Below are 261,082 nucleotides of genomic sequence, written 5' to 3'. Positions count from 1 at the left end.
TGAAAGTGCTTTTAAAACTGCCATCACGAGGCACATTTTTATATGGAATAGTCAGAGTACGTAATAAGCTACCCAGTCATGTTGTTGAAGCTGATAATCTGGTTTCTTTCGAGAAACAGCTGGATAAAATCATTGGATGAATTAGCTACGAACTACTGTACAAATGTGTTAGTGCTCCTCTAGCTTGTAAGCTTTCTTATGTTCTTATAGTCTGACACAGTGCTCCAAAAGTTCCAAAATCCAAACTAGAGTGCTTTTTCCTGCTTTGCTCAGTTTCCATTATTTAGTTCCGCTCTGTCCCTTTGGGTGTCTCTTGACCATGGATGGTTAGGCTATTATATAAAGCCAAGTGATAGGCAGTATGTAAACCCTGAAGCAAGCTTTCTCCCTAAAGAAAGGATTTAATAAGAGCACACTAAGCAAATTCTACACAGGCCAAAGGTTAATCTTTCACATTGCAATTTCGTATCCCAAAGCCTATAGTAAATACCAATACTCTAGACCAATGGTCAAAAATATGAGTAGTGTTTTCTGTTGAACTTTGAAAGGGGATTTAGGCAGTCTTGTTGTGATAGCCAAACCCTGTATAGAATAATAATCCAATATTAGGTGTAGCTGATGTCTGCTGGCTCTCTGTAGTTGTATTTACTGGAGCCTCTTTTTGTTTTAGTTGAAACTGTATTGAATCACTATTTGATCAAGACCAAGACTTCATGGAGACTAAAACTGGACTTCAAGATATGTAAGGGAACTTGGCTCCTAACATAAAACACATTTTTCATTTAGATTGAATGATAATGTATTCCTATTTCATTATATATACTGTATACAATTAAACATGACACTTTAATACTTGTTTTTTTTAAACAAAAATCCTTTTGTGAAGAATAAATCCAGACATCTAGTTTCTAGTTTAGAAATGGCTGAGAGAGAGAGAGACTCCCTCTACTGTCTTTGAATCACATTGCACAAGAACAACAGTTGAGAAGATGACTTATTTATTTAAAAAAAAATAATACAAATATATTTATCGGTTTATTAAGGTTAAGTTTCATAATGTACTATTTTATGAAGATGATGATCAATTGTTAAACCTATGCTTAATTATAATAGAAACAAAATATAGCATATATACAGTCATTATTTGGGCTCTTATATCAATCAAGTGTTATGTAAACAATGTTATTTGACTAGTGAAAAATCATATTTTTCATCATTACAATTTATGTTTTATATAAAGTATACTAACACTTTGGCACATCTGTAAGTCACATTAATTAGATTTTGTATATGTTGTTATACAAACTGGGCCTCCTGAAGAGTTTAAAGATAAAGTTCTATCACTCTCTTGTCCTGTGTATGCTGAAAAGGGTTCAAGTCTTATATATATAGTACATATTATATATATATATTATAGCAATATAATTCACAAGGCATTGAGTTTTGCAAGTGAGGAAGATTTGTTCCAAGTCATTAATACTTCACAGAAAATTAGACCTAGCTCATCTCAAAGATTTTGGGATGTGTGTAGTACCACAGGAGCACCTGTGTAAAACTTACCTATTGAAATATTGTGTAAGTCAGAAATGATACCACCTATTACATTTTAAATCCTGTATAAGGTTGCTGATGCCTCATTTAGAATTTAGAAGGGCTGTGACACGACTGTTCTATGTCATAACCTCACTGTTTAATGTCCTTGTTATTTAATTTTCAGCTTTTCAGAGTTTTTTTTGTCATGTTTCTCTTCAAATGTACTGTAGTCACTTGTTTTAAGGAGTTGTATTCAGAGCTAAGACCATTTTTTACCAAGCACTCTAAGGTGTACCAAATTTTGTGGCCACTATATTCTATGTACAGTTATTCTGTTCTGAGAAAATAATTTAAAAAACACTTGTGTATAGATACTGTATGCTTGAGAGACTTCTGCAAAAAGTCCCTTTACTGATTGGTAGAAAAAGGAAACTTGCTCAAAACACATATTTAACTATAAACAAATGTACAAACTGAAATTGAATTTAACTGATGACGTTTTTTATTTGGCATTCAAGCTGATCTTGAGCCAAATCTCAGTGTGAAGTAAATAAAAAACAGCTATCGCTGTGTTAGGGTAGTTAAGACCTTGAAGGAGTGTTGAAAAAGCCATCATGCACTCAAAGACTTTTAGTCTTCCATTTTCTTCAGCATTGTCATATAAACTAACAAATACTATAACAATACGAATACAAAGTCACAAAAATTCGAATGAAATAGATGTGTTAAACTTTCTCCTCTCGCTTACAGTACATATCACAGTAATCAGTGAAGCCCTATACTATAAATGTATATGTAGCAAGATTGAATACAATTGTGGACATGTGGTATGGAATTCCAAGTTCTTCTTATTAATGTATCTATTGGTGTTACAACACATGGCTTTGTCAAAAATGCATACTGTATATCAGACTGATGACATCCAAGATCCTGCAACACTAACTACTGTATACGTACTGTACTGTAAATCACTGTACAAAGTGCAAAAGATTTTCAATGGACACAAATATAAATTTGAAATAATGTATAAATTGACACATTAATGTCTAAAGACATTCATACAAAATTTTCAAAGGGAACTGAAGGTGCTGTATATGAATTATAACTAAAACTGAAAACTATAAATATGGCAGATACATGTTTTACCATAAATACTAGATTTTAAAAATACTACCTGCACAATATAAAGTAATACAATTAGCATGTGACATTAGCTCATTAGCCTGAGAGTTAATAGCAGCCACTAAAATGCTATGCATGAATTATATTAATTAATTAATATTAATTTTTATGCATGTTTTTTAAAACCTTATTTTTAAGTTACCATACATACTGCTAATACTTTCTCAAAAGAGAAAAGGCAAAAGAGGTGCCTTGATTCTGAAATCTACTTTTAAAAATTGTTTCCATTTAGGGGAGCATAAGCATTGAAAGAGCCGTTTGTTTTAAAAATATTATTTTCAAAGTAACATGTTTAATGAGCAAATTATCAGTAGACTGACAGAGAGAAATGGCTTTAATTTCTCATGGGAGTCTGCACTTAAAGATGACATCAGCACAGAAGGTGAAGTCACTATCAGTGATCTAATCTCCCCAAAGGATGTATTATAAAGCAAAATGAGTTTAATACACTCTAGCTGGACCAAGGCTGTTCTTTCAGATGATGTAAGATGATGTAGAGCTACTGAAGATCCAATTTACCAGCATTATCAACATAAGTGTTCTGTTTACATTTAATATGCAGCAAATTGCTCTTGTATTTCCATCCAGCTCTTGATTTTACAAAACACTGCATGGTGACATTTGCACCTTTGAGTTCACGAAATATACAATCTGCAGGCCATGAGCCTAATGCAGAGACCAAGCCCCAAATCTATGGGCCTATACAGCACCCTCACTAGTAACGTACTACTGTATATAATCTTGTAAGTCTTGTAAGTCTCATTATCCTAAGTCTAAAATGAAATCATGACCTTAATCCTAAACTGTATTTAAAAATGTATTTATGCATTTTTTTAAAACCTGATATTCTGAATGCTCTTCTTTAGAGGCTTTATTTACTGTATTGTCATGCATTTATTTTTACAGTGTGAGTAAAAGACATGGAGCCAAAAGGTATAACAGTTCATCCTGGAGACATACAGTATAAGACTGAGAACAACATTCTGCTTCTTGCACTTTGTATAATGAATACGGCTTCCTAAAAGAAATTTTAATCATATCAGTGAATGATGTGCATTTCCCTTAGCAGAGTGCAGTGGAAATGACCATGGCTAATTGCTTCATTCTCCTAAGTATCAGAGTTCGCCACTCTATTTTCTCTAATAATTTGAAAGCTTCTGACCAAGTCAAGGAAGCACATAGCCTGGAACTGCAACGTGCCTGATCAACTGTATTCACAGATCAGCTTGACTCTGGGATAAATATGAGCCAACCTCGAATCATTAGCCATGAAGACAAAATGTCACACTGAATGTTCAGCAGATAGTTTATAGCATCTTACATTGATATATTCTTGTTAGAGATTCCTAGTAAAAGACTTCATGACTATTTTGACCTTAAAAAAAACAGATTTGAAATAGGTCTCGGGAGGTATGGGAAGTTATTTTTTAGACTGGTTGCTAAGGAGTCATTTGTCAAAAAAGCCAGCAGTCACTGTCATTTGTTTTTCAACAGATCAAGAGCTATTTACCATTTCAATGCCTTGTGCAACAGCTGGGTGTCTGGCACCTGTCCAGTATCCATTAACGTTTATTAATGAGACCCATCATGGATTGTTTCTCTGGCTTAAGAACTGGAGGCTGACACATGGCAACAAATTAAACTAGCAACACCATTAGCCAGACTGCACTCGGCCTCCCCTTATTAAATCATAGATCAAGTCCCGTAAAAGACTTCCATTTATGTACGAATCCTGTGACCCTTGTATTAAGCAAGACAATTAAAAAATATTTATTGGCACATAAATGGCTGAACAGACAGACAAAATAACCTAAAAAGCCAATGGGGAAAAATGAGAAAATATTTGAATTGTATATCATATACTCTCTGTTTCGGGTTCTTACTTCTCTAATTCTGAAACAAACTGCTTATTATATTTAAGGGAATCACAGAGAAGTGAAAAAATGCTATTGAAATATACATTTCCTGTTCTCTTGCTAGTACCATATTCCATATACATTCATGACAGATTTTATTGTTAGCAAATTAATTTTCTGTTTAGTAGACTTTTCTCTGCTGATTTGATCGAATCAGGTCATCCAGTGTGGTTCCCGTTACATGTTGCTGGTGGCTTGATACAGTATGGTGAAGGTTGTATTTCACTCCCCGTTGAGGAATTTGTCAGCCCCTTTAAGATGGATTATATCACAAAATGAAAATCTGTATCATGTTCAGGCCCTATGCGCTGTTATCAGTGCAGATGAAATTCAGATAGATTTTGACCTTTAAATTTAAGTCTTGTGTACTCTGCACAATCAGCCATAGACATGCTGTATGAAATTATAGTGGATATAAAACATCTAGCAGAAGTTTTAAGGACCCCAGTGCACCAGAGAGAAGCAGTATGAGATAAAAGCAGCTTTTCACAAAGGATTTGCATCCGATGTGTTGTTAATGGAATTTTATATGTTGCCACAATAACATCATTGTGATCAGCTGCATGCATTGCAACTGTTGACAGTTAAAGAGAATATTAAACATATCACTGTAAACCACATTCTTTTAGCTCTGTCTTTAAAGATCAATGAAAACACAATTACTGCATCTTTCTTATTGATCTAGTCTCCTGCTGCTGCAGGGTTTCCATCAGCTGCGGCTTTAAAGCTTACAAGTTACTTCATATTAGTTTGACAATGTTAACAGCAAACATTAAAAAGAATTAACACAGGGGTTGTTAGACTCGGATAATAAAATTGAATTGGGATTTCAATAAAAACCTGAAATGTATTTTGTCCTAGCATTTCTCTCTAGGACAAAAGTAATTTATTATAATATTCCACAATTGCCATCTTTAGCAGGAACCCATCAAGGACATGCTGTATTCCCATTGAATATTGTGTATCACTGCTGTGGTCCTTAAATGAACAAATACATAGTGAGCTAAATCTAATTAGCATTGGGTTGGTCTTTTGTAAAAGCATGTTTATATAACTGTACAAAAACCCAATACCTAACAGAGTACCTCATTGATTCAATAATAAAGAAAATAGAAAAACTTGCTCATATTGCAGTGAGTATTAGTCAAAAGATGTCAAATGTGCTACCAACAAGTGAAGCTGGAATCTACAGTCTCTTTTTTCCCAAATAATGTAATAATAAAGGCAATGTAAAAATAATATTTTATCAGGTGAAATGAAATCACTAAAAATAGTTAGATGACGGGTCTTGTCATCCAGGGTTTTCTTCTTCTTCAATTCACAAGGAGATTGGGAGAAAATGACTTTTCAGTAAAATTTACACTTGCTGAGCCAATCTTTCCAATGAGAGAAAAGATTGAAGTCTTTGTCTCAGTAGGGGAGGGATTAAAAGGCTCTTTCAGTGAATGATGCATACAGAAACTTTGGATCAAAAGGCAGCTGAGTGCCGCTATTAATCCTGTCTGACAACATTTAAGAACATAATTTACCTTCTTCCATCTGTTTATGAAATTAATGCTTGATTGAATCAGGGATGTGAAACAATGTCATTGTTTAATACAATAGCAGAGGAAGAAGGAAAAAAAATGTTTAATTGTCATGTTATTAATAGTCAATAATCACATCTTGGAAACACTGATATGAGGATTCACAATATAACAATAATACCAGTTGTTTCACAGCTAAAAAATGTTTGTTTTATTAATGCTCCTGTTGCTCTGTGTGTTCAAAGTAAAATGCATGTTTGTTATTTCTAACTGCATGCATTATCTAACAAACTGGCAGGTAATCACTTTGTATTTGTTGTAGAGATCATGCAGTCACATTTTCATGGCTTGAACAGAAATGACAATGAACTGATGTGTATCATGAACACGGATTGTAAAAAAAAAAGGTTGCGTGGTTAAATAGTGTAATGTATGTAAATGTTGTTGTTGTTATGCATGGTGATAATTCAAGGTTTCTATAACTGCCATTATCTCCTCAAGATCCACTCTCCAAAGTTCACCCCCCCTATCTCTGTGTGATGGGATTATTTTTTGTATGTATATTGTTTAAGATGTATATTGTTTAAGAGAGCATTGTATGATGGGTTTAATGGTCAATGAAACACCAGAACATGCAAACTGCAGTGATTGGTTATATAAAGGATTTCATTCAGAATATATTTCCGCATGTTGCAAAACAGCTGTCAGTTTTCATTTATATGAATTATACAGTATATGCTAACAATACAGATACAAAACAGAAAAAAGCATGATATGGTACTTAATATTAACAGAATGACGATGTTGGCTCTTTTTAAAGACATTTAATTGTCTTTATAACAATATTATTGGTTTATTTGAACCATGATATTGCTCTTAAACTAAAAAGCCCTTTGAATTCTTTTTTATTTAGAATTCCAAGCATTCTACTTACAGCAAGGTGTACTGTTGGACATTTATTACACTTGCCAAACCAGTAAACTGAGACTTTGTGTTGGTTATATTGTTGTTATGCATCTATTAATATATTTTTTTCTCAAATATGTGTCCCTGATGGAAATCTGAACAGACAGAAATGTTCAATCATCTCTCAATTCTGAAAAACTCTGCAAGAAGAGGAAATCTGGAGTTGTCAGTTCTTGACAAATAATACAGTAAGATTAGGCTTCTTTGGAAGACAGCTAGGCAAGGATTGAAGTGCCTTGAGGGGCAATTTCCAGGCACATTGTAGGCGTCCATTCAGTAACAAACAAACAAATGTACAGAATACTGTACTGTACATCCTACTGTTATCTGAAAAATAATGAAGAGTGGGTTATTCTAAAGCAATCTCTGTACACCATCACTTTATAACTGCATTTCCCATCCTCTCACAGATGCCTATAATGCTCTCAACCATCACCACCCCCACTCTCAACATCATCCTTCATACTGCTTATCCCTTCTAGGGTTTCATCAAGACTTCTTCATCCATGCTACCTGGCCTATGACCCCACACCACATCTAAGCATGGTATGCATTGGGTATTGCATGACCTTAATCACCCTGTAATCCCATTCCAATGGTCAAATTCATGGATCTAATAAATATAAAGAAAATAAACATAGCATGAAAATGAATGCCTTAAATCAATAGGTTTAAATAGTAGTTTAGCTGGTCAATACAGTCAGTCTTAATACAAAGTATGATGGCTGAAGTGAGACCAGATTTCTGCTATGGTGAAATCTGCTACTACTGTATATCACCATTAGAAAGTAGAAGCTAGAGACTAAATATATCTTGTTTGTCTTTAACTCAAATACCATAGCTCTCAAATGCCGATTAGCAACAACAATATTTGCAATTAATTTAGTAAGAAATGAATCATAGAAAGAATAATAGACATACCTTACTTCCTAGATGTTCATTACATTTCTAGTTAAGACAGCAATACGAGTTTTGTAATTTATTTGGCAAGACCAATAGACTAATCATAATGCCATTAAAGGTGACATTGAATTTATTGTAGTTACAGAGCACAATGACAATGTGAATAACTGTGTTAACTATTTCAGATGATATACATTCCGATATATGAAAAAATAAAGAGAAAGTATCCCATTTTTGTAAATACTGCACCTAATTTTTCTCACAGGTTTCTCACAGATTTCATAAGATAACACAGGATTTCACAAGGTGCAAGTCTTTTAAAGATTAGCATAACCTTCAATCCAGTATCAATAACAGGTCAGAAATAGTTTCCAGAAAATGATCTTATCCCCACAGCTAACAAAACCAAATGTATGTTAATTTCATCTTTTTTCATCTTGCTTCCTCTGCTGCCTTTTTCAGTTTAAATGGAAATTCAATTTCAGTCTTTTAGCACATAAGACCTGGACGTATTCCAAGGCTCTTTGGTTTCTTTGTGTGAGCAACATCAGCAAAGTCAGAAAATACTGAGCAAAATTTTCAACATGTTCAATATTGTCACACTGTTTACTCTTGTGCCAGGATAATAATAAAATAATAATAATAATAATAATAATAATAATAATAATAATAATAATAATAATACTGTAAAGGCCTCTATGATGTGGTTGTAGTGGGGAGATAGAGAAATTATACCTAAAATGTGTATTGGGTGTCGTTCAATAAACCTCACTTTGTTTACCACAGACAACAACTTCTCTTCCTAGTCCACTCTACTTCCAGGTTACAGAACTAGAACTTTATTAATGCTGTTGACCAACCATTATTTGTCTATGGCAAAGATCTGTTGAATTGCAAATACTAATTAGAATAAGAAAGTCATTGTTTTGTTTTGTGAACAATTATCTTTATCAAATATAGAGTTAATGTGATTATATATTGAAAAGGGCTTGTTAATTTTCTGGTTTGACCACAAGCCATGGAAAAGAACCAGTATTTAGAAAATTGTCAAAAAGGCATCTGTGGTCACACAGGTATTTTAAAATGGACAGTCTAAGTGTGAACTAATTTTAATTTACAGGGTCTGCAATGGTGAACTGGGCAGCATGAGAGTTGCAGTGTTTCTTCGAAGCTTACAATGAAAAAGTAAGTAAACAATTGTGAAAACAATTGTGTTTTGTGCCCAAGAAAAAAAAAAACCTGTCTGAGGGAATTCTGATAACTGAAGCAACTTCTGTACTTTCTTGCAAAACCAACTGGAAATGGACACAGTTTTAGAGGAGCATAGTTTTAGAAAGCACTGTTGCTTTGTGGAAAACTAAGTAATGAACTTATTGCAGTAACACAACCTAATATAAACTTACAATAATAATATTAAAAGACTACTGTGCACCTACCAAAGCATACATTTGCATTATTTTGTAAATTTGTAACCTCGATCATTTAAGTAATACAGTAAATATGTTCCAAGCAACGCTACTTCAGACCTCTGGTTCCCCTGTGTGGCTTTGACCAATCTAATGTGAAATCATAAATTCTTTCTCGAATTCCTGAGTATCCTGATTGATTTTTAACAAGGGAGATGCACATTTCTGAATTCAACTCACACCCACACACATCCCATATCCTAAACTAAAAAACAGCAAATCAGGAGCCTGCAGCTGCCTCTCTTCCTTATTTACAGCACCAAATCAATATCACTCTGCGGTTCAACATGTAGTACACATACTTTGAACACAGAACCTTGCAAAAGTATTCAACCCCTGCCTATAATAGGAGATAGTAATGTACGTAATTTGTTTTCCAATACAACATTTTGTGTTCAGTTTAACTGTTAACAGTTTTGAATAATGTTGGAATTAGTTGATTAATTTAATAAGTTTCAACCTGAATAAGGTTGAAAATGAAATGTAATGATGGCATAAGATCGTAAGTCAGTATTTGCTAGAAGCGTCTCAGGAGGCAGTTACCTGTTTTTGCACAGATCTGTACCAGTTTAGCACCGTGAGATGGTATAATTTTGTCCATTCTTCCAGATTTGACAAGTTTGCTGGGGACTGTAATCATTACGTTTCACCCAATGTTTTCTACTGACTACAAGTCAGAAGTTTGAATGGGCCACATTCACACTATCTTTGACACTCTCCTTCAGTGTGGTTTTGGCCTTGTTGTTCAGGCCATTGTTCTGCAGAATGTTTAATGTGCTGTGCTGGGAACCAGATATAATGATGTGCATTTGGACCAGAAAGTTCAATTATTTTCTTGCTTGTGCATAAACCATGAAACAGAACCCTGAAAGGACAGAGTTTCTCCAGGCCCAGGGCTTGGAACCACTGCTCAAGTTGGTAGGATGCACATTCCTCTTCTTAATGATGGTCTTCACTGTACTCCAAGTGACGAGAACCTTCTCCTAGTCTGTGCCTGTCTGCTACCTTATCTCTCATCTGTTTTGAAAGCCCTTTGCTCTTCATGGTTGACTGGACCTTCCCCTCTGTGAGTGGAAACTTGAAATTTAATGTCTACGTAAGCAAACGTGCAGAGTTCAGATGTACAGTATTTACCTTTTGTACTATTCTTTTGCATGTGAACTGTTTTAAGGATGCTGTAGTAAAGGTGTTGAATACTTTTACAAGTAATAATCTTCTATTTTCATAATAAATCTTATGTAAACATAATTTGTTTTTTAGCTTTATTGGTTTGGAATAGAATGTGTGGACTCTCAATGTATAGTCGTATTTGAAAGTACCGTGCTTGCAAATTCAAACAGGAACAAAATGCAGACATTTTGTAGGGAGGTGCATAGTTTTGGAAGGCACTGTACTGTATATATTGCATACAGAAATACACATTTCTCCTTGGTTAACTTTTACTTTATAATGGGAATTAACAAATATTGCTGATCAACAACAAATCACATATCAAGTGTGCTCTGAAGCAATCACACTTCTACTGAGTACTTTGCCTCCTATTGTTTTTGCTATCACTGCCCACAACTCTGATGATCAAACTGTAGAAAGTCACTACAATGTGGAGATGACGGGGGTGATAAGCAATACCATTAGAAGAATGGCAACTAGAGAAAATGTTGCTATTTAACACATTAATTTATTTACTTTTGCATTTAAATGATCCTCCAAAGATTTCTGTAAAACACAAATGGAAGGTATATTAGTTTAGATAGCAAAACCAAAAGTATCATGACATGCGTAACTTATTAGATCTTAAAATCTAAATTTGTTTCCATTTGAACAATTTGTTTCCTTTAGGGTCTTGTTTTCTGTAGTTTCACAAAGTCTGGAATACAAACCAAAACATTGAAAGAGCCCATTTATAGAAATGTATATTTTTACTTTATTGTTTTGGCAAAACCTTTTAGTTTTATTATTTTATTTTGCATTTACTGATTTTACTCATAAAATACAAAATAACAGCAATAAAAGAAAAACAACAACTAATAATTCCAGTGAATATGTCTTACAGGGAAGAATATAAGTTTAGCTTGCATGCAAAGTTTATTATTTAAAAATATACTGAATGCAATATTTTACTTTGTTAGTATTTTAGTGGACTAAAGTACTGGAAGCATAAATCAAAATCAAGATATCTTGAAATCTTAATGACATAACATCAATGTTTAAATTGTCGTATTGCATTTAAAAAAATGACATCAGGTTTTAGTAACTGGACTGCTGAATTTACACTAATTACATTGAAATAATGTACTGTACGAAATTTCAGCATTAATTGAAAGTTCGTGTCAACAGAATGAACAAAAGAAATGGTTTCAAAAATATTAACTAAATCTATTATTCCAGACATTTCAATCTAAATGTTACGGGAATGAATTACCATGTCTTCTTTCTAAGAACAATGTGCTATATACTGTAACACTTGGCACCTTGCACAATAACTAACAAGCAGAATGTATAAAGCTTGTAAAAGACAGTGTTTAGTTAAATAGCTCAGTTTTTTAATACATTTTTGAAGTTCTTCATAATTAAATATAATCCGTAGCTCAAATCCTGGTTGCTGAAAAGGTAAACTCTAAACCTTTAACAGCAGGGTTCCCTTAAATGAGCTAAGTTCACATCTAACTGACACTATTATGGATTTTTACTGACTACAACAGCAATGCTCGTCAAACTTTCTGAAATAACATTTCACGCAACATTTTGGTGAAATATTATGCCCACAGAAACCCAATTAATGGGTAAGACTTCATTTATCTGCATTAGATATACAAATAATCTTTGACCTATCATTAAAATACTGCAAAAGGTTTTGCTAATTAAAAAACTGGAGTGTTGAAGGTTGCTCTTTTTTCCATATCTTAACTTCTACAGGGAATGGAAAAAATAAGACAATCTACATTCGCAAATTTCACATATTCAGTGTATGCTTTCAGTTTAAAAATGCATCCAATTTCTTTTAAGAAAACCAATCAACACAATCCAATCAACATTTCCAGCTTCTCACATACCTATTTAACCTAAGAGAACTTTTACTCTCTCCTAAGTTCATAAATAAACCGCTATCCAGCATGCTTCCGCATTATTCCTATGTTTGTTTCTTCTTTTAGTATTCTTTGTCTGTTCTTCTTGATTCTGCTTCCTCTTGTTTTCTTTATTATCCTGTCTAAACTCACTCCTCTGAATTTCAAGCCCCAAGCTATTTTCTTTCCTCCATGTTCTTTAATCGAGCCTTCTCCCCTGTGCTCTCTCAATCTTCCATTCCCTAGCATGCAATTCGGCCCCGGGTTTATCCCTCTTGTCCTCTGCTGCTACTGAAGTCAACTCCTCGGCCCCAGGTCTGTCCGGAGTCCTACCTCTGGCTCAGTCAGCAGTTTGCCCTTCTGTCACCGTCTTGTTCGTGTCTCTATCCCCAACGTTCAATTCCACTCGAGGTTCATTGCTCTCATCATCTGCTGCTACTGATGCCATCTCAGTACCAGGTCTTTCCAGCTCGGTCAGCAGTCATGCTGTGGGTAATATCCGTTTTGTTTGTGTCTGTATCCACAGTGTCCAGTTCGGCCCAAGGTTCATTTCTCTCATCCTATACTGCCACTGATGCCACCTTCTTAGCCCCAGTTCCTTGTTCTCTTTACTAAATGTTCGTACAGTTAGCTCCAAACCACTGCTGCATCTTCTCAGTTACAGCATTACAGCTGGAGTCTGGAGTCTAACAGGAACCCTATTAGAGCCCTTCCATTCGCCTGAGAGGCTATTATCAAAGGCAGTGGTCATAGCATGCCAAGACATTGCCGTTTATCTTCGTCTCTCCTTCTAATCATTCCTCCACTTTCAAGCAGTTTCTAATTTCCATTGCTGCTTATTGGGTGCACAACTGGGAAAAATGGGTCCTTATCCATTCAGATAACATTGCCAGTTCTAATCAACAAAGGAAGATCCTCCCAGTTTATCAAAAAATTCCTCAGCCATCTAAGTAGCTTTCTCTTAAGAATCATTTCCAATTGCTGCAGCTCACATCCTGGTTAACTTCAATAATATTGCTGATTTCTCTTTCTTTTTTCCAAAGTTCACTATCTTAGCACTGGATGCTAGCAGGAAGCTAACAGGATCCCAGTCCAGTTCCAGCTGATTCAGATCTTGTATTCCCCTGAACCATCCTTTCCATCAATACCTCCAACTGACTTTATTGTTTTATCTGGACCTTGCCCCCTCAGTTCCTACTGGACTGCTTTGAAAGGTTTTTAATCCTTCCACCTCTCCTCTAATGTAAATTAAGATCCAGGTATGACCTATTTAAGTCTAACTCCACCAGTCATGAAGAATCTCTACTCCAATATTTTCCAATTCACGTCTCTCAAGGACCATCAACTGCTGATCGTCTTTTGCTACAGAACAATCTCAAACTGTCTTTTTTTTTTGCTATAATCTGCTGGAAGTTCTCTCAGGATTTGCCACTGAGCAATTCTTGCCATTTCTTCCGAATGTAACCTGCCTCCTCAGCAGCTCATCAACACAGTTGAGCAACTTGATTAGGCGACCAGAAGCCTACCTCGCTGTCACCAGCCAAGTGACCAGGTTTGGCTCAAAAGAAAAGAAACTCCCACACAACAGTCTTCAAATGCAAACAAAACTGGATTTATTGCCATCAAAATAGGGATAACAAAAAAAACCCTCACAGGTGTACTCTCCATACCTTTCCTCCAAGGCACCCCATACCGAGCTCTCCCAGTCCCTTTTATAGCCCCTCCTCTTCTAAGGACCAGCCTCTTAAAGGGACAGAGATAGGCAGTTTGACCAAAATAAAGTATTTAACCATCCCAAAAAAACGTATACATTTTAACAGAGTCATGCAACCATGATATATTCACTTAAACAAAACAACTAACCTTACATCGGTTATTTATAGATGGTTCACCAGTAACCTTTCCCTTTAAGATCAATTGTGTGATACTACAAACAGGAAAGGTGACTGGTGGCCATCTTGATCAACACAATACAATACTCCAACGGGGAAAACACTGCAGTGATTTTAGGGAAACAACAAAAAGGGTAAGTATCATTCACACTTCATTCACATACACACTCTCAAACATACCAGAAGGGTAGAGGGAAATATTGGAGTATTTCACATTCAGTAAAAGAAAGAAAAAATAACAAGCAATCTGTCACACTCCCTTACATACAGCAAAACTATACAGATAACCATAAAACAAGCACTTCCCCAGCTTTCTATCCAACTACTGCAATGACCCAGAATTCGAGCCATGCAATGCAGAACACTTCTCTCACTTTTTCCATGCGTTCTATAATTCTGCATTTTTGATCTGGGGTCCCACTTGGTTCTTTTGGGGGTCCTGGCCTCCTTGTCCCCTGTCAGGAGGTTAGCCCTCAGTCAAGTGGGTTAAGCCACATCTTCACTTAACACTCCATAATTCTTTCAGGACACTTTATTCTTGGGTGTTTGAGATCAGTGTTGTTGATTTAGAACACTGAGCTTAGAGTAAGTCGATTCAGCTGTGGTTTTACAGGAATCAAGCTCAATGTGTGTGCAGCACGGAATGATGCAGTCTGAGATTTGGTTTAATTGAGTAGTTCCAGATATGCAGTGAATGAGAGGTGTGTATGATGTAGACTTGAGCACGTTTGGCAGAAGAAATAGATTAGAATTTATTCAGAGCAGAAACTGCCAAAAAAGGAGGTTTGGGAGGGAGAAGAGCCATTACCACACCAGTTAGACACCAAACAAGGGTGGTTGTACATTTTGGGGGGTGGAGGGGGAGATGGTGGATAACCCATCACTGTGGCAGCCTAGGTCCAAGCACTGGCTGGGCTGCCAGTTGCGGCTATATTAGCAATTGAGTTTCAAGTTTCGTACTGCATTAAAACAAAGCAAGGTTAATGTAATGTGCAGCTGGTTACTAACACTTATAATAAAATACTGATAATATTTGCTGGGTGGTGTTTATTTTATTATAATATTTATTTTTGTTCATGGTATTTAATGCTTTGTGACATACATAGAACATAAGTGAAGGGATTTCTGGTAGTATTTATTTTTGTTCTGTGCAATAACATGCTATTGTATGTTAAGAATGCAAAACACACATGTGAGTTTCCTATCGGATTGCCCGATACAGCCCCTACACTTACAGTATTGTACACTGGACTTCACCAGTCAAAAGAGTATGCCTTGCCAACTGTTTAATCTTTCGTGATTATTTATATAATTTCATGGAAGTAGAACAGACTAAACTAGTCTAAAAGAAATTTGATTTTACATTATTGATATATTGTGGAATGTGATAAAAGTTGGTTGTGCTTCCTCTGTACATGGTTTCAGTACATACACCCTGTGCACCAAAAAATGCAAACGAAGAAAGAAAAATGTTTTTGCTCTATAAATAGTAGAGTTGCAGTGTAATCAGAGTCCATTTGTTATAGATTAAAAGCTCGGTATTTAAAGGCTAACCTGGAAATGGTTATTATTTCTCACAATTATACAGATCCATTTTTGTCATTTACTTTGACATTACAGAAATGGATAGCTGTTTGGCCTTCTTCTGTTCCCCTAAACTATACATTTTTTTTGCAAGACAAATCTACCTTTAACCTCAATGAATAAATAGATTTTCTTGTGGAACTGCAATGCAGCACATATGGAATTGAATTATTTTAAAAGGAAGCAATTAAAAACAACACATTTCCTCTAACTGATATAGCATGAACTATTGGCACATATCAGAATGCTTAAAGAAAAAATCACTGAGACATATACAGTAGTGTGGGTGGAAATCGCAAACCAAGCAGTAAGGCTATTTACTTTCCTTAAGGCAGGTATTTAATGATACACACTTTCTCCTAATAAACAGCTCTTGTGAATTATAAAAAAAACATCAGTCTAGTCTACATCACTGAAGCTTAGAATGGGGCATTTGTAATTTATCTCTATATTTCCCATGAAAATGGGAAACTACAGCAATGATAAGAATGTTTAAGAAGAAAAACATTGTTTTTATCTTATATTATACTACTATAAATCTAAAATGTACCTAAGGACAAGAAACAGGAGGGGAAAACTATGCCTTAAGCTTCCAAATATTCCAATTTCAGATTTCTTTTTCATCACAATAAAACTCAGATCTCTCAAGCTTTTCAGTTTGAACATGGGATTACTTTTGTGCACTTCACAACCCAACTGATTTCAAGTGGCTATTGCCCAAAAGAAACCTGCAATTCTCAATTCAAAAACATAATGGATTTTTTTTTTTATTATTTTGTACATGATTATGTCTCTTTTGCTTTGTTGATCACATATTTTTACTGTCAGACTCTCACCCACCCACTCTTTCTTCAGTCCCTTGCTGAATGTCAGTTTAACCCTTAATCTAGTTAGGATGAAAAAAAAAACAGTTTAGAGTTTTGTTTAAATATATAGAAAGACTAAAATGAGTCTTAAATGCATTCTATTTTCCACCAGCTGTATGAGATTTTACATCTTTTGCTCCATTTTCAACAATTAGTAATAGGAGAGCTATAAAATTCTGTAAAAGCAGTAACTGATATATGGGAAGATCACAAATAATTATGAATCAAATTGTTATATTTTATAAATATATGTTATTTTATATTGTGATTTATATAGAAAATAACAATGGTTCAAATTAGTACAAGTGAATGAGTGAGCCAACTAACTTATTTTCAGTTTGTGTTGTATGTTGTATTAGTTTTTAGTGTTAGTTTTTTCATTACATTACTGTCTTCTGAGAGTGCTGATCACACACTGAGTGCATTTTTTACAATCTGAAATCTTATAATCAGGAAAAAGTCTTTTAATTGAAAAAAATATAATTGGACTTACCAGACTATTGATATTGTTATCTCCTCTTAAGAGGAGACACACACAAAGGAGCTGTAGAATTATGCTAAAAGAGGCAAATATTTGATTAAATCTAATTTTCCCTGCTATATGACGTGTATTTTGTCTAAAATGGGATTAAGCTGATTCTATAGGAGTCTGGATTTCAGACTAGTTTGTTATTGGTTTATACGAGTTTGTATTTTCCCATGTAATTGTTTTTTTTAAAAGCCAACAAATAAAGCCTACTGTTTGTTGTTATGAGCAGCAGCTGTGTCTTCATATTCTAATTCTAAAGGCTTTGTGCAGGTTCTTCCTGCTTTTAGACTTTTTTTTCTTGCCGATTTGAAAACCACTTGCTTTCTAATCTCCCTAACAGTTCTGTCCACATCAACTACTCTGCCTTTCCAATGGCTTATGAGATTTTCAACCCAAGTCCACATGGGCCATTAGCAGCACAGGCTTTGTTTCTTAGACAATCTTCAGTTTTGAACTTTCATTTGCAGATTGCTAATTCATGGAGAGATGTTTCCCCTTTCATTTTAAAGAGTAGTCACCATCCCAGTATGTGTGGGATGTATGTGTGGGTCCCATCCCAGTATGTGTGGGTACAAGAAGCTGGCATCTGTTCCTTCCTTGGATCCAGACACTCCACTCTGTCTCTCTTCAAGAAGGCATTCTAAACAAAGCGACCTTAGACCTTCTGCCATTTTTTGGGGTTTGTGAATTTGTGTTCCAGATCGTAGCCAGCAACTATATCACCCTGCAACTCACAACTGGAAACCCACTGAAGTGAGTCTTAAAAGTGAGTTTTAAGACAGGATTTTGAAATGCTGACTGACATCAGTTACTGATATCAGTAATCATAAATATATATCCATCAGATATATCACAAGTGCCGACTCTCTAAAGCTAAGCAGGTGTGAGTGTGGCAACTACCTGGATGTGAATCCTCCTGGGAAAACTAAGGTTGCCGCTGTTAGTGGGACCAGTAGGGAGTGCTCAACATGCGGTCTGTGTGGGTCTTAATGCCCCAGTATAATGATGGGGACACTATAATGCAAAAAAAGCACCGTCCTACTGATGAGATGTAAGACCTATATAACCTTACGATATATAACCAAATCTGCTACTGTTTGTGCACATACTGTAACTGATGAAAATGAAAATGAAAGAACTTCTAAAAATTCCTTAATGGGGAATTTCGGGGAAACAGAACATAAAAAGTTTTATTTGCTTACCCAGTTAAGTTTGTAAGTACTGTAATAGTTTACATAGAAACATTGATGAATCATAAAGAATAAAAACAATAAGATGCATCATAAAATAACAGAATGTCAGGATCATAAAAAAGTAAATTTACATTCTTTTAGATAGTTTTCTGGTTTATTAATTATTTTATTGAAGGTTTAACTGTATGGTATGTATAAGTGGATTGAAATTCTACCTGCATGTCTTGTTGGGGATCATGGCCTTATTGTGTTACAATGGTACATATTAGCTGTGATATGCATTATGATGAGAAATTCATGTAGGGTACATGTTCAGTGACATATTACAAGTATCTAAAAGAAAATGTCTATGGGGTGTCTGCCCCTCATGAGTCCAAGTATCCCAGTTCAGAGCAATCCCAGAGTAGTGAAGTGAATAATCCCCAAGGTATTCTTCTTTTCAAGATGTTAAATGTAGCACTCAGTATGAGGGCACTGGACCTCTTTCAGCATTCTCCAGTGCACTGAGATCCTCCAACAGTCTTATGCCTTCAGGTTCCTAAGCTGAGGGTCATTGACTGCACAGCAGAATATCTCCATCAAGTTGTATATCATTCCATAGAACATTGCACTGGTCATCTCACCACACTCCACTTCAGGCCATAATGGTTCTGCACAATTTCTACTTATCTAAAGGAAGATTAATGATTTTAACGCTTTTTTTACTTAATGTTAGGAAAATCTTTGTTCCTTTCCTTTGCCCCTTTTTCATGCATTGATATCTGAACAAGGCAAAACATTGCACAGATTTATATGTTACTGTGATTTATTTTTTGCTATCCTCAGAGATGCACATACAGTAGGTTTATGCCATATACAGTATGCCTCTAAATTGTTCAGGAAAAGTATAGTGTGAAGACTGCATTGTTTAATGCACCTGCACAGCGACTGAGGACAGGTGGAAAATTGCGTCGTGCTATAAATTTTAAAATTGATTGAAGTGAAGATAATTGTATTTGAATTAAAGGATGTCTGCAAGTGCACAGGACAAAGATTATGTCTATGGCTTGTGTGAAGTGCATCTAAGGTGAAGGTAGGGGTCTGATTCAATAACCTTTGCTTCCCAATCTCTCTTTTGTTGTGTCAGTCAGGCAGTGTAAGCCCTGCTGATCTCCTGCGGCAAAGAGGCCATTTGCCTTTTAAGGTAATCACTTCCATTAACATTTATCAGTGCATTTATCAAGGGACCACTTTCAAAACATCTGTTTTATGTTGTGCTCTAAAAGCGAAAATGTTCCATTTTGCAGGACCAACCTGCAACACTGGAGCATGTGAAGCCAGCTGGAGTTTTATTATTAATTGATGGCTTTGGGACGTGCTGCAATATAAATGGCTAAAAGGGTTACCTCCGGTCTCCCCTGAAACAGTGAATCAGGTATTTGTGATGAAGTGCTGGTCAGAACTGGGCATTGGCTGAGAATTTATCATCCGTGAAAAAGAAGCCAAATACATGAAAATTCCAACATGTTTTGATAACATTAACTGCACTATTCTGCCAACATTGGCAGCACAACCCATCTCAGATGCACTGTACGCCTGGTGGCTGGATAGAGAGAAAGGCCCAGAAGAGATCTGGCAAAGCAGAATTATTGTGGACATAATGCCACAGACATCCCTATTCCCATGGGCTGATTTAATTAAGAGAGTAAATGAGATTCTATATTCTCTGTACAAATGGAAAAGGAAATCCATTGGAAAATTATTGGTTAAGTTGCTTGTAATTGTGATTCTTAGCAAACTATTACTAAAATATAATTTTAATAATATATGTGTTAGATTATAATATTATAATAGATTTCTAATATAATAATATGCTATAATAATGCATAATTCAAGTGTTAGTAGCATAAGTAATAGAAGAGGTTTCCGTAGAAATAGCAATCTTATTCGCCTTACAAAATGGGAGAAATTTTATACTTATAAGGGTTTATCCAGAAAAGCTCTTATGAAATCAGCATCATCTGGAATAAATAAACCATAATCAAGGTCTACAAATTTGTATCTCTATTCACGTCACAAACTGTTTTGACCTTTTCACTAAAATATCTTAATACCTTTCACTTCCTTTTTTATAACACTAACCCAGCTCTGCATAATTTGTTTTAATTAAAGACAATAAATGTACAATGAACAAGACTATAATGTTTTCTTAAAATCATTTTTTATAAATTCGTCAAACACTTCATATTAAAATGATCTTTTGTACTCTCATTACTCTTGTCTGTGCACAGTCATGTATATCCTTGACCATGCTGGTCACTGCAACGAGGCTTTTACAGTGTCTTAAAAGCCATTCTGCTTATTAACACATTATGGCACAAATGAGGCATGAAAGCTCCGTTTAAACATCAATGAACTATTAAAGTCATTAACTGCAATACATAGCAGAGAGAGGTGAGAAGACAGCAATTGGTTATGTAGAAAAAAAGTGTTGTTGCTGTTGCAGATGTAAAGAAATTTCCATCATCCACTGTAAGTGACTTTGTCAAGAAGATTAAGACTGTTGAAGTTAACAGCAAACAGTGGAAGAGGAGAAAAAACCAATTACAACAGCTTGACAAGACGAGACAATTGTAGGACTATACAGGAAGACATCTGCAAAAGACGCTGCCAGAGCCTTAAAGAGATGTTAGGATAGACAAGATGTGATCAAAGCTTTCCCTCAGAGAATAAGAAACAGGTAGTGTGAAGATAATTTTCACCAACATAATTCTTAGAAAGAATCACTTCGAAGAAGTGTTTAGCCTTTGTAAAAGAACAAAGCTCTTTTACTACTGAAAATAACTTCCAAGGCTTTAGACAATTAAACTGATGGACAGAGATACCCAGGAGGATACCTCACCTTTCTGGAGAGGTGCAATCAGAAAATTAACACAGCTCTGGGAATCAGGCTCTGGAGTTCAAGGTCAGAAACAAGGAGTTACTTTCAGTTAAGAATCTTTGAGACAACCTCTCCAAGAATCAAGCACTTTCATGTGATTTGTTTCAAGGGGTACTTCCAATCTTCAGTTGGGAAAAAAAAAACTTAAACATAAATGGGCATTTTGTGTTCTACAAGTAAATGAGGTTTAGTTCCTTGCTCAGTCCATCTGACTTTCACCTTTCATCACCTTTGAATCCAAGGAAAGTCTTGACACCAAGCAAGACTAAAGGCACTAGGTTTGGTAATTGTATTCCAGCAAAGACCTCAGTGGTTTGGGTGATGCAGGATTGTAACCATCTGCTGGCATAGCTAATACAGATCCAAAAATGATTTTCTTTGTGTCCAGTTTTGGACATTGATAGTTTGTTTCTGTTAATACTTGCAAAAGCTGCAAATTGAATTGGCCATCTAGCAAAGAGACCACATGTCACCCAACCATATGTCCTGTGGTCCTGTGTGGTTGTTGTTAAAGTTTTCTTTATTTTTGGTGAGACATTTTATATGTTCTTCAGATAGATCCACATTATGATTTTTTTTTAATCTGTGCATTTCCCGAATGGATTGAGACATTTTAAGATATCAAAACAATCTTTAATTGTCAAATGTTAGCAAAAATGGAATTGACTGTATGTTGTACAATGCACTGTAATCTATCAATCTCATTGAATACATCTTTAGAAAAATATATATTTTACATCTGTTCCTACTAATCTAATTCTGACCAGGTTAGGTAAATATTTCAATTGTACATTCTTAGCATAGCATACAGGTATGAATTAAATTTAATGTTCTTCTACCAACGAGGTATCTGGCAAAATCAATCCAATACTTGAGAGCTGAAGATACTATACATGAGAAAATACATTTGTCAACTGCAAAAAATGAGAAATACGGTGATGACTAATTGATAAATGGTGTTTAGATTGCTGTGCTCTATTAACCGATTTTTATGGACACATATGATGGCTGTCTATAGAGACTGAAAATTACTGTTGCTATGGAAATCAATAATTACGGCTGTTCAATCAGGAGATTCAGTCTTAAGTAAGGAGTTCACATTAAAACATTTAATTAAACTTATTTCTTAAAAAGTAAATTGAAAAAAGTTTTCAATTCTGAAGTGAGAATAATAAAAGTTTAATTATTGTGTAAAATCTGGCCACAAAGACTTGCAATAATAAACAATCAATAATAATGAATAAACAATTGTATCCTGAAGATACCTTTTGGACCTCCTATATGTATACCAGAGTTTACTGCTCAGCGTATCACTCAATCTGCATTTGACTGCCTTCAACATCTATATTGTCTAGTGCACATGATTAGATAAGGGTTAAAGGTAATGAGAATTGTGTAGTCAGTTATGCAATTATTAAAATATATAAGATTAACTAGAAATACTGTACCATATCATACAGTAAAGTATATATACTGTACAAATACACTCGATATATTTATAGTAAATCTTATTCACTCCCCAAAAATATGTGGAAATGAAAATGACCTCTCTTAAAATACTGTACACAACTCGGTTTTGGCTAAGGTCATTTTCTACAAAAACACAAACCTCATGTGAATTAAGTATTATCTTAACACAATACATCTATATATAGTGTTTATACATATAGTAAATATATAGAAGTTCTGTGTACTATTTTGTTTTCCATTAACAATAAACATTTCAATCAAAATTCAACAAATACAGATAATGTGCAATTCACAACTATGTACAGTATATTCCACAGCCTCATCTGAACATAAATCTAAAACAATATCCTTTTTGCCTTAGATACTGCTTGTGATTAATATGGTGGAAAAAGGGAACTATTTTGTGTTGCTTCTATCATAAAAAACATTAACTATTCAGTTATAGTAACACTTTACATACAGTAGTTTCACAAATACGTGCTGACAATACGAAAGGCTGAAATGCCTTCAATGAGAGCTTATTGCTACTTCATTTCAGGACACACAGGGTTAGCTTTCTACATGCTGTTTTCCACTGTCTCCCATTAACTATCAAGTTAATATTGTAATGTTTTGTATTTTAGTAATAAAACAGCTCAAATTGGACTACAATAGTAATTTTGCGTCCCACCCTCCATGGGGGAACGTCTGTTCGAAAACTACAGAATAAAACTTTGGAGATTTTGAGTTTTATATGTCCTGTTGAGTTATGTGTGCAATCTAGTTTTATTTGTTGCCACCCTGCCCACTCATAAGCCCAGGAACAGATTGCCAAGGTGAATACCTACCCACTCTTGGTCGTGGTATACCAAGTTCACACAGCTCAAATGTGTGGGGGAGTGGTGATGCTCCACTGGGGCTGGTTGTCTTCAGGAATCATGAAACATGATTCCTGCAGGACCTGAGACAGAACCCAATTTAAATTCCCTGATGGATGGACACCACGTAATATTCCTAGCCATCTTGAGCACTTTGTGTGGTATTTGGGAGGACCAACGGGGATGTAGTTGCCCTGGCCCCTACACAGTAGTGGCACGCGGAGGCCTTTGAGTCTTTTATTTAAATAACAAAACAGCTGAGTGTAGACAAAACAAAAATTCTGTAGCCTTTTGCATTGGGGACAAAAACTTACTGGTTTTGTGTTGTATTATTATCATTAGGTTTTATAATGCTCAAGTTTTACTGTGAACCTGAGAACCACCTCCCATGGACTTGTCATATGGTAGCTTATCCATGGTGAGAGTTATCGGCATCTGTGGTAGAGGATAAGCAACTTCCAGTTGATGGCAGAAGAAAAATGGGAGGAAGTAAACAAATCTTTGTGTGCTGTGTTTTTCAGTGGAGAGGAAAGCAAACATGCTCTGAAGGTTGACTTCTCCACACAAGATAAGTTTCTGTAAAAGAATGCCTTGTCCATAGCAAAATGTGTCCATTTTCTTAGAAAAAAATGCCAGCTATTTCTCGGAATGGTACTGACCATTATAAGTGCTACATACTCCTGGTCTTGCTTTATTCTATAATAAAAAGGGCATTTCTCCTCCTTGTGGGCTTAGAAGCACACTCTTTTTTTCAAACTTTATGGATTTTTTTCTTATCATACACAAATTAACAACAATCAGCAGTGCAGGACAATTATTCCACATGAGAAAGACTAATGGTACACTGCAAAGGAAAAGGTTTCTTCATGAGCAAAAATGCCATTTACTCTCAAAGATCCCAGAGCACTTATAAGTGCTACAATATGTTAATTTGGTTTCACAGTTGTTGTCAGCTTCAATTACAGGAAGGGCTGAGGAACATACCCTGTCCTTTCACAGTTTTTTCCCAGTTTTTATGTCTGCAGTCCTTACTGTGACAGTGACATGGATTGCAGCAACCTGTTTAAAGGTCAGTATTGACAGCTGTTGTGTAGGAGCTAATATTATGCCCATGTTCATTGTGAATTGAGAAAAATAGTATCCTCATAAAATACTGTTTCTTTCACTTGTGTTCCATTGTAAATCACTCTTGTGCTTTATTTACCTCAGCAACATTCTCCACCATAAGATAATGACCACAGTGACAGTAAAGTCTCTTGAATCAAAAGCTTAGTTGTTCAACAAGGGAAAGGTGCAGCTGTCAGTTGAAAAATAGTCCAGGGTAAGCTATTATTGGAGCTATAATGTGTTTATTTCATAAACATATTATTAATCTACATGCAAATTCTGAATGTTTTACTACATTTTACCATATTTGAAAGATACAACCAAAAAAAAAACATTTGCCAGAGTCTCCAAAAGTGAACAACTGTCAGTAATATATATATATACAGTATGAATGGAGTGGAGGAGAGAACATAGACCCCTTGTGGCCAGGGGCGTAGCCAGGAATTGATTTTTGGGTGGGCCTGTGATAAAGTTGGTGGCCCGGGCTCCAACTGACCATCCTGCCAGCATAGGGGCACCCCTCCAATTTACAATCCAATTGTCAAGCGGTATAATCAAACAGTAGGAATTAGCGTAACTTAAATTATATACACATCTCTCTCACACACACAGGTTAAGCAACAATTACCTAGGCTGCCGAACGCTACTGTGCCACTGCGGACACACACACACAAAACAATCGGTGCTTACCTCTGTTGTGATGTTTTGGCCTTCTAGACCAGATGCAGGGCTTGGAATTGAATATTCTAAGTATTTCGTATGCCTGCTTTTAGATTGTTCAGTAGTTTTACGAGTTACTCTGAAGTTAATATTTTATTGCAAAACACAATTAACACAACGCAAAACGCAAGATTCAAAATATTGTATTTAAAATACCGTGCAGAGTTCACCTTGCCTTTAAATATTCAGCAGACTTTAGCATAACATACCAGAAGAACGTGCACGCACGTATGGGTTTCAGAGGTTGGAGTAAATGCATCGCCCCTAGGGTAATACCGGGTGAGGCGCCATGAGAAAAAAAACTGCCAAGGTACTAAAATATGAAGTTCTGAAGATCTTGTTTGATCCTTCAGGATGCCTTTAAACTTGTATGAAACCCACGAAATTAGCATTCTATTTTCGATGCCAAAAGAAACCTAATTTGGAAATTTGTGGCTTCCCACAAGACATGGTAACTGAACACTGAATTGGTATAGTCGCATTACAGTGCTAATCAAATCATCATACCTTTAATTGCAAGAATGGTCTGCTAATAAAAGCGTCAAAAACATACTTAGGATGTATTTTAGATGTGTAAACATCGTTCACTTAAAAATACTGCAGGGCATTTAGAGTCGATATGAATAGTTATCTGTAAAATGCACAATCGCATCTATCTGTTAATACTGTGTTAGTTTTATTCATGCATTCCAAAACTTGTAATTTGTTTACAGGAGAAATTTTAGAACCTCTTCTTGCTTAACTCCTACAGGTCAAACATGTATTGAGCTGCTGCTACAAGCAAACACGTACACTGCCCCTTGCGTTCCAGAAACACTTGTATTTGGGAAGTCAGGTTGTACTCCTTAAAACCAAAGATGCCTGTAGCATCTCATGTGTCTTATTTGTGTCGGGACTGGTCTGGGCATCTACACGCGAATTTTTGAAAAATGTAGCTATAAGCATTTGTTTTACCCCTCTGGCTAATAAACCAAAAATCCAGCGCTCGATAGTTCTAAGAACGTCTGACGACAACGATAGCCACTTAGGCTACGGCTACACATGCACCGTATACTGACCGGCCTCCACGACGTGGGGAGATTGGTAGCCCTGAGGAACAAAATGCTGATGGTAGAGGTCTTTCTGTGGCACAGCATCCATTTTTTCGCTAGTGTTCATGTGAAAAGTAAAATTAGCTCACATTTGATACAGGACTGTGCCTTCGAACTCACTGAAACTAGAGGTTTAGTTGTCTTATATATCCTGTCTTGGTACAATGGTTGTAACAATGAGCTGATATTTAGAGATTCCAAAACATGGGGATATACTGTATGTGCAATGTGAGACTGTTACAGTGACATTACTCCCTTAATCCTTCAACGGTATGGAAGTCTCCAATGGTTGGATGCTGGCCTTTTGGCATAGTGAATTCCAGAGCTGCTGAAGGTTGTTGTACAGCGTGTTGCTGGGGGACAGTGATTGAATCCAGGCTGGGGAAGAGACACACATAGACATGATATAAAATTACAATGTTAGGTTTGCACGGCTAAGGCGATATATCATTTTTTTTCTGACGGGGGAAAAAAAATTCACTCCCCCTGCAAAATGGAATCTTAAATTATGATACAAACTTCATTATCTGTGGGTGTTTCATGAAGGATGACATGAATGCTTCAGTGTGTTGACAAGCTTTGATTAGGTTACAAAAATCTCTCTGCAGGACATCATCTGTTTTGCTTTATTAAAGTAGCTTTCCGAGCACCAGAATGCAAATACATACAGTACCAGTAGAGTAATAGATTGCATCATGCATCAGTAGGTACAAGAACATGCACTTCTGGCTTATTGTACATTATTGAAATTTGCATGCCATCATATACAGAATGTCTCAATCACACTGTCAAAAGAATCTGGTCATTTTCAAAAGATTTACAGAGGCTTGTGTGTGTACAAATTAAAACGTGTGGGAGTTGCTCTGAAAATATCCTCCCCGTGTGTTCAATTCTGAATAGTTTGAGCACAAAAAAAGAGAAACAAAAGGGTGACTCCCCTTATGCACCCCAAACCCCCTTATTCTATCGAATGAACAAGACAGAAGAATGTGATGCAAAATTTGAAATACCTGGTTTCAGCTTCTTTATGGACTACCGACTGCTCTTCGAGTCAGATGAAAAACAGAAGTCTATGACAAAGGTACCGTTCATGTGCATTTTTATTGAGAAATGAAACTCAGTTTCCTGATAGAAAAATTAAAACATGTTATTCTTAATACATCAGTGTATAGTGATTAGCATATTAAATGACAATTTTTAAAACCTGCTGTTGTACTTAGCACCCTCTTCAGTTAACCTCACCTTTTACTTATTATCATTACGTGTGAAAATACTTGCTTTCTATGGGATTATCTTCCCTTTCTTTTCCCACTACGTTTAGCAGCATCGTATGAAGCTTTACTCCTAGGAATACATCCATTGGATTGCTGGCAAATTGCTGAAAGCAAGGTAACAGTTTACATCATGTATTAAATTACTTGTGATTGCAACAATTAGAGAATCTAAGTAATTAATGGGAGGCAGAGACTGTGTTTCACAATGCAGGGATCTGCTGTCAGTCTCTATCAATCTGCTCATCATCTCCCTGGGACCTGATGGAACAGTGCCCTCTAATGGGAAAGAGTGGGATTTTCTTAAACCCAGGATAAAGCAACTGTAGGGTTAGCCTGTCTGGACATTGGTCCCTCTGTTAGACTTCCAAGTTGTATTGCTTCACTTTTGTTTGCACAGTTGCACAGTTTCTTTCTATCACTGTTAATATCACCAAGGAAAAAAATATTTACAAATAGCTATGTATATGGCATCCAGATGCTGTTGCACATGCTATTTTATTGTTTGACAGCTTTCAAAGCAATTTATCTAGCTCTTCAATTTATTTGCAGCGCTTAATCCCTATGTGTTTCATACTTCTTAAAGTAGTAGCATCTCCTTTATTCTACAGACAGGCTGCAGTGAAAAGGTCAATGTGATTTCACAAGGACATGCTTCGGAAGGGAGTGCCTTCTATTAATATTTATGAATACTTTAATCTTGTAGTGCTGGCCGAAGTCCAAGTTCATAATTTACTAATTGCAATCAAGGAGGAAACTGAAGTTGTCTGGAACACTGCAGACAATAGAAAAGCTTTGGAGTTTCTGTGCATACTACTCAGTGAAAGCTTCAAAAATCTCTCCCTAAATTGTGTAGCATGAATCACAGGCCGGCCCTCAGTAGTCTAGGCTCAGCTTGGGAGAAGAATTTATTCTAATTGAATACTTGCTTTTTAAAGAAGGAAAATGTGCAGCCTCCTCTAGTGTAAAGGATTAAAATAATCGCTACAGTGATACAAGCCCATTTACAGTATCTAAGATAAACGAGTTGCAGAGAGCAGGGCTGTAGCCCCTAGGAGTTCTCTTCTTCTATTTCAAAAAATAAAAATGAATATACATATTAAATAAATTGCATTAATTAGTAAATTACGAACTTGGATTTATTTAGCCCTCAAATAGTAAAAAATATCCCAAAGTGATATATAGTGTAGATATATCTGTCATTGTAATCATTTTGTAATTTCATCTAACTTCAAAATGTCTTAGTAACCATCCCAGTTCTCAACAGACTGAGATAATACATTTCCAAGCTGAGTGTTTTGCACTTGGAAAAGCCTAGAGTATTCATCCCTCATGGCCAAGTGTATTGTGACTTCCCTGTCCACATTTTTTAGGCATAAACAGAAATCACATTCCATTGACAGGAAGAGAAGACGACTGAATGGACATGCATAGAGACTCTAAAATTGATGATTACACAGTACGGTAGATGTTATATTACCATACATGTTTCTGAGCCGCTGTCTTTTTGAAGCGTAACCATAGAAATCTATTCTGTTAACATTGCACTTGGCCTAGTGAATTTTTTAAAATCTTACATGAATATGCTACCATAGAGAAAATAAACCATGCATGTCACCTCTCAAACAAATCAGAAAAAAACTAGGGAGGCTTTTTAAAGCAAAATAGAAAATATAAAGAAAATGCATTGCAGGACTGAAAATGGAAACTTTGGAACTGAATTGCAGCCTGACTATTTCCAATTTATACACTGCAATAGTTTATTAGTATATGATTGTATATTGTGTATGGTAAGGAATCAGAAACTGTTTAATAGTATAATAGCTCTGTTATAACATTGTGTATGGAGGGGAATTTTTCTTTTTGCTTACCATCCTTTCATTTACTGAGGACAAGAAAATGAAAAGCAACCGTTTGGAAAGAAAGATAACTTTCTTGTTGTACATTTATGATATTCCTTAAAGAGATAAAATCAGTCTGCAGTATATATAGGGTCATGGAAGAATGTTGTGAATACCTTCTTGCAGTGTAAGACTGAAAATGATAAATACAATTCTTTAATAGTGGACATCTTAATGTGATGCCATGGCTTTATAGCAAAGTGCAGGTTAGCTCAAAAAGCACATCAGGTTTACCGGTTTCCCAGCTATTTACAATAGAAAAATAAAAATCCAATGATTGGAGAGAAACATGGTTCAATTAGCAATCCTTTTCAGTGAGAAGCCAAGGACCAAATGATAGGGTCTTGTATTTGTGTTAGGATTACTGAGGTGCTCTTATAAGCACTGACCATCTTTAAACATTTATTCTCCTCTTTTAGCTCTAGTAAACAATTGTTTAGAGGCACAAGGAAAAAACAGATTTCAGGTTTCCAAATCAGAAATAAATGTTTCCCTCAACTAATGCATTAGGACTTTGAATTTGTCGGTTACATCTACTGTATGTTAAACAAGAAAATAAACAAATTGTGAAGCCAGATCACAAAACTAATTTTTGATGCAAATGATAATGTTTCATTGCTCACTTCTGAACTTCTTTTCCAAATGTCTATCCTCACATTTAAAATGGGGTAGCAAAAAATAATATACTGTAACTTGTTGTACAGTTTCTGGATTGAAAGTGCCATAACTAGCTTGGTGTTTGAAGGCAAATCTATGGTTTGATTAAGTACAATAAAAAGGATAAACAAATATGTCACTATTGTGTGTATGTCACTAGGTATGTGATAAACAACTGCTGTGTTAAGCTTGGCAGATATCAACCCAATTTTGACTACTACTGAACAGACACCACAAATAAAATTATTTTAATTATTTTATTATTTTAGCAGAGTTAGCAAATAACAGATTTACTATTTCATTTTCGAGGTGTTAAATTTAGTGTTATTCATTTTGAGCAAGTTTTTTTATGGTACCAAAGATAACATGAACAGTGGAAAGGTATTTTATTGAGGGGTAACTTAAGAAAACTAGCAATCACAGAATTATCTCCAAATATTTGTAGTAATTACAATGTTTAGACAAAGAGGTCTTGACTATAGTTTTGAAGTCTAATACTTGGAATACACAAGTGGGTGGTTTCTTACAAGCTATTGCTATTGCTGAAAGTTACAACAACTATTCAGAACAAATGTCTGGATTGAAATGGTTAAAGGTTTGTTGCCATGGCAACTAAGCAACAGCAGTGATAAAAGCTGAAGGTCTGCACGTAAAATTCAATACAAGGTCTGTGTAATTTCGAAAGCAGAGTTTTTCTCTGGCATACAATAGACAGGATCTGCATTTTCAATGTCTACTTAGCTTTCAAATCAAAACCTTGCAGCTAATCCCCAAAACATGACTATAGCAAGAAAGATCTTTGGTGTTTCACCAGGTTAAGACCGTGAACCATTGAGTTCTGCTAAAATGGAACTTAATGTAAGGATTTACTATAAGAATGTAGACTGTGTATAAAATACTATTACATATAGTATGGGAGTCAAATGGTATACTCAAGAATCTTTAAAAAACAGTAAAGGAACCTGATAAGACAGTACCCATCTATCACCTGAGAGTATCAACAATGACTCTCTCAGGTTCTTCAAGCACAGAATGTCAAGAACAGTCCATCTGAAAATGCAGTCAAATAAAATCAAAAATGAAACTATAATGATTTGAATTTAGTTTTAAGTATGCAAACTGGTAAGAGGGTGCCAGTTGTGAATTATAAATACTTCTATCCATAATTTTGCTTTAAAAAAAATGGCAAAACTCCCTGTCTTATACTTATCAAAGCAACTCACATAAATTATTATACACTTTCAAATTAAATCATTTGACCTTCAAGATGTAAATCATTCATTCTGTCAGAAATATGTTCCTTTCTGACGGACAGTTCATGAGCAGCTCCAGCCTATTGATTATTGTTTATGATAATGATTATCCAATCGAAGAAGGAACCTACAAGGTTGGAAAATAGTCTTAAAAATGAAATGTTCTTGTTGATGGAAATTGAAGAAAAAAAGAAAAACAATTACAGAGTTACAGAGTTATTTTTTTTCTCTGTGAACTTCATTTCTCTAATGACCTTGTTAGGACACAATCTAATTAATTGCTTAGTCTTTATTTTCAAAATGCGAGAATAATATTAATGAAACTGACAACACGACCAGAAGACAAACCTGTTTTAGAATTGTGGCAAGAGCTGACATATATTTATACACCTATTCTGCTTTTCTTCACAAAAAAAGCCCATTTGGTGCTGAAGGGAATTCAACTATAAGATCCATGTATTTTACTGGAGTCTGGAAAACACATCTGATATTTTGTTTCATTTTCATGATGTTCAACCCTTGCTTGTAGGTCTAGCAAACAGAAATGTTCTCATTCTTTACATTTGACTCCTTGACCCTGTGCTCTATTTTGTTAAAACTAGAAAAAAAAAGCAGAAAGTCATAGTTGGTTTACATAAACATATATAACCTTGCATGCAATTCACCAATGGAGCATGTGTTCATGAGCTTGCCCTTCAGAGCTTCCGAAGCTTGATAACAAAAAGAGAAGGAGGATCATAGTATGCACAGTTGTGGTTTTTAAAAGTAATATATTACAGCTATAAGATTTGTACAGTTCCAAGAGAGATGAACATAACTGCATGTTGTTAAGGTAGGTGAATACTATGGTACAATAATTTAAGAAATAGATGTACTGTAGTTCTGCTACAATTTTCCAAAATGGGGAAATCTCATAAGTTAATCACAAAACAGAACAGAGCTTGAAAGGGTCATAAAAACACAAGCTATATCACATTGCCTGTCTAGTGAAAATGGAAAAAAATATCTCATGACTCATGTCCCACCTTATGCTACACCTGTACAGCTAAATGGTCACTGAAAATATAAAAACGTCCAAATGTAATGAAGTTATTTCACATTACAGTTTCAGGCTGCTGAAAATTGTAATCAGATTGCAGGAAGAGATTACATGTAATTTATTTACTCACTGAAGATATATACATGTATTTTAATATTCAGTAAGAAAAGTAGAAGAGAACCAAAGACGATAATCTACCTTCCAGCGTAGAACAAAAATACAGTATACTTCAAATATTTATGGATTAGTAATCATGACATTTTTAACTGTTTAACATTACAATGTATTTTGTAACTGGTCATTTTCAGTGATTTGTCACTTAACCTGTCCAAAGGTCTTGAGGTCTAATGTCTTCTGAACTCTACTCCTAGAAAGAGCCAACAACATAGGAAATGTGACATTTGAAAAGACATTGTGAAACTTTTTTATGTTTATGAATATCTTTGTTTTTACAAGGGACATATTGATTTCTATTTACCGAGCTTGTCTTGACATTTAGTGAGCTTCTAATGAAAATGAACAGGACAGAAAAAAAAACAAGGAAAGAGCTCTTTTCAGAATCAAATAATACTGATTTTCAGACACTCAGACATGGATTGATAGCACCACTTCCAGGTGTCGTTGCGTGTGGCAGTGGGATTGCTGCCTGATTTTAAGATGTTTTTGCTTTTTTATTTTTTCTAAGTAACATAAAAATCCTGAAAACTGCTTCACCTTTTTAAAGTCTTCTTAATAACAGTGTTGTGGCTAATGAAGTGGTTATGAAGTTGCATATCCTTTTAATTGGTTGATGTTTTGATTCCTGGCATAATTCCAGACACAGAGTAATGGATCAATACTCACTTTTTCACTAATGAGAAAATATTAGAAGTACTGGCCTTATATTGAACCTTACTCAAACTGTGTCAGCCTCATTTTTAAGCTTGCTGTGTTTGACCCAAACTAAAACAACTGGGAAACCCATTTACATAAGTTCATGCTCACTTTTCAACTCATGTGCCTTTCAGTTATGTATAACAGTGAAAAACAGAATTAAATCAAAGCAATTTCGAACCACAAAATGGATGACCTAACAGGACCTAGAGCATAACTGTGATTAAGCTCACCCAATTAAATGTCAATGCAGCACTAGTTGTGACTACATTCTTGTAACACTACCTTTAAATGTATGAAATTGAGAGGCATGACTTCAGATTGATATATAAAAGAGCTGCATTGTTGCTTTAAATCTCCATGTCCTGCAAAGGGAGTGAATTATTCTTTTACACCCCAGCGGACAAAAAAGTATTGACTGGAAAATAATTTATATTTTTAAATGGGCAAAACTAAATCAGAAATGTAGGTGAATAAGAATTAAAAAAGGCTGCCTTCATTAGAAAAGGCAGAGTGTGATGTGCTATCCACAGATATAAAACCTGAACATTTGCTGTTTAACAGTCCAAAAAGGACTGCTGTAGCATGGAGAAAGTGATGGATGGCATCGAACATTTCCTACTTAAAGGTTCGGCAAAATAATAATAAAAATAAAATCATGCTGCTTCAGGAATACGACCTTTATATATTTTTCGAGGTTTATTCAACTTATTTTGTAATTCACAACAATTCGTAAAGTGCAATCTGGGCCATGTTATTTTGTTATGTTGGACAGTTTTTTTTCATTGAGTTATGCATATAGAATAGTTAACAGCACATTAGTCTTATGCATTTTAGCCATAATATTCTCATAAGTTCACACTGAAAGATTTATTTTGATAGGTAGGAGGATCACAGGGCGAACGTACAGCCTTTGCTATGCTTATGTTAACACTATGTTAGAAAATGGATTAACTTCATGTGCCATAAATTATTATGATGACACAACTGACTTGCCCATATATATCTTCTGGGTAAAGGACTTCAGAGAGTGATACATTTTCATAGGCAGACACCTACTGAGAATGTGAGGAAAGATTTATGTGAAAACTCATTGTAACAGAGGTTCTGTTTAACTTCTCAACCACATTTAAAAATATAATGATAACTTTGAAAATGTTATCCATCTATTTAAATATTAGCATAGAAGACAGGTAGTTTCACAACTGGAAAAAGAAGATCTGAAATGTGGTGTATTTTAAAATACAATGTACAGTGTGTGTAAGGAAAATCTCAGAACCGTAGGAAAAGTATTGTGTCTTAAATTTTAAAGGCATTATTTAAAGGCATAAATTACTGGTTAATGATTGTTACTATTCTGAGGAATACAATTATTGTTGTTTGCACTGAGTATTGGTGGAGTGAAATTTTTAAATGGAATGTACTATATTTCATCCATACTTTTGACTATTGGTGGACAGTCAAAAACACAATATTTGTCTACCTTTGTAAACTACTGTATGTCAAATGCAGTGAAACAAACATCCCACATCAAATTCTTGTACTAATTTAAAAAATGACTGTAAATCAGCAGAACATCTGTTTTATCGTGCTCACAATGGAGTTAGATAAAGCATAATTTTATATAATAATTTGCAAACAAGTGTAGCCAAATAATTAACCAAGTTAAGGAACGAAACTGCAGACATCTCTGATCCAGAACACAGATCATCCTAGCGTCTGTCCTTGAGCTCCAGGCCCCTGATGATGCTGTAGTTTGTGCTTACTTAGAAGTGTAACTTCAGGCAATAGTCGATATCTTTAATGAGGCATACAGGAAAATGGGATTGTCACTTAATACCATGAAGACTAAGACCCTCCATCAACAAGTGGTTAATGAGATGTCCCCAGGTCTGGCAGTTCAGATTCATGGAGAGTCTGGAGAACACTGGGCATTTTTCCATACCTTAGAAGGCATCTCTCACAAATGGCTGACTTCAATGATGACCTCAAATGTGCAAGTCATGATCCCCAACGTAAATGAAACTGAGATGTGACCAACACACCATGTGGAAGATATTTTGAATACAACTGAAAAACATAACATTAGTACCTTCTCATGCAAGCACAATGAGCATCAAGGCAATGAACAACAGATATCAACTTCACTGAGCTGGCTATGTGGCCTGGATGTCTTTTTCTCCCAGCTGAGACATTTCATATGCTTTAGAGGAGAGCTGAGAAGATGCTTCAAAGATGTCCTCAACACCAACAGTGAAGAGGGCAACATTGACACCAACTTGTGGGAGACCACTGTCCAGGACAACCACAAGATGGGGAAAAGAGTGCTGCAGGGTTCTCAGCACCTCAAAACCATTCAACAACAAGGCAGTGTATTGTCTTTTCATACTAATATTATGATTCAGAGAAGCAAATTTTCCAGACAAATGAGTGGAATATTGTGAAAAGCCTTTGAGGAATATTTGAACCCCAACACTAACCTAGCAAAAACCCGAAGCTAGGGTTAGGGTTTTATTTCCACACAATGTAGACAGTTTTTGATGGTATGGCTGTGTTTTAGGGTTGAAAGGATTCTTAGAAATATAGTTCTTTCAATGTTTTCTAAACATTTTTTTCTGACCTATGTGGTTGTTTACAGTGCTTTGCCCCAAAAAGGAATAGTGTCTGAATTGCCCGACAAGCAACAGTTCGGAAGAACCTGGTTTAACTTTCAAACTCTTGCCATGGGCTTTGAAATCACAGGCATATTAAGAAACAAAGCCAAAATGTATTCGTTGTTTTGGACTTTTAGGCCATTTAAGCCTTAACGTACATTCATTTAGCACTCCGTTCAACACAAACTTTTCAATGAATGAATACCTTTCAAAAATTCATTTTACCATTCCTGACACACTCTTTTGGTTTTGGCAGTGTTGTGTTGTCTTTTCATACTAATATTTTGATTCAGAGAAGCTAATTTTCCAGTCGAAGGAGTGGAATATTGTGAAAAGCCTTTGAGGAATATTTGAACCCTAACCCTAACCTAGCAAAACCCGAAGCTAGGGTTAGGGTTTTATTTCCATACAATGTAGACAGTTTTTGATGGTATGGCTGTGTTTTAGGGCTGAAAGGAATCTTATAAAATAATTCTTTCAATGTTTTCTAAACATTTGTTCTGACCTATATGGGTGTATACAGTGCTTTGCCCCAAAAAGCAATGGTGTCTGATTTTCCCGACAAGCAACAGTTCAAAACAATCTGGTTTAACTTTCAAACTCTTGCCATGGGCTTTGAAATCACAGGCATATGAAGAAATAAAGCCAAAATGTATTAGTTGTTTTGTACTTTTAGGCCATTTAAGCCTTAACGTACATTCATTTAGCACTCCGTTCAACACAAACTTTTCCAATGAAAGAATACCTTTCAAAAATTCATTTGACCATTCCTGACACACTCTTTTGGTTTTGGCAGTGTTGTGTTGTCTTTTCATACTAAAATTTAGTTTCAGAGAAGCACATTTTCCAGTCAAAGGAGTGGAATATTGTGAAAAGCCTTTGAGCAATACTTGAACCCTAACCCTAACCTAGCAAAACCTGAAGCTAGGGTTAGGGTTAGGGTTTCTATAGAATGTAGACAGTTTTTGATGGTAGGGCTGTGTTTTAGGGCTGAAAGGATTCTTAGAAATATAGTTCTTTCAAAGTTTTCTAAACTTTTTTTTCTGACCTATGTGGTTGTTTACAGTGCTTTGCCCCAAAAAGGAATAGTGTCTGAATTGCCCGACAAGCAACAGTTCAAAAGAAACTGGTTTAACTTTCAAACTCTTGCCATGGGCTTTGAAATCACAGGCATATTAAGAAATAAAGCCAAAATGTATTAGTTGTTGTGTACTTTTAGGTCATTTAAGCCTTAACGTACATTCATTTAGCACTCCGTTCAACACAAGATTTTCAATGAAAGAATACTTTTCAAAAATTCATCTGACCATTCCTGACACACACTTTTGGTTTTGGCAGTGTTGTTTTGTCTTTTCATACTAATATTTTGATTCAGAGAAGCAAATTTTCCAGTCGAAGGAGTGGAATATTGTGAAAAGCCTTTGAGGAATATTTGAACCCTAACCCTAACCTAGCAAAACCCGAAGCTAGGATTAGGGTTTTATTTCCATACAATGTAGACAGTTTTTGATGGTATGGCTGTGTTTTAGGGCTGAAAGGATTCTTAGAAAATAGTTCTTTCAATGTTTTCTAAACATTTGTTCTGACCTATATGGGTGTATACAGTGCTTTGCCCCAAAAAGCAATGGTGTCTGATTTTCCAGACAAGCAACAGTTCAAAAGAACCTGGTTTAACTTTCAAACTCTTGCCATGGGCTTTGAAATCACAGGCATATTAAGAAATAAAGCCAAAATGGATTAGTTGTTTTGGACTTTAAGGCCATTTAAGCCTAAACGTACATTCATTTAGCACTCCGTTCAACACAAAATTTCCAATGAAAGAATACCTTTCAAAAATTCATTTGACCATTCCTGACACACTCTTTTGGTTTTGGCAGTGTTGTGTTGTCTTTTCATACTAAAATTTTGATTCAGAGAAGCAAATTTTCCAGTCAAAGGAGTGGAATATTCTGGAACGCCTTTGAGGAAGATTTGAACCCTAACCTAGCAAAACCCGAAGCTAGGGTTAGGGTTTTATTTCCATACAATGTAGACGGTCTTTGATGGTATGGCTGTGTTTTAGGGCTGAAAGGATTCTTAGAAATATAGTTCTTTCAATGTTTTCTAAACATTTTTTCTGACCTATGTGGTTGTATACAGTGCTTTGCCCAAAAAAGGAATGGTGTCTGAATTTCCCGAGAAGCAACAGTTCAAAACTACCTGATTTAACTTTCAAACTCTTGCCATGGGCTTTGAAATCACAGGCATATTAACAAATAAAGCCAAAATGTATTAGTTGTTTTGGACTTTTAGGCCACTAAGCCTTAAAGTACATTGATTTAGCACTCCGTTCAACACAAACTTTCCAATGAAAGAATACCTTTCAAAAATTCATTTGACCATTCCTGACACACTCTTTTGGTTTTTGCAGTGTTGTGTTGTCTTTTCATACTAAAATTTTGATTCAGAGAAGCAAATTTTCCAGTCAAAGGAGTGGAATATTCTGGAACGCCTTTGAGGAAGATTTGAACCCTAACCTAGCAAAACCCGAAGCTAGGGTTAGGGTTTTATTTCCATACAATGTAGACGGTCTTTGATGGTATGGCTGTGTTTTAGGGCTGAAAGGATTCTTAGAAATATAGTTCTTTCAATGTTTTCTAAACATTTTTTCTGACCTATGTGGTTGTATACTGTGCTTTGCCCAAAAAAGGAATGGTGTCTGAATTGCCCGACAAGCAACAGTTTAATACAACCTAATTTATCTTTCAAACTCTTGCCATGGGCTTTGAAATCACAGGAATATTAACAAGTAAAGCCAAAATGTATTAGTTGTTTTGTACTTTTAGGCCATTTAAGCCTTAACGTACATTCATTTAGCACTCCGTTCAACACAAAATTTCCAAGGAAAGAATACCTTTCAAAAATTCATCTGACCATTCCTGACACACTCTTTTGGTTTTGGCTGTGTTGTATTGTCTTTCCAGACTAATATTTTGTTTCAGAGAAGCAAATTTTGCAGTCAAAGGAGTGGAATATTGTGAAAAGCCTTTGAGGAATATTTGAACCCTAACCCTAACCTAGCAAAACCTGAAGCTAGGGTTATGGTTTTATTTCCATACAATGTAGAAAGTTTTTGATTGTATGGCTGTGTTTTAGGGCTGAAAGGATTCTTAGAAATATAGTTCTTTCAATGTTTTCTAAACATTTTTTCTGACCTATGTGGTTGTATACAGTGCTTTGCCCAAAAAAGGAATGGTGTCTGAATTTCCCGAGAAGCAACAGTTCAAAACTACCTGATTTAACTTTCAAACTCTTGCCATGGGCTTTGAAATCACAGGCATATTAACAAATAAAGCCAAAATGTATTAGTTGTTTTGGACTTTTAGGCCACTAAGCCTTAAAGTACATTGATTTAGCACTCCGTTCAACACAAACTTTCCAATGAAAGAATACCTTTCAAAAATTCATTTGACCATTCCTGACACACTCTTTTGGTTTTGGCAGTGTTGTGTTGTCTTTTCATACTAAAATTTTGATTCAGAGAAGCAAATTTTCCAGTCAAAGGAGTGGAATATTCTGGAACGCCTTTGAGGAAGATTTGAACCCTACCTAGCAAATTTTATTCCCATGAAATGTAGACAGTTTTTGATGGCATGGTTGTGTTTTAGGTCTGAAAGGATACTTAGGAATATAGTTCTAGGGTTTTATTCACATATAATGTAGACACATGGGAAAGTATGACGAAGTGTGTGGGGGGACTGGATCAACAAGATGGGATCACGCAAAATGTCTATCCCAGATTGTCTCTTTAGCTATGTACAGTACAGTTCCAGTCTCAGGATACCAAGAATAAAAATATACAAAGTATTTTTAAACTTCTTGAATTTTTCACATATGCAATGAGGACATACAGTACAAGATAAACTGTATCTTTTTATACATTTTTTGTGTTTTGTTTCTAATTAAACTTATTATACTGTATCTATTGCAGTTCTTTATATTAAAAATATTTTAATTCTGTATTGTGTTTCAAATACCTTCAAACAAATGCTTTCTCTAAAATATTTTTTGTTAATGTCAGAATGCATAATAATGTGTCATCATTCAACATTTTTAAATATTTTATATCTCATAGGATCTGAACATGTGTTACATATAGGAGGAGACCTACTGTGCTGTACTTTGTCCAACACTGGTCCCACCACAATGATGCTGCAGCTGTTATATGCCTGTACTGTAGCTCCACTACACAGAAGATCAGGTGCTTTTACTTCTGAATAAAGGCGGAATTTCAGGTAGGAAAAATTGTAAAATACCAGAGCGGAATTTAGCCAGGGCACAGGACTTAACAACCCTACACCTTTGAAGAGTGCCATGGATTTTTAATGCCAAGTAGACATGACTTTAGTTTAAGATTTCTTCTTGAGAATGGGACCGTTTACAGCAAAGTGTCCACTATCACCAAACTGGGCATTAGTATTGATAATTCTGGTTAATAGGGATGATTACCACCTATTTGTTCACCAAGACCCTTTACAGCAAACATCTGGTTTTCCTTACAGGTTATTTTATTGGAGTAAGTATTTAGATAAAAAAACAATAATCACATGAAATGTATAGGTACTATAAAATAAAGCCAATTCTGGACAGTTACAGAGTTAAAGAAAGTAGTGAATGACCTAAATATTGCAAATGGATGAAATCATAGAGTTGACTAAATGCCTAAATTCAGACTTTAGTTGTTTTGGCTCTTACTCCTCGTGTCGAAAATGGTACTAATTGGATTGGTTACATCCATTAACTGACCTTTACTAGGTCAGAAACAAACACAGCTGGCACTGATGTTTAATGCTCTGGAAACAGTCACAGATTATCTTTATTTGCCAAGACTGCCTTATCTTCTTCACCAAAAAGGAGCCTATCCGAGCAAGTAAAGAGGAAGAAGGCAGGATACACCCTGGGCAGGACATTAGCCTATTAAAGGATACACACAGACACAGACACACTCGCACACCAGGGCCAATTTTCCAGAATCCAATTAATCTACCAGTATATCTGTGGACTGGGGGAGGAAACTCACATGTACAGTACAGAGGGAGAATTGAACCCAGGGCCACAACACTGTGAGGCAACAATGCTAACCACTGCCCTTGTTCTGACTGCTTTAATTTATTTAAATTTTGCAAATGAAAATGCAAACAAGTTAGAGTTCAAACTTTTATTACTTCTGATATAATTGTAACATACAGAACGGCACATCAGCTCATTGCTCTGAAGTAGTAAGTGACGGTTTGGATTAGCTGAACAGCTCATTAAGGTGAGTTGATATTTTCTGTTATCGCTATCAATACCTCATATTAATGCCTCAAAATATCCATACATGAAAAACTCACAATGAAGAAGCTATAATATTGCCATAAAAAGGGAAAAGAAATGGACAATTGAATACAAAACCAGGTACACTGATAAGTGAGTTCAAAATTGTCTCTTGTATTGACCGAAACTTGCCCAGTTCTAATTTGTAGATATGACCTGAAGCAAAGTTACTTTAAAAATATTTCAAATAATTACATACTATGACATACTCCCATAATTAAATTTAGCATTATATATCCCCTGGGGTTTAATTTGAATGAGTTTCTGTAATTTTCAGTTTCTGAAAAACAAAGAAACATCTCTTCATCTTTGATAATTCCTTGTCTAATTATTTTGCAAACAAAAAAAAAATTGAAATATCTCACTTGGCTGTTCACCTCCAGCTGTAAACTTATGGTAGAACTGTAAAAACTGTCATCCTGTCCTGTTTAGAAATATTGCATTAGTCCTTGATATAAAATCTACAGTACATAAACATCTATTATTTTCAAACTCCCCTTCAGTTTCATTACTACAGCACTGACAGAAAAAAATATTGCAGGCTATTGTTTAGAAATAATGCAACTATTTGTGTCCGCACAATTATTTCTGGATAATTGGCTTGGGAATATAAGGTAATTATTTCTCCAACTAATTATTCGTTTTTATAATAAAGGTAATTTTTCACACTGCAATTATGAAGTGAATCAATACTGTGAAGTAGATGTTAGGTCGTTTTTCAATAGGCGAACCCAGGCTTCTTTAGCAAACCGGATCAACAGCTTGAGGCAGGCCTCTCTTTGGCACATGAGGTGTTGTCCTGGTAACCATTCTGATGCAGTCGATTATGGGGCATACACTAAGGCACAGAGTGCAACCGGTGCAGCTGTCAGTAACTGTAGGCAGGTGGGTTTCAGGGTCAAACTTAATAGCCTGCAAAAGGAAGCAAAGGCTATTAGATTAGAATTATTAGGTTGCCCTCCATAGGAGGACTTTCTGCTAGGATTAGGAAAAAAATGTATATCATTGTGTTTCTGCAGCTAATCAGAAATGAATGTCATGCAGCTGGAATTCTTTATAAATAGGGGGAAATAACTGGAGTGCTAACCATAATAAAATCACACTTCACAGGTACATTTTCCAAGGAATCATTATGCATTATAAATGCAGATTATTTTTTAAACATCTGAAATATTAAATAATATTTCAGATATTTTTATTTTGGTCTGGATTTTACTTCTTTGATTTTATAATGGTTTGACAATCATGCTTTATTATGAGGTTCTATGAGTGCAACCAAAACCTCGTTATATTCCAAGAAAATGTAATACAGGAAGTGATTCAAATTCAAGACAGAAATGATTCTGTGAATGTGTAACCATACTTTTTTTCCCTTTTGGGTTATAGGTCAATTATTTCATAACTAAATTTATTTGCTTTTATTCTTATTACTGCCAAGGATTCCTTTTTAAATTGCTTATATTTAATAATGACAAATATTTAATAATGACCTCATATAATGATTTATGTTTTCCTCTTTGAAAAAACATTAATAATAAATAACCCTCACAATAAATAATTATAGGTTTGACAGGACTTTTCATTGATTCATGATAAATTATGAGGACAAGTTTAATACAATAATTTACTATTCTTGAGATAAACACTTTGTAAATAATGTCATTGTATTGAGTTTCACTGTATAAAAACAAACTACATATCACAGACCGTTTAATAGTGTATGATCAGAGACTCAAATGTTATCACATTTAATTCAAAGAAACAGTTCTTTACAATTTTGGATTCTACTGTTTGTTGTATTTATTTACTGTTTTATGGTGATTAATTATTTAATTTACAATGCAAGAAAATCCAGATCAATGTATTTAAAAAAATACATCTTCTCAACATACTTTTTAGATCTGTTCTTGCAACAACTTCATAATAAATACAATTAAAGTCTGGCAGACACTTATCATGTCTAATTATGTCTATTTATTTGTAAACACCACAAATGCATATAAAAATACATAATCTGTAGTAGTACTAATTTTTAATGGTTTTTGCTATTGTTTCAAATTAATCATAAAGTAGTTCAATTTATTTGTCCAAGGATACTTTTGCTAGTTTAGTGAGGTTTGTTCAGTCTGTGTTTCAAATGGAAATTTGAAACAAAATTGCAGGACACAGCCTTAGAATACTGCAGCAGGTGAGATAAATTATCCTCCACTGAAAACCAGAATGCTGGTTTCTAAACGTCATTCCCAAACAGCAGCATAACACCCTCCCATTTCTAACATATTATAAACTGTACTGTATATCAACGTAAGGAAACCTGGCAAATTGTTTATGTCCAATAAGTTAACAAAGTTTGGGCTCAAAGGTCTGATGGTGAAAAAAATCTTGCAGCACATTGTCAGAGATGCCAGGCAGCATGGTACCTCATGTAATGTATTGTTTAATTTTCTGCACCAAAAACTCCAAAGATATTTTTGCATTTTAATTACATGTGGTTTGTAGATTGTAAGAAAAACACTATTTGCTTAGATGCTGATTAGGAGGATCACATCAAGACTTCCTTTATGCTACATGTTGGGTGTCAATTGCCAGCAATATTGAATTCATGCTGATTTTCCCATGTACTATATATTTTACATGCATTGGTTCCTTATTATAGGGAACCATTAATATACATGACTTTTCTCATGTTTTATAGTGCTTGCAATAGAATCAGGGCCTTGTGGTACAAAGGGGTCAAATATGCTACATCGGTAATTTTTTGTTGATTATATTAAAAACATTCTATTTATAGTCTGTAAAATGCAACTCCCTTGCCTGGGAAAAACAGCTTTTGCGTATTCACAATTCCATAATCACACCTGGGTTTTCAAGACATGCTGACAAGAATGTCTTTTGCTGGCTTTGGTGCAAAAGTCATATGATGGCAATATACTGTGCCAAGATTTTATAGGCAGAGTCAAACAATCTAGTGTAATCTGCAGTACAAGTGTACAAGCGAGCATTCATTAACACTGATAATAGAAAGGTCCTTTTGGGCGGAATGCCACTATTGGTAAAATTCAGTCTGGCATTTGTTTAATTACAACGTTGTTCATACCTGGTAGCCAGAGTCATTGCAGGTCATGTAGCATTTCCCACAGTTAATGCACATCTCTTCATCAATCAGTGCCACCACTTGCTCCTTGATGTTCAGTTCTCCAAAAGTCCCAATGTGTTTCAGTGCTCTTGCAATCACATCCTAAATACACCAGTAAAGATGTTTTAGTATGCTAATGTTTGGGGAAAAAAGGCTTGGAAACAGGCACATAGGTAGATAAGACTACTATACACAAAAATTCTAATTAAATCAAGTTGCTCCATATTGTGTTCAGGTTGTCTAAAAGGGCAATGCTTGATATTGATATTGATATTGTACTACTGTGGACTACTTGGACCTGAGCGTACAGTTCATTCACATAGTATGATACATAATAAAGAAGCTTATTGTATAACAAATTTTGAGACTATTCTGTATAAAATTTCATGTGTAGTAATAATTAACAATAATTCCTTACAATTATATAGCACATTTCTGGACACTACACTCAAAGCACTTTACAGGTAATGGGGACTCCCCTCCACCACCACCAATGTGCAGCATCCACCTGGATGATGCGACGGCAGCCATAGTGCACCAGTACACTCACCACACATCAGCTATCAGTGGGGAGGAGAGCAGAGTAATGACCTCGGTTTTACGTCTCATCCTTTTTGGTGCCTTTTTACAGTAATGTATTCCCATTAGTATACTGGGGCTTTAGGACCCACACCGACTGCAGGATGAGCACTCCTTACTGGCCCCTCTAATACCTTTTCCAGCAGCAAGCTTAGGTTTTCCCAGGAGGTCTCCCATCCAGGTACTGGCCAGGCTCACCCCTCAGTGGATTACCAGTTGTGAATTGCAGGGTGATATGGCTGCTGGCTAGTGTGCATAAAGGTTATTTTTACCTTGACAGCAGGAATAGGCTTTTTGGGTGTATATGGTTGCTTTGGATTGGATTGTTGAGCAGTACTTTCACTAGCCATTTTCATCTTCAGCTTCTGCTCAGCTAACATCATCTTTCTCTCCTCAAGATATGGGCCAAAACAAGGCAGTTTCTGTAAAAGAAATGTATATGTATTTAGAAACCTGACTTTGTATCACTTTGCATACTGTACCTATTCCGCATTGAACTTTAAATCAAAGACCTCTTTGTCATTCAGTAGGGAATGTCTTTTTCTGGCCATTAGCAATGGTTTTCGACTAGGTAAAGCCAAATTAACATTACTAGGGTACGTCACTTTCTTATACCCCCAAAATGAGATTTCTGACCAGGCATGAATATGATGAAAAAATTCAGTCTAACGACATTGATTAAAAAACAGCAACATTTCAAGACAATTTGCTGACTTGGTGTAGAAAATCAGAACCTAATTTTCTGAAGGCCTGTGAAACTTTTATTACTCAGCTATTTATGGTAGATTAAAATATCTTCTGATTGTTTCTGTATCTGAGACACATTTATCTGGCAGCAAAACCTTCACTGCTAAACAAATCATGAAAAAACAAGCCTCTAGTCACTGTTTAGAAATAGGCAGCCATCTGCATCTCTAACAATTAATCATTTAGAAAAGAACATATAAAATTTGATTATGTTAATGTAGTAATGCAATGTTTATTATTTTCCTGTGAACACTTTATCTCCCTACATAGCATGATAAGCAGCAAAGTTCCCTTCGAATACCCCACACTTACTAGCCTTTTGCTAAAATGTATTTTCATCATTAAACTATAATAAAATGTTGATGTGATGCCCAATCAGACCTGGCATTTCTAGTATGAGTCATTCTTAGGTTCCCCTCACTAATTACAATTTAGGAGTGAAACTGCACTTTATATAGGAAATCAAATCCAAGTTATTCCCAACAAGGTCAGAGCTATTAAAACATGTAGATGTACAGTGGCGTGCACATATTTGAGTTAATTTGGATATAATTAATTTAATCTTAACAGCAAAATAACCATCCAAAACACATTGATAAAATATTTTGAAGTTATTTACTAACAAAGGTGGAAGAGAGTATGCCAAAAATTCTTGGACAACCACCATACACTCCTAACACGAATCCAATTAAGGCCATATGTGATTGCCCAGAGTCAGAAAATAAGGGTAATCCACAACTCTTGGACTTGTGGAATGTATTACAAGCCATCTGGTAAAACAAAAATCCTGCAACAATACTTTGGTTATACACTGGAAATATTAAATGGCAAAAGTATTAATTAAACTATTTAATTAAATTTTATTTACATTATATTTACAGTTCATTAACTTTCATTATTAAAATGATTGAAATTATAATTGAAAAGGAGTACATGCACGTTCTCAACTTTATGATATTTGAGTTATGATATATACAGCAGTTAGACATTTCAAAATTATTTTCCAATGTCAGCTTTAAATCATCAAATGAGTTCAAACAGTCATATGCATGACATCATTCTGCCCAGTTCCCTGACTCAAGACACTTAGTTGCTCTTCTGATACCATTTTGTATTGGGTAAATCTTTGTAAAGACTTTACTCCAAAAGTATTGATTCTTCACATGTGCAAGTAAGAGTAAATCTAATGCAAGGGATCTGTCGTCAACAAAATGTAGAATGTAATGTAATGTAGTATGGAATAACTATGGAAACAAAAAATCAAAATAATTATCATGAAATACAGGCTAAAAATTCAGGAACATCTTAAAGTTTTGTTGCGTTTAGGGCAGTCAATTGTGATAACTACGCAGAACATATAACCTAAGTTTGGGTTAAGAAAAGGATAAAAGTTTCTTAAATGCTGGAGGATCTTAATTATGTCTTAAACATGCTCCAATGAATTTAGGCATAACTTAGGAAAAGGTTAGAAGTATTTATGATGATCTAAAGAAATGCCGAGCTTTTTAATTAAGTTTGATGCTGATTAATGATGTTGAAGACAGAGACCAGTTTACATCCCATCCAGATCTTAGGTGAAGATGCCATTGCTCTTATAGAGGACGTTTGTGTTTTTTGAAAGCTTTAACATCTATCTATCATATATTAATCATGTATCGTGGCAAAAATAAAGTATCAAGTCTTTATTTTTGCCACGATACATGATTAATATATGGGACAAATTTCCTGTGGGAAAATCAGATTCAAGTTACAAAGCTTCAACATACAGTAGATGGTTTTCAGGATCCAATTGTATTGTAACTCCATTGTTTGGTATATTGTCAGTTGAAAAGAAAGCAGCTTTTCTTAGTAGATAGTGTTACTTATAGCAAATAAGGTGTTAAATACCACATTATGAGAAGTGATATATCCGGGCAAACAAACTGAAAGTAATTCCTATTTATTGGAACACTAATATCTTAAGCCATGCTGTTTTATGAATATTTTCACAGATATATTGAATAATATCACAATACAGTACATGGTCTAACTCAAACGCAGACAAGATGAACGTGAAACAATAAACTGAAAATCCCATTTCAAAACACATCAGCTTTGAGTGATTTTTACCTCAAAAATGTTTTTTTTAAATAATATTAATACAATTTTATTCATGAATGTTTTTCAAGAAACTCAAAATGCTCTATAATAGCACAAAAGTCATACTGTACACAACAGAAAAAAACAAAAGTGGAAAAACGATCGGTGAAACTATCGTAAAATAAGTTACCCAATATAAATTAGAAAAAAATATATATTAGTGACCAATCGCTTTTAAATGAAGTGTGGAAATATCAACAATCACAGAGTACTTCTAAAGAATTTGGGTTTTTGTTCATTGGTTTCACCGATTTTGTGTGAACACAAAAAGGCTTTGTCACCCATTGTGTAAGTAATATCTGGACTACAAGGCATTCTTACTCTAATTTGCCAGAGTAAGAATGCCTAGTTTTGCAGATTTTGAATTAAGCAATATGATAATAACCTGGAGATTGAGCATTTAGTATTTTAGTCATAAGAAGGACAACTTTAAGCCACCCTAAATTTCACTGTGTTATAGATTTATATTTGTATAGATGATACAAATTATAAATGACTGGAGTAATATGCAGATGCAGAATTGTAATTATCATACAATCAACAAAATTCTGGACATACTGAAGCCTATTTAGCATCTTAGAATATATATCAGTAAATAAAGCATTGATATAATCACAAATCAATCAAAAGCTACAACTGTAGTATCTGATTTGGGCTGCAATATATCTGAATATGAACAGCATTTCACTAAAACACAAGTCTCAAATTAGTCTCAAATTTCACTAAAACACAAGTGGCAAATTATGTCATCAAGAGGAAACATGTGATATAATTAAAAGTAAAGGTCCCAGCACAGACACATGTGGAACACCTTGAATGAGTGGAACAGTATCTGACTGAAAACAACAAAGATGAAAGATGAATTGGCTCCCGGTAGCCTAAAGAAGTCAAACTAATAAGTGGAATAACCACTAATTGTTAGATAATTTTCCATGTGGTCCAGTAAGATGCAGAGACTGACAGTATGAAAAGCTGCATCCAGGAGGAAAAAAAATGTAACTGACCAAGGACTGTTTTGGTACTATGTCTTTGTCTATCACTGACTGAAATTTGTTTGAGGAGCTCCTCAGGTATAAGATGAGATTGTAATTGAGCTGCCACCACCTGTTCCAGACATTCTGCAAGAAAAGGCAAATTGGAAACAGAATGGTAGTTTTTAAGTACTTTGGTGTCTTGGTCAGGTTTTTTTAACACAGGTGTGAAATCAGTAGACCTTAAGCCAGCAGGAACAAGATCAGATTTCAGAGATTCATTATTGAAGTTAGTAACAAATGGAGAAAGATCTGAGGAGTGAAGTCTGAGTATGGGAGTAGAAAGGTTTCAGGTCACAGGTAGATTGTCTTATTATAGCTACACAAAATGAAGTAAAACATACAGTTTTGCAATCAGTACTTTCATTCTCTAACTAACCAATAACATCCAATTACCAGACTTCATAATGTTATCTAGTGTGCATATGTACATTAGAAATGTAAGACAAATATAAATAATTGAAGACGGATGTTCTGATGAGCCATTAATAGCATTTATTTGGCATTTAATAAGTGTAAATGTCTGAAATGACTATAATCCAAACATTAAATATTTAATGTGATATGAATCACACATTTTGTTGGACAATAGCAAAAATAACAGCCATTAAATCACATAGGATCAAAGCTGCTCAATTACATTATAATTATGTGTTAGTGAAAATAGGTGCAATTGTTCTGATGTTTTTGAACAAGCTAGTCTTGAGTTTGCATTTCACGAACTAGTATAGCAGGCTGCACTAGAATTGAATAATTCATGTTAATGTACGTCTTAGTGTTTCATATAAATGTGAATAATTATAATGCCATTTATACCTATTATTTGACTGTTTACTGAATACATTAGAAAACCTATCTTGCCTAGAAGTTTTGTCTACTACTTTCCCTTCTATTCTTAGTTCTTAGCTTCCATTCTCCTGCAAAGGAAACCAGTCTAGTTGCGTTTATATTGTCTGGAGCCCTAGCAATGTATTTCTGAAAGAACGCAAAGAAAAAGAATGTTGTTTTCATTCAGGACCATCAAAACCGTCGTCATGACAGATGTACAGATCTCTGGCAGTGGTGGTTATTTTTTTCTAATGGTTTGCTTAGGGACTCATCATTGATATATTTGTTCCCAGTGGAACTAAATCCTAACCATCTAAAGATAGTACGCATCTACCACTAAAACCCCTTTCCATCTTGAATAAAGCACAACACTAGCAGGCGGTGGCTGACAGCATAATGAATCAACAGTTACAGCCTTAAACCATAAAGGGTTTGGGACCACAGGTTAAAAAAAAATAGAAAACGTGGGCTACAATTTATTACTCTGCTAGGTCAAAGATAGTCGAGCGGTTGTGAATAAGTAAAATATTTGGTTAGAACTATATTAAACAATCAGTTTGGCCATCTATTTTTAAATACTTTGATTTCAGTAAAATTACATTATTAAATGAGGAAGAAAACGTTAAGCATAGATTTTCCCATACAGCAACTGAACGTCATGTGGAAATGATGGCTGCAAAAAGAACTGTTAATTAAAACGTTAATCTTATGATGATGTTTTGGAGCTTTTATCATAGTTGAAAAAAATATCAGAGCATTAAAATCAAGAAAAACAATATTAATATAATACATTTGTAAACTGATTAGACAATTTTCAGTGTAATAGGGAGCAGTAATAATTATATTTGAGAATCAGCTTTTGATTCTGGTCTTTTTACATTGTGTGATTAGAACAGAGATTGCTATTATTAATTTCACCTTCAACAATAGTAAATGTAGTAGCAGAAAGTACTTAGAATAGTCATATGCCTTTGGATGTGGGAGTCGGGAAGATTGAACAACACATTCATTAGTGCCTAACATTTATTTTGTTTATATAGGAAAACAAAGCATCATATTTTGTTATGCATATGAAAGAATTAAAGATATTATGAAAAAATGTTTTTTTAGTCATAATATAGAAATAAAAAGGGTATTAAAATGTAACTGAATTTAATTTGACTTCCTGTAGCTTTATGATCGAAGGGTATGATTGTAAGGAGTACAACCAATAACAGTGTGCAGAAATGCAAATTTTTGTTGTAATCTACTTTAAAAATCAAAGTGAAAATAGCAGACATTTGATATTGAGATGTACTTGCTTGTCCTGCAATTTAAAAAGGAAAAAGTTCTTTGATAATACATCCCTTCACAGGGGAATACAAGCATCAAGATTCATACTGATGCAGTGGATTAGGTGAATGTAAATTCTCTTCACACACCTTTTTTTAATGTGTTCCAATGGTGAGTTCAGTTGAAGCAGTCCAGGATGCACTGCACATGCAAATGCTAACACACTGTTCAAATGGGTAAGGTTTGCCCAGTGGCAGTAGTACTGATAATATTCATTATCACAAAAATCTACATGAATATAGAATTAATGTCTCTTCACTAGTTGTTACAATTCTCTAAGAAGTGACACAACAAAAGGTTCACCCAATCACACCATTATCTTCACGCACAGCTGGTATTCTGTCAGGTAGTGAATCCACACAGCTAGAGAAGACCTGGGCATTTCATTCTCCTAGCATGTGCTTAACTGGAGTACCTGCTTGTAGTGATTTCAACAGATTACCATATTCATGACAGTTTAGAGTGAAAGCATTCCACTCACTGTTTCCATGAACATGAAAAGAGAATTAAAAAACTGGCAGGCAGTTTGTCTTCAGTTTGGTAGACAAGCAAGTAAAGGACTCAACTTCAGTTTATGTAAATGGTAGTCTGCTGGAGTAAAAGAGTCTACTGGAGATAATATATTTTCAGTTAATAAATACCTAAGGAAGCTGAGCACAATATTTATTTTCTGTTCCTGTTTTTTTTTTTTTACAGTCAGTTTCCTTATCTTTAAGTTGTAAGAAAATGCAACGCTTTTCTAAACCAAATATTACTGCATATTTTTTTTCAAGGGGAATCCCTAAATTCAGGCTAACAAACAATGGACTTTTTAGAAAGGCTTCACCAAATACAGTACAGTAGTTTGCTTCATGGTGTGATGTAACAGCCAGGTTCTCATATTAAGTGTCAGCAAAACTGCTGGTATGCCAGTACAGTTTTTATATGAGTCTCTTGATAACAAGGATGGATGATATTAAACAATTAGTAATAATTTAGGAATCATCCACAAAAAAATGTATTTTCTAGCTTGTTCTTCATACATAAGAATGCAGATTCTAAGCACAGCTGTTCACAACAGAGATTTTCTGGCTTATGTAGAGTGAGTTTAAATGCAGATGGCTGGTAGGCTGTTAATAAACTGGCACTCTTAAAAGCATTCTTTATGTAAACAGGTGTCTGGAACAGATTTTTGTTTCCAACCTCCCCACCACTACCACACAAACACTCACGTTTGTTTTGCGGGGAGTTCCCATTGACTCCCATTCTGTTTTTATTTACTGTTCTCGATTCTGCCAAAATGAAACTGGACACAATGTAAAAGTAGAATTTCTTTAAAAGAAGGCACATTCTAGATGATAAAAAAGTCAAATATATATTGCGGAAATATCCTCATCTTGTCTGTTTTTCAGGAGTTACAATCTCTGTGGGGATGTTTTCTTTTTTGTATCCCACATATCGACAGATAAACAAGCCTATATACACAAGCTTTTTTGATATGACTCATGCACATCACTGAATCATGGTACAAAAAGTAAAGAGTTTCTATTTAAGTAAATATGTCCCATCCACAACTAGTGATGTCAGACAAAGATATGCAAATATATATATATTGATTAAGGCATCAAGGTACTGGACATTTTTTAAACATTCAAAATTGAAACACTTTAAATCATTACTTACTGCATGGCTTGGAAAAAATCAAAACTTTACAAACACAGTACACCATGACTGGCCTCCTTCTAATGGATGCAAGTTTCCACTGGCAAAAAGTACTTGGGTTTTTAAATTAAGCTTTGATTTATGTTTTAATTTAGGGCTGTGTTATAACAGTTTATAAACACTCTATTAAACTGTTATTACAAACTGTTACAAAAATATTATATGTCTTTAAGAAGGTTGAGGGTTAGCTGTATGGTTCAGAGTATGACAAAAAATAGAATTTTGTTACCAACATGCAATTAATCCACAGTAGAGGCTGGCTTTTATCATTTATGTCAGTTTTTCCATACTTATCAATATACATAATTTATAAATCCTTTATAGATGGCATTTGCTAACCCTGATCAAAAGAGTTGCAAATTGTAAATGCAAATTTAGATTTACCTAAATTTAAAATTTCCTGAAATTAAAGTTTACTGACAAATTATCCTAGTAGACCCTAGTAGTAAAATTTAAATTAATCACACCCATGACATTTTTATTTAGAATGAAACCTAACTATTAAATTCAGATAGAAAATGCTGTTGAGTGGATTCTATAGATTTATTATTGCCTAGGAGAAATGAGATTTGTTCTGTCTATAAACTTCATTATTCTTTGTACACAACCTTTAATGCATGTTGATGTCAGCGATGTTAATCAAAGATGTGTTGTTATAATGTATTCCTTCTAAATATTATTCATTTTCTTCAATGGCAGGGAATACATACTGTATATGTATGAAAGTGTCACTTACAACTCTGGCAATGCAATGATGAAACAGGGAACAAAGGAAAAATTACTGAAAACAACATCATATAAATATATTGAAATATTTTGCCCAAAAGTATGATCAGATACACAACCACAACCAAACACATCCTTTTTCACAGTACCTATCTTTATAATAAACATAATAAGGTTTATTGCCATCTGAAATACACAATGCTAATAAGAAAAGATATCAGGCTGTGAGCCAAAAGGAAAAAAAAGCTGAAGCATAATAATTGTGCAATTTATCCTCACTAAAGTACTGCAGTGTGCCATAATTAAATATGAAAAACTAAATTTATCTCTGTGTTCAGCTGTCATTAACTTAACAGGAAGCGCACATGTTCTAATCTAATGGCTGATTTTTTTTTCTTCTCATTGCAGTGCATTAAAATGTATATTAGCCTTGGAGGTGCATAAACATAAACCAGAAGCAAAGGGTTTACCGATGAAGGGGAAAAAAAAAAAACCTTTGCTCAAAGACTGTCATGTGGCCACAGTGCTGGGAAGACACTCACTTAGCCTCATTAAGCCAAAGCTGCCTTTTGCTTGTCTTATGTTCTGCATGATAGCAGCCTATTTGTTGTATAATAATTCATTCGGAGTTCATTTGAAGCTACCGAAACTGGTGAACTGTAGCTATTTTAATGAGAGGTATTGGGTGGCATGCATAAACTGCCAAGCATATGTCCTGAGCAAGCAGAGACAGCCACTGCTAATGAAATGAAATGTCATCCAAAACACAACTATTGTCAGTTGTCTTTTGTAAATAAGAGAGTCACAATTAACAAAAAAAGGAACTGTCAAAACTGCTGGATACAAGAAGCATCCCATAAATTTTGACAAAATTACCTTTAATATTACACTCCGTAGTTAAATGTTTAAACCAATGGCTTGAAAAAAACTACTTACAGTAAAACCAAGAAAATAAGATTACAGTACTTCAGGTTTGTTTGCAATGTGTGTTTTTCAGATGCATGCATATTCACCTGACCATAAAGAATGTCTGACATTAATACTTACAGCTTGGCTTAAAAACATTAAGAATGAACAAAAATGTTTTTTTTTTAGAAAATGTTCAGGATTATATTTAGCAGAAGAACTCAGCTATCTTAAATATAAGTGGGGGGTTTGTAATTTTGTAACTATAAAAATAAATTATATGTACTGTACTGTAGGTGATTACATTCAGGATATACAGGTATGAAGAAAGTACTGTAATATACCACTACATTGGTCTTACTAAGAGGTCTTACTGAGCAGGAGACAGCATCAATGGCAGAGGTCTGTGTTTTTCCAGGACAAATTCAAGACAGAGAAGGCCCAAGTAATAAGGCCATTGGCACTGAGCGGCATTTTGCTGTATGTCAGTCTCTGTTTGAATATGGTACATATGTATATATATACAGATGCAGCCATTCAAAAAGCGTGGGGTATTTCGCGGTACACCGTGGTGGGCGTGTCGCATGAAAACGCAGTATCACATGGTATATCGCGTCATTTGACATCATGCCGGAAAGTATCCAGAACCACCTTGTAAAAGGTGGAGCCTTTAAAGGAGGAGCCAATAAAGCTTAACCTCTCATGTACAGCATTTGAGCTTTTAAATTTAAACTGTGTATTACAGCATGTTAATCATCATTCATTAAAAGTTGGTATATTTTATGAAAGCAAGATTGCTCAGTTGGACAAAAGTACACAACCTACCTTTATCATAAATATTTTAATTATGCAGAAATATTTTATGCATCAAAGCCTTTACCGAAGATATTACTAATAGTATTAATAATGAATGACTTTGGACAAGCAGTAAACTCAAAGTATTACGCTGGTCCACATTCTTTCTAACCGTCATTTTAAACAAAAATACTTTTATTTTTTTCTTTGACAAACACCACAGTATTTCGTTGATCTAACTAACAAGGACAGGACATTAGCTAGCCAATACGATAAAGGAATGACTTTTTTGCTAATTTCTTTAGCACATTTGTACAAGCACTTGGAATCTGTCCAAGCCCTACTTTGTCAGGCATTTTCTTTTACTGCAACAGACATAAAAACTCCCTTGCTTTTAACAGAGCATTTCATAATTCAAGGAATTGTTTTTTTAAAGAAAAAATACACACCAGTATTCCATTTCTCCCTAAACATTTTAAGCATCGAAGTCTTTAACTAACATGTGAAATAGCGTGTAAAAAAGTGGTAGTTTTAAGCTTTTCTGCTAATATAATATGTGATCTAATTAAGAAAGTTAGGTGTAAGCATAAACTATTAGTAATCAATAATATTGAATTTAGCACTGTAATAAGTTGTTGCACTTTCCCCCGCATCTTGTAAAAATATATTTTCATTGTTCAAATATACATTAAATCTGACTATCATATAATAAGTTAAATACAAAACCAAAAAAAAACCAGGGTAAAATATAATTCAAAATATTTTGCTAACAATGTTAACCGTTTATAAATATTAAAATGTATTAACTAAGGAGTAGGATGGCACAGGTGAGTGCCTCGGTGAGTGCCACAGATCCCTCGGTGAGGCAGGGAAGGAATAAGCCAACTCTTCCCACAGCAGGCGGGGTGAAGCGCTCCTTGCTTAGAATAGCAATATTATGGACAATCAATTTACAATAAATATAGAAAAGCACATATTAAATTTGGGAAATTTGGTTTCAAAAGTCCTCATATCAACGATGCCTATACTGTTTTCCTCTACAGTATGCTAATCTATTATAGTGCATTCACCCCCTGTAAGGCTGCGCAACCTATCTTTTAGATTTTTATAGAGAAATAGAGGCTGTACAGTATGCATTACAATATAAACATTTACTGTCAAACTTTAAATCAACAATTGATATAAAGACGATCTGTCAAAGCGCAATGAAACCTATTACTCGATTCTTATGGACTCCTGGTCCCGCCAGGGATTAAAAAAAACATGGAATCGCGTATCTAAAGAAATAACAATATACAGTAACTATGTTCATGCATAAACAGTAGCATGTTACATTATTATTTTGGGTGTCTCCTCTTGCCAGAAAGCACTTAATTGCATTTTGAGTGCGGTTTTGGACTTTTTTTTAAATTACAACCCATAAATAAGCTGATACTGTTTAGACTTTTAATTAATTTAAACTATTACAGCAGCACAATGTGCTTTTTCACGAAACCTCCTAGAGTAACTAAATGTCTTGCGTTGTACAGCTTTCCAGCTAAATACTGTATATTTATCGCTTACGCCTGACATAAGAGGTGCCCAATAAAAACCGGTTGAACAGCTCTGTTGGAGGTTTCGTGAAAAAGGAGGTTTCGTGAAAAATCTGATCTGCAAGGCCCTTTGGTTACAAAGGTAAAAAGAAGGCGCTCGCTTTCTCTCTCTCTCTTTTGATTATTACATCCAATAATCAAAAATGACACAATAAACATAACCATAATAACGACCAACCAACAAAAACAACCATATAAACATAATACCAACCAAAAACATAGATAACAACCACAATACAAAATCAAATATATCAAGCTATTAAAGCAAAACCGTCCTCCAATTATCAACAAATCTCCATATTGTGTACGAATTATTCGAAATACAAACCAAAAACAGCCCGCAAACTCTCTCAAATTATTTCAATTATTATAATCCCGCCCCTTATGCAAAACCAAACCCTCCTCCCATCCCAGTTTATCCTCTTTATCATAAACAAAATACATCTCAATTTTCAACATAAAGCATTACACAAAATCAATACCTCAACACTCCATATTCAACAACGATAATTCACAAACAGCCAGAACATGTAACTCCTCATTCCCAAATAGACCTCATTTCCACAACCCCGCCCATTATGCAAAACCAACATCCCTCCCCTGTTCTAGTCAATTAAGCTTCCCCCTCTTTCACTTCTTTTTCCTCACCTTCAACCTTATCGCTCCCCCTTCACTCTCACCATCTGATTAAGAATGAATAAAAGCATTGTATTTTTGTCTGGGTGCTGACAAAGTAAGCACTCTCTCTCCACTGGCGTTTGTTATCGTTTTTATTTTTAAATAAATTTTAGCATGTATTTTAAAAATCTATATTTATGTCTTTATTTAGTGGTTTCATTAGTGACAAAGGCTAAACTTTCTTGGAAAAATGTAAACCATGTTTGCTATTAATTCATTTAGGGCTTACTGACAGAATTGCTGTTTTTTATGCATGCCAAAAAATTTCGGTGCCGTCGTCTCCACTTTAAAGGTACCCCCGTGCTGGAAGAATTTTACCTCGGATAGTTTGCCCAGCGTACATAGGCACATCCCGGAATTTTGACTTCACTGTGTAATGAAGAAATATTAAAGACTACTTAGCATAGATAAAAAGCTATATCCCATGGTATAAGTATCTTATACACATATCTTTTTCTGTTGTCTTTGTTGATCTCTTGAGGATCCTTGTGATATTTTGAGCTCTCGTTGAATGATAAAAGTGTCGCAGTTTAAATAATTTTCGTTGTAAGAAATTATGAAACGCTCTGTTAAAAGCAAGGGAGTTTTTCTATCTGTTATAGTAAAAGAAAATGCCTGACTTTGGTGCTTAAAATGTTTAGAGATTATTACTTGGTAAATAGACGAATCACATCAGTTTTGATCAATTTAGTAAATAACTTGGTTTAATTAAGACTGGAACAGCCAGCTGTGGTGTTTGCAAGCTACAGGGTGCTTGTATTCTTATTCCAAATGATCTCAACACTAGTTCGTTGAAAAACTCTTGAGTGGTCAAAACAAGGGTGGGTCAGTGGAGCACTATTGCCATGCTAACTTAACAGCCCCTTATATTGCAGGTCCACAGAATTGGACACCCTAAAATCCAAACTATTTGGCTATTTGAATACAGTGATTTTTACTCTTATAATATTAGCATGCTACCATGATGAGAACAGAGATTGTCTTTGTTGCCATCAACAGTATCCACTACTGCAGTCAACTTTCTATTTACTGCAAGCCCTGTATCATTACCTGTAAATACTGTAAATGCAGCAGATCTAATGTAGTTTTCAGAACTTCTATGTGAAAAATAAAGCTAAGACTACAATTTGACAAGGGAAAAAGTGAATTGTCTAATGTACAATAATTACAGATTCTTCTTTTTGGGGGCGGGGGGGCTTATTATGGAATGATATTTCCATACTTTATTGTAGCCACCACAAAAAGCAAGTTCAAGGTAAATGTGATTCCCATTAAACAGAACTAATGCACCAAATCTAAGCAATAAGCATTTATATTTATGATAAAACCTCCTGTCATCGTCACAAAACTAGGAATTAGCACTCACTCTCCATTCCATTTAGCTGTTAAGGAAAAAAAACCTCAAGAAAACAATTTCTTAACTTCAGAACTTAAATTTACAGTACAGTATATGTCTTGGTAGGAATGAGGATTTACCTTTGTAATTCAAAATTCTTGTCATTTCAAATCTGAAATGAAAAATATGCCAAAAACATTGTAGGAAGAGAGAATACTACACTGTATACATCTATAATTTGGAGCCCATTTTGACACTAGTTATATCTTGCTAACTGCATACTCAAATCCAAAATTGATCTGTTTTCCCTGGTAAAATGCTCCTACTGAAATAGAGTTTGAGGAGATGTTTGACAGCATAAATTTCCTTTGGGTTGAAGGAGACCTGACAAGTTTTCCTTGAGTTTACATTATGCTTTACAGTTTCTAAATAAGCTTCCATTTTGGCTCTATTGCATGGAATAAATGTATTATGGGTCACAGCATTACAGGCATGGGATCACCATGGCTATAAATAACATTCTTTTGCTTATGTGCTTTCGTTGACCCTCATTTATTTCAACTAGTAGCATGATTTAGAATTACAATAATTATAGAACAACCATGTCTGGCCTCAATCCCCAGTTGGAGATCTCAAATCCACTGCCATGGTCAGGGTTATCCACCAATAAGGCACAGGCCATGTGGTGGGGATGTCATCACACCTCATGATGTCATGATTAATCAACATCTGTGATGACACAACCTGAAAGTGTCTGCACTGCTGTACGAGATGCTTTCCTGGAATCCTGATAACTTGACAGCCAGGCTCTGCATGGCTTGGCACCTCAGTACCTGTCTGAGCTATTATCGCCCTTTTCCTCACCTTGCAACCTTCTAGTTCTGGTCTCCTGTCTGTCCCCCCAGCCCATCTACACTTTGTGGGTGACAGGGCCTTCTCCTGTTATGCCCCAAAGCTCTGGAACTCTATCCCTAAAGATATAAGAGAGTCACCTTCTCTAAACCCCAAATCCAGACTCAAACCCTTCTTCTTTAGAAGAGCCTTTACTTAACTAGTACTGTTCTTTACCCCTCTGCTACTACTGTATTCAGTACCACCATCTACTGTCTCCTCTAATTGTGTATTCTCATCATGCATATCTTGTGTTTTCGTTTATTGTTGTTGTTATCATTCTGTTAAGCGCTTTGAGAAGCCAACTTTAAAGGTGCTAAATGAAATAAAGTGTATTATTATTATCAACTAAACAAAAGACTGTGGCTTCTGTTCTCCAGACCACAGCTGCACACAAACTCAGTTAAAAATAACAGCTGGGCTGAGTGAACTTCTTAAACATGAATTCTGCCCAAGAATTTAACTCTCAAGAAGAATTTTGTGATGAGCTACTGATCAACAGAATAGCACAGCTGGACTTTTGTTGAACCCTCTGAATATCACCGACAGACCTTCTAACATTTCTCCCCATCTAAATCTCACTAGGGCCAGCTCCTAAATCCTCAGACTGTATACATGTTCCATAGGGACCCAACTTCAGAGCGATGCTAAGAAAGGAAGCTCTAGGCTGTCAGTGGATACAGACTACACAAGCACTGACACAGGTCCAATGTTCCTTGCCACATGGGATTTTTAAACACTCATCAGAACTCCTTCCTGACCAAGCATTCTCAATTTCAATGAGTATACATTCAATGTACACATGTGAATACTGGAGAATTAAGCTCATTCCAGAACAAGTATATGTTTGATAAAGATCAAGTAATGCAAGTAATTGAATATTAACTTATCATTCGAGTGTTTATAAATGTTGATGATTGTATGTGACTGGGCGTCATAGTCAATATATTTGTAATCCATCACCAATTTGTATGTATCATGATCGAATGATTCATACTGTACATATACTCCTGTATTTGTTTATTTAGCACTTTTCATTGTTGTAGAAAAAGAGTATATTATTTTAAAAAGGTTTTCAATTATGTAAACCATACCATCATCTGGGTTGATAAAGGACCCAAAATTCTGTCACAAATTAAATGGCTTGTCTATTCTAGTCCAGTATGAAGAACCCGTGCTCCTGGTCTCTGGACATCAGCAGTTCCAAAAATTTAAAGAAGTGAATCCTTACGATCAAATTAGTTTTCCAGTCACTGCCTGGAACCTTAAAATAAATCCTTACTATTGCTAAAGGTGTCTGATACTTTGAAGTTTAGTAATATACAGTATCATTTATTTTCGTGTACCTTACACTTAAACAGTATGTAACCCAAGTATCTTTGTTTAATAGATTGGTTGTACTCTTTGTCAATTTTTACATTATCTTGTCACCCTAATTTATTTTTATCAGTGGGCTACCAATCATAAATAAGTGTATGACTGTTAACATAATTGCTTGGTGAAATTAGAAAAGTACTAATGAAAGATTCCAGACTAAAACTGGACTGGCTAGCCAATAACTGTGCATGGCCCATGGCTGTAGGCAAGTTCAGTTTCATGAGTTCACTTTCTTCAGACTTATTCAGCAGAAATCCTATTTTCCTTATACCAGACACATTGTTGTTAACCCACATGAAATCTCTACAATGCATACTGAGTGTTCTGTCAGAATGGTATTTATTTTATGTAATTTAGTGCACAAAATGGTCTTGTTCGACATTTTAGTTATTTATTGACCGTTGTAATGAGCTAAAACATAAGCAATAAAACAAGAAAAAAACAGACATTGTGTAATCTACTCGCTAAATATTAAGATTTTAAATAAGAGTTCAAGGTTTTGAGCCAAGTAAAAGTTAGAACAACCCATGGATCATCATCATCAAAGGGTCCAAACTCAACAGTGTGTTCTTGAAATACTATTTTAGAATACTCAACCAATAACAAGCCATTATACTGCATGAACATACAGTACTATGCCAGATTTTATTTTTTATTTTCAGGTGAGTATCATTAGAGACAATTACAGTGTACTTGTGTTTTGGCTCATTGTACATAGCATATTACATAGCACATAATATAGTGTTCATTATATAATAAAATATATATTTATCCCAGATGTGCAAATTAAAATCCTAGATGATGAGCATCTTATAACAAAGAATGCTATACAGTTTAAAGATGTCTTTATCAAGACTACACGAGAGAATTTCACATAAATACCTAAATAAAATCATACATCAACTAATTATTTTCATCTTTAAAAAAATGCAATATAATCCTCTTTTGGTTTAATTGTGAGTCTGAAGCAATATATGTAGTAGGTATATTTCTGTTGTATAACAGCAAATAAAAGAGATGTTGTACCAGGTATACACATGGTGTCCAAAATAATTTCCATAACCTTTCACTATAATGTTCAAGAAGGTAAATACTGAGTTTATGAATAAGTGTCTCTTATGCATAATAACATTTGTTTTAATTAAAGTGCTTTTCTACTTTTATACAGTATATCTGGATTCATTTGAATTATAGGATTTTTCCCTCAGACCAGCTTGATTCAGGTCAGAATATTGTTTCGAGAACTGAAATCAAAGCTGCTCAATTTAGACCAAAGAGAAAAAGCTGGAAACTATTGAGCTATGACTGGAATTGTTAGATATTGTTTCTCTACTACCTGTTTCTTCACATGTATTTTTTATGAATTGGGGCAACATGGTGGGATGGTGGTTGAAACTACATTTTATGTATTTCCCATGTCTATGGCAGTTTTTTGTCCAACTGTTCTAGTTTCCTTCCTCAACCCCAAAACCTGCTGACTAAGTTAATTTACATCTCCTCCTTGTGCTTGTATGTGTTAATGCTAACTGGCATCCCTAAGTTTACAGTCCTGGCTTGTGCCCTGTGCTTGAGGGAGAGATTTCAAGATGCAGCAAACCTCACCAGGAATTACTGACTTTCAGATAATGTACTGTATAGTTGAACTGACTGGATTGAGCTATCATTGAATTTCCTTTCCCTACTAATGTATACTGTAAACGTCCCAAAATTAGCATTATAAGCTCTTCAGAGGATACAGACACCACCAAATGTAGTATGGTTGTGTTGATACGCAATACACGAGCAACTGTATTACAGCACTTTTAGCTGAAGCAATTTGGCGATACAGTAAGCATGAGAAAGAAAGAGCACCTCATTTGGAACAAGAGAAGGAACTACTGCAAGGGAAGTGACTAGGAAGGTTGAGGAATGCAGAGTGTCAAATCCTGGGAAGGAAGAATTAATTATCTGTATTTATACAGAATCATGAAGTTCTATACAGTAAGTGGCTTTAGCTAGAGGCTGACTTCTGTCCTAAGCTTTTGTTTCTAAAGCTGCACGTATAATATGCATAGTATGAATATATCACCTCCCCAGTGAATCTTCAAACACTCTCAGTTCCACAATAGCATCGTAACCTGGCACTGTAAAGCCTTATAGCATCATAATACAGCACTGTAAACCTGTCTAATAAAGGAAATAAAGAAAAACTTACATACTAGCCCACTTAAATTGGTTTCCTTATCATCTTCGTAGATTTTAACTATTATTTATTTTATATCCTTGCAGTTAGATTTTTCAAAGAACAGAAGAATGCCTTATTTTTCAATGTACGCTTTCAAAATGTTTGTAATCTATCATATTTTAGGATACCAGTGATGGTTAACAAAGCCTAAAAGTAGCGTAGCTAACGTCTGAACATATGGATCTCCATACTCCTGACAACATTTATTGGACACTTTTCGCAAATAAAAATGTGTTCATTCCCAGATTTAAACATGTTACTTTTTGCGTGTCTTGTCTAAACTAATATTGGAAACTTTGCTATTTTTGGACATTCCACAAAACAGCTTATGAAAGATAAAACTTCGAAGTGCATTTTCTCTTGGAAAAAAAAGTCCTTTTTAATTACAAACAAACAGTGACGCTCAATCTCTTCTACACATTATCTCAAAAATAGCAACTGTCCAACAAGCATCATGAAAAGATCTTCTTTGGCAGGGGGATAACACTTTACCTTATTAAAATATGGAATGACACTTAGTAAAAATTTAGCCTGAAGCACTATGAGCTTCCTGAAAAATGAGCAAAAAAAGTGAGTAACATTTACTGTATACCAAACTACTTTTGGACCAATAGGGCATGGTCAAGGTTTCTTATCAAATCTGTAGAATTGTGATGATAATAACAATTAATCTCATATGTATAAGGCTTTTTCATCTCAACGGATGCCAGTAGAATTGGTAGGGGACCCCCTTCATCCACACTGAAGTGCAGCATCCACCTGGCTGACACACAGTATCCACTGGGTGCCAGCAGCCCCACACTGCACATCAAATGGAAAAGTGAGACATTGCTTAAGCAATTCAATTAAAGCTGAAAGTTAGGAATACCAAATTATGCAGACCCAAAGTGGAATTTAACCAGTACCCTCAGGATAGCACACTGACTCCTTCAAAACTTGCAAAAGTGATTTTACATGACTAAGTAGCCAGGACCCTGGTCAACATCTAATCTGAAGGAAGGCTCTTACTACAGAACAGTTTCCCTGGTTACCATTCAGAGTCATTGGTTTGGAAGTCCTGGGTAAGAGGGGAGAGTGCTGAAGACTGGTCCAATAACTTACAGCAGCAAACTGCTTTTCTAGCCTTGTTCCTTGTTTAGCTTCTGAGATCTGACAGTATCATCCTACAAAGTGGTAATGCTGCTGACAGAGCAGGCCTGTCACTGAACTCCTGTAAGAACTATTCATTTGCAGTTTATTTTGTCTCGAAAGGGCAATGGTGACTGCTTTCAAAATAAAAAAGAAGAGTTCACTAAAAATTACAAAGGGAGCAGAGTGAAGATTCTTACTGGGAACACACGTTGAACTACAGTATTTTTCTGAAGAAAAAACATTACAAAAATTGATCTTTAAAGGTTTAAAAATAACTTACTAAAATACGTTTACTGGGCAGACATTTTGTCTTCATGCTGCTCTTTCACGTGCACGTAGAAAGATGCTACACTACATTGCTCAAAGAAGTTTATTGAGTTTCCTGGTACGGTATAGAGTTAACATTAGATATTACACATCACAGCACATTCCCACTCCTAAAGCCTTTAATAGCAACTTTCCCATATCACCAACCCCCTCTCCCACCCCCCACCCCCCCACTTCCACACTCTAATCACCACTGAGTCACTCCAGGCCCTCCAGCTGAGAGAGGCAGGCTGGTCCAGATGAAGGCTTCATTACAGCAGTGAGCCTGCCAAGCTTGATATTGGTACAACAGTGAGCCAAACAGCTATTTAAGAGCTGACATTCCAGTCCTGCCTGCCTCCTGGGGCAAATGTTCTCCTGCTTTTTGTTTGGCAAGACCAGGAGCACAAATGAGAAGAGCAAAGACACTGGCTTATAGCCACAGGAGGGTCCGGGAGAGAAAGCATCCCCTCATTCCCTTACACAAAAATGTGGCAAAATTTGTGCTACGTGTACTTGCAGTGTGACTCTTTACTTTTACGTCAACTCATTAATACTGTATGCAGTACATTGATCACAGCCATCAATGTTTTCTCACAAGATGATGCATATCATTCTAAACACCATGGTGCTTCGTAACTATTGTTACGTTTATTTTGTATAAGCTTTGGCTCATGCATAGAATACAAAAGATAATATGACGTAAACCTTAAAACTAACAAAAACTTCTTGTCCCCTGAATACCTCAGAATTCCCTATAAGAGTGCTTAATTAAAAACTAACAATGAGAGTTATTTTGCAGGAGATTTGCTAGAGCATAATGCTATAATCCATGATTCCAACAGCTTTTTTGTAGCTTCATTATTTCCAGAGAAAGCATTTTTTTTAACAAGCAGATTATCATTATGGCATTTTCATGGTGATTTGTGGGGGGATAAATAAAGCAGAAGTCATGGTGGAGTGAGAAAATACGACCTCAGAGGAAACAGGGATACTTCTGTTTTATTCCAATTTGTTTAAACCCTTAGCTGTTGCAAAAAGCTAGCTGTTGCGCACAGTGTGCTTTTATTTAAGATCTAAACTTTTTTTTCCTCGCAAAAGCATTATTTTTACATTATTTTATTCAACTTTTTTCATCCCTTTTGCTTATTTCAGTTTTGAGGTGATAGATGGATGTCCACCTTTATTCCGTACTTCACTCTGACTTAAAAAAAATTAAACATCTGCTTTGGTATAAGTATCCATCTCTGCGGGCTTGTACAGTACATTGCAGTGTCTCAGATGTACTGCTGGCACACACTGCAGTTGGCCTAACCGGACATCCACTGTCCATGTGGAAAACCTGCGGGCTAGCTGTCATTCCTTGTCTCTGTACTCAAACTGCACAGTGGGCAAGCCCGTTACCTCTCAGCCTTACCGGCTTTCTGACAGCTTCTTATTTTGGAATTTGAAAAGAGCTTGGCATTTTGTTGTGTGTGTGTGTGTGTGTGTGTGTGTGTGTGTGTGTGTGTGTGTGTGTGTGCAGATTTCATTGAATGTTGCAAGCTATGGGTCAGCTGTGTCATTTATTTTAAAGAGCACCTCTGTCCACAAGGTAGAAACAATCTGAACAATGTGAAAAGCAATTCTTTCACTCTTCTCAATTACTGTGCAAAATGACTGCTAGCACTACTTCTGACACTAGGCTGGAACTGCAAGGAATGTGGAAAGCTTACATGTGTAATCTTGTATTTCTAGGGCATGGGAAGGTGGACATAGAAAATCGCCTTTTGAAAAAGATCAGAAATGTCTCAAATGCGTACATGCACATTGTTTTTAATTTGTCTTGAATTTATCATCTTAACCTTTTTCTGACATGCGCGGCAGATGACTTTTAACATGATGTGATCCCCACAGTGATGCAGGTATTTCCAGAACAGTCTAGCCTCTGGTATTCTGATTTTGTTTTCTGCCCGGTGTGATGATGTCGTTTTGAAATGGTGTGACATGGCTCAACCTCACACAAGCACCGATATAAATTCTTTTTTTTTTTTCCACCATGAGTATAATACTGCAAAACCTGGAAGGCAGATTCGCTCACCTAGGTGTTATGCATTTTGGAGTGGTTAAGTTCTGTTTGGTATTCACTTTCTAATACAACAAAGTGTCCTTAATGTAATGTACTGTAATTATCAATGAAGTAGGTGTTTGTTTGCTTAAGGTACAGTACTGTACAGTATGTGCAAACCTAAAAGTTATATTTTTCTCATGTGTCAGCAAACATGCTATTGACTGATAAAGACCTATAATGCAATGTTATGAACAAGGTATACTGGTGATAGTCCATTCATTTACGGCCACAAATATGAAGATGAAAAATATTGTTTAGACAGGCTGCACAATATATGCATTAGACTGCTTTATTACCACTTTCCCGGATAACTGCTTAACAGATGCTAACCATTTCCCAGGATTGACTTGATAGCATTTATCACAAGTTAAGCAATAAATATACACTGACACTTCACATGAAGCAGTTCATAAAGAAAAGTGAAAGGAAATGGCCTTATTAAACATGTGTAAATACACTAGTACTCAAAGTTATGGGAACACATATAAATTTAACTGAAATCCTTCTCCATTGGGTCATACGAAGTTTTGAAATGAAAAAAATAAAGCTGACCGTTTATTGAACTTTAATCTCGGCTACTCCCATGAACCTCTAACTTCTTTTAAAGGAATGCCCACTCTTCTCACAGTCAGAAGTCTATAGTGCCTTCTTAAAAGAGAATCATATAAAAACAAAGAAACATCCCAGCAGTTTTTTTTTTTTTAAAGACAGAGCCTGAAAGAATATGGATAGGGAATGCATGATGAGTAACTTATGTTGGCTCCAGGGAAGGTGTAAAACATAATATTGTCAATGTACCTCTGTAATTACCCTTAACAAGGAAGGAAACTGCAAGAAAAACAAATGTTATTTTTAATAAAGTACAGAGTATAGACAACAGATATAGAAGAAATAGCAGCAATGCAAAACAATGGGTCAGGGCAGAGTTTAAAGTTAATCATTTGCAAGCCTATACTTGCCATGTTCTTGATTTTTAGAAATCCCACAGCATCAATGAAACAGTAAGGGGACATTACTAATAAGCTTGCATGATGGGCAGACAGCTGGAATATTTTTGCTCACACAAGAGAACACCTAAAATATCTGGAATGGGTGCTGAACCATGAAGATTAATCATAGGAGTAATGGTGAAGATAAAAATGTTTAAATGTATAAGTGCCAAGTAGAGGAGAGCATCTGAGCAGGAAAACAACTGAGAAATTGTCAAAATGTTGTACAAAACTTACAGAAAACACCGGTCATGTGAAGCTTAGTGATACTTTGCAAAAACATGATGCATACAATGTGTATACAGTATATTTACATATACTTTGTCTTTATGTATGTAAAACGTTGTAAAATGCATGCCATTCAAATCTTAATTCTCCAGCCTCTGACCATTCAGACTATGAACCACATCTTCAATGAAATGCCATAGGGTGAGCATGACAGAAAAGACAAAAAGAAGATTACAACCAGCACAAATATGCTCTAGGATAAAATTAGGTGTATTCAGATAAACTGTTATAACTGACAAATGTCACGCCCGACATCCCTCCCTAGAGGGCGCTCTACTGCTCCCATTATTGTTCGTGTGATTAAGTTCTCCAGGTGTACCCTTTTAGTGTTATTATTTAAAGACCAGCTCCTCCAGTCCTCGGGGCTCATCATTAGGGTAAGCTGTTGCGAGGCCCGCCTAGCACCAGGAAACCCTACGTCCGTCTCCTGAGGGCATAGGCCTCATCCCCGACACCTCCTGCTTCCTGAGCCCGGAGTCTGGAGGATCTCGCCCTGTCACCCTTGGACCTCCATGTTTCGTTTGTCCGTGTGCTCCCCCCTCCCGGGGATTTTAACTTTGTCGCGTCCCAGGATGGATTTCTAGTTGATGGACTCTTGGACTGTGCTTTGACCTGCCCTTGGACCCGTTTGGATTTGGATGCCGTTTTGTCTTCCCCGTACACTGTCTCACGGACTGTCACTATTATTTTGTGCACTATTAAACCCCTGTGTGTTCCCTTTTACCACGCCTCCTGTTTTCTCCAGCTCCTACCGCATCGCATAGGGTCTTCTACAAGATCTGACACGGATTTCAGTCCGAATTGACAACAAACTGCTCAGATTGTGGACAGCAATGATTGTTAACAAAGAGATATGCTTGGATTCATACTGGTCCTAATGACAGTACAGTATATCTTCTGCTAGCATGTACTGTACATATAAATGTTCCAAGTATACACATAAATCATCTTGTAATCTTGTACTAAAAAAGATACATGCATTTAGTATGTTCTTATAATGTTTTACAAAAATATGTATTTAGTACAACCCGTGAAGATACACTGTTTTACATTAATTTGTAAACAAAACTTTTCTGTTAGATAGAGTTCACTTTAAAATGGGTTTTAATTGGGGAGAAAAGGAACGAAAAGCTGTTTTCCACATCCCTACTCTCGTTATTAGAGACAGCTGTGACAGTCTTGGGAAATGTAACTCTGCCCACAGAAAGTCAGCCTTGGCATACTTGACCTTTCATAGCTTTGTACTATAGTGTGACACAAGCAATGAGAACAAAAGTAACAGTACTTCACTGTGCATTTATTTAGTTATTTTAAACAGAAGCTTTCTTGTTCTGGCAAATGAAACATACTGTAGTCCCTTTGCAGGCACTCAAAATACACTGAACAAGTCACTGCTTAACCTATACTACAGTATATTCAACCTTTCTGGATAACAAATAAAGTGTAGTGATTCAAACACAGGAAATTGGATTAAATTTGATATACACACCTTATAAGTAGTGTCTTTTCCCCTATTATATTCTTTTTATTTTTCATAAATACAATCCATTATTCCTATGTGTATATTGTTAAAATCCACAGCCTACTAAAATCCATTACATTCTGCAGGGAAAAAACACTATTGCGGTTAAATTAAATTTCCTTTAAGTTCATACTAAGTGTATTTATGTTCCTGCTTTTTTGCAAATCTGATATAATTTTGTTGATAGCTGATAAGGATTGAAACCTTTAAGCCCAGGGAAAAGCCCCCACTGTCAAGTGATTAAAGTTATTGAGGCAGCAAAGAATAAAAGTGTCTCAGTGAGACTTAGGTGCTGCATTATAGATTACAGAAGGAGGAAGAACAAAGATGTTTACAAAAGTGAACAAAAGGTTTCATTGAGCAAGAAAGAATAAATATAGACACTGCAATGTGAAGTGTTAAAATAAGCACATTTGTTTACGGAACGAAATATGTATTTCAGTTCAGTGTTTCCATTGGCTGAATATACAGTATATGTGCCTAGCTGGACAGATTAATTAAAAAACAAAGTCATTCATATTTCCATTCAATTCTTTCAAAGCAATTAGTTACAAATTACTTTGCAATTCAATAAAATATCACAAATTAGTGGCTCTTTTTTCTGAAATAAATATTAATTGTGGATTAATATTAATGATAAAAAAGGAAACCTCACATTTAAGCACTGTAATATAAATGTACAGTAGATTGTTTCAAGTAGGCTTCATTACCTACACATCATTTAAGTGGATGCAAGAAAATTCAGAGGTATAAAAGAAAATACTTACTGTACAAATGTGTCATTTTAAAATTCCAGTACACTAAAACGTATTAAATGTAAAGTAAATACAAGAAAAAAATAGTATTTCTTATGAAGCCTCAGTAAAACTACTTTTCGATCACAGGGTCATAAATGTACATCATAAAAGATGTAAATTGCATTTTTTTCAGTTCACAGTTCCATCTAATGTTAAGTCTTTCTCAGAGTAAAACTCACCTTCCCCACAAGTTCAGACACCTTGAGAATGGGCTTGCCTTTCTGATGGCATTGGGTAGGAGGGGACTGCCCATCCCAGTCCTTCAGCTCCTCGATGCTCTCTAGGTAGAGCAGGGCCTTCAGCCCTGTGCAGTAATCCTCAATCAGTGTGAAGTCCTGATTCTGAACAGCACTGCACACCTATCAACACAGAATTGCATACTAGTGAGGCATGGAAAAGGTACAGAAGGAAATAATGTAGAATGTTATGGTCTTGGCTCCTTGGGGAAATATGGATTATACAGTCTTGAACAACTCTGGGAAAACTGAAACGGTTATACAGCATCCACGAGATGCTTCTGTGAAGCACTTTTTCTGGCACAAAGAGAGACAAGAAGAGCAGTTGCAGGCAGCTAGTGTACAGTGCATGTCATGGTAGTCTGACCTCTTATGATTTTAAATGCCATTGACTTCTTACTCTCATCTTCTTGATTTATCAATATAAACATTTTTAATAAAGAACTCCTAATAGATGCATTGCCTGTGAAACAAAAAAATAAACTGGTTGTAGTTGGCTTAATCCAAAACCCGAACCCTAAATGTAGAATTCTAAAAAGACATAGCTCTACCCCCTGTTGTTGAAACTAATTTTGCTAGCCCAGTGTGCAGAACAGGAGGAAGGGCAACTTTTTCATAGATAAGGCTTGTGAAAAGCAGAGAATTGGGGTGCTGAAGAGCAAATTAATGAACACTATCAGAACTGGGATGAGATGTCATATTAGCATAGGACCTGTGTTGATGCTTTTGATTGATGGGTGGAGTATGCTTTCAGGAATAACTCCTTAGTTTCCATTGTTGGATCCTTAGTTGAAGTAATCATTAAATGAATCGCCTGCTTAAACAGAATGATTCATTTGTACAAGAACAGTTTATTGGTAGCAGTGATTTATTTGTTCATAAATCTATGTGGTAGCATACTACTTCTAAAATATATTTATTTTAATAAGTGTTCAAACATATTTATTTAAATCATGCCAGTCACTGACCTCTTTGAACCTAAGCCACTGGAAACAATGAGAAATAATTAAGTCATGAACTTATGATTCACATCAAAAACAGATTAAGGAAAAACTAGACATCACTGCTTTCATTTTAAAAATATTCCTTCTCATGAAACACAACCACCATTTGAAGTGCAGAACATCAGACAAAAGAGAAGAATACTGACTAGCATAAAAGGAAATTAGAGAAATAGTGTGATATATGTACTTCCTTTCCAGAGGAAAGGAAGTACATATAGGAAGCATTCTCTGGAAAAAGCATTCCAGAGAACGCTTATTAGAATTACAGTATACCCTGTTTTTTTATGCCCTATGGTGGGTTTTATCAAAGATTTATCAAATCTATTTCTTACAAATGAGATGCTTAAGCCAGCAATTTATTCATTACTAGCTCGTTCAGATAGTCCTTGGAAATGTGGTGCTGTTTGCCATTTCTCCTTATATACAAGGTGAAGAATCTGCTATTTGTCTCTGTCTAATCACTCACAATAAAGCAATTTTATAAAAAAATATACATTTTGTAGCACAACTTACATTGCTCTGCTGAGACAAAACTGTCTGTACTAAATAAATGTCATTATTGGGTGCAGTTGTTTTTAGCCTGTACGTTGTATTGCTAAAGTTTGACCTTTAGCTAACTGAAAAAGAATGCAAAATATAAATGGTGTGATACTGTAATTTTTGGTGGTGTTACTTTAGGGAACCAGCAATGTCAATGAACATAAAGGAACTTCAGAAAACACAGCTATCTCACAAAACAAATGTGTTCGGAAATTAAGAATTTCACAACTTGATCAAAACATTGAAAGAGTATCGAACATCACATTGTACTGCCAACAACATTTGTTTGAGTACTACTGTTCAGACTAAGCAAGACGTCTTAGAAGTGAGAGAAAATGGGAATGTTTGACAGGCAGCCACACATCTATTTTAAACATCTCTGCAACTGTTATATGAAAAAAGAACAAAAATATCCTGCAACACTGACAGCAATATGGTATCAGGAAATTAAACAGAAAATACATCTGTACGTTCAGAGTCATAACACCTTAATGTCTTATCGTCTACTGTATACTAAAGGTTTTTTCTCTGATGCCAAATCTGTAAAATATCTAGGAAATCTTATTTCTTGTTACATTTACAGCTGTTCTATTTATTTAAAAAGAAATTTCAGAGAGAAAGCCCCATGCAGAGATAATAGATTTATTTACTCTAACCACTTCTTGTTCACAGCAATGTTTTCATTAGTATTCTGATTTGCATAGAACTTACTATTGAGAGCTGTTAAGACAGGAGTGTGTCTATATGCGCATTGTTAAAAATGGTATAATTCTGAAAACAAAAGCAGAACTAGGTGAGAATAAGGCAAAATATAAGAGGGACAATTTAACAATTCACTTATAAATATGCCAATGATGAGCCTGGCTAGAAAAGCAGTCTTCATATTAAGAGGTAACTAAACATTGCCTGTTGTTATTAAAATTCAAGGCTCAAAACACTGAAATAGTTTATTTGAAAAGGGGGTGTGGGGAGCAGATTCATAAAATAAGCTCATGAGCATATCTCCATAAAGCTCATTTATATTAGACAAATTCTATTTCTCCAGAGAAATACAGTAAGCATTAATTAGAGTTTTTATACCTCCCACAGACTAAGAGATTTTACAGCAATTATTGGCGTCAACTGATTTTTTCTAAAGGTTGTTTAAGTGTAAACATGAATTTCATTCTAACTTAGAAACAGCTATGAAGTCTAAAGTAATATACTCTAGCTTCATCCTTATATCCCATAGTAACTATCACCACCATATTTATAATCATATCATGTCTTAGTAGTCAAAAAGTAGTAAGATTTGTGACATTTTCAACATTAACACAATTATTTGTTGAAATATGTTCACTTTTGTTTCAGAATCAGCGAAGCATGGTTATAACTAAGTTCAGCCACTGCTTATTTGCATTCTGCCTTAAGACTCAAGATCCAGAAAACACAGGGTGTGTCTCCAAAATGGTCTATGCATAAATCTTGCTGTTATAGCTGAAGCACTTCCTCCATTACTAGTGTTCATTTGCTTCAAAACATCAAAGATGTGGTGCCCTCGTACATTGCATTTAGTACTAATGTAACTGACTCCCAGAATAAATCGAAGTGAGAATTTCTAACTAGTTTCCAGGCAATTGAGACAGCAGGCTCTTTCATCTGCTCTGTAACTCTGGCAATGCATTGATATAAACTCCTTCTGAGATCTCAAATGCTTTTATATTCCCTGGTCTCTCTGACAGCTTTTTTATTTCAAGTGATAAAATTCTAGCATTTAGCAGAACACCATCTCACTTCCACCCAAAATGTGAAAGTTTAATACAGCCAAACAACAAAATGGTACTTAAAGCAAGTTTTTGCAGTCTTTTGTCGTCTCAAATGTGATAACAGATGCACATCTACTTTTCTAGTAAAGGATGGTGCATAATTTGGGGGTGGCTTAATAGACAGCATAAACTGACATTTTACAATATGGGAGATTAGAAGCAGATACATATGCAATATCTAATATATTGTTTTTGAAAGATACAAATGGTTAGAGAAATGAAACTAGTAATCACTACTAAAGCCATTCTTATACAATATTTAAAAATGTTCTATACTGAAAAGATGTCATCTTAAGAATTAATAACTTTAAAGTTATGTGAAGACAAATATGCTGATCTTGCAATTAATTTTGAACATATGAAAAAATGTGTAATTTTACTATTCTGCCCATCTAGCCTGTTTGGTAATCAGTAAGTAAGTGATCTGAGAAAGATGCAGTAATTTCTTGAAAAAAGCCAGGGTATCGGCTTCAACAACATAGCTGGGTATCTTATTACATATTCTCACAACCCCCTGTGTAAAAAAGCATTTCTTTTTATCAGATTTAAATGCACTTCCACGTAGCTTCCACTTGTGACTTCTGGTTCGTGTTTCGCTGTTCATACTGAAGAAGTTCACTGGTTTGACTTTGTTAATCCCTTTGAGGACTTTGAACGTGGATCAGGTGCAATTATAGTAATCTCTATTTGAGACTAAAAAGATTCAGTTCTTCCAACCTGTCAGTGTAGGACATTTGTTTTACCTCTGGACTGATTCTAGGGCCGCATTATCTTTATTTTAACATTCTGACCCAAATTGTACACAAGAGTCTTATTGAGGCATTACTAGTGCATTGTACATGTTAACATCCCTTGATTTCAATTCTGTTATTTTAAATAAAGACAGTGTCCTATGTTCACCTTATTACTGCTTTTCCACATTATCAAGATGTAAATGCGGTATCAACATCCAGTAAACACCTACTGTACAAGTAAGTCTTTTTCATACATATATCTCCTTCAAGCTCAGCATTTCTCATTTTGGCTTTATAGTTTATGTTTTTGCCTACTGTGTGCAATATTCTACACTTGTTGACATTAAACTTAATCTGCCTGCTGTTTGCACAGTCTTAGATGTTATCTTAATCCTTTTCAATTTCATGTGTTGGTTTAACAATGTTTGCTAATCCTCCTATTTTGCTATTGTTTGCAAACTTGACTATAATACTAACTATACCAACTACTGTTGATATACAATATACTGTAGATTATCAATATTAATTAAGAGAAGCAGTGGTTCTAGTACAGTCCCCTGTGATACACCACTAATTATTAATTATCACTGAGTATCTACTGTATATTATCCCCTTATTTCCTTTTTACCCACTTTTTTTTACCACTTTCTCATTTTATACGTAACTTCATCAAAAGCCTTCTGAAAATCTAAAAACAAGCTGTACTGTATGCCCTGTGTGTGTTCATTACTGTTGTTGATGTTAAAAAACTCCCTTTACACTCCATTCTTTTAGAAATATTACAATACATTCAAGTCCTATTCTCTCCTGTTGTCTGCCTCAATTATTCATTTTATTTGCTTGCACTTTTAAAGTCGCAATGTCAAATGCAAAAGGGATTTGTGTGAGAGAAAAATGGCCTTACTTCTCTACAAAGTCTAAGAATATGATCTTCAAAATATCTGCACAGTGATTCTTGAAAAGTTTTACGGCTAACACCCACCACATCACCATACCACCTTATCATCAGTTACCTCAGATTTTCACACAACCCTTTTTGCTCACATTACAAATTACAAATGATTACATTTGTACAGATGTATCTTCCTCCTCAGTTATCTGTAGCTTGTCTGAATATAAGAAGACAACATCGATTATTGTGCCAAACATCTACCCTCACTGTACAGCTAGATGATGTGCTATGAAGTACTTGGATTTCATAATCTAACAAGGGCTCTATACAATCAACTTGTTACGAATGCTTATGTGTTACTGTAGTTTTAAGGCATCAACCATTTGGGAAATAGGCGGATACACTCGAACAGTGATATTTAAACTTGTTAAATTTTGCTTGATGGAAACTGAACTCTAAAAATTGATTGAATTTGAATCTAATCACATAGAGCTTTCCAAGTGGCCATTTGATATATGTAGGGATGAAATAAGCATCTTCTACAAGCTAGCCAACAATTGTGTTTTAATGTTTCTGTCTTTCCTGTAAGTCAGTAAGAAATAATTGCTAAGAATACCTATGAAAAAGGGCTAGAGAAGCCAGTGGTCTCACCAAGCAGGGCAAAACCTCCTGAGGTAATTGCAAATGAATTTTTTTAGTAATGAATTAACTCCAGAGTATTGATCTATAAGTGGATCATGTCATCTCCTCAGTAAAGCATGTGCTTCGTAATTCTGCACAGTGTTGATAGTCTTGTTCCAATTACACTTTTATACATTTTAAAAGAGTAATGTCCAGCAGCCACATCTTGGCTGGTATCTGTCCCTACGTGCTGTATGGAAAGGTTTCCGTTTTTCATTTTTTTCAGATGGAAAAACAGGAACAATTATTTTCAGCTTTAGTTAGTAGCTAAAAATTCAGCTATTGACCTTGAATTTTAACCTTATCCTCAACAGTGCTATTTATTTGGGTTACGGTTGTAGCATTGTGGGATGTGGAGAAGCTGTATCACTGCCCATTTGCTGAATGAGCCAGAAAGAAGCTACAGTACAAACTACAATTTCAAGAATCCTGTCCTTTCAAAGTACTCGGCAATCATGATGAAGTGTCTGCAATATATAAAAGGCAGGGAAATATAGTTTTCTGATGTCATGCAGGAGACCGGAACAGAAATGTATGGGTGTAAACTGTTATTTTCTACACTGGAGTTGGAAGAGATCTATGACAGTTAGAGAAGGAAGTGTGTCTGACTGAAGACTGAGGGGACTGTGGGAAGTAAATGTATTCTGTTGAGACTCTGACAGTGGGACAGGAAAAAAAAAGAAAGAAAGAGCCTTCCTCAGGGAGGAATTAGAAAGCAAACACTAGTGTTCTAGTGTGAACCAACTTGGAGTGACAAGAAACTGAGGGGAAGAAAGATATGATAGATCATTTTGCCACCGGACTTTTGATTTAAAGCAAAGAGTGTTTGAGGTTTGAGGGTTGAAACCCAGACTGACTGTCCCATGCTGAAAGAGGAACTCAAGAAGTGACTTAACTAAACAGAACAAGGGTTTTTTTTTTTTCATTTTACGGCTGAACTGATGCTGCTCTTGTGTAACACATACATAAAGGACTGTCCTGTTTAATTAACTCCTTTGTCAGACTGCACAAGTATCAGTATCCCAAAATAGTCAACTATATTAACTTTCTGGTGTAAACTGGGACGTAACACATACATCACTGAACATACAGTGGGCTCAATAATTATTGGCACTCTCGATAAAGCTGTACAAAAAAGCTGTAAAAAACAAACAGCACAGATAATGAGAAGACTACAGGCTTTTAGAAAACTACTTTTATTCTCATACAATTAAAACACATTTTATATAGCTTTTTTTGTAAATCTGAAGGGTGTCAATAATTATGATAATGTATGGTCTAATATGGCACTTTATAATAAAGACAAAAATGTGTGGAAATAATTTTACATTCTGTTTTTGGGCTTTTCAAATAATGTTGTCTTTAACAAGAGTAAGTATGTTTGGGAAGAATTATCATTCCCATATTTATAATACACAGTAAATGTTGTGCAGAAGGAATTGGGATGTGCTGTATGGTTTATTCTCTCTCTTCATAAAAACATGCTTAAATCCTTAACTGAAGAAAGTAAATGAAGTTGCTTCATAAGTGAAATGGCAGCCTAATTTGAAACATTCATTACTTTTTCAAGCATCAGGGTTTATACTGTATATGTTTTTGGTAAAGACAAACCTATATGAGGTTTTTGCCAACTAGGATTATGGCACAAACAAGGCTTTGGCTATTTCTAAATGTATGGTAAAATAAATAATCACAGTTTACAACAATAAAGGAGTTCACATAAATAGGCTGGAGATTGCTTATCTTGATTAGTAGAGCTCATGATGGGACATTGAATTCAGTAAAATATGTTTTGAAGTTTCTGTTGATTAATGCAATTTGTGAATGTCCTATACATTTTCACTGAAATCCTGTGATACATACAAGTTCACATTTCTCAATGACATGTCAGTACACTGGCGCCAGGTCATGACAGTTTGATTTCTTTCCGATTTGAGATTCCATTATTTAAAAAAAAAAACAATATCTTAAAAGGTTTTGTGAATTTAAGTTGATTGACATCTCTTGAAATCCCACTCACTGCCCACGGTAATTTTCCATTCAGCTTCGATTAGCTCTGCTGTGCAAGGGAATGTGAGTAAACAGGAAAAAAAATGAAAGCAGGGATTTCGTAAAGTCCCTAAATATTTCAGTAAATAGGTTAAATCATTGTTTAAATACAGGGGTTCACATTTGTATTGAAATATATGCAGTATATAGCCACATTTCCAAATTTTTATTCATGTATCCCTTACAATTAAAAGACTGTATATATGAAGCAAAAAATAAAATAAAAGCTAATAAAAGAGCCCTGAACCTTAAAAGGACTAATCCGTTTAGGAAGAAGATACTGTTGCTGGTCCAGTGTTGTTTAAAACAAAACATTGACATAGTTCATAGATGTTTGTCAGGGCATAAATACCAAAAAAATGATAACTAAACATACACTGTATGTATACATTTATGCATACTAAAACAATACTACAATTTGTAGTCTGACAACTATTGCAACCGTTATTTTCAAACTGTGAGTAGCTGAACCCATAATAAGGTAATCCAAAAAAGTGATCCTAAAGAAAATTCTACCTAATTAGTCAAAAAAGATGTTTTGCTAATTACAACATAATGAATTAGTGATTTCTTTTCCTTCCCCACTTTCCCTTGAGTGCCAGACAAATGAGTTACCAGTGGATGCAGATCAGGCCTTTTACTTCAATAGTTCCTTAATCACCTACAGGCATTTGGAATGTTTGAAGGGACACAAAAGAGTCAAGACCTCTTCCTTATGTCTTTGTAAAACAAGGCCAAAGCTCAGATTAAATGAAAAATTTCAACCCACCTGCCAGCAGCCAATTGTAGAAGTGCCACTTGATGGAGGCTATCTGCTCACCAGAGGCTTCTTGCATCTCTCAGATCTAAAGCCCTTTAAGTTACTGTTTTTTTTACAATTGATTGGTGAGTGAAAGACTGAATTTAATCCAGGCCCAAACCACATTTTGGGACAAATTAATCTTGCATAAAAATGTAATAGCAAAGACTTTACAGCCTAGTTTCAAAAGCTACTACATAAATATATACCAGAATATACAGTACAAGATTTATCAGCAAAAAAATATATATTTCCCTTAAAAGAAAAAAAATACAGCAGCAATGGAATATAATGAAAAATGGTTTTGATTGCAGATTTAATTGTGTTCTCGTTTTGTGAACTGGAAAATCCTGAAAAGGAAGATTACTGTTGTTCACAAATACCCTCTGCAGCTGCAGAAGATAGAATATTTAAATAAATATTTGCCTTCCTTACACATGAAGTAAATAACCTACAGTATAACCACATTTTTAAAAAGGTAATTATATTTACACAGCACTAAAATGTTACACATGCAGCAGCCAAGTCAGGCAGAAAAGGTTTTTTATTTACCATACAAACCTATTTGCTGAATATTGGACTGTCTGTATTATAAATAAACATTTGTCAAAATAAGAAGGAGAAAACTGCTCCTTTTCTAAACCCCTTTTCTATTTATCTGAATTTTAAGAAAATGAATTTTATAAGCTTTTAAATCTAAATACCCAATAAAGAAAATCTCATTGTAATAAAGTTTCACTTTTTTGCAAAGCCTTTTGCAGAAAGACTTATGAAGCCTCCCCAGATCATACAGGTTAAGATCTTGCTATGTGTATTTAGGGGAAAAGGTTTAAAAGAATTAAAATGTATTCAAAACCGAGAAGGTATTTATTCTCAATGTACTACTGTTCTTTGCACATGCTGGGTCTGAAGTAAACTATCATAACAGGTACAAAATCTTTGAAGGATATGAAGCTTGAGTTTAGGCTCTAAAGCACTTACAAACTTTCTCCTACCCTTCTCTAAAGTTAATTGTTTTTTATACTATGAGCTTCATCAAAAACAGTGGACTATCTATCTTGACAAAAAGAAAACTACACATCTTTTCATTAAAGTTTTATGAAGGGTAATCATAGAACAGGCTGAGAAAGCACAGATTCTCTGAAATAAAATACTGAATGAGAAAGGCCCTGTAACTACCACATAGTCCTTCATTTACAACTCCCAGTCCCTACAGTATGTACAAAACTAGCACATAAAGGCAAATTACTTGGACTATGTTCTCTATTGAAATGGTGAATTGAATTAAAAGTTACCTGCAATACTGAAGCACCGGCTTGAAGAAATTGCAATCCAGCCTCAGCTGAATCAATTCCTCCAGTTGCTAGGATAGGAAACCCTGGCAAAGCCCTGGCAATGGCAGACACTGCCCGAAGTGCTATTGGTCTAATGGCATTTCCTGCACAAAATTAAAAGAAGAAAATGTTTACGTTAATCAAAATACCCACATGGCAGTCTTTGATGTTCCCCTGTGCAATAATTGAATACTTTGATTTAATAATGTAATTTCATTTTTAATTATTTATCAATGAAACACTTTGCATCCTTTTAATGTCTTGTCATGCAAAGGATTTATGCTGTCCGCGAATATTCTTTTCTTCTTTAATTCCCATAGATGCCAGGTGTTTAATATTCTAGGAGTAACTCCTTTTTTTTTTCTCTACAGAAGGAACAGGCCTGCGTTTAAAAAAAAACATATTTCATTTCATCAGCTTCTAGGCTCCACTTCCTCATTTTCCATATTCAAACCTACAGGATCAATACCAGACTCTAGAGAAGATTTATACCTCATTTTACAGATTTTGATTACTGCTGGTTTTAGAAACTACTAACACCATTCCTGTTACGCAATTGTCACAATGTGAATACATTTGTATTGCCTGCAAGATTTTGTAAGCAGTAATAAGATCGTGTTAATACATGTTTATCAAACATTAGTGAGGTAATACTCCACTAAGTATTTTTACATGCTTTACATAATGCAACAGTAGGCCAACCCAGATTGCTGGTAATCAGGGTCTATGAAAGCAGTTGTCAACATTTTTAAGAAGAGATTGAGGTGGCACTGGGGGAATTTGGTTATTGAACTAAAATGACAAGTGTGCATTTTTAATTGACTTCACACCAATGGGCTGCATTGTGCCCTTCATTTAAAACAATTTCTGCTCAGGAAAATAAATCTTAAAGAAGAAATGAAAGCTACAGTATGTTGTACAGAGCGACATTTGGAGATAGCCCTCTCAAGACTGTTGTTTCTTCTAATATTAGTACATAATTTATTTACCTGTGCTCCAATGTCCCTAATGAATTAAAGCCTCTACTCCAATCATGCTGACAGATGGAAGTGTTTATCACATTAGATTTAACCTTGTTTAGCAAACAGGTTTCCTTTCATTGATCACAGCTACACATTGTCTACACTAATTTTGCTTTCTTGCCTCAAAAGTCCTGTTGCTGGACTTCAGAGAATGACAGCTTTACTGTGCATGATAAACAAGTTTATTATTAACATAATACTAAAAAGGGGAAGGCAGATTGAGTCACAAGACTTACTTTTATATCATATTTGAGTGGTTAATGGTCAAAATACCTCTGTTTTCTTTGAATCAGTGGTTCTTCGAGTTGAATTATTCATTAAAACGCTATTGTAATATCTCATTAATTTCCAAATGTAGCAGCATAAATAAGAATAGCATTTGGAAGGCAAATTCAAAATGAGAACATCCTCTTACTTAATCTATTTCATATAGATGGTGTATCAGACAGTAGTGAATGGTGATATATAACTGTTGCCCCACAGGGGTGGTGAGCTAAACATGTATTCTGGATAATGCTGACAGGAAAGGGCAAGCAGATGGAAATCAGAGCTAATAACTGCACTCACCACGTCTGTGGCTTTTAACATTTTTGCACTCTGGTTACAAAGGATCATTGAGGATCATGAAGTAGAAAATACATTGCTGGCCTCTGACTATAAGAAACCCATAAGCTACTTATACACCTCACATTGACAAAATCTAAAGGGCAAGCCATTTCACAAAAATCCAGCAGTGCCATACAGGTATTGCACAGACTTTTTATATTCATAATATGCTGTCTTATATCTAAGTGATATTAAAACTTTTTCTAAGACTACATACGGGCACAGAGTAGAGTAAGAGATGACAGTTTAATTAGACATGTTTATAGTCCTCTTATTACTATGAAAATGATATTATCAACCAGTCAACTTCAAGTAAATAAATGGTCCCTTCTGACAGTAGATACCTGTATCCCTTTTATTACCGCTCTATTGCTATGCATGCTAACCACCAGAAATCTCAAATTATATATTTAAGCTTACAAAGCGTATGGATCCAATGGTGTTATGGTTTTTATTTCAGTTTGAAATGTTTTACTGAGTCGAATGATGATAAATTAGAAAGTTAAGGACAAGACACTGTGCATTGTTCTGTTCTGTCCATGCAGTGTTTTTTTTTTTACAGAAATACAATTATATGGTGATCTTCAACTGAACTTTTAACTATACTGCTTGAAGATAAAAGTTAATCCTGATTAATATGTTTGCTACAGTAGGTAGTATAAAAACATTTACTTTATGGATGTGTAAAGAAACAAATTACGGCACTCATGGGCAACACCTGGCAATGAGTTAACTAGATTTCATTAGAAATTGTCATAGATGAGCTACCACAACATTTCATATTGGTTTCTTCTCATCCAACCCAAACTATTAATAACAGATAATAACTAAAAAGTCCTTACAACTTTTATGGACACTCCACTCAAAGAACTTTACAGGAAATGGGGACTCCCCTCCACCACCACTGTGTAGCATCCACCAAGATGATGCAACGGCAACTAAGTCCATTCAGTATGCTCATCACACATCAGCTATCAGTGGGGAGGAGAACAGAGTGATGAATCCAGATTACAGATGGGGGTTATTGGCCCTGATTGGCATAAAGATAAAGTTATTATATCTGTACAAAACACTAGTGTCAGTAAATTGTTGATGCTCTTAATTGTAGAATTCTAGGACTTAAACAGCAGTGCAGCTCTTTAGAAAACATTATTACCATATTGCAGGGGTGAAGTGGGTGGCACAAAGGCTTTGTGTTTAGCACTGCTGCCTCACAGTTTTAGGGTTTGGGGTTCAGGTCTGGACTGGAGTTCTTGCCTGTATGATGCTTGCTTGTCCTCTCAATTCTCATGTGCTGAGTATTAATATTTTTTCCACCAGAAGGAATTTCTTCAAAAGACAAGCATCAAACACTTGATTAGCTACTCTAAATTACCCCCCTATGGTTTTAATGAAGTGTTACTTCTGTTTACTTTAACTTCACCCCTTTTTCCAGTGTAATTTTAAAAGAGCCTTTCTAATTTGTATATCAATGCATTATAAAGGTACTAACACTCATAACTGTAGGAGCTGCATTTGCCTGAAAGCATAAGATTCTGGTTGTTAGAACGGAACATGCAATGAGGATTTTACAGCACTAACTGGGTTAGAAATAAATGCTTTATCACATACACAAAAAACAAGCGAGTGTACCCCTGATCGTAAATCCACAAGTGGAAAACATTGAAATAGTTGTGAGAAAATACTGTCGAACTACCGTGAACATTGTGGCTTGTAAATCATCTGTTATGGCACAACTGAATACTTATTGAAAACTGCCATCTGCAAACATTTAATAGAATGAAAATGTTTCATGCTGTAATTACAATTTGACAGAGGCATTCATGTGCACTAATATTCCCCTGGAAATAGTTGACCATACCAAGCATATTTTTTACAAATGGAATAAATGGAGGGGCTGTTTCACAGCAAATTAGGTGACAAAACAGTATTTTTCAACACACAAAAACAAAATTAAAGCTCTGATCAAAATGTTTGACTTACTGACAAATTTGTACAATAGATGTCCAGGACAAACAAGTACGAGAGAAATGACAGTTATTCTATCCGCTCTCTGTGAATTACTCCTCAGTGAAACGGGGCATTATGGAATGCTGAATGGCATTTGAAGAAGACTTTAATAAATGTGACCGGATTTGACTCAGATCATGCCAGTTACATGATCACGGTATACAATGACATCCTTGTTACCAAATTCAGTACATTTGAAATGTTCTGCCCTTGGCCCTTGGACATTTAATTTCTTGTTCTAACAAGGACTCTGAAGAGTTAATTAAGCCAGATATCTCTTTTCTAAATCCATGTTAACAATTCCCCAGAATGCTTTTTCCATATTAAATGATCCTCTAGTTTGGTTCCAATAATAGTTTCCATAGTGTGGCTTGGCAGCAGATCGTTGTCTGACCGGAAGGCGTCACTGGGGGTGATCAGCTCAGCCCAGTCCATCACTGGAATACAGCTCCCCTATACTGTGGACATTTTAACAACTCGCCGTCTCAGGAAGGCTGGAAGTATTTCTAGGGATACCAATCATCCTGGTTTCTCATTTTTCTCCCCCCTTCCTCTGGTAAGCGTTATAGGAGCATAAAGGCACGATCTTCCAGATTCAGAGACGGTTTCTTCCCACAAGCTGTCAGATTACGGAACTCTACCCCTACCACTGGCTCACACTGATGTTTTTTTTCTCACACTGCTTGTCTGACTTTTTTTTATAGTTGTATGCTATTTAATTTGTTGCTGCTGTTCTGTGTGTATGTTTTTAGTGATCCCTTTAATGACTTAGTACTGGAGCATACATGCAAATAAGCATTTCACTGCACTTATGCATATGACAAATAAACTGAACTGAACATACTGTAACCTTATATATAACAGAAATAAAGACTTATAAGTAATTACTTGTTTGGTTTTGTCATCATTTTAATGGATGAATCTTACATTTGAAATTTTCCAGTCAATGGCTATTACCCTATTATTGCAAAACCCCTGTTGTAACCAAAGATTTGTTAACCACAAATGTCTTGTGTTTCTCTATTCCTTATGTACAACTGCTAGACAACTCTCAAACATTGGAGATTGGTTTCTAGTACCTGTAACACTTCTACCTCTTAATTGCTAATATTTTTTATTGTAGAAGCTTGTCTTTCCTCAGCCTGACTCATGTTGTCAATTTCTTTCCTTGTAAATACCTCTATGAAAATCACTTCATCAACCATTTCCCTTTCTTCAACTACAGTTAATGTTTTCCTATTATTATCTTAGAGACGCTTTACTTCATCCTTTTGTGGTTGTAACACCAAGATTAAACAGTTTGTAGAACTGATATCGATCTATTGTAATACTGATTTTGTTTCAGTTTACGCCCTTCTGATGTTTGAACCACATTTTTTAATCTCCTGGCCAAATCCCAGTAGGAACTCACTGAGATTGATATGATTTTGGGTGCAGATCTGAATCCTGTCATGAATCATATACCTGACAGATCAAAGTCAAAAGAGACGAAAGTCCAGTCTCCAGCAACTACAGTATTGAGAAAAACCGTATGTCTGACTTTGGTATGGTGAATATATGGCATGTGCTTAACTCCTTAACCAAATAACTTTTTTTGACGAAGACATACATAACAGATTTTTTCTTCTAAAGTTATGTCTCCTGTAGTATACAATACTGAGATACAGCCTACTGTATATCACTATATCTATAACATGTCACATCACCATGGTAATTTCTGCAGTTTTGAAGTAACTAATAAATCTTCATGTACTCCCCACGAGCATGTTATAACAAGCTATTATAAAATTTTAATAGCTCCAGATCCTTATCATCATTTAAATTGGAGGAGTTTCTTGGTTTAAGCTGTGGCTCCTGGATTCAATGGGACACAGGTTTGATTCTACTGTATGAGTCAAAGGCTACATCAAAGGCAGTACAAAAGACTTCATTGAAACTAATGCATATGATTGCCTACCTTATTATTCAGATTGTGCTTTTTCATTGTATGGTCTGTTTCAAACCATCTGAATAAAGGCACACTGCCAAAGTGCCAAACAGGCTCATTGGCCTTGATACTTGAATGTATTGATGCTGTAAGATGGTTGAAAGGGGAAACAATATCATTTTAGTATCTCAGTAGTACCTAAAAGTACGTGTTAAGCCTGCAAGGTTAGTAAAATGTGGAAACCACCCCAGAATGAAGATTACAAATATTATTATTACTAACAGGCTTCAACAAATTAATATATTAGTATATATGGAGGAAATGGCAGGCCTCATTTTGAGAATGTGTTCAGTAACCTCCAACAGACAGACTTCCCTCATCAACAACACTTGTAGAATATATTGTAGTGTTCAGTTAGATGTTCAAAATCAGAAGTTACAATGAACGTAGATCAGCTTATTAATTACAGAGGCAAGGTATTGGGAATGATATTAGAATCAAGGAAATGTACAAGCTAAACAAAGTGCAACTCTGTAGAACTGATGTTACTACCAAATATGAAAGTGAGCTGAAAGTCTAGTAGCTCCCATTCAATGCTTCAAGAGAATGCCTAGTACCTTTGTGGAGCAAACCTCATTGGTAAACCAAAGAGAAGAACATGAAAAACACCTTACTTAGAATACTGTGTACAATATTGGTTGACACATTCAATATACAGTATATACAGGATACTGTATGTACAGCAGCTGCCCTGGAATCAACCCTGAGAACTGCAAACAGATCTACAGTATTTCTTATTGGCTCGAAGCAATTATTTTTTAATATGTTGACTGGATTTTACCTAATATTAGGTAAACACTAAACATTTTTAGTCTGGAACAGAGAAGAATTTGTGGGGACCTGATTCAATATTCACAATCCTAGTGTAAAAGACACTGACTAAGTAAACCGTAAGCACTTTGTTCAGAATCAGCAGTGAAACAAGAATGAAAGGACTTGCACTTGGGTTGCATGGAGGGGTGTTTATAATGGAGAACTGGAGCTTTACGTACACAAACAATTGGTAGAGTATGGAACAAGATGTCGTTGAAATGGATACATTTCTTGGAATTTTTCCAGAAACAGCAGGTTGTGATCCTCAGATCAATTCACTACTGGCAACCAAACGGACTACATGCTCTGAATGGCCTCCGCTTGGTTTTGACCTTTTTTATATTCTTATGTTCATTTGCAATACCACCAAAGCCATTGGACCTTTGGGATTGTACACCAGTAGATGGGAACTGTGTCCTTGTGTCTTAAACAATACAGCAGGCAATAGCACTTCACAACTGTAATAACCAAGCACTGCAAAACCCCTACCAGATAATAACTGATACTTTGATGCACAGCAATATGTGGTTAAATCAAGCAGGGCATGGAGACCCAGTTTCCAACTAGATTATTTTATGAAAGGATGACTTCACAAAGAGAAGCAAATGGATAAGAAGCAACAAGATAATTATGTTAAAACAATATTTTGCAAGGCCTAAGGAATAACATATTAGTATCTTTGTCCATATTTTAAATTGCAACTAGAATAAAGATTAAAATATAACCAATTTAAACAATTTCATGTTTCAATGCATTTGGAACAAATATGTATACTAAAAACAAAATACATAACAATAAAAACACATTCATACATTCCCTGCCTGCGACACCTGAGTGCAGCTAATAAATTTTAATTGAAATAAAATTAAGGCAAAGGCTATAAAGACTGGTAATGTAGAAAATAAGCAACCTGTGTTGTGTTTTTAATAAACCAAATGGCACCTTACCCAGCAAGGAAGAGAATATTTGTATAAAAGCTCTGTTTGTATTGTATAGACAGCTGTGTTTAAAGTATATCCTTTAAATTCACAAAAAAAGTAATTTAAAAAACAATGAACAGAAATACATTCATTTTATGAAATGTAACTGCTGACCCAATTCGTCTTATATCAAATCTCCCTCTTTGTTCGAGCTGCAAATTAATAAACCATTTGGTGAATGTTTTTCATCAATCCAGCCCATAGGTGGCCACAATAAGCCACATTTAGCCTAACACTCATTAGCAGCATTTCAGGACTGACAGACGAAGATAATTAGCAATTTATTTAAATAACCAATTTCTGTGAAAATAATTGTCATGAAATGCCCAGGACCTAGCTCTTTTTAATATAGTGTAATAAAAGTGTTAAGATAATTCTGACATTTGCAAATGCCATCAGTTCACCTTTCACATTGACAGTACGATGGCATTATGTTTAAACAATTACCTGATAAAGCAGTGTTTTAATAGAATTCTGCAGTTAAGCACTTCCTTAAAAACACACACTGGAACCAAGTCCTTATTTCAAAGGACATTATTTACCTACATGAAATCTCAAGCTTTGCTTGCAAAACAGGGCTCCTTGTACCAGAGCTTCCCATATATAGATAAGGAGAAGTGTTTTCAGTGTTTTTTTAATGAGATAAAGCAAACAAAAAATCTGTTATTAATTCATTGAGAAAATGAAAATGAAGAAAGCGAGACTAAGTTAGATTTCAGCAGCATAATAGAAACCTCTTCAGCGCATGGCCTTTCTGATTCACAGGACAAAGCAGCTCAATGCGGATATCAGTGGTTATTATCTTAGGTTGAAGATGCATAATTCAGTGTTTGATATCTGTGTTTGGGATTCAGTGGCTGAAAAGGCCACCAGCTTTCAATATACATATACATAGGACTGGAAAGAATGCAGCCAGAAAGGAATTCTTTTTGTCTTCATTCTAAAGAAGCAGGGTGACTTTGAAATCTAGAGTACTATTAAGACTGATTATAGCTTTTGCCCATCTAGGTCTGTAGACAATTTACAATGAACGAGTGGCAAAGAAAGAAATATGAACAATTTAAGACTGAATCTGCTTGTCATTTTAGTGTTTTTTTAGAGCGTACAAAAAACCCAAATCCAAGCATTAACTTATACATTCAGGAACAAAAAAAGTGATCAAAACACTTGGAATTTAGCCTTCAGAGTGTTTTATAGATCAATACTAGGGGACTGTACTTTTAATAAGGAAGCAGAATTAAAAGAGAATAAATACAAAAATAAATTGAAAGTCAAGATGAAGGGCTAGGGGTGGCAAACAATTACCATTATTACTGGTGTTATAGTTCTGGGGATAGGACTGAACTATAAAAATAGGATGTCATCTTTAGGATACCTTCTTGCAGAACCTGTTTGTTTTAAGACATGACTTTTGTCATGACATGATTTTTAAAACCTGACCTATGGAAGTAACTTTTTTGAATACCTTTATTCCTCACAGGTTTTAACAGGTAAACACATATATGGCACAGGGATTAAATCAAACTTTCAACATAAAGAGGATTTTTAAATCTGAATTGACAAGCAAGTCAAAGTTGTGACTGAAACCTAACCTTTGTCTGCATAAGGGGATGCACAGTGATTATCTCTTAGAACTGTTTAAATCCTAAAAGTCTGGACAGGCACTCATGACATGATATTGCACTACCGTGTGTGTCATTTTCCTACTAATGTCATCTATATTGCTTTAATATGACACTGTGCAGACCTGAGCAGGATTCCACTGCTACTGTATGCCCACACATTCATATATCATAGTTCATGTGGTTGCATCTTAAACTTAATGAGCGACTTTAAAGGTGAAAGCATTTTTCATCCAATCATAACCTCTGGAAAAGACAAAGTTGCTTCTCAAAGAATTTTAAAGAAATAAAAGAAAACAGTGGACAAAGTGCAAATCACATGCATAAAGTCCCAAGGTACCTTCTGTTATCTCAAAGAAGCAAACGGCTGAAACATGAAAAAAGACACAAAAAGGTGATTCCGTTAATTCAGCAAGTCCTGAATTATGTTTAAAGTACATATAAAGAATGTAGCATTTTATCCAAAAATAAAAAAAAATCAAACGCATCATTAAACAATGATTAAATAAAAAAAATGACCATTTCAACAATTTAAGAAGAGTGATGCAATCCTTTTCTTTCCTAAAAAACCTACCCATTGTTGTAGGGAACTTCCTGCTTTTGTGTGACTTAATTAACGCCTTTGCAGTTCAATTATCACTGTTTTACTTGCATTGGCTGATTAATTGTTCTAATTTCTTTACCCAATAACTTGTTAATTAAATTATAATGCAGCTGTTTTCAACATCCCTTTGCTTTTCTCTGCCATAAATTAAATACTCTTCAAAGAACCTACTTAACTAATTCAATAAATGAACGTGGGACAATAAATAGAAACATCTTTTTTTTTTCCTGCAAAGATTATAGAGTGAAAATTAAATCTTCAACACACCAAGTCATTATATGTTTTTTTTTTTTTAGAGCAAGTTTATATGTAGTCTTTTATGCCTGCAGGTTAAGTAGAAATCTGTGGGAAAAGACAAATAACGAATCTCCCCAAATTTAATCTTTAATTTTTTTGAAGCCCAGCTGTTTCTGGGATCTCTAATTGCTGCAACTGTCCATTATATTTTTCAGAACACTCTTTAAAGGACAGATCACATAAGGGGTTTAATTTAACATGTTGAGATAAAGGTCTCTTCTCTAGGTTACAACACCAATGCAGGAACTTGGACTGTGTTAATTTAGCAAGCTTGATCTCGCTTGCCAGAGCATGCTTGTCAATATTTAGCTCCTAGGGAGCATGCCATGAATCCTTACCCAAACGGCCCTAACCACAGGCTTTAACAAACGCCTGTGATTATTATTCTGTAGATGAGATTAAAGAAACAGTCTTTCTTTTCAGCTTGAAGTGTATTTTGTCTTTGCGGAAACATAAAGCACAAAATTGAATAGAGGGTGCAGATACAAAGCAAGATAAAAATGAAACATTTCATACTACGGCTGCCTTTTTTGAGTTGTCTCATTTTGTCATGTAGTATAAAGGAGCTCAAGGTTTTCGCCAAAAAAATAAAACAACAAACACTGCAACAAGCTCTTATTATATATTTTTTAGTACTGTTAGCTGTATTCTGATCTGAATGAAATGTGTTTATGTAATTTTAGTATTTACCCAGCGCAAATAGAAACAAATTCAGATTGATTTAAAACTTTTGCCTTAGAAATATGTTGTATTTGTATATTTTGACATCATATACATTATATATAGATAACATGTAAACGTTGATGATTTTTCACACATATATTTTCACACATTTGATTAAAAGATGTGTTGACGTCAGTGGACATTTTCAGCATTTACAGTAGGTAAAAGCAATGCAGTTCAATCAACTATTTTAAATACAGCAAAATGGTATGCAAGATAATGTATACCTTGCAGGCTGTATTAAAGATATATTTGTGTTAAAGGTACTGTATATTATTTCGGTCGCTGTGCTTTTTGTATTTTTCTGGTTCTCAAGCGCAAGATAAAGGTTTCTTTCCTTAAAAGAAAACAGCAGAAATACCTCTATGCCTTTTAAAACATTCAGTGCATCCATATCAAGATTCTATTGTCTTCTTTTGTCGGGGTCATATAATTGTTTAACATACTTTTTTTGACACCATAGGCAACAGTAGACAAGACTACTGTGTTGAATAGATCAGTTCTGTTTCCACAACCTGAAGGCTGCACTTGCTTTGCTGTGAATTTCAAGAGAAAAACCAGGGGAATTCAGCCCCGACTAGCAGAGAAAGCTAGTGAAAAAATTACATTCTAGTCATGCTCTCTTTTCCTAATTTCCCTTTTCACTGTTTCGTCTCCCCTCCCTCTCCCTGGAGACTGGAGTGATTGATAGCCTAATCCAATGACTGTATTACAGGCGCCTCATCTTGGACTGCGTCCTTATCATTAGCAGTTAGCCTATGGTTAAATTCACAGCTCACTGCTTGGTACAGCCCCTGAGATTTAAGGGTCTGGCCTTTAGAAAATATTTAACATAAAATTGAAATCTTGACAGTACTGAGAACTCAGTTCTCTGCAAGCTTTTTAATTAATCTGACTTACTGTACCATGGTAGTCTAACATGGTGAACTGTTACAAGGATTACTGAAACGTGTAGCACTAAATTAAACAGCCACAAGCTTGCATCTAAGAATCAAGAAATATATCTTCACACCATAGTATTTTATTACTGGGGGAATGAATGTTTCTGTTTAGTGAATAAAAATGCAAATTTGAGAAACATTCAGCTTTCAGGATGCTCCGCAGGTTATTATGACCTACAAGTAGATGACATTGCTAGTAAAGGATGAACATTTTCTCAGGAGATTACACATTGTTTATCATGTTTCAGCTCCTAAACTCTCTCCTACTTTTCTTCCTTTACATGTTGAATAACATATCTATTCATTAGTTTATGCAAGTAAGGATAATGGGATTTAAACAGAAGGCTTTCACAGTTACCCTTTAACATGAAAATGAATTCAGCTGGGCTGTACAAGCAGGGTTTTCTATCATTATCAACAGATCATGCCATACCTTTCTGAATGATTGCCTTCTTTTAAACCATTAAATACCAGTATTTTCTACTGTCTGTAGTTTCTGTAGGCAATTTACTGCAAAACTGCTAAAGCTGTCTTGGCTGTCCTTGTCTACTCCAATGAATAAAAATAATACAAATATAAAATATTTTTATGCAGACTGTGTAGCAGGAATATGATTTCCTGTCATGTCAGTTTAATTTTTCAATATGATAGACAACTTTGAAAAAAGGATGTATTACATGAACTATTATTAGCAATATTAATTAATCTTGATCAAAAGACCTGCACCTATCTGCATTACCTACTGTGCAAGTCCATAGCCTCTCTAAACACCTTTGCCTAATGGCTTTGTATTTACTGCAAGGACTCCTAATCATATTTCCTCATTAACTGAAGTCTAGTTTTAATGAATATATTTTGATGCCATTCATATTAAACCATTTTGTTTATGTTATCTCATGATCATTGAACCTTTTAGTCTCTCAAGTTTGAACATTTTCATGGCTTTACTTTCCAGTAATTCAAGTTCTAAATCTGTCTTTTAACTCTCTGCCCATATATCTTTTGTGTCTGCTCTTAAGGGCTGTATCACAGTGAACCCTTTTCACATCACTTATTGCTTTTTCAAACCTTTTTCCTGATACATATAGAAAACTTATAGCGATCTTTGAATTTTAGATCTCAGTTTTAAAGTGTAAAAAGCCAAAACCAAAGTGTATGTGACCACTTTTGAGCATGACAGACACTATGAGATTGATCTCTCTTGGCAACCAAAATTCCCTAATCTCAATTCAATTGAGCATTTTAGGAAAAAACTTAAGTGATGCATTCATCATTTGTCTTTTCTCTGCCTTCTTCTTAACAGCAATGGGATTGTTTGAACTAGTAATGTAAGAAGGGGTTCATTTTCTTTGAGATCCTTAAGACCCCTTCAGCACCTTGTGGAGTTTATAGCACTTTGTGGCCAGATAGTGTGCATGCCGTTCCTGATTATATGCAAAAAAAACAACTGTAGCCATGCTAGCCAATTTAGTGTACAATGGTACAAGAAATGAAATCTTGAAAGAATATGACTAGGCAAGAAAGACGTTCTTAACTTAAATGACAAACTTAATAATTCAACATAATAATTTGCAACACAGCTCTTAAAGTTATAGTAAATGCTATTCTTAAAAAACAAGTTAACACCAACAACTAACAGGTAATAAATGCAGAGTCAATCTTTAGAATAAAATCATCATTTATCCATTCAATTAACATACAGTACCAACCATCACCACTGGCAATGGATAACAGCACAAGCAGTTAAAACAGAAACAAAGCCTTTATTTTCAGTGACATAATAACTCTAAAAGAATGCCCACTTTGGGTTGATTAGCCTTCCCTTCCATATGCCAGTACAATAATATTTAGCAGGCGACATTTACTGAATATAGATCGAAGACAAATATTGCTGTTCCAGCTTTAGTAATGCACTGGGAGCAGAACTGCTTTGAGGACAGCATGTAAGATCAGGTGAAAAATTATACATGTCATAAAAAGCCTTTCTTCCTAAATGTCATTCTTTGGACTGGACTGGACTTCAAAACAAGCACTTGGCATTATTGTATGTTGTCTTTGTTGCTGTGCTGTAAATAAGAGTGGTAGAGATTTGTATAAGGCAGGTGAGAGCCAGGATGTCTGTCAGATAGCCTTTATCTGTGTTCTGATCTTCTCTGCACATGATGGTGATGGTGATCAGCTGTGATAACAGCAGCCACTGTCAGATACAGTAGAAAAAGAATAAAGAAGCTCCTTTTGAGAAGTAAAGATAGCCAGGTAAGGGAAGCAAAGCAGACTTGAGAATGTTGGTTTTACAATACTTGTTTATCTGAACCATATGTTGTTAGTGGAATGAAAATTTGCTGAACCCAGCTATAAATACACCTCTGAAATAAGTCAGGATTTCCAGCCATAACCACAGATTCCAGATAAAGTAAGCTTTTACATCTTTCACTATGCTGTAGCTCAGCACTGTCTTCTTCTTAATAAAAATGCCAAAGTAAATGCAGTGTCCTCATGCTACATTCCATGTACAGTATAATCTAAAACTTACTTTTGCCATTCAGCTTTAATTGAACAAACATTGTCATTGTACAGTATATTTCTTGGTAAAAACAAATTAGCATAGAGATTACTACTGTATTGTTTAAGGGTTTTAATCATTGCGTTTACATTAAATGGATTAATCAAACCATATGGATGACACACTTAACCAGTTAATCACACCAATTTACTAGGGTATGCAATTGTAAGCTTGTTAGTTTTTGTTAAATACAGTGCAAATGTCTAATGTTTACCAAGTGTGTGTCACTTTCTATTTACGCACCCCTTTCCAAAAAACAGAAAGAAGGAAACTTGTAGCATGCAATTCTGTTGTTAAACACATTTGGCACTGCTTCTGATAATTAAGAATGTTATTGTTCTCTTTCATCCCCTGTCTCTAATAGTTATGTGAAGGCACAGAATTAGAAGAAAGTGGGAAGGAACAACATACATATGATACATATAATAACGAGACTAGAACCAAGTAACCCAATCAAAGCATCTTTTAGGAGGCAAATATATTTGAGTATGTTAACCATTTGACAGAATAGGATAAACTTGTGAAAAAGCTAAGAAAAGCTAAATCTTTCAAGTTGTAGACTTTTTCCTTCATCTCCTTCCAATGCTAAAATTTAGGATATTTCTCTGTGATACATTTACAGCTGTCCTTCCAAACTGATCTCTGTTACCCATGTAGATTTGTTTTTCACACAATGCATTTTTGCTACAGAGCATGGGTAAATTAATCAATAACTCTTTTAATCAATCAATGACCACAGGCATGATTGATTAAAACCCCCTACTTATTATACATGAATGATAAAAGCTAATCATACTGTATATCACACACATATATATAGTCAGTTATAGCTTGTGTATTGAGATTAACCACATATTGAAAAATTGGTATGAAATGCATAGAACATCATCATTTTTTTAAAATTCATAATCTGTGGTTATTTATTTATGTCCATCCCATCTGGAATTTCTAATTAACACTCGGCTTATGGCTATAGCTCCTGTGCTGCATAGGGAGAATAAAGACCTGCAGACAGGCTCCACTGACACTCCCACCTGTCAGAGTCATTCATCTTTTGACATGCTACAGGCTGCACTGTGCCTTATAAGACACAAGAAGCAGGAGCCATGTTTTATACCAATATAGATGCAAGCTTACAGACAGTCAATTTTTCACCCAATATAATGAGGGTCCTAGCCAACCAATGTCCAGATTATGCTCCGTCTGCTTGGGACATCCCAGTCATAGTTTGCTAGTGACACAAGAAAAGCTCACCCGAGAATACTGAGCTCAACCTGCACCTAATCAAGTAGCTTTACTAGATGAGCACACTCAGAACCCTCTTCTATTAAATATTCAATACAAGGTATACATTCTGGTTTACAAATGAATGGAATATGGAGGCTTCAGGTTGATAAAGAAGGATCTCGGTCTTTCCTCTATAATCAAATTGCCTTAAGGAAGTTCCTCCCTCATAAAATAACAAAAACAGCAACACTGCCTTCACACCAAAACAAAAATAAAACTGAATATAAAACAAATTCAATCCAAAAAATACTTTATTTGTTTTGTGGCAAATCCTTCTAACAGTTACTTGAACACCACATTCTTTAAAATTCCCATTCCATTGAAAGTTACTTTGATAATACAGCTGTTTTATATCTTAGGGATGTGAATGTTGAAAACAGCAAATGAAAGTACCCTCAGCCCTGTAGCTGTAAACCAAATTGCAGACTGCTGTCCCTTTAGCAGCCCAGTGATCAATTGCTGGCTCTGGTTCCAGCATCGTCATAGCCACATAGCCGGCTGACTCTGGGGGATGTCAAGAAACACAGCAGCTGCAACTTAAATGTGAAAAATATGACATTGAGTAGTTTTGCTTACATAAAATACTGCTGCAATAGTTTCTATATTAATTTTTAATGCACAGTACCTTCCTGACCCCGTTTCTCCCCCAGCCATCAATACAGCAGCTGAGAAAAAACTAAACAAGTTGACAGCGAGAATGCAGCAGCAGTCTACCGTGCTGAGATGATATCTCTGGTGCTTTAATATACTATATATTCATATATACATAGTATTAAATAATCCCAGCCAAAATGCAGAAAGTGAAGGGTAATGTCATAAGTGGCATTTACTCTTTCTCTGCAGTTATGCACGACCGTTGCCATAGAGCTCTCATAAGCTTTCAGAATAAAAATTGTCACAATGGTCAACTCAGGTCTGTAGAAAAGCCGACTTTTTCTTGACATGTTTCCCCTTGTTAATAATGCAAATCTCTTCCGGAGCAATGTTATCGATGTATTTGAAATCCAAGGAGAAAAAGAAAGTCAATGGGCTACAGAAAAAAACCACATAATTTGCAAAATTAAGGATAATAAACCTTTCTTGAATAAATGACAATATCTTAACCAGCTGTTTCTAACATGATAGCACTGGAAGACAAATGGTCAATATAGTAAACAAACAATGCTGTCTTTTTGCTAGAGGCAAACCAATGAGACATCAGTGTGCAGCACTTGGGACAAATTTTTTATGCATTTCCTAATGAAAATCTACAGTACCTTTCATGAAACAAGCATTAAAGATCTCGGGCAAAATGTGTTTCAATTTGTTTTATCAGCACTAGCCCATATACTTTGGGGTTTCTATCTCATTTTAAGTGAAGAAATCTCTTGCTGTTAATAATTTATGAACTGAAAACAAATTTACGCCTCTGGAGTAAAATCAAACTTTCTATTCCTAACAGTAATATGCAGCAACAGACATCTGTTATGAGTATATCAAGATTAATTTTAGGAAAAATTATTGTTTTCATCAACGGCAAACATTTCCTGTTTTCCCTAACAGATTTTATTGTTTGGAATTCAGAACCCAGAGTTGGTAGTTAGCAAAGAAAAATAAACCAACTCTTGCTCAGATAATATCTTACTGATAAATACAGCTTTGACAGAAGAAGTCTGTCATCCATGGTGATAAATTTCTTTTGGTTCCAGCCTTATTTTTAAACCACCATGCTAAAAGCCTAAAAACCTTAGATTTTTCATAATACAGATAATACATTTAGAATTTCATAAAAGTTCATAGTGTAAATGCCTTATCATAAAGAAATCAGAATACCAGTTTTCCTAAGAAAAAGCTCTCATTAATAATACAATTTCATCACTTCTTCTGTTGTTGATCTTTATATTGCAAACAGAGAAAACAGCAGTAAAAGCAGACCATTTTATCAGGTGAAAGACTACGCTAAACTGGATAGTCAGAAACAGTGCTTTATGAGGTGTGACACTAACTGAAATAAACTAATAAGAAGTTGTAGTAAAACGTTATTTTTTTTATTAATCTAGGGGCTTCTACACAAAAAACTAATTAGTAGTTTTATACAATCAGCATAAAAAAGTTCAGAACTTGCTTACGTTATTGAAAGCACAATTTATTTCAACCTTACAGTAACATTCAAATAAATTAAAGGCTTGTTTATTTTTCAAATGACCCGTTGCATAACCGTTCATGTTCACTTGTATTTTAAGAATTTGGGACAAATTTAAAAAAAAAAAAAGGAAAAACAGGGCTGTGAAGCACGTACGGGAGCAACAGAAAGGAATGTGTTTTCTTTCACCTATGTGAAAAAGAGGGCATTACTAGTGCTTTCACACTCAATCTGCTCCATCTGTCATTACTATTAGAAGCACTGACCAGTGCTGCATTGCAAAGCCTGAACATTACTGGAGACATGCTAGCTCAGCCGGCTACACGGACCTCCTGGTGTGTTATACCGCCTCAGAGGGAAGAGTGTGCAGTGAGGAGGGTAACACCTACCAGACACTCCGCCATATGTGGTCCGTTTCCCTCCTCCAACGGCAGGCCAGGGTGTGCCGTCTGCTCGCAGTCCCATCAGCCCCGAGACGGTGTTGGTTGCTGTAACGCCATCTGCACCACCTGCGTGGCAGTTATTAGTGGTTAGCCGGGGAAATGAGGTGCCAAACTCCCAAAACACACCCTCCCAAATGTAATGGCCAGTGATTCTTCGACACTAATGAGGAACAGCCGCAAACCAACAGCTTGCAAAAGTCTTACTTTTTCCTTATCATTATCTAAAAAAAGACAGTAATACTTGGTTTCTTTTTATTAATTAAAAATGTGGGTTTTAAGCTTCTGCTTTTTTAATGATGGGGAAATACATACTGTACTGTATTTACTCACATGATGGCGATGGGTTTATTAAAGGGGACTGTACTGTAGCTACCACTGGGTTTTGAAAAAAACAAATGCTTAAATCAATTTGCTTTGTAGTTTTTTAGAACAGTTGATGTGCGCTTTGCTAAAACAAAATCACTGGAAGTCCATATTTGACTTCCAGTAAGACTAATTTGGGAGCACATTGGTATTTCTATTGCTAGGTTTTATTACTGTCTCTTCTAAATTTCATCTCATTATCAGTAAAACATTCCAAATTGCTCACACTTATGCACAGTATAAAATAGTTACATGCTGTAGTTACATAAAGGCCACTGGATTGTTGTATGTATACACACAAGTGTAAATTAATTCTCATTTATATTAAAATTATCATAAATATGTAATAAGGAATAATGTACTGTTACATTGTACAGTATTTGTACAATGTTACTGTACATTGTACAGTATTTATTCAGGTCACCTTAAACGGCAATATTTTGATTAATATGAAACAATTAGTTGACCCTAAATCCACATTTTTCAAATAAAATGAATCTGTCGTATTAATAATAATTAATGGACTGTTGAGCAGTTTCATTAGAGGACTTCTCTTCCCACCCCACCACTCCATGATCAATAAGGACAAAGTTCTCTCATACCTTCATGAGCAGCCATTGCAATATCCACAATATTGGTGACATTAGGGGTCAGCTTGGCAAAGAACGGGATCTTAACAGCTTGTCGTACCCAGCGACAGATGTTTCGCACCAGCTCTGGATCCTGTTCAAATGGGTCAGTTACAAAACTCAGTGATAAACTAATCTGATAAATCTGTGCATTGAGCAAAGCAGCAGAACTTAATGCTGCCAATCTGTCAGCCCGGCATGGGGCTGAAAAGGCATTCTATTCAGCTTATTACAGAACCTATTAGATTAGATTACTGCAAACTACATCACCAGGAGAATTCCACAGTTTATTTGTTTGCTTTGAGTTTTTGAATCTATTTAATATTAACACTGTATGTTTTTTTGTTATTGTTTTCTACTTCTGGCTCTGTTTTGTAGCATCATTTAGAATCTCAGCAAAAAACACTGCAAGGAATCTCAGCAAAAAACAAACTACAACAAACCTCTCTGTTATGTTGTAAAAAAGTGTTATTAACATGATTTTCATTTATAAAATCCAAGGTGTGCGCTTTTCCATGTACAGTTAATGTTTTAAAGCAGATTCGTAAGGATTGATCTTTAAAATCAACCTTATTATAACATACTGTACTTATTTTAACATCGGTCTTGTTGTCTTTTAATGCCCATAATGTATTCTAAGAATTACATGTAGGTCTAAATTGTGCAATGTCTCATTGCTGCAGTATACGTTTGAAATACCGCATCACTCTACCACTCTCTCTCATTTTTCTGTTGTCTTTCTTGGTAAATGTGCTTCTTTCCTGAAATATCCAATAATTGTTGGCATATATATATCCCCCTGAGCAATAGTTCTGGCACTCTGTGGATAAAGAAGTAAGATTTACAAGGCCTATACACATAGCAGAGCTGTGAGGTCAGTTACAGTGAAATACAGGGTAAAGGTCACCTTGATCTAAACGCTCTACTTTAAAAACATAAACTAAAATTGATTTGTAAAAATAACTGCTTTGAAAAAAAAAGACTTCAGTGTTTCTTTGTGCATTAAAGATAAAGTGGTTTGATGGTAGTTTTCAAAGACATTTATTGACAAATAAGAGTTGAAAGTTGCGCAGTACTGGAGCCACATACATTGCAATGGTGGAAAATTATATTTTTTTTGTAAGAGAAGTGGCAAATATATTCTAAAAGTATTGAGAAGGACAAGAAAGGTTACTTCATTGGAGACTATAAAATTAATTCTATGGATTTTCTGAGATATAATGCACACACTTACAGCAAATGTTACTCTTTGCAATTTGCCATGATTTATTCCAGATTTAAACATAGTTAAGCAAGACTGAAGTGTTGAATGTAATCTTTAAACACCCATTCATATGCCAGAAAACGGAGATGCAATATTATAACTCCCTCACAGCTTTTGCATTCACTTTATTAAAAATATTTGATGGTAAATATCAAACCTCACAAGACCTGAGAAAGAGTAACTGTTTTAATTTAAACAGTACAACAGCTTGCTAGCTTTTTTTTTCTTTAATGGCAAAGACAACTATAAATGAACTCTTCATGCTTTTCTTTTGTTAGTGATCAAACTGAGAGAACCCATCATTATATTTTTTTAGAAAACTCAAAGATGGGCTCTGAATAATGAATACAGTAGACAGGTCTTGTAGGACTTGCTGTTTAGAATAGAGCACTAACCACTATAAAATGCTTCTGTTCCGTAATAGTGTTTTCCCAAATAACTATCGGACTAATCATCTTTGGTTCCATATTGCGGACTTTGTGATATAGCATTTGTGAATTAAAAAAAAATGATAGGCTTTTAAAGTTCACAGGCAGGGCTCTGAATCTCTGCATACATATACTGTATACAGTATGTATGGAATACATCTAACACCAGTTAAATACGGTCACAACAAAAAACACCTTTCTGAGCACAGACACAAAAGATTTAATAGTGGTCTCAAGGCTCTGGTGCTAAAGCTCTCTGATGGAACAGTACAGAAAGAAAAAGAACAGTGCAATGAGAAGATATCCACAATGGGAATTTATGTACAAATGTAAGGAATGGGTTGAATCACAGTGCTAAGATTTTAAGCCTACTGTCATTGGTGGAGACATGACATGTTTAAGTTTTCAAAGGATCAGAACCCTGGACAGTTACAGAGGCCTCTGAAGCCTGGGAGTCAGCATTAGTTGCTTGGACAGCAGTACAAGTTAAGGCCGCCGAGATATAGACAAGGAGTCTGGGGGATACCTGAGTTGAAAGGTTTCCAAGCTGTCTGCAAGACATCCTCAACACTGGCCCTTTCATGGCACAACAGTAAGTAACATAAATCACAGCATCAAGGTAAAGCAGTAACACTGAGATATAATGATGGAAAAGCCTAACAACAGGCTAGAATTTGAAAATAAATACTTTACAATAATATTATGAGATCATTTCAATTTTTTGGTTCACAAAGTTAGACATGTTTCAAAATATAAGGCAAGCAGCTGTAGTGGTGACAGAATGTGACTTTAAATATTAAAATGGTTTGAGTGCGCAAATGTGAAATTCCTTTCAAAGATAAAGATTAAACAAAATCATGTAACCACCAAGTCTAGTTATACCTGAGACTCCATGTTAAAAAAAATAATGCATATAATCTGCTTTAAAAATAATTTAAAAATGTTTAATTTTAATTTTAATAAAAAAAATTAATTGTTCAATCATTTCATCCATTTTAGCAGAACTAAACAAACACAATCTTGAAGTTAAATGCCTTTTATTACACACAAAAAATGAAAATTAGATTCCCAAGTCAAATCCATGTCTTTTAGCAATTGTTAAATAATTAGAATGTTTTGACTGTCAGAGCTGTGGTTTGGGGAGCATAATTCATGAAAAACACAATTTGTAAAATTAAAAAAAAATCAAATCAAATTAGAAACTTTAACTTTAGAGAGTGTTGCTTTATTCACATTACTGGAATCAATATGATTGAACTCCTATACACGAATAGTTATATTTAGGTTTTCCAATACATTGATTAAGGAAATAATTAGTTTAATCTCTGGAACACAAATTAATTCATTTTCCATAACAAAATGACAATTTTAATTAAATGAATACCTTTAAAGTGATATATATAGAGAGAGAATTTACAAGCCATTAAATAATTTTTTCACTTGTTTCCATGAAAACAAAAATGTTTGCTGCTGCTGTTGAGAAAAAGTGGCAAATGGTGTGATTAAATGATATTGCTTCCCTTTAGTTCACACAGAGGTTACCTGCCTGCAGGCATGAGGCTTTGATTAGGTTTATGTCTTACAGGAGAAAATTTAAAGCAAAGGATATAACACTGGTAATTTATGAGCACTGCAGAAAGAAAATAGCTTTGTCTCCTGTTTAGAAGGAAACAATTTTTAGTCCCTGGACTATAATAAATAGTCAGAATAGTAAGAGAGAAAATCATGCTTTTCTTTGCCACCTCAAGCTAGATAAAGCCTTTAAGACTCGTTATTACGCTGCACTGTGTCTTTGCTCTTAACAGCCACCATAATTTTACTCCGTATTTGGTTTATTTATGGCAGTATACTGAAGTGAGCTTTGTAAAGTTTTACCACAATCAACTGCTCTTTCTCTCCGGAAAGAATGCCTTTTTAACCTTCCTTCAGCTACCACCTTAGTAATTGCACTAAAGCTGAGGTACAGTATTCTGGTGTTATTACCATGCTGTAGTTTATGCATTTTAGGCTTTACACTATATACTGTATTGTGTACATCAGTTAAAACATAAAAGACAATGCTATTACTTATTCAGTAAGTAAAGTGATAATATTTTGTTATTCAATTGTATTTTCCAGTTTAAACAGCAATATAATTTGCAGTGATTCAACACCACTACTTTGCCTAAATAATTTTATTTAAAAATTTGTCACTTATTAAAAAAAAAAAAAGTTTGCATTAATTTATCTCAGTAATGCTTTTACACTCATTCCCTTTCTAATTAATCTCACAAACTGTTAACTAGATTTTTCACAAAACTGCACAAGTACATGAATTTCCAAATGCTACTTCAAACATCCCCTTTTACTTTGCCTACATCCACACAACAGGGGAAGAGTCCAAGAACAGATTCTTTTAGAAGCCACACAAGTGCGGCATTTAATTTTCAGAACACAAAATGTTTGATTTGTAAGACAGTGTTTGCAAACCGCAAAGAGGATTATTTATGGATTATTAAATCCTGTTAAATACTTTGTTGTAATGGGATGTTAAAGCTATGGAATGAAGTGAATTATTCAGACAGTAAAAATAAGTGCTTCACTGGAGTAGAAAGCTGTTAATTCATATTTGCTTATGAACATGCTTGTAAGCTTCTCTGTTTGTCTTTAACATTGATATAAATGTTCTCACATACCCCTCTTTTATTTTTTATAGCATAGAATATTTAACAATACAAAGCTGAAACTGTGTGGCTAGTTTATTTGTGCCTGTGAGGTATGGAACATATCAACGCAATGGTGCTGTATTTCTGATGAGACGTGATAGAGATTTAAGTTAAGGTCTTACCTGCCCACAGGCCAGACCCATGCCCCTCTCTCCCATACCATGTGGACAAGATAAGTTTAACTCCAGGGCATCTGCTTCAGAAGCCTGTTAAATATGGAAAATGCAAAACTGTAAAATTATTTTTTGGTTAAAATGCAGCAGGATTTATCTCAAAGTTTGGCCTGTGGGTTATTTTTGCTAGTTTTGTGTACCACAGGAGTTGAGCCATTCTGTAGACATTCATATTCTCAGGATACTTCGAGACAGGTATTTTTAATAACACATCATAGAATACTGCTGGCTGAAAGCACTTTCTCAGCAAAGTCTTCACCAATCATCATAACAAAATTAAAAGAAACAAAAACAGAATTAAGCTTATGGAAGATTTATTTGGGGTCTATTAAATTCTAGATAGAAATTTATTCCAATGCAGTGTTAAGAATATTTTAAAGCTGCTTCATTAGTGACCACAGCAGATGTTGACGAAATATCTTTGATACTGTTTGTTTTTCCCAGTAAAACTGGACATTTTTATTAAAAAAAACAAGTATTCAAAGGTATGGTCAAAAATATTTCAGATTTGGACATTTCTAAATTATGACAATAAAATATACACAGAGCTGAAGGTAGAAATGATTCCATTTGGATTACAGTATTTAAAATGTATTGATTTTCAGATGCAACTACTGACAAATTCACAGCAAATCATTATGAAATTAATGAGACATTTACATCTTCTAAAATGTATCTTTTAAGACATTTACATCTTCTAAAACTCAGCAAATACAAAAAATACAATTCTCAAAGGCTGTTACTAGAACAAATAGCAACATATCAACATGGTTTAAAAAGCAGAGGGGTTTCTATTTGTGAGCGGTATAATATTTGATAATCAGTCTCAAAGAATAACAGCTAAAAAAGAAGTTAAAATTAGCGAATGGGGGAAATAATTTATTGACTCCGTGTTTAAAAAGATGCTATATATAATGATAGAGTGAGGAGTCTAAAGTGTTTGAGCTGGAAAGGCATTTGACAGGCAATTACATTTCCGAAAGGGCTTTAAAATGCATCAGAAGAGGGATTTAAACAATTACAAAAGCTCTACAAACCTGCCAGAGTTAGTCCAGCCACAGATTTATGATTTTCCTCAAACTGACAGCCATTAGAGAGGAAAAGAATAATAAGCATTTTAGCCTTACAAAGAGCAGAGGAGCAAGTGGCATGATAAAGCCATTTATCATAGTCAGCTTTAAGAGTGGTAGAGCTCATGTCAAGCATGGATTCCGCACAAGATTTCATGGTCAATTAGGCGAATATAGGTACAAAATGGACACAATGCAGAAAGATCGCAAAGCTAATTATCAATAATGTTTAATTTCACCCCTCTCCACTAAGCCCTTTACGTTAAGAATATTTCCTTCGATGTCACAAAAGAAGCAGAGACATAAAACTGAGTGCTATCATTATGGATCACAATAAGAAGCTTTGGTATACTTTGCAAGGCAAAACCCGTTAGATAGTTATTATTGTCAGCTTAGTTTACGAATAAAGGAAGAAAGGGGAAACAAGTCCTGTGCTGTGAAGCAAAGTGTGTTGCAGCAGTCACAGATATAGCTTCAGCTCCTGCTCTTGCATGTAAAAGGAAGTTTTTTTTTCTTCCCCTGGAGCAAAAGGGTAAACTCAGAGTAAGAGCTCACTGCTGCTGTTACAAACCACCATATTCCTAATCCCATCAAAGCAGACATATATTTTAGATATAATGTTAACATATATCATACACATGTAAACATATGCACATACACTTGGATAAATGATGGATGATGTGATACTTGTATTATATGAATTTTAAATGTGTGCTTTATGAAGTTGATCATAAACATAGAAAGAATACAGGCCTGGCACTACATTAATATTTATATATGCATTGTATGGTGTATTGATTTTCCATGAGGAAATGGTCCATAAAAATATGTAGCTGAAAAAAAAGAAGTGCACACTGAGAAAGCACTTGACTTATCCTACAAAAGGACTGGAGGCTTACAAAATGAATACACATCAAGTCTGGCATTACTTTTGACAGTGTTTTACTACTCCCCTAAAATCTTTCTCAACAAAGTGTTGAAATTATTTATTTGTGTTTAACACTTCGAATTGTTTTGATACCCATTTAATTAAAAAAGTATCCCTTTGGAATGAATGAATTAATGGCAGTGAAGAAGGAACTGTACTCTACTGTGGTCTTTTCAATGACTCCTTGAAATCTGACTTCAAAGGTAATATCTCTGTTGTTAATTACCTTATTTCAGGTTTTTAAATTTTGGAATCACCAATATTGTTTTTTTATACAGTCCCAGGTTTATATCTACAGTTAATTAATGCAGCATTTTCTAGGTGGTATCAGTGCCCCAGGAAACGAGGAAACCTTGCTCATTTATATCTGCTCGATCCTGTTGGTGTACTCAGCCCTGGTAACAACTAGCTAATGACAAAGATTCGCTCACACCAACAACCACTGTTATCTGGCCTATGTGGCTAAAATAATACTGTGAAAAATTATATTTACTCCTAATCTGAGACCTTCAAATTCTGTCCCTACAGTAGGTACAGACATTATGAACATGCACAAAGAACCTTCTTTTACATTTCTGAATGTTTTGACACAGACTGCTTTCATTTATATTAATAATAGGTTGATTACTTTCTTTTTTCTCCCCTCTCCCTTTTAGCTGAAGTAAAATGAAAATAAATATAAATGCAACTGCTGTGTCTTTTCAAATACAGGTTGCAAGGTCATTTTCAACAACTTGCAATACCTTACGAGCACATATGGACAACTTTCATTTTTTTTGTGCACATTTTAACAAATGTTTTTTTTTCCTTATGAATAAGGAGTCTTGGTTGAAGGAATGAAGGAATAAACATGTTGAATGCATGCACAACATTTTAAAGGTATCATATCACTAGGATTTAGTAATTATTCAAGACTCCCTTCATGAATATGGTAATGTGGACTGAAATGCTTCATTGAATTGTAATTTCTGCATGCACGTCTACTAAGGAAAAATCAATCATGAAAAGAAGCAAATGTGTCATAACCTTTAGACCCACTTGAGAATGCTCTTAAGAGTTATATCTATTTGTGTGTAAGTTACTGTGCTTCCCCAAAATGCAATAAAATTTAATTCATGTCTTCATTCAGAAAAGCTTGACTCTTAGAGAAATGGATCTACATACTGTATAAAAGGAAGAATCAGCATAAAATATTGATCTGTACATTTTTAAATTACCTTCCTAAAGTAGCAAAATGCCTCTATTTTCCAGCAAATTATTGTCATCAATTGATCTCTCCTTTTTAGCATTCACAACTGAACATATTTTAAACATTCTCTCATTTAACTTTAACAAGCTATGAGCTACTGTAGAATTGTTTACAACAAAATTCAATTGATTCAAAGTGACCACCATGCTTTATAATTAGTCCCAGCACAAAAGAGCAGATCACCTTGTAACCTTGTAAGATTGAGAATAAACATCATGATTTAGGCATTTATTGAAATGTCTTTAAATACCTCTGCATTACCCTGTTATATTCTGCAGCATGCTTTTCCGGTAATATTTTCCTGCCCTTTCTCTACAAGAGGCAACATAACTACAACCCTTTCTAACAATACAAAAAAATCAAGTCAAACAAAGATACTTTTGTCAATTACAATTTCTGAAGCATCAGTTTAATCCTCTACAGTATACTGTATGTCACACAAACTATTGCATGAGCAATGTGCTGAATCATGTCTTCTTTATTAATGCATTTAAAAAAAATAATGCATTTATAATAAAATAATAAAATAATATACAGTAGATGTGCTCTGCTGCAGATAAATGTGCAAAACCATAATATACAGCAATACAAAAACAGACAACTTAAGCTCAATTTAAACACAAAGGTATGATGCAATATTCAATACACAGGAATCCAAAAAAAGACAGGTAAAAATATTTTGTTTAAGACAGAGAATATATTTTTTACTCCTCACTAAGACAATTTCAATTCTATACAAAAACTTTTGAGTACTCTCCTTAGGCAAAGAAATGTGCTAAGTGTTGCCTCATAGATTTCAAAGAATGAGTGAATGGTTTACTCTTCTTGAAGACTGAGTTTCCATGGTAACAGGGATTTATTTCATCTTCCCTACAAAGGTAGTTAAACAGAAAGCTATAGATGCAAGAAAGACAAGTAACACAGTCACAGAGGGATCATACCACTGATGGGAGGGCAAAGATTCAATATGTTGGCTTACTCTCTCTCAGACTGTTCAAAGTTTTACTGTCTGATATTTCCTCAACATATTTGGAAAATTCATATAAAATATAAATCTACTTTATGTCCATAAATCAGATAAACCATGTAGGATTAGGGCTGGCTTGAGCTCACCAAAGAAAAAAAAACTACACTGAATGTCACAGCATGAAATAGGCATTGCAATTAAAATCTCCTAAATGAACTTACTGTAGCAGCATGATACATTTACTGTAGTACAATAAATGAACTACAACAGTGCATACCAATCCAGGAAAGGTACACACAGTACTCCCAAAATGCTATATTGCAGCATAGTAACAGAAGAACAGTAATTTCAAAGTCCTGATTAAAATCAATAAGGTGGTCAGATGACAGAAGATACACTACGACAAGGCCTGTGGAATGAGCTAATTTGTATTGAATGCTTGAACACAGACACTGACAAAACTTGTTAATAAAACAGGTATGATTCCATGTGCACAAGTATGATTCCATGAGTGAAAAAAAGAAGCAAGTCTTCTCACAGACACGGTATACTGTAGGAACACTCATAAAACGTATACTCCTTCTTCATGGATTATGCACCTACGCATAAATCCCATAATGTTCATGTAATGATCTAAAACAAAATCATGACTGATGGTGTGAATGTAGTTTTAAACACCTGAATCACATACACCCAACAGTAAAGACCTGATTCCAGTTCTTGTGATAGAAGGCTTGTAATGATGAAAACCTGTGCTTTCTTGGATAAAAGGGTAACATGATAAACTCCACGGTCACAGACAGTTTGAAGGGGAAGATGAATTGTATGAAAATCACAAGGCACTCTTCTGAAATGAGAAGATTGTGGTTTAAAACATTCTTCTATTAATGTACTGTATTAACCCATAATGTAAATGACTATTATTTGTATTTAATTTTAGGTGATACTGATGCATTAATTTCACTAAAATACAAGACTAAGCAGCAAGACACTGTGAAATTAATACAATTACGAGCATCCGTGAATCCCCATATATTTAACTGTTTAAAATGCATAGTGTATGCAACTACATTTGTATGATATTAAGATTGTGAAACACTATGGATGTTTGTTTTATCAGCAAACGAACCATGCATACAGGACACAGTGTGAGAGAAAAATGGAAATATTTGTTTTTCCTTAGATCTTTAACAGAGTTTTTAGTATTGTGACTTTCTGATAATTTAATGAGAATCATGTGCATTTTTTTATTTGAAATTGGAAGTTTTTACATGTAACAGAATGGCAGGCAACATTTCTGTACATAAGTTTTATTATGGAGTTTATCAAGAAAGGCATGCTTCTTTGAATAGAATCCTTAAAGTTGTATTTTTCCTAAACAAAATTATTAACCATGAATTATTACTAAGGGCCAGTGGGTATTGCATTGTAAATGTCTAAGGCATACAGCACTGGAGAAGATCCATTAATTCGTGCCCCTTAGACTAACAAAGTAAACAGGAAAGAACTGGAATTAGAGCTTTCAGTGTTCACAGATGGGAAGATCTGAGGTGAACAAACGGCTCACAGTCGACTCGCCCCAAAACCCTCCCTCCCCACCAGTTTACTCCCACAGTTGCATCTGTCTCCTGCTTTCATGAACTTGGCAGTGCCCTGCGAGCCAAACACCAGAAACATTTAACTATGTTATGCAGTCAAAATCCAGGATTAAAACTTTTAAGGAGAAATAATTACACTTTAACTAGCACTTACACTTTAACTAGAGCTTAGCATTTTATAATAGGCCTAAGTCACACATTATTTATTATTCTAAAAGCTTAGCATTTGTTAGGAAATACACTTTAAATTTATGTCATTGCTAAAACAAAATGCTTAGAACACTATGTATACAGACATAAAAAATGTTGACACCTTAAATCTGAAACAAGACTTATTTGGCGAACTATATTGTTAGTTACCAATATCTAGTCAGTATTATAAAATATATCTTTTTTAACTGAAAGGTCCATTTAACCCTTGCATTTTGTAATATTTCTGCCAGGATTCCAAATGTTCAATATGTACTAGAACAATGCATTTATATTTGCATGAAACAACAGGTGGTATTTCTCCCCGGAGAACAGTGCAAGCATATGCCATCTGAAATTTAATTTAATGTGCTGACGTTACACCACAGATGTGCTGACATCTTGGCTTGTGACATCACCAACAGCAACAACTTTTCAAACGTTATCAAAAAGTACCAGCAAAAGAATATCAATAAAAAACTGAAGGTTTAGCTTACTTTACCTCTAGTCTCTAACTTTAAATCAAAACATTTCTCTTTGATTCGTATCTATGTTTTTTTACATTTCTTATTTTCTTTTCTTGTGTTATTTTCTTTCTGTTTTCACAAAGTGTCCACTGGGAATTTTCTCCACTCATACTGAAAGACAATGTGTCCTGAATGTGTTTGCACAAGAAAACATCCTCACATTGTGAAACATAATTGGTAGTATTTATATTGCAAAAATATCCTGGGGTTTTGTTGTGTTAATGACTAAATTTATTTTAAATGGTTTCACTAGTGAGGCATACAACTGTGAGAACATGGAGTTCTGTCCATCTTTTCTGCTGAAAGTTGAATAAGCCCACTCACTGCCTCTTATGGAATATACTGTACTGTACAGTATGTTTCAATACTACTGGTTCATATGTATATACAGTGTATACAGCATGTATAAAGATGTAAAGTAAAGTCGAAACTCAGTGGGTCACCAGGCTAGAGTTTATCCCAGTTTCTGCAGCATGATGTAGAGTGCCGAATTCTCCCAATTGGGACACTATTCCATTACTGTACAACAGTGGTGTGTGGAGATGGGGCAAACCCATAATCTTCATAAGAGCATCTAAAATCTTAACCACTAATCTACTCTTTCACCAGGGAACACCCCACTAAAATACCATAATTACAAGGATGCACACAACAAAAGCAAACTGTATTTTATCGAAAATAAAAATATGCATATAGTAGGTCATACTTTTATTTTATAGAATAACTGTAGAACAATTTGGTGTTAAAATCTAATTTGCAGATAATTACTGGAGGCATACAATTTTGATTTTTAGTTAAAACAATATCAACCAGTAGATAAAGACTTGAAAGGGCACTTTATTTTCCAAATGCCAATTAACAACATTAATGGTACAATTTTCCCTTCATAGTTCATTATCTATTTTCATGACTTCATAAATATACACAGTACCAATATATTGCTACCTGTACTATTGGCATTACTGCTGATACTGGTGTTGTGTTACTACTTATACTGGTACTGCTTTTAACATTACGAAGAACAGAATAAACATCTGAAATATTCAGGTTCCAAAAAACAAATGAGAAAAATCACTAACCTCTGCCATTTTAGAGAGTTCCATCCAGTCAGACTTGTTATAACTGCACATAATACTGGCGATAAGAATCTGAAAAAGGAGAAAATGGGAAGGTAAATAACAATGACTGATTTGTTTCAGTCTATCACACCTTACGGAATTAAACAATAGAGTCGATTTTATGGTGAAAAACGTTTACAATTCAGCTCGTTTCAACACATTCGAAAATGGATCTGAAAGCCATTATCTAGTCTTTAAAAAGACCAGTCTCATCCTTCCTCACTCAAAGTCACAAAATCAATATTTATAATTTACAGGATCAAGACAAATCCACTGGTGTGCAAGCATTATTAAAACAATAAAAACATCAAAGTGATGGTATTAGTTAAGAGCCCTTTTGTGGTATCACTGGATTAGGTAGGACTATTTTCATTTTTCTCCTCTAGACACTCAATAATCTTGCCATAAAAAAGAAAATATAGAACCTTCTTCTTCTTATTGCTTTGGTTTTAAGTAATCACAAGAATGAATAGACTTCAATATATATATACCATAAGTGTAATTCACAAAGGATACAAAATGTCTCTGGTTGGAAAGCCGGAAATTACCAAGCAGGTTGGTGTTTGATTTTACAACTTACTTCACAACTCTGTAAAGCCTGGATTGGTTCATCCTCTACACCCACAGCACTTTCTAATAAATTATAAATATTGATTCAATGCAGTCGAGGTAGAAATGAATAGCAAACAATGTGAACATTTTCTACCCTGAAGGACGACAATTTTTCAATTGTTATAATAATGTACCTCCGATATTTAAATGACCTTATCCAACTATAGTTCCCCTTGCAAACATGTACTGGCTTCTGCTGCAAAGGTTTACAGACCTGTGAACCTTTATGTCTATAGAACTTCTCATAAAAATATGCAAAATAAGCACTGCTTAGAGCATACCAACCACCAGCAAAAAAGAAAAAGGAAATATTAAACGTGCAGGACACACATTTTCCCCAGAAGAAATGCCAAGTTTGTACTCAACAAAAAAATTTAACTGGCTAACAGCATATCCAAAATTGGTTAGTTCAAGCCCTTTTCTCCTTGGTGAAGGATTGAGTTAGTACTCTAGCTATGGAGGCTGTGCATGAAACTTACTGTCTGTGGCACAATGGTGGAAAAGGCTGACACCATTGTTTGTGCCTTTTTCCTATTGAAAAATTGGGTTCACTGGCCTAGTACTGTAGTTGGGGTGCCGTGATGGAAAGCAATATCATCACAATACCTCTTTTACTTCATTTGCACACATCAAAAGGGATTCATGAAAAATCTGATGATAGTAAATGGCTTTTACCAGCACTCAAAATACTGATTACTCAGTTCCTTACGGTTATAACACAGGCTTGGCAATTGGAATTTTTTGTTTTTATTCCACATTTATATAACGTGTAGGTGTCTGACGTAATACTATTCAATCACACTTAATTTAATGTATTTAAGAGCAGTTGTACATTACCTTACCATACAAAGAAGTATTGCAGTGAAATATGGAAGCAGTCTTTAATTTCTGATATATTATTTTAATTTCTGATCAATTAAAGGCAGGTACAACTCACCTGACATAGTTAAAGTTGTTATCTGGAAAAACAGGTTTATTAATTCTTGCAAGTCTTTTTTTTTCAGCAGGTACTATTGAACTGAAAAATGATAATTTATCACTTTCTATTCAGGACACAACATAAGCACTTCAACATAAGAAACCAAGCAAGTAAAAAGAGTAAAGCTTTGTGAAATTATGCTGCTCTCATGCTAGCTAAACTGGATTAAACAATACTGTAATGTGTGTGATTACCCACTATTATACTTTTGTATAGCATGACTAAAACAAAGTATGAAGACAGCTGTAATTTCCTACTGTACATGTCCCTACACCGAACAAGAGTAATTGTGAAGCCTTAGTATTAATAAAGATTTCACACATTTTTTCTAAATATGTTAAGGTGACCAGCTGGGACCATTTCAGCAACAATCACACTAAACTTATTTCACTATTTCACTATTATGCTTTTTGATAATTTATCTGTCTTTTCTACAAGCTTTTGTCTTTTCTATTCTCCTAGAATATTCAGTTCCTGAAAGAGATTTCCAGGTTTCTTTGCCTTTCTGTCATATGAATTTGAATTCCACAAGCCATTAGCACAGAACACCTTATCATCTCAGATTTGAACATGCATTTGCATACTAACCATTACTGGTTGCTTTGGCAGTTGCCAATAATTTTCTGTGACTTTTTAAAAAAATGTGCCAGAAAGGCATGATCACCATGTTATTTAACATTCAAGTGGTTTTATGGAGTAGGTAAAAAAGCTACCTCCAGTGTCCATATCGGGCAATATGAGCACCAAAAATATTAATATTAAAACCCCCTAAAATGTTATTTTTGTAAAGTTCTTATTCATACAATTCTTATTTACATATGTGAATTTGAGGGTGGCACCGTGGTTGGCATTCCTACCTCGCAGCACTGGGGCCCTGGGTTCAATTCCCAGGGTGCTATCTGTGTGGAGTTTGCATGTTCTCACAAAAATGTGAAGGAAGCATGGATTTCCTCCAGTTCTTTGGTTTCATCCAACAGTCCAAAGATAAACTTCTGGTATTTGCTTCTGAGAAACAAATTGGCCCTTGTGTGAGTGTGTGTGTGATTGTGTGTCTGTGGCTGTCTGTGCCCTGCAATGGACAGTCATTCTATGAATGGTGTAGTCTGTCCTACACACGTTCTTTGCTGAATAGGCTCCAGTTCCTCTGTGACCCTGTGACTGGATAAAGTGCTTAGAAAATGGATGGATGCGAATTTGATGGCTAATATACCTAAGGGACAACCAAAGTGAAAAAAATATCAATACAATCGAAAGCAAACCTATATAGAGTAGCATGAAATAAAACATGAAAATGGATGCAGTGAGAACAACAGTCTCCCAAAGTAGTCCTGGCAGTACTGATTTGAACAGATTCAATTTCAATATACAGTATATGTATGTATTGGTTCAGGTGGGTAGCTGCGTCAGCATGCGTATGCGTATGTATTGTGCTGACTTTATTCTCACCCTTGCCCTGTCACTTTAAGATTACATAGGAGTCTCTTTCTAAGGATATTCAGTATGGTGCAAAGGAGACAATCTACTTTAAGTGAACATTCACCTCCTTCTGCTCCGTCTTCTTCAAAACCCAAAGCTTTGGTTGCTTCACAATGTTTCAGTATGTGCAATGGGTGTGAAGCATCAGAATACATCAGCACAAACACCTCTCTTTCTTGTGATAACATAAGGTGGCTTTTATGTGGCTCAGGAGGCTGCACAGTGAGGAATTTGTAGACTGCCAGTGTGGCATTAGAGAGTTGTTTGGGAGTGTACAACAATGAGCTAATGTACAATGAACAATGTTCAGAATGCATATTTGTCATGCTTTGCACTCAATTTCTCCTTTAACATCTGTTAATTATGTAATAAATACTCATGTAAGTGCTGTGTGTAATTATACTGTATCTATATATGTATGTACATTATGAACTATGTATACAATCATTATTGGATGTTAAAGAAATTGTGAGTTTACTATTGTAACTTATATACATGCATACATTATACAGTATAGCTGTGGTGCTCAACTTCAGTCCTCAAGGAGTCCATTCCAGCAGGTCTTAAGGGTCTCTTTAGATCTGCTGTACCTAAAAACTTGGGAAATGTGTTAAACTGCTCCACTTAAAGCAATAATTAGATCAATTAGCTAGTTAAAAGCTCAAGTGGAATGCAAACCTGCAGACACTCTATCTCTCCACAATCCCCCTCCACAGGAGCTGAGCACCCCTGACATCTAATAACTAAATCCTTTTGGGGAAAAATTTTCAACTACACACAAATACTTAACATGGACTGTTTAGAAATAAAAATGTATTTTTCTACCACTTTTAATCAAAAATTAAACTTCAATGCATTGCTTGATAGGTTGATTTATTTTTGTGCTATTATTCATGAGATTCTGCTTCTAAAATAAACACAACCAGACCTTATTGCTCTCATACATTTTAAATTCAATTTTTTTAATATTGGAAGTTTTTTATTCTACTTAATTTTGCTGAACGCGAGGGGAAATTATTCACTGAATGAGTAATGAATTCAGGAGCTACTCTAAGTTTATACACACATGCACATTCATTTTCTGTAATGAATGTGCCTCTTGCCCATGTAAGAGAGTATCACTTGTTTCAGTGTTGTTTCTAACTGTATTCTACCGTGCTGTTACCATGTAGATTTCTGGCACTTGATTCTTTCTGGTGGTGCAGAGAGAAATAAAAATATGCTGTGATTATTAGAGCCCACCCCCGAACATCAAATCCCATTCAGTGAGGGAGTTAACAATTGTAAATCCTGTCATGTCTCTGAGAAGCACAGGAATTATCTTGTTATCAATTTAATAATGGAACATTGAAGTAAGCGATGCCGTCCACCAACACCCGTAACACCACGTCTCCAGGGAAATTCACGGCTGTGGAAACTGTCAATCTCAGCAGATAGGGACATATTAAAAATTGGGGACAATGCACCTTCTCTCCATAAATCTATTCTTTTGGTGCTGGTGTAATAAGAAAATTTTCTGAGACGATAAATGCAATCAATGCAGTATGGCTGACAGCTATGACCTATAAGCCTCACAATTGTTTTTTATTTTTTTTTGTTGTTTTTTTTTATGAATAATTTTAACAAGCAATCTCTGACCTTCACTTTTTTTGTGGCATGCATTCAAATCAGCTTGGCCCTATTTTCTCCAAAGCTGTAAGAATGTTGCACTTCAGGCAAATGAAGTGTGTGGAATAACAGGGCACAGTGACCCTGGAGTCTGTCATGTGTTGACAAAAGTAATAATGGAAATAATCGTTCCTGGCACAAAACAACATCCTGTGCTATAGACTAACAGTAACCAGCATTGTGAACAGAGGAAAAGCACTAAACTCTTTTGTGTTTAAATTAAATACATCTGAGAAACAGCACTTAGGCTGTAATTTATTTTAAAACCATACCACCTTGTTCACATTCAACTTTGATCTGCAAAGAGGTTGTAAAGTACATAATATTGTAATAAAGATTTCAACAGAGCCAGAGCTTTGATCTGCAGTGCAGTATGTTTCTACACTGTCACATCACTAATGCTAGAAAACACAATACAACATTACGGTTCCTTTTAACTGCCCTTTCAGGTGTAATATGCTGACCTTGCAAAAGCAATCCTTTGATACTTCCTCATGTTATCCTGTTTTCAAAATGTTTTATTTTTCAACAAAATGTACCAAAACGAGAAAAAAAAACAATCTCTACAGAATTTAAAATACCAATAAAGGCAATAGCTCAGATGTATTGTAAAAGCCATGCTCTAGGGCATGATAAAGGCATGCATTTAAAGCTAATGCATCCAGCACAAAACTTATTTTATGAGCAAAGCAAGGTCGGACGAAATCTCACCTTCAACTGAGTTGTTTCAAAAACCAAAATTTCAATTTGTCAAAACAAATTGTAATAAGTATGTATTTATTAAGAAGAAAAAAGGTTTTGATTGCTTTCACTGTCTAACCAGAATTATTTAGGTTTACAAAGTTTAAATCCAGTAGATCATGCTCTACTGTATATTAACAATTAATACAAAACTGGAAAGCTATTTCCAAAAGTGAAAAAGCGGCCTATTTAGGTTACAGTTATATGTTCATTTAGTTTTAAACTTTTAAATCATGTGTTCCTATACAGAATGTACTTCAAGAAATCCTTAGACAGCATTGTAATGAGGTAGAAATGATTCTAAACATTGACATATTCCTCTTTACCGGAAAGGATATGATGTTATTAACTATTGGATTGAAAATTGAGGATTGACTGTTTCCATCTCTAGGGCAACAATAATTAATCATACGTTTTTAAATAAAAAGAGCATGATAAACTTAATGAATATTTAGCCAGTATTAATGAGCATGATCAAACAACATAACTTGGGATAAATCTATATTTTAATTTTTTTAATCAAAGTTTACACTGAAATTAATAAGATTTTTAATTACTCTGAACAATTGCTGATCTTTAGCACATTAAAGTTAAAAAGAGTTCAAATGTAAATATATTGAGTCCTACTGTATGTCTTTATAGTGGTCACGTTTAATTAAATATTTCTGCTTCAGAAACAGAACCAATAATTGATAACCAATAATCAGCACCAGGCAAATGTGGAAGGAAAGCAAACTTACATGTTGTGGGAAATCTGTTTTCAGTTCAGTTATACTCTGGCACCAATATGCAGCTGTCTTTTCACTGATGAGCTCAATATTGAGGAAAGAGCCTTGTCCAGGACCAAAGACATGGCCTGAGGTAGTTCCACGTACAATTCTAGGAGAAACATTGGTGACCAAGTCCTGTGAAAAAGTAAGAAAAAAAACTTTAATCTTTGCAATATGCTGAACAACGTGCTGCAGATTCCTTTTCCTTTTTCTGAATTCAAAATGATCTCATTACAGTATATACTGTACCTTATTATCTACAAAGCTTCAAATGTAAATACCACTGCTTGGTTATTAAGTGTAGTTCTCTGTCAAGGTAATGAAACCCTCGAACTGGGCAAATATTACTAATATATTGTAGTTTGATAAAACAGTATAAAGAGAAAATCATCATCCTATTTTTATTTACTGTACATGACATGAACCCAATAACTATTTTATTAGGAACTATGAAGCTAAGCAAAGTTCATATTTTATTACATCTGAAGGAACATTATTTTCAATATAAGCCAGGGAAAATATGATATAGAAAGAGAAAATTAATTAAATAAGCAAATTACTGTATGAAATAAGTGGAGAATTAATGTTTCAGTTTAAATATGTCTTTCACATCAGTGAGCAGGACGTTCACCTGTGAAAATGGTAAAACTCTCATCCTATAACAGTGAAACAGTCTGTATTTTGTGAAAAAAAGACAACAGAAATTGTTGGCAAATGTTTCCTTGTCAGAAATCCTGCCAGTTCATGGTAATATCCACTAGTAATTACATTCTTTTGATGTTTAAATTACAAAGATCTTTCCATGTACAGCTACAGTATAGTACAAACACATTAGGAAATGAAAGCCAGAAAAAAAGCTTAATGTTTTACAAACCTTATAATGGTTCTGGGAAAGTAAAAAAAAAGGCTATTCCAGTAAAAGTAAAGACTCCTGTAACCCTGCAAGGGATACATTTTCTGCCTGTGCCATTCAGGTCCATTTTATCTGACATAATAATATTTATATATTAAATATTGGTATTCTTTTGAAAGCAACAGATCCCATCAGGAAAGGAAGTAGATAAGTTAAAAAATATTATACTGTACATTCTAATCCCTAGTTATTTTTAAAGGTAACATTTTTTACACTTTAATATTAAAGCATGTATTAATACATTATATAAATTAAATCTTCCTCTGACAACTTGAAATATTTTTTTTCATGTTTAAATTGTTCAGAAAGATGTACGCTAAAGATGTAGTGACATTTTTGGTCTTCTCTTATATGATAAAACCATGGGCCATTAGTATATAGTAATTAAGAACAATTTGCATATTTTAATTAAGAACTACCCCATACAAAACAATTAAGATAATAGCATACTAACTCGATTTCATAACATTTGGACATTTTTCCAACTAGCTAGACAAGAAACCTTAATTAGCACTAATTAGGCCTAATCTGCATACATTTGATAAGGCATACCATTGCCACAATATAAGATTATTTATCCCTTAATCTGCCAAATGCTACTGTTCTAGGGATAAAGGAGGGTTTCACACTCCAAGTGAATTTTCTATGATTTCACATTTCTGTCACTGTCACATCTGCTATCTTCTTAGTCAATGCCACAGTAGGTTTAAACTGTCTTAAGAATGTTCTTGTATCCACAGGGTAATATATCAAGAGTTTAATTCCACTTTTAAGAAATCATTTAAGTGGGAAGAAAGGTACTAGTATTATGAAAGAAAATATGTCACAGAATATTTAAAAGTTAGCTTTGGTAAAAGAGCTATTAATAACATAAATACACAAAATGGAGGCACATTTTATTGTAACCATGGTTTCATCATGAAACATGGATTGTTTGGTGGTTTATCAATAAGAAATGACAAGTGGTTAGCTCACTTTTCTGATTATAAGGGCTTGCTGGGAAATGCATTTTCAAAGCATTTGAAATATTCCTGTAAAAAAGTCACGTAAAAGATCAGCTTTCACAGGATGTTAAATTTAAGAGATAACATAGTGTTATGTAAGCTTCACAGTATGCTGAGAAAAACTACATAATTTTTATATGTATCTTTTACATTTGTACATTTCCTGAAAAGACAAAAAAGGTGTTGCAAACTAAAGTACAAAGGTATTTAACATTGTACATTGGAATTTAACTGGTATAAAATCAGATTTCGATTATAAGTAGATGTTAAACACACCCATATTAAATATGAAGACTTGACATTCAGTCAATACAACCGAGAAAAGAGAACACCAACACCAAATATTTTTGTGGACTTTGTGGTAAATCATGCAGAACATTGCAGAGCAATTGCTGGAGTATTTAATAATTCCACTTCTTCTTGAGGATATTAATGTATTATGCAGCAATGACTTAAAAAATTCTATACCTAATACCAAAGCCAGAGAGCATGGTTGTTGTTCCATATCTCCAGTTAACTCACAATTCTGGTCTTTAATTATGAATTTTCTTTTTGTTGCAGATATTAACAGATACGGTCACTCAAAAAAATCAAGCTTTCACCATGTTCTAAGTACTGTACATTAGAAACTTCATTGAGCATGCAAGCATAATTGCACATTGGTTAGCATTCTTTTTAATAGCTCTACTAGCACATATTTGTACTTTTAATAAAAATGCGCATTTCTAGTCCTGCTGGAAATGTTTTACACAGGTAAAACAGAGGAACTGCACCTTTCAACCCTTAATAAACCACATGCCAGTTATCATTTAAAGATGTTTTGGAAAAATACTTTCACATTTGACATTAGCATCTTGTGCAATGTCCACCGAAAACATACTACAACTGAAAACATAGTATTAAGCATGGAGCAGGGATTACGGATTGAAATTCATAAATGGGAGGCTGTGGGATCACATCCTGTATGGAGCAAAGCTGTTGTACCTTTAAGAAAGATAATTCACTCAGTAAACAGTGCATCAGATTATTATTTGTTATCATTGTAACAAATTACAATTGAGCCACTTGGATAAAATAACCTGTAAAATAAAGTTAAATTAAAAAATACATATTAGGAATAAATGAGTCCATTTGGCATTGTCCACAACACTATACAGTATCACATCATTCTTTCGAGAGTTTTGCACCCCAGTTTCCAACCCTGGAAATTGCTCCTTATTCAGCATAGCCTTGCCAGCAGTTACAGATCTCATTGAATGTTCCACCACTTACAGTTATTTACATTCTAAACAATTAAAGAAATCTAGAAAACATATTTTTAAATATATACATTTTGAAATCTCATGTACCATTGCAGAAAATTAAAATATTTTTTTCTTAAGAAGTCTGTTTGATATGTTACATAACAGGAACACAAAATATGTCAATCTGGTACCTTGAAATAAGTTAGATATTTCTGTCTCCTGAATAGCTCTTGGAATATGATTCTGAATTGTGAAAAGAGACATAGCCCTTTTTAATAGACTTGAGGTACCCTCCAGTAAGACGACAATGGTGAATTGAAACAGGCATCCCAGGGGCTATAGGGCAAATATGCAAGTCTGTATTTAATGAAGTTGTGACCCAGGAACATTGAGCTCTTGGCATTATTTATTATCAGGACATTTCTGTACAAGAGTTTTAATATTAAACAACTGGAAACCATGAAATTGCCCAAAGGGACAGAAATGGCTTACTATAAAAACACAGGTGCCGCTCTCCGTAGCAAAAGATAAGGGCTTCTTGTATTTTGTGACACAAATAAATTGTATTCAGTAGAAATTGCCTTGCTAGACATGCACCACATATAAAAAGGATAGGTGCATTATTGTGCACATTTACAAATATTTTCATGGAAAGCAGGAGGTGGATTAAAATGTTCACACAGGAAATGAAGCATGCTTTTTATGTGGCCTTGGTACTATAGGAGTTACCCTTTCAAATCCTTTTCAACATAATGCCTATGAAGGACTTCCAGCTGTTAGTAAATAACACTATCCCCCAGTCCAATAACATGCTGTAACCTGTCAAAAAACAATCTTGCTCTATGCATTCTGTTTCACGCATGTTCAGATTTGGTAACAGCTACTTGTATGTTTTTAAGCTAACAGGGTTTTATCACGGCTGCACAGACCCTTAATCCTTCTATACAGCACATAACCTTTTGAAAGAGGACAGAGAAGATAAATAGCAATCAAATTTTGTGTATTATAGCACAGTACATACTGAGTCAGCCTCTGATTTGTTGACTTAAAGTCATATTTTAAGTAATTATTATACAACGGTTACACGGTTGTTGCTTCGTAGACCTTATCATACCAAATCCTTATTTAAATTTCACTACACTTCAAATTCCACTGAAGAACCACTATTTTTAAGCTGACACAGAAAATCATTCAGCTAGTATTATCTTCTTGACTACAACTGTCATTATCCTGTGAGGCTGAGGTTGGTGGCTATGAATGTTAAGTGAATAAATCTGCTTATTTCATTGTTAGTTTAAATGCATCTCATTTAAAAAAAAGTATGTTTGTCACATTTAAAGAGATGTGGCATTGTGGCTCCTTCTCATCTCCTCAGATGCTTCCCTTTTTTTCTCTTTCTGGTAAGGTCAAGTACATATAGAGGGATTGAGATAATCTCAAATACTCTGCCACAAGCTAGCGCTAACTCTACATCAAATGTTTTACTACTCTGAAGTAGAACTGAGTGTTTTCTATAATTCTGTTCTTTTGAAAGGCATACAGAATGCGCACGAAAAAAAAAATCCACCAGGCTTCTCTCTGTCTTGTAACTCTCCTCTAATAAGAGGTATAAATAAGGCTTGTGTTTTGTTTTGAATTTGGGAGGGATGAGATTAGTGACCTCCATTTTGATCAGCTTGTTTTAGATCCTTCACTTGGCATTTTGTGCAGTAGTAGAGTATTCTCAAATAATGGGTATTTTTTTTATTTTCAAGTGTTTCCCCAAGCAAGTGTAAATGAAAATAATCATGCACAAATGCAATCCTGAATTTTATTACATATTTTTACCACGTTCCAAATTGCCTTCCTTCTTTTTATTCTTCTCAAAACAGGCTCAGAAAAGTCCCTTAATCACCTGAAATTGTTACCTCTAAAGGATAAGGTATTACCTGCAATTATGTTTTGTTTCATCTTGTCTGTGTTAAAAATCTGATTACTATTTATTCTGTTTTGTTCCCAGTGGTTGTTTCTGCTAAGATGGTTAATTGCTATACTAATTAACTATTGAAGAAAAAAACAGCTTTGAAAAGAAAACCTTTCAGACCTCACTGTAAGGAAACCTGCAGAAGCAAAATGACATTGCAAAATCTTTTGAAACCAAGTAGGAGGAAGGTAGACACCACTTCTCAACTTTACTAGTCCATTCAACTTTCAACAAATTGTTCTCAGAACTCTGTCCAACAATCGCCATTAATTCTCACAATTCCTCACAATTCCATGCTGAAAAAAAGAAGAAAACAAACACAAGGTTTCAGCCGTGGAGCCTTCTTCAGGTATGACACAAGGACACATCAGCATGGAAAAAATCTATTACTTGTTCCTTTGCAGCCTACGCATGCTGACGCAGCTACCCACCTGAACTACAGTAGATAACTTATTAAATTTTGCTCAATTAAAGCTTTTCAATTAAAGCTCAATTGAGAGTTCAAACTGATTAAAACAGTGCTCTATTTCAACCATAACTCCTAAAGAATCAGATGGGAATTTTCTCAACATGGAGCACAGTAACTGAATGAAAAAGAATAGGAAATTGTATATTACCATAGATGGCATATAGTAACAGTTACAGCTTTTAGGTCTTCTGAGTTGGGTGACCCGTTTGGCTACCAGGAAAAATCTAGAAGCACTATAATTACATTACTTACAAAGTCGAGACATTAATCATTATAAATAGCCGTGACAGAAAAGTCGTAGGATTGCTGTTTCAGTTCTCTTCCACGGCCTGACCACCCAACTCATTGCTTATAAACAGTAACTTAAAAAAAAATGGCAGGACTGCAACTCTGGAGTTCTGAAGACAATTCATCTTTGTCCATGAAGTGCAGCACTAACACTTGGTATCCTATCATTTAATCCTGTATTTTATAGCACATGCCAGAGTGAAAGTGGGAGAATGTTGCTACCTCTGCGTGGATAACAAGATCTGCCTAACACTGTCTTTAATGGATCAAGAGAAAACCTTTACCAGCACATAAGACTCTCCAGAGTTTAAAAATGAATTACCTGTATTTTCAGTGACAGACAGCATTTATGACATATTAAAAAGCTGCATATTTCACAATATAACAGTTTAATTTAGTAATCTTTTATCTACACTTATTGTGGAATATACTGTAATATGTCTTTCTCTATTAAATCCCTTTTTTTGCTGCAGTGAGCATGCAGATATTTCCAGAGATCCCACCAATATTAAGGGTTAATTTTGATAGCTATCAATTCTTCAAAGAAAGACTGTCTTCCCACATATCAGGGGCAATTTTATTAAATTAAAACAATATTTTTGCTCCCCACTCAGACTATGTTTAGACGACACAAGACTCTAGAGTCTCACCTACCTCTTTTTTAAACAGGGAAAATGTTTTGCAGATAGACAAAAATAATCATAAAGAAAACTGCAAAACACATCCTCAGCCTTAGATGACTCAGTCAAAATTTCTGTAAATAAATTCATTTTGTCTTCAAATTACTTTGGGATGTTTTAGTTTATGTTGTTTAAGTCTTTATCTTTATCCTCCTGTTGAGAATATGCTTTGAACTCAGAAGCTACTCTTCTACATTTTAAAGTCATCAAACCAGAAAGCTATTTTTTTTGGGGGGTTGAATAAAAATCTTAGCAGCTTTGCTACAGTGGCATTTGTTGTCAGGGCTCTAATTAGGCTGTAGTCCATGAGGACCTGGGTCAGCAGTTTCATGTGGCTGGTTTACACTGAGCTGATAATACCACCTTTGTTAAAATTCCACGTGAGACACAGAGAGCCACAAGGCCAAGAGATCAGCTGTTATACTCAACAAGAAGCCAACAGTGTGAGTCTGTTCAATCTAAGTGTGCAGTTCAAGAGTGTCCCAACACAGATGCACACTGTATATAATATTAAAAAAAGAATGCAGGTCACATTCAGACTTTTTGGGTTGAGTTCCACTTCATATACATGCTTAATAAGATTTTTGGAGAGCCTTCTATATTAGCAATACAAAACAGAGAAAGCCTTGTCCAATGCAGCTGAAAATATTCTGACAAATACCGCACAACCACCAGGCAAAAATGAAAGATGAACGCGCAAACTAATTTAGTCTCCCTTAAGCCTTCAAAGCAAATTAGGTTTGGTGCATGTGAATTGTATATAAAAGTCTATGTGTAAGGATTTATTCTTACTGATGTTAGTTTAGATTTCTGACAAAGATAACCTCACCCCTCTTAATCCTCTCTCTATAGCTGTGACTTATAAATCTAAGCAACCTTGAATCCACAACCACATCTAACCAACAAATCTACACACTGGAATTTAGCCTTGATAAACCATTTGACAACTCTCTTGTACAGTGAAAGCGCTCTGGAACACAATGTGAACTAGCCTTGAATTTCAATGGCCTGGCTCTGAATTATTTCTTTGGAAGGCATACAATCCTTTTAGAGACCTTCACTTTAAATTTGAATAGGAGGCACAGTGCAAAGCACAACAAAGCAAATTCACCTCTAGTGAAAAACAATGGATTTTATTTTATTAAACATTGTTTGGTTAGAGCAGAATTCAAAGACCAAGTGATAATGTGCTGTATCACTACTTCAAATCAGACAAAATATCCAAGTAATGCTCGTGTCTGCATCAAGGGCCAATGAATGATGACAAACCAATATTTTTTTTCAGATACCTATATACCTATGATGCCACACAAAGAGTTAATAGAAAATGTCTGTTTTTTAATGACATATTAATCTGTATTGTATAATAACACTGAATACATTTTTCATGCAGTAAGTGTTCTGTTATTGTAAATGTAAACCTTATTTAAACACCATGAATGTATATTTTTGTATAGATATCTTTTGTGAATGTATATAAAGTTTCAGATTGACAGCAATAAGGGAAATTACATATTTATATATAAAGAGAATATTTATACTTTATGTTCATGAAAACAATGAAAGTTGTACAGTACATAGTCTACTGAAACTTTGATATTGCTCTGCCTCCTATATGTAGTACCAAAGACATGTAAACACATCAGGTGATACAGAAATCAGGTATTAAAGATAAAGCAAGTATAATTTAAAAAATCGGAAAACAAATACTAGCACAATTAAAGAGTGAGAGTTAAAAATAACATTACAGAAATCTGAAATAGGGATACAGTAGGAGCTAAACCATGTACAAAAAAGTGAAGAGGAATTCAAAGTGTGCATCCAATGATCAAAATTCAGTATAAATCTAACAGAAAAGTCAACCAAACTAGCTTCCCTTTTACAAAGGCCATCTAAATTACATTTTACTCCATGTATATGCTTTCTAATATGCAAGGATTGGAAAAGATACAGTATATACAGTATCAGGGACCTCCTGCAATAGTAACTAATGTGCATGAATTCCGTCAAATAATATTGTGGAGGAAATTTTAAAAAGCTCCAGCTAATACCCCACCCCAAAAGGAGTTAATGCATTACTGTCAAAGCAAAGGATATTAAGCTCATGTGATAAATGATGAAGGATATTGTATGTCAGTTTGGTCATTAGTCCTTCACATCGCTTTTCTAATCTACAACTTAATAAAGAAAAACTACTGCTATAGCAATTGACATTCCTTGGACTAAAGCAAACAGAGAGAAACTGCTTGTTTTTAATACCAATTATTACCATAGGTAATCTCATCCCACATCCCCAGACTGACAGAATCCTTTTTGAAATACGGTTTCAATATTCTAAAGAAATCAATAATTTAAACCACAGGTTGAAAATTTTAACTGCTCCTCCTGAATACTCTCATTTTTCAAAATGAAAATGCTAATGACACTAAAGGGAAAAAGCTTCTGCCTGAAGACATGGTCGATGTCAAGCATAGGTTGCCTGACAATTCAGCCTTAATCTCCCTTTTCCTCACCTGTAACAAGTAGACACTTTCAAAAACTCTTAACAACTTACAATACACTGCCATTTCCCACAGACAAAGTTGCCATGCTTACCTTGAAAAATATTGAAGGAAAAATAATTGGGGTTTTGCCAGATGTTTTAAAACAAAAGAAAGATCTTATAATTATGTCTTCTTAAATGACAAAAAATTGCAAAGTTCTTCAATTCAGTAATGAACTTATTCCTTCACTATTTAAAGCTACTGCATTGGAAGGCTAAGCTGTCAACGCCCTGACTTTACTTTTTTTTTTAAAACAACCTCATTTCCCATTACTGCGGTGAAGTTCAATTACATTGTGGCTCCCAAGAAAATAAAGAAATGAAGTGTAATAGTATTCAACAGCATAATGGTGCACTGTCATGTATGTACTACTAAATATGCTCACATTAATATTGGACAAAAACATTTGCCATTAAGGCTTTCATTCATTATAAGGCTCTGCATGGCTTGGCAGCTCAATACCTGACTGAGACACCATAATCCTACTCCCCATATTGCAACCTTCACTCTTCTAATTCTGATCTCCCCCAAGCCTATCTACACTCTATGGGTGCCTTCTCCTGTTATGGCCCAAAGCTCCTGAACTCTATCCTCAAGGAAATCAGAGAGTCTCTTTCCCCAATGTCTTTCAAATCTAGACTTAAAACCTTACATTTTATTTAACTGGTTCTGATTTACTGTATACCCGTCTGCTCCAGCTGTATTCCATATCCCCATCAACGTTCTCCCCTCATTGTGTATTTTCATTGTGTAAACAGTGTATTGTATACTTTTTGTTGTTATTCTGTAAAACACTTTGAGAAGCCACCTTTAAAGGCACTATATAAAGTGTATTATTCTCATTTTTTATTTGTAAATTAAATTCCACAAGAAAACTTGGCAAGTTTTATTCATCACCAGAGAAATGTACTGAATAGCTCTAACAACTCACCAAGTGGTTTTGTGGGTGATGAAGTCTAATATGTAATATAGTACTGTACTTATTCTTACTACAAAATAAAGCCCATACATAAGAAAAATGGAATACATTTTGATCAAGACTCACTTTAATGAAAAAAATCTGAAAAGTGCATAGGGTAGTTTTCATAAATCAGTGTCAAGCGTGAAACCTGTTATGGCAGCACAGTCCATACAGTATCAGCTCATTACTCAAATTAGTGTCTGAATAAATGTCTGAGTTACCCTTTTTCTCTTCTGCGGAAGATTATTTCCTGGACAGTACTAAGTGCATTTACTATAATACTTCAAGAATTATCATTAATTTAGTGTACATATAGAAAATAAACTCAAACATTGCTCAAACATTTCAGGTAAATTCAAAACGACAGATGAATATGGAATTCTTCTGAATGTCTACTTTGAAATGGGATCACAGGAGAACATGATGCTGATTCACAATTTCACCTATTTGTGAAACTAACCAATGTTAAGCTACAGAAAGTCTCAAACATTGTACAATTTGTAGTGTCCTACCTTTCTTGTTCTAGTTACTGTTGTAAAGGCATGCATGGAATGTTCCAGTATGTCTGCATTTAGATACAAATTAATATAAATTTTCAAGATAGTCAGGATAGATAAATATTTGTATTATTCCACTTTTTCAACCACAGACACACTTACAAGTAAATTAAGGTTACTTAAAAGAGATGACTAGGCTATTAAAGCTCTTCTTCTGCCTGTTTAAGTAGATGAATATTTTAACCCACTATGAAAAATAGTGGTAATTATTGTATGTGATAATCACAGCTACAGTATAGCTTTAGGAAAAAAGTTTGAGACTGATGTGGAATTAACGCTTTTAATACTTCTTTTCCTTCAAGGGAAAACAATTTTAAAGAATGACAATGCATGAAAAAAACCTTCTACTAAACAGTATATACAGTATACTATAAACTGTATTTATTAATACATAAGATATATAATGCATCAGATCAAATCTGATCAAGTTAAAATGTCTTAATATGTACTTACATATTCATATAATAAACATTTTATTTTGTTACACATGCCAGGAAACCATTTCATACTGTATATAAGTAATAGCAAGTTCTGTCTTTGAATACAATTCTCTAAATCTGTGTATTGAATAGTGCATTCAAACAGCCCCAGCAGGATGGCTGCAGTGCTTGAAGAGGTCACAATTGTATGAATATCTTTCCATAGAATTAAGAAAAATATAAACTTGCTTGCCTTGTTTTCATTGTAAATACACAAAGATAGATGATTCTGCTGCATGTAGAGACCTCATCCCATTTTCAGGGCACAACACATAAAAGTTAGACACTGTGAATGTCCTTTCAGAAAGAATGGTTGAAGTCAATAATAACCTGTTTGATTTCACATGCTAAACCTTTTTTTTTTCAGGGCAGATATAGTAAAGAGAATATGATTACTAAAACTGCATTCTGTTTGTGTTTCTTAACTTTTAATTTTTAACTTGCGATAAGGAAGTAGAACATTTCTTCTCCGGTTAGTAGTCCTATGTAGTGCTCTCTTACTGTGCTGCAGCAATTTCTGGGCCAACAGATCACAATATCGGGAACAAACTTATTCTCTTCTTTCTTTGATGTGCTGCCCATACACCCCTCGAAAAAAACACAGACAAACAAACAAACTGGATTTATGGATGTTGAGGAAACAACACAGATTCTGAGCCACACTTTATCTATCTTCTCAGTCATGCAAGGTAGTCATCGCCGCTTTGATCTTCCAATTAATTGAATAGATTTAAATATTGTAAACATGTAACTGGAGCTAATGAGGCTAGAATATTTAACTTTTTTATTTGGCAGCAAAAACACAACTTTCACTAATTTGCTTGTTAAATAGAAGTTACTGGACTGTGACTGACACGTTACATGCCAAATATTTTTCACATTTCCAAGCCACATCTTTCCAATTTAGTTGAAAACCAAGCAAGGAATGACCTCCTACTAGAAAGAACTTAGTCCTATTGCAATAAAATATTGATTGTTGTGGCATCTGTATTTCTCATATTTACAAAAACAAAAAACAGGGCGTTGAGCAGACATCAACTCATTCAAACACATCAATTATAACTATTCTATTCATAAAAATGTTAAAAAGACTCATTTTAAAATGTTAAAAGACTCAGTTAATGTCCTCTTAGTCCTGTAGATCACACCTTTCAGTTTTGCTGTAGCTTCAAGGGGAGTTTTTTGAAAAACTGAAAAATGGTTACGAATTTGAAATGGTAGAATACAGCACAGGCATTAAGAAACATAACTCTGGAAGTCCACTAGAGATGAGTTTTAGTAGCTAAAATTTAAATATTAAACTAAGCAAGCACTATATTGATATATACTGTATATATATGTATATTAATTTGTGCAATTTTAAAAAACCTTTGCTTACACTGTCATCTCTCATCGTCATCTTTTATTTCTCATGTATCACGTACTCAGAAATACATTACATTTTCAAAACTGCTATTCTCACAATATAAAATTTAGTACCATTTAGTCTGGGATTTTGACTGTTATATCTAAGATTTCATTCATCCATTCTTCTCTTTTGTGACAGTGCAGCGTTACGGATGTTGGATTACATCTACACAAAATCACCTTTATTATATCATTTTTAAAAACAAAAAATAGCACAGAAATGGAATTCTTCTGTTAATTATCTAGTATCTTTCCTTGTGTAAGCCTTCATCAATATATAATCTATGGTGTTCTGCTCTCTGCTAAAACCAAAACCAGGCAGAGAAGCAGAATTAGCATAATCAATAGAAAAAAGAAATAAGCCATTTTTATAAGGAAACTGTGAAAAACCATGCACAGATGTACATAGTTCCTTCATCCTATAAATGACCTGCTATTCAGTATCTAAGATCACAACATGCTGGACCTCTATAACTGCAAAACCACCTCTATTATAGGTCAGAAGACTGAAGCTAGTAGAAGCAAAATGTTTCAAATTTGAATTCCAGCTTGCTAACTGCCTTGAGATGTGGGTACAGAACGAAACCTCCCGTACATATGACAAGTACTTTGTTTGCAGTGCATCCTGATTCTGTCAGACATACTGCCATGGCGCTTCCCAGAGTCATGTTCTCTGCCAGTCACTGCCAGTTTGGCAATTACACAAGCTGCTTCCCAGGCACCCGACTAAAATTCCACAAGACTGCTGTGCAAGCTTACCCTAATTAACCATCAGCTTAATTAGACAATTTACTGTGTAATTAGCAGGCAATTAGTCAACACCTCTCAGATCTTACTGACTGCTTTGACAGCCCTGCCTTCTATACACATTTGGAGTCAAAACCAAGTATAATTATTTTATTCCTAAATCTCCATGTATAAAAAGGCACCTGGACACATCAATGAATAATAAATGTAACAAAGTAATAATGGACAATACAGTTTTTTATTTGAAATCTATTGTGTACATTTTGTTCACCTCAACGTTACAGGCATGCTTTGTTCTTTTCTTGCTGCTTTGCTAGTTGCATTTCCTATGCAACACACTCAACAAGCAACAATGAACAATACAGTATGTGTGAACTAGACATTTCCTAATCCAATTATTTAGAAAATATAGGGATTCATAATATTTTAATATTTTATATGCACTACATAGTGGTCATGTAGAACATTTTTCAAAGATATAGTAACTGCAGTCGCTTTTAATTATACATACACATGTTCATAAATAATAGATCCATATATTTAAAGTAAATCCATATATATATGCATATAATAAATAAATACAAGTAATAGAGACAATGCTGGAAGATTCTTTATCTCTTAAAAAAACAAGTTGCCGATGTCTCATGGGACACAACAAAAAGCTGTTTAGTAATCCATTCCAGTCATCAGACCATTGAAAACAAGGCTGGCGAATAAGGAAGTCCTTCTAAATGAGTTTTTAGGCATGTAGCGATTGCAAAGAAGGCAATTTGATTTCATTTCGCATTAAGTTAAGTAAACAGTTGTGAACAATGTTGTCTATTGAATTTGTTGTCCAAAGATCTCAACAAGTTGGACTTCAGTTCTGCCGAACTGCATCTATCAGTTGTCTAATCCCAAAAAAAAGCTAATTGTTTCAGATCAGTAAGTACCTTTGAGCTGTGAATAAAAAAAGAAGAACTCCTGTATCTATCACACGTTAGTTTTTGCAGATCAATAAGTGGAACATGTTTTTATGTGGGTTATATTTACACTGAAATGTCTTTGTCTCCCCTTGAAATGTGATGCACAGCAATGTTTGCAATACATTTTGTTTGTTTTTGTGTGTTTGTTTGGAGCAAATGCAAGTTGGGGTCTTTGTTATTCTGCTGGTACTGTATACAGGGGTCCTGTCTGTTAACTGATAGACAGAGAAACAAGTGGCAGGTGATACAGTAATTGGGTGGGTACATTAGAAAAAAAAACACTTTGTGATTCTAGTATTTATATATAATCTACATCCTAGTTTTTTTTAAAAAAACAACTGTCACATGCATTGTCTTCCTCCTGCCCAAGCACAGCAATTTCTCAGCAAGCCCATACTTCCAGCTTGCTCTGTCAGAGTCATTTAACAGGTCTTTCATATCACTCTTGCACTTATGGAAATCTACAAGTATGATTTCAAGTCTCTTACAACTTCTGCCTGTTGGCAGGTGGAAACAAGGCATTAGGTTTGCTAGGTAACGAGAGACCAAAGACTGACACAAGATCTCTCTTCCTTGTCATATCGGACTCGGCCTCAGTCATGGTACTCAAACCTCAACTGAAAACCTGTTTGTCTGATCTTGCATGGCGTCTTTGACTCATCAATTACTTTTATAGTATACTATTTCACTATACAGCACATTAGTGTTGTTAATTTGAAAAAAAAATGAGGTGAAGGGAAAACTGAAATAAAAGTTAAGGAAACATACCTTCATACCATCCTGAAATTCAATTTAGAAATTGTAGCAAAATAAGCATACATTTTTCAAGGCCTTTCAGGATTAAAATAATAGTAGGGATTCAAAGATAAAGTATTGCAAGAAAATGATAACCATCTCTTTGTTGACTTGTTTCTTGTATTAAAAATAATGTGTTAAAGGCAATATTGAGCCTTGTTCCTTACTTATTATCTTTTAATTGTTGTCTAGATGTTGCTTTAGTTCCTTTAAGTCAAGTATATCAGTTGTATTGAACACAAATTGAGTGGAATGGGATTTAGTTTAGTTGTCACTGGGTCACTGGACCCATAGTTTTTAAAAAAAAATACATTAGCTTATGTTTTGATAATGTTAAATCTTTTAAAAATAGAACGTATGCTTGATACAATCACATAAATATGAAGAGAACTGCAAAAGCAGACTGAAATCTTTGTTGTTACTGAATTATCTACCCCACCCCCTTTAAAATATATTGGCATTGCTTACTTACGATACAACTGCGTTACTAATTAGCACAGCAAGATTTACAGAATCATGCAGAGTCTGCAGACGTTACTTACAAATTAACTGTTGCACATCTATGATACAAAACTTCAGGAAAAGTATTTAAATAATTCTACACTATTCACATTAAGGATTGTAAGACAAAATGCATAAAATTAGGTGCATTCCTATTCTAATTCTGTTTGTTTAGACATTACAAAAAACATTTCTTTTACTACATCTTGATGGTTCATAAAGCCATTTGGGGATTACAAAGTCGTATTATTTTTTTGTTTGTTTGTGAATTTGGTTTCCTTATCTGGCAGATGGATAAATTTAAATGAAGAATGTGTGAAGCCTGCATTAAAATTCACAAACTTAAAGTAATTTATTATTCCCTCCTCAGCTGTTCTCAGGAGCGACAGCCTGCATATTAGAAGAATATGTATTACAATGCATAACTTTTCTGGTTGATATCATGAATTGATTTCATGATTACTAAGTTCTTAATTTAAGTGAACATTGCGAAAAAAAGTTCACAGAAGAATGGCTGCAGAGTTCATTTTTGAAAATACAATAAGGTAACTAAAGAGTTCATTTAAATAATAAAAGAGCAATTTGAGTTTTGTGGTTGTACTAACCAACTTAAAATCTCTGCATAAAGAATGGAAGTATGTTTTTTTACAGGAATGTTTATCCATGCATTTCCAGTTAGTACACAAACTGTGCAAACTTGAGAGGATATCATGGTGTGTTTATTGTTCTATTCTTTCACAAAAATGTGTAGAAAACCTTGGTGGAAATGAATCATTTGCATGGTATACTTTCTCTAAAATACAACTTACTGGACATACTGTACCTCTGCATAGAACACTGTTCAACTTGTCTATGACATTGGTATGGATAAAGTGTTTTAGACTCATTAACAATTAAAGATGTAATTTTTTTTTTTTTACTTTTATGTTGTAAACCAAAGGTCTTTCCAAGGCACACAGCACAGTGATTAATCTCAAACTTATCAGTCACAGTGCTAATTGGGCCCCAGTGGCATGATCTATCAAAGATTCCCTGGTTTTTCTGGTTCAGTGTGCTGTACTAAAATAGATCTTTAGGCTTTCTAATTAACCAGGGGGAGTCTAAATTTATCAATCACAGATTCAACTGTCTAGTATCTTGTTTGGTGTTAACAAAAGTACAAACAGCAGACTTTTTTTTAAAGTGCTCTACCTAGCTGAAGACTTTCCTTATATGGCATATTTCCCCTTTAAACATTTTCCCTTTAAACAGCTCAACACAAGAAGTACACAGTATATTTTTGCTGAGGTTCACTAATTACAATTACTGATAGCACAGTTTATCAGTTCACCCTTAAGAACATTTTTAGTCACCATATGTATAAACTAATTACTTATTCTGCATGCATTCTTTTTCGTCCAGACAGAGCACAGAAAGATTTTCATATCCACAGAAAATCCACTATGCATCTTGAATACTATCAATACTACGCTATGGTAATGTGTTGATAGGAGTATGGTACCAGTGAACAGGATATTAAAAAGAAGTCCCTCATGTTTAAGTATAATGATAGCAGAATGCAGTCTGTTCATTCATATTGACATTAAGAACTTATTTATCTATCTCCCTAAAGAAAGCTCCATACAGTCTTTCACACAGAGCACACAATAAAGAATAATATGATTTCTGTTTACTGAGATATCAGCTGGTATTTCACTGCAAGCTGACAGCCTTTCGCTGCAACAGTATATTAGACCCCAATCTGGCAGCTACAAATGTCAAGAGTAAAGAAGGAAAAAAGCAAGCTAGAAGCACACGTACAAAATTCCTAAAAAAGAAACAAAGTTCACATAAACATATTTGAGCCCAAATCAGTGCAATATTCAGCTGTCAATCTAAGTGCTCAGCCAGGGAGCAATGGTGTCTGCAGGATGGGATAATAAAATTTCAAGCAGATGTTCAGGCAGGGTACTAATTCTCATTGAACTCCCTTGGTAAGCACTTAATTTCTCCATCGTATGCAAGCAAAGCAAATTGCACTTCATCAAAACTGTATTCTAAAATGTTAATATTTCATATTAGAGCTTACATTTTTTTTCTTGCACAGCCTTTTGTCATTGTATATTATATTGCGTGAAATGCTGAGGTTCTCACAGTCCTTCAGAATGCAACGGGTTTTCTTATCATACAGGAAGAGATAAATATCTTTGTTTCTGTTTTTATGTAGAAATACACTACACACTGATTAATGTCTTTTTTAATATTATGAGAAAAAATAGATGACCTTTTAGATTAGAAATGGAAGCTGTCCATTAAAAAGGTTATGGATTTCATTTAGGTATGCATCATCAAACTGTTCATGCTGTCTGTGCATTAAACATTAAATTTCTCTGCAAAAGTTGTTCAACAATCAAAATCTAGCTTCAAGCTTGCTAGCTACAGGTCAAGTTAAATTATTCTCCAAGATGATTTACTGTTATGAAGACACTACGCAGAATCCTGTAACAGTCAGTATAGAAACTGCTGTTACTATTCAGAACAAAGGGTGTTCTTTAAACAAACCATTTTCATCTCTAGCTTCACTAATCAAGGGATGCCAGTGAGCACAGAACAAACAGATGTTGCTGATTAATTTTCACATCACTGGAATTAAAACTTAAATTAAAACAAAATATTTCTAATAAAGCTTAATAAACAATTCATGATTTTTTTTCTCAAGAACAAATGTTAAGTTTCCACTGAGGCTGATATTTTCTAGTCTATTAATAACAATTAAGTGAATTTATCCATTTTTTCCCCTCATTGACACAGAGATATCAAATTACCAAAGGTCTTGTGCTTATCTGCATTCATAAAAAAAGGTTCTATTGAAACCAGAATTCCATGAACGCATAAAACCTTCTTAGTCAACAGTACCTGAATAAGAATAATATAATGCAGAGGTCACTGGACTAAAAAGTTCTGTCCAATATTAAAATTACATTTATAATGGAATATTTGAAATTATTATACTGCTACTTCTACTGTACCAGTATATTTTCCTTATTTCATGATAGTTATAGCAGTTCTTCAAACAATATTTGTGAATATTCTGATCTGTAACACAAAAGCCAGGTGGGTGGTACTGTACAAAACAGTTGTGTAAAAAATCATTTGTCAGGTAAGGCATGAGAAAAGCATTATTTTTTTCCTGTTAAAGTAACAATTTATTTGGGATTTATTGTTCACATCAAAAGGGCTTAGACATGACTCTGTAGTCCGGGTTTGTGTTGAAGACAAATAATAGTGTTCCAACCTGTCGTTGTAATAACCTTAGAAGACTGATATCAAAGCCCAAAATAATCCCTTGCAGGGACAACTAACATAGAAGGGAAGGGATATTTCAAAAACAGGGACACTAAAACAAATTTATATTTCAAAATAAATCTAAAAAATCCGGCATTATTGCACAGTTCACATACATACACACTAGATGTCACCTAGTTTCATGTAGAATCAACTCTTTCACTCTTCAATGTTCAATAGTTATTGTCGCCCATGAATTGCTACTTCATAGCCCTTGGGTTTCTGATTCTGACTTGAGTGTCTTCTAAGTGGAGTTTACATGCTCTCCCTTTAACCATGTGGGCTTTCTCCACTGTCTGGCGATGCGGGCTGTTTAGGTAGACTGGTGTTTCTAAATTGCCCCATGTGTATGTGACATGCAATGCACTTGTGTGTTTCCCATGGTTTAGCTCCAACTTGTGCCCTCGGCCAGCTGTGGTAGACATTATCTCGGCCTTCTAAGGATGACACTTACTGCGAATGGATGCAGGCATGGATGCTTTTCAAAGAGAATCCTGCATTATAAATGTGCATCCAGCAATCTCAAATATTGAGAACAAGGAAATGAAAAGAAAGGAAGGCTTTCTACCATATGCATACAGTATATGCCCACTACTTTCAATTAGTATTAATCACACCTGCCCATCTGTATGTCATCACACGGGGGTGGGGTGAAGGCATGTATAAAAATTACCATCTGTTTTATCATGGCATTAAAGGCTGTTACCACCTCATTGTTCTTTTTTACTGATAATTAAAGAGCTTCATAAGATTTACTGGCATGGTTGTTGCATAATTGTGATTAAAGGCAATATTGTCAAAACGTCCCCTTTCTCTTATTTGCATACAGAGAAAAAGGTGATGTTGTGCAAATACCTTATTGACAGGGAAGATACCATATGCTATTTTGCTACTTCTTTGAATAATTGATGTACTTGCCATTATAATTTTGTTCATCAATAATAACGTACAAGGTTAATGGTGAAATCTGGGAGAAATGTTCATGTCTGATTGGTAATATGGGTATAAATTAACTAACTGACTGAGATAATTAAGGTTATTGTGTGATGAAAGATGGTTTATTAAATATTTCAACTCCATTTTCTTGACCTTTAAAGAGAAAAATAATCATTTTTCTATTCCCAATAATGATGCAAGGCAAAGACTTCAGCTCAACAAACAAAACAAACTGTCCATACTTATCTAAATTATTTGTCTAAAAATTGGGTTTAAATGACCAAGTGTGACCACCTCAATGAGGATTGTGCCAAATATCTTGTCTCCTGTTTTCACAAGATCCTCTCTGAGAATAATAACTTCTTGAGTGGAGAATTTTGTCTTCCTTTGCATGTCTGCTATATATATTTTTTTAATTCTACTAGCTTTACTGTCAGCTCCGTTGTCAGAATTTTATTTTTGTACTGCCTGATTAATTGGTTCCTTGACAGTTGCCATTTAATTTTTCATGTGCCAATATACAGTAACATACAGTAACCGTCACGTTATTTATCCTTACTGTGATTTTATGAATGAGGCAAAAATGTAAATGTTTTAATAGGGTGAAAATCACATACTATTTTTCCAAATAAAGGGATTAAAGCAATAGATCTCACAATTTTCTAATTCAACCAAATATGTCTTAACGAATAAACATCTTTGAGTTTTTTTATTCTGCACAAAGACAGAGTAGTCAAGCAATTTCCAACTAGGCAGGTATATTCAAATAAACATTGGATCCCCAACCACATATTTGAACACCTTTTCAAAATCTTCCACACTAATTAAATTGCAATTTCATCAACACAGAAAGTGCTTCAATACTGGGTCATGACTTCTAACCTTGGTTTAAATTTGGGCCATTACCCTGAATGACAACTGGGTGACCAATTAACTCCAAACTTAATATAATTCTAGCGGCAATACAATTAAAGTATAGCTTAAATGGGCAAACCAAGATGGTCACCTAATTGTTCTTCTGTTCTCTTATTAATACATACAAGATATGTCATATCTTTGGTGGAAAGTTTTAATTACAATATTATACACTACAGTTGTTCTCTTGTATAATACATCTGCTTGACCGTGGTTGAAATCTGAGTGTTGAAACTACTCGTGAATAAAAACTATGTAATTTATCATCTTCGATTCATCCTAGAAATTTTCCATTTGTCACCACCAATAATAATGAAACCTAACTGCAATAATGCTTCAGTAATTTATAGCAGAGACTTTTCTGCTTTGCTATAGTATCACATAACATTGGAAAGGTTTCAAAATTGCAGTTTTGTATTTATATTTACACTTTTTATAATGAAACCTCTATACAACCTTCCATTAAAAGAAAAACAATAAAATCATTTTCCAAGTTTGCTGTCAGCCTAATTCTACCTTGTTGAGGGAGAACGTCTTGGTGAGAGCAAATGCCCAGCCTTCTTCGAAAGCTCTCCGGATCATGGCTGTACTGGTTGTCGGTGGAGCACTTGCCAAACCAAAGGGATTCAGAAACTTCAGCCCAGCCATCTCAACACTGATGTCAACCAGGTCAATAGGGGTGTAGAACAGAGGAAGCTGGGGTTTACAGTCCACAGAACGGCCATGCAGTGACTGCAGATAGAGGGAGATTTAAATATGAACAATTTAGATTATGCAAACATTGTTTTAATGAGTATAAGAACAAAAACATTGCTTCATATCTGTTTACCATGGTAACATAATGAAAATTGTTAAGGAACACATTGTAATACCCCCATAAGGAAAGAAGTACAGTACATATATGTATAATAAATAAATTAAATTCATTGCTGTCTTTATTTTAGTTATTTATAATTACTGATAAGCGAAATGTAAAAGTATTATACCATGCAGACCTTATTCATAAGTGTGATACCAAATTGTAAAATCTTACCCTTCCTTTTTTTAAGTGCAGTGTAAGGAAAACACTTAAAGGTGATAAAGCTTTTACTAAACTTATGTTAACTAGTTATGACTTCAAGGTTACATTTTTAAAATAGAAAGTTTTGTACTTCTCCATTTTATTATATAAAAGATTAAAGATGAAGAGGATGTGTTCAATTGAAGGTTCAAGTGATCTTTGTGCAACTGTGGAATTAATCTGTAAATCATCCTGCAAATTGCTTGATTCATTTCCTCTTCCATAGTCCATTACTGTAAAAGCAAAGCAATCTGCTGTACTTCCTTTCTCTGTAGAAGTGGTAATTTAATCTACAAATAAACACTTAACTTTGCTTTCCACTGACCAGAACTACCTTCTGACAATTAACCTACAAATGAACCCATCCTGTCTCCTAAGCAGTGTGCTTTACAATATTCTTTCAGGCAATAGAGGGAATTGAAAAAAGGTCAAGAGGTTTGTCTGCAAAACTTGACAAGACAACCACATCTCAAGATTTCAACTGTGGGACTCCAGTAGACGCCAATTTGCTAAGGGGGGTGGGGGTGGTGGCTTCAATCCATACAAGTGCAGTAGCCTCTGTAATTTTGAACAGCAGTGTCGCATACATTTTTGTACTCACATAAAATTACAAAGACAAGGAGGTGCAACAGAAAAATTCAGAACAAACAGATATATCATACATCAGTAACAAAATCTACAAGACCTCTGATGTAATAGAAAGAACAAAAGGTGAATCTGATCTCATTACAGTATGTCCAAAACACATGGTCTCTTACGTCTTTTGATTATATCTGGAGAAAAGATTACAGTTTAGATTAAAGATAAATAAAATACAAATACAATTTAAATGAAAATGTGTTTCACCTCCACAAAAAACTGAACAAAAATGGTTTAAAGTATAAAATATTGTTGACGTACAATGTAATGCTATCATATTGTATCAAAGTTGTTTACTTTTCTCCTAAAACACACATTGAAATTGTCAACACTGCATCAGATGATTTAATCCTTCCTTGTTCAACATTCCCTTGGTAGGAATGGCAGTTTCAACAAGCATGCATCTCTCACCTCAGGGTATTTGCTGGTAGCAATCTAATTACATTAAATTAATTCCTATTCTCAAAGCCTTACAGTTCTAATGAAAAAACAATTTTCACAAATTAGCATCTATTGAATGTACTGTAAGCGGTAAAATGTTTGATAGCATAATATCTTACGTATGTCTGAAAAGCAGATTCCATTTTAATTCTGTTTAAAAAAATGGATAATACTGGCTTGAATGCATCTTGCAAATTTTTAACTGCTAAACAACTGATAACAGTAATGATTTTAATATTCTTAATAAGAATGGAGAAATAAAAAGCTGAAAACAGGCTATATATACATTAGGGGGAAAAAGTACCTACTGTTTATTATTGCTCAATTTGAAAGCGACAGTACAAGACATTGAACTGTTTCAATACACAATGGAGAGCTAATGCACTACTTGTGGGATGTGACCAAAGAGCTCATTGATTTATGTAGGTTCAGAAATGCTCTGACAAAATGGCTTTTTATAGTATTTGGTCACTTTAAATTGTTATTCCATTTTATTTACTTTTATCTTTCCACTGTTGCATAAAGTATGAAAATGTGGTTCCTACTAAGAATTTAAATGTACAAAAGATACCATGGTTTGTCAGTATGTACAGTACACTGAAAATTAGAATCTGACAGATAAGGTGCAGCAATATCAGATATTTGTATTTTGCCGTTAATAAAAAACATGAATTTAAAATATACTTGTCCTAGAATTTGGCCTCGATCATGCTGATAAAATTCAACTGAAACATAAATCATTCATTGGAGAAAGTTGTTCTATTTGACATTAGACTTAGAATGAAGAAGTAACCGTAGTAACCTTTTTAAGGATAAATTAGCCACTTATTAATTACAGAAATAGATTTTCATAAATTGTCAAGTTGTGCAAACATTTTCTGTATTTCCAGAGTGATGGTCGCCTGTATCACAGATCTTCATTTTTACACCTTCATAAGTAAATAAAATGAGTTAAAGTAAAATTATATAACAGTCAATGGATACGTCACCTGTATGTATTTGTGAATGTACCAGGAAGCTTGCTTGCCATCATTGACTGATTCTACAGTAGTGTTAGCCAGGCCTGCAATGTCCCCACCTGCAAACACCCATGGTTCACTGGTCTGCATAGTCTCTGAATCCAGCTCTGGGAGACCCCATCTGTTAAATTTTATGGGAGTCATGGCCTCTTTCACTGTTATAAAGGACAAAAATCGGAAAAAAAGATTTGATAGATCAGAAATCATACATAGAAATATGAAGAATGAGAGAGGACAAATGACAGGGACTTTTTTCCTTAGCTAGGTTTAATGTTATATCTCCCAGTGCTTCTATACACTCGAGTTTTAAAAGGAGATACTCTGTCAAACTCATCTACATTATGTAATGTATTTTCTTTGCATGCATACCAATACAATTCATCTTCTGAGCACAATGCTTTTCAGCATGGACGATGGCCTACATCTATCAATGAGGATATTGTTAAGCACAGAACATCAGTTTGTCCAAGATTTATTGTAGACTATTAGCATTACTGAGAGCACTTTTTTTAGATTTGTACAAGGAGGTCTTCAAAAGACTTTAAATACTTATGTTGTAAAATGAAATACAGAAATTTGAAGGAAATTACTGTTTAACTACTTTTTATCCAGGTAGACATTTCATTCAGAATGCACAATGCAGAACCTGTCAGCTTTTTTTTTTATTTATGATTTAGAATGTCTTCCCCCAAAATCAAAACTCAACACCAAAGACATTCTTACTGTAGATATAGTAAAAATAGAAACTAAACACATTAGGCTAGGCACTAAGCAAAATTATAATGCAGTTTAAGGTTTATAGAAATAAAGAACAAAGAGTGAAAATAATACTTGCAAATAATCAAATGAGAAATTGCTGTCCTGGACAAAGGTTTCCTGCACCGATACATGTATATCCTATTCATAAATTTGGTCAATCTTAAACCATAAATTACACTTTTCAATGTTGACAACTTGCAAAGTTTCTCTATCAATTTGGAAAATAAAATGCAGTAAAAATATTTATAGTAGGTAGCTGCATCAGCATGCGTAGGCTGCGGAAAAACAAGTAAAGGCATATTCCATGCTGAAAAGAGAAGAAAAGAAACACAACGTTTCAGCTGTGGAGCCTTCTTCGGGTGTGAAGATATGGGTGTAACACAGTTACTCACACCCTCCCACCCGAAGAAGGCTCCACAGCCAAAACCTTGTGTTTCTTTTCTTTTCAGCAAAAATATGTATGTCTTGATAATATATATAATTTTAAAGAGTCTGTATGTACCTGTCAGAATTACTATCATACTGTATATTTAAATCACTATTTTTAAATTTTATTTGGGTATTTTCTAAAACTTTTTTCTAAAAATTTTGAAGGACATCTGTAAATTGTTTAAAAATGATCATTTCAGAGGTAAAGCCCATTCATTTGTTCTGAAAAAAAGCTAGAAATTTGACAAGAAAAGTTATTTTATATCACTACATGTCTTTAAATGGTTACATTAATTAATACTAGCAAGATATCATCTCAATCTATTTGGAGATCAGATGGATGGACCATTTATTAGGATGGAAATTTGCCCTATAGCTTAAGTGACACGCAGCAAGAAACAGTTAAGTTGTTTGTTGTTGTGAAGAATATAGCAGTAGAGAGGTGTCAAGGTTCAGTCCACTATATAATTTCTGAGTGCACAATGGTGGTCAATATAAAGGACCTAATAGATGATTTTGGATGCGATTCTGGTCTCTAAATACTCTCTCATATTGTATATGTACAAGTGTATTCCTCATATAGTAGCACAGTACCATGTAGTTTTTAATTCAGACATGAACTGAACACTTGGACAAAAAAACTACAACACAGGACACACGTCAAAGAATCCCGTGAAGTCATATCCACAGATATATACAGTATACTGTACAGTTGATCAACTACAATATAGCATTAGTGTCATTCATGCAAACTGCCTTCATCTAGATACCATTACTTACACCCCTTTCTTGAAAGTGATCATTAAAATTATATTAAATAAATGTTTTCAGTGGTGCATACTGTACCTCAATGGTGAATTGTAATATTAACAATTTTAGTACATTGATCTAAATATAGTGCAGGCTTGTATTAGATACAATGCAACTTACAGTATGCAACTGACAAAGTCACTTCAAGTCACTTGTTTTGTTTTTACTTGTTTATTTGCTTTTAAGTTATATGATTTAAAGCTCCTATTTATAATATATTTTAATAATCAAAGTCTACAATACAATTGTTTTCTAATTACTATTTATACAAAGTTACTAACACTCTGTATACTATATGTAATTAAAAAAACAATAATTCTATTAGTGTTATACAGAATTGTGACATACATTATCTCATTTCAAGTTGCGGTAGCAACATGGTGACAACATTTGTTTTTCACTAGTACAATCTGCATACAGGATGGTTAAGCATGTGCCAGGATTGATATGATTTCCACTTAAATAAGTCAAAACTTTATCTTCTGTTCCACATATATTTCCACTAACAATCTCCTTGTGTAACAATATTATATTAATGGGTTTATACTGAATGAACCCTTCAACTGTAGTAATGGATTCGACATACATGGAATGTATTTAGTTTAAATCTACATAAAAACAAAACAAAGCCCACTTAACAGGAAATACTGCATTATCAAAAACAGTAGTGCATCTTTGTATTATACCTCAGTTTAATTTAAAATATTCCAAGAATGCTCAGCTGACTGCTTTAGGTTTTGGAATGTCCATAACACCCTGATGACAAATATATGTTTTTCCAGCCTCTGGCCCCACTGCTGCTTTCCCTACTGAAGTCTTGTGATGATGATCGCCTGTATCATTCTTTTCAACAAAAACCTATTCATGTAGGGGAGTTTGTTTCTTTTCTGCTGTGAAGAGGCTACAGAGTGTGACAAGGCTCTAGCACTCCAGAGAGATTATTCTTAAATAAAATAGCTTCCAAAGAACCTACTGACACTCTCCAGAGAGAACTATACTGGCAGATGCTGATTGCCAGGGTCCATTAAACAGAAGAAGCCATGCTGTCTTATATGGTACAATGAGGAATGCATCACTTTTCTACAGTTTTAGAAGAGAAAACAGTACAAGCCTCAACACAATACATAATACTGAGAGATTTACTAAAATAACATGATCTAAACTACACTGTTTTATTCATATGTATGCGGGTGCATGTGTATAATGTACATACATTATAAATGTCACTAGTTCATCCAATGAGTTGCTGCATTTAAAGCATTTACTTCCCACACCATCTTTCTGTACTATCTTAGCAAGTCATAATATAGCCCAAAATGTCTTTTACATATTTTATGGAATAAAGGCAAAATGAAAAGTTATAACACAGTTCTTTCTCCTGTACTGTTGTGACTGAATAAAAAATAAGTTAATGAATACTCATACATATAATTCATTGTCTTTTATATATATCGTGGATATGAATATAAACATACTTTAATAAGCTCTTTGCCCACTTTTCACCACTAGATGGTGGAACTATATAGAATCGTGTAATTCACACATTGTCCTTATTGGGTTCTTGCTAACCAAAGTTGGCTACTACTCTTTAACTATAACTATGACTGCATAAGCAGACATAAACAGTAGCTGTGAAGGAGACCTTAAGGCTATCTCAAAGAAAGAAGGTTACTAATGAATAGCAGGTATAATTATACATTACATAGGATTCATTGCTTTTCACTACTAGATGGATGTTAGAGCTGAGAAACAGGAACTGAGCCTTTTACAGTTTATCATTTATATTACTTGTAATGATTCTTAGCAATCTATTTATAGCAATCTCTTTATATATATAAAGAAATGACATTTTATCATGTACATAAGATATTAAAAATAATTGGCTTATGGATATTTTGGACAAAACATAATGTACCATAAAGTGTTTGTTCTAAGATACATAAATACATTCATGTTGGTAATCAAAAATAGCTTTGTTATGCTGATGAACTCTACTATAGGCAGAATAGTTGTCTGAGTCTCATTCTGACTCATTCTAACTTCATATGTGCAAAAAGGTAGAATGAGGAGTTCAAGACAATTCCTCCTCTCGTGGTGTTAAAATCAGGCAAAAGCTATTTAGACTCATAAATCACTGCTACGGCTGCTCTTTGCTCCCTATACAAATGTATCTGGAAACAGGATATGCTTTGGTATTAATTCAAATACTCTATGTTTCAGAAAGTGATCATCTAATTATATTTAGGTTTCTTCAGTGTCCTTTACATTTCTTCACAGGTACTGCAGTTAACTCATGCACTTCTAGGCTTGGTTAATTGCTATTGATGATTTAAGGCCTCTGTTCTCAGTGTGTGAATTGATAAAGTTTAAATGAATTCTTGCTCAACTGCACAGAAAAAAATACACTACAGGTTACTGTTCTCTAAAAATAATTCGGTATAAATAAAAACAACTGATGTATTTAGTTAACTTGCAGATAATATTTTGTACACTGCTTCTGTACTGTGCTTCTGAGAAGGATGATGCTCAAGGCATGTATTGAAGGACTCACTACTGTAGTGTATCACAATGCCATCCACTTACATTATAAAGATGTTACATTAAAACAGATGTTAACACATTAAATTTTACATAACTGTGCTGGAATTGGTGTAGGTAGTTACTGTATGTAGTACAAAGTACAAAACTATAACTAGAATATTCCTATATATTTTATACTACTTCAATATATAAATACTATGTTTGATTTCATATTGAAATTTTCTACATCCATGGGAATAATGTATCATATTCATTGGCATCAGCTAGAGATGATTACAGTATGTTGATTACGTTTTTGAAACACAGGAATAAAGAAACACAAAATTCACATCTGATTTTCATTGCTAATGCTTGACTTTAACTGAAGCAATGCAGGAATGTGTTGAAAGGATGAAAAGAGTACAACTAACTAAATAACTGAATACCCAAACAAAGAATTGGCATCGTACAGCCTTACAGCAATGAGGTCTGGACTTGACTTTTTCAATATGTGTGACAAGCATTCTACCAACATGTCTACTGCCCATTTGACATAAATATCTTTCCATGCTTGTGTCATTTACCCAAATGTAGAAAGTTTCATACAAAAAGAGTGAACTTGAGGTTACAGAATTATATGCAACAATTTTAGTACCTGCTGCTCTGAGAGCAACATCTCATAAACTGGATGCATTTGTGACAACAGCAGAAAAATCTAATAAAAAGGCAACCTAGCTGAATAAATGTGTATAGCTGAGAAACTTAATTAATCACTATTTTTAAAAGGGATTCACTGCAGTTTCTTTAAGGTAGGCATTCAGAAGGGGATAGAGAACTGTCATGGCGGCCCTTACTTAGCAAGTAATCGCTGTTGCATTGCAGATATGATTTACATTTTGGATTTTTTTGTTCATTTTTATAAGAAAGTACCAACGTGCAATGTTTTCTTATGATGCTGAAAATCCCCTTAGTAGAAAAAAAATCCCTAGACAGCTGCTTTTTGGCCAGGATCTAATCATTTTGTCACTGTAGTGGGCCAGCCCCTTAGACTGATTGCTTGGAAGATTTTCTAGCTATCTCAGCTTTTCTTGCCATGTATACTGCTGTGCCTTTTCCACGGATATGACAAGATACTAAAGTGGATAAGTAATGCGCATCTCTAGGAATAAAGCATATTGGCTCCTCAAAACACGTTTATCAGCAAAATGTTTAAGGAGTTTTTCATCTTTTCTTTAAAACTATGAAAGTTCCATGATGAGTCTTAAACTACCCGTCGGTCGACAAAAAAATGGACGAAACATAAAACGGAGTATGATACAAAAAGCGTATTTTTGGAAGTCTTTAATAAGAGCCCCAGGATTAGTTCTGAAATATACGCATACTCAAACGCTTTAAAAAATCCAATCTCACATTCCAGGATGATTAGAAACGATTAAGTTATGCTTGATCTCTAGGTTTTGGCCGCAACTTCTCTTCATCATCTATAATCGTTTCTGTCATGGACTTTCAAAAGTTGCATGAGCTACAGCTTACATTGTGCATTCAAGTCAGCAGACCCCTAAATAAGCATTTGAGAGAACAGGACACAGGAATAGTCTTCCTCTATTTAATCTGTAAAGTAACTTATACTTGTATTGTATTATAAATTGTATTTATAATTGTATTATAAATTTTATTTATCCCACAGGTGAGCATTTGGTTTAAGATCAGGTTATGCATCCTTAGACAGTACCTTCTGGCTAATTACATACTGTATACTTTACCAGGTCATGTGTTTCCTTTTTCTCTCCTATTGAACTGCGACATAAGATTAAATTAGATAATGTATGAGAAAAAAAAGAGCCTTTGTGCCTACAGTACATCACCTTTGCATATGAGAAGGCACATATACACATTACTTTCTAACCATACTTGTGTAGTCACACTGTTTATCACCTCGCTCCACACAAAAGGAGTATGTCACAACCACATACTGTAGGATCACACTCAAACCAGTTAACACTGCATGATGCATGATGAGGAATTAGGGGTGAAAATGTGCGTGGAATTCCAAAGTTTTTCAAAGAGAGTATTAGAACATTTGTATTTAATTTTATTGAGCCTTGCAGTACATTTGGTCTCCTTTTTTCACAGTGGACAGCTGGTGGTTAGCAACCAGTATTGCAATTATGAACACACCTGTTGTGCTGTGGGAGATGGGCACTATAAGGTACTGTGGATCACAGATGGCAATCCAACCCTAGGATACAATTGGACATCTTACACAAACACTGGTTTTGCTGAAATTATTATTAATCTGTAATTAACTGGATAGGTGAATTGTTCATTATTACTTGTTTAATGAACAGTAATTGCACACCGGAAATTTAGGTTTTCCTGCATGGGTTGTGGATCTGTTGTAAAGGCACTAAATTACTGTTTTGATTTAACTGAAGGAAAAGCAAAAGAAAGTGATGGAACTACTGAGGCTTAAAAACCATAAAAATAAAAAATGAAGTAATACTTTATGCGAAAAAATAAGAAACAAATAAAATATAACATGTTTACTGCAGAGTGTTTCCCTCATAACTTTCATAACTTTACCTTTATTATGTGTGTTCCTACAGTATACCACAGTAAAGAGAGTGTAAATAACATAATATTTTTAATTAACATTCAACAATAAAACTGATTTTTTAAAACTACAGGTTGCACCTATGCAAAAGAAGTACAGTTTTTAGTTGAAATCACAAATACATTTTTCTATCTAATCTAATTTTATATACATGTAAAACATGTTCGATTTGCACTTGTTTAAATAGCAGAAATACTCATTAGCTGTAGTATATCTGTGATGCTTCAGTAAACAGTGTAATGGTTTTGATGGGTAACCAATTGCAAAATTTCAGTTCCCATCTTAAAAGTCTCATTATCCTGATTCTTTAATTTACTTTGGACAGTTAATTTTACTGTAAATTGGCACCTTTTAGTTTACTGAAAGAACTAAATGCAAGCAACAATTTATACAGTAATCTCACATTTAAAATATGATTTCAGAGCTATAGTGGTTTCATTTGCAATCATAGTTTATTTTCAATTCACTGCCTTAACTGAGCTGACATCCAAGATCCATGAGCATATTTATCAGTTTTTGGAACAATTGTGGGCAGTAAAAAAGCACATTTACAGTGGTAAGTGAGCATTACAGCCCAGGGATCACTAGCCCGAGTCTACGCTAAATCATTAGTTGGGATTCCCTAGGTGGAGTTCACATCTGGACGAATGCCACTGGAGTCAATCCGGTTTAAATTGTCCAGGCCATCCTTGGCTTACTGCACACCACTCAACCCCCATGGATTGCAGGGCAGCTGTGAGCTTGCAAAGCCACCAGCAAGCGTTGTAACAGTCCTCCATTTGAAGCTTACTACTTTAGCTGTGGACCTCACAGAGCAGAGAAGAGACGTGCAGAGTCTACTACCCCTTTCTTATAAATGTGAGGATTGTAACAGAAAATGGAACTGATTGGCTATCCATAGTATGTCAAGCTTACAATGAGCTAACAAAGTTAGTTTATGTAAGTTACTATCTCAAAAGACTATTTATGCAACCTCATGCTTCACCTCTCTATGCTGATTATCCTGCTGGTGAGACTGTTCAAAACCTCAGTTTGTGTTTCATCCTACCAAATTATTTGGTTTCATTTGACATGGGAGTCAATTAGTTGCTGTTTGGAAAATTTACATCTTTTCTTTCTGAAGGTTCCCTCTTGTCCTTGAGAGTGAGTTAAGTCTCCAAACCACTTTTCTGACCACACAATTGGGTAAAACTATCTCACATCTTCTTTCTGGTAGGGTAGCACCCATCGGCTCAGGCATTAACTTCTTGATAATGGAAGCCACAGCAGAAACTGGGATAATAACTAATAACTTTTACTCAAGTTGTCACTAGAGTTGTTGAGGTGAATAAGCTTTACATTCAATCTTTCAACAGTTCTCCAACTTTTCTCATGATGGTACTGAATGCTTTGCTTTTATTTTCACTCTTTTAACCATTGGCAGTCAAGGTTACCTGAACAGACGTTACGAAACTGCAACAATGCTAAAAATGTAAAGCATGTATTTTCGAAACAAAAAGCTGCAGGCTATGGAAAAAATTAGCATTACGCATTCAGAAATATAACACTGTATAATTAGAAATCTATTCTTTTTGCTGTGATTCTCTTAATGATATTCAATAATGAATTCAATATTCTTTTCATATACTATGTATTTATCACATTTTAATTCACAGATTTTCAGATCAAAGAAACTGAGACAGGCTTGGTCAGAGACAGTACTGATACTGTAAGTACTAGTATGGGAGATACTCCAAGGAAAACCAGGCCTGCTGCTGTAAGAGTGTGTTCGTGGACAAGTAGGCAGCACTCTTGTCTGGACAAGAATTTCAAAACCAGTGATTTAGGATCCGGGCTGAAAACAGGGTACTATTGAAGATGCTGTCCTTCAGATATAACTTTAAACCACATTCCTGACTGTTTGGTCAATAAAGGTCCCATGGTACTTGTTAAAAGTTCTGAGGTGTTATTTCCTGTATAAAATAAATTTGAAGGCTAATGTATAAACAGTCATACTGTATGTTTTCTTTGTGCAGAGACTGATTTAGAAAATGATCTGTGTTAATATAGATGTTACATTATGTATGTGTCATCTTGAAATTCGTTATTGTATAAAGTTACAGTACATATTAAGTCTTTCAGAATAACATACCTGATCAATTAGAGAATACTGGATATTGAAGCTGATTAGAATTTTAACTTGAATTTAACTAGCTAATGAAAAACATAGGCAGATGCATGAGGTTACCACTATTCACAAATAGTACATAAAGTTACGACTACAGAAACAAACAGAAATACGATGTTAAATTAAGACATTTAAATTTAATAGGAAATGTGTTTCAGTTAGTGAACCACTAATGACAGATTTTAAGGATTCTTTTTCAAGTGTGAACTCAGATTTTGAAAGAAATATTACTGAGGCAAGTAGCTCAACAATCACTAGTATAATGAAGTGGCATTTTGATGATTGATGAAATACTGTACATGAAGTACGAACGACAGCAAGGGTAGAATTGCGCAGTGGCATGGAGCAGTAGTTAGCATTGCTGCCACTCATCATTATATACTGGGCTCATCGTGGGGAACCTGGGTTCAATTCCACCCCCAGAGTGCTACCTGCTTTGAGTTTAGATGTTTCCTCCTGTGTACATTTGGGTTTCCTCCAGGTGCTCTGGTTTCAACCCACATTCCAAAGACTGGTACTGTAGGTTAATCTGGGAAAACCGGCCCTGGTGTGAACGTGTGTGTGTCTGTGTCTGCCTGGCGACGCACTGGCATCCCGTCCAGGGTGTATCCCACCTTGTGCCAGTTCCTTGACTCGCAACCCCGAATTGGATGAAGTGGTTAGAAAAATGGATAGGGCGGTAAAATACCATGACAACACATTCGGCCACTTTTGCTGCCTGAAGATTCAAAATGATTAAATTTTGCAACACAGAAGATAACTATTCAGAGAACATTTTGAAAATAAACTCCTGAATTAGCTTCTTAAAAACCAGCAGAGGTAAACTGGTAATTGTAGATGTTTTCAGCATTACTAGATCCTTATTTGTGCTCTCCCATGTGTAAAGGTAAACTGGATGTTTTTAGTCTGATAAAAAGACAGGCTTATTACAATCTAAATCAGCAAAACCTCAAACAGGGAAAAAACATTATCCACAAATTTAGAGTTGATGACAAGGGACTAAGCATTATCTCTCTCTTCACTAAAGTGATAGGTATCACATGAAGTACTCCTGAAATCTGGTAAATAAAGATAAGTAGAACAGTGGTAAACACTTATTCATGAGGGAGCAATGTCTTTTCTTTATGATAGTGCTATGAAAATTTTCCAAGAATAATTCAAGATACGGCATGCAGTGAATGATTTGTGTACGGTCCCAGCTGGCTATCTTTAGTGAAGTAGTGTTAATCTCTTAAGAATGGGGGTTTTAAACAACACACATCATTTCCCCAGCAAAAAAAATGACATTTAAGAGACCTATTAGAACAAAAAAAATCAGATGCAGGAAGAACTGATTAAAATAAAGTACTTCTAAATTATTTCTGTGGATATTTAATTTTCTTTCATTACAGTTACTTAAGATAAACATTTAAAACTAAACTAAAAAAAATCTAGAACTTCAAAGCACACGTGACTGCATGAATAGCACAGTTTAACGTGTTCCATTAAATAAAAACCTAAAGCTAATATATCTTAGCAGCAGGGCAGTTCAGAGGACAAACTGGTGCTACTGTGCCCAGATGATGTATTTTAAGATCATTATATACTGGACTTCAGATTTTATCAATTTACTTTAACCAGTTTATTGTATTTTATTTCTTTGAGTCTACAGTGTGTTGAAGGGTTTTTCCTTTGGTTTCTAGCTAGGGTTTTATACCTCTGTACTAACACATAGAAAAATATATACATAAGAATGTTTTCAAATTCACATTATTCTTGACACCACTAGTTACCTTGACAACAAGCCTACACTTACCATTGATACAAGGGTACCTGGACTATAATACCACAGTGAGCCACAAAGTTCAAGGGAAACCAATTTACAGTATTTTACACTGAATTTAAATAAAATAGATTAGCTCTGATTACAATATATAAGGCTTAAAGAAAAATAAATTGCTATTGCAGAAAAATGATTAAATGCCTCCTTGACTCTGATAATATTGAATGATCAACTGACTAATGCTACAATAAACTCTACATTCAAACAGTCACTTAGAAAATTCCTTCATCCTCAACTATTCTGATGGGGTATTCTGATTCCCGATCTGGAAGGAAGACCAAAAAAATAATACCACACCGCCAACGAACAAAACATTGTCAGTGTCTTTCAGGAGTTTGGATATGTGAATCAGGTCCCTCTGTACAGTAGTTCCCTAGTCATAACTAAACACTAAATACACCCCCCAGTGCAAAACATTCCTCTGAGCCCCAGAATGCTTCTGCTTGCTCTACTCTGTACTGATTCCTGAGCAGCAATATCATTTTTGTATCATGGTGACACAATTGACAAAATTGTACACAATATTCTGAATGAAGTCTTACTGGTGCCTTACACAATTTTAACACAGCATATAATCAAGGTACGGACCTTGATTATATTAGCACAGTATAAGTTTAATTATAGATCCTAACATTTTTTGTGGTGTTTTGTGCTTTCCCACATTGTCTGAAAGATATAACGAAACATTAAAACGAAGACTTTTTCAAACCTAACGTCTTCAAAATTGATGTTTCCATATAGTTTCTGTATTTGCTACTGTACAGTATGTGCAAGTAAAACTCCCTGTTTAAGTACATTAAAAGTGATCTGCCAGGTGTTTACCAAATCCTGAGTTTTCTCCAAGTCCTTTTCAATTTTGCAGCTCTGGCAGTTTTTGCTAACCCTCCTAATCGAGAATCATTATCAAAACTGATTATACCAGAATCTTATTCTTAATAAATATTAAGAAGGCCATTGGACCTAATACGGATCCCTGTGCTACGCGCTTAATAAAAAAAACATTTGTTTTCTTTCCTCTGTTTTCTATCCAATAACCATTATTTTCCATAAATAAGTTAGACTTGTTTCTTTCACATTATATTGCTAGTGCTTGTTAACACAGTATATTCTATATCTTGTATCTTGTTTTGCATTTAACCACTGGCATTTAGGTTCTCTTTTTGATTTCATTCCTCATCTTTTTTCTTTGGATACTAGTTCTAGTTTCTAGTTTAAATATCTTTGGATTTCTTTGCATCTACTTGTTCTCAACTGACTCATGGCCCAAACTGAATTAGAGCCCTCACCATTCCATGTACAAGCCAAGGTCCCTAACCACTACTGTACACTATCCTATAAATGCTATATACTGTATACAGTATATCTAATTTTGACCTCCACCTTCATTCTGGTTGGGATGGGAGGCTCTTGTCTAAACAAATGCACATTCAAATCATCATAGCAAAAGGCACTTACATCAACTGTGCAATTGACTAAACTTGAACATATCAGTTGCTTAAAATGCAATATTTATTTTTTGCTATCTAGATTAGGTCTTAATTATAGGGTGAAGTGGTTAGAATTATACATGCATTGATGTGTTTTATAGTATCAGATCTCTACTCTTGATGTTAAACAAGCGTACACATCATTTGTAATAAAACAAAATGGGCCATCATTTGAAGGGGGCGAATACTTTTACAAGGCACACTACGTATGATGTATTTGCATGAATAGGAATGTACAGTGCAGAGAAAAAGTTTGTGAACCCCCAATAAAATTATGGGAAAAGAAAGGAAAATATTCAAGTCAATGTAGTGATTCTTCCCATGACTTGTTGTCCTCAAGAACAACATGGAAAATCATCCAGGAAGTCACAAAGAACCCTAGAGTAACATCTAAGAACATGCAGACCTCTGTCTCTGACAGAAATGGTGATCATATGGAGCTGGTTTAGTGGTATGAAGTCACTGTCTATAGGAACTTTAAAGCTTTAATGGACATTAGAACATAAGAAGGTTTACTAACCTACTGTAGTGTGTCTGGTAGTTACAAAAGTTACGCAGTGACATCTCAATTGAACTCAGCCTTATGAAACGTGCATAATACCTTATTAATTCCATCTTCAATACAGTTTATATGCATATTCTAAGAACATGCATAACCCTTTATTACTATTCTTCCAAAAGAAAATCAGGTACACATGTTCTTACAATAAACCTAACCCTAATGCTAAATTTAATCCTAATCCCATTTCGATACCCAACTCAAACCTAAAGACATACTGTAATATGTACTTTAACAAATGCACATTTACATGTTTTGTCTTTTGAATCAAGTCACAAGGGATTATGACTGTAGCCAGACTATTATTTGTAGCCTCTCTGAAGGAGTCATGCAAGTTACATGAGGCCACTTTCAAACAACGCAGAACAAAAATGTCATTGAACTTCTCTCTATTACATCTCATGAAAACTTACCTTTTCTGTCATTCAGCATTGAGCCAAAGGCACTGATGATGAAATTTGTTTTCAGATGAACAATTTGGCTCTCGTCCTCAATCCAGTCACCAGCTTCATTTTCTTCTGTCCGACACAACTCCATGCTGACGATTTGGCCACCCTTTTTAATAACTCTCCGTGGAGACAGGAAAGGTAGAAACTCACACTTCTCTTCTTTTGCAAGTTCCATCTAATAGAACACATATACATAAGACATTTGGTCATTTAATATTATGTACGGTATAAAATAAAAACGGGACAGACATCTAAAATGGGTTTATACTGTACAGTACATCTAGCTTACAAGAAAGTGTTGTTGTTTTTTTCAAATCCAGAAATGTAGATGTTTTCAGAAGTTGAAAATGTCTTCTTATACAAATGTGAATTCATCTCTCCAAACAGAAACAAATTAAAAGGCAGATGTTCTATTGATAATGGGTTTTATTGTTTGGGGTTTTTTGTCTCGACATTTAAAAACTGCATTATACTGTATCACTTTGTGACCTTTTCAGCAGTGTAGCCAAACCCAATTGTCTGAGCGGCATTGCAATCTCATCACTGTTCTGTAGGCTGAATTTGATAATAAGAGTTGCTTCTCTCAACCATCCCACAACGGAACACAAAAGCACATTAGGAAATTAAAAAGCCGTTGGCACCATTTTGCAGAGAGTGGCAAATCTGATGAGAGTTTGGCGGGACTACAGTATTGGAAACAAAGCCCTGAAGCCACCTAATGGGCAGAAAAAAATGTTTCAGAGGTGCACCAGGCTTTCCAGTTTTTCCACTAACTATGTACTTTATCCAGGGAAAGAAATGAACATGCTACAGGGATAGGACAGTTAAGTCTGAGAATTTTCTAAGGAGGATATCTTTTTCTGTACAAATAGAGTGAAAAAATAAACTTCACAGTAGTAAACTTTGTCACTGTTTAAATGTGCAGTCCAGCTGTTGTCTGTGATCATATTAATCTCTGTGGCGTAACATTTCTCTCCTTTTTTTATGGTAAAATATTTTATTGTTATTTTACTGTACATCTATTATTGGCATTGCTTAATTGAACTGAGCAAAACTGGAAAGGCTTCCTTACAATATCGAATTTTCAGTTTTCAATATTTTTTCTGACACAATGGTCAATAAATTACTACAAACTAAATAAGCAAGGTGGACCTTTTGACCTCGCCTGTTTTGTAATATATTTGGGCCTATTCAAACAATTCTATTCCCTGCACTTTGCTATTGATATATTCCATGATGATAATACTAACAGGCAGGTTAAAATTTCAATAGGTATTATTAAGGTAGGAAACAAGTATTGATACATACAGTGGTTAGAACTTGCCTAATGTTTGTCTCCACTAGTCAGGCGAATTTCATGCAATCAATGTTTTTACATACAGTATATTGTCATAAAAAGTTTCTTATTCCTGGTAAGCAGGAGGCTATCCCAGAAGCATAAGGTGGAAGGAGGAGCAACACATTGGACAGGATGCCAGTCCATCATTGGGAACACATTGAAGTCTACTTACTGCACACCTACAAGTCTAAAACCAATACTATCCGTTAACTATACTAATTTTGCTCTAATTATGTATAGTGCAGCGTTTACTACAGGATACTGTTATTTTGGGTAATGGGTTTCGATCCTTTAAAAAGTATCAAGGATGTCCTAACTTTGCATATGTTACAAGATTTATTTTTATGTGGTATACATTTATTTGAGACATGAGCCCTTGAGCCCTTTCCTCCCAGTATAATCCTTGTTTTTTTAACACAGATCAAGTAACACACCAAGCTGAATCAATAACATACACTGCTAACAAGTATGGAAGGTGTTGGGAGAAATCTTATGCAGTGATATTTTTGATTTTACACTTTATAAAGAGCATGGAAATACACTGATGTTTCTTAGTTGACTTTAGGTGTATTAACACATTAACAGACCCTTGTTAATATTTAATACATTTTAAAAGGTGAAAATGTAATCACATCACAGAAGAAAAGCCACTTTCCAAAAACAGAATAATTTAATGTCAGATGTACTGTACTGCCACATTATGATCAGCACAAAGCAGATTAAGAGAGATGTTCAGAATGTGTTCAAATGTAAACAATTTTTTAACTATATATAACTGAAAAGGTTATTATATTAAAATATCAACCTTTTAATAAATGCCTTATTTTAAAAGCAATCCAAATTCAGAGAAGAATGTGATTAACTTGTATTCTTATTAACCGCAGCCACACTTTGACTATTAAGTCCTCAGTGAAAATTTTCACCTGAAGCTTAGCTAATGCTTTTGTAGCCATTTAACACAATACATATTGAATGAATTGATTACACTTCACAGTCCAAAAGCTACAGTATATGTGTCTTGCTTTAATTTTGGATCTTGTTATCTCAGATTGAGGTATGTAGAGCCCTCTGAAGATCCTCTTCATTAATGTGGAAATTTGTATTGTGTAGCTTTGCGCGGATGGGTGAAATCAGCTAGGGAAAACTTGTAGAAACTGATGATATGGCAACCCTATAATTCCACCGAGGAATTCTTTTGCTCAATTACTTGTCCTTCAGTATTTTTTTTCCCCAAATAGCTGAGGTTCCTACTATTTTACCAAAGACTGTGAAGCCATATCTGAATGAATTCTACCATTCAGGAAGATGAGGTAATCAGCGATTTTTAAATATAGCAGACACATAAAAACCATCAATCTGGGAGTACCGAGATCTATGAGAATCAAGAGAGATTATTAAGATAAGTCTGCGAAAATGCAGACAAAACTGAAAATGCTTGGTACTGACATGACATGTTGGAGAGGACCTATTCTGTTGTGCTCATGAAAGAAGTAGTCTATGCAGCAGAAGAAAAAAGAGTGTGAGAGAACAAGGAAATAAGAAGAGCTAAATGACTAAATCATTTCACAGAACCAAAAGACCTCTTGGTCTTTCTTTCAATCTTCAATAAAGAGTTTCTGTATCCTTAAACAAAAATCGCAAAATGTATCTGTCTATAGTTACAAAGTACTGTTTTCCACCAAGCAAACTGACTTGGTCTTTTCTTTTTTTTCAATTTGCTTCATTAAAACAGTAGTGATTTTATAACTCTGGATATCCCCCTTCCTCAATTATATTGTTTCTTTTATTGTTTCTTGTGACATTTTGCTAGAACAACAGATCAAATGTCTTTGTTTCCTAATGAGAAAGACATATGTAGTATCATTACTTGCAGTATGTATTCCGTTCACAAATAGCTGCTAGAAAAATAAAACATACTGTACATACTGTATATAATCCAAAACATCAACTGAAGATGGTATTGCTTTGTACAATTTTTACTGCTATTCCTGAGATTTAGAAGTTCTTCTTAAAATAATGGTCAGAGAATCATAATGTTCAGTTTTTATTAACTAAAACAAACATATTAATAACTATAAAATCACAGTCAGCACTGCTTAGTATTTACAGCCTTTAAAAATGGTTCTTGCTAAGGGAATCTAATCATTCTTTTTCTGGTAATGTTAGGTCCCACATTTATTCAGCTTGAGAAGGGTTTCAGCAATTATCGCCAGCAGACACCAAACTCCAAAAAGAGTATTTTACAATAATTGTGGGAATAAAGCTGTAGAAAAGCACCAGCGAGGCGTGCTGATGATACTTTAAGAGACATCTTAATAAACTGATTCATGTGGTATTAGCTCAGCAGACCAAATATTAATAAGCTTTCCCAGTTAGAGTCTGTTGACTTTTTACCTCTTCGGGGACAGCCCTGATGTTTTTAAATCCTTTTCTGAAGACCACAAATACACGCCGGGCTCCACAGCGCAATGCAGAGGTGGCGCAGTCAAAGGCAGTATCACCAGCACCCAGCACTATTACTGTGCCATGCAAGACTGGCAACTGAGAACGACAGCTACACATCCCTGAATGACAAAAGAAAGAAAAAAAAATCTGTCTGCGGAACTATTTCAGCTCAATGGTTCAAAAGATACTAATACTTAAGGCAGTGTAAAATTGCATCTTCGAGTCTGCAGACACAGCATGTCACTATCAAATTATTCTGCTTCATTGAAAGGCAGTTTTATTCCTATTTTTTTTTTCAAATGTCCTCATATAAGTAATTTCATACCCAGTACCTTTAGCAGTGCGACTTTTACTTTATCTTCGATATGGATGACTACAGAGTATATTGAATGCAGCTGATTTCAGCATCTGATATCACATCCCACTGAATCTATCAAAATCCCCTCCATTCCAATCATTCAGAATGTTTTGTACTCACTTAAAATCAAACAACAGTTTCCTGTGCAGGCATCTCTAGAACATTTGCAACTTGTCTATTTTAAAAGCCTTGGCTACTAAAAGAAATGGAACCACTGTCACACTATTTGTTATGGAACATACTGTAAAGCACTTATCAGGTTATTCTCTGAAAGGCACGGTAGCTTTCTTTATTCATCCTACACACATTAAAACTTTGAAACAATCTCTTCATACAAAGTCTTTTATTAGCACATTCTGCAATGAAAATTATATATATATATTCCCTGTACATTTCACTGAATTATTATATTCTTTAGCATGAATTATTGTGACATTAAAGTTAAACATAAAATATATGGTGTGATTTTCATGTTCAATTCGATGCGCTATGGGGGAATTTCCCTTTCAACAAAGAAAGCTGAGTTTTTATATTTTGAGCCATAAATCATCACATCCACGGGTGAAATTGTGTTCTTTAGATGTAAGATTAAAAGGTGAGGATCACTTTTTAAAATATTTTTACCCTATTCTTTTTTTTATTTCTGTTCTAAAAGTAGGTGTGTTTTAAATAAATTGACCAAAATAATTGTTGCCACACCTCTGAAAAAAACAAAACAATCCATTTCCATTACGGAAAATGTAAACAAAGATCATCACCAAAATCACATTAGCTATATGGATATAGATATAAATGAAAACATATACAGTAATTAACGTTTCTATGTGTATGTTTCTGTGTGTTCAAATAATATTTTTATATGATCTCTCTCTCTTTTATCTCTTAGTAAGGTTAGAACTTGTCTCTCTTGCTTGTTAGACAAACATAGTATACACTGAAATCTCCAACTGATACTTATAACCTGTGAGACAATGTTAGTCAATTAGTATTTTTTTTTTAAAGAACAAAGATCTGGGGGAGGGAGCTGGGCTGCCTTCTGTCAAAGTTGTATTGTGCTTTCACCCTGTGTTTTGGGGAGAAGTTGTGTTTCGGAAAGACATGCTATTTATTTGTGTTTATTATTGGTGCCCCTAAATTCTCCCTGTGTGTCTCTTTGTTGTGTCCTGCGATGTATTACTGTCCCATTCAGGCTGTAGTACTGTCTTTTGGGACAGACTCTGGGTTGCAGCAACCTTTATCAAGAATAAGCAGCTTTCTGATGATGGATGGATGAATGAAATAACAGATCTGACACCACTTCACACACTCCTTGCAGTGCATGGCTTTAATATCTTTGCAAAAGATGTGAGATATTCTGAGGCTAGAGATAGCTGGAATGCGGCAGTGGAGCCATTAGCTAGCCTACATCTTTGTTTTTGTTTTGTTAGTCACTGTAACCACTCTTTCAAGTCTCTGTTGTCTTTGTTGATTTCCACTGTGTTGTGTTTTTTTTTCTAGAAGCATTAGCTACTCTTTTTCTTTTGATAAAGTACGTTCATGTTAACCAGTGCTGCTGCTGATTTCTTCCTTACTGCTTCTATACTTAAGTTGCCCTTTTTTCTTAACTAGGTGACACTGAAAGCACAATGTAATGTCCAATTAGCCTGCCACACTGTGAAAACGAATCAACTTTACGTGCTCTTTTTTCTTTTGCTTTTCATTTCACAAATTTGAAATCATATTTTCAGGTAGGCATCTGAGCTACACTACCCTTGGTATCAGAAGAAATTTAGCACATTAAAGCCACTCTTCCCTTGAAGACCTTATTATACCCTCCATGCATGCGGGCACACAATCTGATGAAAATCTTACAGGTTGATTTGAATAGCTAGATACTGTACAAACACTTTAGCTGTGCCTGTATTTTAGAGTTTAAGTATAACAATGTCATTACAAAGTATTTCAGAAATACACTGTAATCACAATTTTACTACCCATGTTAACTCGACCACTTATGCCTTTTTGACTCTGTATTCGTTTCATTTGGCCTATTCTTATTTAAAATGTAGGAAATCAGTTCTTGATGTTGCGAGAGCTATAGACAAGCAAATAAAAAACTTCATATATCTTAATTGATTTCAGAACACATTGCATTACGTTTTCCAAACTCCCTGCTCACACAAAAATGTCCCTTTCTTGATAAATATATTGACAGGGAATCTATTATATGTCTTTCTGGCACATCTGGTTTAGAAAGGTAACTGATATGAGTTATCATTCTAGCAAAATTCTATACATCATGTTTCAGTAAAATAATGAAGATTTGATGTGTTGTATTGGTTTTCCTGAAACATAAATTGTGAAGGGCAAAACTGTGCCCTTTTTTAGTTCAGTTTAGAGAAATACAATTTTTTATGGAAGAAAGAGAAAAAATAATCTTTGCATGACAGCTCTTTGTAGAGCGTCTTACACAGTGTGTTCCTTTCTTGCTAAACACGCTATACTGTACTTTCTTCCTCCTTTTCTAGAGATAAAACATGCAGAATTCCAATTTAAATTCTGTATTCTTTATTTCAGCACATTTAGTCAAGCTTTACCTGGTTTGCTGGCCTTGGCAACCAATGGCAGGAAGTCTTTAGAAGTATAAAAACCTTCTTCCATTGTCAGTCCTTCAAAGATTTGGTGTCTGTTTGGCTCTGGCAAACCTGTTCAAACATTGCGACAATGATTCCTTTGAACATCACATAATGCCATTTACTTTTTAGCTGTGAAATTGTTTTTTATAGCTTTTATTAGACAAAATAATTTCTATTTCAGTAATTTTGGGGAAATTATAAAGATAGCCATTTAAAAAGAAAATTAAAAGCCAGGAATTAAAATTCTAACTCAAAATGAACTTAAACCTTTATGATTAACCCTTAAAAATAAATTGTTTTCAGATAAAATACATACATTCAAATGATAATAAACCAAAGGAAATAATGACAAAACTATACAAATCTATCAAGATTTGGGTTGATTTGTCATAAACCTCATCAATCATGTTTATTTTATTCTGAATATTTTTATTATTTTTTGGGACACATCAGTAAAGCATTTCAAGTCTTTTACATAACCAATTTGTAGAAATAAAAACCTATCAGATTGAATACATAATAAAAGCAAATGGAAAACCAATGATCATTTTTTAATCAAAGTAATCGTTTCACTGTAATTGGATTTAAAAGTAGAATAGCTCCTCTCTATCTTCCCCTTAGACAGAAAAAAAAAACATCCAACAATTGTAAGGAAGGAAAAAACAAAACAAGAAGCAGTCAGTCACTCATCTGTCTGCTGCACACGTCTCAGACTAAAAACCTATCATTAATGCATTTTGTACGGTGGGTCTATTGAGTGAGGCTGGCAATTAAAGTTCTTCTTTTCCAGTGCCTGTTGTTTGACCTGTGAAGACGCAACCTATCACATATCCATTAATTATTTCTACCTGATGGGCTTCGCTTGCCAGCACAAGTGGGTATATCTCCTGTCCAGGTGCTTGAGGTCTACAGCTACCTGTTCTCTGGTCCCCCAGAGCCAGGGTCCCTCAGAAAGAGTTAACAGCCTAGTGCTGTCTGACCAACTCACTGTAACCTCCATAATCAATAATATGTGTAACTTGTAAGTGCACAGTTGAGCAGAATGCAAGCCTTGCCCTATCCTCGTTAACCACATTGAGCTCTGATACTACAACCTACTCCCTCGTGTCTGCTGTGATCAATTTTAATTTCCTGACCAGGAATAAAACAACACAGCACCCCCCCTCCCCTACCAACAATGACGACAACCCTATACCCACCACCCACAACAACTAAACCCCCTCCCTTCCTTTTCTGAATTCATTTATGGAGGATGTTTTAGATTTATGTCGGCAGTGAAAATGGAAGAATTAATTCAAACAGCTGCTTTCTCTCTCTCTCCATTCACATTATTCAGTATGTAGTTTAGATAACTATTAGAAATGGTACAAAGGAGGATCTTGGGGGAATATGTATTTTCATTTCTTTTTGTGCTATCCTCTTACATGTTTTAATTTCTAGTATGAATGATATATATGTATACAAATGTATTTAATTACAAAAATATAAAATAACCAAAAATGTACTGCATACTGTGTCATAGAAAAGTTACAGAAAAACATCTAAGCAAACAAAACAAATCAATGAAGCTTTTTTAGTTGCTAGAACCCCAAAAAAGACTTTTATCAATAGTAAAATCTACTAGTTAAAAAATAATTTATTCAGGACAATCTGTCTGCTGAGTACTTACAACACCTAGTAATCTGGATCATGAGTTCATTCTCTGAAAGTTAATTTAAACTTTCGTATTTTTTCTCTTCTCATTTGACACTGGAGATGAAGCTGATTAAATATTTAGTTGTTTTGTGTGCAATCCATAAATGTTAATTAACTTGAGGGTGGAGGTGAAATCATTACAATTTCACAAGAAATTGCATTACAAGAGTTAAGGATGAGCTACTATTTTATTTCAGACTGAACTCTCGTCTTTTCTCACATTTGTTTAGAAATGGAAGACAAGAGAGATCTTAGCTGTTCATAACCCACCTCAAAGAACATTAAGATTTAAAAGATCTTTGATTTCTTTTTAATAAATGAGCATCTCATTGAGACTTTGTCTTACAATGTTGATTTCACTGGCATTAACTAATAAAACATAAAATGTGTCATTAACACTACAAAACAATTGTTTTTACTTAATAACTGGTAGGTTTTGTGATTGACTAAATTAAATGAAACTCTACAAATGTTCACCAGATAATTGACAATTAAAAATAATTTGCTTAAATACAATAACAAGACAGAAACAGACAGATGAACATACAGTAGTCTGAAACTAAAAGTGAGGTGCCCTTAATTTCTTTTTGCTGAGTTTCAAAATGAAAAAAAGTAAAAAATAGTTATTTAACAAAGCATTCAAACATCTTACAAAAATCTATTCTTCAAAACTGCAAATTTCAAATTATTTTATGTTTAAGCAGGTCTTTTTAATTCTGTGCTAAGCAAAATATTGCACATTTAGGTTTAGCAATACTGTAAAAAGAAGGGAGACACATCTTGTCTGCCAGCTTTATTTTAATTAAACTTTAAACTGAGCCATTTATAGTCTTTACCTATTGTGCATACAGTGCTGTATTGTGTTAGGAATGGTAACACGTTATCTAAATAGTTTTAAGTAACTATGTAACTGTATTATTTAATTTACAATGCAGTTTTATTCCAAATTCTTTGAATTTTAAAAGATAATTTCAGTTTTCCTCCAGTGCAAACTTTGATTATTTTTTGTCTATCAAAAAAGATCTCAGAACAAATCCCAAAAGTATGCTTAAGTGAAGAACATGTTCATGTTGCTTTTATTTTCTACACTTGCATACAGTGGCTTATTATCCTCATGCTTATTCATAAACATTCAGAAAACGTAAGAGCAAATCCTGATCTGTAGGAGAAATTTGGAAAAATTATTTAAATTTAAACATACAGTACAGTGAAACTGAGTAATACGTGTCTATTAACCTGCGTGATATGTACACTTTTATAGATTATTGACAGTGTGCCTTTTATGATCCTGGATTATTACTTAGATATGATATTTGTGTTTGCTATTTCTATAACACAAATATAAGCTCAAAACATTAAAAGAAACTCAATATTTTACCAGTATATCACATATTATTTGCCAGCTGTGTGTTTTTGTGTGTTTTTCTCTACATATCAATGCTTTCAGCACACTTATTTACAGTATAATTCAGTAACAGGGGACCTCTTGTTTTATTCTATAGGTACAGTAATTTCAGAGAGTTGGTCATGCTTAAACTGACAATAATTGATTGCATTATACACATGCATTGTGTTATTCTGAGATATTTAAATTAAAAATAATACGACTTTAAGAATTGTTAAACATAAAAAACGATATTTCACACATCATAACCTAGACTTTAAACCAACCTATTATTAATCATGTGCTCCATTTATCTTATGACCATACAGTAAGTGAATCTCCATTAAAATTCATGATTGAAACTCAAACCACCATCCCATGTGCCATGGTTCATGACATACAATTTAACTCTGTTTGCACTTAACTGACCTTTATAACCCTCAGAATGGAACCTCAAAGGCCACAACTTAGAATTTCACACACCTAAATCTTTTTAGTGACTTGATGTAGTACTAGTTGAATACAGCTAAAATGTCATCACATTAGTTATCAGACTGTACTGCTTTATAAAAGAGGTTGCAAATTCCTTCTACACAACCTGTACATTCATTCCTTTTACTATAGGCTGTAAAGTTTCCAAAAAGATCTCAAAAGGGGGAAAACACTCTAAATGAGATGGTGTAATAGCAGAGTACCACAGGGCTCAGCATCAGGACTACTGCTATTCCTAGTTTATATTGCTGATCTAGATTCTGCCATAGCAAACTAGTCAAATTTGGAGATGAGGCACAGATAGGGGGATCAGCAAATACTGTGCTAGCTGCAAAGGAAATTAAAAAAAGATTTTGATCGAGATTAACACTGGGAAAACACCTGGAAGATAACATAACATAGAGCTGTGCAGAGTATTACATGCAAAAACATGAACTATAAATATAAAATGGGAAACACTGGGTTTGAAGAAGCTAGCAACAGTATGAAGGAGACTTAGGTGTTTGTGTGACATATCATTTTCATATTCTAGATGATGTAGAGTAGGAAAAAGAAAAGAAAATAGTATTGGGCTAAATATTTAAAAGAAAAAGAATTAAATGGTATATTAAAATTGAGATGTAGAATGTGGAAAACTTTTGGACGCCACTAAAAAAAAAGATATAGCTGCTCTGGAAACAGTCCAAAGAAAAGTGTCTAGGTACCTCCCTGGACTCAACAGAATTTCCTACTCTGACACTACTCAGGCTAAGAAAACTAAATATTTTAGTCCCCTTAAAACTAGGAACATACTGTAATCTGCTTATTTACATAAAGAGCTTTAGAAGTCTGGAAACATTACTAGCTATCGATTTCATTAAAATGAACGTAATCCTGAATGAAGTCAAATTTAGCTAGGACAATGAGGATAACATCCCTGTCTACAGTACATGGGAACTTTCATTACTCCTAGTAAACCAGGCCAGTAAACTCCTTACCTTGTGATTCCAGGCTACTTTGTTATGTAATAATGATAATACAGTAAGTAGGTAGTTATGTCATATTGGAAGATTTTATTCTTGATTATACATTTAAACATTCATAAACTGCTTATCAGCTTCTTAGTTAGCCCAACTGCACAGATCATTATCTAAAACTCGGCATGGATTACTTTCATATCCAAGTTCTCAGACACAAAACGTTTAATTAGCTAGCACCAGCACTTTTATGAATAGGGACCCATGTGACTTGAAACTAAAAGGTAATACAGGTGTGGAATTTGGTAATAAAACGTTTATTTTATACACCCATGAGGGTTATTATTTATTTTAAAACACATTTTATTATATTTATGTGGATCTTCAACCAAAAAACACTGAGGTTTCACGAATAAAAGAATCTCTTTAATTTTTTTGTTAATGCTCTCTAAAATTTTTCCCACATGAAGCGAAAGAAAAAAATGTGTTTTCACAAGAAGAATCTAATACCATTTACAAATGACCCACTTATCTCTTCATACAGGGTCCATCTATAGTATGAGGGCAGTCACTAACATTGGTAAGTAGCCAGTCTTTAAACTTGATTAATAAAAGAAAAAAACTGAAACAGATTTAAGGAATATTTAACCCCACACTGCCAAATATGTATTTACCAAGGAAGTTCTCCAAGGAAACAGTGGTTATCAATCACAACCTCATTACCAGTCTGTCTTCTGGGTTTAGACTAAATGTATTCTGGCTCGCTGCCATACTAAATGTTCAATGAAACATCCTTAAGGCTGTCTACAAGATCAGCTGAAGTCACATATGCTATATATCAAAGAAGAACATTAGTGTTATCATAGCTTAATAAATAGTGCCATTTGAACACCATAATGCTCTGCTCAGGGTTATCTGCCCTGTACTATACTGCCCTATTTAAAAGTAAATAACACTGTAGTCTAATGGGGAAATTATTTTATGGGTGAGAGCTCATAAAATATGAATATGAATAGCTAAATGATGACTGATAAATGACTGCAAGTGTAAATCTAAACCATCTAGGTATTTCTTTATACAAACACCAAAGCTAACTGAATTTTAATTTTTGTACTTGCTTATTGACTTTCTTGTGATGAAACTGGCACACCAAGGTCATTAGAGTAGAAAATAATTACACTTTTTCAGGGAATTTTAAGATAAGAATCGGTATCTGACGATTGAATTTAATACGTTGTATCGCTTGTAACAGTGACAAAATGAATGTTTTTGAAGACATTTGTTGTTTCTTCTCTTAATTAAAACAGAAGTAACAATGTACCCCACAAATCATTAAATTCATTTACATCCCTCAAGTATTATCTTTGACTGTGAAATTGCATTAACAATCTTTTCCTATACAGTAGGCCTGAAACCGTTATTCTCTTCACCAATTTACTTTTTGAAACCTATTTGCATTGCTAAAATTAAAACTGGAAAAAAAGAAATCCTCAGTAAGACTTCACTGGACAAGAAAAAAAAGGGGGTGAAATTTGAAATCACAGTTTAAAGTTACGTAGAAAACATTTGAGACCACACAGCTAAAATAACACTATAGAACAAATCACCTGAAGCTTTACACTAAGAACTTTAAAATCACTTCAAAAACGAACAAGCCCCTCAACTGTGATGTCTCTCAGGCAAATTCAGTTTGAAAAAAGGAAAAAACATTTGCTAGTTGCTATTCAAATTCTGTTGCTAAGCCTACAGCACATTTCTTGAATATGCTACAAATTCATTCATTACCTTTCATTAAGTCCCCCATTCACATGATGGATTTGAGTTATTTTTATTTAATTACATTCAACGATTTCAGCACTGCTTCGTAAGGGACAGTTTTAAATGCAGCCTATTCAGTTCAGTAATTTTGTCAAATTGCATCTGCAATGTTTTTCCGTGTAGCAGCCTTGATTTTATTCAATAACTGTACAAAATCAATCATGGAATTAGTTGTGTAGGTAATCTAAAAGTGTCTCTTCCAGGGTATCACTCAGCAGAATGCTTGCTATTCAAATCCTACAGCACAATTAAAATTGGAACCAATTGGAACACTCTCCGTCTAATAAAAATATAAAGATAGACACATTCTGAGTAAAAGAAGTGCACCATTACTAATGCCAACCATTTTCCTTCCACCATAAAAAAACAACTATGTATAAACACACACACACATTATGTACAATTTTAAACCTTTAAGAACTGTAGAAATTGCAGAACATTAGTTAAAGTCATTCAATTGTTTTAAACACATTACTCCTGAAGTGATTGAAAAAAACATCAAAAATTGCAGCCCTGGGGCTTCTGAGTGATTCGACCAGTAAAGACACTTATCTTAAGTGCATGCTGAGCCTGATGGTCTAAGAGTTGGAAATTCAGTTTATTTAACAAGAGTAACTTAAAAATTTAAGTTAACAGACTATGACTTGGATTCTCAATGCAGACTGACAATTGTTGGGTTACATACAGTATGTACAGCAGAAAGCACTGTGATAACATACCTGCAGTATATTGATTAAAAATGAGAAAACTGCAGACATACTTCTACAAAATAACAAAGCAAAACAAATACAATGTTCACTTTAAATAGGGTGGGTTACCAGTATATCATTGCAATTTTAAAACTAATCAAACATTATATCACCATATTATTGAATTTAAATAGTATACAGTATATAAAACAGACGCACATTATGCAAGCTTGAGATTTCATTTTTTTCTCTAGCTCTGAAAATACATGAGATGTTACTTCCTATATTTCACAGGGCTAATAATATATAGTAGAAAACGGCTCTATATATCCTGCACAGAATATTGGCAAGTTAACCGGACACTTCTTAATGTACAATTTATTGCTTTAAAAAATAATAATACATTTTTCTCATTGAAAGACTGCCTTTCTTGCATGTCTGCTGCACAGAGAATGTTAAAGATTGCACAGTATTTCTAAGCAAAGTTACAGCACATTAACTTTGCCCTCATCTCTGTCTCAGCTGATAGATGCCAGAATCTTTCACTGTTGGTTTTATAAACCAGAACAGTCATTTGTATTCAGGACCAAATCAAAAAACCTCATGACAAAGTGTATTTTAACTATAACACCCTTCTTCTGACACCTCCTTTATAAGTAATGTGCTTTCATTTTTCACATGTTGCATCTCATTTATTTTGTTCTGATGCAGATACTTAAATTGTGGAGATACAGTGAGCAGGCAATACCTTTGAAATAATAAATCATCTGTTACAGATGTTTTCACTCTCAGCTAGGCTTCTGCTCATTAATCAAGCATTATCAGTATCTATCAGTGCCCAATGCAAAAAAGGAATAGTACTTCATTTTTAGTTTTGACTTTCATTCACTAGTAAGTCCCTGACCCTCTGGACCTTATGAATTCCACAGAGATGAAAAGGCATAAAGGGTATATTGTTAAAGTATGTACAGTATAAGCACACTATATATAATATGACTGAACATAAAGGCTCCAATAGTGATAATTGCTCTTTTCAATGGAAAGAAGGATACTCATTAAACTTACTAGAATAACACAGAGTCTCACTTTGGAATATTATTAGACACTGTAAATACATAGTGACTTTTGCATCTCTTCAATCAGTATTTCTCGTTTCTACAGAAGCCTTTTTATCTGTATGTCTAACTGTAAATTATATAAACATATAGTCAGATAACTTTCAAAGTAAAACAGAAAAATATTATGACTTCAATATACTGTAAATAAAAATAATGAACAGTGTTTGCCTTTCACACAGTCAACAATCTAAAATAAAATCCCTCTTAAAGACATTTTTGTGAGACCTCAGGAACACAGAGGACAGACAGTAAATAGCCACCTGCTGTGCTTTAAAAAGGCCATAGCAGTTACATGACTGCTTGATGTAAGAACAGGTAACATTACATCCACTCTCATTACATCAGCATGAAACAACAAAGAGGTTCATCAAAACTTATTAACTTTGAAAGGGCCGCACTGCAGACTTAGTTCTGGGACATTAGTAGGACATAACTGTTCATGAAAATCCTCAAAGCCCAAAGACAACATAACAGAGACTAAAACAAGGACTGTAGAGACACATACTGTACAGTAAAACATCTCATGGTATACATATTAGGGAGTCAAAAAGAAGGGTGCTTTCTCTGTTCAGAGACTGATTTTCTTCTTAAATATTAGTGAATTTGGGGATTACAATTTACATTATTTGAAACTATTGAGAGATGCACAGTGAATTAGTGAATTACTATATGAATCTTGGGATTGCAGTGAAGAACAGATAATAATGGGAAATACTGTTGATTTATTATTGTGACACAGTGTACAGTAAGTCAGGAATGTGTCCCATAACAATGAGCATCTTTTGAAAGAGTGCAGTATTATGCTTCGTACTGTTTATGGAGAGTAAGCCTTACAACACCACTGGACATGAACCTCCTAGATTCCAGTATGTATAGGTTGTCTCGAATTGATAAAGCTACAGTACTTTAATAATGTACTCTTCCAGGAGCATGTAGGAGCATTTGGGTATCACTCTACAGTCAAGGATTCTCAAACACATCATGGAACATTTTGGAGGGATGTCAGGAAACATGCTCTCCTTTGTCTCTGCTATGCTAACTCAGAAATCTCCTTGACTTTGCTTCCTGAGAAACTCTAGACACCACGATAATCCTGTTTCTTGCACGCAATTGTTCTTTTGTGTCCTACAGTCTGATGACTGGCCTTCAACTAGCTAATTTAGGGTTAATCCAAAACGTCTCATACATACTGTAGCTCTTCAAAAAAACATTAATTTATTATTAATTAACACGTCTTTTCGTATTGGATAATGCATTCCTTTGAACATGCTAATATGCGGGCATACACCAATAAATATTGCACTTACTAGGAATATGTTCTTTCAGTTCTGGGTACCTATTAACTTATGATAATCATCTATACACTACTATGTACTCTTTGCCTCCTAAATACTTAATTGCTGTTGTTGTTTTTATATATCTCACAACATCTATCACTGCATGTATAAGACTGACAAACACTAAATTGAATATTTAAATATTTTCTGTATTGCAGTTCAACACAGGGTAAAGGTTTCTGAAGTACTGCCAGTATAAAATTATTGCAACAAAACTGATATACAGAGTATCACTTACAAAATCTCTTTAAAGATTTCACAATACAGACTGGGACTATTTCCATTTAAGAGTATCCAGGTTTCCTGGAGCTAGTATCAGTGAATATCATTAAAGTCAAGCCAATATCATGAAATGTAATAAGCAACATGAGACTCGATTCTTTAATGTTACATTTCACAGCTTTCATTTTGTCTAAAAGTGCTACTGTAATGTGATACATTTATGTCTACTAGTACATTAAAAAATAAGAATAATGGAGACCAATTGATTTCTAACCCTTTCAGATTTCTGGAATCTGAACTTTAAAAGCAGTCTTACTCTCGTTAAAAAATGTATATTAAAATGAAATTGGTTGAGTACATTCCTGTATTAAGAAATGTAACACTTTCTGTCACAAGATTATTTTAAAGGGAAAAAGTAAAAACTAGTAAACCTAAAAAAGTCAATAATATTGTTGTTTAAATAACTGCATAGCAAAATAGATACACTGTACTGTGGTGTTTGCATTGGTACTTACTACAAGTTACAGTAGAAATGAAAGAAACTGCATATTTTGTTATACAAGTCAAATTTGCTTTTTTCTGTTTCTGTTAACAAACTTGAAACACATGTTGCCCTAAATGCTGTGCAGTTACAGTATTGATCACCATCCTAGGCACAGATAATAACTAATTAAAACAGACTTACATTAAAAATATGAAAGTCTTTCTCACAAATTAACCTCTCTTTAAAACAAAGACCTTTTAACACCCTACTGTCTATTGATTTGTGTTTTTTTTGTTACAGTATTTATGCTTGTTTCTTTTTATATCAAAGGCTTGTTCAGTTCAAAGACACAGATTAATGTGTTTCCTTTATAAGGCTCCAGGTAAAATTGATACATCCCACCTAATTTGTAAGCAACAAAGCTTCCATCAAATTAAATATTGTATGGATTATGATACCAACCTAACACTTCCATAATACAAACAAATAAATATGTAAAGAAATAAATGGGACTAAGAAGTCTAATTCTTTGAGATCATGGAGCAAGAACATTATTTGTGGGGTAAACTATGAGCCAAACACTTTTTTTTAACTAAAACACAACTAGCTGAGTGAATAAATGACCAATACATGCCTTAGTAATGAAACATAGAGAATATAGCAGTCATTCCAGGTGTTGCTCATCATTTCCTAAGTGTTACTGCAGTATGTCACTTAAAAAGAACACAGGCTTAAAGGTTGCTCCTCAAAGTTTTATCTATCAAGTAAACATTGAAGGGGTTCTAACTAATTTGAACCTAGAAGCTTGTTTTCTCAGCTTACAGGCCAAGAACAATGTCCTTATCTTCATTTTTCAAACTGCCTTCAAATTTAGAGCATGCCAGTAAGAAATTTGCATGTCAATCACTACAGAGGATGACATTTATAAAGCCTGCAAATCACAGAAATTAAAAGCAAACACTTTTAGGCTGCTCTCCATATTTACGATGCCAGTACCAAAAGACTTAGAACATTTAAACATGATAAATTATATGACTTCTTTTCCATTATTTTAAAAGAAAACACACTGCTGCCTTCAAGGAATATTTGAATTTCTCAGATCAATACATGGTGACGGTTTTTCTTGCATTTTCAAAAATAGAATGGCTTAGTCCAAGTCATATTACTCAAATATAAAGTTTCTTACCTCTCTGTCTCCAAACAGAATTCTAAGTTAATAAAGACCTGTACATCAGGTTTCTAAAAATGAGTATAATGAAAAGCATAACAACCATAAATTGATCACTTAATTTTAAAAGAAAACATAAAACTATAAAATGTCTTTCAAATCAGAATCTGAGTGTGTCATAACCCCATACCAGTATCTTTTGCAAAAATAGTATTTTATATGATATAATACAACCTCTTAATTTTTCTCCTTTTTCCAGAACTGGGAAGTAGACAGGTAGCTCCATCTATGAGTAACTCAGCTAAGCTTAATTTCAGTCTTCCTATTTAACAGCTTTAAACTCTTGAAAAGAATCCTAAATATAAAATAATTGGGAACACTCAACAGGAGTCTTGGTGGAGTTCTTGACTCATTAAGCTACTAAAAACTGATGAACAAGACAGGCTGAACAGCACTCCTCTCAAAAGGTAACTATTCCAAACTCTTTATAATGTCAGATACCTATCCTGTTTAATGCTCCCATTAGGAGGACTTTATGAAATGACACAATGGGAATATTTTAAACCAGTTATCTATGAACCTATAAAATACCTGGACCTTTCTATAAATACTGCACATACTAACTGGAAAACTAACTTTTAAAAAACTATACACTAACCTGTCCAAATACAGAATGATGGATCCACCTCCATACATCATAAGTACAGCTGCTGAGCAGTTGGAATTGGGAAAACCAGTTTCACTAGATTTTCACAGACACCCATGCAGACACAACCAATCAGGCAATAAAAGTTTACAGAGACCTGCACACCATGTGGGATGGAGTTCAACAGGTTCTTGTGGCTTGATTTTGTTGATTTTGGGTTATCTGTTGATGTTTTTTTTAATTTGCCAACCACAGCAGGTAAAATCCTTCGGGCTGCTTGAATTTATGCATTACTCAGGTCTTACTCATGCCAGCAACAATGCTTCTTGTGAGGCCATTTACACCCACCTTCTATCTCACAGTATGTAACAGTAAGGAAAAGATCTGGTCTGCTACTGCTTTAACTTAAAAGTCTCTGAAAATCATAGCTGGGTCATTCCTATCACTGATATTCAGTAATTCCACACCCGAAGAAGGCTCCACAGCCGAAACGTTGTTTTCTTTCTTCTCTTTTCATCATGGAATAAACCTACTTCCTTTGCAGCCTACACACGCTGACGCAGCCACCTGAACTACTACAGTAATTCTAGTCTATTCAATAGGGAAATATGTGTAGTACTGTACAACTGAGCGTTAATATCACGGTCTCACATAATCAACCGCATATTTCAGATAAACGCTGGCGCATTCCCACCACCCCTGTTAATCAGACACCAGCCTGATCCAATTCCCAAAAACGACAACGCACAAGCTAATCATCCTATCACGTCTCTCGCTCCCCACCGCACCTGCTGAGTAAACCTCCTCGACCTTCACTTCACTGCTTGGTATTAAACAGTCTTCTGTTTTCCTAGCTCCTACCTTTGAAACCTTGCAATTCCCTTCTTCAGCGCCTCCTGGAAACGACACTGATTGCATACCCGACTACGTCTTCATCTCGCCCTCTGGATTTGATCGCACTCTCTTACTGCCTCATGGATATGACCCTGCCTGCACACCCGAGTCCATCTTCGCCTTGCCCTACTGGACTCGTTTGCTACCCGACCTGCATAGGGTTCTTCACACCGCTCGCGACAGTTAATCGTTTCATGCACATACTGTACAGTATGTTAGTATTAATACTTTTTCTTACTTGCCAGGACCCCCCCAATGATTTAAGATTATATTAAGTTGTATTCAAAAATGTGTATTCTGGAAGGCACATAAACATAAATTAACCTTAACTGGTGTCTTTCAACTTAGAGGTGAAACACATACAGTACTATATGCTCTTACTGAAAGGATCAACCCATGTCATGGAACATAACCTTGTGCCTCTACCGTAAATGGTACCAGTGTATCTAAGTATATAACCAGTATCAAGTATACAGCCATTTAAGAAAGATTATTCTCAAGAAAAGTTAAAATTGACAACAACAGAGTACTAGTCTGTACACACACCTGGGCTGACATACATATTATATTAAACTAACACGTGTAAATGAAATGAACTCTTCGAATGGTAATTATATCACTTTAAAATGCAGAAGTCAATAAAATTTTAATCAGGTGTTTTTTTCTAACCAAACCTTGAAGATAAAAACTGACCCATTCCAATGAAGACTGCTTCATATCCCTCTTCTTTTAAAGTGCTTAGCGTCATTTGATCATAGCCAAGACCTTTCTCACAAACTACCTATGGAAAAAAAAGAGATAAAAAACTCTCTTGTACCTTGACAAACTTTGTGTTCACACAATGAGTCTACATCCAGTTTAGAGTGAGACTTTTATAATTAACTATTGATATAAAGTGAATTTATTCAATGTTATTTCAATTTACTTCAACTCATTCTTTATGAATTAAACTAATTGGAAGAAATTTAATACAATTTATTTTTCAAAGTGAATAAACCTAAAACAACACTATAACAAGGAATGGAAAAGAAATTTGTATGGTTTTGGTACGCTGCAGAACCCCCCAAGCAATGTTAGGAATTTGTTTTCCCACAAAATTAATCACATGCAGGTGTGCCGGATGAGAAGTATTGATTGCCCTTTCTCAGAAGAGTGGCATTCAAACAACAGACAGACAAATGCCCAGAGCGAGAAGGAGCATCTTTCTTGCTCTTTTCCTAATGCAGCTTTTAATTGTTCTTTATTAATGCGTGTGACATTTTGCTGTTAATCTTTTCTAAGCCCCAATTCATTCTTAATTCTTCTATTCAGAAGGCAGGTCATGGATTTCATTACCTTTACACCCAGGTTCTTCATAAGCTCAATTTCAAATTGCACCACATTGTAGGGCAGTCGGAACTGGGGGATCTCAGAAGTGCTGCAGACAGAAGAGGAAAAAAAAACAGGAACTTGTCGGACAGACGTCAGTGTTAAAGAAATGTCAGATAGCCTAGATGAAAGCAAATTTTCATCCATTAATTAAATCTCCTTTTTTATCTCTCCATTGACAAAAAAAAACATTTTATTCTTAAAACAGTACTTCTACCTTCATGCTCATAACCAGAATAATATCAAAGGAACATTGTAACTTGATTTCTTTGATCAATTATCAAAATATACAGGAAATGTATAAATAAGGAATTATGGTTACAAAAAACTACCTGCATCATAAAATTATTTTTTGAAGGAAAAGTATGAGAAATTATAACACAATTTATCCATAATAATTGACCTTAAATATTAATTGTATTGATATATCAAAGCGTTACGCACACAATCCTTCAACAGCTAAAGAATAGATGCTCTCATGATTACACCATAAATATTGACAGGGTAAAATATAAATATCACCCTCAGACACCTATCAAACACAGAGATATGACGGCCAATGACCTGATAATCTCTCCTAAAACTTAAAGCTGCAGTAAACCGTAAATTCAAAGATTAGCTTGCTTTCTTTAAATAACCTAAAAGAAAAATATACACAGACATCAATATGCACCTGTTATGTTTGGTAATGTGTTAAACCTAAAAATTAACCACACAACAAGAAAGCAACTGAAAAATCAAAACTGTTCTGTATTGACTGTCAGGAGAAATGAAAAAAAAAAGTTTTTAGCAAACGGCTCTACATTTAAAAATGAAGACAGGTGAAATATTCTGACTGCTAGTGCCTGACTTTCAGAATGAAGAAAGGCAGAGATTTCCTTTCACCTGAGCGAAGACTTTTTTTTCCCATTTGCTGTACACTCAAGTATGAACAAATATTTGTGACATTTCATACCTGTCTAAACAAATAAATCAAAAGTGCTAAATGAACTCTAGTGAACACTATTCTCTCAAAATAAGCAAGATTAAAAAAAAAATATTTCATGGCATTCACTGAATCTCCACCTTATGACATGTATATACCAAGGTAATCCATTGGCAGTTACTGCTATGAAGGACAACATTCATGACAGAATTTTGATAATAAGAATAGGAATATCTTAAATGTGTGTAATGTCAGTCCTTGTTTTGAAGTCACAGTAGGATCTTATGATGACTATGATATCAATGCATGACTGAAAAGATGTGGCATGAATATAGCTGAAAATACTGTAGTGTTTTTCAATTACAAGTGCTTTAATAATAATCCCTATAGATGACGTCTGTGTGAAGCAAAGGTCATCCATGCATGCAAAAATGGAAAGGGTTTTATTCATTTCTTGCGTTTCAAATGTACAGATGAAATGGACTCCTTATACAATTAATACAAAAAAATGTCATCTGAATAAAACACTGATCAAAGCTCCTATTTCAGAAATTACACAATTATTTTTCTGTGGAAAAAAAAATGAATGACCTGTAGGTTCTGTACAGATCAGGATGTGCTTACCTTAAACCACCAACGTATTTCTGTTTTTCAAATATGGTGATGTCATCATAGCCCAGTCGCCCCAAAAAAGAAGCACAGCTAATACTGGCAGGTCCACAGCCAATCAAAGCTATCTTGGTGTGAAAGCTTTCATGCATTTTGTCTGACAGGTTGGGATTTCTGATCTGAGGGATCCCCATTGTGCTGAATATCTAGAAATGGAAGGGTGAGTTTGAAACATATAAATATATTTTATTTCATTTTTAAAGATGTACAAACAAAAGTTTACAGTGACAAAAATATATTTGTTTTCCTAAAGGAAAAAAGGGTAGAAAACACTTATGGGCCAAATGGCCTTCTCTAGTTTGTAATGTATATTAACCTATGTTCGATATGTGTATCTGTAAATCTGTAAAATACATCAGCAAGTGATGGTCATTGATGTGCGAGGTTTATTCACCACACTGTATATTGAACATGTTTATACTTATTATTATTTACCCACACAAGCAAGCTTTCAATACATTATTTAAATATGGAAATATCCTTGTTGGTACACAATTTAATTCATGCAAGTATATGCGTGCTTGGTATAAATTAGTATACTTTTGTGTGCTTAACTAAATCTGAACAAAAAATATCTTTAATGAATCTAAACCCAATCTATTGCTGATGCCTCAGTAGGCATTTTGGCTAGAACATGCAGCACTAATGCAGCATTTCACTGCATGGTTTGAGCATTGTAAAGTTGACCAGTGCTTTAACCTTTGATCTGTACATTTTCACCTTTGCCCAGACATCAACATCATTTAGTACTATAATGTGGAAAGGTGGTCGTAGTGCTGCAACTACATTTATTACAAAGAGGGAAGTGGATGTACACACAGAAAATAATTATTTCATTAATTAATAAAACAATGACGCATGTTATTTCTAAAATCTAAAACTTTGGGTGCAAACACTAAACCTACTCTAGCTTAATGTTCTGTGTGAATAACTGAGAGGTCCTGTGTTTGGATTAGAAAACAAGGTAAGACAGACTGTCAAAGGCACTTATACTTACCTGTGGCTTCCTTCAGTCAGCAACTGATTAGCGCTAAAAGGAAATACCATACGTCTCACTGTTTCAAAAGAATGAATAACTTTATCACTGTTTCTAAACCGGCTAAGACAGTAACAGTAACTGAAGCTGGATTCTGATAGCTCTCCACTCCTGGGGCTATCTAATTATCAGCCTGATAAACACAATGACCTTTCACATTTAAGGAAACAGGAGCTGCAATGTAGCCAGAAATGTATAAGTCACAGCAACAATGGGGAGCAGGAAAAAAGAACTGCTTTTGTCATTGTTCCTTTCATCCTTTGAACAGTAATAAACATTTACACTATGGAACAGGAGAGTGTAAAAATTATGATACAGTACAAAGCAGAAGAGGATCAGGTAAATGAGTATAAATAAAGAATAGTACATAAATGTGTTCTGAATTTATAAATTGTGGAAATTTGCTGAAATATACTACTCTGTATTAATTTCATTGCATATTAGTAAATGCATTTCTATAGGTTGAATTCTATACAGTATATTCTAGACTTTAATTTTAAGTTTCTTCTGTGTTATTAGCTGACTGTAATAGAAATTGTCTTTAATCGAAACATCAAATTGACTGGAAATGCTGGACTTTTGTGGACATTGGTTGGCGATGATATCTATGCAACACAGACACCTCGGTAACTTTTAAAACACCCATTGTCCTGCACTGCTGTCACTGAGAGCCCCATCTTTTCTCCACACGTAGTGCTAACTCTACTGTGTGCACTAGAGCTTGAATTGTTAAAGAGAAGCTGAGCTGATTAACAGAAATTTAAATAAGTTGAAATGTTCAAAGAAAAATAACTTGTGAAATCTTATTTTTATGAAAACGCCAAAGTATTAATGAAGGGCATTAGTATTCAAAGAAAAATAAAAAAGCAGAAGCAATCAGGTCAAGCAATGATTACAAACAATGTTGAGGAGGAAAACAATTGCACTGATTTTATCATCACAGTAGTACACTACGATGCATGTAACACAATCATTTGTAAATCATCTAACCACTGATGATGACCTGACAGCAGAATACTGTACTGTAAATGAACGGTACCTAATATCCATGTTTTGAATATTTACTATTCACGTTGTAATATTTTCTTTCTACAGTATCTATTGCAGTGTGAAACAGTAAAATATTCTAGGATTTCATGTTGGACCACTCACAATTATTTCTTTGTTTGAGCTGCTGTTGCTGAGTTTAATACCTGTGTGTTAAGGGTGTATTAAAATAAAAGATTCTAACAATGCTAAAGCTTAAACACTCCAGCTTCATGAAGTTACTGTATATACAGAAGCATGCAGGTGAGGACAGCATTCATTCAAATGATACATACTTTTGGAGGCAGAACAGATTATTAAAAATATTGCAACTATAGGTCCCTTACCTTCATATTGAACCCTTTAAATCAATAAAAAATGCATGAGGAAAGGCTTCATAGCATTTGAAAATGAACGTTTAAAATGGTTTTAAGACTCTTTAAACAAAAAAGAAGGTGGAATTTCAATGGTATGGACAAGATGTGTTTTATATTTGCAGTGAGGTTTCAGGTAGAAACTCAGCACAGTCACACGTCAATGACATCTAGAAAAGCATGGCTCCTGTGCAAGCTTTGTCTCCTTGAACCATTCTCATATCCTCCAAGTTCATGCAGTCTTCAAAAGATGCATCCTCACATAAACACTCACATTAAACCGCTGAAATAACTACTGAGAAAATCAAATAAGAGGAACTGTATTGCGGGTAACAAACAAATGTGATCAATACAAATTAATACAAAGAGAATCAAAGCTACTCTAAATTTCTAACCCCTTAACAAGTTCTCCAAATTTGGACTGGGTGATCAACAGTTGACCGAAAACTGTATTTAACCACATTCATTTGACAGTTCCTTCCCTGGCTGTTGTCACAAAGTGCACTGAAGACCTCTCCCTCTACCTTTCTTCCTTCACTTCCATATTCTCTTTATTTTCCATCTCTTTGATCCTACAAATATCTATTGCTGTTTTAAAGTGTAATAATATTTTAGATGTCTTACTGTTATCAAAAGTAAGCAAAAAAAGTGACAGTAATTGAGTGGAGAATGGTTAGCACATCAGACCTGACATAAATTCAAGTGGAGACGCTCGCTAAAAACAGAGAGACCAAGGGCTGTTTGGTATTCAGAATAAATAACACTGTCATTATTAAAAGAGTTGATCCAGGCCAGGGTTAAACTCAACCAGAGAAGAAGCAAACTACAAAAAATATCAGTCAGCTTACATCTGAAGTTGAAAATCACACATTTGAGACACCTTAAAACTTCGTTTATTTTAAAGCTGTAAAAAAATCTCAGTTAAGTCCAGAAAATATATCCATATCATAACAGGTCAAAGACAGCAATGCAAGCTCCTATAATGTGTTTAATTTTAATGAGTAACTTGAGTCAAATTAAATTGAAAAGATAATGAAACTATGAGACCAAAAATCATGGTCACTTCTATGCCAAAGTAGCACATGTACCCTAAAGCATTTTATAGAAAAGGGAAAAACCACTACAGATACTAAAACAATAATGCATAAAGTAGCACAGATCTGTCATTATTATACCCCTTTTGGCACTGGAAAAACATACTGCACATCACGTAAATCTCTAGGTAAATCTGCTTAGCATAAATATATTAATCTACATTGTATGGGGTTTTTTGAAATACATATTAGAAGTTTTTAATGATTTTGTGAATAAGATCAAATGTTTTTGTTTTTTTTCCATTAAATCTCGTGTATTAGACATGAAAGATTTCTAATTCTTTTGGTTTAAAAAAATACTTACATTTAGCAATCTTTCATGATTTTGACATCTCCTATAAGTCAAACCTTTTTTTTCTCTTATGTAGGCCTGTATTTCTGATGGCGAATTTGACATTTATCATTGCAGGAGACTGAATGTACAATAAAATATCCTAGAATTATTACTTTAATGGTAAAGTCTGACAGATACCACGTGTCAAAGACAGAGCAGCTGCCATAACAAAGAGTTTACAGATGCCATTAATACAATGTTGATATTAGAAAAGGGCAGTACAGAGTTTAGTGAAGTGTTATGTGAATGTAACAGAGATGAGGAATTTACCAGTGACAGATTAAATAAAATATAGCTGCAGTCCATACCAACAAAATTGGGATTGCTCTTCACTCAATTTAGATGTTCTCAGGTGTGTGAAAAACTGGAATTTAAAACTATGTAAAAGTAACATTAAATGTATTTTGCAGGATTGTAAGTTTGCCAAAAAAATGACTATGAGAATTTAATTAATCCAGATATGTCATACTTTAACGGGCAGCTGCCAACAATCGGGGCGGAGCGGTGGCTCTGTGGCTAAGGATCTGCCCCTGTGGCTGGGAGGTTGCCAGTTTGAATCCTGTGGCCAGCAGAGGAATCCTACTCCGTTGGGCCCCTGAGCAAGGCCCTTAACCCCAACTGCTCCAGGGGCACTGTACAATGGCTGACCCTGCGCTCTGACCCCAAGTTACTCTCTCCCTATCTGTGTGTGTGTGTCTCATGGACAGAAAGCTGGGGTATGTGAAAAGACAAATTCCTAATGCAAGAAATTGTACAGGGCTAATTAGGTGATCTTATCTTGTCTTATAGATTACAACTTGTAGACTGACTGTTCTCTCTCAGTGACAACTCCCTCCCACGTCTTACTATACCACTCTCTACTTTAGGACAGGACTATCTCCATACAATATCTCTATACAATTCATGCATTAACTATGGGCTTTCATTACCTAATATAATTTGGAGGTACACAAAGTGTCTTAATTAGTTCTGCATTTTGTTAGGCTTCAGCATTTACAATGTCCAGTGACACTAGCACTGCACAATACCAGCAAAGAAATTGGAAAACCACTTTAATGTGTACGGACTTTAAGCAAATTCACATTCGCATCCAGATTGCAAGGAGTTAACATTAAGATAAAACAACTATATTTTTTAAAGAAAACAGAACAACATTCAATTATATGAAAGATGTAAGGGGTCTCTTTGTAGGCAGGTATTGCTAATAACTTGTACTGTATACCTCTGTGGCAAACTGTTGCAGTCCACCGATGTTAATTGGTCCCTCCTCCGATGCATATAAATTGCAGCCTCCCACACACAGGTCAGAGGTTGGACACACCATTCCGCATGTCAGTCCAAGGGGGTTGTCAGAGAAAATAGTCTTAGCAGCTCCGTAGTAGTTCTGCAACAAATTATGATTCACATGAATCCACTGATAAACATTATTATACATTTTCATTTATTAAATGGAATTTATGAAAGGAATATTAAAAAAATCTATCATATTTCAAGCAAAGCGTGACTGACATTGTAGGTTCCAGTACAATGAATAAAGCTGCCCAAATATCATTTGCTGTACATTTGAGGAAAGCTAAATAAGATCAAGTAGACATGGAAGATAAAAAGAGTTAACTGATTAATTCATAACTTTCACTTGTTTTGATACAAACTTTGTTACAGTACAGAAGGGCTCACTTTGATGTAACCCAGGCAAATGTATTGTAGCTGATCGGTGCTCATACACGATCTAAACAGCTGCAGCCATGGTCTGTGTCAGTTACATAGACAGTAATATTCTCTGTCTTGAAATATCATGCAAAAAATAAATGCAATTGTCCTTTTCCAAGAACATCGGATACTTCCACATTCAAAGAAAAAATAAAACCGAAAAATGAGTGTCTGTTTAAAAAATATTTTGATAAATGCATAAACATATAATTGTTTTGCAATACATTATTTTATCATTTAATATCCTGTATGCTTAGTTTAATTATTATTATTTATTTAATTGGTTTTTTATTAATATGTGAACATGGATACCTAACATTAACAATTTCTATACTAAATGCACACATTTAAATTATTTAGGATATTTTATTAGAAATAATGTAGTTACATACTAAACAGCTTTACTGTCACAAATTAAATATACTGTGTATAAACATGACAAAATCTAGAATTATCCACATGACAGATTTAAAATCAAACCACATTCATCTTCAGTCACTATGACACATGTGACACTATACGTTATTATAATTATTTATACTGAAAACTAAGCAGTAATAACCATAAAGAACTTGTATGTTTCTGGAGTCGGGGTTTGAATAATGAAACTGGATTAGGAAAGTGTTTTATTACCAATTCAGTATACTTACTTGCTTGTGGCTAAGACTGTCCCCATAAATGGATGTTTTTTCTAATGCTATTATCACAATGCATGAAGGTATCCATTTACAATAATGGAGTGGTTTACGAAAACATAAAACTGAAATGTTAAAGTTAAACTTTTGTATCTTCACAGGTACTGTGCACAAGCTTAGTCTACTTAACACATTATAATGACTTATTTAATCACGCTATAAAAGTGTACAGCAAAATTCATGATGTTTGAATCTCTGAACAGCTTCTTCTTGACATGCAGGAAAAAGAAACGTCATTGCGACAAGCTCAAGAATTCAAAAGGAAGGAAGCTTTCAGAAATCATTTTAATAACTAAAAAACATTACCTCTCATTATGATGTGGCATTCTATGTTGCCTGTCTTTCACATAAACATACAGGTAACTCAGTAATGTACAGTATTATGTGGAGGCTAGTAGTATTTAAAATACTATTGTGTCTTCAATAACGCTTAGATTTTAAGAAGATGGAAATAATGATAATGAAAAAACATGAACATACTAAATTTAAATTCCTCGTGTCAATTAACATTTGCCATCAACGGGTTTGATCAATAAGAGATTAACCACGAAAATCTCGGGCTCATAGCACATGTGTCCTGGTTGGATTCAATACAAGCTGTACACTCTTTGATGCATGACATGCTGTTCTTGGAAATTTTGTCCCATTCCTCTTCTATAGTCTGACAGATAAGCAGACAAGCACCTGTTCAGTGGTCACTGAGCCTTTGGTGACCTTGATGACACATGTCCTTCCAGATCATCCCATGAATATTCAATAGGAAGGAAGTCTGGGAGTAGAGCATCCCTGGCTTAACTGTCACATCCACACCTTGCAAGAAACACTGTTATAATATTGCCACCTGAAGAAGGCTCCACAGCCGAAACGTTGTGTTTTCTTTCTTCTTTTTTTCAGCATGGAATAAACCTATTACTTTTTCCTTTGCAGCCTACGCATGCTGAAGCAGCTACCCACCTGAATTGTTATAATATGGCATGCTGGCATGTGTTGTCCTGTTGGAATGTTGTCAGTTTGGGATAAGTCCACAGTTAGTGAGATTCCAGGACTCTGACTGACGTCAGGGTGCCATTAATCACTACAGGTTCAGCTATGTAGTGACTCGACACTCATGCCCATACCATCACAATTGGACCTCCTTCTGCATGTCACGTCTTCTGCTGATATCCACCAGGATGGTCGACACAAAACCTTGATTCATCACTGCACTGTTGGCGAGTCCACAGGAGGACACTTTGACAAATCAATGGCACAAAGGCATATTGTCTTGATAATTAAGACATATTTCTTCCATTCTGTGTTTGTTCTTTCTTGATTTTCACCAAGACACCACCTCTACTTCCCGTACCTGTACCTGTAACCTCATCTAGAATTACCCAGATTTTTGGCAGTTTGGCATACGATTTTCTCAAACATTTTTCTCCTCTTTCTGAGAAGATGTTTTGTTGAATGTTTGAGCATGCGACACTAGAAATCAAAATGTGTGTAGATCGTCAGCAGTGAACCAAAGCACGAGCAAATCTGTATTTTATTTCTGTTTAAATGTAAAAACGGTGACTGTCTTTAAAATCATTTCATTTCAAATGCACATGGTACAGTATATTTTTCATGTCAATGAGTACGTGTCAGATCTGTGCTTAGATGTCCCAAAGCATGGACAGTTGCAAATTGAGAGGTATCGGAGCTGAACTCTGACACAAATTAAGTAAAGAGTTACCTTCTGACAGGGCAGGAAGGATCGAAGATCTCTCCAAGCTGAGAGTTCCCCAGTTTACCTCTGCCTGCCATGATTACACTTTCTGCTTGAGTTATTTCACAGGGATTCCAGGACTCCAGAATGACATCAGAAGACAAAATTATACTTAAACTAGAATAGCATCTTCTACCAGTCTTCAATGATCTAAACCAATCCTTCCCCATAAACCTAAACTCGACTCTAGATTGAGAGCTAACCTTTAGATTTAACCTTAAATCCCAAGATTGAACTCTAATTTAGGGCTAACCCTTGTCTTAACTCAACCTGGCCTTAAACCTAACCTTAACTCTACCTTGATCCAAACACAGATTCAGACTTAACCATTTCAATATTCAGAATTTATTAAATTACGCCCTCTTTAAAACTGAAATACAGTATCTTAGAAATTGAATTTTCAGTTAATTTCTATTACTTATTTGTGATCACAGTGTATTGTCCATGAACAGATAATGGAAATGGAAATTTGGTGAAATGCACATGGATTCAATTGGATTTCAATTTTGAATGGTAATCACCGACCAGATATAGTTTTGTTTGGATTTTTGGTAATCCTACTATAAAATCAATCACATTTAACAAATTTAACAAATAATTAAAAAAGCATGGCAAATAACAGCTTAATTGAAGTGTAATTGACAGCAATATGACATGCATTCTACCATGGATCACCTATAATTGTATTTAGAGTTTTAAAAGTTTTTAGAATTTTAAAACATTGCATTTATCCTACTTGGAGGTCTGGTGTTAAAGATACTATGTTATTAAGAAGTGGTATTTTTTTTGTCATTCTAATTGAAATATTACACTGTGATTAAGAAGTGGTAAAATCACAGCTGAATAAAACATTTAAGTATGTGCAGCCCAAACTGTCCTTTCTAGAGACTTGCTTCTAGTTGTACAGGATTACAACGAGTTAAGACTCAGAGTCATGGTTTTGAATGTTAATAATAAATGACAAAATTACAATCCATTGTGAACCCAGGTTACTTGCAGAAATTTCATAAAATGATTCATGGACCTTATTTACCCACAACAATCGAAAATCCTATAACATTGAATGCATATCTTAATGAAAATCATAAGACACTTTTCTCCAGTAAGAAGGTTGACAAGCTAGGTTTACAGGTGTTCCAAAATCCTTTAATTTTACTTTATTAAAGAAGAGAAATTAATACACCTTAATTAATTGACAAATCTATATTTTAACTGGTTAAGAGGACACATTCTGTTGTTCTTTTTTTTAGAAGAAGCAATCACATTTTTAAAAGCATATCAGAACCTTTTTTCTTCTTTGTTCACCCAGCTCTTTAAAAATCAGAAATATTTGGCCTCCCAATAAAAAGGATGCCTACTAAATCGGAATACTACTAAACAGCACAGAGTGAGTCATAAAACTCTAAGAATTTAAATTCTTTGCTGCTTTTATAATGCACTTCAGCATGTACTGTACATTTAACAGTCATTTACACAATTGAAGAGTTTCACTACAACAAGACACTTAACATTAAGATTTAAAAATCCTGAAGACTTGTTAATTTGCACTCTATAAAATGTTAGACTGAAGGTTTGAAGAGCAAACAAATTGCAAGCATGTTGTAAAAATGTTAACATCTAATCCTTTCATTAAGAGAAGCTCTTTGTTGATGTCAAGGTATATAAAAAACCCAGAATACATGGACTACAGGTAAATCTAAACTTAAACCCACTCTCCATTCAGAAGAATTTGGTTACATTCTTAAACATTTTGTGTTTATTTTGAGGTCTAGTCGATTGGACACCAAGGGCCATGTTATCAAGACATTTTATTTTATTATGCTGTGCTTATTCCTTATTTCTGTTATTCCTTCGAGCAACATACAGTAGTTAGATGCCAATCAGATCACCATAATAATACTGCATGTTACTTTCATTTTCATTCAGCATGCTAATAAACTTGCTGATCTACTGTACCTCTGAATTAGAGGATTTATATTACTATTTAATACAATTGTACAGTTGATGTCTTGTTATGGTATTTATACTTAACTACCTTGAATGTTCTACTTTAGGGCATTATACAGCAAAACATTTTAGATATACTGTACAACTCCCTATCTGTCAAGATTTGGGCAAATGTTACAACATTATTCTAAAAGATTGCTGATGAGGAAGTCTTTTAACAAGTATTTATGGGTCTTCTTTTACTGTATTGTAATTACTGTAGTGTGATATCTGAAAGAGTTTCTCTGAAAATATATTGGCACCTGCATACAAATTGAAAGAGAAACCAATTATGTCAAGCCCTCTGCATCCTTGTCGATATACATACTGCACACGCACACATGATCCAGCTCAAAGCCAAAAATACATATCATTTTGTCCAAAAAAACACTATTCTCAACTGTCCAGGGATTAATTATGTCTTTACGGTTTATTTGAGGACATGGACACGATACATACAATACAATCAAGTAACCGATTTATTTGAAAAGAAATTGATTTTTTTAAATTTTCTTTGTACCAGGTTTTAATTCAACACTCCCAGAATGAAGTCCAACAAAACAGCAACGTATTAATCCTATTACAGTCAGTACTGCTGGAAAAAAATAAATTGCCAGAATATTTTAAATATTTTGAATATAAAAACAGACTTTACCTTGTTAGCAATGCTTGTGATGAAGGATTTAACATCCAGATTTGTTGGACAGCTTTTCTGACATGGGGCGTCTGCACATTTAAGACACCTACAAGTCAAAAACATTTCACAGATCACATTTGAAAACCATCTGATTAAGACAGTTCTAACAAAGTGAGTGACTTTCTTACAAACCCGCTAATACAACAGACAAAAAGATTCTCAGAATGTATGGCCAAGTCATACTCTCACAAAGAACCATAAAATTAATTGAGAAAATGCACACTTTTTTTTAATCCTGCTTGTGCCTTATTGTAACTCAAATGAGGAAGCAGCAGTCAAATAATGATGCCAGCTCATGTTTGTTACATGGAGGGGGATGTCTTTATAATGACTGCCTTGAAGAGTAATAACACTATAAATAATGATGACTACATAATGGCTACCACATTGGCTGACAATGACATACTCATTTTAAATAATAAATAGCTCAACCTAATTAAATCTTCATACGAAATAAAAAGATGTGCAATATTCTGTTGGTCCATGTGAATATCATATGACAAGTGCATAACAGAGAGGCCTGGTATAGGTCCTGACCAATTTATTCAGTTTTATTCTTGAACTGGATCACAAATAAACAGCTGTTGAAATGTCAGATGTTAATGAGGCAGGTTGATGCAGTAGTAAATTGTAGAATTTTTTTAGTGCCGTGAGTAGACCCACTACAGGCAGGCTCCTGTAATAATCCCATCTTGCAATTCTCTAAACTCTCTGCAGACTAAAGTGCATCAGGCTGCCATTAATCCCACTTATCACCCTGACAGCCGGGTAATTACACTAGTGCTGTAGCCAGGTTGTCCTACTAAAATACCAAACGCTGTGCAGGAATGCACACCACCGAGATGTTTTATTAAACCTGGGTGGTTGATCATCAAGTGACATTAGTGTTGACCTATTTTTTTATTTGACAATAAATTATCCTTTGACCACACCATAATAGATATTACAATGTGGATTTGTAGAAGAAAGGTGCTGCAATGCAATGAATGTAGCAGACAATGCAAGTAAAATACTTAGAAGATGTCAACCATGCTATCATTTCCCTGGCTGGGCTTTATAATTAATAAAGGAAGCAAAACCAAGATAGAGCTGTATAACACAGGAAGCACCAATTAATGCATACTGCGGCCTTTTGTTATTCACATACTGTAGTAGTAGGTGATACTCAGTTTTAAATTTTGTTACATCCTATTAGGAATATTATATAAGCTGAGAATTAAAATGGACACTGTGGCCACATATAGAGGACCAACATGAGAACAATTACACTCCATCACATATTAATCTGCATATGTCTGGATTCATAAAGCATTATATTTTATGAAAAAGGGAATGGAATGTGGTTACACGATGATTTGCAGTGCCCTCCAAAAATATTCGGACAACAAATTCGACAGTAACAATCATTATTTTTGCTTTACTGTCAAGCAATTTGTATTTAAGATCATCATATTTCATACAGTACTGTATATCATATGAGACTGTATGAATGATAAATACAAAAATGTTTTTTTAATCATATTGCCACAAAAGCATTCTTTGAGTTCTGAAATCAAATTGACCAAATGTATTGGGACATATTCACTTTAAATAAATGAGTAATAGTATTAAAATTGATATATTTTTGAAGTAGTAACTGCATGCGGTGTGCAAACCACTGAGCTCTTTGAGGAGTTATTTGATTTTTTTTTACTGCAGCCACTTTGAATTCTTGCCTACTCTTGGAATGTTCAGACTTCAAATTCTTCTACGGCATGTACAGTAAAATGCACGCTTAACCAGATTTAAATCTGAAGACTGACTTATCAAATCAAAGGTGCTCCACTTCTTTTTTTTTTGGTACTGATGAACTGTTGCCGTATGTTGTGAGTCACTGTCGTGCTACAGTACATGTTTCTATACCCCATTCTATAACCCATTCTACTGCTGCCATCATTAATTACATCATACTGTATTTCACAATGAATGGTAACACCTGATCAAAAAAACAAAATTGCTGTGGATGTGTATTGAAAAGTCATGCATAGTTTTTTTTTTTATCCTGTTTGACTGAGGGCCAACAACCTGGCCAGAGGAAGAGGAAGTTATGACCCCCATGCTGAGTGAAGAATTAACCAAGGGGTAGCTCCGAAGGTGGAGATGGAGTGAGGGAGGGATACAAAAGATAAATAAATGCCAGGGAGAGGGGCTTAATGTGTTTTTTCTCGGATTTGAGGAAGTAACATCACAGAGAATCACAAATCCAAGCAGTTGAGATGAAGGATTAGCAAAATGTTATGACTTCCGAAATTTAGTTAAAAACCTCATTATAGAGGGGTGAGCCAGATGTAACATGGCTATTACCCCAGTCAAACTTTGCTCACAAGTACAGTATCAGGAGACATTTAAAACAATTTTACAGACAGCTGGGGGCAAGATTAACCTCCACCATAGTAATGGAAAAGTTAAAGAGTGGAGAAAGAGAGGATTGCAGATGATTCAAAGAACATCACCTCATTTATGTACCCTGTAACTTTGGAGGGCACTGTTTAGTTAAGCACTTTGTATAGGGAAAGCCCAAGATGCTTTAGATTACTATTTAAAAACTGTCTCTCTCACTGAAAAAGTAAACAAGTCATGCAGTGTAAAAAGACTAGCTGAAGACATATTCCAGACTAAGGCTTGCTAGCGTAAGCGTTCGTGCTTTTTTTTGAATTGTTGTAAGTCTCACAAAATAGGAATAAGAGCATAATTAAAGAAAGAACAATAACAGTATGATAGAAAATAAATGGCAAAAAAACATACAGTAGTCAAGTCAGGCCACTAATCAGTTCTGACATCCACTTTTGAAGACAACCTCTAAAGCGATTTGTAAAATCCCATGAATAATTCTTAAATTTATGAATACGACGATGAAAAAAAAACATTACTCTATTGCTTCTTTTCCCCTGAATTAGAGAAACTAGAACATAAAGAATCAAATGGAAAACAATCTTTTCACCATACTGACATCTACAAATAGAGCCAATAGTCAATTTTAGCCTTTTCTAAAGGCGAGAATTTCATTGTTCTCTGAACACATTTTTTTCTCTCAAGGTAACATTAAAGACACTAGATGATACAGCCTCATTTTAGGCCTCCATTTATCTCCGAGACCAGCAGCGCAAGTGCTTAGCAAATGTCAACAGAAAAAATGCAGACACAAAGGCAATCTTATTTGTTCAAAAATTGCTCTAGGTCAGAGCAATTCAGGCTGGCATGCAGAGCACTGCTTACAAGAGAACTTTTCTATGCACTGCACATTAGGTAAACACCTGTGGTTTGCAGGGTGTTACAAAATATAGTTGGCTGATATTCTTTTTCTCCAAACTGCATCCAAGTATTGTCAAAATTGAATGAACAGCTGAGTATCAATGCAGCAGTAGATTCTTCCTAATGAATCAATGCTAATCAAGCCCTTGGGTACATCATATGATAACTGCATTCCTAGGCATTATGAATTCTCTGTATGTGCAGGTAGCTAATCTAATAATTCATTGTTTCTATTATTACTAAACCAATTAGAGTTAGCAATAAAGATGTCTAATTCAATAAAAAGACTCTTTATAGAGTGGACCATTGGAATATGTTTGTTCTTAACTTCTTTATATAAAACGATTATAGAATTATCTACTTCTTTGTCTTTCAACTAATTATCTGGATTTTTTTCCTAATAATAATTTGCTGTGAGCAATCTCAGCTGTATTCAAAATGTTTTCAGCTACTTATTTGCACTATGATGTAGAGAATTCATAATTTTCATAATAGTTTGGGAAAATGTTGGCCCATTCATAATAAAAAGTAGCATTGTTCACTGCAAGTGGTTTGAAAGTATTTAAATTTGTATTGCATACTGCAAAAGGAAGTCTTGTTGGTTAACATCAGAAGACAAGGAATGTAGGTGTAATTGCTGTCTCTCTCACTAGAGAGCATTTATTTCCCAGCCAAAATGGCACTGTGCATGGAAAATGCATTTGAGCAGATGGTGAGAGAACTATGAACATTGACAATAGAATGAAAAATGGCTGGTGGATGAGTGTATTGCCCAGTTGTGTGTGTATGAGTATGAGGCAGAGGTTTACAGAAGAACATTTCACCCTTATTAATACTATACGAATACTTAATAACACTTGGAGATCAAGCGCGACAATGAATGCCACAACTCTTAAGCAATTTGAGCAGATATACATTCATTCAGATATACCTGCAGAATATACAGTATTCGTTTATAAATATTGTGTTGATTATCATTTGAAAGTCCCAATAAGGACAAATGTTCTTGTATTGCAAATTATTTGGATGATTTTCTCAATAGATTATGTTGAAAGACCTGGGTCAATATCCCAAATCAACACAATTTCATGTGTGCAGATGGTGTGGTCACATTATGCAGTGCATGAGGATCACCAAGGCCAGTCTGGCCCCTTACAGTTAAAATATTTTTTGATTCAAGCTATAAAATACTGTATATGTATGTGGACTTTCATTATTAGGAAGTGATTCACCAATTGAACTGATACATAGTATATACTGTAAAGCATTTGTTCAGCATTTATAGGGATATGTCAGATACCTCAAAACAATATCCAGTAAACCTGCATAATAATGAGCAATTTGTATTGACACACCAGGGATCATATATCAAATGTGGATGCTTTATCAGTGAACTTGCACGTGTACAATTTGCATGTGTCTCTACACTATTTAGGCTAATCAACCAGCCACCAAGATCATCCTATCAATGTCCAGTTTTAAGATAGGGGACTAATCAGCTGAAAATAGCCAAACCTGCAGAAATGACAACTTGCCTCACATCCGTGTCACAAAATGATGAACAGGCCATAGGTTCAAAATGAAAGAAGCTGGTTGTATAGTGACAGATGTGAGATAAAGAGATAAAATCCTAGACCACATCATGAAACCCAGGCTGGTACTTTACAGTAGGTGGATGGATATGACATAGTACTTCACCCCATTATGCAGGAATTCTAAATTAGTACTGGGCAGAACAGATCACCTATAGGATGCATTTGCCTGCAAGGGCTCTAGACCTAAGCCATTCCAAACATACTGTACTATATGTCTGACTTGCTTTTATTGTACAGTTTATTTGTTGTATTGTACATTGTTTGACCCCAGATTAGCCCATCTTGAGAAGAAGTAGTGAAATCCTCCTCAGCATCAACTTAAACAGCTGTTATTGCTGAATACCATAGTGTTATTCATTCGCGTTGGACCTAACAAGATACTGACATCCATCTGATTCTTACAGTTGTCTGTCTTCAGTTTCAAAGACTGTATAGTCATGTATGATGTTGCTGTCTTTCCTAATACCTATAACAGTGATTTGATCATGTGTATAAATTTAAAGATAGCACATTAATAAAGGCCCAAAAAAGATTTTAATCTGCAGATTAATTTCCTTCATGTAAAGGTGCAGACGACAACTGTGCTCTTAAGCAATTATTCCTACAAACGGTATCAATATGATTGATACAGCACATTACAAAACACTGTTTCTGAGAAAAGAGTATCAGCTTTTACTATGAATGCTAACACCACATAGATATCAAAATGCTAAAGTAAAACATTTTCAGAGCAATAAAAAATAAAAAAACAACCTGTTAAATATCATTCATTACAAAACTAAAACAATAGAAACTCAATCTGTACATCTTTCAGGCTATATCTTAAACAGAAATAAAACTGTTTCAAAAACACTTATTTTGCAAGCTTGTTTCTAACTGATCTGTTCAATTCATTTACAGGTATTGTGTAAATATATAAAAAACATGATTAGTGACAATTTTTAACAAAGCAATCAAGTGTTTCAATAGTAAAAAAGTCTTTATATGCACTTTATATGCAGTACCACAAATTACCTGCTGATAAAATGGAACCTGAAGTTGCTAAAAATGTACATATCAATCTGAAAAATGCATTATCTGTCCATCTGTGTGGCCTCTACTTCTCAGTTAAACCTTGTGGAGATTCTGCTCAATACAGTAGTTAGCATACCTTTTTGGATATGCAGTTAGTTCAACATAGTATTTTTAATTATGTACACAAATCAAAACACAGATACAGAGATCTGAATTGTACAACATGTAAAGCTTAACCTCAACATTCAGTAATTTACTGGGGTTTTTTAAAGGAGTTTTTAACAAAGGTTCAGGAGGGATGAAGTGCCCAAGTGCTCCTTCACATCTGCTACCCTAACTCATAATCCTCCATAATGAGTCATATCACTTCCTAAAAATGTATCAATACCATAACATCTCTATAAACATTGCTAAAAGCATTTTGCTACTGTGTGTTGTCATTCATTATGAATTATCCATGTGCATTATGGTTTCCTCTGTGTGTTCCCATACTCAGGTTTGAAAGAAAGATGAAGCAATTCAAATTCTCACAGGGCAAATTAGTTCTTCTACCAATTTAACGTCACCTTCTTTGTACTCAGAAACTCAAAACGTGGGGCAGATTTTAATTTTTTATCTTAAGCAGCGTTTACAGTAGCTACTATACTGAGTATCTTAAGAAATGTATCACTATATGTACTGTATAGCAGCATGTTTTTAAACATTTTGGCTTTGACTGTTAAGAATTCAATTAATTTCATATGAAAGAGTTGATTAGGTAAAGGAGATGGGATCACCTATCCTATTGAATGACAAGCCTGGTGAAAACTGAAGAAATAAAACTGCAGAAGAAAACCAATATTCCCCACTTATCAAGCGATCAAAACCTTCACGTCATCTTCTTGCCATGTTGATTCACTAGCAATGGAGCTACAGCAAGTCATCTTTAGTGATGACTCTGTAGACTATCCTCATAGATATCAGTAAGTGTGGCTGGCACAGACATACAGGACATTATGTTAATCGTTGTGTACAACAGACAAAATTATGGGAAGGTCCAGAATGCCCTATGTCATCCTGGTGTGATAACATTCCAGCAGGATGACTCATGCCCTAATAGTAATCACAGATCTTTCCAAATTAAAAATGCAGCACTTCTGTGGATACCCTGGTCGCCGGATGTGAGCACCATTTCAAATTTGTGGGATGATCCAGGGCAACATGTGGCCTTTGGAACTCAGGGACCAGTGAACAGGCACATGCTTGTCTAGGTTATATGAAAAGAGAGTTGCATTCTGCAACTTAGTACAAAGCATGAACTGCACATGTACAGTATAGCTTGTACTGCTTTCAATAAAGTGGTCACACTTGCTTATAGCCTGTGACTTTCATAATACATAATGAGTTTATATAGAGTACATCATGTCTGTTCAATAAAATGGTAGTGCACCAGCTACAGTACACAAAAAGGATTTTGTCCAATTTTTTTACAATAGGCTTTTGTGTTTGAACACAGTAATAAGTGATGTTTTCCTTTGTTGTTTTAATCTAGTTATTACGTTGTACATTCTGATCTAGTTGTACATTTTGCACAACATACAGGATAATTTTAGAATGAAATGCAGAAAACCACAAAAGCGAAAAATACAATACGTGTCTATGTCCAATAGCTTTTGGAACTTAGTGTCATAGAATTGTATTAAAAACAATTAACATTGTGTGAGTATTTTTATTTTAAAGATATAAACTGAATAGAAATAAAATATCAATCATAAGTCAGCTATCTGATTTTAAATGATTGTTTCCCTAAAATTTTAGAAAAGTATGTAAAACACTACAGTATGTCCCTAAGTTCCATTCCTGTCAATCCTAATTGTAACAGCCACATTTAGATTTATAGCTTTGTGTTCTACGTTATCCAGCTTCTGGAATATTTTAATGTCAGCATTTCTGAACTACATCATAGAATAACAGCCAGGTGAACAGAGATTATGGTGTATTCAAGGGTTACTAAAAAACTGTCAGACCTGTCAAAACTGTCCTTTGGAGGCATGTTGAGGATCAAGCAAGGATATCTAACAGCTGCATACAATACAAAGCATCAAACTGCCATAAGCAAAGGTGCAGGTAAAAATTAGCTATTCCTTAAGTCCACTGGGGTTAGACCACAATAGCTTGGTCTGGCAGATGGAAGACAGATATATGTCCTTCGTGAGTTTTGCCATGCAACAATAGTGCATTTTTAGAACAGACCCAGAGTTAGTTTGCTTAATTTCTTTCAGATTGGTTTATATGGAAATGGCCTGTCTCTGGAGTATACATTCAATACATGAAACTCTCCTGGCGTATCTAATGATGCACAGCAGAGATTGTCATTGATTGTCTTGTAGTAGTGGCTGACAGAAAATATTGTTATAATGCTGTTGACACTTAAAACACTTCAGAGAGGTTATGACACTGACATAAGACCAATTGCATATAAAACTCTGAACACAGCTTCCAACACTTAACAAAAGAAGAGCTCTAATAGAAAGAGTAAAAAGGAAATTCTAATGTAAATGTTTTCAGGGATCATTAAAATCAGCATGTACTTAATGTTTGGGTCTAAATTAGACATACCCCTACCATCTGAGTTTGACTGAATTTAGAAACTACAATTCCCCATCATAAAGCCTACCATTTAAAATTCAACAGATTTAAAATAATAATGATATTCAATGGCACAATAACAATTCAGACAAGGCTATAGTGAAAATGTATTACAAGCAACATCATTTGATTTGTTTTCTTTAAAATAAGTGTGTAATTCAATAATGTATTCTATTATCACTGAGAGGGGCTTACCATGCTGCTGTATGGTAATCACCACCTCCATGTTTACAAAACCAAAAAGAGCATTTTTTTAGATGTCATCACAGTCTTGTCAAGCATCATAGAGTGGAAATACTGTACAGATGCTACAGCACATTACATTCATATTCATCACTTGAATTAATGCTATTCCAAAAATCACTGTGCAGTCACACTTTTATTCTCATAAATTAACAGAATTATACTTGTTTATAGAATAAGCTCGTTAATTGTGGGGTGAGTCTTCATATTTTGGAAACCACAATACATAGACAGATTTAGAAAAACAGCCCTTACCACAATACATCTTGTGGATTTCTAATGTTAGCAGAAAAAAGTCAAATGCCAGGAAACATACTCATAATGATGGCTCCAGGGACCATGTAAAATCTGTCTGTGAAGACAGGTGGTCTTTATAATGAGGTGGTTTTTCTTACAGGTTTGGCTGTAATTTTAATTGTATAAACTGTCTAAGTTAGAACCAATTAAATCTGGCTTCATCACTGGCACCTTTTGACACTGGCTGCCAAGAGGTAGGGAGAAACTACTATTTTCACTCCTTTTCTTCAGGTTGGTGTTTGGATGGTGTAGCATAATGAAAAGTCTAGCAAGGTGCATGATGAATTCGGTAATTGTTCTAATTTTCACATGGCATGTGGCAAAAAAATTGTATTTTGGATTTCTTGTTTTACACAGGCTATAACAACCCTGAATACTGAAGAAACCTTCATTAAAAATGTTATCAGCATAACCCCTGCTAAAAATATCAGAAATAACTGATGGTGGATATATTATTGCCCTTCAAATTCAAAATTATATTGACAATCATTAAAAAAAAACATAAGTCTCTCTCTTTCAACGACTTTCCAAAATCATAAAGGCAGCTATATTCATAATTTAATATAATACATTTATTAATATTTTTCAACATAATCCATGCCTTTAAGTATCATTCCTATGACTGTTTACAGAATATTAATATGTATATTCATAATAAATGACACATAACCATTACCAACTGTAGAGGACAGCAGAGAGCAGCATCTGAAGTTAGAGTCAGCAAATGTGAATAGATTTACAAATCTGCTTGAGCTTCATAATAATAATAATAATAATAATAATAATAATAATAATAATAATAATAATAATAATATCAACACCTTGTATATTTATGTTTTTAAGATATTCTGAGAAATATTTATCATGGTGATGCTTTTAATTTTGCTCCTTAAAGTTGTTTAATACATTTTATCCAAATAATTTATATTTAATACAAAATGTTTCCCTTAGGCAGCTTATTCATTTTTTGGTGCTACTGTACACTCTATACTCTGCCTTGTCTTGAACTAAAACAAGAAAGTCATCCTGCATCGCACTTACAAACAATGGTTATATTTAATCTTGTAACTTCTGTAACGGAATATATTATCAAACATTTTTACTCAGTTTAGACCACAAAGTATGATATATTTGTCTCTACCACCTTATATGTTAAAAATGTTAACCATGTTGTATGACCCCTAAATGCTGTTATAATTGCTACCCTTCAACATCAAAATGGTCTATCTTAAAAGTTCGATTTTTAAGGGAGCATGTGGCTGACCAGGCAAAAGCCAACGGGATTGTATACATGAATCTTTGAGAGTTTGAACAATTCTTTATACTATAGACTTTGAAAAGGTAGAAGCAAAGTGGCACCAGTCTTGAGACCTGATCATTATTAAAGACTTTACAGACCAATTTCTATTGCTGAATATATCGAAGGTTTATCGGTCTCCCTCATAAATCATAAAACATAATAAAACAAGATAACAAGCAATGCTTTTAGAAGAGAATTTCATAGTATTGTGAAAGCAGTACCGTTATTGCCCTTGATGAAACAACAGTGAAGGACATTGACGTATTATTATGTTTGCTTTTCATGAGATTTTTAATGTCTTCCAAAGCTGACAAAGGCGGTATCAGTGTTGACATCTTTCTGCACTAGCAGTATATTGCGAGCTATAATTAAAAGTGTTTATCGGGATCAAAATCAGCCGATGCTCTATGTGAGCTGTCTTGACAGAAATCTGTAGCGATCCAATGGGGAGACCAAAACAGAGAAGGACATAAGTTAATGCTAAATCGACATAAAATGTTCCCCACAAGAGGAACATTTTTATTATGACAATTAATAAAGTGAATATTATTGCTGTTTTAGCTCTTCAATTAGAGAACCAATAATTGCTATATAAAAGACATTACCAGCGAAGCAACTGTCCAGATATTTTGAGAATGTCTACCCAAAACAAATTTAAAGAGTTTAAAGTGATTCCAAGAGACAGAAATAAGAGGACTTTATTTTAAGTCAATCACCATTTCTACACAGTATCATGGTAGGAGATGCATGGAACACGAATTTCAGTTTAAAGGCCTTTTACAAACTTGTTTATAGACTAAAATCCCTACAATGATGTGTCCACACCAGCAATTCTCTCATCGCAGAAAATTACTGATTTAGTAACAGAAAAAAAAGAGTGATTAAGAAATAGTAATCTAGCAGGCCATTGACAGTTTTACCCAAGCTGGGTATAACTCCAGTCTGCCCCAATGAGCTGCACGTATTATGAGGGGTTTGTAGCAAATGAGAATGCAGCCAGACTGGCCTCTGTTGAGCGGAAAAGTGAATGCAGGTAGATGACAGCACAGGGAACAAACATGAGCACTATTTTAGCCAATAGCTCAGCCCCATTTGGGATCTCAATAATATGATCAACTGATGGGGTGATTGGAAAAAATATATGTGGCTCTTCCAAAACATACAACTTGGGCATTGTGATGAATCTATTTTTAAGAAGAAGAGCATTAACCTAAATTTAATTATATTAAGATCTCAAAATCAAAAAGGGTTAAACAGAAAACACTTTTTGGTGCACATGCACTTAAAATGGATACTTAAAGAATAAGAGCAAAGACGCTCAGGAGCAAACAATGGTAAGGACTGCTTACAGCAATAACAGACGTTCCTTCACTTAATAAGAATTTCAATATTGTGTTTGAGCTGTCTCTTATTGAATTGTGAAGTCTGATAAGATCCTTTTAAATGCGCTAATGGCAATTTTTCTACCTTGTTTAAATTCAAAAGGTTCTTTAGTACCCTCTCTCAAATTGTTCAATTCAGATTTTTCCAAGTGTGTTCAGGAAAGACAAAATCTAAAATGGTTCAACATTAGATGGAAAACACCTCCTCCGACATGTTTTAAAATATTCAGCTGCATCATTTCCATTTTACAAAAGTGTGATTTTAATAAGAAGGGTTATGACATCTGTTAGAAGAAAAGGCCAACCAAAGAAAGTATGTGGGATTCTCTTGCAGTGCAATCCTGTCCCTTAAAATATGAATAAAAATGTTTAATTTTATCTAAAGGTTTTAGGTTTCAAACAAAAAAGCTCAGTTTTAACACTGTGCATTTATTGAAAGATATTTTATTTTATGATCCATGTTGTATCTGTTTAAATTGTTTGCCATGCTTAAGACTGTTCTTTACTATGCTTCTGAAAGGGCTTTTCAAATATCATGGTCAATGTATAGTACAAGAGAGAAGTAAAAGAACATTAAACCATTTCTTTTATCTCACACAGACATACTGTACTTACTTTAAACCGTGAATATTAAAACAATTTATTATATCGTGCTTGAATTTGAATTATCACAAGTCACAAAGAAAGAGATAGGTCTTTTGAAATGGTGTGATTTTTTAAGGCGGTCAAAGTATTGGGGGGGAGCAATTGAGATAGACTACAGTATCTTTCATTTTAATTCATTACGAGCAATAAACGACAGAAAGAGTCTTCGCACTGCAGTTGTATGGTATAAGGTGGAAAAGGGCCATTGAAAGACTTTTCAAGGTCTCCAGTTTTAAATTCAATTGAAAGGCATATTGCTATTCAACCTGGAACAAGGTTCTTTAAGGGCAGCATTTCTATTCTGAGTCCATCCCTTGACAAGACATACCCAGAGCAGTGTTAGTAGTAGTTTAGAATTGTAAAAAATAACTTGCATAAACAGAATTTATTCATCGAATAATGATTCATAAGCTTTCATTCAAGGAATGGCAGCCATCAATCACAAGTAGCCAATGGTGTCTATTCTTCTCTATCATTTCGGTGGTCATCTCAATTGATCAAAATGAGTATCTGTGTATATGCAATGGCTCTTTGTGGCACATTGGGCATGCAGTGGCATTCATTAGTGCCCCGCTGCTGTTAAGAGGACCAGATTGATGACCTTTCCTTTGAGGCCAGTGCTGTCTGACTGCGCTGACGCCTGCCCCACTCTGCCCTCCGAAAGCTCAGGTCAGCACTTCTCTGCAACAATTGATGAAACATTTATTTCCGTACCATTCATTTTTCAGACATTTAGGGATGATAAATGACATGCAAGGGTAGCTGCATCATAATGCACACAGGTGCTCTTACTTGGTGACACTGAATAACAAGCAGACCAACCTCAGCACTTGCGTGGCCTGAAACCAATCTTGACACAGACTGTAAAATATATTAAATACATGACTAGAGTTGTTCATCAGTCTTCCTGAAACAATTTCAAGAGTCACTCTACCTTCTCAGCTATGAAGAGCTATATAAAAAAGTGTGTTTAATGTAGAGTGAATAAAAAACGAAATATATAATCATTGGAAGAAGAATTTCTCTAGATCAGACAATTTTCTTGTTTTGCCCAGGCACGAGTCAATATCCCTATCCGAAAATCAATCAGTCGCCAAGACCAGTATAATAATTTGCATAGGGAACTGCAGGAAACTTTATATTCCTCTAAAATGCTCAGCTTCCAGATTGCATAATAATATATGCCCCATGGGAAAAATATTGACTTCCTTCTCCTGAAAGCCATAAAAGCAAAAAACTACTTAACTTCTTTTTTATTTAAATAACATTGAGGAAAGTAAGAGGTGCTAAAAAAACAAATTTCCCTCTGTTAAAAGTGGCAGTGGCTCCATCTAGTTTCAGTAGTTCTATTAAATTGCATCACATACAGTATCTTTGCTCAGTCTCTCTTTGAAAATGACTAGCATTTCAGACTCATTTATAAATGGGTTTTAAAGATCAGAACCCAGGCTTTTAACATCATTCATCTTTCACACTGAAAGATGTGCTGAAGAAAGCAGCACAATGATAAAAAATTTGCTGGATCTCAGTCCATTCATTTCTATTGAAATTTATCACATAACGTAGCACAGAGATATCTTGAAAACAACTCAACAGCTCAGAAATCTATAGATTTAAAGATCAAAACTAGACTGATGCATTGAAAGCAATTTTTCTCAGTCTATTGATTTCTATTAGATTTTTCCAAGTAACTGTACTGGATCCTTTTTGCTCCTTTGTTTCTCAAATCTACAGTGCTTGAAACATCTATAAATAGTGTAAAACAACAGCTTTAAAGCAACATCTATTCTCTTTAATATTTATGACACACATGTTTATACATACTGTATACTGTTTGTAAAGCTCAAAGAACTTTATACATATACAATACGATATACATGTATATCTTTACATACAAACATCCTATCATGACAAGAATACATTCTTAAGTAAAACATAAAAATACCTTCAACTGCAAAACTTTAAATTTGTATAAAAGGTCAAGAAAACTAACAAACCTGAAAATACAATATCATTTACACACTTCCCTATAGAAATTAGTGTACCTATTGCTTAATTGTGAACGATTGTATTTCAGAAAGGAGAAAGCTTTGGATTTTTATTTGTTTTGTGAGTCACAGATGGATGACAGTGAACAGAGAGCCTCAATTAATATACAGACCTGGACCTATAGGTTTGTTTGTTATTTGTGATATAACAAAACAAAACACAATTACAGACCAAAAGCTCAATGTGTCTCTGCAATGATATTTTATAAGTGTAATCTGCATCATGGCTATCACAAGGTTCCAGGTCATAGCCTCAGACCACCAGATTTTCAAACTGACTGAACATCATGTGGCATGGTGGATTAAACACTGCACTTCACAGAACTATGCTTTCAGGATAGTTTTACAGATAAAAATTTGACTCACCAGAGATTCTTCCTCAGCTGCAGAGATCTGTCTTATTGAATTTTATATTTCTGTTGAGCCTTTAATCGGGCAATGATGTCAAAGTTCATTTTACTATGCTCAGCCAAAACTTATGTTCATTCACAGAGATGTGGGCAGTCTCTCCTGAAGTGGATTGTTGGATTAGATATGAGGTGTAGATGTACATGTATATCAATCTTAGCAGAGCAAGGCAGAAAGAAAAACATTTTAATCTAATTAATTAAAGACTGGGCAAGGTGTCACCAAACACATAATTAGCCAAAACGCCACGACATACATCTTTTTCAATGCATCTGACATTTTAGAAGGTTTTTTCCTTAATATAATAATAAAATAATCTGAACCAATGAAATTGGGATGGTCAGCAGCTTTAAATGATAAAAACATTAGAAAGTTTAGAATCTTGAGGAGGCCATTAGGCACATTAAGCCCATTTGGAAGAGGATCTCATCCAGCCATTTCTTGAAAACAAGCAATGCATACAGAAGCTAGGGTTTACAGAAAGGACTTGTATTCTCAACAATCAACCTCTAAGGGATTTTATTCAAATGGTTTAATAATACAGGCCCCAAACAGAAAATGTGAAAACAAATGCAAATCAAAGAATCATGGCAAGTTTCTGATATGACATAAAGGTATTAAATATTGTCAAAATGAAAATATTGCAAAGGTAGTGTGCGCATGTGTGTGTCTGTACAGTATCCGTCCTGTGATGAACTGGCATCCCATCCTGGGTATAACCTGCCTTGAAACTGGTGCTTGCTGGGATAGGCTCCAGCTCCCACATGGCCCTGAACTGGACGAAGAATTTAGAAAATGGATATGATATATTTGGGTATGACCACCCTGAACACTAACACACTTTTAGCAGACACATAAATCTGATCTTCCAGCTTCTGGATAGACTGTTGAATGTTCTGTCTTTCTTTGCAGCTGCAGTCAGATAGTGAAGGTTGGTCAGTTGCAGTTGTTTTCAAATCTTGGCACTGGCAAATTGATACCACAGATGTTCTATTAGACTCGGGTCAGAAGAAAACACCTAGGACATGACAAGACCTCTACATTGTTTTCTTGAGTCATTCCAGTGTACTCCAATGTGAGCACTCTGAGGACTTGTATTTTTCTCCCGCTAAAAAAATCACTTCCAGAAGAGGAAATGGTTCAAGGACCTAAACAACCTAAAGTCCATCCAACCCCCTCATCACTATTCTTCCACTTCTCCACTGGGAAAACAATCTAATAATTTGTGTAACACTCGTCACCATGATGTCTCAACACACATTGTCTTCCATCAGGTCTGTCAACAATACTCATCTGTAAGTAAACACTCATCCAGTCCCTTTGCTTCTTCCTCACATGTTTGCTGGCCTGCAGACAATAGCGGTTCTCAGCCGTCAACAAGTAACTCTTGAATTGCTTCTGAGTATACAGATGGCAATTTACAGTTATTCTACGGATAGGTGGGTCATTTCTTCCTAAAATGTCTCATGCTATAGCCACTGGAGTCAGAAAATGATTACAGAAATAGATCAGATGGATGTGGCAAACTCAGAACTAGTCAGCTGATTGCTGAAGTAGAATACCCATTCTCTGTGAAACTCCTCTCACAGACAGGCAAACTTTGGTGATGCCAGCAGCAAACAGGCAATCTTTATTAAAGCAGAACATGGTCAACTCTTTTTCTATTCTTGTGTTAAATAAGGTCTTTTATTTTCAAATGTCAATCTGTACATAGTCTTTATTAAATGATTTTGGAATGTTTAACTCTAATAACAAGCACTGAGATACTTAAGTATTTGAGTTCTTATGCATCAAGCCTAGTATTTTGTTATCTCACAAAACAAAACAAGTCAAAATCCACTGACTGCTATAAAACCATTTAAAACAAAAACAAAATATTCATTATTATCAATGCACTGTCAGGATGATACTAAGGTTTTTATGAGGTAAAACTGGATTATGGTGGGATCAAAAGTAAAAAGAAGAGGAAGTGGGAAAGGATGGTACAAAGGAGGCCAGACTTTGAGGACTGAGTTTATGGTGATAGGGAGTTGACTGAGAAAGAGATAACTTTTAGAAAGACAAGGAGATGGGAGCAGAAATGAGCATCAGTGGGAGGAAACAGAACATGCTGAGTACCATCAGCATAAAAAATGACTCATAAAGTCATGTGAAGAGATGAGAGGATCCAGAAAGTGAATGCAGAGAGAGAATAACAGGGGACCCAGGATAGAAACGTGAGGGACACCAGTGGAGAAAGGATAAACAGTAGAGTAAGAACATTGCCAGTTACCTGCTAAAAACAATTAGTGAGGTACTGTAGGTAGAGAACCAAAAAGCCTTAGGTCAGTGAGTGCTCACAAGAGAATAAAATGATCGACAGTGTCAAAGGCAGAAGCAAGACCAAGAAGCATTAAGAAAGATAAATTAGGGATTATAAGATGATTAAAGAGAACAAGAAACAGAGAGCTGTGTAGTTCTTATCAAGTGAGAGCTTACAAAAATTGTTGGTACAAGGCTGGATGACATAGAGTGTGTACATAATAACGAAAGTGAGCACACCTGTACTCTACCCATTGTGCTATTCTAAACTACATAGTCTATGAGTCTTTAATGTAAAAAATAATGTTTCCTGTGGTGCATTATGGTAGCTTTACTTTAATTATCAGCAAGGTTACTACGCAAGCCTTTCAGCACTGTGACAAAGCCTTGAAACAGAATCTTCTGCAATTCCTTGTGTACTTCCTCCAAATTTGTGCAACCGAAGGAGTGTGCATGAGCATGTATTTTAGTACTGCAAGCATGGTCTTATCTGAACCATTGCTTATTTCAGGAAAAACTGACAATATATTTGCTACTAAGGATGCAGCTCTGTACATACCATGAAATGAAAAATGAAGCTTGAACTCAGTATCTTATTTTACAACTCCAAAGAAACGGTAACTAAAGAAGCTTTTAGTTCCTTATGATCATCTGTAGATAAAAGTTGCCAGTTTCTGCTTTAATGTCTCACATTATTAGGTTTTAGAAAATCTGAATCTTTCATCAATTTTGTTGCACGGCTCAGTGGGGGGTCATTTAAAAAAGAATTAAAGTCAGCTTGAACATTAATAGAAGCGGATACATTGCCTCACTAGCCAGATTTTCTGGTGACAAGATCTATATACATATGTTTCTATGAATATGAACATATGCCTGTGTGATAGTGTGTGCATGTGAGTCAATAATGTGAAGACATACTAGTATTTACATGTATTTTCAATGTCTTTCTGAAACAGTGATACAGTAAACTTCACCTTATTTGTATTAAGACAATATTCTAATACAATATTATATATAATATTTTAATACAATTTTAAATTTAGGATGGGATTATGTTAATTGACATAAAGTATACTGTAATCCTAATCTCATTCATTTATTATTTGACTAAGAAGATTAAACCATATTGTGCTCTAACAACAGCAAGATTCATCATCTGTCAGCTAATCATAAAGCTCTGTGGATCTACATCATTTAAAACATTAACACAACATAATATTCTTCTTACATAAAGTATTTAATGTTTTCTACTGTAGCTTTAGGTTTGTGCTTTAAGCAGTATTGGCAAATCTATGGCACCAAATAGCCTGGGAAAGAAAAATAACTAAATGTTGCTTTATTAATAAATTTAAGAATTTGGAATTCTTAAAAAAATGTAAGACTGTTTTACTACAATTAATTGCAATTAAAAAAGATGACAAATATATATAGATAATATATAACATATACAGTAAATATGTAATAGGTATTTAGAGAGAGTACCTAAAATGTTTTTTAGTATAGATAAAGAGTACCTAAATGTTTGCTAGCACCTTGAATTCAATAAACTAATTTAAATGATAAGCATTGAATATCAGCCTTTTGATTTATAATGGTATGAAACAGTGAAAATGATCTATTCATACCCAAACTTTTCTCATGAACTCACAGCACAGTAAAAGTGGTTACCTTCAGTGCAACACAAAGCAGTTACACCAGGTTTTTTGACAGGCTGTTACAAATGAATAAAAATAAATACAAACAATAAAAATGGTTGCACGTGTAAACTATATATCTTTAAGTATTTTAATATCTTCCAGGGGTACCCACTAGCATTTTAAGAAACAAATTAAACATTTACATTTTTTGCTGTGCAGTGAGGCTTAACATTGCCAAAGCCTCATAACCAAAGTAAGGCCCCAAGGGAAGCTTCACCACTGACAAATTAATACCTCTGAGAGGAGAGCTGAATGGTGGCAATAAACTCATTTGTTCCCCCAATAATGAAGAATGACTTTTTTCTTTACCACATCTGTGACTGTTGCCATGGTGACCTGGCCTTACCTCATTGCTTCTCGAAGTGCTCCACGCTCACTCAGAGTCGTGTGTTTGATGTCATCAAAATTGTTCTCCAGCTTCTCGCAGCTCTGCCATAAAACAAAAGGTACAGTCGTTTGTCTCTGAAGCATTTCACTGATCAGGGAAATTATTCAGCCGTACTTTTTTAGGAGGCAGCAGCAACAGCAGCAAACATAACGGACCTTATCTTCATGCAGATTACACACTGGGCTTTATAGTGCACATGATTAATCAAAATTGACATCATGAACATATCGGGGAAACAAAAGTCCCTTCTATGTTCGCCATGCTGTTGTCATGGCAATCCTCTTATCAATTTCTCAACCTCACGAATAAGTGTCCAGCAGCACAGAAAGCTGCCGTTATTGACATACTGACAATTAACACAGGCAGCACCCTTGCCCTTCTCTCCGGAGATAAATAACATCCTCCCATGTCTGAGATCTCTAGCTGCAGTACATCAACCCAACAAAGACAGGTTTAATACCCAGCAGCTCTGTAGGTACTGTGATATGTTTTTGTTTGCTTGCTTGTTTTATTATTTCTGTTTTTTAAGAAAAACATAGAAAAGGGCTTTTGAATTTTTATTTATTTTCTAATTAGTAAATATATTTAGGTACAGTACATATCTAAAAGTATTTGAATGTGTATGATCCCATGACAAAAACTTTGGAAACCTTCATTTGTGAAACTCAATATATAGCATGCTAATAGTTTACTATTTTTACATTAGTTTACATGCAAGAGCATGATATGATACCTTGAACAAACAATTAAGAATCTACCCATAGACAATCGACCTAAACTGTTTTTAAACTTAAAGTTCTTAGAACTTTTAAAACCACACTGCTTGACCAACAGTATTTTTAAGTACTCTGCAAAAGATCAAAATGTGTCTTAAAAGGTTTGAAATTAACACGTTCTAAGTGTTTTATGCTGAGTATGGTCCTTATCCCATTTTAAAACAGTACATACACAATTCTATTTAAGATTTAAATTGCCTATCTTTGTTCGTATACTGTACAGTAAAAGTATTTGGGCTTTGCAGCAATTACATCACACATTATGTAAAAGGGGAGGTACAGTATATACTTTAGTAACCCTTGACGAGTATCTTTGAGGCAAATCTATTAAAAGTACAGCAGTAGTACACCATAAAATATCTAACAGCTTCATACATAAAATATGTGAAACTAATAGAATAATACTGGGAGGCAAGTGGTGTTATCCATATAGACACTGTTTATCTCCCTAAAGCGCTTTCTCTGGTACTGATTAGAATCCTGGCCATGTAGTTTTAATATTCACAAAAGCTAATTCACTTGTATACAATGTTAGAAAAAGCAAAGAAGGTCATATTTTATTTTTAATAGTAGGGAAAACACAAATTTCTATTGACACCTAATTTACATGATTACATTCGGAGTGCAAGTCAGTGAATTTTAAATTGAATTCTCTCAATGTTCTTCACAGAAGTCTTTATTTAATTGGGAAGTGTGAACAAACGTTCAGTTTTATACTGTTGTACAAAACAAATGGTATGGAAATTGATAATTATTTTGCTGTTTGAGCTTATGGAATACTGAAAGATGCCTTGCTTCTGAGGACAGCCAATGTGTGACTCCTCAGTACTCCTTCTCACTATAAGCTGAATGCATTTTCACCTACCCTCCATTTCACAAATTTGAAATCTCACACACGTAAGACTCAAAACATCACAGTCTAATTATAAGAAACATTGACAAAAATGTTGTTGAACGTACAGTCTTCTTTAAACACTTCTAAAGGGGAATGGGGGGCAGTGTTTTAAAATTAAAGTTGTAATGCTAATTATAATTACAATTAAAATGTCAATTGGCAGAGCTTTGAAGACTATTCAGGACGTTCTCGAATAATGCCATTAACCTGAAAGGTTATAGCTCTGCGTTTTCTTACATTACTATTCATAATAGGTGTCTGATGATCTAGGAGGACACATAAGAAATCCATAACTATTTAATTATTTTCAAGTTTTAAAAGGTTCAGGCTCTAATTTAATCACCTCTGGCTACTGAATATTTCACTCTTTTTAGGAAATCTGCAAAGACAGGAAAGCATACTTAAACAATACAGTATATACTGCACTTTAGTTAAAACACTAAATTTACTGTCCTGTTTCATCATTACAATCTGTGCAAAAACACTAAGTAATCAAAGTAAGATGAACACCGCTTTGATAATTCATTATGCATTGTTTTCAGGGTTACGTTAGTTACCAAATAAACTCACCATAATGAAGGGCATGCTCAACATTTAAAGTTGTGATTTACAAAGACTATATTTTTTCATTGTGATAAGATTTGAAGTTTTGAATGATTACCTTGTAGGACTGGTCATCTCAGACACTGCACCATAGATATTGAGTTTAAGACCTGCTTGTTGGATTAAAGCATCGCAAAATGCCCTTTAAATTATCAACTCCTGGGAGATTTATGCATTTAATTCAAAAGAAGTTGGTTTAATAAGAGTAATTTAGCACTGTGAAATGGAACGCTTTCTTTTATATCTGCGATAAAAAGCTATAAAAGGATTTCAGCACTGCAGAACACAAAGTTCAACAACAGTACATGTCAAAACATCTACAGTTTAGTGCTGGACACACTTAAGTGACTTATGAAAATCTGTTTAATGAGACACCATGAAGAAAAGAAAGAGCTAGTTGTAAGGAGTCATTGATGACATTATACTGCTCAACAGTAAATACAGTTAGCTGGGTAGGCATTAAGCAACATTGTACAAGCTACTGTATATACTGTAAAGAAGCATGAAAAATGTGCTTGGAGGAAAGATTTCTTTATTAAGAGTCAATATAATTAATTTAAGCTCAATTCCCTACCTCTTACAAGGGGGAAGGGAACATGTAAGCCGTATAAGAGCCTGTGGTTTAAACTGATGCCACTATCACAACAGGAATCCATTTAACAGTGGAATACGCTGGGTGCTCATTGTTCACACTGACCAACGTGTCTGATATATGTCTTTCATCAAGTCCCATTAATTCCAATCACCCCATTCCCCATTTACAAAATCTTGTTAACAGTTCCTTGACCTCTGACCAGGTGAAATGAATAAATTGGTGGTATGACCAGTGGTATAATTATACTATACAGGACTAATGGACAACTCCTTTGGAGTGATACTAGTATATTCAACTGTAAGATATAAGAATCTTGTGCATATTTGTAATTAATATAATTACAATTTTAACAATTACAACTGTAATTGCAATTTTTCAATTTATGATTGTGTTTGTCTGTTTACTAATAACTTCACAGTCTTTTATCAAAAACAAAACTACACCAGGAAATATACATTAAATGAAATTAGTTTTTCTACAATCATACAGGAACATATAATATTGATTATGTGTGTACCATGATATTACAATATTAACTGATTTTTAAAAAGCTTCAACAGCTCTCTTCAACGTCCTATTTTTTCCTCATTCAGAACTATTTTTCTCCTTTATTTTGAGGGCATTAAAAAAGGAAGGGGTGTATTTTACCTGATACACCATGTGCCATTTTATTTAATATCTTTATATAAAATAATTTAAATATAGTCATTACTTTGAAAGAATGCAAAATCTTTAATGAACAATCTGTCTCAAAACTGAGGCAGTACCACAGATATGATTTATTTACTTTGATCTTCAGATGATGTAGTGGAATATTTGCTCTCCATTTTTCACATATTATTCCTCAATAATGACACATAAACCCAGAAAAACTATTAATGCATCATCTTCCATTATGGTCCACTCCCACGACACAGAACATTTTACATACTAAAATTTAAAAAAACATAGAAAATCTTCGCATGAAGTATTATTGTACATGCTGGCAGACACAGTAATAAAGTGTCATCATTGCTTTTAGAATGCAAACTGAATATTAGGTTCTTTCTGAAATTTTGACAGTTTTGTTTGCCTGGGAAACATAATGTTGTTCTCTTTTTGGCCCTTCCTGTTCAGTAGAATTAACAGACGTACAACTTTTTAAAAATTGAAAACTGAATCAGACAGTTTTCCTTTGGAAGTTCAACTTTTTTTTATCCTTTGAGTATTTGACTTTTTCTGTAATTATTTTCAATCTGGAATTCGATTTTAATCCTTTACAGAAGGATTATATTTCTGTACAATATTTCAGACATATTTGGCAAATTGTGATTCAATTATTTAATATGTTAATAACATTTAAGGAATATTTTTATAATAACAACAGATTTACTTTATCCAGTATCAAGGGAGGCTATTATTATTAATTACACATTTATGGCTGCTTTTGGGAATTGTCACCACAATTTGAATAGCTTACTAAAGCACTGTCGTGATTTTTTAATTAAAGAATTCATTAAATTTTCCATATCTAAAGATGACGTAAGAAATAAAAGGCAGTTAAGAAATAGTTGAGCAATTTTCTAAAAGGTTTATTAATAAGGATATTTTCAATGTAATTATATCAGATTCATTATTATCTCCCCACACACATTCCTGTACGTTGAAATTAAAACCAAAAAGAGAGAACAGAGATGATTATTAAGAGGAAAAGGATAATTTAAATTATGTAATTTATTCCTACAATATGATGTGGAGTCTGGTGACTACAGTGTAATTCTTTTTCCAGATTTAAGGTTTTATAAGACTCTCCACTGAGTTTCAGATCATTGTAATGCCCTGTGAAGCTAAGCACTTGGGTTATTTGGAAAATTACAGAAATCATTGCCAAGAATATAACCGTAAACTCTAAGATTGCACATTGTGCATTTCTTTTTGTCACAATAACTTCTGCTCCAGCAGCTGGTACATTACCTACGCCCTTTAATACTTGGGATCTGAAAGCAATCTGGAAAACTAATTAAATCGGATTACATGCTACAGACAGATTATTAAAATTAGACCTACAATAGATTGCACAATATTTATTTGCTCACCTGGAACTTAACATTATTAAGATGTACTGTTTTTCTCACATTTCCTAATACAAACTCAATGTTTTTACGCCCTATTTAGGTAATAAAACTATGATGTTGACTGTAGAGCAGAAATGTTATCAGCTTAAACAGGTAAGCATCTTTATTATTTAAATCAACAGGACCTTTTCTAGCAATTGTAGTGGTTCTTTGGGTATCTGCCCTTGCCGCTCCTGCCCTGCCAGTTCGTCCCTCACTGCCTGGGCGCTAACCCGGGTCTCCGGCGTCATGCAACAGGGAACTTTTTTCTGAAAATGTGTCTATGGCACTACCGATTTTCTCCCCACTGCCATGAATCAACATGAGGCTGCTGTTCTTCCATATCATTCAAGTGCCCTCATATGGAATTAATGAACATTCGCCTTCTTATGAACAAAATTCATGACCCCTGTAGCATCTTAGTTATACTGTACCATGGAAAAATCATGCAGGTGATGCTAAGCCTAACAAAACCTGCAATAAAGACCACTGAAATGGTCATTATGTCTTTAAGCAGAGAATAAATCCATTACACATGATCAATAAACTGCTGAGTTGCAGCGTGAATGCTGAAAAGAGAGGGCTGTTCTTTGGGTTAACGAAATCAGGTAAATAGATAGACACATTTTATTGCAATTTGTCTAGGCTTCAGGTGCTTCACAAACGGAATGACAATTTCATACCAAAATCCTAACTGTCACTCTAAACACATTATTCATTCATATTCTAAACCATCTTATCCAATACAGGGTCACAGGGGGACCAGGCGCCTAACACAGCAAGCAAGGGGCGCTAGGCAGGATATGCGCTGGACGGGACGTCAGTCCATCACAGGGTACACACAGACACAAACATGCACACGCTCACAACATGGGCAAATTTCACAGAAGCCAACTAACCTACCATGATGTCTTTGTACTGTTCGAGAAAACAAAACACCCTGAGGAAACCCACGCATACATGGGGAAAAGATAAAAACTCCATGCAGGTAGCACCCCAGGAATTGAACACAGGGCCCCAGTGCTTTAAAGTACCAATGCTAACCTTTGTTCCACCATGCCACACATAAACAAATAACGAGTTTTAAAAAAGGAAAAACTCTTTGTTCCTTGTTCCTAAAATCATAGGAACTGTACATTTGGTTTAATGCTCCAGTGTGAATAATGAAAGTGGAACTAGTATGTCTTGTAAATCCAGCTTCCTTCAGACAGAACGATGCAAATCCTCAAAATCAATAGCAACTAAATTGGTTAAATTATAAAACAGGCATTTAGTTAAATAAAGTGTATTCAAGAATGACATTTTTTCACTATCATCTTGTATACATGTAACTGCATTAAAGAAAAACCAGGGCCTAGATCCAGCTGTTAAAGAAAAAATGTCCCTTTTTATGATCATTTGAATGCAGCGATCCTTTAGGATGGAAGACGCTATACTAGTCCAAGCAATCATTATCCTGAAAATTAAAGCCTACACATGAAAAACCTCACACAGTCATGTATGATCATGAATACATGTAAAACAAGCATCCAGCAACTAAATATACTTGGATTAAGGAAAAAAAATAATGATGAAAAGGACTCACTGAACAATTTTTATCAGCATTTCTCTTCCAATATTTCTTCTCCCTTTTAGTTGTCGCTGTAGAACACAGTGATGCATGAGTCTTCACACGTGGATTTAAAGTCAGGATATTCTAGGAAAAAAAAGTTTTGACACTCAGATGATCGAAACATCAGAAGACACATCATTTTTGAGAAGACTGAATTTGAACAGATAACGTTTCATGGCCTAAGTATTATGTTTTACAAAGACATACAAGTCTAAACATGAATACGAATTACCCTATTTAGTACCATTTTCAAATAAGAGCTGTAGATTGTTAAAATTGCATTGCATTCCATACAGGTTTTTACTAAATCTGTAGCCTCCCTTTTGATTTACAAATTAGAAACTTAACAGTTATTGAATATGTTTGTTTAAATGTTAAGCTGTTGTAGAATGCAGCTTTGAAACTTATGTTCATGTTCTTACAGTATAAAAAGACACTAACAACTCTTTCCACCACTTACATTATAACAACAGTATAGTATAAACAAGTACTTTCACAACTACACTAAAAACAAAAAAGAAAACAGAGCAGAACCTACAGTATATAAATAGCCCCAGAACATCTGAGGTGAGTCCCAGAAAATTAAAAGAAAGAGTAATTTAAAGGTTTTAAGTAAAAAACATTGTCAACGCAGAAAAGTGTGAAAAACGCAGAAATGTGATTCAATGACCCTGTGTCCGATCAAAAATAATGCTGTTACAGTATGTAACTTACTATATGCATAAACCTTGCAATTTAGTGAATAGGTATCTTAACAAATTTAGTCATGTAACAGAAAAGTTACACAATAACCCACAGCTCCACATATATTAATAAGTTGTGGTTTCTTTGTATCCTTTCACTACATTGATTAATCCATTAATCATTTTCTGGGGGTAAAACAATAAACCAGTAGTAAAAGACCTGCCGTTGCCTTAGGCTTACTAATTGTTTTCTGTCAATACACGAACAAATATTAACATAACAACCTTCAAAAAAAGTTGTTGCATGCACGTTATTGTATATTTTGCCTTACACAAAATGTAATGTGTAGCTTGAATGATAACTTGAAGCAAAACAGCTGTACTGTACAGTATGTACCATATAATTGATTATTTATAATACCAAAAGCCATCCTGTACTGTCAGGTATTACTAGTTGTAAAACACTATTTTTCAATATATGTCTTACCTATTTTCTTTCCCTGTAAGAATAAAAGACTGTTGATACATGTATCAACTAGATTTATCAATTCAAACTTAAAACTAGTGTAAGCAAATCATATCACACACTTATAGGGCTACTGTATGCAAACCATCTTGTCAGAGTTTTTTTTCTTAGGGGATGGCATTTAATTGTTATAGGAAAAATGCAATCCTGTATATACGCCCACAAACCGATTCATTATACAGATCTGTATCTTTACATAAAACATTAAACTGACAGAAATCATACTGTGGAAAAAGAATTGGGTATCACTTTCAGAGTGATGCCCATTTTTCATTTCATTAAGAAATATATTTAGGTGATTTAAGTAACTGATACATAGAATCAACGGTGATTATGCGTATTCTCCATCTTACATTTTAAAAGTGTGCTGTAGTACACAGATATTCTATGAAAAGTATGCCAGAATTCCACCACATTACAAGAATTGCAGAGGGTGAAGATTCAATATGAAACATATGGCAAGTGACAGCATTACTAGCTTTAGTTTATGATGTTTACCATATAATATGTTTTTTGATATTATGTGAATTATTCCATCAAATTGTGGCAAATAATTTTCATACACACCTGTGGATCCAGGCTCTTGAATCCCCCATGTTTTCAAATAAGCTAAATGTTTATTTAAATCTACAATATGATAGCACATTGACATGACTGATCAGAAACCTTGAGTATGACACCTCATTTTTCAACAACACTCAATGGAAGAAGCTATGGTACCATCGATCCTTGAAATCATTCAGGGAGATAAGGAGCTTAAGCCAATGAATAAATTATGTTTAAACTGTATTTGAATTAAAATTGTTGCTAAGAAGACGTAAATCCACACTACATGGTCAGATGTACCTGCTGTGATTTCCCTAATGGAATATGAATACATTTTTTGCTCCAGTCCGTGAAACTGGGGGATTTTTTGTCTTCAGCAAGACAAAATCTCGGATAGTTAAAGCAAACATTGCAATTTGTAACCATCCATTATAATTAATGCTGCTACTTTTAATATAGATGCCCCCTTAACCAACCAGCTTGTATTCCCTTGCTCCTGTCTTACATGATTATTGTCAGCTGTACAGGCTACATTATGTTTCAACTGCACAACATATTGGGATCACAAAAGAGAAAATAAAACTAAATTCATTCCAGACTAGACCAAGAGAATATGCTTCATTGGAAAAATCGGTTCTGTGTTCACAGGTTTAATCTTGAATCCTATTTATTTGGAGCTTGAATATTTCAAAATAACACATTACAATTTTTTGCAAATTCTAAAACATTCAGGATATTCTAACAAAATCTGAAAGATACAGTTCTATTTATCACATGCTAAACAATAACAATAAAACTGTCCTTCTGAACTATGACATTTACTGAAGTTATAAGGGTGGTGCTGTTTGAAATAGGCTGTGTTACACGTATATTTTGAGCTCTCTCCACCAGGGCTAGGAAGAACTAGTTACATTCATTATGCACAAGAATACGTATTCCAAAGCATGATGATTTTATCTATCTATAAGAAAAAGGTCAAAGCATATATAAAATTTGTGGCTGCTATCTTTAGATTCACAACTACTGCACATTTTTAATTATTTTTTTATTTAAAAAATGAGGGACAGCATTATTATTATTATAAAATACGGAATATATCAAATCTTCCTTTAGACGGATCTCTTTCAGATCTCAAATCTGCTTGTCGTCGCAGTTTATCTTCAAATAATAATAAAAAAAAATGCTTTATCTAAAGGTTACCTTGAGTAAAGGCCAAACTGAATCAGCCCTTAGGGTCCCTTATTAGAGCAGATTTTACTGTACTATAGGATAGATGGAAGTGGCTAAAATAAGCTCAAAAAGGATGAAATAGTCTGATCACAAGAGCTTCTACGCACAAGAAACAACCTCTTGACCATCTGAAGACGACCCTTTAATAAAACTTCCTGAGTCATATCTTGTAGGTAAGTTTTCCCGCCCCCTCGAAGATTAACTCCCCATTCCTGTCAGCAGCTGCCAGGAAGAAAAAGAATGTTAGATTTCTAACATGGGAGACTGATTCATTCTTGCTACCGTTATTAAATCCTGGCATTTTTTACTATTCAAAATCATGTTATATACAATATCAGGCTGGTGACCAAAAACTTGTTTAAACAGTTACACAATGCATCATCGTTTCAACAGAGGATGTATGACTACTCTATCCCATGCAACAATTGTGTAAGCACTTAATTAATTGTATTAACAATTGTGGTAACAACTGTGTTAATTGTATCCCTAAGTCTCTTTTTCTATGTTCTGCTAGAAATAAATTATTTGGTGCTACGATCAATAGTTTAACCTTTCCAGATAGTGTCTGAACTTTGTAGATAACTATGCAGAAGACACATTAAATGGTAAGGCGAAAATGAACTTTCACTCCAATGAGTATATTGTGTTTTTCTTTAAACAATGCATAAGGACATTTTCAGTGGACAATAAAGGAAAACATTACAAATGTTTGATTTCCACAGTACATTACTGGCACTTACTGTTGATCATCCCAAATATGCTGGAACAGATATACTGTCACCTTTTACAGATCAAGTTGTGATACAGATCAAATCAAGATGTACTTTTCTAGGATATTTTTGATAAACCTGATAATTTCTGAAGTGGAAATAAATCCCCTTCTTAGAAAAAAATGGAATGCAAAGAAATTAAAAGTGGAGACAGATTCTGTATGATAAAACAGATTTTTTCTTCTGTTAAGATGAAACAAACTGTGATTCATAATTAAGACTACTCCATTTTCTTTAGTTTACAAGCTTTGCAGCTGTTATTTTTTGCATTTGGAATGTATGGTTTCTTCCTAAACATAAACTATACAGTATAAACTGTATCTACTACACAAGCAAACATATATCTTTATCATTTTTGTCAAAATCTTTATTAGCCTAATGTAATTTTGATGTTCTGGATGACGACAAGAATTTGTTTAAATACAAGCCGGCCTATACAAAATACCCACTGAGACTTTGCTACAATGTGAAACAAAAATCAAAGGAAATCGGAATGATTTTATGTACAACATAAGCAGCACAAACACAAGTGAAGACCAGATTACATTGATAATAAAATGAACAGGGTAAGGTTATGTACTGTTTCCAGCAGTTGCAGGCTATAGTTTCAGATACGAAATGAGATGCTACACATAACACTTAAAGCAAGACCAGACATCATCCTATTAGTTCTTTAATTTCACACCTAATAAAGTGTAGTTAAAGCACAGCATGAAATAAGCACTAAAAAAATGTTATTCCTTTTTATTATGTGTTAAAGACTGTATTTATACATTTCTACTTAATATGGTTTAGACAAACCAATGAAGTTATGTCAAGGCCTCAAGGTAAACTTCATGGACATAATGGCAAGGTCATTTAGTAAAGCAGATTTTGCTCCGCTAAGATCCTCTGAAATAAAGAGACTTTGATTTTAACAAATAAGAAACTACTTTAAACAAAGCACTATTTTTTGAGTCCCGCCATAGTTTGAAGTTGTTGCAATGATAAACTCATCCTCATAACAGTAGCAAATAAACCACAAAAAAATGGATAGTATTTTACATTTGAAGAAGGAAATAAAAATAGCTGATGCTGAGCTTACTATATAACAATACAAAAACAGTACCACAATTACATAAACAGAAAAGAAGAAAAGAAAAAGAAATTGCTATAATAAAGACTGTGAAAACTATTTGAAACTAAATCTAACCTTAACTTATGGAATAGATGGTTTCCAACTAGGTATACTTAACATTTAACCCAATAATTTCAGTTTTGTATCAAATCTGCTCAGAATTTGAAACATAACTGTCATTTAATGCATTATCTAGGAAAGCTCACTTACAGGCCCACATTCAATTGTCACAGGAAATCAAAGAAAGGAAAGAAATATCACCTTTTCCACAAACAAAGAGAAAAATTCAGTTAGGGTGTTATTTTACTGACCTGGGTTGAAATCCACTGTTTTCATTGTTCAATCTGCATAGAATGGACAGGAAGATATCTAACTTATAATATCAGCTCAGAACTGGGCAGGGAATATATCAGTATCTAATCTTCTATAGCATCAGAAATTGAAGGAGTAATTATAAAGAATGAAATAATTACAAAAAACACATTTATAACTTACACAAAAATTGCTGCTTTCACACAACGTTTTGTACTGTACTGTACAAATAACTTATAGAGTTGCTCCTTAATCTTTAAATGCCAAATACAATTAATAGTCAGTTCACAGAGGAAGAAAGGAACAAGAATGTGAATTACTGACATGCTATTGCTAATTTCACGCTCTCCATGGTGTAAAATGTCCACATTCATTTTGTTGTACAGAAACAGCCTGACTAACAGGGCGGAACAGGAAGTAAAACTTAAATTGAAATTAACCTTTTTTGCCCTTTGCAGTACAAGATCAATGCAAAATATGGTGGTTGCAAGATTATGCAGTTACTTAATAAGAGGCATATGGCATAAAATAATGATGTGGTTCTTCTCAGTTTTCATTGAGCTAATGTCATAACGTATGACAGGGGAGGAAGGCCAGGTGCACTAATCTGACAAATTATTTTTGGGGTGTATCACTTTACAAAGTCTACACATAAACATGAGCAAACTGTGGGTGGTTCACACAGAGAACCAATAATTAATTGCTGTAAACACATGGGTACTGTATGCTGCTTAAGGCTGTACTGGGAGCAAACCCCCAACTAAACTGGACAAGGAGTTTGAAGGAAAATGGACAATCTAGCAGAAACAGACAGAAAGAGAGGACATATAAATCATTATTAGACTGGTACTCCTAGAAATAATCGATACCAGGACCATATAGCTGCATGGTAACAGTGTCACAATGATACTATACCATCTCAACTAAAAGTATATTTTACGGATTCTAATACAGAGCGTTCCTTTTCATCCAAAGATGGCCATAATCACATTTTAAAAAAACTTCTGAAGCTAAGAACCTCTTGTTTCCTGATCTTTTACTGTATTCCTTATCTTTTACTTTTGTAAAGCTGTATAGCAGTAGGGCTAAACGTTATAATTGCCTATTATGCAAATAAATAATAAGTGGTAAATAAAATGAATAATTTATGGTAGCAGTTGGCATCACTAACAGTTACTGTGCTGTCCTGTACAATCATTTCAGATGTAGCAGCCCCTAAAGAAATTATTTTGGCAATAAATAAGTCATAAAAAAAATAATAGCCCAGGGCATCCCAAAATTAAATGTCTGTTTTTTTATGTGTAAAAAAAAAACTTTTCATTTGCCAGATTCAAGCAAAACATTGGATGAAATGGAACATTTTGATAAAAAAGTCTCAAAAGTTGATTGAAAGTGAACACCATTTAATTTGATGGCACAGAACTTAGTTTATATGCTTAAAAAGGAGAGAATTTAAGTCTCCTTTAGGCAGCACTTACAATAATCGCCTATTTTATCGAGTGAAATTATTTAGGAGTATTCATCTAATATGGAAGTGCGGTCCCATAATTTATATCCAAGAAACACTTCTTGCCTTGCACTTTACAGATTAATAAATTCTAGTTTTAAATATTCATGCATTATAATCCTAAGTAATGAATATTCTATAAATCCTGTAAAATCATAAAAAATTATATATGTGATACAGTAAACAGCAAAGTCGTTAATTTTGCGTCAGTACAGTAGCTAATAAATTACTACTCAAGTTTTTTTTATTTCTTCTTTTTAAATATTTAATATTTACACAGCAGAAATGTCAATACTGTGGAAAAAAATATCTTTTTGTCACAAAGCATTGATTTATTTAAATAATAAAGTGTACAAGAGGACAAATTCATCATGTTTCTCTTCAGCAAAGCCCCACTTGCAGTCCTGTATTGACCTTCTCTCCTCAAGTGGAAAATGTACAAGTGAAACAAATCCATGCTGCAGTTCAACAAAAGGAAACCCTAATAATGTTTGACAGAGTCTAATATACTGTTGTTACAAAATGTTTAAGTAAGAATAGGAAAATAGACACCAGCATTAAACTTGTATCTGTCCACCTGCTGATATATCTCATCATACACAGTGCACATGACTGCCCATATATTCAAAAAGCTGTGATTTCTCTTTGCATTATGGATGAAATTTATTATTAATATCATTATTAATATGTATCAGGTGTAGACGTGTGCTCTATTATCGCTAAGGGGGTAGTGTAATTCTGAACATTGCAATAACAACATTATTAAATAATAAAAAAGACTTGCCTAGTAGTAACTATGTTCAGCATCATTTGTTCAAAAAGTAAAGGATATCTGCATATTCTATCTCTGAAAACAGTGCAAAGAATGATAGTTTCTTTTGATCTTTGTTTCAAATAAATATTGATAGTTTTAATAATAATGTTAGCCCTTTCCTATACCTACTGCATGCTGAATAGCGTTACAAAAGAAGATAAGAACAATGTTAAGTGATTCATGTCTTTATTTTTACAAGAGAATGTCTGTGTAAGTTTCGACAACTGCATATTAAAAATAAAAGTACAAAACTGTAGCAAAAAGGTCAAGGTTTCATGCAGCACTGGCATTCTTTTACGGTTTTGTGTCGTACAAGAATGCTTTGAATACCATGAAAGCTAAAACAGATTTTTTTTATTTCAGCTTTCATAAAGCTTCTGATTTGCCCAAAAGGCATAATCAATGTCAAAGTAAATTGTTTAAATATCATTAGAGAAAAAAAAATTGCTTGCCTATATTACAGCATGACAAACTAAATCTTTTGAAAGTAGATAAATTTCACACAATCATACAGCCAATACATGAGAGATGAACAATGCACCCAGTGGTTATATGTGTATTCGCAAACATATTTGGAGTTTGCGGCAAATCAGAAAAAAATATAAAAGGCATCAATACAATGGACAGACAGACAAATGGGTAATACTACTTCTTCATGTAGCCTGATCTCTGAAGGTGATTAAGGCTGGACCTGTGCAGTACTGGAACCACATTAGTGTTTTAAGTTTAAGTGGCTTTAGTAGGTAAGTATAATACATGGCAATTATCCCTCTGTACCAGAATTTTCAAAGTTATACCCTAGTAAGGCAACAAAGGACACAATACCATAGGAGGTGTCATTCTTTATTACAAATATTACGGTGGTATTCATTAAGACTAGGGGTGCTAACACTGGTTCCACTCTGAACCTGCACTTTGGCCTTCCTAGTTTTGAGAATTTTTCACTTCTCAACCAGATTTGTTGTGTAGTGGAGCTGTTGGTGCAGAACAGTTGCCGCTAACTGTACCACACTAATGGGTGAATAATAATTAATTAATAATTGCTTACACTTATATAGCGCTTTTTTCTGGACACTCCACTCAAAGCGCTTTACAGGTAATGGGGACTCCCCTCCACCACCACCAATGTGCAGCATCCACCTGGATGATGCGACGGCAGCCATAGTGCGCCAGAACGCTCACCACACATCAGCTATCAGTAGGGAGGAGAGCAGAGTAATGAAGCCAATTTACAGAGGGGGATTGTTAGGAGGCCATGATTGATAACAGCCGATGGGGAAATTTGGCCAGGATGCCGGGGTTACACCCCTACTCTTTTCGAGAAACACCCTGGTTTCTAATGGTTTTTAATGACCATAGAGAGTCAGGACCTCTGTTTTACGTCTCATCCGAAGGACGGCGCCTGTTTTTTAGAGTATAGTGTCCCCGTCACTACACTGGGGCATTAGGACCCACATGAGCCGCAGGGTGAGCGCCCCCTGCTGGCCCCACTAATGCCTCTTCCAGCACCAACCTTAGTTTTTCCCAGGAGGTCTCTCATCCAGGTACTGACCAGGCTCACACCTGCTTAGCTTCAGTGGGTTGCCAGTTGTGAGTTGCAGGGTGATATGGCAACTCACAACGAAATAGGTCCCCCTCCTGAACCGTATGAAAGGGATTTTTGGGATGAAAACTTAAACAATTATTATCATGGAGTACAAAGAGATAATACTACCACTTTAGCACAATAAAATGCTGCAAATGGAAGACAAATAATATTAATATGATTAAAGGAACAGATAAAGGTTAATTCCATGCTGAAAAGAAAAGAAAAGAAACACAACATTTGGGGTGTGGAGCCTTCTTCGGGTGTCAACTTCTTAAGATAATTAATACTTACTGTAAAATATTAAGAAAACTGAACAATTATACACAATTTGTGTCCCTTGAAACAAACAGTACATGCATGGCCAGAGTACTGTAATTAAAGACTCACATACCGTGGTATTTTGCAGCAATTAATTATATTAGTCTGCTGTTTTTTTAGTCACCAGTGCTGAATTTTATTCATCACGGTCATGAAGATCAATAACTCACAGATGAGAATGTGGCCAACTATACATTTCAATCAATACCTCAAAGCTTCTTTACCATTTTTAAAAATTTCAAACTGAAATAGCCAGTTTCACAATAACTAGTAAGTAGCTAATAACTTTTTAATAAACAAACTTTTTATTAACATTAATATAGGGTGGATTTTTGATCAGCAAAGAATAAAGATCAAGAAGTTATACAGTATATTTTTTCGTGATTCACATTTACATGTATTGTAAACATAAAATTTAAATATAAGCACATCTATGTGAAATCTAAATGATGTTGTTACTGTAGCTATCTGGAATCTGGAAGCTTTGGCACAACACACAATACAAAGTCTTTGCTTATGTAAGCTAAGTTATAGATGTTAGGAAATGTTTACAAGACTTATTTACAGACAATTAAAGCTTAGTGAACTGTGTAACATTCAGTAAATGTCCTAACACAATGGATATATAAAATAATCTTCTAAATTCAGTCCAATCGGCGTAGCTAAGCTCATTCCACTGGGAATCTCTCTCCCTGCTTTATTGAGAAAAGAAAACTGAAGGATGTATCAGTTTTGCATTCCCAAAGTATACAAAGTCTTCACTATCTTGAATAAAACTGGTCAGATAAAGTATAAAGGTAAAAAATGGTAAACGCCATGCTGCAGATACCTCTGATTTAAATTAACCTTGAGCAAGCCAGAAAATAAAAAAATGCATTTTCCATCTAAAAGAAAACTTTTCAACATTCTTCAAAATAATCCAAGTAAATTACTGTAGGACTGTTCCCTTCTTTTTCCTTAAAGTATCTGCATTGCTTAAACTGATAAGATTTTGTAAACATTCACAGGACGATTAGTGAAGCAGGAGGTCTTGCCTTTTCGCCATCTAATCAATAGTTGCCCCACGAGGGCAATAAATTACCTTGACCTGCCTTATCTCTGGAAATAAAAGAACATCAGGGACTTAGTATGCAAAAAGAATATTGTGAAAAACTTAACTCTTTTCCCCATGCAGCTTCATTTTCAGAAAGAAATCCCATCTACCGCTACGAAGAGAACAATTAACCATGAGCTGGCAATTCTGTGGCATAAGCTTAGTCTTCTCCCAGAATCAATAAAGGAATTTCCACATATTGATCTGCTGTTAGCGAAATAAAGCAATGGTCTTTGGGTCAGCAATATTAAATATAGAATCAGAATATCATTCAGTCTCCTATATAATTAGACACAGTACAAGAGAACAGATCACTGAAAACTACCACATTCCCAAGAGAATTGATCTATTTAGCTAAGTACTTGAAAACCACTATATTCCATTTCAGAGTGTGAAAAAAAAGTGTAACATGCAAAGTAAATTACAATTTGAAACAGTCACTATTTATCTGAATTGATATCAACTGCGACACTTGTTGTACCTGGCAACATTAGGTTCATATTTAAAATGCAATACATATGCACTGTCTACAAAATAGAACACAAAAATAAGATAGCATATTTTAAGGTTTTATTTAATATTACAATTAACATTCAAAGAAATATAAAAGCTTGGTCTATCTTCCTGTAGGTGCACAAACAATACCTACCATTTTAAATCTTTAAGTACTTGTTCATTAATAGTTACGGTCAAGATATTTACATTTATACTAATCATGATTGCTGTCATATTTTAGTACTATCTGTATTAAAACAATTGTATGTCAAGAGGATAAGGAACATTTTGGAATGGATAAAAATGCTGAAAAGTATCCAGTATTGTGGGAGAGGTGGTGGTGGAGATTAGAGCAAAAGCCGACCACTGTAAGAGGAGGACAATCATTTCTGAATACCAAAAAGCAATAAATATTCTAAATCATTTAAGGACTCTTGCATATTTATAGACATTTTATCTACATACTCCTCTGCAGTATCCAGTTGCTGTTATTGACCATTTCACTTTATTCTGGGCAAATATGGTAATTGAATTATTATATTTAAATGTATAAATTTCACTATATTCTTGATTACTGGGAAAGGAAAGAAAAACACCAAACAGAATATCGATCCCATTTTTCTTTAATGTCTCCCTCTTAAACCCCTTCTCACCTCCCCCACGGTGACAATCCTCTTCTCAACCAAACCAGGCAAAGGCCTCAATTATCCCCCCTCATACAGTTTCATTTAGGGGTGGGCTCAACAGTGGTTTGGCTGTGTCAATCACTACTCCCCAGCCCAGAATAGTCCCCTCTAATTTCCTATAGACCCATACAATAAACAACATTGAGAAAAGAGAGGCTTCAGTGAAATAAGGGGAGGGAACACAGAGACTGTCACTGCAGAGCAATCATCTTCTTAACAGCAGCGATGCCGGCCAGCCAAATCTGCCTCAGACAAATCCAGTGATGAATCATTATCCCACAGAAGGTTCAACACAGAACAAGAAACGTTTTTTCTACAGAACTGCAGACAAAGTTGAAGAGACCTGCCCCATACTACAGACTACTGTGAACATTCTCACATCAAATAAAAAAGTATACACCGTACTCTGAGGGCACAAAGCACGTAAAATTAAGATTTGATCCATATCAACTGATGATCAGAATTTTCTTGAAAAAACAAAGACTGTTCCAAACAGTATCCCAAGAAATGTCTTCATCTAAAACAGCTACTTTATGTTGTTATTCCAAATAGCTCTGATTACCAGATATCAGTGGTTTACAGGAGGGTATGAGGATATCTAAGTGAGAAGATACCATTTCTGGTGTTCAACATCTCACATTCAGCATATTACATAATGGATGAAACAGAAGCTCGACACCACAGGGAACACCTTATGCACTACTGAACAAACACATAAAGAAACAAGGAAGTACCCAGCACATTCTAATCATACTGAAGATCCTGGAATATAGAAAGATATTTGTTTTTTGTAATGTTTGCCAGAATGTGAATCCCCCCATTAGGTCACCTGAGGGAAAACCAGTGGCTGATCACCAGATAAAAGGGCAGCATTATGAATACCACTATCTTTCAATACGAGTGTGTTTCTCCAACAGTGACAATACTGTAACCAAATAAGAGGTAAGAAGACCCTATCATCACTTTCACCGCTTAAGGAAAATGCCCGAGCCAATTAGGTCTATCTGTTGTGAAAGACTGAATTTTCTTCTGGTCATCACCTAAAAACAGACACATCAACATTAAACTAAACTATGACTTGGAGCTGTATAAATGAATTTGAAGTTACTAAGATACAGATACTGTACAATACAACTAGGGGCTAGAAAACAAAGAGAAATACAGAAACAGGCTGAGTGGATTAATCAATAATTAAAAAAACACAACCACCCCATATTGTACAAATTTTGCCAGCAATATACCCAAGCAGTTGGTGTAATTACAGGCACCTGAATTGTATGTTCTCTGGCACAGCTTTGGGGAAAGGACTAATAAACCAGGCAAATACAGTAAACAAATACAGTACTGTATGTATTAACAATGACAATGACACTCTAAATAACACACAACATAAACTTCAAACAAACAAGTTGTTCTATTTACAAACAAGCCGTCTCAGAGATTTACATCCGGAACAACTAAAAAAAAAACAGACTGCTACCAAGCATTCAAATCCTATATAATGTCTAATGCGGCAAAAAAAAAGATAAACCTGCTTTCTATACCAAACAGAATTTAACCTAAAGTTAAATCCCTCCTACTGTATAAACCAGGATCTCTCATTATAATTTGGATGGAAACCTATCTAAAAATTCTAAAAATGCATCCACAAAACAGAAGACTGTTTTTAGCCTAGGAATTATCTATACATAAAATCACCTAAAACCAACAGACATGGCAAGCTCTCATAAGAAGGTTCAAGGTTCAACTCAAATCTGGCTGATTAGAACTAGGACCTCCCGGGTAACATTGTCTCTTCTTCTCTCTCCTTGTATTTTGCTGTCTGTCCTCTTCCTTCATTCTCTGCCTGCCTGCCTTTTTTATCTTCTATTCTTTCTGTTGATCATTCTTCATTTGTAGACTTTCATTTAACCAGAACCTGGCTAACCAGGAGACTCCTATGATCAATGCATCTCAGACCCCCTTCCATTAAATAAATAGCTCAGTTCCTTTTGTTGCTTTGAAGCTCTGGAGAACTGCAAATGTTGACAGTTGTTAGATATTTGACTACTGTCCCTAGATTCTTGAGACAGCACAATAGCCACTTTCAATAACTGTAACCATAAAAATCCATGATGTATTTCTCACAGTACAATGTATGGTACTTACTGCAATATACAGTATAACATGTGGTCATGCATGTTGTTATGTATTAACTTAAGGCCATAATTATGCACAAAGTTAGCTGAAATATGTGGCAGGAAAAAAATGGTGTCTCTATAGCATCATGCTGTCAAGGAGCCATAATAAACACTGTGATCTCCATCCACCCAGCTTTGCAAACCAAATCATTACATCTTCACTGATAATTTGTGAATATATCAGTATATATATAAGGATTCCACAATTTCTGGGGAAGAAGCGGAATTAATATCATTTGTTGAAATTGTCCTCTGGCCACCTTAACCACTTTTGACACTCCAGATCTAGCTGCACTCTTTAATTAAGGCACCCAGATACCACCTACAGTAGATCAGGTTGTTTCCCAAAACTGAGCGGCCTGGAAAGTAGGAAAATCGAATGGCATCTTTGAAAAAAGCTACAAAGTTCAGTGGCTCAGATGGAAGACAATGTCCATGGGTCAGTAATAACCCAGTAATTGTATGGGGAACATACATACATAAAGCAAAGTATTGGCAAACCTTTGATGAAAACGTCCTTTTGAACTAAAACTGGCATGAAGATGCACCTTTAAACGGGACAATAATTCCAAACACATGGCCAAGGCTACACTGGACTGTCTTAAAAATAGAAAACCGATTGTCCCTGAGTGGCCCAGTCAAAGTCCTGGCGTAAGACCTGAATTCTATTGAGGGTCTCTGGTAAGACTTGAAAAGTGCTGTCCATATTGTAAGTGATATCCATGCATCTTGGAGAGATCTGAATAGTTGTGCGATATTAACTTTAAATATTTAAAATGTTTAATTTTTCTCTTCAGTTTTGCTAACATTTACTGTAACTTATCTTTCCCTTAGAAGTATTGAGTTTGAGTATTCGGGTGTTTAATAAAATAGCTATTAAAAAATGTGCATGAACCATTTTGTAATTTCTCAAATTTTATACATTATACAGTATAAGGGCAGGTATTTAAGTCAAACTGAAAGTTAGCAGGTAAGTACAATACTCTGAGAAATCTATAATGGATTACATAGAATCACAGAATTATATCAATGCAACAGATTTAAATGCCAGTTAAGGTTTTAAATTTGCTGCACCCCGCCACCACCCCACCACTACCACGAACCAGAGTACTCTCTGCAGACAATGACTGTGAACTTTGATTTGTTGGAATTTCAGTGAACCTTGCTGTTCAGCCCGTCAATCAGTATGATGGAGAAGGTTAAAGATTAGCACATGGAGTTTATCAAATCCAGTCAAACATCCACAATAAGTATGATCTGTTATGGGAATTTCAATAAGAGACCAATGATCCAGCAAGGAAGCATCTTCTGAGAGTAGCTGGAGGGATTGTCCCATTCGAGCCCTTCGAGTGTGCTAGCTAATGAAACATGGCAGAAGCGTGATCTGTCCTCAAGTTTATTCAGATTATCCTACAGATTTTGACCATTTGGAAATGGTACTTAATACCTCTTTTACTCTAATGTACCCTGCTTTCAGCATGTTGATATAAACATGGTAAGTTTCTCCATGGTCTTAATCAGAATGGCAAAATCATTTTGGAGAGAGCAAAGCAAAATGCTGTTACATTGCACTGCCTCACTGCCTAGGCCAAAGGTTCATGGTCAACTGCATATAGTGCTAGCTGTGGGTCCAATCACCCGAGTAGACACTTCTTTGAAATACTTCACATGCAGCGTGGTGTAAGGAGAAATAATTTTATTTATATTAGCAAGAAATGGATGCTTGCAAAGAGAACAAAATGTACAGAAAACTAGGTTTAAATTATGTTATGTGTTGTGTAAAATGGAAGACTAATGAGGAACATATGAGAATCTAATGAGGAACAACCATTTCCTTGTGCTTATCACGAGCTTCAATTTCACTGTCAAATATTCAATTACTGCATGAAAGGAAACAAAAATGTGTCATTTAATTGTGACATTAAGTGACCTCTATATATATTATATCAAAACAAGAACTTTTAATGAAGCTAATTAATGCTGAAATTATTTAGTTTAACAGTGCCCTATTAATATAAAAACATACAAAATCATTCCTGGGTCTTTTTGTTTAACTTAAGTCTTTGCTTTGATGAACACTATTAATAACAGCCCACAGCATTACGTTACATCAAACTTATAAATAATGTAGTTTGGAAAATTTGTAAAATTAAATTTTCACTGTTTTTGCAGTGAAAACAGACGGAAGTTGAATCACCAAAAGAAAAAGCATTTATTATTCTACAAGGTCACCTAATAAAAAAAAATACACACAAGAATAATAATTAGAAACAACCAATTTCAAAAGGTATGTGAAATAGAAAAAGATCTGTATTTTTTCATGTTGGTATATGGACAAAAAACCTTCACCATTAATGGCTTAAGTAACAGCAAGCATGAAGATGGGCCAAAAAAAAGGATAGAAGGAGTGTAGATCTGTCTCCTTGGGGATGAGGTGCTTTGAGTGACCTCCAGCAATGAAGGCTTCAGAAGCTGCTGCAGCATAATCTGCTGTAAGTGATGTATTCATGTGGTTGCTGATCAAACAGGGCAAAGTGAATGCCAAGAACTGTTAAATCAGAAACAGAGCAATCTGGATGTGAACCTGCATTTGTAACAACTAAACCTCGAAGAGAATCACAATGTGTCAAGTTAATTGCATGGTAATCTCTGCTTCACCTTAGCAATGCAGAGTGCTTGATTCTTGTGCTGAGTGCTTGAATTGCATGGCTCATGAGTGTCACCCAAATTCATCTGCTCATCAAAGATATTATACAGATGTAAAAAAAAGAGATGCAACCCTTACAGTAGGTCTGATGGTTTTCATCAAAGATTTTAAACTTAGATATCTAAAAAATGTGAATCGGACTAAGTTTCATTATGAAACATGACACATTGCCAAAATGATAACATTACAAAATCCTGGCAGTGTTATAACAGCCTCAGCTACTGTACAGTATGTCACTGTGGGATTTTTTTCTTTCCTTGTTAGATTCCTTTCCACATCATCTTACTTCTACATCTCATTAGCTGACAATAACACAACAATGATCATAATATGCACCATAACATCTCCACATACAAAGTAGAACCACCTTCTAGAATGAGTTTATCAGCTTTCAAAAGACTGAGCTTGACTGGTATTTGGATGCCATAAACGGTAGGAATGGTGTTGTTTCACTAGTAAGTAATCTTTTGGCAAAGAGGTAAAACTGACGACTTGTTCATTAAAATTCTTACAACATTGTGCATAAATGTAGGAGTGTTAACTTCCGTGTCCTAGCTAAATACTCCTTTTGAATTGCAAAATCTGACCTACATAAAGTTCCCTCTTATTTCAACTGGTGAAGCAATTTGTTTTTTACCTGATAAAAACTAAGAACCATTACAAAGGAGAGAAGGCTATTTGGCCCTTCAAGGCCCGTTTGGTAGTAAATAACTAATTGATCCAAGAATCTCATCCATCCATTTCTTGAAAGGAGCCAGGTCTGCTTGTGTAGTGGGGCTGCCAGTGATTACTCAGTGGTTGATGAAACAGGTTACCTCCTGTATTTAAATTGCTTTGGATCCTTTGGGATGAAAAGTACCACAATACAAATATTAACTATTTTACTGTCATCCAAAGGGTCTGTCGAACTGAAAACAATATTTTTTGGTGAATAAAACACTCCACTGTTTGTGGAGCAAACGTTAACTCTGAATTGCATGCAGATCATTTTATGCAGATGGATAATCACAGTCATTCTACTGATGCGTTGGTTATTTCTCCCTAGAATCTCTCATGCTGTAATCACTACAGTCTGAAAACAATTACACTGATAGATCAGACGGATTTGACCGTCCTAGGCCAGTGTGTCGCCAAGGCCTGTCCCTCAGAGTGCCAGGTTCCTGGTTTCTCTGGATATGTCTGCTGATTGCTGAAGCAGAAAATCTCATTCTCCAGGCAACTTCTCTCAGAGACAGGCTGTCTTCAATCATGCCGATAGCAGGCAGGCGATCTTCATTACACACAGAGGGACGTGGTCGTATGTTTCAATGCTTTGCATTAATTAAAATCTTGTCTTTTTGAAAGGCTGCTTATGCAGATTCTTAAGGCATTTTGGCAATTTCAACTCAAGTACCAGACACTTCACACCTGGTGCTATAAGGAAATCACATAACACACGTTCAACCTTTTGTTATCCTAAGAAACGATACTACACCATCACTATTTAAAAAAAATTGTAGGTTCCCCCAAAGAGCTATTGATGTAAATCTTAAGACACACTTACAGTACCTAACTTTACTACAGAAATCACTCAATTTAGGATTAACTAAGAACAAACAATATGACACTTACATGTACAAGTAAAGAAGGAAAGGTGAAATATCATGTCATGTTAGAAATACAGTATTTTAATGGTGAAGAAAGGAAGCTGGAATAGAAGAGCCACAGATCATGAACATAAGTTGCTGAGAAAGAACTTTCTAAACTTAAGTAACATCTACTCTGAAGAATGTTATATCCTAAAAAAGAAACAAGTATTTTTCTCTCCAGAAACCTGAAAGGTAACAACTGCAAAGTCCTCACATTTGCTAGCCACAGTAGGCCACTGTTTGTTTCCATGGAGATCTCACACTTCACTTACTGCTACATTAACATACAGGATGGGTCACCAGGCACTTTGCTTGGCCTGTTGATGCAAACATACAGTATCGACTACAGAAGAATGAAATTTGGCATGTAGCCATAAGGGGCCACGTATAAGGGTAGCCAAGCAGTACTTATAAGAACCGGAGATTACCTACTCACCCTTAGTGTTTTTCTTTCTTTCACACCAACTGTACTCCTGTACATCACATACAGTACAATTTAGTCATCAAATGCAACAACTACTTGCAATGCAGGAGAACATTTGTCAATGCATCTCAAACTTTGTTTACATAAATTAAGAACTTAAAAATGTTAAAAATGAAGGGGAGCCATTCAACACATTGTGCTCATTTTGCTGATACATGCAATATGTACATGATATTAGCCTTAATTTCTGTGATCTTAGCACACTAAAAATGTATTACATAAGGGAGAGGAGAAAACTAAAGCTGTCTGATATCAGCAGTGCATTTGGTAAAGGAGTTAATTAAGTAATGGGCAACATGAGCCAAAGCTTTACTAAATGCTGTTTATAAACTGTCCTGAATGTGTCAAGGTTTAAAACAATTAGCACAGAAACAGAAGGCAAATCAACCAAAGTGAAATCCTGCTCGGGCTCTACAATAGAGGGCCTCATCTTTTCCACAGTGAAACGAGGTTCAGCACACCATGGGTATTACAGCAGGAGTTCAGCCTGCAGGCAGGGGTATGAGCTCTATTGAGGGATTGAGTTTGTAGATCAAAATTGCACAAGATGGAGGGTCACATGCGATCAGGTGAAATGTTGTCCCCTGGGAACAGAGGTGCCAGTAAATTACACTGAGCAGCACACAGTTGCACAGGGACATGCTATGACACTGCTGCTCACAGGGAACCCTACCTTGTGGTGACAGGAATGAAGATGATCCTTTTGTGTTGATTGATTAAAAGAGCAATCAAACCAAACTTAGCCAGGAGTGAAATTACTAGACCATCTATTCACATGTCACTCAGTATCCTGAGCTCCATGTTTGCTGAATACTGCCAATGAAGCCAACTGCCTCTACAAGACTGGTAATGCAACAGATGGCCAAAACTGCGCTGTGTGACTTTTCATATATAACACCAGATGCAGTCCTTTCTTCGGTGTTGTGCTGACTGATTTTCATTGAACTGACTCCTTTAATGCTGAAATTTCACTTAAACAACATAATAAAGACAAAATAAAATACAGTATAGCTTTTACATAATGTATTTTGCTTGCTTCCATTATGTTTTTTTTTTTATCAGAGTATCTAATTTACTTTCAGCTCCTAAGGTAGTTAAAAGGTAAAATTGCTGTGCAGGAACTCACATGTCCTGCTGTTCAATGCCAAACACAAATGATAAGAAAACCTCTACTCAAAAAGCACTTTTAACCTCACACTTTGACCAGGAATAAAGAAATTCTGATCAGCAGCTCAAAGCAACGCTTTCAGCTGGGTTAAAAATAAACAGAGTTAAATAACCAAGCGTACTGTATATAGACCTCTTTTCATCCATCTCACAGAATATTCTTAGAAGCGACTTTATTTTAAATCATCATCATAAACTTTGATTTGTTTGTGCAAATCAGTATGCCTGAACGTTCTGGTTATTTCTCTAGTTCTTTCTTAATGTACCATCACATTCCATACTAGAAGGTAAAAGTAAAACAATCGTAACAATTATGCCTGGTTTAAATAATATATATATATATTTATAATACTTGTGAACACAAATTAAGAGTCATTTCTATCAGAGCTTCAAATTCTAATAACAAAATGAACTGACAAATGTTAAATGTAAAGCATAACGTACTTAATACTTGGGTGTTAATTTGCCAGGCTGAAGAAATGACAGTGCTGACCTTAGGACACACAACACTCCTGTCAAGGAATGAATCATGGAGCATGTTGCGACAGAGAAGCTAGGGTGGAGTGTGGGGTGCCAGAAAAGATGTAGTTTTGTGCTGCCAGGGAGCACAGTATATATACGTACTGTAGGAGAACAGAAGGGCAACATTATAATTTAACCTCCTCCTGAACTTGTTACCAAATAACACCTTTTCTTATTTAAATAAGATGTTGTCTGTTTCTTCCCTTCAGAGAAAATAAAGTAACTAAACTATATGAGGTACAGTACATCCAGTGCATCATACATAATTTATTTTAATTATGCATAGATTTAATTTATGCATGCCTACACTTTACGTTATATACATACTGTTCCATTCCATAGCAATATTCTAAAAAAATAGCCTCATAGCAGCATGTGTGACTGGATGATATTTTAAAAGTCATGAAACAAATCACTGTCATGGCATAATGCAATGATCTAACTTGACTGCCAATCTGGACAAAGCAACCCAATCAAAATAATATAATTTAAAGTGCAACATCCTGTAACACTGAAAACAGTTGAAAAGTAATAAAGTTGAGAATTCACAATAATTTAGAATGTGGGAAGTTATTTTTATAAGTGGAGCACATCAGCAAATTATATTACAGAAACATTGATCTAACGTTTCAATATTTTAAAATGAAAGTCCTATATTATTCCTCCATACTGTATACCATATTTAAATATATAGACTCAAAGTTTAAAAAATAACACAGGTGACTACCTTAAAATATACAGAAGTTATTATACTGTAGCTACAGTAGTTATCTTCAAATTTGATTAAAACAGTCTTGATTCATTTAAATACACACTTTTTAAATTAATCAGATTTACATATCAGTAGTTTTAATTTGACTTTTTAATGTCAGAACATAGTTTTTAATCAGGGTTCCTCTGAAAAACAGAGGTTCTCACAGCAATCACAGTCAGGATTAAAACACACAGAATGCCTCTTTGTATAAATTCTGCCTTTCTCCTATTTTTTTTAATGAACACTAATTGCAAACTGGGATCATTTTAATGAATTTTATGCACATAAAGGCACACATGCAGTACGTCCAGAAATTGAAATATTATAATTTAACTTTTGACAGGAATCCCAAAAAATTACAATTTAATTGCTCCAGAGCTGGCAATTATTTGGACATTTAGAAAGGCACTTCTAAGGCAGGCTGAAATCATTTAGACTACATCTTATGCGCACTATGAACAGTGAGGTCACAGCACTGTTGCCACTGCACCATAAGTAAATATGTTAAAAAAAGGCAGAGTACCCACTTACATCCATATTACACTGGAGGTAGTTTGTGTCACTAAACCATGGAATATTTTATCTTTACTAAATTCAGCCATCATACTTTGTTAAGTATGAACTGTAGAAGGTACACTTCAATTCAATCAAGGCTGTTCTGGCTTCATTCAGAATAACATCAACATCTTCAGCAGTAAAAGAATCCTTCTCATCTTTCTAAACTAGTGATCTAACAACACATTTTCTAATATACAGCCTCAGCTACAGCTTCTAATATACAGCCAAGTTTTTAATATCCTAAATTAATTGATCAAAACACTCTAGGCAAATTACTAAGCCAATACCAAAAACAAATGTGATTTTCTTTTAGGGCAGCACACTACATTAATATGGGTGGAGCGTGACACACTGTTCAGAATTGCTGCTTTGCAGTGCTGGGGTCTTGGGTCCAAGACCTGGGGTGCTATCTGTGTGGAGTTTGTCCTGTATGTTCTACAGTACCTGTGTTTGCATGAGTTTTCTCTGGGTGCTCGAGTTTCCTCCCACAGTCCAAAAATATACTGTTAGTTAATGGGCCTCTGGGAAAATTGGCCCAAGATGTGAGTGTGGACATCTCTGCCCAGTGATGGACTGGTGTCCTGTCCATGGGCTACCCTGTCTTTCACCCACTGCTTACCAGGATAGGCTCCAGATTCCCTCCGACTCTGAATTGGAAAAAGTGGATGAATGTAAAAATTAACATTAAATTCCATGGATTACAGGTATGACAGAACGTGTTGTAAATATCAGCCTTCTGTATCTGTGTCCTCCACTATGTGTTTGGTGTTGTTTTACATTGCATCCTAAAGTTTCCCTTTGTCACAGCTGATCTTATGAATAAAGCAAAGAAGTAATCTGACTTCTATTTGTTCAAACAAAAGAGGCCATGTACTGTTTGAGGTTAGAGGTAACAGTATGGTCCTGTGAACTCTTCAATGCTCTCACTCTTTATCTTGAAGTTACCAAGAACAGTCAGCTAGATACAGGGACAGACATACAGTATTGGCTGAAGGCAAAAATTATCTGATGGCATTACCAAAATGTGAAATACAGCAAGGAACCACAAATGATTAATCTTGATTGGGTAAGGGGTATCAAAAGTGGTTCAAACAGTGGTTCAACCAACAAACAGTTCAACCACAGGGTTAAAAGAACAGTCTGAGCCCTGTTGTCAAGATAACATATTATGAAAATTGGCTACAGTAGGTCATTAATCAACTGAAAATTGAATTCTCCAAGAAATGGTATAAAGTACAACTGGGACTAGGAACACTTGGGTTGGTCAAGGTATTCTTGGTGTATTGTGTAGTAACCAACAGAATTTCTGGACAGCTGTGATTTCCCTTTGCTGTTCCAATTATAGGTAACTCTGCTACAGTATGTGTGGTAATCACAACATAAAAATGGAATGTGGGGGAGAAAAATATATACAGTCTTCTTTTCACCATTCCAGATGCAAGAAAAATGTGGTTATAGCCCAATGACACATTGAAAAATTAATACAGTATATATACTGTATAAGACAGCCAATCCAGTGCACCTCTGATTGTGCACAAACACATACGTGAAAGCAGCTGGTAGCAGGAGCAAATATATTGCTTGATACGATAAACACAATAAGCAAATATTCATCATATAACTCATCTCTTCATGTTTAGACATAATTCTAGAAACTTGCTCTGCTGAACAGATTCTGCCTTAATTAGTGCCTCCTTGCTATAATACTTCAAAGACACACTGAGCATAAAAACTCAATTTCTACTTTTTTCCACTTACAATGAAGTGCATAGATGGTCAAAGGTGGCCTGATAAGAGTGTACTCTGCCAGTGAGATTGTAGTTATCTGGCATGACAACATACTAATGCAATAGAAGAAGTAGTAAAATTAATAGCTTAAATGCCAGCAATTAACCTCAAAGAGCCTAGTTTTGGTACAATTTAGATTAGAATTATGATTGAACAAGTGACCAAGATTGCAAAAATTGCAAAAAAAATATAGCAGCATTAATGTATTGAATTTGATGCTATTGTGGACACATGGCTCTGCTCTACAAAACTACAAAAAATATGAGCGTACTGCAGTTCAGTTTGGTCCAAGTAAGTAGTGCTCAAGTGTCAAACTCAGAAACCTCTGTCCTTCATCAACTGATTCAAAGCCTCATATTATCTCTACCATGTCATCACTGATTAGTGCTTGCCACAATGATAATACTGCTGTTGTTCCAGAACTTATTCCACTTGCCCCTGCCTTTCCTACAATAACATTTCACACAAGGGTTTATCATTAGTCAACTGTGCTTTGCAGTTTGAAAACCAAACGGCAACATCCTGCAAAAGTAGACTTAAAATGTCCTCTTGTCAATGATCATGGGTTTCTCATCTTTCAGAACAAGATTCCTCGGAAACAGGGAATCTGTGGTTAGCCTTTGTGCTTCTTAAGGAAAAGGGGAATGATTTAAGGTCTTTGGAAGGTCATGAAAACTTTTTTTTTAATTTCATAAGAAACAAGAAAACAACAATCGGGTACCAATCTTTGAATTAAACACACAAAACATAGTAAAAAGTTAACTAAAACCAAAAATGGCATAATAAATTAAGTGATATCTATTACCAGTTCTGTCCTACATAGCACTGAAAGTATGGTAAAAAGTATGGTAGTATTCTTAAAGCTTTCATAATCAACTTTGGATATAACAAGGAAACTGCTTCTTCTCCAAAGTCAATCGCTATTGACCACCAAGCTGCCTCCTAACCTAATCCACACACACAAAAAAAGTTTTATGCAACTGCTATAATCCAAATGCATTGTTTTTAGAAAATAACACTGAAAGCAAAAAAATAGCAGGTCCTTACACAGAGGTGAATAAAGATCATAGACTTTCTTCTGGTGGTATAATATTACTCAACCAAATATTGTTCAATGCGCTTCTCACTACAGACAGTGCACGTTCCTGAAAGTACAGCAGGCCTGCCTATGTGTTAATGAAAATAAAATGTATGTAGATGTTCTTGATTAGACAGATTTAGTTACTTTCTTTTAGCACCTTCTGCATGACAGATGGTAGATACTGATAATGTTTGCCATTGATATACATTTATATTGTAGTGGAAGCAGAAGTATTTTACATCCTAAGTATGCCAGGTTTCAGGCAATGTTTTGTAAAGTTGCTGCCTCAGACTATTGGCTGAAATTACTGTAATTAAATGCATTATTTATTGCCAACTATATTAATACAAAAAGAAGAACAATACCTATACCAGACCTGCATACTGTATAAGACACAATAGACTTTAACTTGTACCAATTAACTTGCCAATCAATATAAACCTTTTAAATTATTTCATTTAATAAAATTCAAGATATTTCAAAAATATTTTGTGGCATTTGACATTATAGGGGATACATTTCTGTATCACTCTCGACAAAAAAGCTTTGCACTGACACATAGTGAAGAAATGCACTAGTTTTTGTTCCTAATTTATTATTATTGATCAATCAAATAGTAGAACACAGTTAACACGTCTCTACTAATTATTTTCATAGGTCTTTGTACTTGCTTACTTGAACACATAATATTTTTTGTAGCCTAAAATATATGTTTATGAACTCCTAAAACTCTCAGTTCTTGCATACTGTATACAGTATGCGACTTGAAGAAATATACTGTACGTGTGGTCAGTGGACCTTAGCCCACTGCCGTGCTATTTATACAGTATCTTATTCAAAGTACATCAAGTAAGAAGCTGGAAACATTTCAAACAAAAATTCGAAAACAACATTGTATATGTAAAAAGTAAACTCACAGAGTAAGACCTTATGTAATTTGAGTATGTATAGTTAATCCTTGTAATTTTTGTAAGTAATTCGGTTATCTATTTTTTGTAAAATCATTTCTAGTTTTGTTGTAAGAAACAAGAAAAAACAGATGATTCCGATATGTGATTTCGGTTACTCCGAAATCCCCACGGGACAGGCTTTGAAGAAAAGCCACTAAACCTACCCTTAAAAGTTTGCTGATGACGAAATGAGTAATGAAACAACATAGTTTTGATGAACAGCGTGAACGGTCATTGCTAACAGCTTCCTTGCACAATTTGTAAATACACTATGGGAAAAGAGACATGTGAAGTGCAATCTAAGCAGTCATGTACAAATGTGTTGTTTACAACAACTGTAACCTGGATCGTGATTTTCAGCAATTTAGTGTGAACTAAGCCTTAAAACATGAACGATCACATAGAGTAGGGGTGCATCGTTCCCTGTGTATTTAAACTAAAACTGCATCTTGACATCAAGCGATTTAATCCGCTTTTCAAACCTTTTTCATGTAATTTATATCGGATACAAATATTTTCTTGCAACTACACGAAAACGACACTGTGCACATTTTATGACTAAACACACACAGCTCAGCACTGGACATTAACAGCAGTCAGCGTTTGACTGTACGTTTCTGCTGGCTTTTCTATTTAGCTCCCTATCTCTGGCTTACTGAACGTACAGTAAGTAAAAAATGGAATACAAAGTTATCATTATTTTGTAAGGTACAGCACTATCGTGCCAAGGTTGTCATTAGCTGTCCGAAACAAATGTGAGAAAGTCTGTAACGTCACCCACCAATGTCAACAGCTACACTCTTGCAATAATAATAATAATAATAATAATAATAATAATAATAATAATAATAATTTGATTATTAAGGAAACAGTGACAGAAGTAAAGGTGACAGCAATAAAAGAGTTAGAGATGAGTCTCAGAGCCCCAGTAAGATGTTTTGTACCTCAATGTCCCGGAGGTCCCTGCTCAGCATTCTAGCCATGCTTCGGTTTTTTTTTTTCAAGGAAAGTGAGCTTTTAACGAAATAAACGAAGAACAGAAAACGCAATTCAACAGTCTCACTGAACTGTTTAAAGTCCTTATTGCTTCATCAAGTACAGAGTAGCAGGCAACATCTAAAAGAGAAGACTAATCCATTTAGTTCCGGGTTTTCCGTGTTTGCAATATCGAAATTATTTTTCTGAGGTATGTTTTGGAGATTTGTTTAAGAAACAATAATAAAAAAAATTCACTGACAGCACCGCACCGATTATTTGTGGTGCCAAAACAAACATCAGCTGTATTAAAGTAAAATAAGTAATCCCGTTTCCGGTACTACAGTATTTTGGTTAAATCTATGCTGTGATTGTAATGGTAGATCCCAGAGTGAGGCATTCTGCTACAAACTTTACTGAACGTTTGTACTAGTGTTTTGTGTGGAGGGCGTATTACTAAAAGGTGGGAGGGCTTTGGCTGACTGAGCGGTCGAGTAGATAAGTTTTTTTTATGTAAACAAGTTCAGTCTAGTACGTTTGGATACGCTTCTATATTCATGAACATTACCCAGCAGAACGTCTTAACGGACCACGATCAAAGAGAATGTATATGATTTAGCTTTTCTTGGCTGTTTTAAATGATGTGCTACACAGTACCTAATCAGAAAATGGGAATTTGAGCTAATAATGAAAAGATACAGTAGTCGTCTGCTCAACAATGTATTGGACAGTTAGTACTGTATGTTTTGGTAACTTTTTTTGCGAAAGCAGAGAATAATCTACCTTTTAAATTACACTTTACATCCTTTTTTTTGACTGATTTTAGACTGGCTAAAACACACAGATGTATTATCATGCCTTTTTATTAAAAACAGTGTGTGCAGTATGCAGTCATCCTAGGATTAAATGTATATTTGGCTTTCCACCTCAATAATGACCTCAAGTACACATATTTCCAAATCAAATCTCTGGCCTATTTTATTTATTGTAAAAATACATATTCATACAATTATGTGTGACATACAGTAAATGAAAAAAGAAATCTTAAATATTTTTTTCTAATATGTTGAAAACATCTACTTATAATAGACATCAGTCCATAAGATGCTTGTATTATGCAACATTTGTTGCTAAAAAACATGTTCAATACTTTATTAAGAAATATTGCAACACATAAGATTTTTGCAAAAAATGGTATATGGTATAAGATTCAATAATCATCACTCTCATCTTTTTGCATTGAATAGGCATTGTCTAAAAGTATTTTTACTAAGTAAAAATCTAATTTTTTATGTTAACTGATCACAATCAGGGGCACATGACAATTACACTCACTGAAGACAGGTGGCAGAAGGCAACTGACCTAAAATTATTTGGTTTGATTTAATGAACTGATTTTTCCCCCTTTTATACTGTATTTAACAAGAATACACAATCCACAAAACAATGATTGTGAATAGACCTCTAAAAAAACATTTTAAGTTGTAATCACTATTTCTGACATACAGAAAATGCATTTTATAATCACGTTACATGCTGAAGAGCTGATATTTTCTTTAGGGCAGCAGGGTGATACAGTGGTTAGCATTTCTCCCTCACAATGCAGGGTCCTGGGTTTGAATTCAGGACGTGGGGTGCTGTCTGCATGAAGTTCATATTTTCTCCCCATGTTTGCATGGGTTTCCTCCAGGTACTTTGGTCTCCTCCCACAGTCCAAAGATATACTTATAGGTTATTTGGCCTCTGAGAATATTGGCCTTGTTTGTGTCTGTCTGGCATCCTATCCAGGGTGTGACCTGCCTATTGGATAGGCTCTGGCTTCCCTGCAACCCTGAATTGGAGGAAGTAGTAAGAAAATGGATGGATGAATTTTCCCATTGCCACCCCCCCATTTTTTTAGACCTACTGGAGTCATGAAAGCTCAACAGCTCTGGAGAGGAACATTTGTTGACAGTGTCCAGATGTGAACAGCCATTCTGTAGCCACAGAGCAGCAGATTAACTAAAGAAAATTTACAGTTTTATGTAAAACTTATTTATTTATTTTTTTATTGACACATCTGTTATAGAAAGAGCTCCATTTTCCCCTAAAGCCCACCGCTGTGTTCAATAATTACGGCTCATGCATCTGTTATACCTTGAGTATTGTCAAGGCTTAACAGAGTGTTATAAGACTGATAACTTATGCTGCACAAAATATCGTGTGTAGAAACATACAGTAGTAGAAGTAAACACAGGGGATAAGGAGCAAAGTAGAAATAAATCTCCAATTAAAGAAAAACTTTTTTTTTTCATTTTTAGCGATTTCACAATAGTGTTGGATATGGTACTGTATATTAGCATAAAAATAATAAAATTAGACATTTTAATATGGTATGGAATGGTGCAGCTACAGTACATTATTTCTTTATACAAACTGCATTCATTCTTTTGTATAAAATCAGATTCATTAATTGAAACATTCTTTAAATTAGAAGGTACTGTATGCACCGGTATGCAGATTTTTCACTAGTGCTGTCTGTCACCTGTGTGATTCCAATTTAGAACCAAGAACTTGAGACACCTCTTTAGACAAAGGGTTGTATGAGTATGGGAAGAGATAAACCACCATGTTGTTAAAGCCCAAACCCTGACTTGTTTTCAAAAACAGCTAGATGAGATCCTATTAGATACTAACTATTAAAAAGGCTGAATGGGTCTAATGACCTCCTTTGGTTTCTCAGCTTTCTAATGTTTTTTTTTCTTTAATGTTTTTAGTCAATAGACAGATTACATGAAAATGTACATTTTATGGTTTACTTACACTTTTCACCTTTTATTCTCACATGCCATTGTCCATTCTAGACTATGGCAATAAAATTAAGTTGTAATGCAGAACCACAGATGCATGGACATACTGTACAGTACAGTACAATCCCAGGGCAGATTAAGAATTTCAGTGAGTTCCAGTGAGTTTTAAACAAGTACTATGCCTCTTTTAACAGCTTGTAAATAATAGTAGATCCTTGATTATTCTAATTAGTTGGAAGCAGACCAGTGTCTAACTAAACTGATTATTTGATGACTGAAAGTCATCATTGAAACATACACTGAATAAGCAGCTTTGAACCATCAAATACAGTATGTAGAATAAAATACCAAATAAAATCAAGCCTAAAAAAGGACATCCTTCTCATGGATTATTCAGAGAGTGAAGCATTTTGAAATCCAATATAATTTAGTTTCTCAGGTTGTTCTTTGAAAACCAACAACAAATTATGTGTTGGTTATTACACACCTGTTAACATCTGGATGTGTAATTTGAACAAATAATGAATACTGCCACTTTCAGTATGACATTACTCACAATTAATCTCTGCACAAATGTTTCACATTTCTTAAAGGGGATTGAGCTAATTGCAGAAATGCACAAGTCATACAGTCTAATGTAAATTTATGAATGAATGCATGATATCCTTCCAGCACATTAGGAGCAAAATGTTATTCTTAGAAAAATATGGGAAATCAAACACCAGTTTAACATGTAATTGTTATGTGCCTGACACTACTTAATATAATAAGAGTATAAAAATGCATACTCTTTTATCCATATATATTGAAATTATCGAGGACTGGGAAGCTTTTCTGTGTACCACAGTTATCTGGTGCAGTTTGTGAACAGCCCTTCAGTCATAGATGCTGATAGGTATCATGGCTCAGGAGAAGCCTGTTATTTCCAACAGGAATTCATTAATATAAAAAAGGTTTTTATGGGTAGAAAAAATATAAGGAATCATATCAACACTATGCCAGTTTGGCGTCTGAATAAAAGTGTTGCATTAACCTTTTCCATTTTCCTTTACTTATAATTCAAATATGCCAAATGCAGTTTCTAAAGTTTGTGAAATGCATGCCATATTTCTGTCCATATGTACTATCTGGCTATTTTAATCATCAAGGCACTATCAAACGGTTCAGGATTTCCTATTTAAAATGAGTACCTGTATATCAAAATATAATAAGTAAGGGTGAAGAAAGTATTATGTATATCTATCCATTAAGATTTTCACCTGTCAGATTAACCTCATACATGCATAACCATTAAATTGATGGCTGCATATACTGTATCAGTACACCTCAGCAGTTTGGATACTCACACTCATGTGGCATTTGAACCTGGACAACATGTTTTGTAGGCTCAAGGATAAAGTGTAGATAATGGATTGATTTATGTATATTTAAACACATCACCCTTTTCACCTCACAAACAAAGATTCTGGCTTTTGCTGACTCATCATCAATGTGTTGATCTTTGATTATGGGGATGTCATTCTTTCATCAGGTGAAGTAATGTCAGCCAAAATTAATTTATAGCACATATAAACTAAGTTCTAAAAACATAATATGGTTAGCAGCACAGATGGCCAATTTTAATCACAAAAGAGTAGCAACCCATACTGTAGATATGTGCGAAAAAACCTTTATTAAATTCTAAAACGTTTAACAACATCACTGTCATGTAATAGATCTTTGCTTGGACAGATTTTTTCCCTTACATGCTTAGCAGTTTATCTTCCAGAATACAGAGAATGGGAGGAAGATAAAAACACTTTATGCCAATAGAAAAGAAAAACAGTTATTTGATTCAGTACCATTATTCATTCATTTAAAATGACTGAATATCTTTAATGAGACTATGAATGTGCACATATTTTCTGTCAATGTTCCTTAATTTGCAGCATCATTAGAAGTTATTACTCTTTACAACAAATACATTTTTAATATTTGGGATATAGAAGTTTCATTACAATGTATATTTTATGATGTCATTAGAGTAAATTATGCAATTCATCCTGAAGTCCTGAAGTGACTGTTGCTACCATAACACTTTACAGCTGCTACCATGTAAGTATTCCTCTTCTGTTTTGAAGAACAATATTTCTTTAATGAAATATTTTTGACAGCATATACCACAACTATTCATATCTAAGAATCCATCCATTTTCTAAACACTTCTTCCAATTCAGGGTCACAGGGAAGCCGGAACCTTTCCTGACAAGCAAAGGGTGCAGGACAGGGTACACCCTGGACAGGACACCAGTCCATCACGGGGTACACACAAACACCAGGGCCAGATTTTCTGTATGTCTTTGTGAAAGGAAACCAGAGCACCTGGAGGACACCCATGCGAACATGGGTCGAACATACAAACTCCATTCAGATAGCATCCAAGGAATTGAACCCTGGGCCCCAGAGTTAAAGCTAGCAATGCTAACCTCTGCACCACCATGCTACCCATATCTAATAATGTACAGTTTTACATAAAGCATTATTTGAATAATAAATATACCGTGTATAACGATTTAAACAAAAACCAGTTTAGGTTGTGTGTATACAGTACAGTAAACAGTGCCCAATTTTTATTGTAAATAAACATGAGTCTTGTAGCTTAATCTTAGCCTCATCTCTCCGCCTTGTATCTGTATATTTTGTTTTGTTAAAACAACTCGGTCCCTGTCATTTGAGATAACACAGAAGTCAATAACCTAAGTAAAAAAAAATTAAGATTCACAAATCACATCCATTCCTGCCTACTTTACTATTAACCTATGGTGTTAGAAGGGAACTATCTTTAGCTATTGAAAAATGAACCTACTGTACATGGCATTTTAGAAAAACAAGCTATTAAGTATTGGCAGCATTTGTTGATGTTAAATCAAGTACCATTAGAGATTAGCTGGCAAGTAGCACTGCTTCATGATAGAGAAGTTTTTAGTTTTTTTTACTTCAGTGGTATGCCAAATGGTAATTAAATGGTCTTGGGGATCAGAGATGTCACAGCATGCATAAGACTGTTTTTTGTGACCTCTAAGACCAAAGGACAAGTTGTTCCATTAACTAAATGATTAATGGGGGTGTTGTAAGGCACAAGCTGGAACTGAGCATGTGTCTTTGGAGAGAAACAGGTTAGAGGTTAGTCAAACATAAGATTAGAACATAATTTCAATGCCGTGTACAGTATGAAGTTCAATGTGCTTTTCAAAAGAAATACACACCGTTACAGTTCGGCTGTATGCAAAATTACCTACCATTGGACCTGGTATTCAATTCACAATTATGCTTATTGTTTATAGACTGAGTTATTCCATATCCACCGTAGTGAAACCACCTGTCCATGAAAAGTCAGATTTAAAAGAAACCAGATGAAGAAAAATAGGTAAAATAGTATAAATAGGTGTACGTAGAGGTTTTATTCATAATAAGTGAAACATGTAACACACAGGCATACAGCAGGTTGCAGCTAGGTTTTTCCATCAACAAAGGGATTAGTAAAAAAGGTGAATCTACAGAAAATCTGAAGTCAAATTACATCACACAGCATATACAGTACACAGAGTATAAGAATTTACTTATACGGGATAAACAGAAATGGTTACTAATACTATACATTATGTTGCATTTTTGTTTATTTTTGCATTTTTTTCAAACAATAAATTATTTTTTGAGACAAGATGAAGGTAAACAGAAAAGAAAGCTTTTTGCATAGAAATGGTAAATGCTTAAATAGAAGGTCTCAAATCATTCAGAACTTGCCTCACCTGGCAGTTATACAGTAGTTTTGAACTCTGATGTTGATCATGCTGATGATAAAGGTTTTTGTTTCAGAGGGAATTCTTGCTTCAACTCAATGGAAAGCCAACATCAAATACTGAGCCTTGAACTGGGTATGATCATGCCCGAAAAGTGTTTCAGTGCACATTTTTGCTTACAACTAAATAATACAACTATCTATATTGTAATAATCAATAACCAGTTAGGATACTAAATACCTTGAGCCACTCAAAACTTCTCATTCCTTTGAAACCTGTTTCTGATGACTGTCAGTTTACTATCAGATAAGGAAATGTGTATTGCTAGTATACTGTTTTGAAGTAAAAACTGTAATAGGAAGAAATAGATTCCTATCAATAATAAAACAAATTTATGAAAAATCACTTTCACTGAAAAACTGCTTAGGGACCTACAAGTTTCAGCAGAGTTCATTTGGTTGTATGTCTGGGTACATGACCTCCATATCATTATATATGATGGAATAAAGCGATATCATGATTTCACAAGCCACAATGTTGTTGTTGTTTTTATTAATCTCCGAAGAGAATTATTGTCAACTTCAATTTTTCCTTTTGCTCTACCTGATATTATGAGTATCAGATCATTTCAATCAAAGCTCATTTTTATTCATCAGCCCAGCAGGTGGATTACTTGCTGTTCACATTTTTGAAGATTTAGAAATGCTTCCTGACTGTCAAATACCTTGTTTTTCAGATCCGAAACATTTGTTCTCTCTTTTGTCCCCAAGAGTTCATGTTTTCTATGTCTCCAGCTAAAGGAGTATGAGTTTACTTAAAGCTTTAGAACGCTGCACAGTACTACAGTACAAACCACAAGGAGTAATCAATCTGAAGAAGGTTGTGATCACAAAATATTAAAAAATAACAAACTTATACCACATATGATCTACTACCAAATCCAAACCCATTACAAAATTATTATTCTCCAAAACCAATACACAAATCAAAATAGCCTTCTAAAGAGGCTTGTTTTGTTTTTTAAACTATTTTTTTCAAAATCTTACCAAGTACACTCCCTGTATCTCATATACTGTATCTACAATGATCATTATTTACTATTATGTAGACTGGTTTTATTGGAGAGAGAACTGAAATCAAGATCTTAAATCCACAATAAATCTTATTTTCATATGCTTGTCAATTTTGTATTTATACACAAAACTCTCAAATTGTCACTTAAAACTCTTTGTGACTCTACAGTACCTATCACTTTGATTCTGAAGTTGTGTATGATAATCACAGTAATTTCTGACATGTAAGTTCAAATGTGGTATCTTTATGCCTTTTTATTCTGTTTAATCTCTAATTTTGTGTGAAACCATGTACAGATGTCTGCTTCTGCTTTCCACATTATCTGAGTCCAAACTTTATTTTAGCAATACATTGATACATGGTATTAAATTCTGAGGGCAAGAGATATGTTGCAGACCTCCAGGAGTATACTGTAGATTCTCTAAATGAACACAATAACCACTGTATCAATAGTTTGGTCACATCCTAAAAATATGTGTTATAGAAAAAAATGTGTTAGCGTTTGGTGTATCTCACCCAGCGGAGGGAATGGCAGCCTAACTGTAAGCATGTGACAGAATCTCACCTCTCTTTCATGAGGAATGAGCTGGAGAGCTGCTGCAAGGGTGAAGATGACATAGCAGGAAAAGACAAATGTAAGATAGTGGAAGTTAAGAATCTGACTTCCTCCCAAATTTCTGATAAATACTCCATTTTCCATTTAGAAATCTAATTTACATTTTGAGACATTTTTCTCACCATTTATAGTCCGTAGTAAATGTATTTGCACCTGACAACTATGAATTTTCTGGTGGAGATTATCCTGAGTAAATGATTCCCGCACACAGAACCCATATATTTTGGAACATCTCATGAAAACTGGGTAACAAACGGTATCGAGTGAGTCTTTAGCTATATCAAGATTAATAAAAATAAAACTCACACAGAAATAAAGCCAATGCTCAATTTGCGATTCAGGCATAGGGTGTGACACACTTTCTGTAACATAATCATCTTTGTTTTCCCCCCTGAATTAATACAGTAAATGCCATAAAAAAACCCACAAGCGTTTTTTTAACTGAAGAAGCTGATACCTTAAAAGGTTTATACAGTATTTGAAAATTGGAAGTGGTTTTATCTCCTTCCATTTCTATTCCCTTTGTGAGGCAAGACATTTCCTTTCAAAAGCATCTTGAAGTAGCCTGTTAATGACATTTTATGTGGCCTTTCAGACTTTCTACTCACTTTCATGTTATGATATGAGCATTTTGTTAGGTCATGTGCTCATGTATCCCATACTACTGAGCCATGAGCACCTTAAGAAATCCAAGCCAAGAAAATTAAATGTGCCATAAATGAACCTAGTACTTACCATACTATAATCATTGTTACATCAACATACATAACGTTTAACTGCCTAAAGCACAAAATCAGCTGGATAGCTGTCTAATGTTTATGCTTCAACAGTGAGCTGAATAAAAAAAAATTCTATCCATTATCAGAAGACTGCTTTTTTTTCCTAATAACGGTCATGGCGCTCTGGAGCTTATCCTGAAAGTACAGGGCACAAGGCAGGATGAAAAGAGTTACAGATGTGTGCAAACATCACTTTACTGGGATACAAAACATGTACAGTAACTTAATGTCTCATTTCGCAATTTGGCATTTATCCTGGAAACATTATTATTTTCCTGCAAAACACTATATGTCAATTATTGGAATGCACATAAATATTTTGAGAGAAATGGAACATAAAAAGCAATAGAAGAGGAAGTAAATTAAAAGTAGTAAAATCTAATACCTATGTTAATATATTGTAAATCCCCGTCTCTGACATTCTGGGGGAGGGTTTAATTTTAATATCCAATAGAGTTTCGTAGTGCTGCAGGTAGCTGTGTATTTTGGTGCTATGGTGATATTTGAGTGATAGGAATCTTTGAAGAAAGAAGCTGAAGAAATGGAAAAACAAAATGTTAAATTTAAGTATTCAAATCACAGTATAAAGTGACCGTAGATTTGATATTTTTGTTGTTATGGTACTACAGTACCTCTTTGTAACTGAAAGTCAGAAATGTCTTTTCTGGGATACATCATTTATGTACTGTATCATTTAAGCTAAATCATATATGAATTACAATTGTACTGTAAGTACAGTGAATCATTGTATAAAGCTATACCTAGTTATTTTTTTCTTTTTGGTTAAAGGGTTATTTATTTATGCCATTGTAGATTCAAAAATACATTACATACTGTATGTATTACATATCTGAATTACACGTATTCAAAATGTATTTGTCCTCTAGACACTACATTCCTCTGATCCACATACTAACTCTATGGATCTTGAAACTGCAATTATATATTTTTAAAAATACAATATATGTCGTCTCTTGTGATGGAATTGTGACTTCATGGTAAATCATTTTATCCCATATCAATCTTCTTTTTCAAAGTAATTGAGCTGTAATCTAATTGGCATTAGGAACCCAGACACAATTAAATATTATCAAAGTGATGTTTTCTAAAGCGGAATGTGCCAGATGTTACATTCCGCAGGGGTAATCTGTCACATTTGTACCCTAAATCAATCAGAATTACCTTGATTAAATCAATCTTTATCATATTAATCAGTCTATGTACCCTTTTGGGGCTGAATTGATACCCACCTCTGTTATGAAACCATAGATAAGGAATTGATAAAGACTTTGATCAAGAATTTAACTAAACAGACAAAAGTTACAGTATACTGTATATTGTTATCATAAATGATCAACTTTATTTGTGAAATCCCATGAACTCAGTATTTTGTTTTTCCAAGGTGGAAAACTACTCAAACAATTAACACAAACTACTTTAAAAACCAGACACAGACGCCAATCTGGGCTCTGCATTGGTTCCCGTATCATGCGAGCCTGGGTCCTGGATGCATCTGGCTCCATCATGGTTTTAAGTTCTGTTCCCATTCCCGTCCCCCCTGCCAGTCCTGATCTTGGATGGATCACCTGGCCATGGACTTTTGCCTTGTTTTTGGACTTCTTTTTGGACAGGATTGTTTGCCTCGCTACACCTTCCCCGATCACCAGCACTCCTTGGACATGCCCCCCTGTTTTTATTCCCGTATCCTGCATGACTTTTTCCCAGTGTTTCCTCACTCAACCCCAGATTGTGTCGTCCACATAGGGTCCGGAAAGAATGCTTTCGTGACAAAGCACTAAGAAAAAATAGAATGGATATATTTTTTTTTTTCAAAAGAGAATTTATACTGGAATGAAGGCAAAAAATAATGTGAATTTCCAGTACTACAGCAGTAAAAGAACACAGAAAGTGGGAATAAATAGTATGTGAGGACAGGGATATTGATAGGGGATTAATAACAGAAGACAATAAATATATAGTTAACATTCTAAATGAATATTTCATTTAGGTATTTGCAATAGATGTCAATATCATGCCGCATGTTATAGATCAAGCTCCAGCAGTGCTGTAATATTAACATAATTGATACATAATTGTTCTAGAAAGGCTCGGATGGTTAAAAAAAAATGAAGGATCCAGATGGTATTATCCAAGTAGTACTGAGAAAATGAGAATTGTTAGTCATAGACCCCTATCTTGAATATTTCAGCTCTCACATAGAGTAGGAGCAGTACCCAAGGATTGGAAAATCACAAATGTGACACCAATCCACAAAAGGGGCACAGAGCTGAACGAGGAAACTACCGACAAATCAATCGTCTTGTACTGGAAGAAAAAATGGAATTAATAGTTAAAGGTAAATTAGAAGAACACCTAGAAAACAAGCATGTTTTAAGAAACAGGCTGGAATTCGTCAAACAAGAAAAAATCATATTAGAGGGCACTAAAGCATATGACATGATATATTTAGATTTCCAGAATGAATTTAATAAGGTCCCTCATAAAAAGTTGACTCTCCGGTATAAGCCATATGAATCCAAGGTATGTAATTTACTGTACCTGTATGTAGATGGAACAAGAAACAGTGTTAACCTAAGGGACATACTGTAACCTCTAATGGGGCAAGTAGTGTGTAGGGACCTATTTTTTCCTGATCTACTGTATCTCAACAATCTATGTTATGGTATAGTTAGCAAACTAGCCAAATTTGATGATGATACTAGAATGTGGAGAACGGCAAACACAGAAACAACAGAAAGAGAATTACAAAAAGTCTAAGACAAAATTATAGATTGGGCTGACATTTGGTAAATGAAATTCAGCATTGTGCAAAGTGATGGTCACAGTTGTGGTAGGAACATGCATTATACATACTGGATCTCATGGGAGCTTATAAACTACACACAAAAGGGATCCTGGGTGTTTATGAAGGTTGTTTTATGTCATCATCGAGAAAATGTTGAGAAGCAATAAAAAAAGCAAACAGGATGCTTAGGTATATACTGTAGCAAAAAGTTAAGTCATTTGCCATACCGCTTTATACCATATGGTGTCATGGGAAGCTGGAACCTACCCTGGGGTAGGGTACACCCTGGATGGGGCGCCAGTCCATTGCAGGGCAAGTGCAAGCCAATCATACATGGGGACAATTTGTAGGCCACGGTAAAGGCCGAGGGGGGAATTTCCGAAATAACTCCCTACTCTTATTGAGAAATGCCCGGGAATCTTTAATGACTGCTGAGAGTCTGGACCTTGGTTTAACGTCTCATCAGAAAGATGGCACCCACTACAGTATAGTGTCCCCGTCACTATACCGGGGCATTAGGACCCACACAGACCACAGGGAGGGCAGCCCCCGCTGGTCCCACTAACACCACTTCCAGCTGCAACCATAGCTTCCCAGGAGGTCTCTCATCCATGTACTGACCAGGCTCAACTCTGCTTAGCTTCAGTGGGTAGCCTGTTGAGAGCTGCAGGGTGATATGGCTGCTGTCTTTATAGCACAGTGTGGAATGTAAATCCAGGCTTTCCAACACACAAATAATACCGGATCTAGAATATTGTCTTCCATTTTGTTTGCCATAACACAAAAAAATATTACTGACTTAAAGAGTTAAAGAGTTCAAAGAAGAACAACAAAATGATTTGAGTCTCAGGAACTGTTGTATACAAACAGGTTGAAGGAACTACATTTCTTCAATCTAGACAAGAGGTACTGTAGATGAGAGCAAACTGAAGTATATAAATTCCTAAGGTATAGATAGGTTCAACATAACGGACTGTTTCACACTCCGTAAGGATACAAGAACATTGGGCCACAGCTGGAAACGTAAGGAGAATTTATTTAGGACAGAACAAGAAACACCTCATTACTGAAAGAGTAGTTGTATTTTAAACAGGCTTCTCAGCCTGGTGTTTGAGGTCCAAACACGTTTTAGAAATGACAAAGTTTAAGATTTACTCAAGTACTAAACTAAAGAACAAGCAGTGTGAGGTGGATGGCCACCAACTTTGCAGACCTTTCTCATGTTCTAATTGGAAATATATTTTATAGTGCTATGCTTTCACTAGCTTTGATCTCAAGGAACAGCCTTAACTGGGGCGGGACACCAAGAGAAAGTTAAGTGTATAGAACTACTGTATATTTTTCATTATTCCATTTAAACATAGTTAAACATCAAGAAAGCTCCTTAAACTTGCATTTTCAGCAAATAATTGCAGCAGAAATGTTCCCAAACAACACCTGAACCATTTATATGGAAGAAAACCATGTTGTTTTTATATTTTTTGTGTTGAAATAAGTGATTTCCATGTAAAGAAGAAAAGAAATTCAAGGACACACTTTGGTCATCATTTTTGTTTTTAATTGTTGGAACAACAAGGAAAATCATTACTATGCAATTGTCTTACAGAAAAAAACCCAGATTTTCCACATAGCATATTTTTAAAATATAGCACACAAAAGGAAATACATATCTCACAATATAAGGCAAATGATGGGGAATGGGGTGTTTTTCAATTGAGAGTTGGGATAAATAAAGACAACAGTACAGTATGTTTTAGTTTTTTGAAGAAATGTAAGGTTCTATGCATAAAAAAATGCATGGGTGAAAACATCTCACAAGAAAAGTACTGACTTTTTATTTAGAATATATATGCACTGCTGTGCAAAAGTCTAACATATCTTAGAAAAGAAGTTAAAATATATTAGCCATCTGTCATGAGCATCAGCAATTTACTCAAAGCATCTAATCATGTTTTCTATCATAACAACTGTTGACTGTTGTCTATTAGTAATATATATACTTACTATATATATATACTTAAGATATACTTGAGCAGCAAATTTGAAATACTGTAGTACTGTAGGTAATCCATGACATTTACTAATCATCTTAATTCACTTTTTGTAGGGTGCTGTTTATCATTAGCATCATTTCTTCCTTCACATTCATGAAACCGAGAGATTTCATCTTGACCTACAAAATACAAATCAACCAGGAATAATTATTAGCTGAAAACAAAATTACTGAATTTTCAGTAGAACATAGCCATAGGAGTCATTCTATATAGAGCTCAAATAACAGTGTAGAATCTACATATGCAACATGCTTAAGACTTGTATGTACAGTACAATGTATGTACTGTACAGTATATACAGTACATAATATACAGTGTGTACAGTATATAATGACGTTTTTTTTTATTTCACCACAAACAAAACATTTGGTCGTGCACATTTGGGGAGTCTTTTAGTTTTGTTATAGAAGCAAGATTTATTTGTCATTTTTATTTACAAAAGTGCTTCCCTGAAAAAGCATTTGTGGATTTGCTCTATTTTCCCTGAAGATTAGATTCACTCTGCCTATCTTTGGAATTATGTTCTTTGATCTTCGATCAGCATGACCTCCAAACAAGTGTGGCACCTATTGCTTCTTGTAAAACTAATACTCCATGGAAACAATTAAATTTGTATATTTAAGCAAAAAAAAAAAGAAGAATCAAGAATTCCCTTTTCAGGGAATGCATAACTCAAATCTCATTTGATTGAATAAAAACACATAAAACCTATTTGGTTTTTTTGATCCAGAGCAAAATTGACTAAATAGTGTGAAAACAGTTAAAAAGCACAAAAGTGCAAACTAGAGAAAATATTGTTTTGATTTTAAAATCAAGTTTTTACAAAAATGCTCCACATAAAGGTTGCTGTAAATTTAAAGCTAGAGATTGACATTCTTATCCAGGAGAAAAAAAATCTGTATCTGAAGTTCAGTTTGATAGCATTTTTTAAATTAAGCACAAATGTAATGTATCACTTAATATTAACAGTTTAATTTGTATTGTTTATTATTAAAAATACATCTATCCATTTTCTAGCCACTTCATCCAATTCATGGTTGCAGGGGCAAACATCCTGGCAAGCTAAGGGGACAAGGTGGCATAAACTCTGTATAGGACAACAGTCCATCTCAGAAAAAAAATACATTGAAAACAAAAGGCAATTGAAAATAAAAATACCAAAAACCCTTTCGTATACCAGTATTGTATAAAAAATAGAAGGTAAAATTTACTAAACAACCTTTCAGTGAATACAATAATAGAACTAGACATGTCAGTGAATAATAGCTGTTAATACTGTTTGCATAAAATTCCTGCTGGATGACTGCTGGATATAAAGACATCATTCACATTCTCTTTGATATGGTTTGAGCACTAATATGCATAAAAGATGGAATTTTATATTTACAGAAGTGAAATCAAGTGATTAATATGGTGAAAGCTGACAGAGCTAAAATAATGAAAATCAAGATCATGTAAGAAAAGTTATAAAGATGAAAATCTTAGTCTTTATGAAGGGACAATTGATTTGTTCACAGAAATCAGGTTGTGAATATGATACACTAGATTAAATTATCAGAGGTTAAGTTATTGATTATGTTTTATTTAAACAACTTGGTGTGATCGGGTTTAATTTTTTATTGGCTCTTTGTGCTGTAAAGTTATGCGAATTATTCATGGGTGATCTTAAAGATATGCTTCCACGATATAATATTGTGACTGACGAAACAGGTACTGTACTTCAGTCAATCAAGATCCTGCTGTATGTTCCTTTGTACTTCTTACCATATTGAAGATTTTGGTTTTGGATGATTCTTGAAGCTGCAAATACAGTACTGTATGTTTATCTCTGCTGAAGCACTGATGAAAGGCTTACAGTGCAAAGGAGATCATGTCATTCACTTTAGCCTTCTCTCCTCTGTGTTCTGTAGGCAAATGAAGAAGGAGAGAGCTTTGGATCAGAAAAGCTAAGCACTTGCAAGAGTCAAGACTGGAGTCCAGTATCAATGATGTTGTAGGATCCTTACTGCAGGTCACTTTGTAATAATTCCTGACATGGTTTCTAGGTATATATACTGTATATAAAAGAATCAACATGTCAAAAGCTACACAAGAAAACTGTAAAGTAGCTGATATGTTAGTAATAAGATTAAAAAAAAAACATGTTCAGAAAACCTTTGAATTGTTGAGAATCCACTTTGTTGTTTAAAGATTTTTCTTTAATGTCTAGTATACAGTAGGTTTAACGGTCTGCTTTGCTTTGTAGGGAGAAAAAAGATTTCACAGTTTCCATTCCTGGGACATTTTGGGATAGGATTTTTATATTGTATTAGTGCAAACCTTTCACAAGGACTTCAATAAAAGGCTGTCATTTATGTGCAGCTATAAAATTCATATGATTTTATAATACTGAGAAATAAACTGAAATGAAGTCTCATAGCTTTATTTTTCTTTTCAATTACCAGGACAGTAGCCCACAGCTATTAACATTTGCTTTTTTAATTATAACTATTGTAAGCAAGAAGAAATATAAAATAAAATGTGTCTAATAAACCTACAAATTAATTAGCAGCTACCAGGCATTAAATAACATGCTGATGAAACCAGGGTAAAATAAAGCAAGAAGGCAATCTTCAAGAAAAACGCAAGAAAAAAATACAATACTGTACATTGTTCCATCTTCCATAACTTTTCCCTGCCTTACCTTATTATGCTGAATGTAGGAAAAAAAAGGAAATTCATCAAACTCCTTTGATTGGGTGTTCAAGTACCACGATGCCATCAAAGGTGAAGTTGTTCAGCAACATACGTTGATAGAATTTGTTAAGTGAAGAGATATTTGTTGTGCACTGACATCAAAGACATGAGCAGACCTTCATGTTTAGTAAGCAGTTCAAAAATGGTTTTGCAGTAGATAAAACAAAATTGTACAATAGCATCCGAATATCCCTGCCCCGCACTTGACAAAACATGATTGGATAGATATGAGACACACTTAGGAGTCATATTATTAGTAGCCAATGCTAAATTAGTAGTAGATGCTAAGTCTCTCCACCCCAAGACTCTTCAGACACCAAAAAATATTCTTGGAAAAAGATTAATTAATATCATATCACACACTTTTTCCTTTAATAATGCTATTCTATTTGGTCTACACTGATGTGAAATGGTGCCACACCTGGTCTAACTTCAGATAATTACCAAAGCAAGCTACAGTTTATAACAATTCATTATTCCCCCCAGTGCGATCTAACAAATTTCAAGTACTTAGCCATATACTGTATGATTAATTTGTTCACCGTCATCACTATCCAACAATGTGTGGTGCGTTACTTAAGCAGTCTGGAGAAGTTACGACTTCCTTAAATGATGATCCCTCATTCATACACTTCACAAAAAATAACAACAATCAAATAAAAGATTTACAAGATTTAGCAGAAGATCGGCATAAGGAGACAAAACAGTTAGGATCCCCATGCAGTGTAGTGTAGATTGGGTGAGTGAAGAATGCATTAAGACGAAGGCAAGGAGAGAGGAACTTATTATACTATTTATACAGTAGCTTTTTGGGAAGTGATGTCATGGAGGAGTAACAGAGATGAAGAAGAATTTACAGTAGTTGCCAACATCCATCCTGAGCAATTGTTAAAAACTCCACTGTCATTGCCAGAAATGTATGTTCACCTCAATTTCCAGACTAGATCTAAATTGTGAAGATTGACTGTTATATGTCAATATTTTTATTCTTAATAGATTACCATACCATAGATTGAATTGGGATTCACCTTTAGATGAGAGCACGCTATTGGCTCAGAAATTCTGGGAGCAGGGCTAAAATGTTTTAGACACCATTTTCTCAGTACCTAGAGGTATAGTGACCTCAGTGGTTCTTTCTTTCTGGGTGTCTGTAAGGTTTTCTTGACATGAATGAGGATCATGCCTCTTCTACAATCTGTACTTTCTTCCTTTTCCCTAATACTCTATTACTTTGCTCTGTATGCCTAAATAATGTTTATTGCAAAACATATTTTCAACAGATTTGTATCTCGATACATTGGCATACTCATCTCTTTGATAAGAGTTCAATTAAAAATTTAAATGATGGGAGAGTCCCCATGTCCAAAGATCTCCTCAGTAACAGCAGAAAAAAGTCACATCATTGAGTATAGAGCAAATTGCACAGCTGCTTTAAAGATTCAGAAGGGAACCACAAATTCTAGCAGCTAAATGAAAAACAAGACCATGTCTTTATTACAGAAAACAGAAAATAAATTAGTGACAACCTCTTTGGAATCTTGTGAGCAAATAATGAGAAAATAGAATTTGCAGCACAATTGAGCTGTGACTTCATTGTCTCCTATTTAAACACATGTTTTCAAAAAGGGATAGGTAGATTTTTCATTTTTACCAAGTAGCTTCTACTTGTGACATCTTCAAAAGAAAGAACAATTTATTTATAATTTCCTTAGAAATGTGCTGGATTAGCAAAATTACAGTTCTACACTATGAACAAAAGTAAATGCACAATTTACCACAACAATGGGTAGCAAAAGAAAGTTTTTTTTTAAGCTCAGTGAACTTCAGCTCTTTTCAGTGTATAATCTGTAGCTAAATTTAAAATCTAAAGGAAATACTGAAATATTGAAAAACCGCAAATTGCTGAAACAGGAAAAAAACTCAATCAAGACTGCGGGGAGGGTTGGAATGAGTACTGATTAAAACCTCCTCATGCCAAAAAGGTTGATCTTTAAATAACTGGCAAAAAAAGCTTAATTTTTTACACAAGCATTTAAACCAACAAGAATTTATGAAAAAAAAAACATTGATTTATTCATTTTGCATATGACACAAAAAGGCTAGAAACTCAAATTCAAATTCAAAATGTATCTGTACTTAGAATAAAAATATTCACATTCTTAACAACCATTACAGTTTTGTGATTGTGTATTTTGTGTACTAGGCTCACTCTAGGTTTTGGTTCTGTTCTTGTTCTAATGCTCTTCAAACATTGTTTATGCTCAGCATGGCTGTCTACCAAATATCTTTCCTAACTGTGGCTTGGATGGCACCCATGCCCACATATTGTGACAGCAGGCTGTCTCTGAAAATCTCATGAAGCTTTATTGTATAGTTGTGCCCATATCCAAAACAGGCAATGCAGTGCAAAGATGTCGTATTGAAGTGAGAAATCAAAATGTATGATGAAAACAAACTACCCTCCAGTTTAGACAAGTGTCACTTTCTCCATCTCCCACTGCTTCTGTCCAAAATAATCAAGATGGCTTCTATCTCTTTTTTTTCTACAATGTATTAGAATGTTTAGAATATTCAAGTGGCTGGTGAACTACAGTGAGTGGTGTTTTTTTAGATTATCAATATAATTATGAGAACATTGTTTTATTAAAAGAATGATGAGTACAGACTTTTTTTCAGGGCAATTTAATTCTATTTCAGAATTATTACTTGCTTCAATATGTTGTTAAGAATGCCTATTTTTAAAATGGAATAATCACTTAAATTGAGCTGTTCAGTGGTTATGCCTGCATCAAGCAATGGTGTCTAAATGGAGCTCTTTAAATGTTAAATATTCAACAAAATCGTTCTGGGTTTTTTCTGGTGCACACCACAAAG

At 34.7% G+C, this 261,082-nt stretch overlaps 1 protein-coding gene and 1 long non-coding RNA gene across 2 annotated transcripts in view; both read right to left on the bottom strand.

Moving 5' to 3' along the window:
• Positions 1–41,616: 41,616 nt before the first annotated feature.
• Positions 41,617–241,996, bottom strand: LOC148651954 (dihydropyrimidine dehydrogenase [NADP(+)]-like). Its single transcript, XM_088598326.1, has 23 exons — positions 241,545–241,996; positions 215,070–215,180; positions 208,481–208,563; positions 189,244–189,331; positions 183,673–183,834; positions 178,542–178,732; positions 176,960–177,041; positions 176,318–176,405; positions 162,683–162,790; positions 159,698–159,867; positions 155,929–156,139; positions 142,319–142,503; positions 139,706–139,921; positions 118,469–118,633; positions 112,214–112,282; positions 104,556–104,639; positions 100,010–100,130; positions 98,991–99,110; positions 80,986–81,128; positions 71,130–71,309; positions 45,777–45,926; positions 44,887–45,027; positions 41,617–42,701 (listed from the first exon to the last, which is right to left on the bottom strand). Exons 1-23 carry the CDS (start codon positions 241,581–241,583, stop codon positions 42,531–42,533), a joined length of 3,078 nt encoding a protein of 1,025 aa, XP_088454452.1. The 5' UTR covers positions 241,584–241,996; the 3' UTR covers positions 41,617–42,530.
• A 12,958-nt stretch (positions 241,997–254,954) lies between these two features.
• Positions 254,955–261,082, bottom strand: part of LOC148651953 (uncharacterized) — a 9,294-nt gene continuing 3,166 nt past the window's right edge. The window contains exons 1-2 of the long non-coding RNA XR_015925202.1: positions 257,237–261,082; positions 254,955–255,591 (exon numbers count right to left, since the gene is read on the bottom strand). The exon at positions 257,237–261,082 is cut by the window's right edge and continues 3,166 nt beyond it. This is a non-coding gene — a long non-coding RNA (uncharacterized LOC148651953). The remainder of the gene's footprint in view (positions 255,592–257,236) is intronic.

The sequence above is a fragment of the Lepisosteus platostomus genome, chromosome 11 (genome assembly GCF_059453375.1).
Source record: "Lepisosteus platostomus isolate fLepPlt1 chromosome 11, fLepPlt1.hap1, whole genome shotgun sequence".
NCBI classification, from domain to species: domain Eukaryota; kingdom Metazoa; phylum Chordata; class Actinopteri; order Semionotiformes; family Lepisosteidae; genus Lepisosteus; species Lepisosteus platostomus.
This window is presented reverse-complemented; position numbering and strand designations above follow the sequence as displayed.

Excerpts from the sequence above, each read along its gene's own strand:
- LOC148651954 (XM_088598326.1), bottom strand. The coding sequence starts at position 241,583 with ATGGCTAGAATGCTGAGCAGGGACCTCCGGGACATTGAG. Across the intron at positions 189,332-208,480 it reads GCACTTCGAGAAGCAATGAG|GTGTCTTAAATGTGCAGACG; the intron begins GTAAGGCCAGGT and ends TTTGACTTGTAG. Across the intron at positions 118,634-139,705 it reads AGACGTTCTCCCTCAACAAG|GACTTGGTCACCAATGTTTC; the intron begins GTAGAATTAGGC and ends ACTTTTTCACAG.